General features: G+C 36.6%; 3 protein-coding genes across 7 annotated transcripts; 1 reads left to right on the forward strand and 2 right to left on the reverse strand.

The window, feature by feature from the left end:
- Positions 1 to 2,811: 2,811 nt before the first annotated feature.
- On the reverse strand, positions 2,812 to 55,659 carry STN1 (STN1 subunit of CST complex). Of its 3 annotated transcripts, none has more exons than XM_051981347.1 (10): positions 55,559 to 55,659; positions 54,666 to 54,863; positions 51,563 to 51,658; positions 41,906 to 41,974; positions 27,356 to 27,517; positions 25,948 to 26,071; positions 24,456 to 24,627; positions 18,388 to 18,510; positions 15,115 to 15,187; positions 2,812 to 3,288 (listed from the first exon to the last, which is right to left on the reverse strand). In XM_051981347.1, the coding sequence occupies exons 2-10, from the start codon at positions 54,796 to 54,798 to the stop codon at positions 3,131 to 3,133; spliced, it is 1,110 nt and encodes a 369-aa protein (XP_051837307.1). In that variant the 5' UTR covers positions 54,799 to 54,863; positions 55,559 to 55,659; the 3' UTR covers positions 2,812 to 3,130. The 3 variants fall into 3 exon arrangements, with proteins under 3 accessions (XP_051837307.1, XP_051837308.1, XP_051837309.1); XM_051981348.1 differs by having other exon boundaries at positions 55,492 to 55,629; XM_051981349.1 differs by lacking the exons at positions 18,388 to 18,510; positions 55,559 to 55,659 and having other exon boundaries at positions 54,666 to 55,453.
- Positions 55,660 to 104,146: 48,487 nt separating this feature from the next.
- SLK (STE20 like kinase) lies at positions 104,147 to 177,460 on the forward strand. Of its 2 annotated transcripts, XM_051981353.1 has the most exons (19): positions 104,147 to 104,387; positions 131,877 to 132,041; positions 135,203 to 135,251; positions 136,240 to 136,389; positions 142,425 to 142,497; positions 142,652 to 142,846; positions 145,229 to 145,310; positions 147,391 to 147,519; positions 148,287 to 149,654; positions 151,076 to 151,206; positions 151,414 to 151,537; positions 153,295 to 153,474; positions 155,614 to 155,706; positions 165,183 to 165,312; positions 165,940 to 166,064; positions 169,987 to 170,175; positions 171,121 to 171,246; positions 172,612 to 172,725; positions 173,627 to 177,460. In XM_051981353.1, the coding sequence occupies exons 1-19, from the start codon at positions 104,238 to 104,240 to the stop codon at positions 173,771 to 173,773; spliced, it is 3,720 nt and encodes a 1,239-aa protein (XP_051837313.1). In that variant the 5' UTR covers positions 104,147 to 104,237; the 3' UTR covers positions 173,774 to 177,460. The 2 variants fall into 2 exon arrangements, with proteins under 2 accessions (XP_051837313.1, XP_051837314.1); XM_051981354.1 differs by lacking the exon at positions 155,614 to 155,706.
- A 2,669-nt stretch (positions 177,461 to 180,129) lies between these two features.
- COL17A1 (collagen type XVII alpha 1 chain) lies at positions 180,130 to 240,574 on the reverse strand. 2 transcript variants are annotated; one of them, XM_051981352.1, is made up of 57 exons: positions 240,334 to 240,574; positions 231,530 to 231,592; positions 229,554 to 229,598; positions 227,936 to 228,040; positions 226,807 to 226,938; positions 226,008 to 226,055; positions 224,863 to 224,898; positions 223,279 to 223,326; positions 222,516 to 222,659; positions 221,181 to 221,339; positions 220,121 to 220,192; positions 218,555 to 218,632; positions 217,673 to 217,741; positions 215,620 to 215,778; positions 214,349 to 214,438; positions 212,683 to 212,727; positions 210,874 to 211,068; positions 209,443 to 209,646; positions 208,804 to 208,833; positions 208,284 to 208,310; positions 207,538 to 207,564; positions 207,346 to 207,408; positions 206,394 to 206,498; positions 205,190 to 205,252; positions 204,185 to 204,220; positions 203,129 to 203,182; positions 202,609 to 202,644; positions 201,881 to 201,916; positions 200,765 to 200,827; positions 199,035 to 199,070; positions 198,651 to 198,722; positions 197,398 to 197,424; positions 196,022 to 196,057; positions 194,546 to 194,581; positions 194,155 to 194,235; positions 193,112 to 193,147; positions 192,769 to 192,846; positions 192,050 to 192,103; positions 191,750 to 191,791; positions 191,477 to 191,530; positions 191,093 to 191,152; positions 190,743 to 190,769; positions 190,490 to 190,522; positions 190,322 to 190,405; positions 189,928 to 189,978; positions 189,074 to 189,187; positions 187,476 to 187,613; positions 186,878 to 186,943; positions 186,177 to 186,317; positions 185,425 to 185,514; positions 185,221 to 185,331; positions 184,386 to 184,532; positions 183,695 to 184,063; positions 182,976 to 183,113; positions 182,365 to 182,418; positions 182,019 to 182,099; positions 180,130 to 181,209 (listed from the first exon to the last, which is right to left on the reverse strand). In XM_051981352.1, the coding sequence occupies exons 2-57, from the start codon at positions 231,579 to 231,581 to the stop codon at positions 181,154 to 181,156; spliced, it is 4,533 nt and encodes a 1,510-aa protein (XP_051837312.1). In that variant the 5' UTR covers positions 231,582 to 231,592; positions 240,334 to 240,574; the 3' UTR covers positions 180,130 to 181,153. The 2 variants fall into 2 exon arrangements, with proteins under 2 accessions (XP_051837312.1, XP_051837310.1); XM_051981350.1 differs by having other exon boundaries at positions 215,620 to 215,781; positions 240,334 to 240,573.
- Positions 240,575 to 264,722: the final 24,148 nt, after the last annotated feature.

Here is a 264,722-nt window from a genome sequence, read left to right on the forward strand (position 1 = left end):
TACCCTATGGATATAATCCAAGAGCTTCAAGCAAACTATTGAACAAATGGCATGTACTTTCTTTTGGTCTTACCTATATAATCTATTTCATGCAACCTGAAACATGTGCTTATAGATTGCTAAGGCATGACATGATGCTTGTTGAATGTTTCTCCTTGCTTACTGTGATACTTTTATAAAGAATTTAACAATTTCAATGCTTTCTAAATGTTACAGGAATAGAAAACACATTGGAGTCTTGGATTTTAAACAAGAAAGTGCTATTGTAGCTCAAGTGCTGAATTTTAAAGTGATTTAAATCCTGCTTTATTTATTAGCTGGGACTCTGAAGAAGTCACTTAACCTTTGTCAATTTTGGTTTCCTAATCTATTAAAAAAAAGGGACGAACAATAGCATCTACCTCATTTGATTGTTGAAAGTTTCAAACATGTAAAGCACTGTATAAACCTTCTGGTACTTACTATTAAAAAGCTGAAAGCCAGTGGTCATAAGGGAATTTTCCCTATAGTGCCTCATCTCAGGGCTTTCCTATTAAGGGCAAATGGACATTTGTTTCTCAATCCTTTTATGACATAACCTTTTTGTTAACATAGTTCCCTCCCAAAAAATGTCAGAATTGAGAGGAAATACTTAAGAACATATAATTCCCCTTTTGACCATTTTATTTGGAAACTATTCCAAACACTTAAGAACCAATTCTACAAGTCCCTTTCTAACTTCAGAATTACTTCTACAATTTGAATTAGAACTATAACAAGAATAAGATGACAGAAGCTCTGTCACTGGGCATAGAAATTTGAGATGCTGGCTACCTGCAGTTCTTCAGTATGTAAAAACCCAAGCTCAAAAATAGTTAAGATTGGGATACTGCTAAGTCTTTCTACTCCACCAACACTGTTAAATGGCCTGAGGTATACTTCCTCACTACCAGCAGTCATTTTTCGGTCTCAGATTAATGCTATTATCCCTCATCATTTAAGGCAAGTTGCTGCATCATTCAGATTTTCCTCCCTTTTCACATTTATTCTGAGTAATGCAAGATTCTACCTGTTTTGAGCATGTTATAGTTTCTGGTGTCTTGAAAACTATATTCCATTTTCCAACTTGTTTTATGCCAAATGCCCCAGGTGCAAAAATTGCTAGCAATGGCTCTGTTTGGATAACTGTTTAATTATGCATTGGGCAGAGACAAGATAATGTTGATAGTAGAAAGCTCTGATACTAACTTTCACCATTTACACATTTAAGTGCATCTAAAAGGCTGTTGTTTTTTTTTTTTTTTTGGTTTGTTTGTTTGTTTCCCTCTTCTGCTCTAATTCTGAAAATGAAAATCATTCAGCTTTAATTTGGAGAAGATGCATAATTCTAGACAAATGTAATTTCTAGCAGAGACACATGAGTTTATTAGATCAAAACTGAAAGGCTACAAGACATGAGACAAATGCAATGGTGCCTTTTTTGAAGTAATTGAAAATAACACCAATTCTTTCTCCTATTTTTCCCCCAGACTGATACATGGATCTCTTGACTCCTTGTTAGGACAAGTTGGTACATACTTTAGAGTTTTTTTATTCCCCACCATGACAATGCATGACTTCACCTGAGAACAGATTGAGAACTTTGATGTCTTGAAAACTGACAAGTCTTAAAATATATTAACTTTGGCTTTGATAATTGATAATTGAGTAGCCAAGACACTGTGTTGCAATGACTCTTACCTAAAGTTCACTTTTCTTCCAGAACAGATTCTCGAGCACATATTTCAAGTGTCATCCATCCATGTCTTTTCCTTCTGAGTGATCAGGTACAGAGTGGCCCAGTTGAAGGTAAGCAAAATTGTGAAGGACTATGAATCCCTGCCACTAGGAGGACTAAGAGAAAAAGGCTGTTTATAGCCTGGAGAAAACTCAACTCAGGGGTATATGATAAGAGTCAGCAAGTATGTGAAGCACTCTTTGAGGAGGAGTAGCTTTTTTTCTACTTGGACCCACAAGGCAGAAGTATGAGCAATTAGTAGAAATCACAGAAGCGAATTTAAGCTTAGTAACAGAAAAAAAACACAAAGCTAAATAATTAGAGATATCCAAAGCTAGAATGGGCTGTCTCAGGAAGAAAAGGGTAGGAGATCCTTGGAGACTGGAGATCTTGAGTCAGTAGCTGGAGGACTAGTCTAGGACAGTAGGTTAGACAAGCAATTTTTTTATAGCTAAGAGTCAGTCAGTCATCAGACAAGCCAGATATTTAAGCTAAATGCTGGGGATACAAACAAAAGTAAGAGATGATTCCTTCTCTCAAGAAGCTTACAGTTTAATGGGGAGGGGGCGGGAGAGGTAACAACCAATGTATAAAGAACTATGTACAAATAATATACACAGAATAAAGTGATAATCAGCAAAGAGAAGAACCAGAGAAATAAAACTAGGATATTCTTGCAAAAGACTTTTTTTTTTTCAGGAAGCAGAAGCAAAATGGGGACAGCCAATAAAAATGTAAGATGTTGGAAAGGAAGCGTCTTGTGTGAGAAACAGCCCATTCTTGCAAACTTGGAATATTTTGTGTATATGCTAAAGCCAATAGCTGCACAGTTTCCTGAATGAACTGATTATACTATATAGTAAGACATTAGCTGGGAATGTCCTTAAAGAAAGCAAAGGGACATTAGTTCAGGGTGGCCACTTAGCAATTCACCAATTTTATTTTAATACTCTGGTTGGTGATGATTGAAACACAGTGAATCATATAGACATTTATAAGGTCAGGATAGATTGTTGAAGAGTTTGTGTATTCACAACAACCAAGATCAAACAGTATTCTTTAAAAAAATATATTTTTAATTTTTATGTTACATTTTAAATTCCAAGCTATCTCCCTTCTCCCCACTACAAACTAGAAGTCACTAAATGACACAGATCAAACTGTATTTTCAACAGTAATTGCTTTCATATTCCAGTGCAAAGTGACGTTCTACCAAAGTTGGAGCCATTTAAATATTTTAAAATGTGATAAAAGAATTCCATCTCCTATGTCCCTGAGATGACTTGTTTCAAAAGCAGATTTCTTGATGGGTACAACTCTTGCCCTGTCTTCTGGTCTAAGAGGCTATCTTGCCTCAGAATTAATTCCTTCCTCTCAGAACACTGTGTAGTATCTTTCCATTGTGCTGACTATTTCACTCTTGTCTTCCAGGAGATCCAAAACCTTCTGCAGCATCGCCTCACTCATGTTGGGGTCGTGATGCAGGCGAGCGCAGGACAAGATGTGAAGGAAATGGCAACCCTTCTCAGAATCTGTTGGAAGGAAAGAGACAGTCTGTTAAGCTGCGACATGTCTGTGAATCCTTACCTAAGAAAAGCTCTTCCCAACTGATGCTGAGTGAGGCAAGCAGAACCAAGATGATTAACTCTGATGGCCGTGGCTCTTTTCAACAATGAGGAGATTCAAGCAATTCCAATAGACTTGGGATAGAAAGGGCCATCCACTTTTACAAAGAGAATCATGGAGAATGAATGTGGATCAAAGCATAGTATTTTCACCTTTGTTGTTGTTTGCTTTTTTCCCTTCTCTTTTTTCCCCTTTTGATCAAATCAAATTTCTTGTGCAGCATGATGAATATGGAAATAAGGTTTAGAAGAATTGCACATATTCAATCTATATTGGATTACTTTCTTGGGGAGGAGGGAGGGAGAAAGGGAGAAAAATTTGGAACACAAGGTTTTGCAAAGATGAAACTATCTTTGTGTGTATTTGGAAAAATAAAATGCTATTTAAAAAAAAAAAGACTTCCGTCTCATACTGAATTGAAGTAAACTGTGCTTGTGGCAGTGTGGTCTAATGGAGTGATGTAGTCAGCAAGATTTGGGTTCAAATCCCACCTTTGATAAGTACTAGTTCTGTGATCACAGCTTCATTTCATCTGTAAAATGGGGCTGATGCCTGTACTGCTTATTTCACAGAGTTATTGCGAGGATTGAATCTGATAATGTGCTTTGTAAGCATTAAAGTACTACATAAATATCATTAATAATGATAAGTGGGTAGCACATCTCTGCAGACTGTACAAATCGAGCATCTGCCATATACCTAGTAAGATATGACCTGGTAGCGGGTATCATCTAGTTAATGTTCATGATTCAGTGCTCTGTGTTATGCCTGGCATGTAATAAGCATTTATTACTTGATTATTAACTGACTATTCTTCATGTATCAGATAACAGCAAAACCCCCATACCATAAGCATATGTCAAAAAATCTTCAAAAAAATCATCCAATAAAATGTGTTAGAACCAGACCAAATTGCTGTCCACAATTCCTGGACATAATGATTCATAATACTTAAGAATGACTTTTTAAATAGATGTCACTAGACCAAATATTCATCATCTCTGGGATGACTTGAGACATTAAATGATGTTTACAAATCATAAAGACTTGGCAGAGGAGATTAAAATAAACATGGAACTCCCTTACTACTTCCTCATACTCTCCCCCAGAGAAAGGAGAGAAAGAAAGAAATATATATATAATATATATATATATATATAAATATATATATAAAGAGAGAGAGAGAGAGAGAGAAATAGAGAATTATTTCATGTGTAGCTATGTGGGGAAAGAAAATAGACACACAAACAACCCTGCCCCCAGAAAAATAAAGTTTTAAAAATGTTTCAACCTGCCAAAAAAAAAAAAATCAAATGGGAATAAGATAAAATGTGTATCACCTATTTAAGGGAAATGTAACCAGGATGCTTCTAGTAAGGCTAAGTATATATGTACATTCTAGTATTTTTATTCCATTAAAAAGACCATTATTTTATCCACTTGTGCAAGAATCTTTAGAACATGAATTATCAGAGAAAAGTAGTAGCAGGATAATGACTTGTTCTAGGACCATTGTTACTGAGCTCCATTGAAAAAGATGAGAAGAATTAAGCCATCCTCATCATTACCTGAACTTTTCACCCAAAGAACCTGTTCCTAGGAACTTACTGGAAAATTATCAAACATAGAAATGATTCAACAATTAAATCTTCCAGTACTCAGACTAAAACTTAATGATGTTCTTTCTTCCTGCAATCTTTCTAGTAGAATCCTAGGATTTTTCGAGCTGGAAGGGACCTTAAATATGACCTAGTTCCTTGACTTTATAGATGGGGAAAGGGAGGTTTAAAAAGAGGGACCTGTCTGAACTCTTGCCATGTGGTGAAACAAAGCCAAGACTGGAACCTAAGTCTTGACACCCATTCCAATGTCCCATAAGTGAAGCTAAGTGGGATAGAGCACCAGTCAGGAAGATTCATGCCTGTAAGTTCAGATCCAGCCTCAGACTCTGACTAGCTGGGCAAAGTCACTTTACCCTGTTTGCCTCAGTTTCCTCATCTGTAAAATGAGCCGGAGAAGGAAATGGCAGACGGCTCCAGTATCTTTCTTTGCCAAGAAAATCTCAAGCGGGATCATAAAGAGTCAGACATGCAAAGGATATGAACAGACAATTTTCAGAGGATGAGATTGAAACTATTACCACTCATATGAAAGTGTTCCAAATCATTATTGATCAGAGAAATGCAAATTAAGACAACTCTGAGATACCACTACACACCTGTCAGATTGGCTAAGATGACAGGAAAAAATAATGATGAATGTTGGAGGGGATGCGGGAAAACCGGGACACTAATGCATTGTTGGTGGAGTTGTGAACGAATCCAACCATTCTGGAGAGCAATCTGGAATTATGCCCAAAAAATTATCAAATTGTGCATACCCTTTGATCCAGCAGTGTTTCTATTGGGCTTATATCCCAAAGAAATACTAAAGAAGGGAAGGGACCTGTATGTGCCAAAATGTTTGTAGCAGCCCTGTTTGTAGTGGCTAGAAACTGGAAAATGAATGGATGCCCATCAATTGGAGAATGGCTGGGTAAATTGTGGTATATGAATGTTATGGAATATTATTGTTCTGTAAGAAAGGACCAGCAGGATGAATACAGAGAGGACTGGCGAGACTTACATGAACTGATGCTAAGTGAAATGAGCAGAACCAGGAGATCATTATACACTTCGACAACGATATTGTATGAGGACATATTTTGATGGAAGTGGATTTCTTTGACAAAGAGACCTGAGTTTCAATTGATAAATGACGGACAAAAGCAGCTACACCCAAAGAAAGAACACTGGGAAACGAATGTAAACTATCTGCATTTTTGTTTTTCTTCCCGGGTTATTTATACCTTCTGAATCCAATTCTCCCTAAGCAACAAGAGAACTGTTCGGTTCTGCAAACATATATTGTATCTAGGATATACTGCAACATATCCAACATATAAAGGACTGCTTGCCATCTAGGGGAGGGGGTGGAGGGAGGGAGGGGAAAAAAAATCGGAACAGAAACGAGTGTCAATATAAAGTAATTATTAAATAAAAATTAAAAAAAAAAAAAGAGTCAGACATGACTGAATAACAATAATTACTAATATATCTCCTATTTTCTTGAAAGTATGTTGTCTTTACATAACTAAAAGCCAACTGTGTCAGATTAACTGCAATAACCAATCATGGTCCTGGAGAACATTATGGTCAAACCCTTCACTTCTCTAAGTAAACTATTGGGAAATTAACTGGAAAGTGAGAGGGCTTCAACTGTCTGAGGTCCCCACTTTATTAGCTGGTCTTAAGCATTTGAAAGTGGGAAAGACGTTAAAGCTCGTGCCATTTCTTAGTTTTTCATGTGAGGAACAGGCATTAGAGAAGTGAAATTTCTTGTCAAATAGGACATGCATAGCAAGTCAAGTTAGGATTTAAATGCGTCCTCTGACTCCAAACCCAATGTTCTTTGTATGATAATGTTCCCAATGTAACCAAGACAGAGAGTCAGGAGTTATGGGAATCAAGAGTTACAGTCACTTCTCTCCTTCTGGACGTTTGTCCTCTCAATTTGGCCAGATGATCCGAGCTTTTTTTCCATGCCCTCAACGTCCAGCCGCACCTGCCCCCCTTTTACATTACACTTATCGCTACTACAATTTTGTCTTATGTGAGGCAGCCGGGGGCACTGTGGCTAAAGTGCCTGATGTTGAACCTGGTTGGAATCCCACCTAAGAGATATTAGCCGTGTGGCCCTGAGCAAATCCTTTTACTTGTCTCAGCTTGTTCTTTTATTTCTAAAATGAGGATAACAGCACCATCAACCTGGAAGGGTTCCTGAGAAATCACAGCATTAGCTCAGGTCCTGCATTCTGGGCTGCCCACTGGCTCCTGTCAGCTCCCCTGCGCCATGGCAGAGGTGGTCAGCGGGCCATTTATGGCTCCCACCAGGCCCTCTGGGAAATGGAAGGTTAGATCACCACATCAGGCCTCATTCCCGCGGTTACTCTGTATGGCTTTGCTCGGGCCGACACGAAGCGATACTTGCTAAATGCTTCCATCTAGTGGTTACTGTGTTCACCATTCCCACTTTTTTTTGGAGGTCCCACTAACAATGGAAACTATCTGGGCTGCTTCTGTTGAGACTGGATCATCCATTCGTCCCAACAAATCCTTATCGAGGGCCTGCCTTGTACCCGGCCTTTGCTGGGCGTTGTAGGCAGAGCGATACAGGCAGGGTTTCGTGTCTGGTTGGAAGGCGTGGCGTGCAGACAAAAGGCCTCCCCCAGGCCAGGTGGTCCAGGAGGGCTTGGGTAAGGCTCTCCGAGGCCCGGCAGGCTGCGGGAGGGAGCCCCAGGGCAAGGCTCCAGACCAGGCCTTTTGGAGCTGCAGCGAGCTCACTGAGTAGGGCAGCGAATGGGGCTCATTGGATGAAGTTCTCTCAGTTTGAGACTAGGCCTAAGTCACTCGGTCCTTGCTCCCAGAGCCAGAGGATCAGGCTTAGCATCCTGGGATGCAGGAAGTCACATGACCCACAGGAAGCAGACACTATCCGATGAGAAGGCTCGGGTCTTTTCCTAACCAGGGGTTCTACTTCCTGCTGTCCCCGAGCACAAGGTGGGTGTGCTGGACTTCTCCCTGCAGGGACTAAATAAATGCTTTCTCTTTGTATCTGAAGATGTCTGGCCGGTTAATTTGGGGAAGGGGGTCTGGCCCCCGCCCCACACAGGTGGTGAGAGAGAGCGGTCTGAATTGTTGGTAGGTCAGAGCCACATTGTTGAGGGCTGTTATTGTGCTGACTGTGGAATTCCCGTGTCCTCCTCCCCGTGCTACAGGGCACTGAAAAATGCCAAATTCTACTGGCAGATTCCCCAACTCCTTAAAAAGGGATCCCGGCGTAGAAAAGACTAAGCAGCGACTGCTTCAATCAGAGAGCCACGAATGAGCAAAGTACCACTGGCGCAAACGGAAGTGACCATCTTTCCGTCCAAAGCTTCCATCTCTCCCCCCAACATAGACACTGACAGCAGGGATGAAATGGTAATATCTGCCTCAGCGCGGTGCTTGCGAGAATCGCGATGAGGACCTGGAGAAGAGAACTTCTGAGAAAAATAAGGAACTCACATTCCCTCTAATGAGTATCCGAGAGTCAAGTTAATAGTTTCAATAAAATAACTTGAGAGGGGACTCTGAATGAGGGGAAGTCTAGCTCTTGATATTCAATCGGAATTATATAAGTGGATCTGCAAAATGGGTTCAGAAATATGAAACCGAACAAGGATTACAGGATATGAAGAGAGAACAGAACCTTCCTGGTGCCTCATAAAGTGCCTCCTTACCCCGTAGAGGGCCACAGGCAGTGGGGGAACTCTGGGTGAGGTTTAAGACCCTTCAGGCCAGAGGGAACCTGCTGACAAGGTCTGGTCGGGCTCCCCACCTCCCCCGAGGGCTCTCGGCCTTCCTGAGAAGTCAGGGGGCGGTGACAACCTGTGCTGGGATTGAGGCAGAGAGATACCAGGTGGCAAACTGCGCGCAATAGCAGTGGTTCATGTGCTCCCTCACTCATGCCCAGTGTTGCTTTGGTTATATAAGGGTATGAGGGTATATAAGGGTGAAAGTCCTTGGAATAAACGGACTCATTTTTCCACCATCCTCAGGAGTCCCTCCTCATCACTTCTCCACTAGGACAGTACATTTTAATCACCCTGGTGTGGGGGCTCTAGAAAGCAGGACACATTACCCAGATGATCCTCTATAATGGGTCCCTATGGTTGCCAAAATATTTCTTCAGATGATCCAGCCATTGCATTCTGCAGCTACATTTGAGCTATGGGACCCAGAATCGTTCTGAAATCATTCTTATCATCATCATCAATAGCAGATTATAGTTATACAAATGCTCTGAGGTTTGCAAAAGCACTTTCCTTGTAGTTACCCTGAGGGACATATGGCAGGTACTGTCAAATTATTTCCTTTAAAAGTTGATCACGTCATACCATTAAAATCTTTAGACACTTCTCAATTAGTCTTTGGAAAGCCAGTGGCAAGACATTTTAGTGAAAGGGAAAGGTGTGCCCTTCCTACTTCCAAGGGACTGATCAACAGCCAATCTCTGTTCCCTGTGTGGGAACCTAATGGTCACACTGAACCTCCCTGGAGGTTTGCCTTTGCATGGCTTCTAGGGGAGGACACCTGGCTAAGAAGGCATGATTTTTGGTGTATTTTCCATGGCACATTTAGGTTTTAGGTTTTAAAGCATAGAAAATAATAGTAATTCTAGTAGTTTATACTTTTCCAGGTACTTTCTCATAGAGTAGCTTATCTGGATTTATCTATACATCCTACCAATAGAAGATCTAAAAAAGCTGATTCTGTTTAATGAATCAAAACCAAGTTCATATACATCCTGCGATATAGTGCACTGGCTCCAATGATCTAGGAGGTTATTTTCAATGATTTGCTCCTGTTCACAATGTTCCAATGCACAGGTCTGACCATGTCTCCTCCCAGTTCAAAAACTTCCAGGATTCTCTGCTGTCTATAAGATAAAATGCAAATTTCTTCTGGTGACATTTAGGGTCCTCTACAATCTACCTCCAACCTATCTTTCACATTTCACATTATTCTCTCTGATGTATTTAAGGTTCTCATTATAGTGGAATACTACCCATTGTCTGATATCATTCTGCTATTTCCTACCATGATACATTCTTTTTCCCCTGCTTCTTTCCAACTTACTCCTTATTATCTTCCTCTGCTGAAATCCTTTTCTCCTCTTCAAAGTTCAACTCAGTATCTCCTCCATCATGAAACCTTCACAGATCTTTCCAGCTGCAGTTGTTTATGCCCTTCTCAATTTTCCCTAAAGCACTTTTGTCTGGATCTCTCTCTCTAGTTTTTCATACTTTATGCTTTGCTTTGTATTGTTTTTATTGTGTAGGAGGGATATTCCCAGAACAGACTCTAAGTTTTTAAGAACAGGTCATTTTTCATTTTTGATTCTCACATCAGGAAGAATGCCTCACACATAGCAGATATTTCATGAATGTTAACTTGATTTGTTTCAAGATTACCGATTGGGGATATAATAGCTGAATAAATTATGGAATTTATACACACCCACACCCACACCCACACACACATATATATATAAAATAGAATATTATTATGCCATAACAAATGACAAAAGCTTTCAGAGAAAGCTAGGGGGACTTTAATGAACTCATGCAAACTGAAGTAAGATGAACCAGGAGAACAATATATACAATAATAAATTTATACATCATAAAGAAAAACAACTCTGCAAGTTTTGAGAACTCTGAGCAATACAAAGAACATCTGTCATTCTTGAGAGTTGCTTATGAAGCATGTTACCCTCTTCTTTTCAGAAAGGTGTTAGGCTCAAAGTGAAGTATAGGACAACATTTTTGGAAACATAGCCATTGCAGAAATTTGCATGTTTGTTTATTGTTAGAAGGGTCCCCTCCCCCTTTTTTGATTGGGGTGTGTTAGGGTGGGAAGGAAGAAAAAATAGATTTTTGTTAACTGAAAAAAACTAAATTAAAATTTAAAAAGATTAGTGGTAAGATCTATTTAATCATCATTTTTCTATTTCAGCACTTGATGAATCAAGCTTACATATTTATTAGCTACGTGACCTTGTTCAAATTAACCTTATTCACCTTAGTTTACTTATCTGTTAAAAAAGAATAATATCTGTATTAACAATCTCATATAGATGAGGCTCAAATAAAACATATGTAAGTTTGCAAATTTTAAAATATTATATAAAGTTGGTTTTTCTTACTATAAGAAATTTATTTACCAAATATTATGAACTATCACCTCTGAAAACAGAAAAGAGAATCTTAGAACAACTCTAGCAGGGATTCTTTAAAAGTTCAATATAAAACATTGTTAATCAATTCATTCAAGCATTTAGTACTCACTAAGCACAAGCCACAATGCAAGCTATTATTGATTAACAAGGTATGATCCTGATCTTTAAAGAGCAGTTAAATAAGAGAGATAAGAAATGTACATAGAAAAGTATAATTCAAAGTGTGTCTGACTTCCTTCAAGACTTTGTTCAAATATCTACTAAAGGAGCCTTGTCTGGTCCTTCCCTAGCTGTATAAAGTTATCTCCCATCTCCTAAGCACATATCTTTATTGTACCAATTCATGCATGTGCCCTCCTTGAGGACAGGGACTGTTTCTGTGCCTTTTCTTTGTATCCAGCTAATCACTGGGCCTGGTGCACAATAAGCACTTAATAAATGCTATTGATTCAACAAATAAAAATGTCATTAGTACTCTAAGAGTTCAAGAAAGGGAGAAGTTATTAGGGAGTTTACTAGGGAGATGATGAGTAAACTGGTGAGAAAACTCAAAATTGTTTTAAGTTCTATTGAAGAAACTGGAGAGAAGAGTTTAAAGTGAACAAATCTCTACCTTATTATACTCTTCTTCCCTTCAACAGATGCTACAATCCAGTGAGACCAGGTGCCTCAAACATGATTCTCCCAACTCTTTCCACTGTCACAGACCAACTCCCGCACCTGGAATGCTCTTCCTTTTCCACCATCTCTGCCTCCCCACTTCTCAGTTCCACTCCCATCTCTGCCACTCACTGAAGCAGCCTTTTCTGGTCCTTTTAATGCTAGTGCCTCCCTTCTGAGACAACCTCCAATTCAGCCTCTACACCTTGTTTGTATATAGTTTCTTCCTTCTTTGGAGAGATGGGCACTCTTAATATGTTACTTATGAAACTGTAGTCCGGTACAAATATTTTGAAGAACTGGCTAGCAACATTAGAGTTCCCAAACTGATTATAACCAGTTATCCTAATGCTAGATTATATCCTGAAGTCAGTCTGGAATGCCTAGTGAAGAAATTCTCTCTCTACAATTTAGGTCTCAATCTGTTTTTCAATTTATAGTCTTCGAGAGTTGTCTAGAGCACTGGGAGATTAAATGATTGGCCCAGAGTCATACAATACAGCCACCAGGTCAGCGACAGAACTTTAACCCAAGTTTTCTGGACATGGAAGCTGACCTTCTACATTCATTACTCAGAAGTGCCTCACATTTCTAGTAATGATATAAAAATAACTCGTATGACTCTAGTGTTCTAAGCAAGCTGTTGCCAAGAGACTCATTGAAGACCATTGTTTCAAATCCTTCTCTGTTAACCAGAGAAAATAAAACACAATGGAATAACTATTTCTTGAGCATCTAAGGAGGCAGCATCAGCTTCTAATATAGTCTCTAAGAAGGTTTGGGCTTTTTTTAATTTGTTGGGAGTGGAGAATAGCTGGTTACTGTTTAATAGCTGGAATCAGCTCATCACCCTACTGGATTCAGCTTCTGAAAAATTTATTAGTTTCAGTCAATTCAACTATGGCTTAATAACGAGACTCATATTTATCATGTGATTGGCAGAGCCTGTTCAGCAGACACAAACCTGCAGGAGCTGCCCTGCTGAGTGAGAGATGGCCAAGGACTGCTATCCCTTCAGGTGACAAAAGGCCATTTGTTTTTTGTAAGAAATGAGATACACATTTTTTTCCATTTGCTTCTCTATCTAGGCTCTTAGCTAACTTCAATCAATTCAGGTCTTCATGCAGATCCAGCTAAGTGGCTAATGGGCATGCATCAGTTCCTGAAGAATGTAGACCCTGATACCTCTTTTTCTCCAATGAAATATGTGTCGCACTCATGCTCTGGCATCACGATTAAATCATCCCATTCAAAATTCCAAAGGTGAGCCCAAAGAAAGGCAACGTTTTCTTTATCTTAAACAAGCTTGGTGCCTATGGCTCTGAAATCATAGGAGAATAAGATGTGAGCCAGGGAATAAAAACAAGACAAGAGGATGCCCTGCACTAACAGGTCCCTCTGTGCTCCTTTTAAAGTACAACAATCCTGCCTGCCTGCACTGTGAGCTCACCAGTTCTTCAAAGCTAAACAGGGTTGGGCACTGTAAAGACCAGTTTAAACCTCCATGCTCCTCTCCCCTGAGTCAGACATGGGTGGATGTAAGCTTCTGGAGCTGAAACTTTCAGATGACAGAAAGTCATGAGGGACATGAGCTTTGGTCACTGGGGAACCTCATACCAAGCCACTCTTTTGAGACAAGTCATTTCTTCCCCACCAACATTTTCAGTAGAATTTGCACATAGTAGGTATTTGGTGATAAGGGAAGAATTATTCCTTTCTAAAATAAAGGTATGAATGTCTCCTGAGTTCCTCTCCACAGTTCTGATTTAAGGGAAAAAGAGATTATATGGGAAATACTGACCCCACCCCCACCCGATAAACTGTACCCCCAAAACTGAAATGTACACTGAGAATTACTATTTTTTTTTGTCTATTTCATGGGTTGCCACGGCCTAAAAAATATGCCATCACCTAGTGGCCAACCAGCCTCTGTTCTTCCCTAGGTTGGTCCTTGGATAAGAGTGTGTCAAAAGCTTTCCTGTTTGTAAAACCTGCTAGGTCTTATGTACCCACTTGTGTAGAGCAGCCAAGGTCAGCTACACACAAGGACACATTTAAATTGTTTGGGAAACCACCATTTAATGTGGCGAATTCTAGATAAGGATTTTAGAATAAGTGACTAACATGTTTAACATATATTAGACTATTTGCTGTCTAATGAAGGGGAATGGGAGGAAGGGAGGGAGAAAAATCTGGAGCACAAGGTTCTGTAAGGGTGAATGGTTAAAATTATTATTGCATGTATTTTGGAAAAAAACGAAACTGAAACTTCCGTAATTGTGAGAATATGGGTGTTGCCTACTCTACAGTTTGATATTTTAACCACTAGAGGCTGACCTAACCCTTTTAAGGTAAATGACTTTCCAAACCAACTTTTCCAATCTTTGATGGTAAGCAATGTGGTATAGCAGAAGGAGTACTGGATTTAGAGATAAGAGGACCAAGTTGCCATATATTACCCGTGCAACCTAGAGTAAAGTGCTTGGCCACTTTCAACCCCAGTTTTCTTATGAATGCAAAAGGGGCCAGGAGATTAGACTTAGATGACCTCTTAAGGATTCAGTTTCTAAGATGCTTGTTCCTTGCTAAAAGTCATATTTAGTACGTCAATGAATGCCAGTGCACAGTATAATTTCACTAACTTCAAAATTTATATATAGGAAAATAGCCTTGGTTCCAAAGGCAAAAGAATCAAGAAGTTATGATAGAACTAGGAAATCTTTGGCGTTCGCAGGATCACAGATTATGAACTAAAAGAGATCTTTGCGGACATCTAAATCTAATCTCTACCCCTCCTTCCTTCCCCTCATTTTATATTCTGATGAGGAAACTGAAGCCCTGAGAGGTTAAATAATCTGCTCAAGGTTTTACAGGAAATTTAATTGACAGGAAATAAAGGTCAGAATCTGAAAACTGGTTTTAAAGGATCACAAATCTAAGAGCTTGAAGGACCCTTGGAGGTCACTCACTCTAATTTCTCTTCCTGAGCCTCCCCAATCATTTGCCAGTAAAAATATAAGTCTAGTAAGGTCATAGACTTCATCTAGCCTTTCTAATAACTTAGAAATTAAAAAGTTAAGGTTCAGAGAACTCAAGGGAATTTCTCATCATCATATAGCCTGGTAGGAATGGAGCAGGAACTAAAGCTTCTGCTTCCTTGCTACACCACATTGTCATCTATATTTTTATATATACATTGGTAGCAAATGTTCTCTTCTTAAATCATCAAAGGATCTATTTGTACAACTTACGCCTTGGTTTCTGGCAATCATTTTGAATGATACCGAGGATTTTTTTGTGCAGTTCCTTATCTTGACTTGTCACCTAAAAAGGAAATAAAGAGAAAGAAAAAGCTTTTTAATATGTAAGCTGTGATATCTAAACCTCTAAATCAATATTTTGAATAGATTCCAAAGGAATTCCATTATCCATCCATTGCTGATAACATGCTTTGAATGCTCAATATTACCAAATCATTTCTATCCTTATGACTTAACTTGGACAATAGGGCTCACTATGTTATGAGATGATTCATTTGAGCTATTAAAGGAAACAAAAATAATTCTGTATCTATATGACAACTTTCTTCTGAATTGGCTTCATATTATCTGTTTGAATGTAGACATAATTTAAAGAGGAAATCAGTCAAGGTCATATGATTAGTGATAGAGCTGGGATTAGAACTGACTTGCCTAACAGCTTGAGAGAAGGAATTTCAATTCATCTTTCACTCAACTATCAAATTAATGTTCTTAAAGTAGAAATTTTTCCTCCCCTTACCCTTATTCAATAAACTCCTAACTTCTAGGGGAAAAAAAGTGCATAATTCTCTGGTGTTCAAAGTCCTTCCCAACCTGATCCCCTCTAACCTTTCCTAACTTTCTTATACCTTACTCCCCTGACCACATACTATGCAATCCAGTGACACTGACCAACTTGTCTCTTGAAAAAGATGCTCCATTAATTGTCTCTGATGTCTGGAATCCTCTTTCTCCTCATCTGTGACTTTTGGCTTCTTTTAAGCTCTAGCTAAAATCCCACCTTCTTCCCAATCCCTATTACTATTAGTGCCTTCCCTTTGTGATTATCTTCAATTTATTGTGTGTATATATATATCATTTGTATATAATTGCTGGTAGTTGTCTTCCCATTAAACTGTCAGCTCCTCAAGGGCAGGAACTACCTGACTTTTGCTTATTGACTCCCAGGCTAAGGCTATTTCTGTCAGATTATATGATATTTTGCTTTTGGTAGGAAGAATAAAGATAGCTAACAAAATATGGGAGACAAAAGAGTCACCATAGGAAAAACAACCAAGTAAGCACACAAATCAGGCCTGCCATAGAATTTTAGAATTAGAAGGAACTTCAGTAGTCTTTTACATCAAATTACAGAAGGGGATTTTCTTTCTTTCTTTCTTTTTTGCTGAGGACAGGTAGAGTTAGGTGACTTGCCTAGGGTCACACAGCTAGGCAGTGTTAAGTGTCTGAGGCCAGACTCAGGTCCTCCTGACTTCAGGGCTGGTGCTCTACCCACTGCACCACCTAGAAGAAAGAAAATCACAAACTACAAAGGGTGGAGTCTCATGCATCGGGAGCGGTCCCGGCAGGAAGAGTCGGCCATGGCCATGGTGTCATGTATCCCATCAATGCAGATCCTAGTGATTCACAGGAAGAAGTGGCACCGACCAGCCACACCCTGACTCCATCCCCAATTACCCACTTGACTCTCTCAGGAGTAGCTGCTCCCTACAGACTGGGAGGGATACAGAGTTCAAAGGATAACAACAAAATAAGTATGACCACAGGAGCCACTGTCTACTGAAGACTTCACAAGGAGCAACTGCTGATTATATGCTTTTAAAAAAAGGGCAGGTTTCTTAATCACCATAAGGGAGAAGTCTGAACCAACTACCAGTGTTTACCCCCAAACCAGGAAAAGATCCTCTCATCTGGGAGGTTTTCGTATGTTCTGTTACATAACAGATGAGGTATAGTGGACAGATTACCAGATTTTGGAGACTGCTCTAAATCTGTGATTCTATGTACGCAATGCTGAATAAAGATACTATAAATGAATTTTTCTCTCTCCCTCTCTCTTTTTTTTTTTTTAAAGTTCTCTAAATTCAGGAAATTACTGAAAGAAATTAGCACCTGGCAAATTTTCTGTAAAAAAAGAATGATCCTTGGAAATTATTCCCCAGTAGAGGTCCTTGTCTACTACTTTACTGAGAAAATCTAGTTCATGTATCATGAGCTACCACTTTTCCTTGATTCTATAACATAAAACTGCTTCACTTCATCTCCTATTCTCTGCTTTGTTCCAAAAGGGTTTTACACTTGGCAAAACCCAAAGCTCTACATATACCTTTGATCCCATTTTCTGTCTCTTCTAGGAGACTGTTCCTTTAATCATTCCTTGTGTCTTTCATCTTCAATTTCTTATGTACTGGGTGTTTCTCTGCTGCCTACAAATATGCCCAGGCAATTCACATCCTTAAAGAAAATTTTAATTGACCCTTGAAATTGGAGATAAAACCCCTTCTCTTCTCTTTCACTGCCAAACTTTTGGGGAAAACAAAACAAAACAAAACAACTACCCACATTCACTGCCAGCACAATCTCACCTCCCACTTCTCTCTTTTGTAATCTAGCTTCCACTCCCCACTCAACAAATACTGCTTTCTCCAATAGTATCGGTGTTCCCTTAATTGCTAAATCCAACAACTAAATCCAATTTTTAAAGTCTGTAGTTTTACACATGGTCAACTATCTCTCTTCCCCCTAGAAACTACTATTTCTCTTAGTATTCCTTATGATGCTCTCTTCTGGTTCTTTTCCTACATGTCTGACTGCTCTCTCAGGCTCCTTTCAACATTAATATCACATCTGCTAATTCTGGGTGTTCCCCAAAGCAATGTCCTGGACCCTCTTTTCTTAGCAAGCTTATTAATTTCCCTGGCTTCAATGATCTCTTTATAGTTGATTCCCAAATCTATGTAAAATAGTTTTAATCTCTTTCTTAAAGTCAAATTCTGCATTCTCAACTAAATGCTAGACATTCCACATAAATGTCCCATAGGTTTCTCATTATTATCTTCCCCCATATCCCAACCTGTCCATTTCTCCAAACTTTCCTTTTGTTTTTTTTTTTAAGTCCTTCCAGTTCTTCAGTTCACAATTCTAATTTAAACCCATGAGTCTCTCTTCTTCCTTATTTGCCATATCTACAATCAATCTATAAGCATTTATTAATCAGTGGCCAATTTTTGTCACATCCACTATATCTCTTGAATCTATTTCTTTCTCTTCTTCTAGTCTCTTTATCAATCCATCTTCCAAGCAGTTGCTAAAATAATCCTCCTAAAGCACAGGTCTGACCATATCACTTCCCTACTAAAAAAAAATCTCCAATGGTTCCCTCCATGAGAATTATGGCCCAATCTACAAGCTGAGATCCAGCCAATGGCCGGTAGGGTTGGGTCCTGAAGTATTAGAACAAGGATAGGGTTGCAGCTCTCTTACATAGTATAGGTCAGTAAAGTCACCCGCTTTTTGGAAGACCATTCCCTTTTTCCGTAGTAGTTGTATAGCTTCCTTAAATATGTTGTGAATTGCTTTGGAAGTTGGACGACTTTCTAAATTCACCTGTGGAAAGAAAATAATCAGAAAAAAAAAGAAATGAAACTTTGGGGGGAAAAAAATACCTTCACTACGTTGTGCCTAGAAGCAACTTTCCCAAACCAACTGGTTTCTGAATTAGCCTGACAGGATTGTTCTAGACTGAGTCAAAAAATGGGAGGTCTAAGAGAGAACTTGAACTGGGCAGGTGAACAGGAGTGAATTTGAGGAAGACATTCTTCCAGAGGTGTAGGACCAGTAACTACTCTGAAACTGAGCCTGAGGGTTTTTGTTTTGAAACCATTGGGCAAAAAGTCCCAAGGCAATCCCAGTGCCTCTTAATTTCTTTTGAGAATGACAAGGCTTTATATTAGTCTCAGCTCTAATATTTACAAGTTCCATTTCCTTGTTCTCAAAGAATCACAGCTGGAGAGCTGGAAGGGATCTTAGAAGTCATCTGGTTTGAGTCCATCTCATTTTTCAGGGCAAACTGAGGCCAAATATATGGACATACCCTGCAATAAGCCCAAAGACCAAAGTGACAAAGCCAGATGTTGACCCAGATCCTCTGACTCCAGAGTTCTTTCTAGTTTATCAAGGTCCCAGAATCACAAATTCTGAGCTGAAAGGGACTCCAGAATCCATTTACTACAATTCCCTCATTTTGAAGATGAAGAAACTGAGCCCAGAGGTTATTAAAGTGTTTTGCTCAAGGTAATAATGTATAGAATCAAACTGGGTCCCTTGATTACCAATCTAGTGTTCTTTGACCTCTTCTTTCCTCACTTCCCCCAAATCTGTTTTCACATCTGTAAAATAAAGATAACACGCATGTACTACTATCTTATAGGGTTGTAGTGAGGAAAGTACTTTGTGAAACTTAAAGAACTGTATCTGAAATTCTTTGATTCCTGCACAGGCCTCTGGTAGCTTAGAGACACGAGTTGTAGCCATTCCTCACAAGGGGCAGTTATATAAAATCTTTCTCCCAAGGATCTCGAAGATACGGACATACTCTGCAATAAGCCTGTCAATGCGGCAACGCTAGGATTACTTTCTACTTAGGAATGGCAGGGCTCAGAGCCTTAAGGAGCCTATTAAAAGCTACTTGGGGTGTTAGGGTAAAGAAAGTGGTCAGGGACAGGTCTGAACTACAGAGGAAGTCAATGAAGACTATAGAAGAAAAACAGGAGAGTTAGAAAGAAGTGTTCTGTATTCCCTACTTCTTTGATATCCTGAATCTCAACACCTCTCTGGTTCAGGTGAGTGGCAGTGTGGCAGAACAGAAAGGAAAACAGACCCTGAGCAGCAGAGATCGGGTTAGAATTCCACCGCAGGCAGCAGAACAGTCCTGTGACCAGGGACAAATGCTTCACTTTTCAGAGCTGACTCTTAGGTCTGTCCTGTGGTACCTACCTCCCAGGTTGTAGTGAGGCTCGAGGAAGATGGTGTCTGTAAAGTGCTTTCTAAATCTTAAATCATTATATAAATGTCAAGTATGATATTTCTTCTTCCTCAAAAGATAGTAGAATGGCTTAGTCTAAAATCAGGAAGACCTGGGTTCAAGTCAGGTTTCTGATTCACCTGGGATAAGTCATTTAGCCTCCTGGTGCCAGGAAGGGCTAATATGCAGCCCCGGAGGTGGTTTCTTCCTTGGGAGTTCCCCACATCAAAGAAATCACAGGTTCAGATTTTGTAAAAACCTCCATTCTCTAAGAAAAGGCTTTATCTCCAGAAGCAGCCAAAGACACCATTTTGTATTCCTAAAATAGCCTGGGTGTTTCCTCATGCTGCTCAGCTAAGAGAGAGCTCTGGGCCCCTCCCATATTCCAATTAAAAGGGCTATTTCCTTCTTGTCATTCAGATAATGACATCCAGTTTGTTTCAACAACAGGAAAAGCTGCTGGCCAAGGAATTCTCTCTTCAGACACCAACCAATTTTCAATATGAAAGAAATGAAGCAAAAAAGCAAAAAAAAGGACAAACTACTAAAGAAGTGCCATCATGAGTCAAGTTCCATTTCATGCCAAAGCCCCAGCTGTAAAAGAAGAGAATTAAAGAGAATTTTGTCTGTGCAGGCCTCCTAAGCAGCAGAGACAGAGAGCTGCAAAAGGAGGGGCCTGGAAGAGGGGCAGGAAGGAAGATTTCTGAAAGGTCATCCCGTGCCCGGTGCCACAGAGAGGGCCTCACAGCAAAAGGGGCCCCACCCAGACAGGAATTTCTGTAACTGATACATAGGAGAGGCGTCCCAAAGGAGACCCTTACGTTCAGGCTGACAGCATTTAACTACGAGAACGAATTGGTTCACTGGCACACTCGGTCTTCAGACTATTAGGAAATTAAAAATTTGCCAAGCAACTGCTAGAGTGGCGTCCATTTTTAGGACAGGCAAGAGGCTTGGGGAAGGAGTGCCCCCTCAATATCCCACCCTCAGTGGGGGTTTGCAGCAACAGCTTTCTTCATCTTCACCCTCTTACCCATAATGATCATAATGGATCTAAAGAATCGGGCCTTTTGTAGTGATCATCAAAATTCTGTGCAATCTTAATTCACAAACACTTGATAAAAGTGTGGTCAAACAATTAAGATACTTTTACTGAGGTTGAAATTTTCTGCTCAGAATTGGTAATATAATGACACTTTTAAAGATCATTGCTGGGTATCACCTAGTAAACTAAATGAATATATACCAGGCAATGGAGTTGCTGGTATAGTACTGGAGTCAGGAAATCCTAGGTTCAAATCCTGCCTGTGACATTTATTAACTAAGTAACCCTGGGTGTCAAATGAACCTTTCTCAGGCTTGGTTTTCTCATCTGCAAAATAGGATAATAATTAAATGTGATGCTATATAATAAAGGTTTTGTGCCATGTGAATGTCAATTGTTGTTATTATTACTATAACAGACAATACACAAGCACGGTGCCTACTTTTAGACACACAATAGAAAGATATTTTTTAAAAAGTTCGAATCGTGCATACAAGTGAGCCCTACCAGAAAAACTTTTTGGAAACATTAACTGTGTGAAACTTCATCTCCAACCTAGCCTCAGATGACCTAAAAGCATATTTGTCTATTCTGATTATAAACAGCCCAGGATCCAAAGCCAGAGCAGCCTTCTCATGAGTACAACAGCTGTATTTCAGTCTTACAAGAAGATAAAGGCCAACAGATGAGGTATGGAATTCAGGAAACAATGCTACAAGAAAAAGCAGCCGTAATAAGAGGGTGGGCAGCCCTTTCCTCGTATCCATAATCCAGTCCAGGATCCCCAAACATTTACACATTCTCATTGTCAAATAAACTTAATATCCACCCACCTGGCAAAGAATTTTTGTAATCAATTAAAATGTGGATAGTTATTAATCAGATTCAGTTGATTATATCTGTGCTCAGTGTTAAACTTAAAAAAAAATTTTTTTTGATGAAAATGAGAAACAACCATTCTGTTGCTATATTCTGTAAGCTCTGTAAGCTATATTGTCCACAATGAGGCCATTAAGAATGAGGCTCTCCTGCTTTTGCTTCTAAACTCCAGGCTGTCATTAAGCCTTTGTGGAAAGCTCCCATTTGTGCCACAAGAAAAAAGAACAGAAGATCTAGGGTTACATCAGATTTCACCACCGATCAGTGGCTTTATTTTTCAGGGACTCACTAAGCAGAATTTAATCACACCGATCTCCCTAACTGGAGTAATATGAGGGGAAGATTCATGAATGATTGAAAAACTGTTTTCAAAAGACAAGAAGATCCACTTCAAATGCTGAATTTCCATTAGAACACACTGCATATAGACATGGTAGATGGTACAGTACTTTAAAGACATCAACTCAGAGCTCCTTAGATCCTTTTGGAGAAAAGTTACTTGGACTTTAAAATATAAAAATTAAGCCTGATTGTAGCTCTTAGAAAAAAAGTTCATTTCATATACAGCATATGATTTTCATACTTCCCTTCGGGGTATAAAAACTTCCAAAATGCACCATTATCTACTCTAGTCACCAGAAAGTCAAATCGGAGACAATCTCCTTGCAATGATTTAATTAGGAAAAGTTTAGTGTTCTGAGGCTTCCAGAATATCAGAAAAGTAAGAAGGTACCTGGGAGCTGGTACCTCTCAATTCCTCTCCCAAACCCCACAGAAATACTGAAAACAAACAAAATCTCTACAAAAAACAAGATAAATGAAATTCATCTTATAGACAGAAAGGGAATCAAAGAAATACTGTAATAATTTAAAAATTCACAGTAGATATTTGAAGGCAGGAGATGAATATTTATGGTCTAATTATTCTTCACAGGAAATACGTTTATCAAGTATATATTATGTGTAAGGTACATGAGAGCTTGGGGAAATAAAGACAAAATGAAAAACAGGCCCTATTGTCAAGGGCTGATATATTACTAGAAAGGCTCCAGTTTGTAAAGGAGATCACCTCCCACCCCATCTCCAAACACCCCTCCCACAAGCACAGATGATAACAAGATGGGGGAGAGAACACTAACCACTGGGGGGAATCAAGAAAGGATTCCCTGAGGAAGTAGTATCCCAGATCAAGCTTGACCAGGGGTATAGACTGGGGATGTACGTTAGTGGCAAGGAGGAGGATGTACAACCCAGGTATTCAAGACAACTTATACCCAGTCATAGATGCAGAGGAAATAGCAAGCGTTTAGTCTGGCTGCAATGCAGACTACAAGGAGGGAAGAAGCCCTGGGAGGGGAGGCTGGAGAAAGTGCTAGACAGGAGGTACAAACTTTTCAAGGGGAAAGTGGAAAACTTTCCATCAGGGCAACTTAACTTCAAACCCAAGTAGTTTTCTAGCAAAGATTTCTCTGAGCCTGTCTCCCCATTTATGAAATGAGGACAATCTACATTCCCTGTCTCATAAGATTACTGCAGATGGCTCATGGTAGACAAGATGCAATATATCATGCAAAACTATATAGGAAAAGAAATATTAGGATAATCTCCAAAATATACAACCAGAAAAATAGCACTGAGGATACAAAAACAAACAAAAAGAAAAAGAATTCCTGTTCTCAAGGAACTTATGTTCTAATGGGGAAAGATGGCATAGAAAAAAAGAGCTGAAAAGGGGAAGGGATTTGAAAGTGAGGGGTGGGGGGCTTGATTTTGAAATTTAGAAAGTGAGGATAAGGAACAGGGTCAGGAAGAATGAAGACATATTAGTGCTGGAACTGGCCTGAATCGTCTCATTGTTGGAAAGACCACATTCATTAGAATTGATTGTCGTATAATATTGATGTTACCATGTACAATGATCCCCTGGGATTGAACCCATTTCAATGGGCATCTACTTTAATAGCAGGTAAATCTTTCAGGCCAATTCCAACAGATTTGTGACAGAGAGCCATCTGTACCCAGAGAGAGAGACCCTGTGGGGACTGAATATAGATCACAACAGAGTATCTTCACCTTTTTTATTGTTGTTTGCTTGTTTTTTGTTTTCTTTCTCATTTTTTTTCCTTTTTTGATCTGATTTATCTTGTGCAGTACGATAAAGTGGAAATAGGTAGAGGAATTGCACATATTTAACATATGTAGGATTACATGCCATCTAAGGAATGGGGTGGGGGAAGGGAAGGAGAAAATATTGGAAAACAAGGTTTTGCAAGGGTGAATGTTGAAAACTATCTTTGCATATATTTTGAAATAAAAAAGCTATTATTAAAGAAAAATAGTAGGCAAATCCTTAGCTTTTTTTCCCCCTACCCACACAGAATAAGCCCAATGAGAGTAAGGTAAAAACTGGTTCATTGTTATCGCAGATTTCTCTATGGCCAGGTACACTGCTGAGATGGAAAGAAGGCCCCACAAAATCATACAGTTTTCCCTCCCTGCAGTTTAATGATGGAGCCACCCAATCCTGTCAGGAACCCTGTCACTTACACATTTCATCTCTAGTTTGTGGGCATAGCTGATAACATTCTTTAGAAATATCCTCACCTGTTCAGAGCAGGACCTGTCAACAACAGGCTGATTGGCTGTAGCCATCAAAGACTCCACAGCTTCTAGCTCTTGTTGGTAAAAGGTATGCACCTTGTTTTCAACAAGGAATTCTTGGATTTTTTCACTCAGCAAACTTGTTTGACTAAAAAGGTCCAGATTACCTGGATTGCTACATGGGAGAGAATGAGTTTTAGAAAATTTCAGGAAAACATCAAGAGTACCCTGGATATCTTTTTTAAGAGTTTTCATATGTGCATTCCATATTACATATACATGTATATGTACATATGCCCATATGTATATATGGGTTTCTCAAAAACAATAAAAGTACAGTATTTTAAAATAATATACAATACTATAAAGAGAAAAATTAGAAATAAAGGGATTTATCAAGACCTGAGTATTTGGGGCAAGTTTTTGAAACAACCTTAAAACTACCTTGACAAAAGCATTTCCCTTCTTGAAAGCTCAAAATTGGCTCTAAAACTTACAATTTAGTTATTCATGTAAAAAGGTTTAGATGTCTTGTATTCACATAAGGGAGCTGTGTGGACACAACAGATAAAGAGCTGGCCTCAAGAGCCTGGAAAATCTGAGATTAACCTAAAATCACCTCTATCATCCTGGCCAAGGGACCCTGGACAATTAATTTAACCTCTCAGTATTGGAGGTGACTTTCCAAGATTTGACACTGTAGAAAAAGTGCTAACCTACACAGGGGTCATGAACAGTCAGGTGTGACTAAAACACTCCCGCGCCCCCCCAATTCAGGCCAGCTCCCATGATCTTGTGATGGAGAGAGCCATCTGCACCCAGAGAGAGGGCTGTGGGGACTGAGTGTGGATCACAACATAGCATTTGTTGTGATTGTTTGCACTTTTTTTTTCTCATTTTTTCCCTTTTTGATCTGATTTTTCTTGTGCCGCATGATAATTGTAGAAATATGTATAGAAGGACTATACAATGTTTAACATATATTGGATTACTTGTCATCTATAGAAGGGGGTGGGAAGAAGGGAAGGAGGAAAAACCAATTTTGGAACACAAGGTTTTGCAAGGATGAATGTTGCAAATTATGCATATGTTTTGAAAATAAAAATTCTTATAAAAAGAATAAGCTTGTTGCCCAATTTTTCTAAGTACTAGCAAATATAGTTTTAAAAATTTTATTTTTATAATTGATATCTTTTGTTTCTATAACACCCTTTTAAAATTGTTGCATATATCCTTTGAACCTTGCCTAACAAGTTAAAGGGCCATTCCTTTTAGCAATTTTTTTAAAAGATAAAGAAAAAAAATAGATCAGAAAAATAAATACATTCATCAAGTCTGACAGCTTTTGTGTTATTCCACATCCCATGGTCCCCCACCTTTTCAAAGAGGTGAGGAAAATACATTTTCTCAACTATTCTCCAGTATCAAGGGGATAATTACACAGTTGAATTAACATTGCTATGCACATTGTAAGCAGTGACTAATAACTACTTACTTCACTGACTTTTCTTTTGCTACTTTAACATTTGAGAAGGGTTGGTCATAAACTTTTCTGTAGATATCTGGAAGCTCCAACATTCTTGCAATTTGAACATTCCACACTGGATCATCTACTTTATCTATCAGGAAATGGAAAAATGCCATAGCAATTATACTGAAGTCTGTTCTCCCCCGTGGCAAAGGTACTACATGGAGCAATGATAAATGAGGCCCTTAGTGGCTCTCCTAGTATATCACACTAGGGGATTACTAATGCTGAGATACATTCAATGGTTCCCAAGTGGTCTCCATGAGGGAATACAACTCTTCTATTATCTAACTGACTACCAGAGGAATGCTTTGGAATGGAGAAAATTGTAACAGAATATGATTGTCAATAGGGTTTTCTCTTTCTTCTCCTTTCCTTCCTTCTTTCCTCCCTTCTTGTCTCCCTATCCCATCTAGACTGGAATTAAATGGGGCTATTCACAAGCCTGATCCCACCTTGTTCTCTTTCCATCCTGGGCTAATTTGCCCCTCTTTATACGATCTGGTCATATCTCTCTCCTGGGAGCTCATCCTGTTCATGCAGGACTTAGTGAAGATACCTGATTGCATGGTCGCCACTGCAGCTTAGAACTTCTGACTTCAAGACACCTGGTCTCAGCCTCCCACTAGGAGGAATTACAGGCATGTCCCACCATGTCCTTCAAAAAGTGATTTTCACCTTTGGGGTTTCCAAAGGAACAACTACTGGAACAATGCAAAAGGTGTCTTACATATAACCTTAAGCTATCATGCTAATGATTAACCAATTTCTTTCTAAATGAATAGAATTAACAGTACACAGCAAGACTTGATCTTAATACACTCCACAAATGAATAAATATAAATTATATTATAAATTTATACTTCATAATTTATAGTATAAGTAGACACTATAAATTAATACACTCTATAAATGTAGAGTGACTATCTAAGTGCTATTCTAATCCAAATCTCAAAAGCATTTTCACAGTTATATATTAGATATGACCAAAATCAGACATTATGACTTGAGGACTGGTCTTAGAATCAGGAAGCTTCAGGCCCTGCCTCTGACTCATATTAGTTGTGTGACTCTTTTAATCTCTTATATGCAATGGTATTTAAAAGTTACAAATATACACTGGTGGAGGGAATTTCCACAATGAGAATTCTCTATGTGTATGAAACCATGGGCTGAGATTCCAATTATTACCAAAACCCAAGAGTAATGCAAACTCATGAGTCTATTATCATCCTTAAAAATCAAATGAAGAAATAGTATTCTTCTGTAGGAATTTTGAGTAATTTAAATTGAAATCAATTTAAGTTGCAAGTATTTATTTCTGAAAGAAGATTTTTTTAAAATTTCAATTTTAACCAAAGTAGCCATTACTTACAATACAGGGAGGCATGGATCTCTCGTTGCTCTCTGTAAACACGAACATATCCTCTCATTCGAACAACATCCCCAATTTCTAATTTAGTTTTCTTATCTATGCTTTCTTGTAGTTTCCTAAACAGTGAGGTTAAATTCTGCCCACCAGCCATACTGGAGCAAACTAAAAAAAGGGAGACAAAAAAAATAAACTTCAATAGAAAAAAAAAAAAACCAAAACAAACCCAAAATAAAACACCAAAAGCCTGAACAAAAACCTTATAAAATTGATTACTACTATTTTCTGCTTACTTTTTTTGAGGGAGGGGGGAGAGAGAATAACTATTATCAATATTCTATTTCTAATTTGTTATTTTAATGCAGGAAATCCACTAAACTTTTCATAGTTTCAGTTTGTCAATGATGGAAAAAAAAAAAAAAAAACACCTTGCTATAGTGGTTTAAAAAAAAAGTCTCAATCAGTCAACATTTAATAAGTCAACATTTGAGAGTAGATAGTATATAATAAGACTGTATGTAAGTGAGGATAGAAAAGTATAAATGAAATAATTTTCCCTCTTAAGGGATTTCTATTGTTTTGGAGAGAGCACAAACTACATATAAATACAAAATTTCAAGGGGAAGAGAAAGAGAGACAGAGACAGAGAGAGAGAAGAGAGGGAGACAGAGAGAAAAGAGAGGGAGACAGAGACAAAGATAAAAACAGAGAGATAAAGAGATAGAGAGAGACAAAAGAGAGACAGAGAGCACAAATGAATTTTATTTCACATGTAGGGATTATATCTTTTCTCACTATCCACATGATCACTAGATGCCACCCAGAGATTTCTGCAAATCCTAAAGCAGATTCTCACAATTAGCATCAAGTTGGATATTGGTTTAAATATTGTTTTAGCATGCCTTTGGAAACAGGGGTTCTTAACCTTTCCTGTATAGTTATCTGTCATTGTGACTTTTCCTATCATAGTTACAAAATATTGTTAGTCAGCATAAGGAATTACTGTAAATGGGAATTGGGGGGAGTTTTATGCAAGCCACAGATATCACAAAAAACGTTTAGAGAACCAGAAATGCTTATCCCCAATTTTATAATAAGGTATTGTAAATGCCCTCTAAAAGAAAAAGAGAAAAATTGAGACTTCTCTGGTATAAAAGGAGGGCCAAAAACTTTTATGCAGATTTTTGAAATCACAGTGCCCCATAAACCTGCAATGTGGAAGGGATGGCTTAATTGGCATAATTATTTGCATACAGGATAAAATGAGAGATAATATCACAAGGAAGGCATTAAGATTAAGGAGAGAAAGGCTTCTTGCAGAAGATGGAACTTTGGCTAAGAATTGAAGGAAGCCAGGGAAGTTAAAGAGGTAGAAATGAGGAGAGAGAGAATTCCAGGAATAGGAGACAATTAAGGAAAATGCTCAGAACAGAGATTTAGTATTGTGTTGGGAGGAACAGCTAGAGAGCTGTATCAGTGAATCACAGAATATGTGGAAGGAAGGAAGGTGTAAGAGGACTAGAAATGCAGGAAAGGGTCAGGTTATGAAGTTTAATTAGAGAATTTTATATTTCATTCTGGAGAGGAAAGAGAGTATTAGAGTTTATTAATGGTGTGTGGGAATTGGGGGTAGTGGAGCAATAGAGAAGGGAATGGTCAGACCTGTTTTTTAAGAAAATCAATTTTGAGGATGATAGGGAGAGGCTGAGGGGCAGGAAGACCAGACAGCATTTTACTGAAATAACCCAGGCCTGGACATATATGAGAAATGTTAGAAAAATTGAAACAAGTGGACTTAACAACCAACTGACTATGGGAAGTGAAAGAGTGAGAAGTAAAAAGGCCCAGCCAAGTGTGATACTAAGAAGTAAGGATGAACTGCTACAGCTAGATGATGGCTCAAGGAGAAAAGGTTTAGTACAGAAGGTACTAACATAATGATCCCAACTAGATTGAATGGCCTGGTCTTTGGGGGAACTCTACCCAGACAGAAGGCAAGCAACAGTGAATCCAGAAGGTACCACTTTCCCTCTAACTGTGACGGCCTCAGGAAACAAGAACTTAACAGAGGCTGAAGATAGAAATGGCCAGCCTGGACCACAAACTCAGAACTGGGTCAGTCTACATGAAAATGCATAACTGACAACAGGTATAACTGTAAAAGTAACAGCATTACTCAGTCAGTTCCACAGCTACTTTAAATTTGATGAGAAAGAAGGTTACCCATATAGCCAGAGGATATTTATGGAACACATACGCACTTTGTATATAACTGCTACACATGATATTATGGTTCTATATGACCAACATATATGGGTTACAGAACACTTTTTTTTTTTTGCTATATTATACAAATTTTGCTACATTTTCTGTTAATATGTATGCATCTATTGTGTTCCTGTATGCAATTTAAATATTAGGTCACTGTATCAATAGATAAAGAATTTATTAAGCACTCACCAAATGTCAGGGACTGTGAAAGAGTCTGGAGATAAAATACAAAGAAAGAAATAATCCTTGTTCTCAAAAAGTTTATGTTCTAAGAGAAAGATAAAAGAGACAGGAACAGGAAAGGGAGAAAAAGAATTTGGAACTCAAAACTTGAAAAAAAAAATCCACTAAATAAATGTGTAAAAATTATTTTGATAGATATTGGGGGTGAAGGGGATTATATATGGAGAACATAAAGAAATATGTTTATACTTATTTTGAATATTAATATAAAATTCTTCATAATAAATAAATACAAAGCATTATGCTATTCTTTATATGAGACAGCATATGACATGTTTTCATGAGATTTATATATTTAGTTTAAAGTAATTTTATTTTATTTTATTGTTCTATATGATAAATAGTTTCCTTATATCTATCATGCTTGCTGCACAGAATTCTAATGCTGTTCACATGTACTATGTATTTATATTCTTGTCTGGGACTATGTTAGTTCAGGCATTCATGATTTTTCACCCAGATTATCGCAATGGCCTCTGAATTGGTCTTCCTGCCTCACGTCTCTCCCTACTCCAAGGCTGTCCCACAGAGCTGCCAAAGTGATTTTGCTAAGGTTCAGATCTGACCATATTACCCACCTAGTTAATAAGCTACAGCAGCTCTCTATTACATTTAGATCAAAACAACTCCTTGTTAAAGGAGAGTAAAATAATGGCATAATCAACCAATTAGTCAATAAGCATTTATTAAAGCCTGGTGCTTAGAATATGCCAGGTGCTGTGCTAGTGATAAAAAGACAAAAGTGAAATATTTTTGGCCATCAAAGAGCTTACACTCAATCTAGTTGATGGATAAGGGATGACAATAACATATATCTATAGCCATATACAGCATACAAAATACAAAAAAAAAAAAAAAGGCACTAGAAGTTGGGGAGATCAGGAAATATTTCACATCAAAAATAATGTTTGCACTGATGCTTAAAGGAAGAAAGGAATTCCAAGAAACTGAAGAGAGAAGGAAGAGTATTCCAATATCTGTCAGACAATGTTTAATAAAAGAGGACACAATAATGAGAGACAGAGTGTTGTATATAAAAACAGAAAGAAAGACATTTTTTTCTAGAAGATGCTGCACAGGAAAGGGAGCAATTTCCAGTAAGTCTAGAGAAAGATAACTTCATCAGGCAGTGAAAGGCTTTAAATTCCTAACAGAAGACTTTATAGGTTAGACAATAGGAAGTTAGTGGAGTCGCTTGAGATCAATCTGGAAGAAGTATGGAGCAAAGAATGAAAAGAGAAGACATTTGAGACAGGGACAGCAAGTAGAGAGCCAAAAATCATGGCAAGAGCTGATAAGGATCTGAACTAAGGTAATGGTACATAACAGCAGTGAGAAGGAACTAAGGGAGTGAGAGAAAGAGAAATGGCTCTTTCTAGATCCCAGCTTCTTAAATTGTGGGTTGCAATCCCATATGGGGTCTCATAACTGAATGTGAGGTCATGAAATTATGATTTATTATTAATAAACAATAAATTATTGATAAATTTATTATCAATAAATTAAATATAAATTAATAAATAATAAATAAATGAATCATTGATAAATTAATAAATAAATAATGCGGAAGATTAATAAATTAATAAATAAATTGATCTATATACCTATATGCCAAGGATCACACAAAAATTTGTTGGAAGAAAAAGGGTTGTAAGTGGAAAAAGTTTAAGAAGCCTTAGTATAGACCAAGAGCTTTTCTCCAGCACTCAGCGACTGACTAAGGACTTGTAAATGAAGAGGTGTTTCCTTATGGCTGTGACTAGCTCACTCCAGTACTAGGACTTCCAAATGAAGGTGCTGTAAGGCTGGGTAGGGAAAGAGAAGCCATATAGAATCAAATATGGGATTGCAGCCAACATTCCCATGCTTGTTTTTAATTTTTTTCTGAAAATCTCAGTACATCCCAGGGTTCCCTACCATCTCCCACAAGTATCTCCTTTTACTGTGTTGCACAGACAAAAGGTTAATTACATGGCAAGAAAACTGGAGGAAGGAAAATTCGCTCACATTTTGCTTAAGATGCAAGGGTAATTAACGAAGAGGTATTGAACTCAAATTGAAACCTATAGGTTGGGGGAAAGATTTTGGAGTATTTTATGTTCTTTTTTTTTTTTTTTTTCATTCTTTCCTTTACTTTTCTATTTTAAGTATTTTGTCTCTTTGTTGTAATACTAGCACGCTGTCTATACTGGCTGGTGAAATTCAAAAGAAATCAGGTATTCAGGAATAACAGAATTGAGTAGTCAAAACTAGTTGCAGTCACCTGTAACTTGTGAAATCTTACATGTATAACACGGGTGTTATATGTGAAAAAGAAGAGAGCCCAATGCTGTAAATATTAAACTTATATTGTTTAAAATATATCCAAATTTTCCTCCTCTTGCTTACATCCACAGATATGTTTTTAATGTTGTCATTGTTCATTTCCAACCAATGGCACAGTAGCTTAACTCATGGTAGTGTGTGTGTGTGTATATGTGTTACACATACATATGTATGTATTTGCTGATGACAACAAAAAGGAAACTAAGAAGATACCCATCAGTTGAGGAATAGCTGAATTAATTTTGGCATATGAAAATTACTGTGCAATAAGAAATGGCAAAATAAGCAGTTTCAGAGAAACCTGTATGAATATATACCTGTATACTAATATATGTATATATGAATGAATGCAGAAGGAACTGTGCAGAATCCCGAACAATTCATGACACTATTAATAAAACCATTAAAAATTTTTTGAAAGATTTAAGGATTATGATCAATGCAATGATCAACCATAATTTCAGACAATTAACAATAAAATATGCTACCCATCCTCTAATAGAGACTATAGATTAAGAGAGCAGAATGAAAAATTGATTTTTTGGGATGTGGCCAACATGGGAATTTGTTTTGCTGGACCATAAGTATTTATTATATCTGCCTCCCCACTACTACCATGGGGATGAATGTTGGGGTAGGAAAATCAAGATTTGATCATTTAAAAATTAATTTAATTATAAAAATAAGCACTTGGTACCTAATATGATATAATGAAAAAGAGTCATGAGTTTGGAATCAAAAGTTGTAGGCCTGTAGCTCTGCTCCTTTAGGGCCCTTGTGTAAAACCCTGACAGGCCTGGCCAAGGCAAAAAGGGGAATGAATAGTGGGTAGGAAACACTGTCTAAATGTCTAAGGACAGTGACTGTTCCACTGCTTCAGGTTGGGCAGTGAAGGGAGTCAGAGAAGGAAGCAGGAAATTAATGCATCTTGGATCAAAATGGATCCCAATTTGGTGGGGAGAATGCACGCAGTGAGCATCTGTGAGAAGCACAGTGCAGCTGCAGCCACTGATGTTTGGTCTTGGCTCTCTTCCCCCTTGTGTCACCATTATGCTCCATGAGGCTGTCCCTGGTGTCTGCTGGTCCAGGATCAGGGCTCACATCCTCCTGGACAGTCCCCAGAAAACCAATGAGAGAAATACGACTTAAATGATGAAGCTGGGGTGCCTTGTGAATTATCCTAGCTAAGTTATTGAAGATTTCTCATTCCATGAGAGGGCTGTTTAGCGAGCTTTGGGGACAAGTAACAACAATTGTTGTTGGGTTTCCCTGTCATTATGAGTGGTCTGGAGGAGGGGTGGAGAGGGCAGGAAATTGCAGCCATTACCAGCTCAGCTCAACTCAGCTCAGCTCAGCTCAGCTCAGCTCAGCAGGGACACAATGTTGCAGCTTACACTATATGTCCCTCCCATACCAGCTGCATCAAATGAACTTCTGATTATATCCCTGTACATTTCCTGGTGACAGCATAAGACATCTGTATTCCTTAGGCAATGACCACTAGTCTTCAACTGTTTTTTCAAAGGATGAAAATTATTTTGTTATAGAAAATTGGGAAGGATTGTACTGACCTATTACTATCCTTGAGAAAGGAGGGAAGACCTCTGTTTGGGGACTACCAAAATCTTGAGGCAGAGTTCTGGACAATGTTTGAATATGGGACACTGCAGTTTCCATACTGATATAAGGCAAGCAGTTGCACTTTTGTTTACATAAATTCCACTAACTTAACTTATAACCACTTGAGTATTAGCAAAAGTGGTACAAACAGAAATTTTTAAAGAGGAGTTAATTGGGTCAGAGCAAAAGCAGAACTGTAAAAATAGATAAGCACTAAGATTTCTCCTCCAGCATGAGTGGCAGGGGACCACAGCAAAATTGCATATGCTGTCAGATGTGGTCACTTTTGGGGGTGTTTTGGGTCAATTGTTTTTCTCTGTTACATGGGAAGATTAGACTTTGGCAGGTGATTGAGAGTAATGTATTTCCAGAAATGGTTGTGATATAAAAACAAAAGGCATCAACAAAAGTGTTTTTAATATAGGAATTCCTTTTTTTTTTTTTTTTTTAAAGGCAGAGCATCCTTCTGCAGATAATCTGAAATGTGTGATGAGATTGTTTCTAGTTCCCTATTCAACATCAAGATTAAAATATAAAATTCTGGGGCAGCTAGTTGGTCAGTAGATAGAGCACCAGCCCTGAGGTCAGGAGAGCCTGAGTTCAAATCTGACCTCAAACACTTAACACTTCCTGGCTGTGGGACCCTGGGCAAGTCACTTAACTCCAATTGCCTCAGCAGAAAAAAAAAAAAAAAGAAATATAAAATTCTGTTTGACTTTTAAAGCCGATCATAATCTGACTCCTTCCTACTTTTCCAATTTCCTTATATCTTACTCTTTTCCAAATACTCTGTGGTCCAGTTGCATTGGTCTCCAAACTATTACTTACACATGACAAGTCATCTTTCAAATCCAAGCATTTTCACTGACTGTTGGCCACCTCCCTCCTCACTTCCCTTCCCTGGCTTCCTTCAAATCTCAGTAAAGGTGCTACCTCCTACAAGAGATCCTTTTTCTAAGTCTTCCTTAATCTTCCCTCTGGGACTCTCTCAGTCCTTTCTGTCTCTCTCACACTCTGTGTCTCTCTCTGTCACCACCCCCATGTATATGGTTATATAGATAGATGCATCTATCTCTCTATACATATATATCTCTCTCTATACATATTTAGGTATGAGAAGAGACATACATATTATACATATGTCTATATTTTATAGAAAGGTTTCTACCTAGGTTTTTTGTATCTTTTCTTCTTCATTACACCATGAGCTCCTACCTCAGCAAAAGCAAAAAGAAGAGAAACAAACAGAAAAGCCGTCCCAACTGCAATTGCAAAAATGCTAGCAGTCTCTCCTTCCCCTTCCCTTTCCACTCCCCTGCCTCCACCCACCAAAATCATCATTTCCTATACAACACATCAGGACTTGCACAAAGAGTGGGCGGGGGCCATTCTTTCTCCAAGCTTATATATTAATAGAGTATGGTCCAATTACTATTTAGCCTCATGTGCTTGGGACCTCAGTGCATCAACTCAAGCCTCAGCCCATTACAAGAGCAGGGGCTAGTTTTATCTTTCTTTGGATTCTCAGCATGTGGCCAATGGCACAGTGCACAGAACTGCTGCCAAACTCTTGATGGCCATTATGGAATTTTCTGGCAAAGACAGTGGAGTAGTTTACCAACGGAGGTTAAGTGACTTTCTCAGGGTCATACAGTTAATAAATGTCTGAAGTGAATTTGAACTCAGGTCTTCAGTAAGTACTTAGTGTTTCTTAACTTGATTGGACAAACAGAAACACCAGAATAGGAGCTGAATTTAGGCTTAAGATAAAATGAGAATACAGACTGACAGGCAAGAAAGCCTATAAAGTTAAAGGCTGGATGATGCAGTGTTTGGCATTCAAATATTTTTAATTAAATGTTAAAAAAAAAAATCTCTCTTTCTCTCCCCCTGCTTGTCAAGATGATATTTCTCAGATTCCTTTCCTCATAGCAACCTAAAATAGCTCACATTACACTGTCCTTTAAAAAGCAAGGTTGCACACCCTTGTTTGCTTGGTGGCCTGTAGAAACTTGAACTTCTTGTACGTTTAGATATTTTAGTTATTGTAGGTAAGGCAGCAGCAAGGCAAAGTGGAAAAAGAACTGGCCTCAAAGCAGGGAAAACTTGCATTCCTTACAGAACATTGAATGTTACCACATTTGATCATCAGAAATAGGGCTTTTTTGCCTACATCCCAGGAAAAGCAAACTCCAAGAAGTGGAGTCAAAATAAACAACATTGGAAAGAATATTCACATTAAGACTGATTTCAGGAAAATATGGCATGAAGGAGAGATAAAAGTAATTTTTTCTGCAAATTGTTATTCAAGTTGTCTCAACATATTTAATAAACTAAAAATTCCTTAAACAGTAGTATGATGTCTTATCTGTCACTTACAAAAGTCATAAGTTTTAATTGATTTTATTCAAATCATGACTTATCTGACTTTTAACTCAATACAAAATGGTTTCAATAAATATCCCTTTGGAAAAGGTTTTCTAATTTAATGAGACATAGGCTGTCTAATTTCTTAGATGCTGCTCAGAAAATTCCCAGTCCAGGGACTCTGGATATCTGGGTACCCATGGAGTTATTCCTAGGGATGTATAAATCTATAAATGGATAAGTAGGTTTCTACAGACTAAATACTATATTATATATTTATGGATTAGTATTGTTCAAAACTAAGTAGATACTGACTCATAAAATATAAGTCCATTCAAAAATATTACTGAATTCTTATTAGTTTTTTTCCCTGCCCTCCTCTCCCTTCATACCTTCCTACATTCCTACCCTCCTTTCTTTCCGACATGAGATAACAACTGGAGTGTTTTGCTCAAGAAACAATTGAAACAACTCTAATTAAACATACTTAAACAAGCTGTTGAAATAAAAAAATAAGAAATAGATAAATGAATGGCAACTGACATAGACTAATACTATTTCCTAAAGAAATATCATAGTTGTGACTCAATCAATATACTAAGACCAAATAAGTCTAAAAACTACCTTTGCTAGGAAACATTTATCTTCCTGCTAATCAGAGACATAGTGAAGTTAAGGAAAATACCAATTAAGAATATAAACTCATATGCAAAATTTTATGAAAGAAGATGGTGGTAGAAGAGAAGCTCTGCTTCCTAAAACCCCCAAAAGAAGTAAAGCTGAGGAAAAAGCAACTTTACACAAAGTATGGTGAGAGACCTAAACAAACCAGAGATTGGAGGCATTTACTACATAGTGGGAGGAAAAAATCATAAGATCTGAGTTCAAATGTCAGCTCTACCATTATTACCTTTGCGATTTTGGAAAAATTCTTTAATCTTTCTGGTTTTAGTTTCCTCATCTACAAAATGAAAGGGTTGGATCAGATGATCTCACAGGTTCCTTCTATTTCTAAATCTATGGTTATATGAAACTTTATACACTTAATTGTGTGAAATAATTTTCCCTGACTTTCTTTTCCCTTCCCTTTCAAGGGTATTTCTGTTCTCTTCTTTTTCCATTCTTCTTTCAAGATCATTAAGATTTAATTAACTTCCAGAACTTTTGTCTAGCTAGACTCTCTCTCTGACCCCTAATGATGACAGAGTTTGGAGGGGGAAAACAATTTGCTTACTTTTTCATCTCTACAAATTTTTTATCAGAATAATCTACATATTCATCAAGGGTATCCTAGATGAATGAATATGAAGGAAAAAGGGCAGAATTTCATAACTGAAATTCTAAAACAAACCTCATCCTTACAATCACCCAATTGAAAAATACAGAGAATAAAAGACTCTACTGTACTTACTGTTTGTTGACTATAAAAAAAGCATTTTCTTTGGCATATCAAAACGCTTACTTAAAGACTCTCCTTCAACAAAGTGTCTACTATAAATATACCAAGACTAAAGATTTCCTGAAGAAGAAAAAAATGTAACTAGTGATAACTCTGAGAATCTGATTATTATTATTATCGATTGAGGCATGGAATTGGATTGTCTATTCAGCAAGGGTATTTGGCACTATTGTTTTAGAGAACAGTCAGCATATAACCCAAAAGGAAACGACTGATTCCTTCCATATGATGAAATTATACAAATATTTATGGTCTGTAGTCTGGAGGTCATGTAAAGATAAAACTGGAAAATGGAAATGCTCTAGTAATATTCAAATATCAGAGTGAAGAGAACACATTAGGACAATTAACATCCAGTCCCTAATATGTTATATGATGAGGAACATGTGGCATCAAAAGAAACAAAGATGGGAAATGCTTTTAAGAGTCTTCCTTCCTTCCTTCTTTCCTCCTTTCCACATAGGGTATCATATCTACAGATGCTCTTAACAGCATGTTTTTCCTTATCCTTTGCACCTGTGAACTCCCCCGCCCAAGATATCTTGGGGTTTACTGACTTGATTTCTTTCTTAAAGACCATGCCTTCTGGAGAGACTAACACGAACTGATGCTGAGTGAAATGAGCAGGGCCAGGAGATCATTATATACTTCAACAACAATACTATATGATGATCAATTCTGATGGACGTGGCCATCTTCAGCAATGAGATGAACCAAATCAGTTCCAAAGGAGCAGTAATGAACTGAACCAGCTACGCCCAGCGGAAAAACTCTGGGAGATGACTAAGAACCAATACATTGAATTCCCAATCCCTATATTTTTGCCTGCCTGCATTTTTATTTCCTTCACAGGCTAATTGTACAATATTTCAGAATCCAATTCTTTTTATACAGCAAAATAACGGTTTGGTCATGTATACTTATTTTGTATTTAATTTATACTTTAATATATTTAACATCTACTGGTCATCCTGCCATCTAGGGGAGAGAGTGGGAGGAAGGAGGGGAAAAATTGGAACAAAAGGTTTGGCAATTGTCAATGCTGTAAAATTACCCATGTATATAACTTGTAAATAAAAAGCTATTAAAATTAAAAAAAAAAAAAAAAAAAAAAGATCATGCCTTAGCAGCCCTTTTCGTAGTGGCTAGAAACTGGAAACTGAATGGATACCCATCATCTGGAGAATGGCTAAACAAATTATGGTATATGAATGTTATAGAATTTTATTGTTCTGTTTTTAGAAATGACAAACAGGATGATTTCAGAGAGGCCTGGGGAGATTTACATGAACTGATGCTAAGTGAAATGAACAGAACCAGATCATTGTACACAGCAACAACAAGATTATACAGTCCTCCCTCACTTAAATCCAATTCATTTGCATGTTGTGACCTCGCTTCCCTGATATCATGGAACTCTTCAAGAATGAAGGACAAACAACATATCTTCAAATAGTTGAAAGTCAGATAGTCACACAAAGAATACTGGAGAGGTATATGGAGGCTGCTCCATAGTGAGCAAACTGAAACACATATCATCATCATATAATTTTTTTAATGAAGTGATTTCAATAGTCAATAAACATTCATTAAGCCCCTAATATGGTACCAGGAACTGTTCTAAATACTAAGAGATATAAATAGGAAAAAAGAAGGTCTTTGCCTTTAAGGGGCATACATTCTAATAGGGAAAGATAGCATATTAAAAGTGAAAAGCTGGGGGGGAAGTGAAAAAATTTGGAATAGTCTCATATCAGCCCAGCCAGGAGAGAAATGAAAAGATGACTAAGCTGAGATCCCTCCTTAGGTGGAAATTTTAAAGCTCATGGCTTCACCCTCCAACCCCCCAAAGAAAGGTAAAAGGTAGAGATGAGGTTGTATACCAAGGCTATTGAACTCTTACATGGTGATGAGATTTTCCCAATAATAAACTTTCTAGGGCATATGAAAAAGCCATAGAAATCCCAGAGTAATATAGCAAGGTGAGAAATTTAAAAAATGATGTAAATAATATCATCAGTGAGCTACAGCACTAGAAAAGGAAAGGCAGTCAGTTTGTCAAAGAATAAAAACGAGGATTAATTGATAATAATCTGTGTAATCCATAGGGATACAAAAAATATCAAGAAGACTAAGATCCACCCATACCTGCTGGCTATTGTCCTGTGTGGCTCCTATCTTTCATGACAGAACTGCTAGGGAATGTTATTTATTATCAATGATTCCACTTCCCTTTCTTTCACATTCCTCTTGTTTTCTGCAGTCTGTCTTCTGACTTTATTTTATCACTCATATGGAATACTCCTTGTTCCTCATGATCACTTCCTGGTTCTCCATCTACCACTATTACTTGGTAACCGCTCTTCCTCTAGGAGTTATTTGATCTACTTTTATGAACCAATCAAATTTCTGATGACAGACCTCTAACTAGTCTGTCATTCTTAAACAAGATCAATGCCTGGTTCAAAGCTTTCTCTCCTCCCCAAATCCTAGGGAACCTTCAAATACATATTGACATTTCTCAACTTCCTTCTTTACCTTACCTCAACACACACTGTGGTGGTCACCTCCTGGATCCTGCCATCACACCCACAAATGTTCCATATCCATGTTCATGAACTCTGAAATTCTTTTATCCGATCATAATCTGTTGTCACCTCAATCTTTCTGCCTTGCATTTCCCAACACTTTCTTCATTCTCCCTGGGGCCTTCAGTCCCTCAACCACTCAGCTGTTCATAAGTCATCACCCTTGCATTGATTACACTTCCCTCCCTTCTCCATCTGGATTCTTTGGTGAACCAGTTCAATGAGATACTTCCCTTTTCTCTCTCACATCTCTTGCCCCCTTATCCTACTGCTGTTCTTATCCTGTCTCATTCTTGGATTACTTCCACTATATATTACTTTCAGTTTTACTCATGTTTCTGAACAAAGCTAGAGAAAATAATGGAACCAAACTGACAGAGTCCACTATCAATTTATGTTACGTAATCTCAGCTGGGTCTTCACTGCATCAAAGCAAACTTTACATCTCTCAGTCATTTCACTATCCTACCACAATAAAGCTTTCCATTCCTCTTTCAATTGTTCAAGGCTCCTCCAACCCCCACTCTTTTAGATGGGAAACATGCCCAATATTTCACTGAAAAAAACCAGACATTTGCAGAGAGCCCCTCCTTTTCTTTTGCTCCTCATTTCACTAAGCTGCTTTTAACTGCTATCTCCTCCTTCCCTTAGGGCTCATATGAAGAAATGGCCCTTTTTTGTCAAGGCAAATCCTTCCCCATGCATGAGTGATCCCATTCCAACCCGTCTCCCCCGGCAGAGACTAATAGTTCTCTACTATCTACAAACATGACCATATTGCCTCCACTCTCAAAAATCCTCATCTGACTCCTCCATACCTGCTAGCTAATGTCCTATTTGTCTCCTCCTTTTCAAAGCTAAATTCTATGGGCATATGTATCTATACTAATGCCTCAATTTCCTTTCCTCTGACTCTCAATGCTCTGCATTCAACTATAACTGCTCTCTTTAAAGTTACCATTGATCTCCTAATTGCCAAACATCAATCTTTTCTTTTTCTTCAAAAAAATTTTGTTTGTTTGTCTTAAGAGATGGCTCTCTGGGATAGGAGAAATCTAGGCAATGTAAAAACAAAATATAAAAATCAAAATCTATTTTTTGAAAAAAGCTATTTTCTAAGCAATGTTTTTAAATGTTCCCCAAAAGCTAATAGTCTACCCACTCATAGATGACAGAATGCTTGGTACATGACGTGAAGCACATAACAGATCAGAGATGCTGGTGTCATGGCATCTCATGACTTTGTAGAATTTAGGAATGTTACCATGTAGATAAGTGCTATTTCAGAGTGATATTCCTCTGGCCAAACCACATGATCTTATGCTGAACTAGAATAGTTCTGTCCCATTCAGTAATTGCCCTGAATAACAAAGACCCAGAACTGCTGAACTTTCACAGCATACTGCTGGTATTTCCATTAGTGTTGATGGAAATAAGCCCTAAATGGATGGAAAGAAGAATCATGAGAATGTCAGTGAACAAACCTGATCAGTTACCTTACACTACATTATCAGCTTTCAGAGCAGCAGCAGAAGCTTTAAGTGTGTCACTGACAGCCGACAAAACCCAATGGAGCCATCTGAAAATATAGGCTTAACTACCATTTTGATTCGTTTATATAACTACAATATATTGGTTAAATCAAAGGTGAATAAATGTGGCAAATTAATGTTGTCTTACCTGTAGATGACTTGGTACCTTGTGAGCTTTTCCAGCAGATGCAGTTTATAACTCCTGTACTGTCATCCACTGCAGGAGAAACAAATACAGCACATCAGAGATGGTAACTTTCCTTGCATGGAAAGCATGCTATTATTAAAAACACTTTTGTGCTTTTGTCAGTGACAGTGAAAAGAATAAATTATTTATATTATTTATATTACTTTTTCCCTCAAGAGATAAATACCTTAATCTAATATAAAACACTTATTCAAATTCCCGAATCTCCAGATAATTCTCACCAGAATCCTAATACAAATCATTTATCTGCATATCAAAGTTTGTACCCATTGTAAACATTTCTCTTTGAATTCCGCTAATTTTTTACATTATAGAAATCAGCTGCACAAATTGTACCTTTCCTGTACCCCACTAACCTTAAGACACTCAATATTCTTATCTCCCCCAAATAGGGTCCTTAGAAAGTAAATGTCAATTTTAGTCTCAAATCTTCATAGACAAATGAATTAGTTAAAACAAAATATTGTCATAATTATTTATATCCTACATTGAAAAGACCACCATGTGAAGTCTAGAGTTTTGTGCTATCTTATTATTATCACAGAAAGCGGCCTTGAAAAAAAAAAAATTGAAGGTTCTGTATTTCTTCCTGAGATATTTTCCATTAATTTAATTAATACAGAGAATATAAGAAATACTTTGAGCTCTTCAGATGAAAAACTACAAAAGGTAAACATAATACATAATAAGCACATTATTTCACAGTTTTATTCCTAAATGCTCATACAAAATGTGCATATGGACACACAAAGTTCCATTTTACAAATAATAATACTGATCATAAAATATTGTTTTCTTTTAGAACCCTGTGGGTTCAACAAACAGAAGAATTGAAGTGACAGGAATAGGCAAGGCCTTTTTGAAAAAGATAGAGGTCATATGGAGCTCTTGACATATTAGAAGGGGATAATTGAAGAAAAGTGTACTTTGAGGCATTAGCCCAGGGCCTTCTCCAGGGCAGAAAATAAAGGAGGCTCAAGCATCATTTTGACCACTCCCCTAAGCTACACAACCTTCAACATACTGCTTGAACAAGGGTCTGCTGGTCTGGTTGCCTAAGTTTTAGAAAATTTTTTCTTTTTTGATAATGACATATGTTGGAGGGGTGTGGAAAAATTGGGACTCTAATGCATTATTGGGGAGTTGTAAATTAATCCAACCATTCTGGAGAATAATTTTTGAACTATGTCCAAACTGTCATACCCTTTGATCCAGAAGTGTCTCTAATGGGTTTGTATCCCAAAGACATCCTAAAAAAGGGAAAAAGACCCACATGTGCAAAAATGTTTGTAGTGGCCCTTTTTGTAGTACCAAGGAATTAGAAACTGAATGGGTACCCATCAAATGGAGAATGGCCAAATAAATTGTACTATATAAGCGTAATGGAATTATTGTTCTATAAAAAATGATAAGCAGGCTGATTTCAGAAAAACCTGGAAAGATTTATATGAACTAATACTGAGTGGAGTGAGCAGAACCAGAACATTGTACATAATAACAGTAAAATTATGAGATGATCAAGTATTTTAGATATAACTCTTCTCAGTAATACAATGATCCAAGACAATCCCAATATATTTGGGATGGAAAATGCCATTCACATCCAAAGAGAGAATTATGAAAACTGGATGCAAATCCAAGTGTACTATTTTATTTTATTTTTTGCATTGTTATTGGTTCTTTATTTTTTTAATAGTATTTTATTTTTCCAAATACATGAAAAGATAGTTTTCAACATTCATTTTTGTAAGACTTTGTGTTCCAAATTATTTTCTCTTCACACATAACATTCAACATAGAATTTAAATTTAAACATATTTCCATATTTATTATGTTGTACAAGAAAAATCAGACCAAAAGGGAAAAAATCATGAGAAAGAAAAAAGCAAACAAACAAAAAAAGGTGAAAATACTATGCAAAATCCTGTGTTCCTAATTTTTCTCCTTCTTTCCTCCCTTCCCTCTCCCCAAAACGGAAAGTAATCCCATATAGGTTAAACATATGCAATTCTTTTAAACTTATTTCTATATGTGTCAGTAATGTTCAAGAAAAAGCATAAAAGAACAAAAAAGGAAGCAAACAACAACAATGAAAAAGCTGAAAATAGTATGTGTTGATTTACATCAAGACTCCATAATTCCTTTTCTGGATGTCAGTGGTATTTTCTATCCTAAATCCGTTGGATCTGTTTGGGATCACTACATTGCTCAAAAGAGCCAAGTCCATCAGAGCTGATCATCACATAATCTTCTTGTTACTGTGTACAATATTCTCTTAGTTCTGTTCACTTACTCAGTGTCAGTTCATGTAAATCTTGCCAGAATCTTCTGAAATCAGCCTCAAACATATTATTTTCACCTTTTATTTTGATTTCCTTTTCTTTCTCATGTTTTTTTTTTCCTTTTGTTCTGATTTTTCTTTTACAACATGACTAATATGGAAATATGTTTTAAATAACTGTACATGCATAACATATATTGCTTGCTATCTTAGGGAAGGAAAAGATAACAGAGGGAAAAATTGGAATTCAAAATCTTATAAAAATGAATGTGAAAACTATTGTTATATGTAATTTAAAAAATAAAATAAAAAGATTAATTTTAAAAATAAATTTAAGAATCATCAAAGAACAAAATATTTCAAATTACAAAGAATAACAAAAGAGAAGATCTACCTATGATTTTATCAGTGTAGAGGACTTCAGTATAAAAGAAAGAAGGAAGATAATAAGCATTTATTAAAGGCTTATTTTGTGCTAGGCATTGTACTAAATACTTGACAAATATTATCTCATTTAATCCTAGAAGGTAGATGTTATTATTCCCATTTTACAATGGAAAAAACTAAGGCAGACAAAGGTTAAACTACTTGCCCAGGATAACACAGCTAGTAATTATCTGAGATCAGTGTTGAATTCTGGTCAATTTAGCTCAAGGTCTAATGCCACCAAGCTGACTTTTCCCCCAGAACAAAAAAAAAAGAAAAAGTTCTGTTCTTTAGGAATTTATGAGAGAAACAACATGCAAACAACCACATACAAACAAGATTTTTAAAAAGACATTGCAGATAATCATCGGAGGGAAGGCATAAGCATTCTGGAGCTGAGGAAAGGCTTCTTTGTGGGTGTGATTTCAACAGGGACTTGAAAGTAGTCAGGGAGGCTGAAGACAGAAATAATCATAGAAAAAGAATTCTAGGCATGATGGACAGCAGTGAAAATGCAAAGTCAGGAGACGGGAGTTTTTTGATTGAGGAACAACAAGGAGGCCAATATTACTGGAATGCAGAGAACAAAGGAAGGTGGGAAGGGAGGGTAAGGGGGATAAAGTATGAGATGAGGAGGGGGCAGGTTATAGAGGTTTGAATGTCAGGTTAGCGAGCATAATCTGGATGAAGATGTAGCAAAGGAAATGGAAATGTTCAGACAGGAAGGAGAACAAAGAAAGTAGTGTCAAGAAAACCTAGTGAGAAAGGAATATTAGGGAGAAGAGGGTGTTTGGGAGTATCAAAGGCTACAGAGAGAAGAACCAAGAGAAAGTCATGACAAGTAGCAATGTGAAGATCACTGGTATCTTTGGAAGAGCAGTTTTAATTGAAGGCTGAGGCAAGAAGTCAGGCAGCAGAGAAGGTAAGAGGTAAGGAAGTAGAGACAACATATTAGAGATGTTTTAATGACACTCCTTATGTTTTTTAACTGCCCCACCCTCCCCTAATAGATGTCCCACTTGAAACAAATAAATCAATTCAAGCAAAACAAAATAACTCATTGACCATATCTGAAAATGTATGTATCATTACATATGTAATGATGTGTGACCTCTTTGTCTTTAGAACTTTCTTGCAAAGCCAACTGTAAGTGTTGGCTATAATATACTAGGCCAATTATTTTATTTCAGGATGGAATAAAAATCAGAATGTGTTCAAATTAATTTTTAAAAAACAACTAAGTTTTCTCTATTCTTTCCCTTTTATTCATAATTTTTACATTTTACATCTGCAGGATACTTGAGTTATTTTGTTCTTGTGACACAGGAAACAGCAGACTTGGCATGGAGTTCTGCTTGGCAGGCATCAATTTAAATAAAGCCAATCTAGATAGGGTAGGAAAAATGTTTTAAAATACTTTTACAAGGTAACTAAAAAGAACAAAGATAATGACTGACAAACCAAGTTGAAGGAGCTGGGTGAGAACTGGAATCTGAAAACAGGAAAATCTATTTGTTGCTTAAGAGATTGTTTTGGCCCCAATAATGATTGAAAATTGAAACCATTGATCCATTCAACATTATTAAATATCTGGACAAACTTTTGTTGGTACCTTGTGTCTACCTTGTGATTTATCAGTATGGGGGACTCTTGATGTGGAAACTCCTTCATCAAAGCAGAGAAGCAACTCATTTGTAACTTACAGCCCCAGAGAACTGTCTGGAGCCCTGGGAGATTATGGTCCTTGACAATTACACAGCCAGTATACATTAAAGGCAGGACTTAAACCCAGGTCTTCCTAATTACAAGGCCAGCCCTCTAGTCACTCAACCACATTTCTGGCCACTTCATAACTAATTTCTGTGTCTTTCGCAATTACTATCCTTTCCTTATTTCCTCCTCTTAATTTCTCTGGTTTCCTTCAAGACTCAGTTTAAACCCCCTTTTGCAAGAAATCTTTCCTCATCTCTCCAACTCCTAGTGCCTTCCCCTTGGAGATTACCTTACACCTACCCTTTATAAACCTTGTAAATATCTGGTTATTTACATGTTACTTCTCCCTTTAGAAGAGGAAGAAAGAAGTGTGGTTTTTGCCCTTTTTTGTATCGCCAGAGCTTAACAAAGTGCCTGCCACGTAGTAAGTGCTTAGTCAATATTTGTCAACTAACTTCTGTACCCAGAAAATACCGACTCCTAGACAATCTGAAATTCTCTCAAGTTTTCAACTGAGGATAAGGAAATTCTTTGAAGCAGGAGGACATTGGTCTCCCAGGTTTCCGGGCCCCAGTGGAAGATACTGAATGGGACTAGTTTGGATAAAGTTTTCTCAGTTTGAGGCTAGATCCCATAATCCCTATTCCCAGGGCGGGAAGACCAGGTTTTGAAACCTGGGTTGCAGGGAGTCACATGGTCTCTAAAGGTTATCCCTCAGGATAATATAGGAAATAATGAGACCTGTGGGAAGCAGTTAACATTGGTGACCATTGGTCAAGGATGGTTAATTCCTTTTAGTCTATCCAGTGAAAAGGCTCGGGTCTTTTCCTATTTAGCCCAGTGTTCTACTTCTGGCTGGCCAGATTCAGGAGCACATGGTGGGACTTGGGATGGCTCCTGGGGGTGTGTCTGGGCCTCTCCCTGCAGGGATTAAATAAATGCTTTCTCTTTGTACCTGAAGATGTCTCTGATTAGTTAATTTGGGAAAGGGGAGCTTGCACCCATCCCACATAATACTATTTTAGGCTGTTTGGGCTATGATAGTGAAGTCTACTAAGGACCATGATGGAGGCCATAAGCAAGTGCTTTTAGATTCTCCATTCAGATTCTTCCTAAAGCCATTTAAGGCAGCTCCTGCTGAATGGATTGGAGGGGGGGTAGATTACCATAGTGCTATGTAAGGCACAACTCTCCAGCTGATGCAATACCAGTTCCTTTCCAGTGCAGCCCTGGTCACCCTTTGTTTTTAGCTGTGAGACAAGTCAAACAGTATGAACAGGAAACAGCCCAAGTATAGCTCCCAGTGAGTCAGGCTGACCAAAACTGAGGAAAGAACAGGGAGGGGCAGCCTGGCAGGTATTCATTCTAGAAGCTAAAATAAGGTCTCTGGACGCAGAAACAGAAAGAGCTTTGACTCAGTCAGTAGGAAAGAGTAGGCTTCGAAGTTATTTTCATTCTGAATTATTCCACTATTCCAACACAGTCTCAAAGCTTTCTTTCTCTTAAGGGCGCCTTCTCTGGGAAAGTTTATTCAAGCATAGTCAAACACCCCAAATCTTTCTTAGATCTTGGTTTATTTTAAGGGAGAGACAGCATCTTTGTTTAAGTCTATGTAACGATTCTTTTAAAAATCAATGTTGGTTTTCTAGAATGTTGAATCTACAGAGAGTGCTACTGGTATAACAGAAAGAACACTGGATTTGAAGCCAAAAGTCCCTGGCATCAAATTCTGGCTCCATCAGTGACTCATTATACAGCCTTAAACAAGTCCCTTAACGTCTCTAAGCCTCAGTTTCATCATCTGAAAAACAGATAAACTACCTCTACCCCTAACCTCACAGGACAATTAAGAGGATGGAGGGAGAATGTCTGCAGCTTTCTCTAAATGACAGCTTTTAGGAGCAATAGCAAAGTCATGATTAACTAGCAAGGCTAAAGATAGAGCTGGTACCTAATGTCCTCAATCAACTGGTCTTAAAAAGAAAGCTAAGAAACACATGCTACTGACCTTTCCTATAGACTGACAATAAAGAGGAGGGGGGAAATCAGATGACTTTATAGAAAGAAACTGCTTCATCACAAACTATTAGAAAATGCTCACTACGGAAATACTTGAGGTCCTCTCCTGTTTCTTCTAGGAGCTCCTGGAGGGAAAGGAAATAGCTTGTTTCCCATTTTCACTACAGAACATCTAACTCAGGGCTCAGAACAAAGTAGGTCTTTAATAATAAACACTTGTTTAGATGATCAAACTGGGAAAAATGAGAAGAGTCCAGCAAGCACCCTTTGTGCTGGAATAAAAGCATATAACACTAAAATTAAAAAAAATAATTAAAAAAAACTTTAGACAAGAAAATCCTCAATAGGGAATATCTAAGCAGACAATCTATATCAGAGAACAATTAGACAATGAGAAAATACAAAAAACTTGAGAAAAATTTTCAAACCCTATAAGTATAAATCAATCGATAGCTAGCAAGCTAATATATGTCAACAATACATGTGGTAATTTTTCATCTTTTTTTTAATACTGCCAGTGAAAGACACTAAAAACTCTTATGACCTGACTCCTTCTACCTGTTCCCAGATAGAGCAAAATTTGAAAAGAATATCTCCCACACACATACACCCTAGAAAATTAAAAGGTAAAAATGAGTTCACTTGTCTAAACTTTAGGTACTATTAAATTAGCACTATAACAATCAGTCTCCCAAAAATACTTTGATGACCTAGAAAAAATAACAACAAAGTTCATATGGAAAAACAAAAGGTCAAGAATTTCAAGGGAATTAATGAAAAAAAAAATCAAATGAAGGTGGCCTAGCTGTACCAGATCTAAAATTATATTATAAAGCAGCAGTTACTAAAACCATCTGATATTGGCTAAGAAATAGACTAGTTGATCAATGGAAGAGGTCAGGTTAAAAAGACAAAACAGCCAATAACTTTAATAATATAGTGTTTGACAAACCCAAAGATCCCAGGTTTTGGGATAAGAACGCATTATTTGACAAAAATTGCTGGGAAAATTGGAAATTAGTATAGCAGAAACTAGGCATTGACCCACACTTAACACCATATACCAAGATAAAGTCAAAATGGGTTCATGACCTAGGCATAAAGAAGGAGATTATAAATAAATTGGAAGAGCATAGGATAGTTTACCTCTCAGACCTGTGGAAGAGGGAGGAATTTATGACCAAAGAAGAACTAGAGATCACTATTGATCACAAAATAGAAAATTTCGATTATATCAAATTGAAAAATTTTTGTACAAACAAAACAAATGCAGACAAGATTAGAAGAGAAACAATAAACTGGGAGAACATTTTTACAGTCAAAGGTTCTGATAAAGGCCTCATTTCCAAAATATATAGAGAATTGACTCTAATTTATAAGAAATCAAACCATTCTCCAATTGCTAAATGGTCATGAACATGAACAGACAATTCTCAGATGAAGAAACTGAAACTATTTATAGACATATGAAAATATGCTCCAAATCATTATTAATCAGAGAAATGCAAATTAAGACAACTCTGAGATACCATTACACACCTGTCAGATTGGCTAGAATGACAGGGAAAGATAATACGGAATGTTGGAGGGGATGTGGGAAAACAGGGACACTGATATATTGTTGGTGGAATTGTGAACACATCCAACCATTCTGGAAAGCAGTTTAGAACTATGCTCAAAAAGTTATCAAACCATGCATACCCTTTGATCCAGCAGTGCTACTACTGGGCTTATACCCCAAAGAAATACTAAAGAAGGGAAAGGGACCTGTATGTGCCAAAATGTTTGTAGCAGCCCTGTTTGTAGTGGCTAGAAGCTGGAAAATGAATGGATGCCCATCAATTGGAGAATGGCTGGGTAAATTGTGGTATATGAACATTATGTAATATTATTGTTCTGTAAGGAATGACCAACAGGATGAATACAGAGAGGACTGGCGAGACTTACATGAACTGATGCTAAGTGAAATGTGCAGAACCAGGAGATCATTATATACCTCAACAATGATACTGTTTGAGGATGTATGCTGATGGAAGTGGATCTCTTCGATAAAGAGAGCTAATTCAGTTTCAATTGATCAAGAATGGACAGAAGCAGCTACACCCAAAGAAAGAACACTGGGAAATGAATATAAACTGCTTGCATTTTTGTTTTTCTTCCTGGGTTATTTATACCTTCTGAATCCAATTCTCCCTGTGCAACAAGAAAACTGTTCGGTTCTGCACACATATATTGTATCCAGGATATACTGTAACCTATTTAACATGTAAAGGACTGCTTGCCATCTGGAGGAGGGGATGGAGGGAGGGAGGGGAAAAATCGGAACAGAAGTGAGTGCAAGGGATAATGCTGTAAAAAATTACCCTGGCATGGGTTCTGTCAATAAAAATAAATGGGTTCTTATTTAAAAAAAAAAAAAAAAAAGGTACTATTAAATTGAAAATCAAATTTTCTATAAAAAATTCTCCTGATTTCTTCAAATGTCAATTCCAATAAAATCACTACTCTAAGTTCCAGCCAATACCATGTTTTGGTTTGATGTCTCACAGTATGATGTACCACCACAATAAAACAACTGTAGGACAACTTGTTTATATAACACATTGTAACTTACAAAGTACTTTTGAAATCACTGATCTTATCTGGATAACTTTCATTGATTTCTTTAAATGTGCTAAAACTTAAAATAAATTGAAACCAGGGATTTTGTATGCAAAAATACATTGCCTCTCCTGCCTTGCCTTCTTAGAAAGAACATACTAAATATAAATTAACCTTCTCATGATTCCCCTGGGTCTTCATTTTTCATTAATGCTATAATACAACATCTTCAGTGGTGAGGGAAATGTGCAGCACTATCTATCCTGACACCAAACAGCTCCTGTTTTCTACCTTCTTTTCAAAGTCTTTCCATGTACTTTCTCAAATGTCATCCCTCATTGTTAATATCCATGTCTAGTCTAATTTGAAGTCTTACTTTCCCTACAGTTCACAGATAAAGGCTCCCAAAAGGTCTCTCTTATAGAGCATAGAATGCAAACTCTAAACGAGTTTACTTTCCATTCCCCAATATTCTTTGAGACAATGTGCAGAGTAATGTCTGGTCAAGTTGGGGTACAACCGTAACAAGAAAACCAAGAAAACATAACAGATCTTACCTGCATAGCTGTAAAATGACTCTCTCTCTCTCACTCCAACCACTGTCCCTAAAACATCCACTTGTCTTATTGGGTGCCCATTGTAAAAAAATAAACCTGTAAAAGTAACCAGAAAGTAGGGTCTACATCTTTCATATCTCATGTAGGCAATAAATTATAATGTTACTCTATTGTTAATAGCATTTTTCCCCTTTCTATTAAATTGTTAAATATTCAAGTCCCAGACTCAAATGGATCACAGAGTCATAGATTCAGAATTGAAAGAGAACTCAAGAAATCATCCAATCTTATAATCTCATTTTAGAGAAGAGGACTTGAGGCCCAGAGACATTAAATGATTTGTTAAATGATTTGTCACACAGCAATAATCCCGCAGAATTGGGATTTGAACCCAGGTCTTCTGAGTTCACATGCAGTATTCTTCCCAGTTCTTCCCACTTCTGCCACTTGGAATGCCAGATATCAAGAAAAAAATAAAGGAATTCAGAAAAGGATTTTTTTCACTAATACGAGAGCTAGAGATTAATTTAAAGTAGTTGTAGCTAATGCCTAGAAGAGAAATATGTATATCACTCTATTGATTTTGATCAACTCATAGAAATCAAAATGTTTAACTTTAATGTATGAGTCCTAAAAATATCAATATATGGGGGCAAGTAGATGGCGAAGTAGATAGAGCACTGGTCCTGAAATCAGGAGGACCTAAGTTCAAATCCAGGCCTTATACACTTAATACTAACTACCTATGTGACCCTGGGCAAGTTACTTTATCTCAACTGCCTCACCAAAAAAAATACACACAGACACACACACATACATACTGTGTAATATATTATACAGACTTAAAGCCTTGGGGAAAATACAAAAAAAAATTGTCTGATAACAAATAGGAACCAAGGGAAGAGCTGGGTCATTCTGTATCTGCCAGTGTTTTGAAAATTAGTCATTGTTTCTTGGAATCCTTCCCCTCTTACAAAAAATAATATGAATTGTGTCATCCGGGCCAGTCTTCTGAGGCCAAAAGAGTACTGCTTCACTCCAGGGCTCTTGAGTAGTTTTCACGTTCCCTGGGACTCAATAGGGATCCTGAATTAAAAATTTCCTGGTACATAGCTTTGATTATCTTTTTAAAAGAAATGTTTCTAGTTAGTTAAATACCTAAAACTACCTTTTACTGTAGATTAGAATGTACTGTTGATCTTAGGCAATTTTTAGTCTTTTAACCCACTGGAAAAAGTTAAGTTTTAGCAACAGATTTATAATATTCCCATTTCTCCCCGCCCCCATTCTCCATTCCCCTTAGCCTCATTCAGCTACAATGGATCTTTCCATATGGGTGGCATTTGGAATGAATTAGTTTCTTCCTAAGGAGATGAGCTATGAAAAATAGTAGACTGTTCTGGAAAACAGATGCCTGTGGGAAAAGCTGGCTGTCTTCCAACTGGAAAAAAGCAAAACCATTTCCAACAATGAGTAAGAAAGGTGTAGTAAAAGTTAAAGAGTAAAAGGCTATCTAAATTTTTCCCGGATGTACTCAACAGTAAAAATGTATTTATCAGATTCCCATGTGCCAAACATAGTGTTAAGGTGACTACTAAGTGTGACAATAACAGCAAACATCATATAGATGTGTTTACTATGTGCCAGGCACTGTTCTTAGTGCTTCACAATTAATCTCATTTGATCCTCACAACCACCCTGGAAAGTAGGTGTTATTATAGTCCTATTTTCATTCAAATGATGAAATTTAGGCAAACAGAGATTGACTTGCCTAATCACACAGCTATTAGATGGCTGAGATTGGAGTTGAACTCAGATGGCCTTGCTTCAACACATTCATTATTCTCAAGTTGATAAAATTGGTCTGGTGGATAGAGACAGGCATTAGAGCCAGAAAGACCTGAATTCAAAACTATCATTACACATGTGACCATGGATGGACAAACCACTTAGACTTTTCTGAACCTCAGTTCTATCATCTATAAAATGAGAATTTTAATCCCTGTAGTACCTACTTGATGAAGTTATCATGAAGCTTAGATAGTTTATGTGAAGTGCTTAGTAGATATTAAAGCACTATTATAAATGTCATTTATAATATTATTATTATCTCATTAAAATGGCAAAATTCTACCCTATGGATTACACTTGCCTAGGAAAACTTGTGAGCTATAGTCTTCCAGCTCGAGTCCGATACAGCATAATAAATAAGTTGGGAAATAAATATTTTTGGTGAATCTCTAATTTGGCAAAAATTTTCCCCTCGAAAGGAAATAGTCATCACACCAATATACACTAATAATTCTGTCCTTAAACACCTATTTATTTGTTGTAAGGCAGACAAGAAGCAGTAAGGAGATAGTCAACTAGTTGGCTGTTGTCCTTCATACTCGAAGACCAAAATGACATCACTACATTAGAATCAAGTAACAGTATCTGCAACTGACTGTGTTTGATCAGACCAACAGGAGTTTAGAATGCTACCACAGATTGGACACTAATAGTCCTATGAACATTTGGGATTGATTTTCTAATTTTGTGCATCTCGTGTTTCTTTTGGGGTATGGTATGGGGATAAGCACAGACTCAAAGGCACAAGAGGTGGATCCCAGTATTAGTTCTACCAAAGACTAATAAAGAAGATTGGGACAACCTACTATCACTCCTTTGGGCCCATTACTTCAGCAATAAAATCTAAACAATACCTAATCAGAGGCTTATTGTATTGTGGAAATGCAAGCTATTACCCCATCTTTGATAACTTATTGAGAAATCCTTGGGTTTTGCAAACTGCAAAAGAAACTGACAAATACAAATGAAGCCAAGTGGACATTCAGACAACTAAAAATCTGATTGGATTACAAAGTAGACACACAAAATTCCTTCTTTACAAAAACAATCGCCTCAAGTTGTTATTTGGGGAGGCTCCTAGATAAAACAAAAATAGATTTAATTTGCTCCAGAGTTGAGTAAAAAGTGCTACAATCATCTTTACAGGCACCAAGGAACGCCTGAAACTTCTTTGCCAAGTACCCAAGGAAGCATTTGTGATCTCAGCGAGGTCAAGGGCTAGTTGTGCCAATTGCACTCAAAAACCACATACCTGGAGCTTGCTGGGACTCTTTGATGTCCAGTATATCTTTTATATACAATCTTGCAAATGCTAAAAACACAGGATCCAAACCCCACAAAAGGGAAGGGGTCTCCTCTCCACATTCTCTGGGCTCCTGTTGCATTTGGAAATTGGACGATCAATTCCAATTAACCCTGAATGGTCCAGGATCGATGAAAATAATGTAATCTGGATGCAGAAAACAAAAATAAGAATCTGTGGGATGAAGCTCGAGTTGGAAATTTAATTAGCTTAAAGGATCATAGATAATAAGTTAAACAGATCTTAGAGATTCAGTCCAACCCTCCATTTACAGATAAGAAAACTGAGATGCAAAGACTGTAAGTGATTTCACCGAATCACAGACCTCTGTGGCCACCTCATTTTATATCAAGATCTCACTACCCTTAAGTGGCTGAGCCATTTTTTGAACCCACATCCCCAGAAGCCGAGCTTGAATTGTCACGGCAATCAAGTCATTTCTGAAAACCTGACTATCCCATCCGGCTTTGCAACCGCGAGGCTTGCATGGGAGATTAAGTTGGGGTACCTCCAAGCACAGCCCGGCTCGTCGGCCCCGCCTCCGCCCCCATCGCCTGCTCCCTAGCCACGAGGGCCTGAGCAGCCCGGAGCCCACTTGGGAGCGCTTAAGCCGAGGCCACGCCTCACAGACAAGAGCCAGTTTGGTTTAGGCCACAGGACCTGGGTACCGGGAGTGGACGCCGGCCACATGCACGTGACCTCGAGCCCCACCTTCCCGCCACCCAAGCAGCTGGGTAGGGCGCTACCTCCCGCAAACTTCCATATTTCTCACTACCTCAAAGAAAAAGGGAAATGAAAAAAAAGTGTCACCGCCCTCTTCTCCCGCCTCCCCGCGCACGCACACTTCTCCGTGACGCGTCACTCGGGGGCGGGGAGGCTCGGTTGCTTCCAGGCTTGTTCCGGGAGTAGCGCTCAAGCGGACCCTCCCAGGGCCAGCCCAGGCCCGTTCTTCCCGTTCGCCCTTCCCCCTCCTCCCTCCTTTCTTCCTCCTCCTCCCTCTCCGCAGGCATTGGCTGCGGTGGGGGGGGCTCCGCGCGGGCCAGGCTCGACACCGCCCCTAAGCTCAAAGCCTGGCCCCCGGGGGGCTCTAGCTTGCAGCCTCCTCCGGCGGCCTCCGAGAATACCGCGGCTTGCGCGCGCCTGGGTTCCGCCCTGTCCCGTTTCTCCGCCCTTCTCCTTTCCCCTTTCGCCGCCTGCAGTCTCTGCTTGAAACTCTGGCCTCAGTGCCTGGCCGAACTCCTCGACTGCGAGGAAACAAAACCTCGATCCTGGGGTTCTGGGCCTCTGCCTGAGCGCGCCCCCGCCTCAGGCCTATTCTGTTTTTCTAGGCCCTTCTCCGGGAGTGATTGTGCCGCGAACATGCTAGTTTCCTTTTTCCCATCCCCCTCCTTTGGTAAAAGAGGAAATATTTCTTTACCTAAGAGCTCTGAAAAAATGCTATTTTGTTTGTTTTGTGTAACGGTCTTGAGCATGTTTACTTCCTTAATCGTGGGAGGTCCCAAGCCAAGCGGATTGAGTGCCGACCTTGGACTCTGGAAGACCTCGCCTCGTCCTGCTCGCTACCTGCGAGTGACACAGGGCAAGCCCCTAAGGCTATTTTCTAAGTACTGACCTGTACTGCTGAGAGAGGAGGCTCCCTCGACCAAAGAAATCAAAGGTTCAGCCCCCGTAAGCCTTTGCTTTGCATCCCTTCCCACCAGTTGCTAAAAAAGACAATAATTAACTCCAGGACGGTTTTATATTGTGTCTTCAACAACTGGAGACAGTTCTGTTTAAGTATTTTAAGGAGCGGTAAGGGTCTGTCAGAAGTATCAAATTGAAAACCATTTAGAATAAACGTGCAGTGGAAACGAGACTGGAATGGGAAACGAGTGCAAAGAGAATAATGGCAATTACATCCCATATCATTGCATAAATTCAGACCGACTTCTTCGGAGATTTCAACATTCCCTAACTTTATTTCCTGCAAGGGTCCTTGAAATAAAGTTATAGTTTTGAGGCTTTTCCTTAGAACGCTCCAGAAAATGAATATTTCTAAGTGACAAGAGCCAGATGGAAGAGCCAAGAGACGGGTTGAACTACATTTTCCTAACCACGTGAATCTAAAACAGGGTGGGGCAGAAACAGAAAATCACTAGCTGCGCATACTTAAAGGCTTTGGATAATTAATGAATTACTCCCACAGGAATAGCACTGGAGATAAGACGTTACCTAGGGAGTTTACTGGCAATTCCCCCAGAACTTTAATGACCACTCCTTGTCTGCATAAAGGAAGCAATTTTCACCTGACTACAATTTTTTTTCTGATGATACATGAAGGGCATGTAGGAAAAGGTTCTAAAATGAACTGGTCTGAGGGATGAAGAACATTATGTTGAGGGAGGTGCAAAATTTAATCCAGATCTTGACCTCTTTTTCATGGGATTGGAAATGAATATAGGATGTTTGAAATTTGGTGGGGTGTCATTCTGATTTCAGCACACTGTAAATGTAAGCTGAAGCAAAATGTTAAACACAAAGAATTTCCTCTACATTCCCTGAGAACAGGGAGCTAAACTTAATTTTCTCCTAAAGTTCAGTAAATTGCTTAATAAATGTTTATTGACTTGTATTAAATTGGATTTGATATCAAGGATTTTTTATTAAAATGGTTGATAAAGAGAATTTATAGATCCATCCTCTTTGGAATAAATTTTCGTTTCCTTCCTCACACTTTGTATGGCACTATAATATTCCTATGTATTCATGCCTGTTCTAGTTTGTTTTACCTAAATAACACAATCTCTAGACTATAATCTTCAACCCGTCCTCCCCCAGAAAATATGGCTTATTGATCTATGTATATCCCTCAACCCAGAACTTGACCATTTGACAAGTATTTATGCTTAGCTGATCCCTTAAAAGTACTTTAAGCTTTGGAATTTTACAATTCTGCAGAGTAGGATTTGCAAAATTCATAAGCATGTATCACATGATAAGACCTAAACTCTTTAATGGCTGCTCAAAATTAAGGGAATATCTTGCTTTGTATTACAGATGGAAAATGGGAAATATGAGCAAGGAAAGATCATGAGATAGTGAGTTGATCAACCCAGCCTCAATGACTGTTTATGTTATGAAGTTGTGGAAAATAAAGCTGGAGAAGTAACTTGAGGCCAATTAGTAAGTCTCAAATATTAAGCTAAAAAGAGTAGACTTGTAAAGGAGTGGAGGGCTACTAATGGTTATTGAGCAAGAAAACAAATAATTTAACAAATATCTAGTGAGCACTTATGTTTATGGCACTATGCTAGACCCTTTTTGATTTAAATATTAATGTCATGATCTTTAACCCTTGAAAAGTTTACAGTCTAGAGAATAAAATTGGAGGCAAGAAAATGTGTTTGGGAAATTTCTATGGTGATTCAAGCATAAATCAATTTGATAGGTAGAATCAAGAAAGAATTGACATGGGGGTGACAAGGTAATAGATTGGGAAGAAATATGTTTGATTTCAACTCCAGTTGAAACCTCCAGTTTAAGTTCATCACTTCTAATTTCATCATTTGTTGTCCAGTGATATCCAACTCTTCATGAACCAGTGGGCCATATTCTCTAGGTGGTTTTCTTGGCAAAGATACTGGAGTAGTTTTCCATTTTCTTAAGGCAAATTGAGATTAAGTGCCTTGTCTAAGGTCATGCAGCTAATAAAATGTCTAAAGCTGGATTTGAATTAAAGTCTTTCTGACTCTCAGGTTTAGAGCTCTAGTCACTAAGCTACCTAGTTATTATCCCCTTCCATTCTCATCACCATGTCATTAATTCAAGCTTTGATTGATCCCACTTCCCTGAGCCTCCACTTCCTTTAGGATGTTTAGAGAGTGGAATACCAAGCTCCTTTATTGAGGACAGAAACTGGACTTTAATTATCTCCATTTTGCATCTATATCCTTCCCTCCTCTTCTCCCCCTTTTGCCTCCTGTTTCATGTTATAACATTTATCTTCTTATTATGACTGTAGGCTTCTTGAGATAGGGACTATCTTTTTATTATTATTTATTCACCATATCTTCAGTGCTTGGCACATAGTAAGCACTTAAGAAATGTTTGTTCAATTTATTGTTTATTGGATTATTTAATATATTCTGAAAATGCCAGAAATACTAGTAAGACAAGAGAAAAAAACTAATGGCATAATGAAAAAAAGAGTCAAAAATTATGTGATGGTAACATGATGATTTTGAGAAAATCTAAGGGTATCCACATCTAAACTGAGAAAATATCTTCTGCAAATTTGTAGGCTAGAAAATAAATCCACAGAAATTAATAGAATTTTTATAACAAAAATCAGGATTTGAAAAAGTATCATTCAAAGTAACTACAAAATACATAAAATATTTGAGAGTTCATCTACCAAAACATATTCGATGTTTTAAAGCAGCAGTCCTCAAACTACACCCACCGGCGTAGTTGCAGCAGCTGAGGACATTTATCCCCCTCACCCAGGGCTATAAAGTTTATTTAAAGGTCCACAAAACAAAGTTTTTGTTTTTTTACTATCGTCCGACCCTCCAAAAGTCTGAGGGACAGTGAACTGGCCCCTATTTAAAAAGTTTGAAGATCCCTGCCTTAAAGTATCATGTTTCATGACTTGAATATTAAAGAGTATTATAGTATAAAACAAATTAGAAGAGAAGCAGATCATATATCTTTCCTAGTTATGAGAAAGGGCTAAATCCTTAACCAAACAAGTGCTAGAAGTTAATCACTGTGGTGATCTTTTTCTTCTTTAAAATATATAAGATGATGGTTCTGTCTGGGTGAGTGTAAAGATTCCAACAAATCACAAAAGATAAGTTTGATTATATAAAATTAGAACCCTTTTGTATAAAATTAAACCATCTAAAAAAGAAACAAACAGTCAACTGGGAAAAAGTTATCAAATATCTCTGATAAGGGTTTGATAAACAGATAAACCAAAAGATAAACAGAAAACTAATAGAGATATAAAACTGAGAGATATTTCCCAATAGATGAATAGTCAAAGGATGCAGACAGCTCTTAAAAGAATTGCAAATTATTAACCACCATATGAAAGAATGCTTCAAATCATTAATAATAAAAAACTATGATAGAAATTTGAATTGGTCTAATTCGTGACTAAAATGTCTATATCCTTGCCCCAGAGATTAACCAGGCATATATCTAAATGAGGTTATTGACCTTTTCTTTCTCTATTTTATTCAAGTAAGCCTCCAAAGATATAAAATTTCCCCTTATTACCGCTTTGGCTGCATCCCACAAATTTTGGTATGATGTCTCATCATTGTCTTTATCTTGAGTGAAATTATTAATTGTGTCTATAATTTTCTGTTTCACCGAATCATTCTTTAAGATGAAATTATTTAGTTTCCAATTATTTTTTGGTCTATTTACCCCTAACTTTTTGTTGAATGTAGTTTTTATTGCATCATGATCTGAAAAGAAAGCATTTACTATTTCTGCCTTCTTGCATTTCATTTTGAGGTCTTTGTCCTAATATATGGTCAATTTTTGTATAGGTTCCATGAACTGCTGAGAAGAAAATATACTCCTTTGTGTCACCATTCAGTTTTCTCCAAAGATCTATCATACCTAATTTTTCTAATATTCTATTTACCTCTAAAAGAGGTTATTGACAACCAGAAAGGCTTTATATATATCTACAGTAGCACTTTTTGTGGCGGGCAAAGAAGTAAAAACCAAGTTGATGCCCATTGACTAGGTAGGGGCTAAACAAATTGTGGTAGAAAAATGTGATACAATATCACTAATATATAAGAAAGAATGAACACAAATACAGAGAAGCATGGAAAGACTTATAGGAACTGGTGCAAAGCAAAATAAAAAGAGCCAAGAAAACAATGTAACTAAAGACTACAACAATGAAAATGGAAACGATAGTAACATGATTACAAAGACAAAGCTTGACCCCCAAAAAAGCTAGAAGATACTCATCTCCTACCTTGTCAGAAGTGGGTGTTCATAGGGTGTTCATTGTAATAGATGTTTGATTTTTTTCCAAAGTGTTTATTGGTTTTGCTGATTTTTTTCTCTTCTTACTCTTAAAAAAATAATTTGTTATAAATGATGGCTCTGTGGGAAAAGATAGAGAAAGGATTCTGAAGCAAATATCAAAAGATATCAATTTTTAAAAAAGAACTTTTGTTTTTAAAGAAAAATAATAAGAACTTAAGACTGAAACTTGGTGCTTAAGGGATGAAAGGAAGACGAGAATTTAGTAAAGAAAGAAAGCATTCAGATGCATCAGAAGGTAGTGTGGTCTAGTGGAAAGATCTGAGTTCAAATCATAGTTTTGCCACTTACTACCTTTAGTGACCAAAACCAAGTAAGTCACTTGACCTCTCTAGATCTGTTTCTTCTTTTTTATTTTTTTAAAGATGGGATTAGATTTATAGATTACATTTAAAATAACTTTTTATTTTCTTTTCTATTGAGGCAATTGGGGTTAAGTAACTTGCTGAGGATCACATAGCTAGGAAGTGTTAAGTGTCTGAGATGAGATCTGAACTCAGGCCCTCCTGACTTCAGGGCTGGTGTTCTGTCCACTTCCCCACCTACCTGCCCCTAAGTACCTTCTAATACTAAATTTATGATCCTAAATATAGGTAAAAGAACTAGAAAAATGTAGTGCCCCTGGAATTTTGTGGGTTGTCAGGGTGACAAAGTTTTTCTTTTATTATTCAATCATTCATTCAACAAATATTTGTTAAGTACTTATGTGTAATATTTTGTGTTTGATTCCAGGGAAATCATAGAAATATAAAGAAAAATAAAGAAGTTATTTTTTTGCTTCCTTATTTAGAATTTAGGAGACATTTCTTATATGCAGGCAGTAAAGGTACTAGATTAATCTTAGTTAGGGATAAGGAATTTTAGGATCAGTATAGAAGGAAACAAGGAATCGACCATAAAATGTAAAATAAGGCTGAAGCAGAGGCTCTATGGTACAATGGGGGGGAAAATGAAATTTGGAGCTAGAACACCTAGGTTTTGTTGGGATTTTTTAAAATAGTATTTTATTTCTCCAAACATATGCTGAGAGTTTTTGACATTCACCTTTGCAAAACCATGTGTTTCCAATATTTCTTCCTCTTTCCTCCCTCCTCACTCCCCCAGACAGCAAGCAATCCAGTATAGGTTAAACACATGCAATTCTTCTAAACTTATGTCCATATTCGTTATGTTGTGCAAGAAAAATCAGATCAAAAGGAAAAAAAAACACAAGAAAGAAAGAAAAAAACAAGTAAACAACACCAAAAAAGCTGAAAATACTATGTGTCAATCTACTTTTAGTGTTCTTAGTCCTTTCTCTGGATGTGGATTTTTGCACATGTGCAAAAATGTTTGCAGCAGTTCTTTTAGTAATGGTGAAGAATCGGAAAATGAGTGATTGCCCATCAGTGAGGAATGGCTGAATAAGTTATAGTATATGAATGTAATGGAATATTACTTTTCTATAAGAAATGATCATCAGTATGATTTCAGAAAGATCTGAAGAAACTTACATGAACTGATACTGAGTGAAGTGAATAGAACCAAGAGAACATTGTACACAGCAACAACAAAATTATGCTACTATCAATTCTAATGAATTTGACTCTTTTCAACAATCAGGTGCTTTAGGATAGTTCCAATAGACTTGCAATGAAGAGAATCATCTGCATACAGAAAGAGGACTGTGGGGACTGAATATGGATCATGAAGCAGTATTTCCACCTTTTTTTGGATGTTGTTTTCTTGATTTATTTTTTTCTCATTTTTTACCCTTTTTATCTGATTTATCAGAAACATATAAATTCCCCCCCCCCCAGATTACTATTTCCCTTTTAATAGTGGTTGCATTGGTTTTGTTTGTGTAAAAACTCTTTTTAATTTGATGTAATAAAAATTATCCATTTTCATTTCATAAAATCTGCTTGTTCTTCTTTGGCCATAAATTCTTCCTTTCTACACAGATCTGAGAGATAGACTATACCTTATTCTCTTAACTTGCTTATAGTGTCACCCTTTATGTCTAAATCATGAACACATTTCGACCTTATCTTGGTATAGGGTGTTAGATGTTGGTCACTGTCTAGTTTCTGCCATACTATTTTCCAGTTTTTCCCAGCAATTTTGTCAAATAGTGAGTTCTTATCTCAGAAGCTGCAATCTTTGGATTCATCAAACAATAAATTACTATAATCATTGAATGTTGTATCTCGTGAATCTAAAATAGAATCCACTATTTTATTTCTTAGCCAGTACCAAAAGGTTTTGATAACTGCTGCTTTATAATATAGTTAGGTCTAGTACAGCTAGACCACCTTTCTTTGCTTTTTTTTTCCCCCATTAATTCCCTTGAAATTCTTGACCTTTTGTAGAACACCTAATTTTGAATCCTGGTTCTATCTCTATTCGCCTTGGGAATGACCATGAATAAGTCATTTAATTTCAAAGCATTAATTTTCTCATGTGTAAACTGGGGGCAATAAATAATAGTTTTACTACTTATCTGACAAGGTTGTTAATAAAATACTAATTTCTCCCCTGTCATTGTGTCTGCCATAGACATTGAAAGAAGTGCCAATGAATTTGCTCATTAATCAAAAAATAAATATATATGAATTAAAGATAGTTTGAACCAAGATACAATAATTTGCAGCCCTTCTTGAATTGAGAGAGGAAGAACTCAAAAGGATTATAGTCAAGGCGGAGTCAGACAATGGGAAAGGACAATACTTTATTTGAATAATTCCCCCTAGATCAATAAATTGTTTAGGTAACAGGAGATCCAGAGATTTGTTATAGAAGATCCTCTTATAAAGATAAAGAGGGCAGAATAGAAATCTATTGCAGCTTATTCAGGAGATAAGGTAAAAAAAAAAAAAAGTAGCCATTTCCTAGCAAGGAAAGTGGATGGTGTGTGATGAGGTTTGAATTTTACTTTTTAAAGCCAGAATTGCTGAGAATTGAACACTCTGGTATTTCTGGTATATAATAATATATATTGTTTATGTAGGCAACATAGCTAATTTTTTGTTTAGTCATTTCAATCTTGTCTGATTCTTTATGACCCCAATTTGGGATTCCTTAGCAAAAATACTAGAGTAATATGCATTTCCTTCTCCAGCTTATTTTACAGAGTAAGAAACTGAGGGGAACAGGGTTATGTGACTTGCCCAGGGCCCACAGCTAGTAAGTGTCTGAGGTCACATTTGAACTCAGGTCTTCCTGACTCCAGATCTAGCACTCTATCCACTGTATCACCTAGCTGCCCAATATACCTACTATTTCATCCAAAATTCTACATTGAATAGCATGTTTACTGTGTCCATCATACTATCTATTTTGCAATGCGGAAAAGTAGGAGGAGGAAAAGAAAGGTCTTATAGGGATGAATGAAAGCAACCCTATTTTGATTCTGCCTCAAAAGATTTAACAAATACCCATTCAATAAAGATCAGAAAAGTGCCAATTTGGCAAGGATAGCAGATAAAGGAAATTGATTATATCAGTTATTAGTAAGCCCTCAACAGAAGTGTCATCATTCTACCAACAATAATGTGCTGGCTAGAAACTAAACTAGACATGCCTTTATTTTTGCCTGTTTTTGTTTATAGAGCTCACAAAAATGTTTTAGGAACAATTTTGATATGTTCAAAGATCAGATTCCAAAGAATATGAATACATGTTCAAATCAAGGTAAAGGGGAACAATAAAAATTTGGGGAAGAGAGGAGAATGCAATTTTAAAGAATTTGAATTTGCAGAATTCCCTATGAAAGTATTACCATTTGAGAGTGAAACAAAAGATCAGTTTGATACAAGGTCATACAAGGGATGTTGACTACTTAGGGAGAGTTTCTACTATAAAGGCATTTTTGTATCATAGAGCATCAATTTAAAATTGGAAGGGACCTTAAGAAAGCATCTAATTTAATTCCCTCATTTTTAAAATAAGGAAACAGGCAGAACTTGATGAAATGACTATTGTTTTCAGATAACCTGTATTTTTCTCTATTCTTCAGAACTACAAAAAAACTTTCTGTAACTAAAATGCTCATACTAAGCATCATCAAGATGCTTTAGCATCTTCAAACCTATTGTAAATAGAAACCAAAAGTCCTAATCATGTTTATATGTTTATCCTATTTTTTAAAATTTTCTTTGTTAGATTCTATTAGATATCTTCCTTTATTTTCTCCACTCCCACTATACTCCATAGTGGGTATTATATGCTGTAAAGTAAACATAAACTTATTTTAGAAAATTATTCCCTAGATATGAAATTTATAGAAATATAAGAAATATCAGAAAGGCAGGCAGAATTGTGTGTAATGCAATTTTAAAAACAAAATTTTAAAAAAGATGATATTGTATGTTTTGTTGTGCTTAATGATATGTATAAGTGTTTATTTGGCATTGAATGTTACAGAACTACTGGATGACTCTCTGGAAGAGTTCCATGTACACAGTTGGGAAAGACTGCTTCATCAGAAATTGCTGGCCCTGAAAAAGTTCCTCTTCATGTTGATGATGCATCTTAATAACCTTGGTGCTAGCATCAGATTGCACATACATTTATTATTTAAGAATATTCATAGGACCAGGATCAGGGTCAGGAAAACTTAGGTTCAAATCCTGCCTCTGACATATACTAGCTGTGTAATTCTGGGCAAGACTCTTGATCCCTGAATACTTTAACTCTTCTGAAGAACACTTGCAGATTTACAATAGTAGAGGGAGTTTCCTTCAGAAAAGTTCCCTATCTTTTTAAACCACAGGTTTATATCTGTCCCTGCCCTTGAAACATATAGGTTAATTGTTAAGATTATATGTTTTTAAAGATTATATTGAAGTCAAAGAAAATGAAGAGCAAAAACTCTTCTAAAAGATTAAGAGGGGGGCGTCAGTTCAGAGAGAAGCCCTCTCTAGGAGGCAAGAAAGATTCATTCCATTTTCCACCTGGCTGGCTGGAGGCTGAAGGACAAACCTTTGGATTTGGAGACATTTGGAGAGCTCTTGGAACCAAGCAGAGAGATAGGCCTCTAAGTTAACCGGGTGGAAAATGGAATGAATCTCTCTTGCCTCCTGCACTTGGGGCTCCGCTAGCTTTCTGGAGACCCTTTCAGACCAGCTTGGTCTCAGTGGGGGAAGGGTAGGAGCCCAGCCACCACAGTGGTGTGAGTTGAAGTGAATCTGGTTGCACCTCCGAGAGAGGGCTGCTCCTGAACTGACTTGATGCTCCCCTTTCGGGTCTTTTCAGTTTAACTCCCTTGACTGGTTCACTGAAGTTCTATTTATGCTCGTTCTCCAAGAGTGGGATTGTGGGATATGAGAGAGTGGGATTATGGGTTTTCTCCCAGAGTGCTCTCTGGCCCTAAGAGCTTCAAGGGAGGTGTTGTAATGCAGGAGAAACTGAGGCAGGAGAGAGATTAGAGAGTCTTTAATATTTTATTAATGGGAGAGTAAGATTGACTGGACAGGACTCTCATCTCAAATTATCCAGTCAGACAGAGATAAGTATATTGGTCCCAGGGCTGGAGGAGATTGTCATCCCAAAGAATCCAGCATCCAGCATCCAGCATTCAGCCGCCAGCCTCCAGCAATGAATGGAGGAACCCCAACTTCTTAAATACCTTTTCTCTAAACAAAGGAAAGGGTAAGAAGCTGTCAGGACGGGGGAGGCCATAAATCCTAAAAAAAAAAAAAACCCAGAGACAGGATGTCTGAATACACAGAGATATCTTGGAATATTTTAGAGGGATATTGTAAATTCTTGAGGACAGAAAAGAGTCAGGAGGTCTACTCTCTTGTTTATCTTACTTGGGCTAACAATTTATAACCTTAGAGTAATTAGTCCTCAGTAATGGACCAGAGGGAGATTTACAGCTTAGGGGAGTAATTAGGGAGACTGAGATAAGGGAAACTTGTACAAGGAAACTGAGTCAGGACAGTTAAAGAGAACTGTGGCATAACAGTGTGAATTCACAAAGTTACATAGTTAACATAGCATTATTGTCTATCAGTTCTACTTAGTATCTTGTTTCTTCTGGCCCATAACATCTCCTTGTAGGATCAGATCAATTATAACGAACCATGATAAAATAGATAATTATTGTCTCTATCAACTCTAATGACTTAACAATTTGTAAAGATTCCAACAATTTAACATTCAGTCCTGGGCACCATTGTTCAGGAAGGACATTGATAAAATAGAAAATGTTCAAAGTCAGGCAACCGATGGTGAAGGTCCTTGAGTGTATTTCCTACAAGGATCTACTGAAGGAAGTAGGGATATTTAGCTAGGAGAAGAGAAGGATACAAGAGTTCTCTTCAAATCTTTGAAGGGCTGACATGTAGAAGAGGAAGTAGACATATTAGCCCCAGAAGTCAGACAAGAGCAATGAGACAGAGCTGCATCTGGGTCTTTCTCTTCATCATCTCTGCATCTTAAAATGCCATTAATTTTTAAAGTATGTGTATTCCAGGAAGCATTCCTACCTACCACAAGTTGATGCCTATTGTTATTTGTTTACATCAGCATCACACAGTGGAGTATTGAATTGTGTGTGCATTGCCTCATATTGCTTGGTTCTGTCTTCTCAGGTATGTTAGGTGAATTCCCTTACTCTGCGCTCTTGGATCTCCATTTATGGACCCCTATCAGTGATGTCAGTGAGATCCCAACTCATCTGTGATTCCTTATCCCAATTAATTTTTATCCATGTCTTTTAAAATTCTCCATACAGATTCCACCCCAACATTCTGAGGGCTTTTCTTATTTTTTTTTTATAATGTGCTAAATAATAAGAATGACAACTCACATTTACATAGTGGACTTCATTTATAATAAACCTGAGAGAAAGATCATGTAAAATATGACTCTTCCCATTTTACAAAAGAAGAAACCAAGGCTCTGAGTAGTTAAGTGACTTGCTTATGATCATATATAAAGTAATTGAGACATGATTCAAAACCAGAACTCCTGACTCTGATTCTATGTCTAACACACTATCTCCCATACTTTCATGTGTTAGAATTTACTTCCTCTTTACCTCATGGAATCTCTTCCCTCAAGAATCATTTCAAGCAGCATTACTCTTGAATGAATGAAATGAATAAATGAATGAATGGAAGCATGATCCCCCAATTACTAGTGTTCTTCCTCCCAAAATTATCATGCATTAAAAAAAATTCTCTCTATATTTATATGTAGATAATTATGTCTTTGTAACCTAAGAGTTTATCATAGTGCCTGGGATGTAATAAATGCTTAATAAATACTTGATGGTTAGTTGAACATTTCTTCTGTATTCCCCATGGTGGTAGGTCACAGTAGGCATTTAATAAATGAGTAGTTGATTGTTTTAAAAGCTATAGGAGAGATAAGGCATTCTGATATAGATACATTGTATATTCATAATTGTCACCTGTAATTAATATAGTACCCATTCCTCCTTCAAGGTTCTGGAATTAGTTCTATTTCTGTAAATACAGTAATATCACTAGTGATCTTCTCTGCAATATTGCCTAGTTTTTCTGATGTGTCATTTTACTTGCAAATGAATTATTTGGGTATTTTTTGCAGTTTTCTTGTCAAGAGACCTTACAGAAGCATGTAGATTGAATACAAATTCTAATATGACCACTAAAATTCTATTACTTTTTAAAATTAAACTCACTCTGTATTTTAGATCATAATTCTTTTTTTAAACACATATAAAATATTAATTGACTTACAGTATTATTGAAATTTTTTTAATATTAGCTTTTTTATTTTCAAAATATAGCAAAGATAGTTTTCAACATTCACTCTTGCAAAATCTTGTGTTCTAAATTTTTTCCCTCCCATCCCTGATCCCTTCCCTAGACAGCAAGCAATCTAATATATACTAAACATGTACAATTCTTCTATATATATTTCCACAATTATCATACTGCACAAGAAAAATCAGATCAAAAAGGAAAAAAATGAGAAAGATAACAAAAAGCAAGCAAACAATAACAAAGGTGAAAATAGTATGTTGTGTAAATCATAATTCTTAGAGAAGAATTGTGTCCACTTCTCTGTACACTATTCTTCCTCTGATAAAATAAGGTTTTATGACTTAACAGTTACTGAGTTCCCAATTTTGTAACTGCTTCTCTGTATTACCAAATCAGGTCTATACAATCAAACCAAATTGGAGGGGTTAGGCAATTAATTAAATCAGTGAGTGGTTCCCATCCAGTAGATCAGAATCTACTGATATCTCTAGAAGAATTGTTTAGTTTATTTCCATTCAGATTGTCTCAGGAATTTCCCTCCCATTCCTAGTCTCTCTTGTTCATGGAGGTGGGGAAAAGGTGGAGAGGAAATGGAAGAACACATTGCCAACTGATTCTCTGACAATTTTACTTTAGAATATTTACCCTTCCCTCAGAGATGTCAAAAGAAAATGAAAAGTTGATCTTTCTCACAAAAAAAGTTGTAAGGTATCTTACCTATTATTCATTTAATTCATTATTGTCAGAATCAATGAGAAATGTTACTCATATTGTCACTGCTACTAGAAAATAGTGTTAATATGTAGTCACTATTGATTGGTATAGAGCAAAAGAAAAACTGGGTCAAGAAGACATTGGCCTAACGAGAAAATGATGTAATAATGACTGCTGAATATTAAAGTAGAGAAAAGGAAAGAGGAAATATAAGTATTCAAAGATGGGATCATCTAGTTGGTTTGTTGATACTCTGTGATACTGAATTCTGATTCTATATGACTATAGTAAAATATATATATATATATATATATATATATATATATATATATATATATATATATATATATATATATATATATATAAGCAGCTGAGGCAATTGGGGTCAAATGACTTGCCCAGGGTCACACATCTAGGAAGTGTTGTGTCCAAGGCCATATTTGAACTCAGGTCCTTCTGACTTCAAGGCTGATGTTCTATCTACTATACCAACTTGCTGCTTCTTGTAGTGATATTTTTAAAAGTTTAATAAGGGCACAACCAGAATTCTAATACTCCAACAGATCTGTGATCTCATGCATGTATGATTGGTTGGTTGATGAGGGAATTTCCCTTCAATGATGTAGATGCCTTAAACTGGGATGGATTTGTCTTTAAAGACTGAAAAAATTTAGAAGGTGTTCCAGGGAGGGCATCCAAGATGATTAAGGTAAATGAAGATGTATTTAATAGATAAGTAAATACGACTTAAACAGTGAATGTATAAACAAGGAATATAGAATACAAATGGGAAGCATAAAATGGGGAAATAGAACCAAGAATATAGTTCTGAATAATCTAGTCATAACCACTATGTGGGACAACAATCCTTACCCAAATTAAACTAAGAGACTCTCAAGGTAAAAAGCAAAAAGGATTTATGATGAAATTGTGAGAAAGGGCAATCTCCAACAGACAAGGTATCATCAATATAGAAGTTCAAAGTGTAAGCTGCAAAACACAGAATTATACAGACCCTAATTTGGAAGGTCCCCTTCCCCACACTTGCCTAGCCTTTCTTGCCATTGGCTGGGACTCTAGACTTACATTCTAATCTACCCAGAGACAAAGAAAAATGCTAATGGAAAGGTCAGAGGGTGACAGGAGGGAAATGTATGTCTATCTAAGATAATGAAACACCTGTGGTTTTAGGCTATAATACAACTTGTTTTTGCAAAATCCCAAGTTATAATTAAGGTTAAAGTTGAGGCCATATTTTTATGAGACATCTTCAATCAATGAAATGAGTTCAATTCCTCCTCTTATTTATTAACCTTTGAAGACCTCTCACACCTTTCTTGTTACATTTCCTCAATCATCTTGTTCTCAGTCTCCAATCCTTCTGAGCCTGGTCTGCTGACAAATCCAGTGCTTTAATTATTTTTACCTCAGCCCGGAGTCTAATTTAGCATATACATTGGGAATCTGTCCCCCCAATTTCCATCTGAGGCCATCACCTATCACCCTAACCATTTATGTCTTTAGTCATCGGAGTAGATTACCTTTCACAAATAAAGATACCTATCACAAAAGTCAACAATAACAGAAATGCTAAAAGAAACAAACAGACATATGCATCTAGCAACAGATAGATGACTAAGCCAATATTCATTTACTAACTGAGTTAGTATATAACGACCACATATTTTCAGATTGAAAACTACACGTTCTTACATACTTGAGTTGTGCTTATGTCTTCTACTGACTACTTGCTTTCATTATAAAAATTTGCTATAAGAGGAAAAACCAGGGACATGATTATAGTAGCATCAAAACTGGTCTTTCAGGCTTAGTCTGAGAGCATATATATTACAGAATAAAGCATCCTTAGGTCGGTTTGACATTTGGTATTTGTCACAGTTTTCTACCCTATAGTCGGATCCAGGAATAATCAGCTTGGCTCTTATTCAAAGAAACACCACTGGGAAACTGAGTCAGAAGGGTCCTACCTTAAGCAGAGGCCAAAGTGATCCTCCCAACTCTTGTTCAGATATTAAACTCCACCTATAACAATTCAGGATCACATTCTTCTGAGTAGCTTGTGGCATCTTCCTTTCAGATGGTGGATTACTAGCTTGATAATCCATCATACTAATCAGACAAATTTCCAACTCAAATAAAATTCCAAATAATATAGGTATAGTCTCAAGAGATTTTCTCTCAAATAGCAAGTCTTGTTAATCAAAGCTCCAGGTGAATTTAACTCTCAAGGATCACATATCCTAAAAAAGTATTGACTATGATCTTACATTGGTAAGAATAGGAGACACATTCTAGAAATTAACAGCTTATCTTCATATTTAAGTAGATGGTTTCAAAACCAAAGATGGTTCCACATTACACAAATCATTTTACTTTAAGATGCTTAATAATTAATCTATAGCAAAAGATGTTCAGATATTAATCATGTTCAAAGGAACAAAGACATAGGCCACTCTTGTCAGAATCCCCCTAAACTATGTAAAGAGCTTTAAAATGATGCAATACAACCAATTAAAACTCATATATAATATGGAATATACTGTCCTAATTTTGTACTAAAGAACATATCAGAATTAACATTGATAATTTCTTTATCCTAAAAAATATTCATTCAACTTCCTTCAATCAAGGAATTGCTATAAACTTTTCTGGAAATATAAATAACAGGCACAAGGCCAATATTGTTAAAATTTCTCTAAGCACAATTAATCTCCCCTCCCACCAAAACATTCCTAATTGCCCTGATGCAATTTTTTTTAATGGTTATAAATTGTCCTTAACAATCCATTTTTGATCTTCCTCCACAGGTCTTTTAATCCTGGTATAATGAGTCTATCCCTCTCAGCCTCTGGACAACAGTCTCAGTCACATCTGGTAAGATCCTTCCCACTCTCTTCCTTCAAGGACTTAGTAAGCACCCAGTCTCCTGGAACTGCAATCCTTGCTTCCTAAAGGCTAAAAGTGATGAGGACACTGCCAGTCTATAATTCCTTAAAAACTTATCCTTTGTTTCAAAAGAGGTATTGAACATGTATTGAATTACTTGCCATCTAGGAGAAGGGGTGGAGAGAAGGGGGGAGCAGGGATTAGAACATGAGGTTTTATAAGGGTCAATTTTTTTTGTTTTTGTTATTTATTATTTTTACTTTTACTATTATAGCTTTTTATTTACAAAACATATGCATGGGTAATTTTTTCAACATTGATTCTTGCAAAACCTTCTCTCCAAATTTCCTCCTCCTTCCCCCCAGCCCTTCCCTTAGATGGCAGGTAGTCAAATTGACATATTAAATATGTTAAAGTCTATGTTAAATCCAATATATGTATAAATATTTATACAGTTATATTGCTGCACAAGAAAAATTGAATTCAAAAGGAAAAAAAATGAGAAAGAAAACAAAATGCAAGCAAACAACAGCAAAAAGAATGAAAATGCTATGTTGTGATCCTCACTCAGTTCCCACAGTCCTCTCTCTAGGTGTAGATGACTCTCTTCATCACTGAACAACTGGAATTGGTTTGAATCACAAGACCATTGGAACTAATCTGAATCATCTCATTGTTGGAAAGAGTTATATCCATCAGAATTGATCACCATATAATCTTGTTCTTGCCATATAAGATGATCTCCTGGTTCTGCGCATTTCACTTAGCATCAGTTCATGTAAGTCTTTACAATCCTCTTTAAAATCATCCTGCTGATCATTTCTTATAGAACAATAATATTCCATTATATTCATATACCCCAATTTATTCAGCCATTCTCCAATTGATGGGCATCCATTCAGTTTGCAGTTTCTAGCCACTACAAAAAGGGCTACCACAAATAGTTTTGCACATGTGGGTCCCTTTCCCTTTTTTAAGATCTCTTTGGGATATAAGCCCAGTAGTAACACTGCTGGGATCAAAGGGTATGCACAGTTTGATAACTTTTTGAGCACAGTTCCAAATTGCTCTCCAGAATGGTTGGATTCATTCACAATTCCACCAACAATCTATCAGTGTCCCAGTTTTCCCACATCCCCTCCAACATTCGTCGTTATCTTTTCCTGTCATTCTAGCCAATCTGACAGGTGTGTAGTGGTATCTCAGAGTTGTTGTAATTTGCATTTCTCTGATTAATAGTTATTTGGAGTACCTTTTCATATGACTAGAAATAGTTTAAATTTCTTCAACTGAAAATTGTCTGTTCGTATCCTTTGACCATTTATCAAGTGGAGAATGACTTGATTTCATATAAATTAGAATCAATTCTCTATATATTTTGGAAATGAGACCTTTATCAGAACCTTTGAATGTAAAAATGTTTTCCCAGTTTGCTTCCCTTCTAATCTTATCTGCATTAGTTTTGTTTGTACAAAAACTGTTTAACTTCACATAATCAAAATTATCTATTTTGTGATCAATAATGGTCTCTAGTTCTTCTTTTGTCACAAATTTCTTCCTTCTCCACAGGTCTGAGAGGTAAATTATCCTATGTTCTTCTAATTTATTTATCTCATTCTTTATGTCTAGATCATGAACCCATTTTGATCTTATATTGGCATATGGTGTTAAGTGTAGGTCAATTCCTAGTTTCTGCCATACTAGTTTCCAATTTTCCCAGTAGTTTTTGTCAAATAGTGAATTCTTATCCCCAAAGCTGGGGTCTTAGGGTGTGTCAAACACTAGATTGTTATAGTTATTGATTATTTTGTCCTGTGATCCTAACCTATTCCACTGATTGACTACTCTATTTCTTAGCCAATACGAAATGGTTTTGAAGACCACTGCTTTGTAATATAGTTTTATATCTGGTACAGCTAGATCACTTTCATTTGATTTTTTTCATTACTTCCCTTGAAATTATTGATCTTTTATTCTTCCAGATGAATTTTGTTATTTTTTTTCTGGATCAGTAAAATGGTTTCTGTAAGGGTCAATGTTAAAAAATTATCCATGCATGTTTTAAAAATAAAAAGCTTCTATTAAAAAAAAAATTGCGACCTGTTCTCTGCCTCCATAAAAGCTATCTAAGTTAGAGTTTCTTTTGCTTTTTTGCTCATTTTTTAAAAGTTGAGGTCTGCTCTTATGGCAAAGGGGAGATTTCCCCAAACTTCCTCTACAGGTAACAGTGGCTTTACACCGCTTTGTGCCAATACTGCTAACTTTCTTCTGGTGCTGGGTGAGCATGGCCAAGTCCCAATTTATTCTGGCCTTTTGTATTTGTGTTAGATGTTTCACAGCTAATCTGCTGATAAACTGGCTTCCAAATCAGAAGAGTAACCAACACTGCTGTATTTTGACTAAGAACTTTTGGATGCCACACTACCCTGGGTCCATGAGCTGCACCTGCACTTAGTTGCCTGTCTCTCCTGTGCTGGATTGAAATGCTTTTTATGAAGTTCTTCCAAAATATCTTCTGCTGTAAATTTGTTACAGTCCAAATATTTGTGGGTTCTGTCACTCCAAAATCAGTTCAGAAGTTTTAGCTGGTGTTGATCTGAGGGACACCAAGAAGAGCTCAAATAAAGACCTGTCCACTCTCCACCATCTTGGCTCTTGGACAATTCTAATTCTTTAACAAAGAAATAGGCAAACATTTGGTCCAAGGCAATCTAGTCTTTAGTAATCCATTTCTTTTTTTTTATTTTTATTTTTTTATTATAGTTTTTTATTTACAAGATATATATCTTGCATGGGTAATTTTTCAGCATTGACAATTGCAAAACCTTTTGTTCCAATTTCCCCCCTCCTTCTTCCCACTGCCTCCTCTAGATGGCAGGTAGATCAATACATGTGAAATATGTTAAAGTATATGTTAAATACAATATGTGTATACATGTCCATACAGTTATTTTGCTGCACAAGAAGAATCAGACTTAGAAATAGTATACAATTAACCTGTAAAGGAAATCAAAAATGCAGGCAGACAAAAATAGAGGAATTGGGAACTCTATGTAGTGGTTCACACTCATTTCCCAGAGTTCTTTCACTGGGTGTAGCTGGCTCAATTCATTATTGCTTTATTAGAACTGATTTGGTTCATCTCATTGTTGAAGAGGGCCACATCCATCAGAATTGATCATCATATAATATTGTTGTTGAAGTACATAATGATATTCCTGGTTCTGCTCATTTCACTCAGCATCAGTTCATGTAAATCTCTCCAGGACTTTCTGAAATCATCCTGCTGGTCATTTCTTATAGAACAATAACATTCCATAACATTCATATAGTAATCCATTTCTTATGAACTTAATTCAGTATTTCCATTATCCCTGATAAGGGCAAATGTCTAGGTAAATGGAGTTGCCACTCAATTTGCAATCCCTTCCCATTATTTTTTAAAAAACTTTAAAAGTGAACTATGTTCCATTATCAGAATCAATGTTCTCTATCAATTCATATTTAGGTACAATTTGTTCCAATATTATTCCACTAACCCCTCTTAAAGCAACAGAGCTCAGGGGAAAGCTTCCCCATCCTATCAATTGGTCCACTATAATCAGTAAATATCTCAGTTTTCCCACTGGTATTATTCAAATAAAATTTAATTTGAATATTCTGGAGCCAGGTTCCCTCCCTCCAGAGTGACACCTCCTCAATACCTTCTTATTTAGCTTTAGACATATTACATACCTTTTAGGTACATTTTGTTTTGTAATTACACATATTGTTCTATGTCAAATTTTCTTGCTTTGTTGATATGGGGCCTGGGTTATGCTGGCACGATCTGCATCAGGATTGCAAACTGGACTCCCACTCTGGTTTCACAGACCTTTTCTGCTGACCTTACAAGTTGTCTTCAGTTAGAAAATATTTTACTCAGTTTCTTTGATGTTCTGATGCTCTAAAATTTGTTTAGAGTTATCATTTTTTTTTTTTACTTTTTTTGGAAATTGATAAAACTTTTTAATTTTCAAAACACATGCATAGATCCACACCCAGTCCCCACAGTCTCTCTCCCTCACAAGATCATTGGAAGTAGCCTGAATAACCTTGATGCTTAAAAGTGCCATGTCCATCAGAATTGATCATTGTATAATCTTGTTGTTGCTGTGTACAATGTTCTCTTAGTTCTACTCACTTCACTTAGCATCAGTTCATGTAAGTCAGAGTCATCATTTAAAAGAATTTGGAGTGGTTGGGAGAGAGGTTGCCTTTAAAAGCTCTTCCATCTTGGCTCCATCTCCCCACATTTTCATAAAAAAGACATTGCACATTGCTTAAGCTCCCAAATGGATTCCCAATACAATACAGCTAAAATTTCTCTTGTCATGACCTTATTTAATATTCTCCTTCCATCAGGTAATTGTCAATATCCTTCAGGGATTTTTATTGCTCCAATCAATATCTTCCAACCCTTTTCTCCTTCCTTTTCTGAACCAGGAAAGGGTTAAGTCACTGTAAAAGTAGGCTGTTTGCTGCCAGAGTTTTTAAAGCTGCAGCAAACTGCTTTTCTATTTCCCTAAAGTTCCTCAAACTCCCAGATCCTCCATTCACAATTTCCTTTCTATTTTTCTTTTTTATTCTGATTCGGTGTTTTTCCTGCTTTCTTATACTTGGTTTTAACATCTTCATTATGCTGAATAAATTTTCTTTCCTTCTCTATCCCCTTCACTCATCCTTGCAACAAGTAGTGGGGGCAGTAGGACTTGAGGAAAGAAACTTTTCCCCCACAATCTTCAATCTTATCAATTGCTTTCCCAACCAACCTTTCTTGCTTTTATTTTATTTTCTGTAAGCCTCAGGTTCAGGTCCTCATAAGGCTTTTAGTCATGAAAATTAGCCCTATTTAAAAATACAATAGACTAACAAGTTAGCTGACATAGCGACAATGCCAAGAAACTTAAATCAAAATCTCCAGAATTTGCTAAAATGTTTTAGCAATTCTATAACTTTAACTATTTCTGCAGATCCAAACTGGCCAGTTCTAGATTCACAGAAATATGTCAGTTTTGTCTTTTTGATGTGGCAGTTAAAAACTGCCTATTTCAGAACTCTTTTTCTGTCTCTAGCTAAAAGCTATTTGCATAAATCCAATTATCTACAGATAGATGTTCAGATCTTTTCTTTTGTAATTCAGCTGTGAGAAATATAGAAGACAAAACACAGGCTCATACACACACACACACACACACACACACACACACACACACACAAATTAATTTTAAATTCTTACTTCATGCCAGTTCTTGAGCCTGTTTCCTAAAAGGCTATCTTCTGAACACTAGATAGGTTTTTGAGTCAGCTACCTTAGATTGTTTCTTTCCCATGCTTCACAGGATCTTGTACCCTCTAGTGAAGTACTCACTCACCCGAGTTTACCAAAGGGAAATGGAGACATTTTAAAGAACTTTGTTCACCTAGAATCTCCCAATCCCAGTCACCCAGGCAGCCCACCAGTTCTTGTCAGAGGGAAAACACTCTTATATACTCTAGCCACTTAAAAGTCTCCCTCTTGCTTGTTGTGCTTGGTTGTGCACATAATTTAGGTGACTGATTCCAAACTTTTGTCTGCTGATTAATCTCTGAGCTGAAATTAATTCTCTATCTTTATTAGCCATGGTCCTGGAGCTCTGTTTTTACTTTCTCCAAGTATCTTTCTGTGAAAATTTACTCCATTGGAGCTTCCATTCTGTATGAGAAAGAATCCTCACAAACAAGAAATATCCCAGAACGAGCTCCCAAAGCTGTGTGGGACAATAGGCTCTTTCCCAAATTAAAATCAGAGACTCTCAAGTTAAAAATGCTAAAAGCATTTATTATGATCTTGTGAGAAAGGGCAACTTCTGACAGACAAGGTGTCATGTATAGGAGTTCAAAGTGTAAGCCGCAAAACAGAGAATTATATAGACCCTAACTTGGAAGGTTCCTCCCTTCCCCCACCTTCCTAACCCTTCTTTCCATTGGCTTTGAGTCCAGACTTACATTCTAATCTACCCAGAGACAAAGAATACTGCTAATGGAAAGGTAGTGGTGGTGGTAGGGGGAGACAGGAGGGATCTGTCTAAGATAATGAAACACCTGTGACTTTGGGTTATAGCACAACTGGTTTTTGCAAAGTCCCAAGTTATAATTAGGGTATAAGTTGAGGACACGTTCTTATGAGAGGTCTCCACTTAGTCTATCCCATTCACTACCTAAGAATTGTGCAATTTCAACGCAAAGCGTACAAGAAGAACATTTTAAATGCAAATGACATTTTCCAATGAACTCTGGAGAAGCACATGAATGCCCTTCATGGGAACTTTAATTTTTTTTTTTTTTTTGCTGAGGCAATTGGGGTTAAGTGACTTGCCCATGGTCACACAGATAGGAAGTCTTAGATGTCTGAGGTCAGATTTGAACTCAGGTCCTCTTGACATCAGGACTGGTGCTCTATCCATTGTACAACCTAGCTGCCCTTGTGGGGACATTTTCAATTTAGGTTATGATATATAATATATAGCATATATTATGATATATAATATAATATAATAGATTTAATTTAGATAGAAAATAAACAAATTATAAGAAGTCATATTTATTTTTAAATTTGAAGTAGAGGAAGAGCTTGGAGTATGTTGGGTATGTCTTCTGTGGAAGACCTAGGATTGGGAGGACATTGGTAAGAATCACACAGGATAGGATAACAGGTATTGATCTTCAGGGATGGAGAGAATACCCAAGAAACATTGTATTCTATACTTGTGCATGACAAATGAATTGAAAAAGATATTAGATCTTTTCAAACATTTAATTTTATGAATCGGTGTTAGCTTTGATAGCTTTAGCCTTGAGTTCACAAAAAAGCATAACATTTCAATACCATATTTTTAGACTATCCAGTTTTCCTTTTCATAGAATTTTATTTCTCTTTTTCTTTCTGCTTTTGGCAAAGAGGAGCAGAGAATTTTCTTTTTTAAAAAGGCTTTATCAAGAAAGATCAGCTTTTTTTCTAAAGCACCTCCCAAGCAAGTCTGTACAAGTTGAATGTGAATAGGGTGGAGTGCTTACTAGAGTTTTGCTTGGGGACATTTCCTGAACTCATTGCCTAGGTAGATAATAATGACTTAGTCTTTATATTGAAGATTAAATTAAAATCCTGTCTTAGCCAGGACATGTTTTCAAGTTCCTTGTGAATTAAATCCATGTGAAATATTGAGCCTGCCAATCCCTTCTATATTATACCTGCCTATTTTTTGTCTTCTCTGCTGGCTTATCCTCCTTTTCCCATTTCTCATATCTTAAAAACGGATTTCCCCCAAAACTTTGTCTTCTACTTTTTTTTCCCTCTCTTTTTGCTCCATCCCATAGACATTTCTTCCACTTCTCATGGTTTCAGTTATCATTTCACTTTTGCTAGTCCTGTAGACCACTTCCAAATTGATATATAAAGCCTTCAAGGTCACAACTAATGGGTATACAGAGTGAGAAACACAGTCTTGAGTCAGAAGACCTGGGTTCAAATTTCATCTCTGGCATTTTCTACTTATGTAATCTCGGGCAAGTTCTTTAACCTCTATTTGCCTTAGATTCCTCATTTGTAAAACGAACAGGAAAAACTAAATGATTTCTTAAGGTCTCATCAAGTTCTAGATCCATCATTCTATGATATCCATCTCTGCTGAATATTTCTATCTAAATGTACCATGGGTGTCAAAGTTAATATGCCCTAAACTGAACTCATTTTATAACAAATCTACTCCTTTTTTAAACTTTATTATTTCTGTTAATAGTACCACTAATTGGTAAGGGCACAGCCAATTCAACTTGGCATATTCAGTTCTAATTCCACAATAGTTCTTCCCCTCTTCTCTAGATTGACACTAGCACCATTTTGATTGAGAATCTCTAGACCTCTCACCCAGACCTCTAGAAGAGAAGCTCCTACCTCATCTCTCTGGCTCCCGCTTTTCCAATTCTGAATCAGTCTTTCATACAGCTACCAATAAAATCAATGGAAGCCCTTACAAAACAGATAAAAATTAGAAATCTTATCAGAAATATACTATACAATGAATATGATTCAACAATATAATCTGAAGCTGCTGTAATAGAAATATACAGTCTAGAATCAAAATCTCATTGTATTATGTTGGGTTTTACATTTGGACATGACTCAGTCAAACATTTATTAGGCACCTACTATGTGTCAGAAAGGATAATGACAAGTTAAATTACAGGATCATAGTTAAAGAGCTGGAAGGTATCTTATAAATCGTCTAGTCCAAGCTCCTTATTTGATAGATATAGAAAACAGGACAAGAGTAGTTAAATAATTTACCTAAGGTCACATAGTGGCAGAGTTAGACTTCCAACTCAGGTTTTTTGTTTTTTTTTTTACTTCAAAGTTAGTATTCCAAGTGTTAGCCTTTCTTCTGTATCACTATTTCCAACTTCTAAGAGAGGGTGACCTTAATGGTGAGGGGACTCAAATCTATGGTATATTAGGATAAAAGTCAGGATAGAGGGTTAGGTAACTTGGAGACAATTTAGGAGAACACATGAATACTACCTTCAAATATTTTAAGGGCTTTCACATAGAAATGGAATTATATTTATCTTAAGTCCAGAGGAAAGAACTAAGCTAATGGGGTAGAAGTTATAAAGATTTTGGTTTAATATAAGGAAAAACTTCCTTAGAAATGTCTAAACGAGATTCCTTGTCACAAAAGACTTTTCAAGCCATGGCTGCACATTATATTTGCATGGTTGTGGTAGAAAGGATTTATACCCAATATGGATTAGGATAGATGGCCCTCAGGCCCTTTCTAAATCTGAAGGTATATGATTCTATGACCATGTCACTTCTGCTCAAGATAATTGAGCTACCAACTACAGCTACAGCTGCCAGCCACCTATTGCTTATATGATAAAATATGTACTCCTCAGCTTGGCATTTAAGGACCCCCAACATCTGACTCAATTGTACCTTTGCAGATTTATTTCACATTGGTTGGTTGTTGTCCTTCATTCTCGAAGAGGACTCACTATGTTAGAGTGACAGTGTGACTCCGACTGTGACCAATATGAGCTCAGAATGCTCTGCCACAGGTCGAACTCAAATAGTCCCTATGAACATTTGGGTGGATTCTCTTTGATGAAGGTATTCCATATTTGGCAGTCATGTGCCCATGTCTCCCATGTCATATAATCAATTCTAAAGTTTTTAAGAGAGACCTTCAGTGTGTCTTTATCTTGCTTTTTCTAACTATCTTGTGAGCTCACACATCGAGTTTTATATTAAACATGATACAGTCAAACCAACCAACATTTATTAGACACCTACTACGTGCCAGAAAGGGTAATGACAAGCTAAATGATAGGATCATAGTTAAAGAGCTGGAAGGTAGCTTGAAAGTCATCTCTGATGAGGGCGTACCATGCTGGGTAATCCTGTGCCAGTATCTCCCATGCCATACAATCAATTCTAAAGTTTTTAAGAGAGACCTTAGGAATGTCCTTATCTCGCTTTTTCTGACCACCTTGTGAGAGCTTGCCCTGTGTGAGTTCTCCATAAAATAGTCTTTTTGGCAAGGGTAAATTTAGCAATTAAATAACGTGGCCAGCCCAACAGAGTTGTGATGTCTGCAATAGAGTTGGAATGCTTGACAATTTATTTTGACAAAGGACCTCAGGGGTCTGATATCTTATCCTGCCAGGTCATCTTCAGAATCTTCTCAGATAGTGCAATGGATAGAAAATCAGCCCTGGAGTTAGGAGAACCTGAGTTCAGACCTGGCCTGAGACACTTAACATTTACTAGCTGTGTGACTCTGGGCAAGATGTTTAACCCCAATTGCCTTGACAAGAAAACAATAGATATTTCAATGAGCCTGCTCTTCTGTTTCACATTACATCCTTTCATATAATATGTTCTAGTCAAATCAAATAACTAACCTTTTCCCTAATTTGTCTTACCCTCTCACTCACTACTAAAGTCCTTGACACTGTCAAATGCTTGAACATCAGAAACAGATACTTTACCAATAAAAATAACATTAGAGGTGTATTATTGTGGAAAATGGGACCTTTTCCTCTGACTCAAAGCTAAAATCTCAGTGTTTTCTTCCTAAATAGGATATGAGCTCTTTGAAAGCAGGAATTATATCACTTTTTTGTTTGTAACTTCATTGCTTAGCAGTAATGTTTTTGTACATAAGTCTTTTAAATGCTTCTTTACTTCATTTCTTCATGTATTAGTAGAAATAATATTCCATTCCAGGAATGCCCAGCTTCCTCATCTCTGCCCATTTAAATTCTTTGCTTTCTTTAAAGCTCAGCTCAAGTACTGACACCTTCCTGTATACCTCGATTTGAAAATGATAGTGTTCTCTTCAAAACTTTCCAAGAGATCTTCTACTAATTTTTACCTCATATAGTACTTATTTTGTAGCTTGATTATAGGCTCTAAAAGGCAGGGATTATGTCCTTTTTCAATTTTGTTTCTCTATAGCCTAGTATAGTTCTTTTCACATAATACTATATTTAATGTTTGTTCAAATGAATTTAATAAAAATATTGATAACTATAACAATAGATCAAAATCACTAATTTGAATATTGTACCTGAATTCTATTTACTTCTGGAGAAAGAGCGAAGAATGACTGACTTAATGAATATTGGATAAAGAAGAAGTCTGAAGATTTGAGCTCTGCAACCTGCTAGCACCTTAGACAAATCAAAATCACTGAAACTGACTTTACTCTAAAATTGTGTTAATGATTGCCCTGGTTATCATATGGAGTTATCATAAGGGTCAAATCAATCAGCATCTATCAAGTACTTATTGTGTGCTAAGCACTGAGGGTATAAAGAAAGGCAAAAAACCCAACCTTTACTGTGAAGGACCTCACCATTTAATTGGGGAGACTATGTACAAACATATAATCAGGATACATTAAAAGATAATTTCAGGAAATGCAACAATCAAGGAATTTTATAGTTAGACTTCTTATAGAAGGTGGGATTTGAGTTGAGATTTAAAGGAAGCCAGGAAGCAAAGGTAAAGGGTGGAAGTAGGAGATGGGGTGGGAAGGAGGAATAAATTTCAGGCCTGGTGTCAACATGTGAAAATATACAGTTTGGAACTGGGGTGTTATTTGTAAGCAAAGAACACACAAGGAGGTCACAATCACTGCATTATAGAGTATAGGGAAGGGAGTAAAATATAAGAAGACTGGAAAAGCAGGAAGAGGCAAGGGCTTTAAAAGTCAAACAGAGGGTTTTATATTTGATCCTGGAGATAACTGGATGTTTATTGAATAGGGAAGTGACATGTGCTTTAAGAAGATCATTTTGACAACTGAATGAAAGATCGAATGAAATGGGGAAATGGGGACTTGGGGCAGGCAGACCATCTAGCAGGCTATTGCAACATCCTAGGTGATGAGGGTCTGACACTGCCACCAGCATCAGGGGGAAAGGAGGCAGGTAGGAGAAATGTCATCAAAAGAGCCAAGATGTCTGAGAAGTAAAAGCTACTTTCTAGTATAAAGTATTATATATCAGCATTCTAAAAATTAATAACAATAAAATTGGTTATTTTTTAAAAGAAACATATTTTCTTTCAAATATAATTAACCCAACAAACCTAATCACTAATCGCCCATAGTTCTCTGATAAGAAGTAGAAATTATTAAGGAGTATAGCTTCTTTTCTGAAATTAAACAGCTGGTAGAGGACTAACATGGGGAAAATGGCAGTACATTCATGTTTTTTCCCCATAAGTTGAAACATCAAAGCTTCTTTTAAATTAAAAAAAAATAAGACTTTGTAGATTTTTTTCTTTTTCTTTGATAAAAATTCTGTCTATAAGATGGCATTTTTATTTTGTTTTTATATTGCTGGCTAGAATTAAGAACTGTGCCTCGTGTTTCAATAAATTATTAAAAGCCTTTTTAAAAAACATTTTCATAGCATAGACTTATGATTCATGGTGAATTATAATGAATCATCCCTTCACAAGGTAAAATTTTAAAAAAGAATTGGATTATTTTATTTTCTTTACATGGATGCTTAAGAACAAATAAGTAGTATATTTTAAAAATATTTTTATATGTATGTGAGTAATTTGACATTTTTACATCTGTTTTTATCTCATACATACGTTTGTTATTTTCAACCTTATCTCATGTTAAAACATTCTTTTATATATTTCCCTCCCCCATTTTTGTTGTATTAGATATAAAGGCCAGAAATTAAATATACAAATTTAAGATTCATGGAATTAATGCATTGTGGTATATAATGCAGGGCATATGATACATTATACACTAAGGCAATAAGTGCCTGTACCTATTTTCTTTTTAAGGAATCTAATTAAAAGTTTGGTCTTGATGTGAATTTTTCCCAATTCTTTGTTTCTGTTGAAGAATGGATATACTCCAACTTTGCAATTACTCTGCTGTGCTTTTAGAAAATGTTTTCATAACATTGAAAAATATTCAGATGTTATTTTTCTCTACCAGCAAAGTTGCCAAAATCAGGCTTTGGAATCAATCATAAAAGATTAAGTTTCAGTAGCAAGTACTGCAATGAAGGACATATATTATTAATTTTTTACAAATTGCATCTATCCAACAGACTCAAGGAACAAATGTGGCCAACACCCAAATTATTGTACATTGCAAAGTCATTGTTACTTTTGACTTAGCCCTTTTCTAAAATAATAAAATTGTTCTCATTAATTAGAATATACAAGGAGTTAAAAGGAAATAAGTATTAATAGAATGTTGGGTTAAATGAGTATAAAATTAACATTATGTTAAGTTGCCAAACATACTGTCTATGCAACCTTTAAATGTCTTTTAATGGAAAGTCATTTACTTTGCAATTAACAAAAAAATTTGGAGATATTTTTGACTTTTTTTATTTGGTCCCCAAAACTTAACTTTACATAACCTATTATCACTTCTCTCTCTTTTTTACCTGAAGAGAATAGAATAAAAGTTTTTTGGGTAGTGATCATACAATCACTGTTTTCTAGAAAGCTAATAACTTAGAATGTGATACAAGCAGTATTCTTCTTCAGGATTCTTTTAAATATTTCCTATTTTTATAGATCTCATTTGCCTGGGAATCATTTGTCAAAGGTTCATTTGTTCCACTCACTTAACAAATATTTATTAAGTGACTACGCTCAGCAAAGTACTATGCAAGCACTGGGAGGGATACAGAGAAACACTAGACAGTTCCTTTATAGAATAGTAGGAGAGGTAGGCATAAAACTACAAGTAATGATAATGTAAATGTTATATGAAGGATAGACTAACAATACTATCTCACATAAATAGCATTTTAAGGATTTCAAAGTACTTACATATTTTATCTTATATATTAATAACTACTATAGTTCTGAATAGGAAGAAGTAAGTTCTTGCTAGATGAGCAATAGCTTTATGGAGGATCTGAGAAATGAGCTACCACTTGAAAAAAGAATAATATTTCAATGGAGAGGAAGCAAAGAAAGATTTATAAACAAGGGAAATATCATGAGCAAAGACACGTTTCATTAATAATGAAACAATATAATTATTAAATATTTGTACCCCATAAGAAACAATAATATGATGGATTCAGAAAAGCATAGAAGGCATATGAATTGATACAGAAAAAAGTGAACAAAAACAGGAAATTAATATGCATAGTGACTATATCAAAAGAAAAAAAAATGAAACTTATAATCATTCCAGGGAGAAGTTGAGGAAATAGACCTTTCAAAACTAAAGAAGTCATAATTGTTCCTAGACACATCCACAATGAGATATTCATTTATCCAAGATTAGGAAAGAAGAAAACCAAAAGAGGCAGAGCTATGTAATCTGGCCATATGGAGACCAAATGAAAGCCAGGGTAGTCTTCTGGATCTTAGGACCAGTTTCAGAGAAAAAGAATTCCACAAGCTGAGTAAGCTTGCTTTTGTATGCCCTTTGAGTTATCAGTTCCTCTGACTTAGCAGCCAATTAGAGAACTGTCATCAAAATGAGTAAATTTCTGCATATGGCTAGAAGTAGCCCCCTTCTCTAATTTTCTATATGATGATCTGGAGCCAGCTAGGGTATAGCTGTGCTATCTCTAAGGACTGACTCCCACAGGCCTTTCTGTAAAGAAATAGATAGCAAGGACATGGAGTCAAGAAAGCAGCATCTGTGTTTAGGAAATGCATAGTACAGTGTTCTCCAAGCTCTCCATGGAGTTCCTTGGAGGAAATATAGCATCACTATTAGGGAATTGTGGATTGATTTCCATAGGGAATGTGATCAACTATTTGAAAGGTTGAAAGATGAATATTCTCTGGCTTCTGAAATTCCTGATTTGGGCTTGTTGCTAACACAGCCATGCTTACTCTTCACCTATTCGATCTAATATTCCCCACTCCATTGCTTTCCACAGCTGTGCAAGCTCCCAACTTTCTACCTCTCTGAGGGTGGACATAGGTCTTTCAAGACAGGTATAACCTGGTTTGCATATGTTTTGTAAATAAAAAGGTATAATAAAAAAAATTTGCATGGAAAATTTTTCAACATTGACCCTTGCAAAACCTTCTGCTCCAAATTTTTCCCCCACCCCAACTCTCTCCCCTAGATAGAAAGCAATCCAATATATGTTAAACATGTTAAAAATATATGTTAAATTCAATATATGTATTCATATTTCTACATTTATTTAGTTGCACAAGAAAAATCAGATCAAAAAGGAAAAAAAAAAGAAAACAAAATGCAAGCAAAGAACAACAAAAAGAGTATAAATGCCATGTTGTTGTCCAGAGTCAGTTCCCACAGTCCTCTCTCTGGGTGTAGGTGGCTCTTTTCATCACAACATCACAAGATCATCACAAGAACTGGCCTCAATCATCTCATTGTTGAAAAGAGTCATATTCATCAGAAGTGATCATCATATATTCTTCTTGTTGCAGTGTACAACAATGGTTCTTCTCATTTCACTCAGCATCAGTATATATGTCTCTCCAGGCTTCTCTGAAATCATCCTGCTGATCCTTTTTTATAGAACAATAATATTCCATAATATTCATATACCATAACTTATTCAGCCATTCTCCAATTGATAAGCATCCACTCAGTTTCCAGTTTCTTGCCATTAACAAAAAGAACTGCTACAAACATTTTTGCACATGTGGATCCCTTTCCCTCCTTTATGCTCTCTTTGGGATATAAGCCCAGAAACCCTGCTGGATCAAAGAGTATGCACAGTTTGATAGTCCTTTGGGCATAGTTCAAATTGTTTTCCAGGATGGTTGGATCAGTTCGTAACTCCACCAACAAAGTATCAGTGTCCCAGTTTTCCCACATCCCCTCCAACATTTGTCATTATCTTTTCCTGTCATCTTAGCCAATCTGAGAGGTATGTAGTAGTACCTAAGAATTGTCTTAATTTGCATTTCTCTGATCAATAGTGATTTAGAGCACCTTTTCATATGGCTAGAAATGGTTTCAATTTCTTCATCTGAAAATTGTTCATATCCTTTGACCATTTATCAATTGGAAAATGACTTGAATTCTTATAAATTTAAATCAATTCTCTATATATTTTAGAAATCAAGGGTTTATCAGAACCCTTGAAGATAAAAATGTTTTCCCAGTTTAGTGCTTCCCTTCTAATCTTGTCTGCATTGATTTTGTTTGTACAAAAACTTTTTAACTTAACATAATCAAAATGATCTATTTTATGTTCAATAATGAACTCCAGCTCTTCTTTGGCGACAAATTCCTTCCTTCTCCACAGATTTGAAAGGTAAACTATCTTTTGTTCTTCTAATTTGCTTATAATATCACTCTTTATATCTAAATCATGAACCCATTTTGACCTTGCCTTGGTATACACACCATTTTTAAAATTCATTAAAGATTTTAATGAAATTGGCAATACTAAGATGAAGTTTATATGTCTATTTAACAATCACTATGAGGGTGAAATGTTCTTGAAAGTAAAGTAAAACACGGATATTTAAAGTTTTAGGGAAATCATAAAAGTTAATTTAGATGCAAGGTTTACTAACCTTGTGATTACATGTGATTTTATGTGATTACATAAAAATTTGGACCTGGGAAATGGTTAATCATCTTAAAAAACAATTCTGAGAAAAATTTTGCAAGTAAACATCAACACATAAATTGAGAAATATGTACTTAGAACTTAAGCTATTTAATTCTATTTTTACTTGAGGTAATATAACTTAGAGTTCGAAGTGCTAGAACTCAAGACAAAACTCTTATTACTGTAGACAAATCATTGTCTTCACTTGTGAGGATTTTAAATAACTATCACTTTCCACCTAGAACATATAATGACTATGTGACCTCGCACAACTCTCTAAAATTATAAGTTGTAGAGCAGTTGCCTATATGAATAGCTAGAGTTTCCTCCCAGGAAGTCCCCTTCCCTAAAAAATCATAGATCTGGCCCTCCAAATTATTTTGACTGTTTCTTAGAGATGCACAGATCCAAAATTTTTTTCTCTTTAAAAAAGTCTTTGAGCCATTTAATTTTTCTGTATCGAAGAGGAGGAAAGATCTACTCAAATGTGCATATACAAGGCAATCATACATGAACACATTCAATGAAACTGTGAGTTTTTTCCATGGAATTGTGACAAAAGTCAGAATATCACATTTAAACAATAATTTTTAAATCAGTAAAACTTTTCAGCTAGTATTTTCTTTTCTTAAAATTATAGCTTTTTATTTATAAGACATATGCATGGGTAATTTTTCAGCATTGACTCTTGCAAAATCATCAATTCCAACTTTCCCTTCCTTCCCCCTCCCCCCAGATGGCAGGTAGACCAATACATCTTAAATATGTTAAAATATATGTTAAATACAATATATGTATACATATTTATACAGTTATGTTTTAGTCAGTATTTTCAAAAGTATCTGATACATCCAAGAATCAGTATTGACACTTGACCTTTGTCTCATATGTCTCAGGATATTTTTCACATTCAAAGAGCCTACCAACATCATTTAATTGCTAGTTTTACTGGGAGGACAAGTGCTCACTGAACCAAATAATAGAAATTATAAAAGATGCACTGTCTTCCTTATTAGATATATCATGCACCATTTTCTTATATCAGAATAGATCTGTTTCCATCACCCTTTATTAGTGGGAGGTTGTACTCTGTGTGTGTGTGTGTGTGTGTGTGTGTGTGTGTGTGTGTGTATAATCCTCAGATTAATAAAATACATGCTGTAGAAATTAAGGGGTATTACCAATTTTTTCTTCCTATAGTACAACATTATGCCCATAGTTTGGCTACACTGAAGCCCTCCATTCTTAAATTAAAATGATTTTTATTGAAATTGAAGAAACACATTAGAGCAATTTCATATTAACAATTGAACTGGCTTGTCTTGCCAGTTCTAATAAAAGGGGTAAGTAATTTGAAAATAACTCAGTTGGCCTGGTTTATAAGAGTGTACCACATCACAAATTAGTTTATCTGGAGAATCTGGATGCCTTCAAAACACAATAGGACATAATGTCCCTTTGGAAAAATAAATCGAATGCCTTAAGGCAGAGAGAAAGTCCAAGCCCTCTGAAAGAAAAATAGTGCTTGAAAATTCATTTATTTTGAAATGTTAGTTCTGATGTTGGCTAACAGTAATACTTGGCTGTGAAATAGTCTTTCTCTATTATTAAATTCCTTATCTTTGCTATTTGCAAAGTAGAGAAGAATTTAAAGGCACAGTTGTAAAACCAAATGAGAACTATCCCCTAAACTAGAGGGAGAAAGTTCAGTTTTAATTTAGGAACAAATTAGGATTAGGGGATGTCATTTGTAGCATCTATTTCAATAACAACCAGAAGTCAATCAATAAACATGTATTAAGTACTTATGATGTATAAAGTACAATGCTAAGCCATTAGAGATTAAAAAAAAAACTGTAAAATTCCCTCAAGAATTCAGTCTAATGGGGGAGATAAGAAAATATGTACAAACAAGTTACATACAAGATAAATGATAGAAGATACTAGAATTAAGAGGGTTTGAGAAAGGCTTCCTGTAGAAGAAAGAATTTTAATTGAGTCTTAAGGAAAGCAAGGGAAGCCAGTAGGCAGAGTTGAGGAGGGAGAACATTTCCAGAAATGTGAGACAGCCAGAGAAAGTGCCCAGAGATGGAATATCTTGTTAGGAGACCAGAATCACTGAATCAGACTACATATGTGGTGCGGATTAAGGTATAAGAAGGCTGAAAAGCTAGGTTATGAAGAGCTTTGAATTTCAAACAGAGGGAAGAGATAGGGAACCGCTGGAATTTATTGAAATGGGAGGGTGACATAGTTGTTCCTGTGCTTTAGGAAAACCACATTGGTGGCTGTATGGAAGATGAATTGGAATGGGGAGATAATTGAAGCAAGCAGACTCATCAGTAGGCTACTGCAATAGACCAGGTGTGAAGTGATGAGGGTCAGAAAAGAGTATAGGGCAGAGATGTTAAAAAGGTGGAACTGACCTTGACAACAGATCAGATATGGAGTCGGGGTGAGAGGTAATGAGTTGAGGATGACTCGTACATTGCAAACCTAAGAAAATGGAAGATAGTGTTGCCTTCCACAGTAACAAGGAAGGTAGGAGAGTGGGGAGAATTTAGAAGGAAAGATAATGAATTCTATTTTGGACATATCTACTGAACATCCAACATGAGATGTTTGAAAGGCAACTGAAAATGGAAAATTGGAGATCCCCAGAGAGATTGGGACAAGACAGGTAGACTTGAGAATCATCAGCACAGAGATAGTTATTGAGTGGCATCCCAAAAACCTACAGAGAAGAGTATCAACTGTGGAGAGGGTGATGAATAGTGTCAAAACCTGCAGAGAGGTCAAGAAGAATAAGAATCAAGAAAAGGCCATTGGATCTGGCATCTAAGAAATGCCACTTTGATGAAAATAGTTTTGGTGGAATAATAAAGTTAGAAGCCAGATTGTAAGGGGTTAAGAACACATATTCTAGAAAACCTAAATTTTAAAGCTGATCATAGGTGTAAATATTACCAAAGGCACCTTAGCAGGTACACAAAATGAAAAAGTTTTCTCACCTTGAAATTTACAAAGTTAATAATAAAAAAGGCAAGATTATGTTAAGGAAAATATGGAGGGAGATTCTGTGACAGAAGGTGGATTAAGAAGGAAGAGGGAGCCTAAGGAAAGACAAAAGACTAGGGAAGAAAAAAAGTTTTTCTTTAAGATGCTTGCAGTAAGTAGCTGCCTTAAGTCAACTGAATGGGGTTCTTAAACTAGAATTGGGCAGAAATGCCAGCTGACGAGCAGTAGAATGACACTGGAATTTCTAGTCTAAGATGACAAATGAAGATTAATTTGAGGAAAGAGGTCTAAACTCACCTACCTTGACTTCTCAATTGATATTTGTTCCTTTCTAAGAGATTCCTATTTATTCTAAGGGAGTCCCATTCATGATCTTGTTACAGATTGACATTTTTATTGGTATCATGTTTGCTGCCTTAAAAACTCTAGAAGCAAGCCATGTTAGATATTACCATAGTTATCTGGGGGACGACGTGTTATTTTTTTCATTTATTTCTAGGATTGGTAGGGAGGTGATGCAGTGGATAAACTGCTGGTCCTGAAGTTAGGAAAACTCATCTTTGTAAATTCAAATCTGACCTTAGACACTTACAGACCTTGGACAAGTCACTTAATCTTGTTTGTCTCAGTTCCACATCTGTAAAATGATCTAGAGAAGGAAATGATAAACCATTCCACTATTTTTGCCAAGAAAACCTCAAATATAGTCACAAATAGTTGGACCCAACTGAACAACAATAACCAAAAATATTGAATGTTGTCCATCTTTCCTCAATTGAGAGGTGGGCTACATCAACTAACATTACTGATAGTTTCTCATGACTGGAGATTAAATGGCCTCTTAAGAGATGTTGTATGCTTGCAAATGTTTTTATTCTATTGCCTTTTTTCCTTTAAGGATCCTTTTGGCTGTATGGCTATGCCTATGTGTCCCTTCTCAGAAAGGAAAAAAAAAAAACCCAAATCACAACTTTGTTAAATGTATAAAGCAAAATATAAAGTGTTAAAATCATTATGTTGATAGTGTTTTTTTTTGTTTAAGATAAGTTCATGGACCCTAGGTTAATTTGTAGAGAGATTTTATGTTTCATGTAAGAACGTGGGCTACTATGGTAGATGGGACAGAGCACTGCACTTGAAGTTAGGAAGATATGGGGAAATCTGTCCCCAGACAACTAACTATGTGATCCTAGATAAATCATTTAGTCTCCCTTAACTTCATTTTATTTGTAAAATGAGGATAAGAATTGCATCTCACATGATGATTATAAAGATCAAATATACAATGTATTTATAACATGCTTTGTAAATAATAAAGCACTATGTTAATACCAACTATTATTACTCTAAGATTATGTAATTCTAAGGATTTAATATATTTTAAAATATCAATTATTAGAAAAGGCAATTGAAATGAATTTTTGAAATAAAACTTTAGTATTACTCAAAAGAAAGTGCATATAGATTTCCTTAAAAGCATTAATGGTTAAAGTAACATTGTATTTAATTAAACTAAAAATACTGTGAGCCCTTCAAATATTTTTATACCAGTTCACATTTTCACTGATCCTTTTTTTGCTTAGCAATATCACCCTTAATGCCCTTCCAGTAGTATTCCTACTAAGACAATACAAGGAGATGTTATAATCCATTTGGAATTATTTCCCAAAACAAATTCTAGTGAAAAATCTAACAGTAAAAACATATGTAAATGTGAATTAGAACTTATTATTTTAGGCTCTCCATAATAAAAGACTGCTTTGCTAAGAGTGATTATATTAATCAAGGTATTAGAGACTATGAAAAGGTTTATTTATGGGGTCTTAAGTGTATTAAACTTCCTAGTATAAAAAACAATTTGTTTTTTTTTTAAAATTCAAATTTGAATTGTTTATCTTTTGATGAAAATATTATAAAAGAAGATAACATCTAGATTGGGTTGAGTGGAGAGGAAGAAAACATCATCTGGACCATGTGTGTGAGTGATAGGAGGAAAAAACATAGAAGAATGGGGGACAGAGTTCCTAGAAAAGACCCAAGATAGAAGAGAACTACTAAGATAAACAAAAGAGAATAGTCAAGATGGCAGATATAAAGTTCATTGGGATGGAAGACAGAGCTAATTTATCTGGATTAGCCCGTGAATAGGCTAATGAGAAGCAATATAAAAATCAGAATTCCTAATTTAAAACAAAAAGGGAATGCCAAATTATTTAGTGTTAGAAATAGTTGTGGTGAAAGCATGAGTTTTACTAGAAGTCCAAGTAATATTCATGGAGCCAAGATAAGAAAGGACCTAATTTCTTTAAAAAGCAATCATTGAGATAGCATTCTTTTTTTTTTTTTTTAACTTTTAGGAAAAAATATTTAATAAGCAAATATATAAAGGAAATTTGTAACAAAAACATTTCCCCCTAGAAGATTTTACCCTTGCACATGAGAGCTCTCTGGGGAGATTAGATTAAAAATTAGAAAGCTCTGGTTTTTTAAACTCACAAGTGATTACGAGAAATTTTCTTCTTCCTTTATGGGAGTCCTCTTCAAATTTCTCTTTTGGTTCTCTGCTGAAATCTAAGGGTCTATGGCCTCGCTGAATCCTGAAGTTGCTCTTTCTCAGTATGTCTAGTTTGTCTTCAATGTTTCTCTCAGCTTCTAATCCTTTTTTTTTTTTTTTTTTTTTTTAATAATTATAACTTTTTATTGACAGAACCCATGCCTGGGTAATTTTTTACAACATTATCCCTTGTACTCATTTCTGTTCTGACTTTTTCCCTCCCTCCCTCCACCCCCTCCCCCAGATGGCAAGCAGTCCTATACATGTTAAATAGATTACAGTATATCCTAGATACCATATATGTGGGCAGAACTGAACAGTTCTCTTGTTGCACAGGGAGAATTGAATTCAGAAGTAGAAATAACCCGGGAAGAAAAATAAAAATGCAAACAGTTTACATTCATTTCCTATTGTTCTTTCTTTGAGTGTAGTTGCTTCTGTCCATCATTGATCAATTGAAACTGAGTTAGATCTTCTTTTTGTTGAAGAAATCCACTTCCATCAGAATACATCCTCATACAGTATCATTGCTGAAGTGTATAATGATCTCCTGGTTCTGCTCATTTCACTTAGCATCAGTTCATGTAAGTCTCTCCAAGCCTCTCTCTGTATTCATCCTGCTGGTCATTTCTTACAGAACAATAATATTCCATAACATTCATATACCACAATTTACCCAACCATTCTCCAATTGATGGGCATCTATTCAATTTCCAGTTTCTAGCCACTACAAACAGGGCTGCCACAAATATTTTGGCACAAACAGGTTCCTTTCCCTTCTTTAGTATCTCTTTGGGGTATAAGCCCAGTAGTAGCACTGCTCGATCAAAGGGTATATACAGTTTGATAACTTTTTGGGCATACTTCCAGATGATAGCATTCATTTTATCAACTATGAAAATTAACTACATTAGAGTCTTACTTCCAAAAGAAGTATAGTCCCAGAATCGACAGTTTATTTCTTTAAAAAAGGGGCTTGTTCTCATTTTACACTAGTTGGATATTGACTAGAATCCTATTCAATCAGTTTTCACCAAAACTATTCTTTCTTACAAATATCACCCTTAATTACATTTTAGTAGTATTCCTACTAAGATAATATAAGTAGATGTTATAGCTAATTCATTTGGAATTATTTCCCATAATAAATACTCATGGAAATCTTAACAAAAACATGTGTTGAGTTCAGTTAGGACTTTAAAATTTTTTTAAAAAAGTATTAAAAAAATGATTTCCTATAATGTGCACATCAGTACATATACACACACACATGCAGTAGTTATTGTTCCTTGTCAATTTTAAGGAACTACTGCTGGGCCCACAAGAGCTAGGGTAATACACACTTGTACTCTGTACTCTGGACCCTGTCATGTGGCAGCCACCCATGTGGGTGGCTTAAACAGATTCAGTCCTAGTAAGATGCAGACTCCTGATGAGACAGGATTCCCTTTTCTCACATTCATTAACTTATTAAAGTATCACTTTAGTGATTTTTTTTTTAACATATGGCTCATATCTAGGGCTTCTTAGTAAGAGGATAATAAAAAAAAGTATTCAATATACATTATGAGTCAAATATAGGACAAGTAATTTATTCTTACACATAAAAGAAATATTAAATACAAGACAAGTGCACATTAACAGAATAAGATTCAGTGCCTTTTAACTAATATAATCTTCTGGGCCACTGATCTTAAATTTCATCAAAACACAGAGCAGTTTTCAGGGACAGTTAATTAGGCATTTTGTCTTGGCTCAGAACTGTCCAAACAACTCTTGTTGGTAAAATGGCCAGGCCTGGCCCAGTTCTCTTGTGAGTGGCCACAGTGCTTCACTCCAGAGAACTTTTTCCAGTCACCGATTCAGAAAAAGTTAGCATAAAATGGAAAAGACTGGCAGGAATCCAGGAGCAAACTTACCTACCACATGAGAGCAGCTGAAGTAACCCATCTTCCCATCCCTCCCTTCATGGGAGACACAGAGCAAACATTACCTTTTTTGCCACATGGAAGACTCAAAAGCAAAAGACTAAACTAGAAGCTATCTATTCTTTTAACTGACATGTTCCCATCCCCGCTGTTGTTGTAATGGGTCAGGGGATAAAAAAGGAAACATTCAAGGCTTACCATATTATTCTAAAATATAAAATCCTTTTGGTTAAGTTCCATATATGTTTAGAAACTTTTATCATTGATTTAAAGATAAAAGTGATCTTCAAATTATTCTATGTTCAATTCTCTCATTTTATATTGGCCAGTTCAACTTTGCTATGTACAGATGAGGAAACTTGAGACCCAAAGATAATGACTGATGTACTCAAGAGCATATAGGTAGTACATGATAAAATCAGGATTCTAACCTAGGTACTCCCAAATCTAATACTCTTTAGTCTTACTACTTCTATTCTATTCGCTGCCATAGTATAAAAGGTTCCAGAAATCCCATTCCTCCTTAGTATGGAAGAATGTTGGAAACATACTTGGATGATTTAGAGGGAATGGTTTTGAGGGAAGCTCTCACTATTGCACAGGATCAGGGATTTGCTAAGTTGTCTGCTTCTATATGGTTGTATGAAACCATAAATGTTTATTCTCAGCATGCTTCAAAATAGGGTACTCTTAATATAACACAGGGCTCTTTTTTTGGCCTAATATGATTATAGATTTAGAGTTGAAAATGACCTGAGGGTTCATCTAATCCAACTTTTTAATTTAATAAGTGAGGAAACTGAGGTTAGGAGATATGAAATGTCAATATCTCACAGAAGATAGACTTAACATTTGCTTTCAGGTCCTCTAGATTACAAATCCAGACTTATTCTACTGTGCCACTGCCTTATCAAAGTAATGTGAAATACTTTGTGAATTTCTGTTATCATTCTAATTCTCTTTTTAAAAAATAAATTTTAGTATGGTGGTTTCTTGGTAGAGAAAATATCAAATAGTAAGTGAAATGTTTGTGAATGTTGTCACACTTAAGAAATGTAAATATCAGTAAGAATAACAACTATTATCTCGAGAAAAATTACTGGATATTTAGATCAAACTCTATAATTATAAAATTTTCAAAGTTTGGAAAATGAAAAGATGATGAGAAATTCAATAAATGAAGTGTAGATGATAATAAAAATGGTTGCCATTTACACAGAGCCATTTAGGACTTGATACATATCACTTTTATGTAATCTTAATGTATAAACATATAAAATATTATCTTAATTGATATGAGCCTATAATAATATTTACAATTTCCCACTATATTTGTATAGTAATAGGAATCTTTTGAAAGATTGAAATCTGAAAATTTGGGATTTATCAAGTTCTAAGCAGTTGTAAAATGATTGTGTATCAACCCATAATAAGCAACAAATACAGATTTATAATTTATGTGTGAGGAATGAGTCAGATTGAGGAAATTTTTTATTCAAAATCAGAAGAAAGATTAGATACTATATGATTATTGTAATAATGTTATTTTCTTCCTATCACATCAATGGAAACTTTAGGAACTTGAATATGAATCTTTTGCAGCAGAAATCAAAAATATGCCTTTGGAATACAATAACATATATGTCAATTTGTAAATGTTTGTAGATCTTTTTCATTTTTACATACTAAATCTCACTCCACCCAATATGTAAGCTCCTCAAAGGAAGAGGCTAGGAATACATAGTATATATAGAGGAATCAGTGAATATTTGATAAACCACTTTCCTTTAAAAACTCCTAGATGTAATTGTATACTCTTAAGTCATTCTCATTATAAAAATACACATGACTGCTTTTTAGATCTGGCTGTCTTAGATTATTAGGAACAAAAAGAACAAAGTTTAATAGTTGGAAGAGACTTCAGAAATCATCTAATCCAGACTTCTCATTTTATGAGGAAATTAAGCCAAGAGAAAGGAAGAACACTTCCGTGTTCTTTCCACTACACTACCATCTCTGAGGTATTTCTATAAAATATAGAAGAGATGTAATAGATAAAACAGATAACTTAACAAATCCTTGATTTTATGCAAGAGTGGCCAGTTCTGTGAATAAAAGCTTTGTATCTCTGCTTCCCTAAAAAAAAAATTTCAATCACATTCCCCTTAAATCATGCAAGTATGTTTCCAATATTCTTCCATACTAAGGAGGAATGGGAATTCTGGAACCCTTTATGCTATGGGACTGAATAGCAGTAGTAAGGCTAAAGTGTACTAGATTTGGAAGAACCTGGTTATAATCTGGCTTCGTTTGACCGTGAGTATATCACTCATTATCTTTGGGCTTCAGTTTCTTCATCCACATGTAGCAAAGTTGAATTTGGCAATATAAAACAGGAGATTTGGACTAGATTACTTTGAAGATCACTTTTATCTTTAAATCAATGATTAAAAATTCTATGATCATGATCATTTGTAAAAGATATCTAAATCTATTAATCTATGAAAATATATCCAAGTGAGTGAATATGTCTGGTAATCTGGTACAACTTTACTGCTTTACAGTCATTTAACTAAGTTTCTGAACAAACTAAGTTCGGTATTGAATGTTTTGGTACTTAACATTAAAAATTGTGTGTGCGTGTGTGTGTGTGTGTGTGTGTGTGTGTGTGTGTATTTTTAACAGGAATCGATGTCAGTTGTAAGGAAAGATATACAGAAGTGGAGTTTTTTATTTTTATTTCTTGAAGATTCTGAAAGTTTCTCACTACATTACCACACACATAATCAATTTAGCAGTGGTGGTTTTATGGAGGAGTAGCAATTCAGTGTGACAAAGTGAAGTGAATTAGAAGGCAAGATATTTTTAAGCTTTTCTGAATATAGAGTTAGATCAGATAGATGATTTGATTATGTTTTTTAGAGGAAAGATTTTTTTTTTTTAAACCAGGATTTGATTTTTTAAAATCAGCATTTTGGAGTTTTCTGGATTACCAGTCAAACATTAGAATTTTGAGAAGAAATGATTCTAAGCTATTTCCCCAGAATTCTTAAAAACTGTAATTATATTATGAAATCTTTCTAAGTTAGAGCATGTATATGTATTTGTATGTGTGTATATAATCTGTTTAAAGAAGCCTTAGGATCTGACTACAGCATATGGTAATAGCTCAGTAAAAAAAGTAACTCAGCAGCAGATGACAACATCACTCTGCAGATGAGCTGTAATAACTTTTTAGGTGAAGCAGAATAGCAGTGCAACACAGAGTTGCTAGGAGACTAAGTGACTGAATCCGGCAAGAGCACAACTCAAGAAACACAAACTCTCTCTTCTACTAACAGGATGACAATCTGTGAGAGATCGATCTTTTGCATAAAGAGGATTGGGATTTTTCTTTGTAATTTTCCTTTCTATTTTATTTAATTAAATGCCTTTTATTTTAAATTAACATATTATATATTTTTCATTATATTTTCATTATATATTTTTCATTATAAATCCTTCAGAATTGTCTTTGATCACTGTATTGCTGAGAACATCTAAATCATTCACAGTGGGTCTTTGTACAATATTGCTGTACATCTACATCTACATCTACAGTGTAGAACATGATTTTGTTCACTTCATTTAGTATCAATTCATATAATTCCTAGGTTTCTTGAAATCATCCTGCTCATCACAATCATATGCCACAACTTGTTCAACCCTTTCCCAGTTTATGGGAAAGTTTTCAATTCTTTGCCACTAAAAAAAGAGCTGCTATATTTTTGTACTTGTAGGTCCTTTTCATTTTCCTTTGATCTCTTTGGGATGCAGACTTAGTAATAGTGTTTTTTCTGGGTCAAAGCAATTCATGCACAGGTTTATATAGTCCTTTGGGCACAGTTCCAAATTGCTTTCCAAAATGATTGAATCAGTTCACAACTCCACCAAGAGTACTTTAGTTAAGGAACTCTTCTGTTTTCTGTTTCTTTCCCTGATGAGAGGTCAATGAACAACATTCCTGAGAATTTGCTGTGAGTCTTGGTGGTCCCTTGTTAAGTTTGAGAGTTCTTCAGTTTCTAGGTCAGAGGCCCATCCTGCAGGCTACACATGGTTTCTTAGAGAAGAAATATTACCACAAGGTGGAAGATATAGATAGCTAAAGGAGTAGTGGATCAAGCTATTCCTTGGCTGGTCAGATGATCTGGACCTTGTGAGTTGCTTAAGATTGTAGATCTGAGGTGAAAAGGAACAATCTCTTTTGTCCCACAGTAGATTATGTTTTAAGTATTAATGCACTTTTGTGTTTTAATCATTTTGTATCAAGTACTTTTTGTGAGAGAGATGCTAAATAGCTGGCATCTATTTGTTCGTTAACCTCAGAAAAGGTATTTGTACCTTTTCTAAAATGGATCCTGTTTTTTAGGAGAGACCTTAGACATGAATCATGCTCAAGTTTTGTGGTTCTCCCATGTTCTGGAGAGTGGGGCATAACAAATCGGGGATTATGAGAAGAGTCTGACCTTTTTCGGCATAAGGCTCTCAGAGGACTGATTTGTTTTGAGCCCAGAACCAGAGTTCTACATGGAAGAGAGCACACTCAAGTCATAGATGATGCAAAAACTGGAGAGGTAAGTTAGTATGGGTAGAAAAGAGTCAACTTTTGGAAGGCTGTAAAGATCACTATTCTCAAATATCTTAGGGGTTGTTATATGGAAAATTAACCAGACTTGTTTTGCTTGTTCTTTAAAGACGGCATTAAGATTAATGGATAGAAACTCCAGAGAAATAAATTTCAGCTAAATATAACAAAGTTGTCCAACAGTGATATGGTCTACAACTGACATAGGTACATTTCTTCTTCCCCACCCTAAAATGGAAGTCCCAGCAAGAGAGTTCCATGCCACATGTTCTGGAGAGAGGGAAAAGAGAGTAAGAAGCAGCACATTCTTCAGTGGTAAGAAATAGACATTATTCAACTCATTTTCTGGAATGGAGTTCCTACAGGCCCAAACCTATACATTTTCCAATCTGTACATCCTAATCCATTTTTGCTATATTTATTTTTATATTACCTACATTTCCTCTTCCAAAGAACTATCCCTTATAACAAATGAGAAAAAAAAGTTCAGCAAAATTAACACCTTATCAAGTCTAATATCATATATAGTTTCATATCCATAGTCCTTTAGTCTTTCAATGAGTATTTACAATTCAACTCTTTCAATAGCTGACTTGCATATACTTAATGTTTCTGAATGAACTTTTTGGAGGTATTATCTCTCTGTAGAAAGACACTAACAATATGATTTTCTAGATTTCAGAAGAGTTAAGAGGCTTTTCTTCATAGTCTTCAATTCTTTTGCATCTACTTGGTATATTACTGGGCTACTAACCAGGGCTTAAGTGAAGGATAGCTCTACTAAAGGGTTAAGTTAATTTTTTCTCTCTTCTTTGAATCCCTAAAGAATTTCATTTTTATTTTTCTTGTGGAACATTATGCATTCTTCTTTCAAGATGGGCAATTTTACTAATGCAAATCATCACTTCTTTTTCTTAACAGATGATAATTTATTTTCTAAGACCCCCAAAAATCACTTTTTTGATCACCTTTTAATGATCAACCTCTCCAGACTTAGGCTCATCTTAGACAAGTTACCCTTTTCAGTTTGTAATAACTGCTAGTACTTGCTCCGCTCCCACAGCCACTAAGAACCCAGGGTCACCTCTCCACAAGCTAATGAAGTAGTAAAACAGAACTTTATCGTGGCATTACATTCAGCCTTGACTATAGCTCTCCATACATTTCATCAACCCTCCTGCAGTTCTAAAATTCTTAAGAGCAAGGAATCAAGTTTTATTCATCCATTAAAAAGGTCTTTAGTACCTAGAACAATGCCATGCTGCCTTTAGAAAGCTTCTAAATAAGTCATTTGATAAATATATTTATTGATTTGAAGTTTAGAGACAGTAAAGCTAGACTGTCTTGGTATAGTGAAAAGAGTTGAATTTCAGAATAAGATCACTATTATTTTAGTACTAGCTCTGCTGCCTATTACTTGGGTAACCTTAGGCAAACCATTCTTTGGTCTTTTTTTCTTATCTTTAAAATAATCTTTACTAAGTTCCCTTCCAGTTGGAAATCTATGCTTCTAAAGTGCAGTAGAATGGGGTGGAGTAGAAAGAGGATCCCACTTAGCTAGAAGGCTGGGAAGGGGCGGTTGGTAGGGTAACAATGTGACCTTTATGCAAATAGTACTATAATCTATCTCTAACAGAATTTAGTTCCTAAGGAGGAGCGAGTTCAAGTTATCTGCGGATTAAAATTTAAAAACCTTACTTCTGAGCTTCTAGTTCTTATTAGCCCTCACCTTTACTACTCTATACAGGTTCAGAATGACTTTCTTTCTTCCTCTTTCCACCTCACCATCTTTCCAGTGTGTCAGTTTTGTAACGTTGGCATGATACTGGATTCCTCCATTCAATAGTAAATCAGTTGCCAAGTCTTGCCAGTTCTTCCTTCATAACGTTTCTCCATCCAGACTCCTAACTTTTACAGCTACCAATTTGGTTCAGAACCTCATCTCTCTTCTACATTATTGCAGTAGCTTTAGTTTTTCACCATTCCAGTCCATCCTCCACAGTGTTGTCATAAGTAGTTTTCCTTAAAAGCAGATCTATTTAACTTCAGTAGCTTTATTGTGCCACTGGGGGGGAGGGGGAATGAATTTTTTTAAAGCTCTACGGAGCCCCACTTTCTCTCCCTAGCATCATTCCACCTCTCCAGCTCAGTACTCTGTGATCTAGCCAAATTGGCTTTCTGTTCCTCTTTCAGAAGACTTCAACACACTATTTCCCCTTCTCAATGACTTTGCACTGGCCATCTCCAGAAGAGTGTAATGCACCCTCTCCTTATATCTGGTTCATAGGATCCCTCTCATTCTTCAAGGCATAACTCAAGCCATTGCCTTCTCCTTGAAATCCTTCCGATTTCGTCAACTATTGATTCCCTTTCTCTTAAGTTTCCTTGTATTTAATTTGTTATTTATTCTCTTTATATATTTATATCTTCACATGTACTCCTCTTTCCCATTAGATTACACGTCATTGCCAGTAGGAATCGTTTATTCTTTATACTTGTGTCCTTAGGGCCTACCACAGTCTCTGGCACATAATAAGACATTTAAAACGTTAACAAATTTAAAATGTGAGGAAATAAGGGTTGTGATGAAACTTGGGGAAATGTTTTAAAAAAACAACACATTTTTCTTAGCGTTGTACTACAGCAGGGACTTTCATCAGGAGACCAGGGAAGTCATTTGAAGTCTGGTGCTCTTTCTTGGGGCTTCAGGATGTGACACAAGAAACGAGTGTCTAGATGAGCAGAAATACTCTCGCATGGGTCGCCATACTTTGGAGGTTCAGTGACAAATGCTCAGACTCCGGAATGAGGCAACTTGGTCTGACTCAAGGATTTTTGAAAGGGTGGGGTGAAAACCAGCTAAGGCGCCATAATATTTGTAGTGGATGCCTTCCGCGTTCAATATGTCATTACCCAAATCATCCCAAATCATCGTGATTGGGTGATAGGCGATCCCCCCGCCGCCGGGCTCCGCCAACCCCCGGAGTCAGACTAAGGAGAGTGATCAGAAGGCGCGTTCACCGCAAAGTCCCCACAGCAACCGTTCCCAACGGCTTCCCCCCAACGGCTGCGTGAGCTAGCACGGCCGGAGCGCGCGTGCGCGGGACCCGCCGGGGCCGCCGCTGTGTGCGAGGGCGCGGGCGCGCGCCCCAGGCCGAGGCTCTGGAAGCTGAGGAGGTGCCGAGGTAGTTGCAGCGGGAGCGCCGCCTGGGAGACAAGAGGAGGGCGGCGGGGGACAGCTGGAGTCCCGCGCCTCCAGAGCGGCGCCTCGGGGGCCTAGAGAGAAAGCGCCTGGGCCGGCAGCGAGGGAGGCCGGCGGTTCGCCCCCGCATCGCCTGAGAAGCCACCATCCGCTGGCCACCCGCTCCCGGGACTTGGTGTGACGCGGGCCTGCAGTCTGCTAGTCGCGGCGCCGGGACAGCTCGCACTTCGATCCCCCGCTCCCCAGCGGACTCCGAGTTCCTCGGGGTACCGGGGAGGGAACGCGGGGGCCCAGGTCCGGGGGCGAGGCGCCCTCCCCCGCTTCCTTCCCTCGGGACGGCCGCGGGCGGCCCGCCCGCCTGGAAGGCGCGTTGGCCGGGACTCGCCGGGCACGGAGCGCCGCCTCCCCCAACCTCCCCCCGGTGGGGGCCGGGACCTCGGGAGCGGGTCGCTCCTCCCCGGGGGGTGCGGACAGCCCAACCCTGCCGGGCTGCGCTGCGTGGAGGAGTGGGGCGTCCGGAGGGACCCCGATCCTGCCTGCCTGCCATTGAAACCTAAAGGGAGAAACCAAAAGGAAGAGAAACTTTGGTTTTTTTATTGTGGTTTTTATTCTGTAACTGGAGGGAGCTTCGGCGGGCAGGAAAAATGTCCTTTTTTAATTTCCGCAAAATCTTCAAATTGGGCAGCGACAAGAAGAAGAAGCAGTACGAGCATGTGAAGAGAGACCTGAACCCCGAGGATTTTTGGGAAATTATAGGTGAATTGGGGGACGGAGCCTTTGGGAAAGTGTTCAAGGTAAGAGCCGAAATTGGGAAGCTGCTCCTCGCGGCCGGGGCCCCTTGCCCAAACTCCGTGCAAGGGTTACCCCATTGGGGCTGTCTGCCCCCTGCCCTGGCTCCCATTTCTTCTTCCAGGAATGTCAAACTTCAGCTGAAGGGCCACCGAGTTAAAAGCTGGCTAGGACAGCTGGCTTAAATGTGGAGAAAAATGGGGCCTGAATTCACCTTTATAAATAAAAGAGCTTGCTAAATTCCGGCAAGGAAACGCAAGCTTCACTGTTACATATTTAGAAGTTTAAATGTCTACTACGATGTGTTTTAGTTAGATAAAAAGTAGCTTCTAGGTTTTCTGGCCTGTCGCTTAATTGACCCTGAAGTATTTTTAATGAGAAAGTCGTATTTGCAGGGCAGTTACAGTACACAGCACTTTGTCTATTAGTTATCCTGGTTGCCTGGATTAAAATAGATCGATTTTTATTGTGGATGACTTAGTTTTATTTATATCTAGCACACAGCTCCTCTTTCCTTTTTCTTTTGGATGAGAATAGTGATTGTTTTTTATTCAAGGTCTTCATTGGAAAAAGACTCTACAGAATTAAAGTGTCGGAAGGAGAAATTTTCTGGAAGAAATGTGTATGCAAAGCTAGCAGTAAATTGTGGCTTAAAATGTTTTGGTTAAGTTAAATTTTAAAAAGAGGTTTGAGCTTTCAACTCTAAGACAATTAGTGTCAACAATTTTTTTGGTAGAATTTTTTTTTAAGACGCGTATTAAAAAGTATGTTCTTGGATCTTGGAATCTTAATCCTGAAATCCAAGATTGTCATGATATTGGATTTAAAGGAAGTTTGAAGCCCATGGTATAGGTGTGATGTCATGGGTAGGGGTAAATGGTATTTCACTTCTTCAAAGCTTGCCTCTTTGCCTGGGAAGGATGTGTCATAAGCTGCATATAAAAGTTAGGGAAGGGATATACTGCTTGTTGTCCAAGAGGAGGAAAGGGATGGCTTGGAAGGTGGGTAAATTGGGAAAGAACACTAAGGAGATCTGTAGTGGAAAAAACAACTGGCCTGGAAGTTAGCTTTGCACTACTACCTGTGTGACCTTGGGTTAAGTACTTCATCTCTTCAGTGTCTTCATCTATAAAATGAAGTGGTTGCAATAAATGATTTCCAAGGACTTTCAGACTTAATAATATGATTTTCATAATTTATCTAGGGCTCTGTAAGTCAGGCAAAACTAAGGCTTGATTCCCTTTTGTCATTTTGAATTCTTTAGGTAAAAGGAAGGTGGTGGGATGACTTGGACAGCTTTTGGTTTTATACAATAGGCACCTTAAGTTGTATTTAAATAATATTTTTGTATGTATTTAGCACACTGGGAGAAAAGGGCATTAAAAGTAATATAATTCCTTTATATAGACATTTTCATTTTTTAATAAGAATAAAGAATTTTTGGTGATACTGTCAATTAGGATGTTTGTTTTCTTAAACATCCTTCACAAGTTCATTGGTTCTTAATCGAATGGAACTTGAATATCAAATCCAATCCCCTTCACTTTATAGATGAGATGAGACAGGAAGTGGGATAAGCAGATAGTGAACTATTTCACCAGTTTCTTCTGCCATAGAAATACTGTTGAAGAAAGGGAAACAGATGTTGAGAACAAATTCCTGCCGCACTATCTTAATTGTTTACTGAGTTTTTATGTAACTTAATTGCTGAGTTTTATGATAAAGACTAAATGTACCTTCATTCTGGCAGGTCATTAATTGAAAGCCTTAGAAAAGAGTAAGAATAAAAATCTGTTGTTGAAGATTATAAATTATATCCAGGAAGTGCAAGATAACTTCCATAGATTCGATAACCTTTTCATTGGCAACCTGATTTTTGAAGACACGAGTATTTTGGAATATTTTTGTTTGTTGTACCACTTCTTGTATAAGAAGATATTGCTTCTAGGTAATTTTAACTTGAACTAGCCAAAACTTTGGGTTCTGTTCTGTTTTGTTTAATTCCCAAAGGTTCATTTACATTAATTTTGTGTTGACAAAATTCTTTATAAAAAATTTAATAGAGAGGCCAGCCATTAAAATTGTATTTAGTTTTTCCAGCTTAAAAATTGCATAGTTTTATTGGAAAATTAGAATTTATGGCTGCTGTTACACTCTTAGGCACAAAGATAAAATCATAAATAGAATAACATGTCTTGGTTTATGCGTTCAAAAAACTACCCAAAATAGTCTTAATGCTTTTACTTCTATGCCAGACATCTCCGTTCCTCATCTCCCCCCCCCCCCCCCCCACTTCTCCTTTTTCTCCTCCCCCCTCAATCATTATTTCTATCTTTTCTCTACCTCCCTCTCATCCCATGTCTGGAAAATTCAATTCTCCCTACTTTAGATTTCCTTTTCTTTTATCTTGATTAGAAAAAGATTTCAAACTTTGTGTTGGAACTATTTTTTGAAAAAATTATTTCAAACAATAAAGTAAAAGCTTAACTATGGACTGATGAAAAAATGCATTTTTTTCATGGATTTCTAAATTACTTTTATATTATGATTTGTGATTTTTAAAAACAACTTCATTTTGGAATACGTTCACATTTTAATATAAAAAGCTTTTTTAAAAATAAATTTTCCTTCCACATTGTTTTGGGAGGGATTCCCATCCTTCAGCTTTTTTAAAGCTTTTTTCATTTTATGAAATTTAGAAAAATAGGAAACAAAGTTTTATATACCTCATGGTGATATTACAGAATATCATTTTCATATATTATGGACTTATTGATGATAGTCTTAGTCTTGAGAAACTACTTTTTTTGTTATGGCTATAAATACTTTTTTCACAAGAATGTAGATGACTTAATTATGACACTTCTGATTCATTTGACAACCAAGAAGAGAGGCCTTCTTTTATGGAGTAGGCAAACACTATTAATGTAAAACGTAGTCATCAAAATCCAATAAAATTAAAATTATATCCCATTTTATTGGGAGTCTATTCCCTTGAGAACAGTCAAAACCAGAGTTATAGTATTTAAATTTTCAAGTAAGTTTAAAAATGTACATATTAAGGAAACTTTTAAATTCTTAAAATTCTAATTTTTACCCAGATAAGGGAATGTTGAGAGATTCTTTTGTGTTGCTATTTGCAGCTTAATATTTTTTTTTAAGATTAGTCAATATTTATTGGTTTTTTAAGGATGCAAGAAAACAAATTTGGTTTTATTTTTACATATGCTAGAAATATTTTTAGTATTTAGTACAGTTGGATAATGTGGTCCTTGAATTTCACTATAACATTTTTTTCCCCATATTTTTAAATTTATGGATACATTTTGTTTTTGACACAACAGATACTTCACAAAAAATACCCAAGCAAACCCCTCTAGAAAGGACTTTTCTTTTTCCCCTTCCACCAAAAATAAAACCACATACACCTAGCAAGATAATTAGTGATTAGCAGAAAGAAGAAATGTTTTATTTAACTTAGATATTTTGGTGCTATAACTAATTCATAATTGTATTTGACCATAGTTTTGTTTCTATGTTGATTTTTATTTACATTGTTGCATTAAATGTATATGTTCTTTTTTCTTTGTTTTCTTCATCTAACATCATTTCATACAGGTACTTTCTTGTTTTTTTAATTGTCCAGATTTAACAATTCTTAGCTTAGCCAATCCCAAGTTGGACATATTTTGTTTTCAGATTTTCTTTTCTTTTTTTTTTTTTAATTATAGCTTTTTATTTACAAGTTATATGCATGGGTAATTTTATAGCATTCAGATTTTATTTTCACAGATAGTGCTTTTTTGAACATTTTTATCCATAGAAGTTTTTTCTGATGTCAGTAACTTCCTTGGGGTTTAGGCTAAGTAGTGTAATCTCTTATTCAGAATATTTAAACAATTTAGTGACTTTTTTATGTAATCTCCAATCATTTTCCAGAATGGCTAAATGAATAAACAATTTTGCTCGCAGTGAATTGGCGGATTTGTGTATAAACACAATCTCTCTAAAAATGAATTTTTCTTTTTTCTGACAACTTTGCAAGCATTGTAGGTTTATAGTAGTTTCAGGGTTAATCAGCATTTCTCAATTTACTAGTTATTATGGACATCTTCAAGTAGTTAAAAGGTAGCTTGTATTTTTTTTTTTTTTTTGAAAACTGTTCGTTTAGTTTGAATACTTGCCTCTTGGGCAATTATTTTTATCAATTCTTATCAATTCCATATAGATTTTGTATTACATACTCTTTAGTGATATTTGAAGGAAAATTTTCCTCCATCAATATCTCTGATTTTAGTTGCATTGATTTTAATTGGTGCTTTTGCACATTTCTTCCTTTGTACTTTATGTAAGGTTTTACATATTCTAAAATCAACATTATTATCATCTGTTCCTTTTATGGTTACTGATTTTGCCCCATCTGTAATTGTGAGAGGAAAAAAAAAGATTTTCTAGTCTTTGTAAAATTTTTGTTGTATGTTTTTACATTTAGATGATATCTATATACAAAAAGCTTTTTCATCAAAATACTATCCAGTTTTCTCAGTGGTTATAAAACAAGGACTCATTCCTCAAAACTATTGTTTCTTGTGGTTATGGAATACTAGAGTGCTTTCGCACATTTGTTTCTAAGTCTTACATCTCTTAAGTTTATTACTGTAGTCATCCAGATTCACATTCATAATAATCCTTAACACTCCTGGCTCCTTTGGTACCCATATCTAGTTAGTTTCTGATTCTTCCTCCTCTACATCTTGTGTGTATCTATCCCTTTCTTCCCAGTCATCCAGTCATTAAGCTAGTTCAGGCTTTTATCTCTTGCTAGAACTATAGAAACTAGTCTCTTGATTGAACTCATGGTTTCCAATTAATTTCTCCCTCCTCTCTAGTCAGCTTTCTACATAGTTGCCAAAATAATGTTCCTCAGGTACAAGTCTGACTTGTTTTATAACTCTTCACCCCTTTTCCTCTACTTCCTCTCCCCCTTCCCCCATGAAGAAACTTCAGTGAATCTTGAGAATAAAATAAAGGTTTCACAATTTGCTATTCCCAATCTGATTTTAGGCTACCTTTCTACATTTCTCATACATTTCTTTCCTTTGTATGTTATGTAATCCAACCTTTGGCCTACTTGTTCTTCATACACAACTTTCCATCTCTAGGATCTGTACTTTTTATAGGCATGTCCCCTATGGATTCCTTTGTCACCTCTGCCTCAGAAAATTCCTAGCTTCCTTCAGTGTTTAGTTCAAGTGGCTTCTCCTAAGGTAAGACTTTCCTGTGTCTTAGTTGTTAGTAGTTGCTGATTTCCTTCTCAGATGATCCTGTGGCTCCATGTTTCTGGCTAAGTCAGTTTAATTTCTCAGGACCTATAGCTATTTGCTAAGACTAAATTTCATATCAGTGGCTGATCTTATTGGTAGGTGGAGTTCTTTTTCTGACAGTTACCTACATAAAGAAATCTAAGGATCCGAAGTACTGTAGAAAAAGGTTAAATAATAGGGGAGATGGTAGAGATCTTTACTCTTAATCTTATTGGGAAAGCTTCTAATGTTTCTCTATTATAAGTAATACTAGTTTTGGAGTTATTAAAGTATTATTGATTTTTTTTTTAATAGCACATGATCTTTCCTTCCTTTGACTGTGTCATCTTTACAAAGAAAAGCAATTACTCAAAACCAGCCAAGGAAACACCAAGTAACAATGTATGCAAGATTCTGTTCCTGTAGTTCTCTACTGGGACAGGGGTATCTCTTCTCTGGGATCAAGGTTATTCATTACAATTAATCTTAGTTCAGCTACCTTTTTAGTATTTTTATTTACATTATTATATTATTATGCATATTTTTCTTCTAGTTCTGCTTACTTCACTGTACATAAAAGTCATACGTATATGTATGAATAAATATTATAAGCACTGTACTAAGGTTCTGGGGTAATAGTAAAACAAGCAAACTAAACCATTCTAGTCCTCGAAGAGTATACATTGAAATAGAAGAGAAGGACACATAAAAGAAACCTGAAAGAGGGGAAGAGGTTGATAATGGGGCATCTGTATGGTTTGGAAAATCAATGGGAGCGATGTGGTTCTGGGCAAGGTAAGGTAAGAGCTTGCTATTAGAATCCAGCATTCTAGAGAAGATTCCAGAGATTCAGCAAGTTTCATAAGTTTTTCTTAATTCCTTTTTTTCTTTTTAGTGGTGCTATTATTCCATTTTTATATCACAGTTTGTTTAGCCATCCTTCAATTAATAGACAGTTAACTTTTATAGTTTTTTGCTACTACAAAAATTGTTGCTATGAATATTTTTTTACATGTGGGACATTCCCTTTCATCTTTGACCTTCTTAAATATAAACTCAATATTGAGGCTCCTGTGTCTGAGATGTTTAGTGACCTATCTTTTTGTAATTCCAAATTGTTTTTCATAATGTAACCAGATGCACTGTATATATTAGTGTATTACTTCTGTAGCCTTGCCAAAATTAACCATTTATGTTATCTTTGCTAAATGACTATTTGTGAGGTAAAAACTCGGTATTGTTTTAAATTGCATTTCACTTTTGATTTTAGATAGGCATTTTTGATTACAAAAAGTCCTTTTCAGTAGCCCCCTTCTCTTTTTCTTCTCCCTCTCTTCCCCCAGTTTCATTGGAAACTTCACTGTAATGTGCAGAATGAAATTAACTTTTTCAACAATGTGAAAGATTATAGGAATTGCTTTTAATACAATTGAAAAAACCCTCCAATCCTAGGCAACTTAAATATAATTTTTCTTGGGTATAATATTTGTATTTCAGGTAGCTAGTTGGTGAAGAAGATAATGTGCTAGGCCTGATATAAAGAAGATCTGAGTTCAAATATTGATTGCCTCAGAAACTTACTAGCCACATAACAAGTCATTTAACTTTTGTCTGCCTCAATTTCTTCATTTGTAAAATGGGGATAATAAAAACTTTTAATTATCTCCCAGGGTTGTGAAAAGAACCAATTAGATAATATTTGTAAAATACTTTGTAAATCTTAAAGTGCTATATAAATGGTAGCTATTATTATTGTCCAATAAGTTTCCCTCTTATGTGTTAAGAGAAGAAAAAAAAATTAATGAACAAAACATGCATAATATCATTATTAGGTTTTTCTTTTGTAATTATTTTTATTTCTATTTTCCAAAGAGTTTTAAATACTATTTATATTGATTTAAAAATTGATGCTATTAGAGAATCATAATAACTAGCAATCATTTAATAGCATCTAACTCCTTTCCTAAATAGTCTATGGGAAGCTGTGCATCTTGCCCAAGATTAAGTAACTAGTTAGTAACAGATTTAAACCTAGAAACTCAATTCTCATACTACATAATTCTGTGCATTTTATCATTATTTAAGTTTAAGATTCATTAGTTTTGAGTGTATCTTTGTAATTCATTACTTCATGCCTTTGGAAAGCTGGGAAAGGACTTCCCTTTTCTCCTGATCTGCCCCTCTCCCCATTTATATAAGGAAACATATTAAAACAAGTTTTAATAACATTTTTACTACCCAGTAACAAAAGAAACACAGTTCAACAGGACCACAAAACATAACTGACTATCATAGATATGGGAGTGTTGGGCTTGTCTATGGCTTTCCTTTCCATGAATACTGCCCTACCTCCCTCACTCTATGTCTTATTTGTATGCTTGATTTGGCTAACCACTTGTACTGATTTAATCTTCATTCTGCTATCTGCTACTGAGATGTCAGAGTCCAAATTCCAGTATCAATGATAAGACTAAAGCACCAAAAAGTGATGGCAAATTATTTTGTATTGATTAAGTGTTCTTTCAGTTTCATCTTAAAATACTCTTGATATATAGGGGCCTTAAAATTTTTTTTTGCATTCTTATTTTTCCTTTCACTTTTTTGGGAGACATTCTGTTTATAATCTTTCTCCACCTTTCTCCATTGTTATTTTGTAAATAAGCTTGTAGTCTAAACCAGGGCTGCTTAAACTTTTTCCAGATCTCTTTTTGCCTGAGAAATTTTTTTTTGCAAACCTGGGTATTTGGGTATATAAAATAGGTGTACAAATCATACATAATGCACATTGTGAGCCACAGTTTAAAAAGCTGGGGTCTAAACCATTGTTGCCCTCTGTGTTATATTTCTTGGCAAGAAAATCAAATGTCTAGCTGAAAGGCAATTTCTGGATTCTTTTGGCCTCCTTGTTGTGGCAGCTGTTTTATGTCTGTTAAACTTTTCCAGGAAATTTTGTTCTAAATCATTATCTTTTGTATATTTGACTTTAAAAAAAAGTTTTCCATTGGAATCCTAGTCTGTGAACTTTTAAAATATTCTTATATTTCAAGATAATTTGTTTTACTTGTAATATATAGAATTATATATTATAAAAATATATAATTATGTACTATATATTATATAATAATAATAATAACATAATCCTACATATTTTATGCATTTAGAAACTTGTTCTAAGTAAGTGGTCTATAGGTTTTACTAGACTATCAAAGGGTTCATGACACAAAAATGATTTACTTCTGGGATGTAGATAAGCTAGAGAATACTCAGAAGAGTGCAATCAGAGGCTGTGACTTTACTTAATAGCATACTGAGTTAGACTGGTCCTTAGATACAATCTTCCTGGAACAACACTTTGATCAAATACAGGTCAAAAAATTTATAGTATATGATAACATTATATGCTGTCGATATTGATAAACTATTTCAAAAATTGAAGTAAGAGCTAGTCTTTTAAAAATACTTTAGAAAATTATTCATTGGTTTCCAGTAGTCAATTATTAGATAGACCTCTTTTGACTGAAATTTAATGAAGAATAGATGAAGTTGAAGTATAAATGTGAATTTGCATATTAGTATTCTAAACAAGACATCTTAAGATATTTAATTCCTTTCAGGGAATTGTGATTGAATATAATTTTGGAATTTTACTCAGAGTATTTCTCTTAAGTGAAGGGTATGATTGCATATCTAGATTTCTAATGACTTAAAACAGTTTTTTTTTTTTTTAATGAGTTTTATCTCTTTTGGTGTGCATTTATGACTTAAGCCCTTAATGTTATGACAATAGAAATAGTTATAATCTTATGTAATTATGAATTGGGCTTCTAAATAAAACTTAAAATATATATACATTTTCTGTGCATAAGTTGTAGAGTGTATTGTAGAAGCAATAGATTGTTATCTTAAAACTATTAGTGATTATTATTTAAGATGATATGAATTAAGTTAAAGTGAAATCTGATTATTTAGGATAATTAGATTTTTTTGGACAGTAACTCCCTTTAAAGAGATGACCTTTAAAATGTTGACTTTTCCCCCCACCCCCCAAGGTGGGGTTTATGATCTTCATTAATTAATGTTAAGGAAATGCTTTTATCTACAGCCATTGGTCCAGAAGAGATAGCATGGTCACAGTGAAGTACCCAATCCATTTCTTTTTTTTTTTTTAATTATAACTTTTTATTGACAGAACATTTGCATGGATAATTTTTTGCAACATTATCCCTTGCACGCACTTCTGTTCTGGTTGTTCCCTTCCCTCCTTCCACCTCCTCCCCTAGATGGAAGGCAGTCTTATACATGTTAAATATGTTATAGTATAATCTAGATACAATATATGTGTGCAGAACCTAATAGTTCTCTTGTTGCACAGGAAGAATTGGATTCAGAAGGTAAAACAATAACCTGGGAAGAAAAACAAAAATACAAACTCATTTCCTGTGATGACTGCGTTAGCATCCTGGATACCTTAGAATCAGCCAGAGTCAGGATAAGCAAAAGTCCTTAGTCTTTATTCTTGGTCTTTATAGGTAGGATTGAATTGGATGGAAGCAGAATCTTGGAGATCTTCCTTCTCCCTGGTCTACTGCCAAAGTGACTCTGGCTAGTCTTACTCCACCCCCTAGTCCCTCCTACAATCCTCTGTATATACCAATTATCGAGCCAGTACAGAATAGTGGGAAGGGCCATTTTCCAAGCTTATGCCCATAGAGTATTGTCCAATCGGTAATTAGCCTTAAGTGCTCGGCTGTCCTGACTTCAGTGCATTGACTTAAGAGTTTCAAGCCCATTACATCTCCCGCTTTCTTTTGTTTTAGAACGTGAGTGGTCATGCCATCCCTGACTTCTCGGGGAGGTGAGAACCCCAAAAAGGAGGTGATCACACCCTCCCTGACTTCTCAGTGAAGGAGGTGAAAACACCAAAAAGGAGGTGATCACACCCTCCCTGACTTCTCAGTGAAGGAGGTGAAAGCACTAAAAAGGAGATGATCACACCCTTCCTGACATCTCAGTGAAGGAGGTGAAAACACCAAAAAGGAGGTGATCACATACTGACTTCTCAGGAAGGAGGTGAAAGCACTAAAAAGGAGATGATCACACCCTTCCTGACATCTCAGGAAGGGAGATGAAAAGCACCAAAGGGAAGGGGGGATTGCTAGCAGGTTTCTGGGCTGAAGGGTCTTATTAGAAACAGGTATGCACAAACCCATCAGCATGGGAGGTATTATGCAAGCACACAGCAATAATGCACAGGCTATTAGTGATGATTCTCCCTACAGTCACTGCAGGCCCAATGTGGTGTAACAAACGTGAATTGTAAATGCAAGTAGTGGTATAAAAAACAATATAAATCAACATGGTGTTGTAAAAGATTTCCAGAAGTCCTAGGAGGAGGGTATGTAAACAACAGTCAAACCTACGCCTTCTTCAGCAGCCAAGAGATAGTCTAAAACCAATCTATTGTCCGTTGCTTCACATGTCAGGGAATCCAATGATTCCAGCAGATTTTGAAGTCCTGCAACAGTCTTATCATCTCTCAGAAAATCCAATGATTCCTAAGGGTTTTGAAGTCCTACAACAATCTTATCATGTCTCAGAGAATCGAATGATTCCTGAGAGTTTTCAAATCCAACAGCAATCTTATCGTGTCTCAGAGAAGCCAATGATTCCTGAGGCTTTTGAGGTCCTACAACAATCTTATCATGTCTCAGAGAATCAAGTGATTCCTGAGGGTTTTCAAGTCCAACAATTTTTGATGTCCATGAGTCAAACGCCATAACTGTCAGGCTCTTTCAGTGGTGGGCACAGTCAGCAATGGAACCACCCAATGTTTCTTGAGTCTTCTTCGTTTCAAGGGTCTGTTCCCTCTCTCTCCGATGGACAAGGCAAATACGGCTAGTTGGCATCATCTGATTCCTTCTACATCTGTGGTGATATAAGCAAACCCTCTTCTCCAAGCAGTTAACCTGTCTGGTCCCCTCCATTCACCACTTTCTGGCTCTCTCCACATCACCTGACAATTATCTAAAGATAGTGGAGCTGTTCACACTGAACACTGCCCTTCCGGTGGGTTATAAAACCTGCCTGCCGGAGCCAGTGCATCTTTGTCAAAAATCAAGAAGTTAGTAGTATAAAGAGCTAGATTTAGAAGTTCTCTAAGGTTACCTGTGGCTCCCCCCTTTCTTTTGTTTTTGGAGGAGCTTCTTAATGTCTCTGTTTCTCTTTTCTACTATTGCATGTCCTTGGGGATTAAAAGGTATGCCAGTGGTGTGTAAAATCTTATACTGTGCACAAAAGTTTAGAAGTATATGCAGGACCATTGTCTGTTTTTATTGCTTGTGACACACCCACAATTAAATGCTTGTATAAGGAATTCAGTGACCACTCGGGCTCTTTTGCTGCTGGTATTGCAAAAGTGAATCCTGAAAACATCTACCACAACATGGATAAAAGACAGACGACCGAAAGAGTTATAATGGGTCACATCCATTTGCCAAATTTCATTGTGTCTCAAACCATGAAGATTCTTCCTTGGAGGCAGTGTAGGAGTGTGAAAAGGAATGCAAGCTGTAAAGGCTTTTACTATGCTCCTAACTTCCTCTCTTGTTATTCCAAATTGTAAACTTAAAGCTCAAGCAGCCTGATGATATTTAAAATGAGATTCTTGGACTTCTTGAAATAAAGGAGTATTGGCCAACATAGTTAGAAGGCTATCTGCCTTTGAATTACCATCAAAAATAGGACCTGGAAATCCACTATGAGAGTAGACATGCAAGATATAAATCTTACCTGGATGCTTTCTCACTTGCTCTTAAAGTTCCTTCAAGAGCTGATATATATTAGAGGCTACAAATTTTATTTGGGCTGTGGCAATTCTTTGTACCACCCCTACTAAATAGGCTGAATCAGATATTATATTTATAGCTCCTGGATAATAAGTGAGTGCTAGAATGATTGTATACAATTCATTCTGTGAGTGGACTGAAAAGGAATTCTGAGTACTCCCTTTATAGTTGTCATGAGAGTATATAGCACAAATTATGTTTGGATGCATCTGTAAAGGTAGTTGGTCCTTTAAGAAGAACTTTAGAAACCTTCTCTTCAAGAATCCATCGCCAATTATGTAATAATCTGGTTATCTTTAATGGAGACGCGTGTGTAAAATTTGGAGCTATGGCTAATAAAATTTGCCACTCTGGGATGGTTTCACAGCACACATTAATTTGTGCATTGTATTAAAAGTGTATATCTTGTCAGTTCTTATCCCAGATAATTGTACTCCTCGCTTTATGGCCTTTAATAAAATTCTAGCCACGAGCACTGGGTAAGGAGTAAGGCTTTGTTCTGATTGTGCTTGGAGGTTCACCCACTCTGTCACACTGTCTCCTTGATGAAGGACTGCTGTGGGTGCCTCTTGTGTAGCAAAAACTGATATTTCCAAGGATTTTTGAGTTACTCTTTCAACCACATTGCATAAAGCCAGTTCAACTTCTCTCAAAGCCTCTTGAGCTTCTTTTGTAAGTTGGTGTGGTGAGTTCAAAGCACTGTCTCCCCTTAACATGTTGTATAATGGTTGTAATTGATAGGTAGTCAAGCCTAACACTGGACGCATCCATTGGATATCTCCTATCAATTTCTGAAATTCGTTTAAGGTGTTTAGCTTCTCTGTTCTTAAGGAAAGTTTTTGTACTGTAAGCACCTTAGGGTATACTTCATATCCTAAATATTGAAAAGGAGCATGTCTTTGAATTTTTTCTGGAGCTATATGCAATTTGTAGTTCTTTAGTGTTTCCATGGTCTTTTGATGACATTCTTCTAACATTCGTTCCTCAGGTGCACATCCCAATATATCATCCATGTAATGTAATAGCATAACTTTTGGAAATGCTTTTCTTATTGGAGTAAGAGCAGCAGCAACATACATTTGGCACATAGTAGGGCTGTTTTTCATTCCTTGTGACAAAACTGTCCCTTCATATCTTTTATAAGGCTCAGCTAAGTTAATGCTGGGCACTGAAAAGGCAAATCTTTTCATCTCCTTGTTATCTAGAGGGACAGAATAGAAACAATTCTTAATATTTATGACCCAAAGAGGCCATTCTCTAGGCAATTGAGTAGGAGATGGAAGTTCAGGCTGAAGAGTTCCCATAGTTTCCATCTGTTCATTTACCTTTCTTAAATCAGTCAACATCCTCCGTTTTCCAGATTTCTTTCTTACAACAAACACTGGGGAATTCCAGGGATATAGAGAAGGTTGTAAGTGTCCTTGGTCAAGTTGCTCCTGTATTATATCTAATAAGGCCTGAATTTTATTGCTAGCTAAGGGCCACTGTTCTATCCACATTGGTGTATCAGTTTTCCATTGGATAGGAACAGGTGAAAGTGTTGGCAGGCCTTCAACAGCAGCCCTGGCTAAAAAAACGAAGTATTCCTTTTTAATCCTAATTGTTGTAAAATGTTTCTTCCCCACAGATTGATAGAGATTTTTTCAACTATAAAAGAGTAAAAAACTCCTGTTTCACCTTCAAATATCCATCTCAAAGGGTTAGCACTACTTCCCCACAGATTGATAGAGATTTTTTCAACTATAAAAGAGTAAAAACTCCTGTTTCACCTTCAAATATCCATCTCAAAGGGTTAGCACTAATTTCAACTGCTATTGATCCTCCTACACCAGACATGTAGGTGTCTGCCTTAATCTTTGGCCAGGGACTGAGCCAGTTGGCACCTCTGATGACTGTATGATCTACACCAGTGTCTACTAATCCTTTTAATGGTATGCCATTTATATATCTAGCATAGGACAGACAGCTGTCACAGCTGGATTTTGTTGCTTGGAGTCAGAATCTGGGCGACTATCACCAGATTGTTTATTAGGAGTCTGTATCAGTAAACCTGATACTTCTACTTCTCCTGGTTAATAAGTCACACTGTGTCTATCTATATTAGTGACTGGGATATTATCTATACATTCCCCATTTTCCCACATCAGTGCATGGATGGACACTGTTTTGTAAGTACACTCAGGTGGTGAGATGGTCAAGTCTACTGTGCCTGGAGGCAAGGGAGCCATAGGCTAGAGAGGAACAGATTTCACCTCTTCAGGGAGTATCTTAGTTGTCCCAACTGCATACAAATCTATTCTCCCCAGTTGTAATCCCTTTCTCCCATCATATGACTTCCTGGCTGATTGGTCATGTCTGGGTACTGAACTTCTAGGCACTCTCTGGGTGCACTATTGGCTGCTGTCATGCCCCAAGTGTTTTTTGCCTGGCATCCTAGAGCTGGGCCCCTCATCCCGTTTCCCTGAATCAGTCTACATTCTGATGCCCAAGAGAACCTTTTGTTGCATTTTGGACATGGGGTATTGGGTCTTGTTCTCCCACCCTGTTTTCTCATTCTGTCTCTATGCCAACATTGAGCTTTCAGATGCCCTACTTTGCCACATTGAAAACATTGACGAGTTTCTCTGGAAGTCTCTTGCTAAAAGGGACCCTGTCTTCCCATGTTGGGATCTTGGAAGTCTGCATCATAACCTGGCTACAAAAGCTATTTGTGCCCACTGTGGCACAGTATCTTATGATCTCCTCTAAAGGAGCATCCTTGCGTAGTCCTAGTATAATTCTTCTACAAACCTCATTAGCATTTTCTTTAGGAAGTTGCCTTATCATAATGTTTGTTACTGCATTTTCACTATTAGTTCGTATGACAGCTATCTGCAAACATCCCACAAAATCAGCAAAGGGTTCATTTGGTCCTTGTGTTATTTTTGTGAATGCTTCACCCTTATCATTTTTGTTGGGGAGAGAAGTCCATGCTTTGATAGCATCAGCAGCAATTTGCCCATAATCTGCTAAAGGGTAATTAATCTATACTGAAATTTTGGCGTAAGAACCTACGAGGATTAACTCCACTGGAACTATTTTGTTGGGCTTGTATTTTATAGAGCTCACTATATTCAGAAAGCCACAACAAGTTTTGTCCAGGTTCTGAGCATGTCCTTGCCATAGATTTCCAGTCCCTAGGGGTTAAGATTTCATAAGCCAAATTCTGTAATAACATCTTAATAATATAAGCTGATGTAGCTCCATAAAGAGTGCAAGCCTTTTTCAGGTCTTTGAGGATTTCTAGATCAAAAGGAGCATATCTTCTACTTTTTTGACCTGAAGAGTTAAAACTGTTGAATCACAGGATACATACCTATTTTCAGATCACCTAAATCCTGCCCTTCTTCTGTGGCTTTAAGTACTGCCTTTTGCAGTCTTGTCATAGGAGGGGGTGATTGCTGGGAGGGAGGTGCTGGTGGTGTCAGTGCCCCTCCCACTACTCCTCCCCCCTCCATCTGGGAAGGTGAAGTTGATGGGGGCATGTCAAGAACCAGTTCTGGTTTAGGAGGGGTTGAATCACCACGCCCTTCATCCTCACTTGCCCTCTGGTGATAATTGCTTTTAATACGTTCTTTGTCTTCCTCATTTTCTTCACACTTCCTCATCTGGCTGTTCTTAAGAGTTTTTCTTTTTTTTATAACTGGCAGGATTCTTTAAGGCCAATTGTATTATGTTGTATAGATAGAATGTTTCCTTGGAAATTGAACGAGGACCTTTATCATTGTAGTATTCACATAGCTGATCTCCTACTAGTTTCCAATTATCTGGCCCTATTTCTTCTTCCTTTAAGAACCAAGAGGATGTGTGTTATAATATACCCAAGAGTTTAGCGATCTGCAGCCAAGTTAGAGAATTAAGCTTTGTCCCTTAATCAACTTAGGCATGCTTTCTATAGCTCCCCCTTGGGGCATGGGTGGGCATGGGGCTGGGGGATAATTAGGGTCCTTGGTCCACACGTTGGGCACCAAGTGTGATGACTGCATTAGGACTCTCGATATCTTAGAATCAGCCAGAGTCAGGATAAGCAAAAGTCCTTAGTCTTTAGAGGTAGGATTGAATTGGATGGAAGCAGAATCTCTGAGACCTTTCTTCTCCCTCATCTACTGCCAAAGTGACCCTAGTTAGTCTTACCCCACCCCCTAGTCTCTCCTACAATTCTCTGTATACACCAATCATCGAGCCAGCACATGATAGTGGGAAGGGCCATTTTCCAAGCATATACCCATGGAGTATTGTCCAATTGGTAGTTAGCCTTAAGTACTTGGCTGTCCTGACCTCAGTGCATTGACTCAAGCCCATTTCAATTTCTCAGTGTTGTTCCTTCTCTGGATATAGTTGATTCTGCCCATTTCAATTCCATTACAATTTCCCAGTGTTCCTTCTCTGGATATAGCTGATTCTGTACATCATTGATCAATTGGAACTGAGTTAGATCTTCTCTTTGTCGAAGATATCCACTTCCATCAGAATACATCCTCATGCAGTATTGTTGTTGAAGTGTGTAATGATCTTCTGGTTCTGCTCATTTCACTCAGCATCAGTTCATGTAAGTCTCTAAGCCTCTCTGTATTCATCCTGCTGGTCATTTCTTATAGAACAATAATATTCCACAATATTCATATGCCACAATTTACCCAACCATTCTCCAATTCCCAATCCATTTCTTAAGAATTAATATTAGAGCATTTATATTCTCTGATTCCTCTTTGATATAGGTTGTTACACTGTAAAACATGCATTATGTGGATTTAATTTATGTTCTGAGCATCTCCTGTCTTTTTATATTATGATCTTTGCCTTGTTAATAGTAACTAAAACAGTTTGTTCCAATTCTTCAAAGATTTTTCCTGCATAAAACTTGTTTCGTTTTTTAGTTTTGATTTTTAAACTTGTTTTTTAGTTTTAAAAAACTTAGCACTATTTCAAACTAATGCAGACTAACATATTTTCTCCTTTATCTTTCTTATTTCCTAACTTTTTGTGGTATTTAATCTTAATTCTCTTAATATCTTATAGGGTGGTTTTGTTTTAAATAAGCATTCCTATTAGAATTTTCTTTGCTTGTCTTCTATTCTACTCCCTGGACTACTACATCTAAGACTACTTCCAAGCCTACATAAAATATGTATCTACAACTTTATATTTTGTTCATATGTGTATGTGCACGTGTGAGCGTGCACACACACACACACACACACGCACACACACTTCTTTTTATCAATATATTATTCTCTATTGACATCCCTCACTATTGCCTTCTCTATTCCAGTCTTTGATGAAGAGATATCTCTTCTCCTTGCTTTGACTTTCTCTTCTTTTATCTTCAGCAGATTGTCTCTATTGTTACTTTTATGCCTCTCATCTTCACTTTATCCCCATATATCATTTCCTTCCCTGCAACACTCAGGCTCCCCTCTTCCTCTCTTATAACCCCCCCTCCCCAAATTCTTTTAGACCCTATCATCTTTGCACGATATCCTATTTCATTTCTTCTCTTTTCAGGCAAATTGTTTGAAGCAGCTGTGTCTTCTCATTACCTCTATTTTTTATTCTTTCCTTTTGGACAATTTGCAATTTGGTTTCTTCATTATGCAGTTGTAACTGCTTGTCACAGTTTTTGATGATCTCTTAATTGCTACATCTAATGATCTTTTTCTTCAACTTATTCTAACATCGTTCTGTAGCATTTGATATTGTTTGACCATATTTTCCTACATATTTTTTCTTGAATATTATCTCTTCTTTGGCCTTATTGGTGTCACTCTCTTTTGATAATTTTTCTGCCTTTCTAATCACTTTTCTACTGGGTATTAATCACGCCTTGCTCCCTAAATATATAGTCATATCCCTATGTTCTATTGTAGTCCCTCCTCACATTTCTTTTTATACTCTCATACCTGATGATCTCATCATCTCCCATGGTTTTTATTGTCATTTTTATTCAGATGACTCCTATATTTCTAACCTCTTTGTTTCCTGAGCTCCAATTTTACATCTCCAACTACCAATTAGGCATTTTGAATTAAATGTCCCATAGACATCTCAAACTCAATAGAATCTCCATGTATGATATAACAAATTTTTCTTCCAAATCCACTCTTTTAAATTTCTCTATTTTTGTCAAGAAAACCACCATTATTCTAGTTACTCAGGATTGTAACCCCAACTTCATCCTCCATTTCTTGCTTCCATCTCATATATCATTTAATTTTTAAATTCTGTTTACCATTTCTTGTGTTTGCTCTCTTTTCTCACTTAGCTACATCTTTGGTTCAAAAGGCTTATCATCTTTTTCTTGAAACATTACACTAGCCTTATAATTGTCTCTTTGCCTCATTTCTCTCTCCAATGTATTCCATCTTCTATAGAGCTATGAAAGTGATTTTCTAGAGTGCAAGTCTGTCACTTATTTACTCATTAGATTTGAGTGGTTTTTCATTTCATTTCTAGCATCAGATAGAAATTTCTACTTGGCATAATTGTTCTATACAATCTGTTCCCATCCTGTACGTTCTGTGGTGTGCAAAATTGACTTTCTTTCTGTTCTTTACACATTAATACTCCCTAACTCTATGCCTTTGTATTATTAAATATCTCTAGTTCCTAGACTATACTCCTTACTTCTTTCAGAGTCTTAGTATCTCTCATTTCCTTCAAGATGTGGCTCAAAATTCTACATGACGCCTTTTCCAGTTCTGTCAAGCTGTTAACACTTCCCATTCTTTCCCCAAATTACTTATATCTGAGAGTGTGTAGAATATATAATATAATATTTATATATTATAAGTGTCTATTAACTCCTCTATTAGAATGTAAATTCTTGTAATGTAAGAGGACTTATTTTGTTTCTGTATCACCAGTTTTTGGCCTAGTATCTGGAATATGATAGATGCTTAATAAATATTTCCTGATTGATATATTTTTTGAACTATTTTACATTGAGTATCATATTTATGCTTGATATTGTACTATGGAAAATACAGATTTTAGTTTTAGTGAATTTTTATTCAGTTTCAATAGTTTTTAGGTGTTTTTATAGCACCATTGTATTAGGCGTTTGGAGAAATACAACTTTCAGATAGTTTGTTGTCTATCTGCTCTCATGGGACTTGCAGTCAAATTAGGACATAATACCCATGCATAGATAACTATAATAATATACACTATTATAAGGTGTGTGCATTATAAATGTGCAGTGTGCTATATGCGGACTAAAAGGGAAAGAGGGAGTTTACTTCTACTAGTAGAAGTTCATTTGAATGGGCATTATGGGAAATCAGGGATAGCATCTTAAAGGATGCAACATTTGCTTTAGGCTTTAAAAGTTGAATAGTAATTCATCACATGAAGAAGGGAGGGGACATCTCAGGCTTAAGAAATAAGGTGAAAAGGTGCTGAAAGTGTTGGCTAGAATAGAACCACTTTATAGAAGGCCTTATATTCATGTTAAAAGAGTTTGAACTCTATTTATTGGCAGTAGTGAGCACTTTAAAATTTTTGAACAAAGGAGTGCTAAAATAAAAAAAAGAATTATAAAAAAGAATATCACTTTGTTAAAAGTATGAAAAAATTTGTTAAGAAGATATTGTAGTTGTCTAGGCAGGTACTAATGTGGACCTGAATTACAGTACTGGTATGAATTAAAAATACAGAAGCAACAGGACTTTGCAACTGATTAGATATGAAAAGTAGATAATAATACTAATGTTTCAAAAATGGAAAACTGAGCAATTGGTAGTGCCCCTGAAGTTGCTGAAGTCAAAGGACAGTCAATTTTATGTTTAAAAAAAATTTCAGTTTTGGACAAGTTAAGTGTTATGCAGGTGAAAATGGAGGTCTAGTCCATCTGCAAGAGATCAGGGTTAGAAATAGAAATTATTGGAGGAGGTAATTGAAGCTATGGGAATGAATACTGAGGGTGTACTATACAGAGAAGCGTTTCAATGATAGAACTTTGAAAATATTCACTTTGTCAGGAAGAGTATGAAGATCCACTAAAAGACAGAAGAGGGGTGATCAGAAATATAGGGAGAAGAATTAGATGATTATCTGCAAAGTCATTGTGGAGAATGTAGTTCCCAGATGCTACAGAAATGTCAAGGAAGATAAGGACTTCAAAATGCTGTTGTATTTGGTTATTTTAAGGTCATATTTTAGGGATCTATATATGGAATATTATGTTCATCATTTTTCTGTTTACAGAAATTTTGGTAAAAATAAAATCATTCATGACTATCAGATAAATTATCCCTTATCTTGACAACTGTAACTCTTAGCCTCTTTAGGAATGGTGAATTTGGTCAGAACTGTGAATTCAAGTTCTAACACTTATTAGTACTTCAAGTCAAGTCACTTCACTTGTCTAAGCCATTTTTTTCTATCTCTAAAATGAGGATAATGATAATACATATACGACTGGTAGAACTTTTTGCAAGAAAAAAACTTGAAAGTTGCCATATAAAATGAGTTGTTAATATTTATTATCAAGTATTTGTTGTGTACTTAATATGGACTAGGAACTGTTCTAAACACGGGGGATGCAAAGAAAAAGAACAGTCTTTTTCACTTTAATTTGTTGTTTTCTTAAGTCATTTTAGCTGCCTAACTCTTTGTGACCCTATTTCGGGTTTTCCTGGCATGGGTACTACAGTGGTTTGCGATTTTCTTCTCCAGCTCATTTTACAGATGAAGAAACTGAGGGAAACAGGGTTAAGTGACTTGCTAGGATCATACAGCTATTAAGTGTCTCAAGGTAGATTTTAATTCTGGAAGATGAATCTTCCTGAATTAAGGCCTGGCATTCTAGCTACTGTATCACCTAGCTGCCCCTTTTAATAGAGGAGACAATGACTAGATACATACAAGACATAAACAGGTTAGGTAAAAAGTGCTGGAAGTAATCTTACTGAGTTCAAATCTGGTTTTAGATATTAACTAGTACTAGTTACTGATCTTGAGCAGATCACTTAACTTTGTTTGCCTCAGTTGATAGTAAATCATTCGTTTGAATGGTTTTTGCCAAGAAATCCCAAATGAGGTCACAAAGCTTGGACTTGACTGAAATGATTCAACAACAACAATGATAAAGATTTACACAGAGTAGATGGAAAGTAATATCAGATGAGAAAACACTAGCAGCTAAAAGGACCAGGAAAAATCTATAGAAAGTGGGATTTTGAGCTTAGGAAATTAAGAGGCAGAGATAAGGATGAGGAGAACTTTTTTTTATTATAGTTTTTTATTTACAAGTTATATGCATATTTAATTTTATAGCATTGACAATTGCCAAACCTTTTGTTCCAATTTTTCCCCTCTTTCCCCCCCCCCCCCACCCCCCCCCCCCCCGTCCTCTTCCCCCGATGGCAGGTTGACCAATACATGTTAAGTATGTTAAAGCATATATGTCCTAACAGTTATTTTGCTGTACAAAAAGAATTGGACTCTGAAATAGTGTACTATTAGCCTGTAAAAGAAATAAAAAAATGCAAGTGGACAAAAATAGAGGGATTGGGAATTTTATGTAATGGTTCATAGTCATCTCCCAGAGTTCTTTCGTTGGGTGTAGCTGGTTCAGTTCATTACTGCTCTATTGGAACTGATTTGGTTCATCTCATTGCTAGAGATGGCCACGTCCATCAGAATTGATCATTATATAGTATTGTTGTTGAAGTATATAATGATCTTCTGGTCGTGTTCATTTCACTCAGCTTCAGTTCATGTAAGTCTCTCCAGGCCTTTCTGAAATCATTGTGTTGGTCATTTCTTACAGAACAATAATATTCCATAACGTTCATATACCACAATTTACTCAACCATTTTCCAATTGATGGGCATCTACCCAGTTTCCAGTTTTTGGTCACTACAAACAGGGCTGCCACAAACATTTTGGCACATACAGGTCCCTTTCCCTTCTTTAGTATCTCTTTGGGGTATAAGCCCAGTAGAAACACTGCTGGATCAAAGGGTATGCACAGTTTGATAACTTTTTGATCATAGTTCCAAATGGCTCTCCAGAATGGCTGAATGTGTTCACAATTCCACCAACAAGGTATCAGTGTCCCTGTTTTCCTACATCCCCTCCAACATTCCGCATTATCTTTCCTTGTCATTCTAGCCAATCTGAGAGGTGTGTAGTGGTATCTCAGAGTTGTCTTAATTTGCATTTCTCTGATTAATAATGACTTGGAGCAGATGAGGAGAACTTTTGAGGAGTAGTGTATACAAAGGCATAGAGGCAGTGTGTGCAAATGCTGCAATGTATTTTGAGGAACAGCAATTTATGATATTGTGAACCATAGAATACCTGAAGGAATAAATTTTAAGAAGATTGGAAACAAAGGAGTAACCATGTCATGAAGGTCTTTAAATTTGATCCTAGAAGTAATAGAATTTTTTTTTGGGGGGGTGGAGAGAGAGGGAGGACAGGAGGGAGGGAGGGAGGAATGGAGGCAGGGAGGAACAGAGGAAGGAGGGCAGAGGAAATGAGTTCTATTTTAGAACTTGTAAAATCTTGTTTTTTTTAAGCTAAGGTCTTCAACAAGTCTCACTTTGAATGAAAGTCTCATTCAGTGAGTTAAGGTCTCCCACTGCATTCAGGACCATCCCCAATTGTCCTGATCTATATCTGGCCACTGAACCCTCCAGTGGAAGGGAAACTGAGTCAGGTGACCTTGTCCAGACCTCCCTCACTTAAATCCAAGTCACTTGCATGTTGTGTCATGATCTTCTTTGAGAAAGAAGGACAGGGGCAGCTAGGTGGCACAGTGGATAGAACTCCAGCCCTGAAGTCAGGAGGACCTGAATTCAAATGTGCTCTTAGACAGTTATTGCTTCCTAGCTGTGTGACCCCTGTGCAAGTTACTTAACCCCATTGCCTTACCCCTCCCCCCCAAAAAAAAGAGTGTGTGTGTGAAGGACAAACAACAATAAGAACTTGTGATGTCTGACTAAAAGATGCATTTAGAATATCACTGTGGACATAATTTCTTTTATTGTTTTGGAGTTTATTTTGTCTATATCATAACATAATAGGATATGTTTGTGAATTTTTTCCTCTTTTAACTTATATTCTATCCTCATTTGAATATTTTTTTTTCACTTTAACTACTTGGAACTTGCTGTTTTAATTAGAGCTGTTTTATTATTAATATGGAGCTCGCGTAGTTGATTTCTATCTTAATTTATCAATAATTATTCTTGAAGTAAATAACTAGAATTAGACTTCTGACAACTAAATATTTATATCTGTAGACTTGAGAAAATTGGATTGAGGATCCTACATTATGCTTATATACTATATTATTGTTAGGCTAACATTTTGGTAAAGTTATAAATAGTTATACTACATAATTTTACTGATCTAGAGGTATTCTTTCAAGTGAAACTTTTCATACCAAATTTTATGATGAATATGAAAAGATAAAGCAGTACGTCATTGGATTAAATTGAGGGGGATACTTTTCAAACCTTAAAATTCTATTTATATAAATGTGAAGAATTGTTATGGTGTTGTCAGGCTTTTAAAGCATATGGCAGTGTTTAAGAAAATGCCATCTTCAAGAAAAGATGTTTCAATCATTAGATATCTGGTACTGTTACTTCAGTTGACACATTTAAAATTGAATTATTTTAAGATTTTGAATTAATACCACTTTCAGGGCATAATGCTAAATTTTATATGTTATTTGCATATTCCAGGAAGGTTTCCCCTTCCTAAAAGTAATTTCTCTTAGGTTAATTAGTATAGCTTATCATTTAAGTTTATTTTGGGGATAGGAATAAACTAATAGTTTTTTTCTCAAGCTAATTGTAAATCAATTATATCTTTCATATTTAATTTATTAGTACTACAGTAAGGTTAGTACAAATGAAATACAGTAGTAGTACAGGAAGGTTTAGCTTTCACTCTACTTGAGAAACATGAAACTAATACAGACTATTCAGAAAAAGACCCCTCCATTTCCCCACCTCTTTTGTGTGATGTTACTTGTTTAAAATTAAGTTATGCTGTTGATTTTTGAGGATGAAGCATTATAAATTGTTTAAAGTTCTAACATGGTCATCTTAAAAGCCTTTTACTTTTAAAAATATCCAATAAGTGTAAAAGATATGGGGTAGCATTGTTAATAATTATGTCCTATGATGAATATACTTTTGGATAATTTTTATTGAAAATTTGGTTTCTAAAATTTTAGGGGACAGATCTTGTTGAGTGATTACATTATTTTCAGATGCTGTTAGATTTAAGATGTATTAAATAAGTAAATAAGTAAATTCTAAGATTATATTTATTATATCACTAAGATTATATTTATTGTATCACTCATACAAAATTATATCTTAAGGGACTTAATGCGTATTTTAGGATTCCTAATTAATTTCCAGAGAGTAGTTTAATTTACCAGCATTATCTGTTGATTAGCTAGGAAAACATCCCAACAATTAGAAGTATCTTAAAGAAGATATGGCAGGTGCCTTTTAAGTTCTTTTAAGTAGAATCTGGATGACTACTTCTCAGGCATATTATTATTTTTAAATTTTAATTTGACTTTCTGGGTTACAATTGAAGTTCTATACTGTCCCTCTCCCTCCCTCCCATGCACTAGAGAGGGCCATCATGTAACAAAGATATATATGTAAAATCATACTTTGCAAATAATTGCAGATTTTTGATTTTTAATCAGTTCTTTCTCTGGAGGTGGATAGCATTCTCCTTCATAGATGCTTTGTAGTTGATTTGAATATTTATAATATTCAGAATAGTTATTCTTTGAACAATATTGCTGTCACCATATCTAAAGTTCTCTTGGTTCTGCTCATTTTACTCTTTATTATTTCAAATCTTAGCATGTTTTTCTAAAACATGTTCATTATTTCTTAAAGCACAGCAAGTAGTATTCCATTGCAATCACATCCCACAACATATTCTTTTCCTTTTTCCCTGGTCACCTTTGAAAACATATCTATTAGTGGTATTGCTGTGTCAAAAGGTATGGAATAATTCCAGATTGTTCTCCAAAATGGTTGCATAAATTCATAGTTCTATCAACTGTGTATGTGTGTCCCAGTTTTTTCCATATATCCATATAGCCAGTCTCATACTTGTGAGATGATATCGCAAAGTTGTTTTAATTTTGACTTCTCTAATCAACAATGATTTAGAGCATTTTTTATATCATTATATATAGCTTTGATTTTTTTCTTCTGAAAATTGCCTGTTCCTATCCTTTGCTGTTTTGTTTTTCAATTATTTCAGTTGTGTCCTACTCTTTGTGACCTCATTTGGGGTTTTCTTGGAAAGATACTGAAGTCATTTGTCATTATCTTCTCCAGACCATTTTACAGATGAGGAACTGAGACAGGGTAAAGTGATTTTCCCAGGGTCACACAGCTGTTAGCTCAGTTTGGCACTCTATCCACGGTACCATCTAGCTGCCCATATTATTACATTTTTTGACCATTTATCAATTGGAAAATGACTCATTCTTATAAGTTTTCTGTATATTTGAGATATGAGACTTATTTGAGAAGCTAGCTATAAAAATCTCCCTCTAATTTTCTTCTTTCCTCCTAATCTTGGCTATGTTGGTATAACCTGTTTTTAATTTAATATGAAAAAATTTATCCATTTATCAGGCATATTATAGTGGTAATTTCAGTTATAGACTGAAGCCTCTAGATTGTTTCTGAAGACTTTCAAATTCTATAATTCTCTGATCCTTTTGTAATAAATTGTAAAACATTTTATTTCTGGATTATTAAGTTAATATTCAGATACATTTTTTTCTGAAATGATGAGCACATATGTGTTAAATGTTTTTGTATTTTGTTTTTCTTTTAAGATAATTTTAAAATACAAGAAGAAAATCTAACATATTTAACATTGTTTTAAAAATGTTTTGAGTTCCATATTTTCTTCTCTCTAGCTCCTTCATACCCATTGAGAAAGCAAGCAGTATTATATCAGCTGTTCATGTAGAATCATGCAAAACATATTTCTACATTAGCTATTTTTTTAAAAAAAATCTTTTTAATACACAGTGCTTTATGAATCACTTTGGGAGAGAAAAAGGGGAAAAACTATGAGAGAAAAAAAAGGAAAAAGGAATGGACATAGCATGTGTTAATTTACATTCAATCTCCATAGTTCTATTTCTGAGTAAAGATGGCATTTTCTGTCCAAAATTGGGATTGCTTTGGATTACTGAACCACTGAGAAGAACCAAGTCTTTCATAGTTGATCATTGCACATTCTTGCTGTTATTGTGTACAATGTATTCCTGGTCCTGCTTGTTTCCCTCAGCACATGTAAATCTTTCCAGGCTTTTCTAAAATCAGCTTGTTCATCATTTTTTATAGAACAGTAATATTCCATTATCTTCATATACCATAACTTATTCAGCCATTCCCCGACTAATGGGAATCTATTCATTTTCCAATTTTTTGCTACTGCAAAAAGAACTGTTCCAAACATTTTTTGCACATATGGTCATTTTCCCTTTATGATTTCTTTGGGGTACAGACCCTGTAGTGGCACTGCTGGGTCAAAATGTATTTTATTTGATAGCCCTTTGGGCATAGTTCCAGATTGTTTTCCAGAATGGTTTGATCATTTTACACTCCACCATCAATGCATTAGTGTCCCAGTTTTCCCACATACCCTCCAACATTTATCATTATTTTTTCCTTCTATATTAGCTATTGTTGCAAAAAAAGCAAAAATAAAGAAAATGAAAAAGTTATACTTCAATTTGAACTCATTTCATCTTAAAAATACATTTTTATTGCTATATTTTTCTTTACCTTTATTCTTCTTCCCCTTCCCAGAGAGACTTCTTTAAGATAAACATTATTTTCAATAACTATAGTGATCAAACAAATTATGTTTTGAATACAGAACTACCAGTACTGTATTCTGAGCTTTACTTTATATCAAGGCTGCTCATAACTAGCTTGATTATGTAAAATATACAAAACATAGAGGCTATGTTAATAGGTTTTTATATATATATATATGTATGTATGTGTGTGTATATATACCCCCCCCCCCACCACACACACCACACACACACACACACACACACACACACACGTACGTCTAATTTTCCAATTGAAGTTGGGAGAAATAGAGTAGGAAGTTATTATATTTTTTATTTTTATTTGTTATTTAGAATAAGAACAGAAGAACAAATTGATAGAATTCAAATCACTGAATTTGTTCATTTTCATTTTAATCTTTGAGTTATCTTTAAAATAATTACAAATGTTAACTATAGTAATGATTTTGTTGTACTTTCATTTTTAGGCCCAGAATAAAGAGACAAATGTGTTAGCTGCTGCAAAAGTGATCGACACTAAATCTGAAGAAGAACTTGAAGATTATATGGTTGAGATTGATATTTTAGCATCATGTGATCATCCAAATATAGTCAAGCTGCTAGATGCCTTCTATTATGAAAATAATCTTTGGGTAAGCATTTTACTATCTATTGACATTTTCCTATTTGAGTAAATATAAGAAGACTTGGAAAGTTTAAAAATATAGTTTATAACTCTTAACCCTTCATTTTAGCTGTAATTGATATGACTTAAAGAAGAATTAGTATCATTTTAGGGTGACTACTAAAATGATTATCTAAAATTTATATATTTTCAGGGCTAAGTTTTTTTTGGGGGGATAGGAGGAGGCAATTGGGGTTAAATGATTTGCTCAGGATCACACACCTCGGAAGTGTTAAGTGTCTGAGACCAGATTTGAACTCAGTGCCTCTTGACTTCAGGGCTGGTGCTCTATCCACTGCGCCCCCAAGTTTGCACATTAAAAAAAAACATAGACCTTCTAGTGAACTTCCCCACTAGTAAAAAGAGGTAGGCTCTGAACATCTTTCTGATGCTAAGGCTACTTGACAAAACTGTGCCTCACAGTTTGTAAATTGCCTGAGTTTCATAATGAGGATTATTTGAGGTTTGGAATTTTACTTAAATCTCATTCACTTATTTTAAATGTAGTCATGGGGGAAGCTTAAAACTTCTTGTTTTTGCTCTCCACTTCAGGTCTTAATCTGACACAAGCCTTTTGTTCTTTTTAAATTAGTTTTTTAAACTACTTAAAATTCACAATAGTTAATAAAATAAGGAATTTTGTTCAGAATTTAGAATTTTCATGACTTAAAAAAAGGTAAATCACTAATTATCAAATGTACAATAACAGTTTAAAACTTGGATATTTGCTTTGAACTTTCTTGAAAATTGGTAATAATTTCTTGTTTTAAATTTACTTCAAATTACATAAAATTTACTAGGAATGTTGAAACAGTTACAGTATTTTAACCAGATTGAATTTAGTATTTGGTAAAATGTTTGTATTTATGTAGGTAATGGTGAAAAAAAGTTTTTTTATGTAGGGTTTTTTTTTTTTTATGTTTTTATATATGTAGAAAAGAATTGTAAAAAATTTTTATGTAGGTAAATTTGTAAATGATGTTAGCCTTGAAATAAACTGCATAAAGTTACTTTTGGCATAATAACAACATATTGTTAATGAAAAGAGTATTGGCCTAGACTGTCAGGAAAGCTGGAGTTTTGACCTAGCTTTATTCACTCTACTAAACAGTAACTTCATTGTGGGTGCTTGACCCAGTCATTTCACTCTCTTTCCTCAAATGTAAGAGAAAGTGAATTAGAGGAGGTGATCTTGTAAATTTCCCCTTTATCTCTATTACTCAGCTATTGAAAGTAGCAGATTAATTCCTGCCTTGGGACTAAGCTTTAGTTTAGTTAAGAATGCTATTTTAAATGCATTGTTGGTTTAAATGCAAGTTTCTCTTAGAGAAAAGAGCAAACTAATATGGAAAAAACAACAAATGTAGTCTAGTGGAAACAGCATTAGAATTAGGCATTACTAGTTTAAATGTACTAGTATGCCACCTTCTATCATTTATTAATAATGTGATCTTTGGTACATGATTTAATATCTCTTACATAGTAACATAGTAAAATTGTGTTTTTGCCTCCCGTTTTGTTCACTTCATAACTTTGTGAATAACATTGTCTTTCATGAACATTATTTATAGAGAATGGTTAATTTTAAGATTTCACATTCATTTGCATAAAACTTGTACAATACTAAAAATTTTTAAGCAATAAGCATCTATCTTTTAGGGATTCCACAAATCAAATAAGAATATGTAGTGAGAATGTGTGTGTGTGTGTGTGAGAGAGAGAGAGAGATTTTGAGAGGTAGCATAATGTACAAGGGATAGGTCAAATCTAACCTCAGACACTTATTATATATGACCTTAGGCAAGTCATTTAATCACTGCCTGTCTCATTTGTCCCATTTGTAAAATGGGGATAATAATAGCTCCTAGTTTCCAGGGCTGTTGTCAGGACCCAGTGATATAATTGTAAGATGCTAGCACAGTGGCCCCAACTCCCCAAAAGATGATGATGATGATGATGATGATGCTGCTGCTAACGATACTGACAATATGTCAGAAAGAACTGTATTTCAATGTTCTGCCTCTGACAAATGGTGCTTTTTGACCATTGATTATTATTACCTCTCCCAGTGATTCAAGAAACTAAAAGTTGCTGATAGGAATTTGTGGAGAGTTTCCACACAAGGAAGTCCCTATGCCTGTGAAATCATAAGATTATAGAATTAGAGCTCTAATACATCTCAGAAGTCATTTAGTCCAATACCCTCTTTTTATATATAGAAGCTATCTACTTAATTCAAGATCAGTAGGCTGGGGATTAAATTAAAAGTGGGAATTTGGAACTAGGTTCACGGTTTATAGTTTACAGTCTTTCATGTTGTCTACTGGACCATGCTATCTCAATCCCATTTCCAAAATTCTTACTCAGATACTCATATCTTCATTTAGAACAGTTATAAAAAGGATAGAGATAAGGACAGAACTTATGATTTCTTTGGTATAGAGAAAAAAACTTCACTTGTTTATACAGGTTAATATTTCCTGTGTAACTTAACAGCCTTAAGGAATTGTCTAGAGCACTGAGAGGTTAACTAATTTGCCTAACTGATTGTACAACTAGTATGGCCTCAAAGGTAGGACTTAAAGTATTCCTGGCTTTGGGGCCAGCTGTCTATCCATTGCACTATGCTAGCTCAATAAAATAATTTTAGCCGCTGTAATATATGGAATCATTTACCTTTCTGATCGTTGATAAATGTCATGATTTTAGGTTATAGTTTCTGGGGATTATACATATTGAAACATAAATATCACCATTTGCAACTTAATATTAAAAGAACAATAAATATTTTATCAACCAAGTATGAAAATCCAATTAAAATGTTAGAATTCTATTTTCTCATAACATAATAGTACTTGAAAACATTAAAAAATTTATGTTATTATACTTAAACAGAATATTCCTAAATCTAAACAGTATATTCCTGTGGTATTTTCAGTATAGATTTTCTTGAAAACTTCTGAAATCATATTAAGGAAAAAAAATTGATTTGGCCTTTTTGATGCTCATGGTAACAATTACTAAGTTGGTGATGTGAAAGTCTTGTATTTTGTTATTAACTTTTAAAAATTGATTTGTATTTTTTTATCCAATGAAATTTCAGATGTGTGTTCTTTTACTTACATGCAGATCCTCATTGAATTTTGTGCAGGTGGTGCAGTAGATGCTGTGATGCTTGGTAAGTATCAGTTTGTTCTTTATATTTGTCATTTTTAATTGTTCTCAATAAATACAAAAGATGTATAAAATGTACTGCATGTTATTTATTTCCTACCATGGTAGTAAGTCACTAAGCATTCATTAAGCGTCTTAGACCTAAGACAGTCCCTGTCCTTGAGGAGCTCATAAGCTAATGGTGAGGATAAGATGCAAAAAATTATGGACAAATTGATATACAGGATAAATAAGAAGTAATCAATGGAGGGAAGGCAGTAGAATTGAGAGAGATTGTGTAAAGCTTCCTATAGAGGTGAGGGATTTATCTGGGACTTGAAGAAAGCCAGGAGGCAGAGATGTGATGGGAGGATGTTGCTTCAGGAGATAGGAAGTACCTTGTTTGAGCAACTGGAAGTAGGATTGGTGAGACTATCAAAAGGTCTTAGTAGGTCATGAGGTACAAGAAGAGTAGAAAGATGAAGGGAGTACATGTGGTCATGAGTGGCTTTGAATGCTAAGCATATTTTTATGGATGATGCTGTGTTGGAGAGCTACCAGAGTTTATTGGATATGGGATATGACATGGTTGGATCTGTGATTTAGGAAAGTTACTTTGGAAGATGGATTGAAGTAGCAAGAGATTTTTATTGGGCAAACCACTTAGAAGGCTATTACATTAGTTCAGGCATGAGGAGTAAAGGATCTATACTAGGGTGGTAGCAGTTCAGAGGAGAGAAGAGGGCATAGGTGAAGTTAAACAAGTCTTGGCAACTATGTGATATACTTAATACTTGAAATAATATAGGAAATCAGTAACTTGCCTTGATTTTATTTTCATTTTATTCAGAGAATTTGGATATTAAAAAATGGAGAGACTTCTAAATATTTATGTTTACATATGATGTATATGTATATTTAAAAAACTCATCAAAATGATTAAGGTATGGTTTGGAAGTAAATCGTTAAGTACTGAAAAATGTAAAAATTTTTTTTGTACTTTTCTCTTACAGAGCTTGAGAGACCATTAACAGAATCCCAGATACAAGTAGTTTGCAAGCAGACTTTAGAGGCATTGAACTATTTGCATGAAAATAAAATTATCCATAGAGATTTAAAAGCAGGCAACATTCTTTTTACATTGGAAGGAGACATTAAACTGGGTAAGTAATTCATATAAATATCAAATTATATTTATCATATTTTGTGCTATGAGGGCTCTTTTCCCCAAATTCCTCTATTAAAATGTGTGAGTTTTAACTTTAATATTCAAATACAGCAACCCACTCTATTTTTCTGGAACTTCATTTTTTCAGGTGTGAAATAAGAGACTAGATTAGATGAGTTATTAAGTGTCTTTTAGGTTGAAGGAAAAAACCCCTCCAGTTTTCTGTTTCTGTGAGATCACATAAAATCATTATGTATCTATCTGTTAACTATCCTTTAGATTTTTGATCTTAGAGTTTTCCAGAGGAATTTCATTATTTTTTTCTAGTTTTATAAAGTCGAAGTTTGATAATTTAATTGATATGGCACTGAATAAGTAAATTAATTTTGTTAGTATTATAATTTTTAGGTTGACTGGTCCTTATGAACAGTTAATATTTCTCCAGTTATTTAGATTTGTCTTTGTAAACAGTGTTTTTCAATTATAATTGTATAGTTGTAATTATATTGATAGGTACACTGTTTTCCTAATTTATAATTTTAGAAAACTTCTTGTGATTAATGAATTTTAATGACTTGCTCAAAGTCACTTGGCAGATATTTGTTAGAGGTGTGCCGTATATAAACCCTGGACTTAATGATACTGAAGATTGCTTTCTCTTCACTGTGCCATTCTTTCTTTCATCTTACCTTTATTTTAACTGCCTCTTGAATTTTATACTACCACTGGTTCTCAGTTCTCTCGGCCTTAGTAGGTTAACTACCTTGCCTAACTGGTTGTACAACTAGTAAGCCTCAAAGATAGGACTTAAAATAAAATGATGGGATAGAACTGGATAATTTTTAAGTTTGAAATCTCTATTCTTCTAATCTTAGCTATTCTAATTAATGTTCCAATTTAATTTTAAAATTTTAACATGACATTGCTACAATTTTGGATAGTTAATTATTGATTACCAAGAAATGAATTCCCTTCAATATGGAATTCAAAAAACCATATTAGTTAAAAATTCTATTTTACATATTACATAAAGATACATAGAGAGATTTATATATGCTAATATATAACTATATTTTAATATTATATAATTTTTAAAATTAAGCTTTAAAATTCATTCATAAAAAAGTATCCAGGGGAGTTACAGATTTTAAATATAAGATAGTTCCTGACTTTAGGAAGCTTCCAATTTAGTATAAGTGTGATGACATGTGTATATGATTGCAACAGAGAAAATGTTAAGGGTAAAATCATAGTAAAATTTATATAGAAAAACAAATGAAGAAAAATATCCACATATCTTAGTGAAATTCCAATGTATATAGTTGACTTAAATATGAGAAAAAGAATTCTGTGAAAATGGTAAGAAAGAGAGGAGAAAATGGAATAATATATTTATCTAGTTGGGGAAGGGACATAACTATTTAACAAATGTAAGAAAGGCACATGATAGGTTTTTAAATTTTTTTTTGGCTGAGGTAATTGGGGTTAAGTGACTTGCCCAGGTAACACAGCTAGAAATGTTGTGTCTGAGGTCAGATTTGAACTCAGATCCTTCTGACTTCAGGGCTGATGTTCTATCCACTATGCCACCTAGCTGCCCTGTATGATAGATTGTTTGAAAATAAATACTGTTCAACAAAAAACAATATAATTAGATAGAAAATAGATACATTGGGGACATATATGGCAAATCTGACATCTAAAAATTTCGCAACTAAAATGTTTAAGGGGCTGTTAAACATTTATAAAGGGAATTAGTTCCCACTTGATAGATAAAAAAAGATCAAGTTTTCAAAGTTTCGAAATTTTTAAAAGAGGATGCACAAATTTCTGTTAACACTTGAATGTTTTTTGTTCAATCTCACTGGTAATCAGAGATACAGATTAACACAATTTCGAAGTATTTTTAGCTCATAGTTACCAAATTGGGGGAAAAAAAGGAAACTCAAAGAAATATGCATTCCTTTGTTGCTAGTGGAGTTGTAAACTGGTAGGATGTTATTGGGAAACAATCTGACAGTATGCAGTAAAAGCTGCAAAACTAATTAAATCCCTTGATTTAGTTAAATCTCTCCAATTTTGGAAACATGTTCTAGAGTGTTTTCAAGAACAAAACAAAAGTCACTTGAGATTTTCAAAGCAGCATTGGTTGCAATGGCAAAAAAAAAAAAAACAAAGCCATAAATAACAAAGAAATAAGTAAATGAATTTTGAATTATTAATATAATAGAATTATTCTGTGATTAATTTAACTTGGTAAGAATGGGTATAAATAAATCTGGTAAACCAGAAGAACAGAGTGTTTAACATCTGTGACCATATAAGAGGCAAAATTAATGAAACTGAATGGATAAGTAAAATACTGCTATAGAGGGAATAGATTATATATTATACATATTAACAGCAATTTTAGCAATATGTACAAGCTTAATTACATTGCTATTTAATGTTAGAATTACAATTTTTGTTTCTTGGAGCAGGAGGCAGTTTGGACAGTTATGTAGGAAACTTCTTTGTGGGGAGGTGTTATCTTATTTTGTTATTTTTTTAACAATAACTTTTTATTTTTCAAAATATATGCAAAAATAATTTTCAGCATTCATCCTTGCAAAATCTTGTATTCCAGACTTTTCTCCCTCTCTCCCTCCATTCCCCTCCCCTAGACAACAAGTAGGTCAATACAGGTTAAACATGTGCTGTTTTTCTAAATATATTTCCACATTTATCATGCTGCATAAGAAAAATCCAATCAAAAAGGGAAAAAAATATGAAAAAGAAAAAAACAAGCAAGTAAACAGCAACAACAAAAAAGGTGAAAAAATACTATCTTGTGATCCACATTTAGTCCCTATAGTCTTTTTTATGGATGCAGATGGCTTTTTCCATCACAAGTTTATTGGAATTGGCCTGAATCACCTCATTGTTAAAAAGAGCCACATCTATCAGAGTTGTTCTTTCAGAGTTGATTACCACATAATCTTCTTGTTGCTGTGTACAATGTTCTCTTGGTTCTACGTCACTTAGCATCAGTTCATACAAATCCAGGCCTCTCTGAAATCATCCTGCTTTTTGTTTCTTATAGAAAAATAATATTCTATTACATTCATAGACCATAACTTATTCAGCCATCCTCTAGCTTATGGGCACTCATTTTCCAGTTCCTTGACAATAAAAAATGGGATGCCACAATTTTTTTTACATGTGGTTCCTTTCCCCTTTTTTGTGATCTCTTTGGGATACATACCCAGTAGAAACATTGCTGGATCAAAGGATATGCACAGTTTGATAATCCTTTGGGTATTAGTCTCCCAGTGGAAATTTCTTGTATTAACTTCCTTTAAGGATGCAGTGAACAACTGACCTTTAATTTGTAATCTTAGTTCCTGGGGACACTGAAAAGTGAGATCCTATCCATAGTCATGGATCTGAATGTGAGTGTGTCAAAGGCAGGACTTGAACCCAATTCTTTGTGACTCCATGGCTTATCCAATATCTGATAACCCATACTATCTTTCAGATTTGGATAAACATATTAATAAAAATATGTGGTAAAACATTAAAATATAAAAGTTGATCATAAACTGTAAAGCTTATGACCTTTTTTTTTTTTTTTTCAGTTTTCCTCAAAGCTTTGCAGGAAAAGCTTTGTTATGTTTTGTAACAGTTTTTACTGTTTTTATTTAAGCTATAATTCACATCTTTTAGGACATGAGAATTTGTTACATATTTAATCATGAGAAACATGTAGCAAAGTGGCTAATTAAGTCACTAAGAATGTGTGTGTATGCATTTTTGGTTTTTGTGTTTTGTTTTTAATTCTTACTGGCCAAATGCATTATTTTTATGTTAATAAATTGTAATAAACAATAAAAATACAATTGGAGCCCCTGCTGGTGAAAATAAGAACAGATTTGTCAAGAGATTTTTTATTTTTTGACTGAGGCAATTGAGGTTAAGTGACTTGCCCAGGGTCACACAGCTAAGTGGTAAATGGCTGAGAGCAGATTTGAACTCAGGTCCTCCTGACTTCAGGGCTGGTGCTCTGTGCACTGCGACACCTAGCTGCCCCATGTCAAGAGACTTTTAAAGAATATTTTCAATAGAATTAATTTATTTACACAAGCATTTATTAAATGCTTCCATATATGCTGATAGTATTGAGGATACAAAACCAAACAGTTTCTTTCCTCAAGCAGCTTACATTCTACTGAGAATATTCTAGACGTGGAGGGTATCAAAATCAGATGTAGGAGATGAATTGACATGTACTAGGAACAGCCATGTCTAAAACATAAAAGAGTGTGTAGGTCAGTCATATGAAATTTTATCTAAAAAGTTAAGATGTAGCCAGAGATTAAAGGAATTATAAATTCTTTAAAAATGAGAATTGTCATTAAATTTTTTTTTTGTCATCAGTAACTGCCATTTTGTCTTGTACTGAGTAGGTGCTTATTTTTTTGAATTTTATATTCCAAGGAATATGTAATATAGAAATATAATTAGATGATAAAACTTAAATCAGAAATCACAAAGATAAAAGGCAGTTCGCTTAAATATTTTGTGTTCTGGTTCCTTCATTTATGAAATACAAATAGTTCCTGCTTTTGCTTATAATTTCAGTGAGCTGAAATTGTTCTTTGAGCTGCTTGAAGAAAATTGTGATACAATGTGATTATGATATGCAGGCAAGTGTTTATCCAAATGGTTTTAAAGGACTGGCAGAGGACTTTAGGAAAATATTTTCATATAAAACGATGCTATTTGCTGCATTTATTATTTCTTTTATTAAGTACCAAATTATATTTTGTACTCTGTAGTAACTAAATTAATGATATTTTAACTTGTTAATTATTTAACCTTCCAATTATGAGAGTTATCTATAGCATACTGAAAGTTAAGTTTTTACTCCTAAATATATAATATGAAATAATATAAGTTTTTTTAATGCTAGATCTGGCAGTTGTCTAATCTCAAAAGTTTATATAATGTAGCTTGATGAGTTTTAAATGTTAAGTTTATTAGTCATTCAAATTTAAAGCAGAGGCTTTTTGGCTCTTTTTTTTTTTTTCTTTCTATTCCATTTTGTTTTAACTTTATGCTTCAATTATTTATTTTTTAAAATGATAGCTTTTTATTTTCAAAATATATGCAAAGATAGTTTTCAACACTCATCCTTGCAAAACCTTGTGTTCCAAATTTTTTTCTCCCTTTTCCTCCCCCCTCACTACCCTCTCCACTAGACAGAAAGTAATCCAATATATCCAACATATTTTCAATCCAATCCAATATCTAGCATGTACAATTCTTTTATACATATTTCTACATTTATCTTGCTGCACAAGAAAAGTCAGATCAAAAAGGAAAAAAACGAGAAAGAAAATAAAATTCAAGCAAACAATAACAGAATAAGTGAAAATGCTATGTTGTAATCCGAACTCAGTTCCGACAGTCCTCTCTCTGGTGTAGATGGCTCTCATCACCACAAAGATCATTGGAACTGATTTGAATCATCTCTTTGTTGAGAAGAACCATGTCCATCAGAATTGATCATTGTATAATCTTTCTACTTAATTTTAATAAAGAATTTAGCCATACATATGTTAATTAATGTGAAAAGATACTTCAATGTAATTTTGTTTTTTCAAGCTACAAAAAGAAAATTCTATTTTGAAGCATCTTAACATCAACAGTTGTTTTTTTTTGAGATGTGATGTGTCATATTTTTAAACTTTATATTGCGTTAACTACAATTCTGAAAAGAAAATTTCTTTAATCAAGATATAGAAAAAAGTATTGGAGAAATATGTTTTGATAGGATATTTTCTTTATAACTTTGTTTTAGATAGGAAGAGAAGGGTACTAGAGATTGTTGAAAAATTATTTCTGCATCATTTATATTTAGGATCTGTTTTAAAGCTATCCACAGGTCTTAAAAAATGCATTTTCTTTTTGATTTGTGGAATATAATGAATTATACTGCCATATCTTAAAATCAGTTAGTAACATTTTTGTATGGATATTTATTTCAAGCGGATTTTGGTGTATCGGCTAAAAATACAAGGACTATACAAAGAAGAGATTCTTTTATTGGAACACCATATTGGTATGTATTCAGTTTTGTGAACTTATAATATAGTGTAATAAATAACTAGTTACTGATAATATTGGTCACATAGAACAACCTCTACTTGCTATGTGATTTGTAGTCACTGTTTTTGAGTTGTACTATTAAAGTTAAATTTTATCTATCCTGATAGGATGGCTCCGGAAGTGGTTATGTGTGAAACATCTAAAGATAGACCCTATGATTATAAAGCTGATGTTTGGTCCTTGGGCATCACTTTGATAGAAATGGCTCAAATAGAACCTCCTCATCATGAGCTAAATCCAATGCGAGTACTGTTGAAAATTGCAAAGTCTGAACCACCTACACTGGCACAACCATCAAAATGGTAAAGTGTTTAAAATGTAACTTCAAAAAATATTAACTTTAACGTTCAGTTCTTCCACAGTTTAAAAGGATATTCAGAGCAAAGTTCATTGGTCAGAGCTTTTGTAAATTTGAAAGTAGTAGTCATCTCATCTGTGTTTCTAACTCTTTAGTTATAAAGTTAGTTGTATAGAATTGCATATTTATTTTAAAATCTGGGAGGATTGAGTTCTGTTTAAAATTTTAAATTTTTGTGCTATGTGACAGTAAAATGCACATGTACTTAACAGTATTGTTGATGGATTGTGTTGAGTCAGAGAAAAATTTTGAAATAATGAGCTTTTGGTTTTGTGTATTTAGGTTCCATTTTTTCTTTATATTAATCCCTTCACCTCACAGAATCATTCCTTTTAACAATGAAAAACAATTAAGCAAAACAAAATATCTTAGTAACTACATCTGATGGCATACAAACATTCCATGAAATTGGTAGTAGAAAATTCCACAAAATGTAGTCCAGCTTGTCCTCATCTTGATACTTTGTTCCCATTATCTGTGGGTCAGTCATACTGGCATACTTGCTGTTTCTTATACATTACGTTCCATCTTCCATTTCCATTGGGTTTTTCCACATGGAAAAATATTTTCTCTATTTTCACCTTTTGAAATGCTTTGTTTCCTTTTAAAACTTAACTCACTTGCCTCTTTCTTTGTGATCCTTTTAGCTACTAGTGCCTTCCCCTGCAAAATCTGTGTGTATGTGTGTATATAACATGAATATGTATGTATAGATTTATGTGTATATTTGTGTATATACATATAGATAATGTCTTTCTGTACACGTGTCTATATATTTATGCCTTTAAAGATATAATTTGCCACGTACATGCATACCTAAAAGCACAAACATATACATCCTCTTTGAGGGTAAGGGGCTACTTTCACTTTTTTCTTTGTATCTCCTACTATACTATCTGACACATAGTAAATACTTAAATACTTGGTTAACAAATTCAATTGGTTTAATAGTATTCTTGTCTTTCCCCAGCTCTTCCAACATTGACTGTTTCCATCTTCTATCAACTCTGTGAATTTGGGTGTGAAATGAAATCTCAGAGTTGATTAATTTTTGTTTCTCTTATTACTAGTGATTTGAAAATTTTTTCTTATTGCTGTTGTTCATTTGTATTTTTTTTTTCAAAACTGTTTGTCTGTTGAGAAATTGTCCTTAAGCTAACATAGGAAATAAGGTGTTAGACCTAGAACTGAAATGCCATTTAGTTCACATTCCTCATTTTACAGATTAGGAAGCTGAGGGCCGTGGAAGTTAGAGGACGCTCAACCTCACACAGTAGTAACACTAGGCATAGATTAGGAGCTAGATCCTCTCATTTAAGAATTGATGTTGTTTTTAGTCTGCTCTTCATATTTATGATAGTTTCTTATATGTTAGATATCAAACTTTATGAGACAGTATTTTGTAGTAAATGGAAGACTGATACCTTTTGGCTGTGTGCTCATAAACAAATCTTTTTTTCTTTGAGTATCCCATGCAACTTACCAAGAATATTAAGTTATAAGTGAATAGCACATCTGCATCAGTGGAAAGGAGTTTCTATACTGGGACTTCCTATACCTATACTAATAAAATCAATGATCTTAAGCTTCCTTTCCTTTTTTACTTATGTGAATTTGGCACAAATATTTTCCCTGCTTGATAGTTTCTCTTATTTGCATTTGTTTATGTAAACTTCTTTAATGTCAGAATCATCTATTTTTGTCTTTTATGAGCTCTTCTATCACTTGTTTAGTTATAAATTCTCCTCCTAACCATATGTGTGAAAATTATCATATTTCTTTGTGATGACCTTTTATGTTTAAGTGACTAAACCATTTGGAACCTAAGTCTATTTTCTGTCAAAATGCTTTTCATTTTTTTTCCTATTAGTTCTTATCAAATGGAGGTTCCCTTTTCTCAGGAGTTAATCCAATATTGATCTACTTTTTTTTTTAAATTTAAATCTTACTTGTCTATTGCATTCCACTACCTATTTTATCCTTTTGTTTTTTAATGGGTACCGAAATTTTTAGTGGCTATTTATTTGTAATATAATTTGAAATCTGATAACGCTAGATGCTCTTCATCTTTTTATTTTTTCATTCTCTTTCATGAAATTCTTGTATATATATATATATATTTTATTTTTCATAGTTCTTAAGTGAACCTTTGTTAGAAGGCTAAGTATGTAAATAGATTTATATAATATGTTATAAAAATCAACCCTGTTGGATAGAATTGCATATTTTTTTATACAGAAGTTTCACTGTAGTTTGATTCAGGGTTTGGTAGGTTACTAAGGAGTAAAATAAGATATCAAGTCATCTGTTTAAATTCCTTTTCAAGGTCTTCAAACTTTAAGGACTTCCTAAAGAAATGTTTGGAAAAAAATGTAGATGCAAGGTGGAATACTTCCCAGCTTCTCCAGGTAGGATAAAAAGTTTGGCATGGAATAGCAAATTTCATTTTCCCTTTTCTATAGGGAGAATATAATTTCAGATTCTTTGAATATACATTGGATGAATTGAGGAAATTTAAGTACCCATTGTAATATTTCACATTTTCTTTTGTCTTTTATAGGTTCTTTATAGGTATGGTCTGTGTTATGATCTTTTTTCACAATTCGTTTTTATTGAGCATATAATTGTACAGAGGAGAATTATAATGTTCATTTTAAGGCATCGGTTCTGGGTTGCTTTGACTTGGCTCTAATCTTGCTTAGTCTTTCTTCATTTTAGATTCTTCATTTATAAAATTAAAATATTGGTACTACTTGACTCATAGTGTTGTGAGAATCAAATGAAATAACAGTTGTAAAGCACTTAGGCAAAGTGCCTGACATATAAAAGGTGCTTAACAACCTTTTCCCCTTGTGAGCAAAAACACTTGGTAGACCTTAAAATGCCACACAATTCTGAGCTGTTGTTATTACAAAAATTAGGATTTTTTCATATTGAAAGAAGTTTGAACTTCATATATGGGTAGATAATGACTGTTTGACTTCTTATTAACTATTGTGTTTACTGTAATGGTAGATGTAAGTTGAAAATGTTGTTGTGTGATTGCATGCATCTAATTTGATGATTTTCTTAAGGAATTTTAAACAAGTGTTTTATCTTTAAAAGTACATCAGTGTTGTTTCCCCCTCTCCCCCGTCTTGGGTTGATTTCATCAGTATAGGATGCTTCCTAATGAGGAAACTCCCTCTATCAATGCAATTCAGTATTGTCTTATTGCTAAAGGGTTTCCTAGGGCATAGAGATGTTAAGGGACCTTACCTAGTGTTAGACATCCAACATATATGTGTCATTCAGAACTTAAACAGAGATTATTCTGACTCTATATTTGCTCTTCCGCCATGATGCCATGCTGCCTTACTCATCAGTGCTAATAATAAATAGGAATAGGGAATCGACCTGTGATTTCATTATTAAAGGGTATCCCTTTGGTGAAGAAATTTCCCTTACCAATACAGGTGTACACCTTCTCTACTATTTATTGTCTTAAGAGAATTGTGTAGGGCACTGAAAGGTTAAGTTACTTTTACTAGGATTATGTGGCCTGGAGCAGTGGAGATTGTTGAGCCTGGTTCTTCTTGGCTCTGTGAAAGGCATCCTGACCTCTTATTTATTTCTTACCTGGTAGATGAAATAATGAAACCATACAAAGAAATTCAAACAATAAACTTTCTAAATTGTATGTGAGAAATTTTTCTTTATTGATATCTTTAAATTTTAGATGATATTTTATATAGATTGGGGTATACTTTGTTTCCCAAGGAAGAATAGTGATTGATATTTTAAGAGTTTGTGATAAATATAGTAATTTAAAAATTATAATTATTAAGATTTTAGGGTTCTTTAAGGATATTGAAAGTTAGAGTATCTTTTTAGAATATTCTTGTATATTACAATGAAAATTATTAGTTATAAAAGTTAACTTTTACAACAGCCAGAATAGTGCTTTTGCATTTTATAGATACTAAATTTATGTAATTAATAAGAATATAATACACAGACTATTTATCGGAAAAAGCTGATGTTTTCTATCATACTAAATTTTTATATTAAGTGCAACTTTATAATTTTTCTTCTTGTAACATTTTATTTGAAAAATAGATGGAAAAAATTGCCAGCATTTTTAGATTTTTTTTTAAGAGAATCCTATCAAATAAGTAGATGATTTATACATGTAAGTTTAACTTTAAAACTCTTAGTAATGCTATCAACATACTTTTGATGGTATTGTGTATGTATAATCCAGCCAAATTGTTTAACTACACTAATAGTATCATAGAATCTTTAATTATACTTTTGGAGTTAGAAGGAATCTTAGAGATTATTTAGGCTGAACTTCTCATTTTGTAATAAGACTGAAATGCAACTTGACTTAGATATCCTGGCTAGTTCATGATAGAACCAGGATTAATGATATCCTGAGTTGATATTTACTTTATATGCAAGTGCTTTACTTGTGACTGGTGTTATTTTTTTTTAAATGACTAATAGCATCCTTTTGTTACTGTGACTTCAAACAAACCCATCCGAGAACTGATTGCAGAGGCAAAGGCTGAAGTAACAGAAGAAGTTGAAGATGGCAAAGATGATGATGATGATGAAGAAACAGAGAATTCTCTGGTCAGTCTAATAATATAAAATTTCATTTAGGTATAATTTTGATTGAAGAGTTTTTCATCATATTAAATATCAACTATACTTTTTATTACAAAATAACATTTTAAAGTTAATTTTAAGCCAATTTTGTATGGATGAAAAATCTTGTTTGAAATTTGTTTTATCAAGAAATAACTAGAACATTTAAGTACTTGTTGCAGCAGTAGATAGTATATAGCAATGCCTTTTACCTATAAAATTACTAAAGTTAGCATTTTTCTAGTAACTTGATAGTTAGAGGCATGTGTTAAGGACATCTAACTGGCAATTGTTTTAAAAAATGACTTAAAATATACTTGATCAGAATTTCCAATTTCCTCTTTGCTTTTATTTGTTATTAAGTAGCTCAAACTATTCCTTATTGATTGAAGTAAATTAGAAATGAGTAAACTTTGGTATATAATGGAAGTATTTTTAGAGCAGGTGTTGCTGAATGTTTATATATATATGTGTGTATATATATGCGCTATTAGTTGATCAATGCCAGAGCAGAGAATGAGCAGAAGAATATTACTTTGAAGTATTGTTGTTTCCCAATCCAGACCTAGGCGAAGTGATAGAAAATATTAATGATTGCATAAATTTTATGATGGAGACTTTTCCTTTGGATATTAAGTCACAAGTTTTTTATGCTCTCAAAACTTTATTTTGGATATATATATATGTATTTTATATATGTAATATCTAGGAAAAGAATATTAAGCATTTTTTACTTGTTTAATATCTTTTAGCCTATTCCTGCTAATAAGCGTGCCTCATCTGATCTCAGTATTGCCAGTTCAGAAGAAGATAAACTTTCACAGAATGCTTGTGTTCTGGAGTCTGTATCAGAAAAAACTGAGCATAGCACTGTTGGAGACAAAGCTGAAAGCAATGTTATTAATGAGAAAACTGTTGCTGACAAGCCTGAAAAAATTGTTGAGAGAAATATTGACTACATTGCTGATGATCATCTTGAAAATATTGTTGAGCTCCAGAATGGGACAGGATTAATTAAGGCAAATAAGGCAGAAGAGAAAGAACTCAAGGTAGAAGAGATATTGGAAGTAGAAGATCGTGTGAGTGAAAGAAATGCATTGATAGAAAGAAAAGACGATGATCAACTTACAACCTCACAAATAGGTGCTGATCTGAAACCTGGGGAAGAAAAGGATCAGAAAAAGCAGCAGTTATCTAAAAATGAGATTAAAACAAATGAAAAAGACTCTGCTGATCACATAGCAGAATTGGTTTCTGAAGAGACTGGAGAAAAAGAAGAAAATATAAGAGAGGCAGACATTCAGGGAAGGGAAAGTGAAGTTAGGCTTAAAACCGAAATACAGGATAAAATAGAGGAAACTGAAATCATTAAAGGTGAGGTGGGTGACACAGGCACAGTAGAAACAGGTGAAGTAGAAGATCTGGATGGGAACTCAGCTGGAAACAATGCCAAGGAAGCTCAGATTAATGACAAAAATGAAGTGACTGAATTAAGTGAAAAACTAAAACAAATTAAACCTGATCCTGAGGTTAGTGGTATTAAGGAAACTCAGGAACAAAGAATAGTTGAAACAAATATTACAGATCATATGTCTGTAGAAGGTATATGTGCTATGAACAGAAGTGAGGAACACTTAATTAGTACTTCAGGGGACATATTGCTTATTGGTGAGAAACCAGTAACAAGTGAAATTGAAGAAATTAAGGAAACAAGTAGCACTGAAGAAATATTGGTCCAAAACACAATTCATACTGGTGAAAAATCAGTAGGAAGTAAAACTCAGGATTCTCATCAGCCTCTGCTAGACATCGAACAAACAGAATTTCCAAGTGAAATACCAGTTAAAATTGAACCTCAAGTTACCATAGCTTCACAACACAGTGAAACTCAACCTATTATACCCAGTATTAATATTAACTCTCAAGAGACAGAAGAGAAAGTGGAAACAGGTACATCATCCCAAGCTGAAACCTCAGTACATTTAGAGCCTGAGAATCAAAAGGAAAATGACACTGATTCAGGCACTGGCTCCACAGCTGATAATAGCAGCATTGATTTGAATTTGTCCATCTCTAGTTTCCTAAGCAAAAACAAAGACACTGGATCAATATCTTTACAAGTAAGTACATTCAATTATTTATTTAGTTAATGTTGGTTTCTCATGACTATGATAGCAATAGAACTAATAGTTTTAAATTATTTTATTGTTATCCTTTGTTTTCACATCATCTTCTTTTCTAACAAGATCTCTTTGCCATTTCTAATAATAAAGAATAAAAAAGAAGAGAGTAAAAGCACTTAAAACTAAATGGTACATTATTGAGTCTTGACAGTATATGCAGTGTTTTGTACTCATAGTTTCCCTACTCCACAAAGAAAAGAGAAATTTGCATTTTCTTATTAGAATAGATGTCTTTGTTATTTATTAGTTTCAGTCATGTTTGATTCTTTGTGACTCTATTTGGGGTGTTCTCAGTAAAGATTCTGGAGTGATTTGTCATTTCCTTCTCCAGCTTATTTTACATATGGGGAAAATGAGGCAAACAGGGTTAAGTATTTTGCCCAGGGTCACACAGCTCCATAAGTTCCTGAGATTGGATTTAAACTTGGATCTTCCTGACTCTGGGCCTATTGCTCCATCTACTGCACCACCTAGACGTCTTAGGAAATAGAAATGAATTAGCATTATAATTTTATATTATAAGCTTTAAAATAAAAAGAAATTGAAAAAGTTGAGGGATATTTTGGCTAAGTCTTTTAAGTTTAGTGGCCAAAATTGAGCTGACAATCTTTTTTAAAAATACTCTTTCTCAGCTCTTGGCTCCAGGACTCACATATAACAGGGACTTTTGTGCTCATATTCCACTATTCTGTGTTCTTTCTTCCCTCTGACACCACCTTTGGCCCAAGTTTTTACCTTTTCCTCCTCTAACTTTAGTATTGATCATAGATCTTTTCTTTAGCCTTTGGCATTTTCTCTTATTCTAGGTCCTGGCATCCAGGACCCTTAGGGCTGCAGGTAGATGAGGAGAAAGGGGTCAGAGAACCTGCTTTCTCTCTATATTATATACATGCATACATATATACATACAGAATTTCCTTCTTAGTTTTTTCAAGTTTCTAATGAAAGGTGGAAAGTCAGGGATATGGGAACAAATGGCATTAGACTAGGACTAATATGTTGGGAACACAGGAATTCTCAACCTTAGGGTGTATATTAAATTATCTTAATTATTTTTTATGGTTGTGGTAGATTCTTTAGATATAACATTCAGGTAATGAAACTGATTCCACTAGCCAAATAAACAAATTAATGTCATGTTTTTATGCTCATACTGCATATAGTTAATCTTTGTAATCTGTTACTCTTGAAACAACTTAAGGATTTGAGGTTTATTATTTTAAACTAACAGTTTAGAAATATTGCAGGAAATGTTGCTCCCTGCCCACTTAGTAATACTACTCAATTCTTACGAAATAATGATTATTTTTATTAAATTGTGACTAAAATATTAAACAATAATGAATTCTGTCATTCAGGAAACAAGAAGACATAAGAAAACATTGAAGAAAACAAGAAAATTTGTTGTTGATGGTGTAGAAGTGAGTGTGACAACTTCAAAAATAGTTACAGATAGTGATTCAAAAACTGAGGAATTGAGGTTTCTTCGGTGAGTAGGGAATGTTGATGTTAATGCACACTTTTAACTGAAACAAATTTTGAATCTCTATTCTGTACAATTGAGATCAATTTGAGAAAGCTGTAAATAAATGATGTTTAACTTATTAGGTTCTTACCATAACCTTATATAAAAATTAGTTTTATCTTTTATTTTATGTCATTACCATTTCTCCAATTATCACTATGTTTTGACCAGACGTCAGGAGCTTCGAGAATTAAGATTTCTGCAGAAAGAGGAACAAAGAGCTCAACAGCAACTCAACAACAAATTGCATCAACAGCGGGAACAAATTTTCAGACGTTTTGAACAAGAAATGATGGTGAGCCTTTATACCAGCTTTTAGAAAAGATAAGTCAGTGATTCTAAAAAAAATAAAAAATAAAAATGCCCTATTGATAGAACAATTTTTTTCTTAATTCTCCTATAAGTTTCTGTGATTCCATATAACTTATGCTACATTTGTAGTGTATTCCTTCTCCCCCTTTTTCCATTTTCTTCTCAATCATTGTGAATAGTTTAAACATTCCATCTTACTTGTCTTGCTTTGTCTCTGGTAGCCTGATTTTGATTTCTATTCAGGATTGTTTGGCATGGGACTAAGTCACTGTCAAACTTTATAATATGCCTCTAAAGGATTTTTCAGGATTACAGTGCTTTTTACTGTTAATTTAGAGAAAACTCCACTGAGAAATAAAATATTTAATTTCCATTATGCTTATTTGTGTTTTCTCTGTGGTTGCAAAAATTAAGTGTTTTATGATAAAATTCAGTTTTTAAGTGCAGAATGACTGTATTAATTTGGCAGTGGAAAAGGGCATTTTTATTTGCACCATTATAGATTTTTAAATGTTCTAATCATAGTTTTTAAGATCTAGTTCTTTGCTATAACTATGTAATAGCAATTCTGTTTTTCTAATTATTATTATGTTTAGATTAGACTTTAAACCCTTGTATAGATTTTTGTTGTGTCACAATGTCAGGGTAAAGTGCAGATATTTTCTTTTTGCTCTCTCACCTAATATTTCTATAACCTTTTTTGAAATATGTTGAGGTCAAAAAGGGTTTTTAGAGAAAGAAGGAAGCATCAAAGATTTTACATTTGTAAAACCCAGAGCAGAGAGAAAGAGGGAGAGAAAAGAGGGAGAGAGAGGGAAGTGGGAGGGAGACAGAGAGAGAGGGAGAGAAAGGGAGAAAGGGGGGGGAGGGAGAGAGAGAAGGAAGAAAGGGGGGGGAGGGAGGGGAAGAGAGAGAGAGAGAGAGAGAGAGAGAGAGAGAGAGAGAGAGAGAGAGAGAGAGAGAGGTGTGTTTTTATTCCCTGGGGTTTTTAAAAAATATTTGTTGAAAACTCCTGACAAAAAATTAGTGCTATGCTATTTATATCACTTAGTAGTTTATTTTCATAATTTTACAAATGAACTTTTCTCTTTTCCAAATTCACTCCTTTCTAATCTTCATTTCCCTGAGAAGAAATTTTGCTATAATACCTCTTCTAATTACTTCTTTAATAACTTAATTACTAGTACATTGTTTGGAGAAACCCAAAATTACTTAAGTGATTTGCAGGAATATTTATTTTAAGAGTTGTAACTCCATAATTTTCAATTCAAAGAACAAAATGCAAGATATTTCAGGGCACTTGATTTGGAATAGAGGCCTATGTTTATTTTGAGAATTTGAGTTCAGAAGTAAATTGAAAAGATATAGTGATTATATTATTTTAGAATTGACTTACGAGTTAAATATCCTTTGTCTAGCAGAATTTCTATTAACTTTGAGAATTTTCTTTAATGCTTACCATTGGCTTTTTTTGTGTGTGTTATTTTAGTTTATATTAATCATGATCTCCTTAGAGACGAATTTCATAATAAATTACAAAGTTAAGCAAAGCATGCATTTTAGAACTTGGACTTGGAAAAATGAACTGTTTAACGTGATAAAGGATTAGCCAAGGTTACTGCTTCAGCCTTTGATTACCATGTACTCTAAGTGATATGTTCAAATGAGCAAAGATGTAATTTTTAAAAAAGAAGTGGTTTAAAAGTGTTATAATTATCCTTGGGATTGATTGTTTTGCAGAGTAAAAAGCGACAGTATGACCAAGAGATTGAAAATCTAGAAAAACAACAGAAACAAACAATAGAACGCCTAGAACAAGAACATACAAATCGCTTACGAGATGAGGCCAAACGAATCAAAGGAGAACAAGAGAAGGAACTGTCCAAATTTCAGAATATGTTGAAAAACCGAAAAAAAGAGGTAAAAGTACAAGCTTTTCACATAATGAATCATGCATAGATTAGTGCAATATTTGAAAACTTTTATAGAAATTAAATGTTTTTAAAGTGAAAATGTGAAATATAAGACTATGATGACAGTTTTCACAGATTTAGTAATGAATATGAATATTCCATATTTTTTCCCCTTGATTAAACTTGATTCTTTTTTCTTGAAAGGAAACCTAGAGATGCTAATATTCTCAGATACTCTCAAATGATTTCATTTTTCATTGAGGTGTTCATTTTGTACTTTAATGTCAGAGTATTCACCTTTACGTAATATGTGAAGTCTGGTATATTGATAATGATTAATTCCATAGATTTGGATGAAAAAGCTGTAATTGACTTAAATTGAAGATTTGTACTAAAACATACAATTGATTTATTCTTTTCCATAAAAAAATGAAGAACATTTTAATCCACTAAATCTTCTTCCTTTTTTTGGCAGGATAGATAGGTGGTAATGGTGGTGGTGGTAGTGAAGCAATTGGGATTGTTTGTTTGTTTTGTTGTTGTTTTTGCAAGACAATTGGGGTTAAGTGACTTGTTTAAGGTAATACAGCTAGTACGAATTAAATGTCTGAGGTCAGATTTGAATGTGGGTCTTCCTAACTTCAAGGCCAGTGCTCTATCCACTGTGCCATCTAGCTATCCCGAAACCACAGAATCTTAAAGATTTGATTTATAACTGAACAAATCCAGAAAGCTTAGAACTGAAGCATTTTTCATTTACTGTTATAGGAGATAATATTTTGTTGATTTTGTGTTTGGGACAGTTGCCCATATTGTTATATATTAAAGAAATTGTTGATGTTCTAAATGATATGTATGTATATGTATAGCCACATACATTTTTTGTAGTACATGATAACCGTTTTTTCCAAAATTCATCTATTTAAGCTATTTTAATTAAGATACTTTAAAATTTATAATTTTTTTTCCATTCATGCTTGATTATTTTATTTAAGCCTGTATACCAAAAATATCAATATATTATTTTTAATGTTGTGGGATTGATGAGTTAATGAAAATATTTTGGTAAACATTCTTCATTTTTAAACTATTATATAATATGTATTTTTTTCTTTTTCTTTTTGCTAAACTTCTTGCATTTGGGGAGTTTCTTCTTTTTATTGGTGATTGGGTCTTGGGGAAAATGGTGGGAAATTTAAAATATATATCTTTGTTAAATCAAAAGCAATTTCTTTAACAGAACATCAGTAGCATGTGGTGATTTGGAGTCTGTTTTCTGTGGGTGCTTTTATATGTGATCATTTAGTTTTCAAAGTGATATTGAAGATTCATGGTCAGAAGGCGTGCACATCTCGGACTCTGAAATGATTACATGAAGGGGCTAAAAAGATACGGAATCAGTTAATGATTATTAACCTTCTGGTATACTGAATCACATTTCCTAACAATCTGTCAGTTTCTTAAGTGGTGCTAACATTTAATAGTTTTTCATTTACCTATTTTGTTATGTTTGGCTTGTGTATAACATCAAAATAATTTTTCTAAAATGGAATACTAGTTACTTTTGCACAAAATCATCTGCTGTGCTGATTTTTAAAGCACTTGATATAAAAATGATTTATTGATGATATCAAATCTTAAGATTTAAGATTTGATATCTTTTTTGGATATACTAAATGGGTTTATGTTAGAAATTATTCCTTTGTAATTCTCAAGCCAGACATGACATTTAGTATTTTTATAAATGGCAACTTATCTTTCTTAAGATTTTTCAAATTATTTTAATAACCTTTCTCCTTTTATGACTATTTCAAGAGAATCAGTTTTAAGTTATCACTTTTAGCATGTCTTCATTGCTCAAGGTGATAATTTTATCAGCTGATTGTCTTTGAAACATGTTTAAGAAAGAACAATGTATATAAGAATAGCTGAGCACCTAGTTAACTTTTATTTGATATGAAGTTCCTTTTTGCACTCAGATGAAGCATGTTCTATCTTTCCTTTTTCGCCAGACTAACATCTTTGCTAATGCATGCTGAAAGGGAGCTTTGTAACTACTTTGATAATTTTAGCTTATGTGCTCACATAATTGCTTGCTGTGGAGAAAGTATTATTTCCCCACCTCCTGCATGCTTATACACTGTAGGTTATAAATGAAGTGGAGAAAGCACCCAAAGAGCTGAGAAAAGAGCTCATGAAACGCAGGAAAGAGGAGCTTGCACAAACCCAGCATGCTCAGGTAACAGCAGCAGCTTAATGCTACTAAAAACAGAAAGCAGTGTTATTCTCACAGCTAATAAACTTGTTTGTGAAGGGATATATTTTAACTGCAACTAATATTCTTTATTGATTTGTCCCGAGGACATTTTGTTGTATAAAAGTTTATGCTAATGTTTAGAATTAAGTTAATGTGAAATTATGTTGAATGTTTGGAATATCATTAAGAAAAGTAAATTCTAGAAAACAGCTGCCAAATAACTATACATATGTGATCTGCACAATAAATATCACAGAAGCTTGATTTTATACAGTAATTCCTGTTTTTCAAAGAATATTTATATATCTGTGCAATAGAGATAAGTCAAACTTAAGTCTTTGAAATTATGTCTAGAAAACTGTCATTGTTTCTATAGAGTTTTTTCAAAATCCAAGCAGTATTAGAAAATATATTAAGTATCTATATTCAGTTTAACCAAGTAAGTAGCTCTACTATTCCTCTGTTATGTTGAATATGAAATGTAAGCTATCTAGTAGTCTGGAAGAGAAACACTATTTTCTCTGCCATAGATGATGAAATCCAGGCCTCTTGCTCTAGATTTTATATAGTAATAAGGATAGATGATTTAGATAGGTCATTTCTTTAATTTTGATTGCCTTCTGTTTAAAAGTAAGAGTACAGAAATTAGTCACAGAATCACAATCCTGGAGCTAGAAGAGACGTTATCAGTCATCATTACTTGCCTAATGGATGAATTCTCCTTCTGTGCTCCTCTGATACATGATTAAGAATAGTCATTTTTCAGTTATCAGAAATATTGAATGAAAGGAGAAGTATAGAGAATAGAAAACAGTGGATAATCTAATTACCATTTAGATTTGCCTTTGGAATATAATCTGAATCATACAACCAGCCACAAAGAGATATTTCTTTCTATCTCAGCATTAAATAGTGGTCATAAAAGTATGAAAATCATTGAGTTGGAAAGGACTTGAGAGATTAAGACATTCAATACCTTCGTTTTACAGGTGAAGAAACTGAGATCTAGTGAGGTCACATTTTTTCTCAAGGCCATATGAAACCATTTGTATTGCTGATATATTTTCAGGCCATTTTCTTCTTTAATGTTCTCACCTAGGAGGTGCGTTGTATTCTGATTCACAGGGTGTTGCTCAGGTTATGATTCAGTCTTTTCAATTGTCATCTTGTACACTCTTCAACGCCAAAATGCAGGATGTAAGTCCCAAAAGCCTAAAGAATGGCTACCTCTGGTTTTTTCCCCTTTTTTCTTTGACTCACATGTGCTTGTCACTAATTTCACTATAGGTTTCCTTAATGAAAACTAAGAAAAATTATGTTTAATAATACTTTATATTAGTAATTGATTTTTCAGAATGCTTTTATGTACATTTGATCTTTCATAATCATTTTATTTTGGGAAAATATTATTCCCATTTTAGAGTTGAGTAAACTGAGGCATAGTCAGTCAATAAATATTAAGCATTTCCCTTGTGCCATGCACTGTTCTAAATGTCACGATATAAAGACAACTTAAAATCATATCAATCATCAGTTGCTGAAGTGGAACTTGCGCATAGGTTCCCCAGTTTCTAATTCATTGTGCTTGACACTACCCCATTCTGCCTCAGGTTTAACTTAATCATTAATGATTTTTGTCTCATGAGTAAGAAAAAATGTTACTGTTAAAGTTATAAATTATGCACATGTGAGCAGTTGGGTGCTGTGGCTATTTTTTCCTTGTGTGAAGTGACATTTTGTATTCTGTATTTTAAAGTATGGGTGTGGTCAGAAAAGCCAGTGTAAAATCCAAAAATGTTAAAATAGCACGTTTATGCCATTTTCCTCTTTTTCCTGTTTATCCAGTCATACAGTAATCCAAATTATAACATCCATATGATATATAAATTAGCAATGCAATTTCATCTAAGCTTGTTTCTTTCTCATAGCCTCCAGAAAAAAGTTACCAACTAATTTCATCCCGCAGTATTTGTTTTTGATATTTGATTTTTATAGCAGTAGTGAAAAGAATGCAATTTGGTTTTTCAGAAAACAAGGCTTATCTTTTAATTATTTTTTAGTTATAGGACTCTTAGAGTTTTTTTTTTATAACAGAATAATGAAAATATGAATGTTTTTTCCTCTCATTACTTTTCTGATCATGTCCATATATTTTAGTTTGTGCTTCAGTAAAGCCACAAAATGTCTGTAAGAAATAGGTAAAATATCTATTATACAGAGCTAATATTTATTTTTTGCTAATATTTATTAACAAGTTGTGTTTTTAATCTCTAAGGCTTTTCTTTCAGTGTAAACAAATAATTTTGTAAGGTTGGGACAAGTCGTTTCTGAGAATACTTTGTTTTTAAATTAAGGTTTATTTTGCTTTTTTACTACTTTGCTTTTCTTCAGTCGTATTATATTTTAAATCACTAACTCTTAAGATGTTATCTTTCTTTTGATTGTTTTTTTCTTAATTAAATCCATCTACCTTTAAAAAATGACTGTGGAATAACTTAGATTCTGTGGTTATTCTTGCCTTGACTGTCCTTTTGTTATTTAAGAAAGTTACTTTTCTTTTACTGTCAGGGAGTTAGTAAATGACATAATTCTACTTGAAAATACTGATTCCTTCCCTCCTCTCTTCCCCCATCTTTTTTTGTTTTAAAGTTATTTTCTTTACATTTGAGAACCAACTCTGCGAACTTCTTTAAATGAATCCCTCTACCTTACTATAGTTTTGTCTTCCTTGTTTCTCTGAAGAACTTCTATATTGGATGAATTATACCTTCAGGGCTTTACCTAGATAAACAAGTTCATAAGTAGACAAAATTTACTACATTTCATTTTATTGTACTGTTATATACTTCATAGTTGAATTGCATCCCTAATGTGGGATTCAAATGTACATTATGAACATTGATTTATTTCTGACAAATTTATTAGTAAGGGATTAAATCCTCATTTTTATTGATAAAACTTGAATAACAGATAAGTCAGGTGAGTGATTATAGATAATTCAGTCTCTTCTATGAGGAATTTAGCTTAGGATTCTTAACTTATAGTAAACTTTGAAATTGTTTTTGTTAAGTTACATGTATAAAATCTTTTAAAACATACCCTGATTTTGTTGTCAAAGAGAGAAAAGCTATAATATTTACTGTAGCATTAGTATAATTATTTGACTTTATAAATGAATGTTTCAAAGAAATTTTTAAAAAATAACTTTTTATTTTTCAAAATACATGCAAAGATAATTTTCAACATCCATTCTCGTAAAACCCTGTATTCCAAATTTTTCTCTCCCCAAAACATTGAGCAGTCTAATGTAGGTTAAACGTGTGCAGTTTAAAAAAAATTTCCACATTTATTATTCTGCACAGGAAAAATCAAAAGGGGGAAGGAGGTGAATAAAAAAAACAACCATGCAAAGAACAACAAATGTGAAAATACTATGTTGTGATTCACATTCAGTCCCCATAGTCCTCTTTCTGGATGCTGATGGCTTTCTCCATTACAAGACCATTGGAATTGGCCTGAGTGACCTCATTGTTGAAAAGAGCCATGTCCATCAGAATTGATCAATGCATAATCCTGTTGTTACTGTGTACAATGTTCTTCTCATTCTGTTCATTTCTCTTAGTATCAGTTCATGTAAGTCTTTCCAGGCTTTTTTGAAATCAACCTGCTCATCATTTATTATAGAACAATAATATTGCATAACATTCACATACCATGACTTTCTGTAGTTATTCTCCAACTGATGGGCTCTACTCAATTTCTAGTTTCTTGTCACTACAAAGAGGGCTGCCACAAACATTTTGGTACATGTAGATCCTTTTCCCTTTTTTATGATCTCCTTGGGATATAAGCTCAGTAGAGATACTGCTGCATCAAAGGGTTTGCTCTCCAGAATGGTTGGATCTTTTGACAATTCCACCAGTATCCCAGTTTTCTGACATCTCTTCCAACATTTATCATTATCTTTTCCTGTCATTTTCACATATTATGATCCATGTGTTTCCCATCATATTCTCGGACAGTATAATTTTTAGCTTAAATTTGGAACTTTACTTTTTATCTCTGTTGATTTTGGCTCTTGATTCTAGTATTTATGCCATTCATTATACTGGTTAGTACTTTTCCTAGTTTTATGTCATTGGTAATTGTGATATATTTATTTGCTTTCTATATGTTTATTCAAAACATTAAATTTTGAAAAAAGGTCCCAAAATAATCCATTTGACATGGCACTAGAGAACTCTCTCCAAGCTGACATTTTATTAATAAATAATGTCTACATGGAAACCTAACGTGAATAGATGAATAGAGAGACAACTTATTTTCTTGACTATGTAACTGAACACATGGGTTTTCCCATAATTTAAAAAATCTAAAATGTTTTATCTAGTCAGCAAACATTTATTAAGCACCTACTATGTGCCAAGCACTGAGCTAAGAACTGTTTTTCATTTTCAAAAAGTATTAGGAAGGTGATGCTATGACTTTCAAGTGAATTAGATTTAAGTGAAGAAGAGCTATACAAAGTCACCAGCCTCTCTCTCCACTGGAGCTGTCTGAACTCAGTGGCAAGGTATAAGTTATACCGATCTAAATCTATGATGAGATGACTCTGCAGTTGGAGACCTTTAAGCTAAGGTCTTTCTCAGTTTCACTGAGGCAAATATAATACAAATATGAAAAAAGGAAAATAGCCCTTGCCCTTGAGGAGCTTACAGCCTAAAGGGGGAAGGAAAGACATAAAAGGAAGATGAAAAATGGGGATAAAATAGAGGGAAGGTACCCAATGTAAGGGCATAGTGAAGTCAGAGAACTCCCAAATAGTGCACCTAAGTGAGAAATGAGATATATGAGCTGAGATTTCTCTTTAAATTTTGAGTTTTAGGTTGTAGAGTTCATGGCCCTATTCTCCAGTCAGAAAGGCCAAAAGATAGTGATGAGGTTAAGTACCAAAACTGATGGAATCTTGAAGAATTACTTTAGTTAATTTGTATATTTCACAAAATTATTCTGTTTTCTGGTGGTAAAAGACTGATGTTAGTCACATAAAAATTATAAGTTATGGAATTGATCTAGAAGCCTTTTCTTTTTTACTGATAAGATTATAAATATGGTATTTTATGTTTATGCCAAATTATACAATTTAGGTCACCTAGATAAAAATTTATTTGCTACTTTTAGCTATTTAAAGAATTATAGATAATCTTAACACATTTTTAAAAAGTTTAAAAAAATTTGAAAAAATAGATATTTTAAAATTATTTATCTTAAAGCACAGGGACTTCTTTATTCTTTTTTTTTTTTTTTCCAATTTCAAATTCTTTACCTTCTCCTATCCCTTCTCCTCAGTCACTGAGTAAGTAAGAAAAACAAAACTCATTATAAATAATGAATAGTCATGAAAAACAATTTCTACATTAGCCATATTCCTCATTACCCTCCTCCAAAAAAAAAAAAGTAGGGAAGAAAAATAAAAATAATGCTTACTTTTACACTCTGAGTCTATCAATTTTTTGTTCGGAAGTGTTTAGCATATTTCATGATGAGTCCTTTGGAATTGTCTTAGGTCATTGTGTTGATTAGAGTTAGTTTTTTCAGTAGATTATTTTTTCATCGTTGCTGTAACTATGTAGATTGTTTTCTTAGTATGCTCACTTCACTTTGCATCAGTTCATACAAGTCTTCCCAGGTTTACTTGAAATCATACCTTCATCATTTATTGTGTCAGAATATTATTCCATCATTTCCACCTGTCATAACTTCCTCATTCTTCAATTGGGGGGCACCCATTAAGTTTTCAGTTCTTTTCCAATACAAAAAGTTACCATAAATATTTTAAACATATGGATCTTGTTTCTCTCTCTCTCTTTTTATTTCTTTGAACTTTAGACCTAATTGTGGGACTGCTACACTGAATATCTATAATTTGATAGTTTTTTGGTAATAGTTCCAAATTATTTTCCAAAATGATTAGACTAGTTCATAGCTCCATTGATGATGTATTATACCTGTTTTCCCACATTTTCTCCAGCATGTGTTATTTTCTATTTTTGTCACCTTAGCTGATCTGAAGGTTGTGAGTTATTATCTCAGACTGTTGATATTTTTCTTCCTCTAAAAACTGCCTATTCAAATCCTTTTGATAGTTTTATAATTTGGGAAATGATTCTTTTTTTTTTTTTTAATAATAATAACTTTTTATTTTTCAAAATACATGCTAAGATAGTTTTCAGCATTCACCTTTGCAAAACCTTGTATTCCAGATTTTTTTTTTTTCCCTTCTCCTCCTCCCCTTCCCTTCCTGGACAGCAAGTAATCCAGTATTTGTTAAATTATACATGTCCAATTCTTCTAAACATTTTTCATATTTACCATTGTTGCACAAGAAAAAGGTCAAAAGGGAAAAAACCCAAATAACAACAACAAAAAAGTGAAAATACTATGTTGTTACTCATATCTTTTCCCTGGATGTCTTCTCCCTGGATGTGGATAGCTCTTTCCATCACAAATATATTGAAGTTGCCATGAATTACCTCATGAAAGAACCAAGTCCATCACAGTTGATCTTTATGTGATTTTGTTGTTGCTGTGTATATTGTTCTCTTGGTTCTACTCACTTCCCTCAGCATCAGTTCATGCAAGTCTTTCCAGGCTTTTCTGAAATCAGACTGCTCATCATTTCTTATATAATAATAATAATATTCCATTACATTTATATACTATAACTTATTCAGCCATTCCCCAACTGATGGGTATCCACTCAGTTTCAGTTCCTTATGGCTCTTATTCTTTTTTTTTTTTAAACTTTTTATTGACAGAACCCATGCCAGGGTAATTTTTTACAGCATTATCCCTTGCACTCACTTCTGTTCCGATTTTTCCCTTCCCTTCCTCTATCCCTTCCTCCAGATGGCAATATTAAATAGGTTACAGTATATCCTAGATAACAATATATGTGTGCAGAACCAAACAGTTCTCTTGTTGCACAGGGAGAATTGGATTCAGAAGGTATAAATAAACTGGAAAGAAAAACAAAAATGCAAGCAGTTTATATTCATTTCCCTGTGTTCTTTCTTTGAGTGTAGCTGCTTCTGTCCATTCTTGATCAATTGAAACTGAATTAGCTCTCTTTATCAAAGAGATCCACTTCCATCAGAATACATCCTCAAACAGTATTGTTGAGGTATATAATGATCTCCTGGTTCTGCTCATTTCACTTAGCATCAGTTCATGTAAGTCTCACCAGTCCTCTCTGTATTCATCCTGCTGGTCGTTCCTTACAGAACAGTAATATTCCATAACGTTCATATACCACAATTACCCACCCATTCTCCAATTGATGGGCATCCATTCATTTTCCAGCTTCTAGCCACTACAAACCAGGCTGCCACAAACATTTTGGCACATACAGGTCCCTTTCCCTTCTTTAGTATCTCTTTGGGGTATAATCCCCGTAGAAATACTGCTGGATCAAAGGGTATGTACAGTTTGATAACTTTTTGAGCATAGTTCCAAATTGCTCTCCAGAATGGCTGGATGTGTTCACAATTCCACCAACAGTGTATCAGTGTCCCTGTTTTCCCACATCCCCTCCAACATTCCACATTGTCTTTCCCTGTCATTCTAGCCAATCTGACAGGTGTGTAGTGGTATCTCAGAGTTGTCTTGATTTGCATTTCTCTGATTAATAATCATTTGGAGAATATTTTCATATGTCTATAAATAGTTTTAATTTCTTCGTCTGAGAATTGTCTGTTCATACCCTTTGACCATTTATCAATTGGAGAATGGCTTGATTTCTTATAAATTAGAGTCAGTACTCTATATATTTTGGAAATGAGATATGGCTCTTATTCTTAAAAAATTAACTCAGATCTCATAAATTAGAAATGAAACCTTTATCAGAAAACTTACAGCAAAGATTCTCTTCCTATCCCACCCAGTTTGCTGCTTTTCTTTTAATCTTAATTTCATTGCTTATATTGTGGAAATTTTAAAAATTTTATGCAGTCAAAATGATCTATTTTACCTACTTGTACTTGTTTCTTGTCTGTCTGTGTACTGTGTACTCTTCTCCTGTCTGTAGATCTGACAAGTAATTTTTTTTCCTGCTCCATTAATTTGCTTACAATATCATCTTTTATGTTTAAATCATACACTATTTTTAGCTTATTTTGGTATACCACATGAAATGTTGGTCTATGTCTGGTTTTTACCAGTTTGCTTTTCAGTGTTCCCCAACAGTTTTTGAGCTCTTGCCCTAAAATTTGGGTTTATCAATCATAAGGTATTTTTACAAAGTATGCTTAACAGAATAGCATTAAACCAATTATAGGGAATTAATTTCTGCCACAGAATCCCCATAGTAAGGTAGATTTCCCCAGTGAGTTTTGTTAACCAAGACAACCGCATCCCCTAATCCCCACACCTTCAACTATGGGTGGTTTGAAATTTGGCTGAAATTCTGTGAATCTAGAGTCTAGATCCAAAATCCATGTCAGATTTGGATTACCCTTGATCCAAATTTGATTTAGGGGTTCATATCTTTTCATGTGAACAGGAAGATTTTGTGTGTGTGTGTGTGTGTGTGTGTGGGGTGTGTGTGTGGAAGGATTCAGTCTTAAATCTTGGGGTCTAGATCAGAAGTGATCTGGTCTCTTAAGGAAGAGATGAAGTCAATTGATCATTGAATGTTTAATGTAACTATGGGGATTTGCCCTCCTTTTTTGAACACCTTCTTGCATAATCATTTAATAATCAATCTAACAGATACCCAAATCTACATGATATTATACTTTAGCATAACTTTCTTGAGACTAAATCATTTGAAATCCACCTAAAAGCCAAAGCCTATGGTGATGTTGTAAAGTTACAATGTTTTTCATTTGTTGATTGAGGGCAAGTAACCCTTAATCTTTTTCTTTCTTCATAATTCTTCAGGAATGATGTGGGTGGGCCTCAAATCATCATTCTTGGCACATGTCTAAAAGGTATCTTTATCCAAGACTAATATAATTATTTTCTTGCTAACCATTGCTTTTTCCAGGGAAAAATGTTTAAAATTTGGCTTTAAAAAATTAGATGTATAAACCATCTTTCTAAGAGACATTGCCTATTTTTTCTTATTTTCTGTAGTGTACTTTGTATCACTTCTAGAAGCAAAATTTTAGTGTAATAGTAGTCTGTGTAATTGTTATTGTGATTATTGTAATTATTGTGTGTAAATTTCTGGTGTGTGCATCGTCCTTAGTTTTGAGTTTAGAATGATATATATAATAACCATTTTACTTTTCTTTCTGATTATCCAAAAATTGGATAATTACACATTTAAAAAATCTTGAGTATTTTGGTGATGTGTATGATAATGATCTGGGCCTCTTGTTTAAACATTAATATATACAGATGTACTAATATACTCACAAAGTAGTTGTTAATAGATTTTTGCCTGTATCTGTTAGGAACAAGAATTTGTTCAGAAACAACAACAGGAATTAGATGGATCACTGAAAAAGATCATTCAACAGCAGAAGGCAGAATTAGCTAATATTGAGCGAGAATGTCTAAATAATAAACAGCAGCTCATGAGAGGTATGTAGAAATACGCAGCTTATATATGTGAAAGTAATAGCAATAACAATATTAAAAATAATTTATGGGGTAAATATATCAATATTGTTCTTTTTAGGGCAAAGAAAGGATAAAAAGAAAAAAGAAGAAAGGAAGACCCTCCCCACTTTTATTTTTAGAAATATTGTTAGATTTGGAATTTTTTATGCAAATTGAAAACCAAAATGAGAAATTAGCTTCTTTAAAGTTAGCTAGGTACAACCAGAAACTTTCATTAGTGGTGTTAGGTTCCTTCAATATCTTATACCTTTGGATATATTTCATGATTACATAATGGGATGGAAATAGAAATACTTATTTCCTCTGAACATTTAACTGTTATACTTCTTTCTCATTAATTTACCTAGGTGGAATTTTGGAGGGCATTAGCTAACTGTTCATAGAAAATTAGAACAGGATGGAAAGAAGTAATAAATTGCTACTATCTATACAATTTTGGTAATTTTTCATTTGTATTTTAAAATTGATAAGTGCACATAAACTATTAGAAATAGAATACATATTTTAGATTAATATTAAAATGAAGAAAACTAGAATGTATTAGGGGAAAAAATCAAAAGCACATTTCTGAAAATTATTTTTTTCTAGCACGTGAAGCTGCTATTTGGGAACTTGAGGAACGACATTTACAAGAAAAACATCAACTGCTTAAACAACAACTCAAAGATCAGTATTTCATGCAAAGGCATCAACTACTTAAGCGCCATGAAAAGGTTAGTGAAAAGACTGATATTCTTTGTTTCTTTTTGCATTATGGTATTTTTAGGGCTTTTGAATGTTTAAAAGGAGGGAAGAGAACAAACATCATTAAGTACCTTTTATGTGCCAGGCACAGTGCTAAGTGCTTCACAGATATTATCTTATTTGATCTTTAACAATAAATCTGAGAGGTTAGGTAGATACTGTTATTATAACCCATTTTACAATTGAAGGAGTAAAGAAGGGAATTATTGTGAGGAGATTGTCCACTTTTTTTCTTTTACTTTTTTACATTTATGTTGATATTTTTTGATTTTGCATCATCTTAATTTCCAATTATGGCCTTTTCTACTTGTCTATTGAATCAACCTTTGTAAAAAAAGAGTGAGGAAAAGCAAATCAGCAAACCTAAATAAAAGATCAACTGAATCTGACCACTGTTCTATGCTCTTGATCTCCCATTTCTTCAAAGAAGGGAGGAAAATGCATTTTAAGAAATTTCTTTTTTGGAACTAAGCTTTTTCATTATAATTATACAACATCTAGGTTAGTTTTTTCTTTCCATTTTGATTGTTATTGTCATTTTTCATTCTTCTTCACATTATAACATGATATAATTTCTTCATGTTAGTCATGTGTATCAGTTTAGGTTTTCTAACAGCCACATTTTAGGTTATCTTTTTGTTCTTATTGTCTATTATCCTAACACATTTCTTTGTAGAATTGTAGAGTAGTTAACTATATTGTGATCAGGGTTGTAAAACTATATATCTTAAAATCATAAAAATGGCAGTTAACTGAAATATGTGGTTGGCTTTTTTAAATAAAATCTTCATTTTGCTTCATTATAGTGACTTATTAGACTCTGTTCAGAGTATGAAAATGAGGACTTGTGCTTACGTCCTACTAGAAAGAGAATTTGAAGAATTAGTTTATTTTTATTATTATTACTAATTTTAAACAGGAAAAAGGCTAAATAAATATCCATTTATAATTACTTTCACTTAAAGCATTATAACTATGTTGTAGTAACTCAGGTTGTTTTGTGCCTAATTTTTGATGGTCACTGTATGGCAGAAGTAGGGAAGTAAAGATTTTACTTTTAAAGACCATTTTTTGATGGGACAGAAAATTACATTTTTAAGTGGCTGAGTTGAAAGAAAAGCAAAAACAGGTTGGAAGAAAAATTTGTTTTGTTTTCATTTCACTCCAAAAGATCAAGATTTTATGGAAGAAAAATCTTATTTTTCATGTTTCTTAAGTATCTATTACCTGGAAGATTTTTAGTTAGGCAGATTTTCTGTTATTAGATTAAAATGTAGCTTTTATATTTGTGTTTAAGTAGGGATTTTATGTGCATAAATTCTAAGGCAGATTGAAATTGAGTCAAATTTACTTTTTAAAAACAATTAATGAAACCAGCTTTTAGAAAAATTGTTAAACCATTATTTTTACAGCACTGGTGGGTTAAGAAATAAATAAGGTTTTTTCCCCTTAAGAAGTACAATTTAGAAACCTAATTTAAATTAGACAGATACATATTACATGATGATATGCAGTTTTAGCCCTTTAGAATATAGAAGACATAGAAACAATACCATTCATGGACAGTTCCCTATTTCCCTAATCAGATATTATCTCAAATATCTTAAATCTCTTCTGTCATCTTTTTTTCCTTTGCTCTTTTCTTCAACTAAGAAGTAGCTCTTTTCTTTAACTAAGAAGTAGCTCTTTTCTTTGCCAAGATCAATTCCTCTTTTGGATTTGACTTTACTCCACATTCATCCCCTTCAGTCTTTCTATTAGCTTCTTGTCTGCTACTTGGCTACTTACAAATATATCCAATGCTTCCCCATCCTTAAAAAGCCTTCATTTGAAGCCATCAAATTGTCTTCTTTGATCTCTTCTTCCTTTTACGGCCAAACTCTTTTTTTATCCTTATTGTCTCTTCTCACTCATTTCTTACCCTTTGCAATCTGGTTTTCTAATTGAAAGTATTTTTTTGAAGGTTACCCATGATCTCTTAGTTACTAATTCTTTTCTCCTTGCTCATCCTTGGCTTTTTCCAGCAATGTTTGAAGCATTGACTAGTTTTTTCTCCATGGGTTCTATGACACTGCTCTTTCATAGAACTTGCCATACTTTTCTGAAGCTTCCTTTTCAGTCTTTGCTGGATTATTACCCATAATAAATTTTGCTGTCTATGCAGAGGACTCCAGATTTGTACATCCAGCTCTAGTCTCTCTTCTGAGCTCCATTCCTGCATTACGTATTGAACATTTTAAATTGGTTATCTGAAAGGAAACTCAAATTGATGTCCAAGGCAGTAATTATATTTGTTGCCAAATATTGCCCTTGTCTTTTTACTTCTGAAGTTTGTGGCCTCTTCTCTCATTATCTCCATCTAGTCAGTTGTCAAGTCCTTATGATTTTACTTGCACAGCATCTCATATTTCCTTCTTTCTCATCTCTCACTTTGTTTTCATCCCTTAACAGGAGCCTTCTCATTAGTCTCTGGTTTCTTTGCTTTTTTATCCCTTTTTGGCATAACTGCTAGAGCAATAGTCAAGGCACAGCACAAATGCTGTCTTCTCTTTGAGACTTGCCCAGTTCTTCTGCCCCCTTAATTGCTAATGTCCCTTCTTCTGAAATTATTTCGAATTTACTTTGTAATTACTTAGCTTCTTTTCTCCTCCCCCTCCCCCCCCGCCTCTTCCCTGCTGAGGCAACTGGGGTTAAGTGACTTCCAGGGTCACGCAGCTAGGAAGTATTAAGTGTCTGAGGCCAGATTTGAACTCAAGTCCTCCTGACTTAAGGGCTGGTGCTCTATTCACTACCCCAACTAGCTGCCCCTCTACCTTTTTTCCTCTCCCTAGGTACTTGAAGGCAGAGATAGTTCTGTCTTCATTTTTATTCTCACTCCTTGCGCACTAGGCACTGTGAGATTATAAATTTTGTATAGAGTGCTGTAGAGTAAGTATCTCGGAGGGAAGATGGGAAGGATAAGCATTTATATAATGTCTCCTACATGCCAGGCATTGTGTTAAGTACTTTACAAATATTATCTCATTTAATTTTCACAATAACCCTGTGAAGTAGGTGCTCTTATTAATGCCATTTTATAAATGAGAAAACAGACAAACAGAGGTTAAAGTAACTTGACCAAGGTCATACAATTAATAAGTAAGTGTCTGAGATCATATATGAACTCAAGCCTTTCTGAGTTCTATCTGCTGTACTGTGTAGCTGCCTTGAGGGAAGGGAATCTCTTCTCCTGAGAGTGAAAGAGGCTTCATGGACAAATTGGTACTAATCCAGAATCTTGACAAGTGGTTAGGATTTTGATAATATAGTTTTCTGGTGAGGAGGACTTTCTACATGACTGAAGAGACAGGAAACTGAGGATGTAGAGACAACATGACTCACCAGGTATAAAGTATAGAGGAATAGTGAAAGATGAAGCAAAAAAGATCTGATCTAAGAACCATTGTGGAATATCTTGAATTCCAGGCAAACACATTTTGAATTTTATCCTAACAGAAAACTATTGAAGATTATGAATAGGAGAGTGACATATGTTTCTGTAGGAAAATTAATCTGTTGGTAAATTGCAATATGGATTGGAAATGGAGAGAAAGCTTAGATATCTTTTGTTTGGTATAATTCACTAAAACTATTAATGCTTATGAGAATGAGGAAAATTAAATGGGCACAAAGGCAGATCTGATTATGTAGTTTTAAGACCTATTCAGTGGAAATATAAGGAATATTTAATTTCATTTTTAATTTATTAGTAGGATTATAGGTATATTATTTTTAGTTATACATTATGTTTAAGGATGTAATTTCTAAAAGATGCTATGTGAATACTAAGTACCTAAAGTTACTATATTATGTTATTTTTATATCAGTAGATTTTATTTAAAACTCTTGTAGGAAACTGAACAAATGCAAAGATATAATCAACGGCTTATTGAAGAATTAAAAAACAGACAGACTCAAGAAAGAGCAAGACTACCTAAGATCCAGCGTAGTGAAGCCAAGACTCGGATGGCCATGTTTAAGAAGAGTTTGAGAATCAATTCAACAGGCACTCCAGACCAGGACCGTGACAAAATTAAACAGGCAAGGAGTTAAATTTTTTGCTTCAAATAGGCTTTTTAAAAAATTAAACTAGTTTTGAAAGGCAAATCATAGTATTATTGATACACATTTAACACCTTTAGCCTAATGAGATACACAAACAAAATAGGGATATATATAATGCTATAATCAATTTTTTGGGACTGGTTCTATTTTGAGGAGGGTGCCCTTATCTTCCTGCCCCATCCCAGCTCTTGAACTAGATTGAGCTTATCTGTAATCCCAGGAACTATATAAACCTTGGGAATAATGATAAAGCTGTACTAAATTGCTCAAATTTAAATAATGACTGGCTGTGATTCTACTGAAGAAATACTGACTTTCTCATCTGTATACCCACTTAGGTCCTATAATAGCAGACTGTGGGATATAGAAACAGAAGATTTTTCAAAACCTTGATATATAGAAAAAAGATGTGGGGAGTTATTTTCAGTCTGAATCCTACTTTGCAGCTGAGAAAGCAAAATTTTTATTATTGTTCTTTGAGCATGAAGCTGTGAGAAAGAAACCATTTAGCTATTTAGTGAAGACTCACATGTCTTCTCAATTGTTGTTTTGCATTTGAAACTTTACAAGCTGTTAAATTAAATTTAGTCTTGTATCTCCCCGATATTCTGATCACAGGGCTAACTAAAGAGGAAGCTCTCTTCTTTTCAGGCCTCATGTGGGAAGAAAGGGAGTTTTTAGATATGAGTTGCCTTTCTTTCCTGCTTTATTTAGATGAAGAAGCTCATTTCTAAAACTGACATATTGACAAAATAGATTATTGTAAGTTGAAAAATAAATTATTGTAATAATTTTGTCTAGTTTTAGTTTATTTTAACTTAAAATTTTCAGTTTAATCTATTAAAATCCTTAAATAGACATTCATTAAATTTAGATGCTTCTCATCTCCTGTTTTGCATCCCGGCTTGTTTTATCTTTTAGTTTGCTGCTCAAGAAGAAAAGAGACAAAAAAATGAAAGGATGGCTCAGCATCAAAAGCATGAAAATCAGATGCGGGACCTTCAGTTGCAGTGTGAAGCTAATGTCCGAGAACTACATCAACTACAGGTTAGCCATATGGTCCCCAAAATAAAGAGTTCATGATATTTAATCATTCGTTTATATAGACTCATTTGTAAAGCACTTCATTTCAGCATCACATTGCCCAACTGCAAAATAATAATTAAAGAATTCTTAAAATTTAAAAATAAGCCTTTTATTTGATTTCTTTTTCATTAACATTATATTTTTATATGTTGTATTGCAGAAAACGCAAAACATGTATTCATAATTGAACCAACCAGAAGCATTGTTATACTTTTAAATACAAATTTTTCTGAATGTTATTTTGATAGGAATTAATTAATTTTTATATTTTTGAAAAGGCTGATTAGAAATGTTTTTAGGGATATAGTGTGAAATTTTAAAGGGGCATTTTAGAAAAGATTCTCTTTAATTCCGACCTTAAGTATGCTGCTGTCCTACTATATCACTTGATATTTATAGTTCTTAGTATAGAGTAATAGAGTAACATATAGTAATATGTTATGCCTGTTATAGGCATCCAGTAAATATTTGTTGAGTTGAAATGGTTTGCAATGATTAGTAATTTTGGCATCTGGTCTCAGTGGTAAAGTATATACAAAATTGCCTTCTAAATTCTTAGGTTTATAAGTTTTCTAAAGAAAAAAGAGCAAAAAACTAGAATTTACTCAGTATCATCTTTTTATATATGTAGTAAATAACTGATCTGGTTTTTAAGCCAGAAAAACTTAATTTTGGTCAGGTTTCATTTTCTGAATCTGGATGAACATTTTAAAAGAAATTTTTACAAATCTATTTGTGTGTGATGTCAGATCTTAAATAAGAAATCAGATTTTGAAGATGCAAAATATTAAGAACAACTACTGTTGAATTGAGTGACTAGAGTATGACTGAATAAAATTCTGACATATTAATAATACAATATTATTGCATTATAAAAATGATAATTTTTTTCAAATTATTTTATGCCTTCATTTATGTGAAGTAATTGAAAGTGTGATTAGTTGATTACATTTGTATTTTTTCAAAAGAGGGAAAAAGGGAGGAAAGCCAAAAGTAAAAGAACTTCATATAGATCAGGAAAGAGATAATGAACAAAGCATTTTTCCCACTTGTTTGTTAATTTATTTGGTTCTACTTTTCCAAGTGATAAGGGTTAAATTTATTTGTTACTTTATATGTTTATCTGCTTATATTTTTAGTGATTACTAAGTTTATAAGTTTTTAAAGAAATTATCTTGTTCCTGGAAAAATGTACTGAGATGAATTAGTGTTACTTATACCTCTCTCTCTCTCTCTCTCTTTCTCTCTCTCTCTCTCTCTCCTGTGTGTGTGTCGTACACATACACATACACACACACATACACTTTTTTTTTCCTGTATTATCAGAATGAAAAATGTCATCTATTGGTTGAACATGAGACTCAGAAACTAAAGGAATTAGATGAGGAGCATGGTCAAGAACTGAAGGAATGGAGAGAAAAATTGAGACCCAGGAAAAAGGTAACTTTAAAAAAAGAGAGAGATTAAAAGGCACTATTTCAAATCTATACAACTTAGTACAAGAAAAGTTGAAGTCAGATTAGCAGCATTTTGATAATCATTACAGAAAATGAGAATCTCAAATGGCTCATAAAATTTTCTGTTTTCTTTATTCTTCCAAAAACTTAACACATTGCTGTTTTTAAAAAACAACTCAATTTAGCTAGCATTTTTGGTAGGTGTTTATCTTGTCTTCATTCAAATGTACTTTCATAAGAATTTAAAAATTTTTTAATAGAGTAGAATTTTGCATATATATATATATATATATATATATTCCCTTAGTCAAAAGATGACTCCAAAGACATTGAATCTTTCATTATTTATTTAGAACAGACTTGAATTAAATGTCTTTATAATTTTGCAATTGGAAAGTGATTTTCTGTTGTGATCAGATTTATTGCTTCTTTGGGACTATGATGTTACATAAAATTAGATGGATTGAATTTGGACTTGTGGGGGAAATTTTTTGATATGAAAAGATGTATTTCAGCTAGTTCCATCCTCTTCAGAGCCTAGTCAGGAGTAAGGAAGCTGGTCAAAGTTGGCTTGCCAATGTGAATTAATAGTTTCATATTATTCTGGACTCCTAAGTAAGAGCAAGAAAGCAATAATACTTTATATTCTCTGGAGATTCCAGAGTGACAAATGTTTCTTTTATACTCTGCCTGAGGCAGTCGCAGACTTGCAGCAGAAAACACAAGGACTTAGAGGGATGGGACTAGAATATTCTGAGGTTGAGAATATTTTCATTATTATTAAAAGCAAATCCTATTTAAAATCATTTTATATAGCAACTTTTCTTTTCTTCTGTCTACTCCTCTGCTTATTTTCTCATATTCCTCCTTTCTACTCCTACCAGACACTGGAGGAAGAATTTGCAAGGAAGCTTCAAGAACAAGAAGTATTCTTTAAAATGACTGGGGAGTCTGAATGCCTTAACCCTTCAACTCAGAGTCGCATCTCCAAATTCTATCCAATTCCTAGCCTGCACTCCACTGGATCATAACTTCAGAAAGTGTGATTGGGATTGGTCTTTGTTTTTTTTTTTTTTTTAATTTGCTTCTCTTCATCATTTGCCACACTAAAATCTACAACTTACATCCAAGAATTTATGAAGACAATCATCTATACCACTGTTTAAGTGGGCTTTTTTTGTTTGCTTTATTCAGAGTATAATGGCAGAGGTGGAGAAGGTAACTAGGGCAGACACTGATTGCTCTGTGGTGCAGTGTGGTGTCTTAGTTATTTCTTAAGATGTTTTTTTATGTTAGACTAAAAAACATCTTTATCATTTAGACATTAAATTACTCATAAAAGTATTAGAGAAATAATGTTTGAAGTTGCAGAAAAGCTGTTAATACAAAACATTGTTCATTAATATCTTTTTTAACTGAACTTAGTTCTCCAAGATGACTAAATTCCACAGTTGAAACTCTACTATCTAGAGTTTGGGATTTCTTGTGGTGAATCAGTTTTCATAAAAAAGGACATATAAACAACTCAGTATGTTTGTTTAATGAAAGAATTTATTATGTTTTTAATTGTTAAATTCAGTAACAAACCCTTTCAAAAGACAAACATTTTTCAGCAATTGGTCTGAAATAACCATATTACAGGTATTCCATCTAATAAATGAAGGTGCTTTCATTGATATAGTGCCTGAAATATGTAAATTTGTTCACTTCTAAAATAGGATTTTCTTTTCTGGTTGGGGGAGGAGAGAGAAAATAACCTTAGCATTAATGTTACTGTTTCAAAAATCTTGCTGCTACTACTATTTGTCAGAAATTCTCACTCAAAAATATTTTGCACTAAAATATATAAAGGTGAAAAAAACCTACTAAAAGTTCATTATTCTTACAAATGTGGAAGTTCTGCAAACTAAAATGAGTATATAATTTTAGTAGTCACAGCTTAATTTAATAGGGACAGCCCATTTTCTTTAATATACTTGGGCTAATTAAAATGGCTTCTCCCTCAACGTACCAAAGTCTTCATTTAAAACTCAGATCCTGAATTATATTTTCAAGCAAAGGGATCAAAATTAATCTAAAAAGAAATATTTGAAGACTTTCAGAATACTCAAAAAGATTTAAGTTAAATATTTAGACCATTGTTTTTAGAAATTTTTTTGTGTGTTTTGAAATTTGGTTGCTTATATGTTAAAATTTATTTTGTTTTAAGTTGATAGATGTATTTTAAATTATTTACTTTGATTTGCAGTGGATGAAGTCAAACTTTTATCATGTAATTTGTGATAAGTATAGCTATTAAAGAACTTTTCAGAGTCAGTTGTTTTATTGAGGGTTAGAATTTTAAGTATGAATCATATCATGACAGTATTCTAAACTGTACTATGGTATGTGAAAGACAGGTATGTATATGGTATTTGTTTTCTGTCATTTGAAACCCACTATCTTGATACTCAATATTAAAAAAGACAACAACCCTTTTTCTATCTTGCTGGCTTGTATTACATAGGAGGCTGGTGAAACTCCTAAGAGTGTAATTCCCTTTAAACACTGTTAAGGAAAAAAAAAATGTAAATAACAATTTCATTCTCTTGTAGTTGATTGAAAACCTTTGGATGCTGAAGCTTACTCTGTCAGTTGTTTAAATGATTGAAAAATGCATGATAAATTTTAATTTTGTAATTAATGTTTTTGATAAGTATAACTACTTTATAGTTAGCCTTAATTTCTGGCCAAGTTTTTTTTTTTTTTAAGTACATATATACATATATATAAGTATATAAATATATCATGTACTGGTTGTAAATTCACACATCATCTTCACTCAAATGTGTTATGTATGGAAAACTCTTTTAAATAGCTTATTCTCAAATGCTGAGATGAAAAATGTTTTGGAAGGGCTTTTTAAGCTACATCTTTATAAAAATAATTAATATTCAGTAAGAAAACGGAAATGGTTTATATTGTTAACATAAAAATATTACAGTATCATGACGCCCAATGTATTCACTGATTTATTTGAATTGGGGATGGTAAGAGGTAGAGGAAGAAAACAGATGTTCATATACTTTTCCTTGGAAATATTAGTTCACTGGACTTTTGTTTTAGTTTTAGTACAGGGCATTGGGAATCTCTTTAATTGATAGTTCATGTGTGCTAAGTATGTTGGGAACTTTTCCTCCAAATATTTGATAATCTATTCCCTTGAAGTTCTGTGTTCATATTGCTGAAAAAGGAGATGGTTGGTTGACATCTTAGGTAAGTTTGGTTGTTAGAAAGCACAATTCTGATTATAACACTCTTATTTTGCATTTTCCTTTCTACTAAATTCAGTGTTCCAGAGTAAACTCTGCCTTAAAGAATGACCATTTTCCACAAGTTAGAGAAAGAATGGAGAATTACATATTGGAATCTAATGTTAATTTCAAAGTGAAAACTGATAAAGGTCCTTTTAAAAATCTTTTGCTATATAAAATTATAATTGAACACTTGTCTTCTCACCCATTGTTAGGCTTTAGCCATGAAGGTTCAGTTTTTCATTCAAATAAAAGATAGGGTTTTTTGTTTGCCTTTTTTTTTTTTTTTTTTTGGGGGGGGGGGGTGAGGCACTTGGGGTTAAGTGATTTGCCCAGGGTAACCAAGTGTTAACTGTCTGAGGCCAAAGATGGGGATATTTTTTCCTGTGAGGAAAGGAATTCTCTGAAGCCTCAGTGTATCGTTTCTTGGCTTGTTTCCTATGATGCTCTGGTAAAACAGACAATGAAACTCATTAAAGAGAGTCTTAATGTGTATATCTGAAACATCCTTCAGGTTTTTCCTGTGTCACAGAAACACACTCCTAATGTTCTTAGGTATAACTCAGAAAGCTAGTTGTGCCAGATGTTTCCTAGCCTTTTAGATCCATACCTAGGATGCAAATTGCTAAATTAAGTTATGCTCATGTGAATTTGTGAATAAGCTTTTTCTGACCCTTTTCTGTGGTGTCTGGGGAGTCCACAGGTTGGGTAAACAGAAAATTCAGCTCGCTTCCATTCAGCTGATATGATGATCTCCCTGAAACCTATTGACAGGTTAAGCTGAATTTTAACTAAACACAAACCAGAACCACAGCTACCTCTAAGAAGTAGTGTTTTCCTCAAGCACAAAAACGCTCAGGCATATTAGGCCCATTTCATTGTAGGGTCTCCAATTTTATAAGTATCAGCAAGTTTTAAACTGCCTTTTATAATCTCCCAAACCCACTTTAGCTAATAGCTCTCTCCCAGACCATACAGTGCTTAGTAGAGAAGGTTCTTCTGAAAGAGTCAAATACAAATTATTGGTAGATAAGGATATGCTTAAAGGAAAATCTAGAACTGAGAAGGGAAGATGGTTCTAGTTCTAAGAGTAGAAGTCAGCTCCTTTCAGGAAAAAGAAACTTTACAGGCTTATGAAAATTATTTCTGATCAAGGCCCAACAACCTAACCACGTGTCTTGTTGCCATGGTTGCAGTGGTTTTGCTCTAGCTTTAAAGTTCTGCTCTTGAGCTTGAGGCAGAATACCTTGTCAGTTTCAATGTTGGCTGCAACTGTAGTGATGCTGTTCTGACTTGCAATGTCATGGCTCCTCAAGTTTTTCAGAAAGAACTCTTGTTTCAGTTTGTGCCTCTTGTCTACTGGAGAGCAAATGTCTTTGCAGTTGTGGGATTGACACACTAAAATAAAGTCATTTCTTAAAACTATTTTGGGGAAGTAGTGTTTTGTTAAATAGATTGTCCTATTTAAGACTGGCTGCTTTGTTCTTTTTTTCCAACTATTGATGATCTTATGGCCCAGTGAGTTTTTTCCTCCTCTTCAAGTTTTTTTTCTTCTGCCCATTGGCTTTCCTGTGCATCATGTCTCTGCCTTTTTCTGGCTAACACTAAACCTTTCCTGTGCCTGTGAAGTTTGTGTGTTGATAAGCATGTGCATTCACACTTACACATACACAAAGGTAAGTTGGGATATCACAGATTCTCGGATTATTAGAACTAGAACCAAGGGATCTTAGATAGTCTAGTCTCTAACTTGAGGCCTTTAGGGATGAATCAGTAGTCAATAAACATTGTTTCAAAGTGAAATGTGACTTGAACCAGGTCTCAGCAGTAATTAAGTGCAAAATTGGCTCTTGAACCTGAGAGTTGCTGCCTCCCATTCCTTTCTACTTTTCTGATGTGTTATGTAATCCAAAGTACATTTTAAAGCATGTAATCCAAAGGTTCTATTTTTCTTAAGGGATACTTTAAAAGAAGAGAAAAAAGTCATATATAACTGTATGGAGTTTTTATGTTTTTAAAGTATTTATTCTTTTTTTCAGAGATCTTTTGTCTTTTAACAACATTTTGTTATCTTGTTTTTTGTATCATTTTCATTTCTCTCCCCTTCTCCATCTTAGAGAGTCATAGCAAAGGATAAGAAAGAAAAAAGCTGTTCAATAAAACTAATCTGTATATCAACCCAATTCAACAGCAGTATTCCATACCTATAGTCTCCTATCTCTGCAAAAAAGGGGGACTTACCATGTATTTTAGAGGATTAAGCCCACTTTTACCAAAGTAATCATATGTACAAACATGATTGTAGGGAAAAATCCATCAGTTTGAATAATTAACACTGTCGTTAGTTTTGAAGATAAAAGAACTTCAGAATATTTTATTTATACAGAAAAAGACATGGGGTGAAAGGACATAACAGCCACCTTCATGTATTTGAAGGATTATTATGTGAGAGGGCTGATTTCTGCTTAGTTCTAAAGGGCAGAAATGTGAATAAAAGTTTAAAATTTCTAAAGGACGAATAGCGGCTTGAGTAAAGATAAATTTCATTAACAAAGCTATTCAGAAGCATAATGGATGGTCCCCAAGAATGGAAAAAGTGCTTGAAGTGTTTAAGCAAAGTTTATATGACTACATATTGGGAAAATCCTTTTCAAGTTTGGACTATGAAGCTATCAAGTTTACCTCTAACTCTGAGAATAGATGACAGTTTTCAGCTATTAATGGAGGTATGACTATTCTAGAATTTAGGAACTTTACCCAGAGTTGAATACTAGTGACTTCTTGATAAAAATAAAGCTGCAGCTTAATGAACATCATCTGGTTTTCATTCTAATGCTCAGTATAGCACTCAGAGAAGTTCATGATTGAGATATGAATTCTGGTTCTTTTAAATTATTTGTGGGATGTGGGTTCCAAGTGATTATAGATAAAAGTCTAAAGATCACAAATTAAGTGTTATGCTATGGATGGTGCAAATAAGTTATTTCTAAATAACCTGGGGCTTTTCATCTATAAAATGAAGGGATTGAATTGGATAATTTCCAAATTTCCAACTCTAGGATTCTTTCATACTCATTTACTGAATACCAACTATAAGCAAGGGATTTTGCAGGTATGAAATAATGTCTTAAGCAAGCTGTGAATTGAATTTTTGGTGCTTAGCAGAATACTTTGGGAATATTCTGTTATAACAAATTTAGTAGTTAGGGAAAATGTTAGTATAATAAAACGTAAAAACTGTCAGGTCATGTTAGGTAAAGGAAATTGACTCAGTTTGTTGATAAAGATCACAAAATTTTGTAGTATTTGGAAAGGCTGAAATGTATCTTATCTGGAAATAAAGCTTGCTTTCACAAAAAAGCCCAGGTTGTTAAAAATGTTTATATGTTCTCAAAAGTCTTCTGGTATAAAAACTAATTTGCAGTAGTGTCCAATTTGTATCTTAGTCAAAATTAGCAGCATATAAGGTAGATTAGCTGTACTGAATTTTCTTATGGCACATAACTGCAAAGACTGGTGTCTACTGGATCTTAATGATGATGCTCTTCCAGGAGATTCTTGAATTAGTCTCTGAGAAACCAGGCAGTCTATATACTATATAAACCATCTAGCTCAGCAGGAAAAGATGACTTCCTATGTTTAACCTGGTGATATGCAAAGGAAGACCCAGTAGTAAACAGCTGGCAGGTTTGATGCTCTTTTAAGTGAGACCAAATATAAAAGAATATATAGTATTGAATCTTAGTATCCATTTTGATTTTTAATTTTAGTGAAACTTTGATGGATATGAATTTTTCTTGAACTAAACCTGCCTTAAATCCTTCTTCGCCATTTGTCCTCAAGTAAATTAACATAGTAATTACAGATTCTAATTGCTCTCTTATCATGTTACATGCTAATTCTCAAGTTGTTGCTTCCTGACAACTTTCAGATTCGTTCTGATATGTTCAAATTGGAGAAGGGTTCCAAGGGATTATAGTTGTAATGATATGGAAGGTTCAGTTAAAGTTATTCCTAAATATGTTTGGGTCTTAGTCAACACATACAGTGTCTATGTTTCACTTTTCTTGTTCACCAATAAGATTTAGCAAATATATTGTATAATTAATACATTTTAATTGGAAATTAACAATTGAAACAACTTCAACTTGACCACATACAGATGTTTTAAAAGTTAAAAAAAATTTTTAAAGGTGCTTAAATTCATCTGATCCTGACAGTTCTCCCTGCTTCCCACACATCCCCCCATAGTTAGAAGTAGGTAGGCATTTTGGAACTGAAGAAATTTGTTCAATGTCTAGTATCTTTGGTCCCCAGTTCTGCCATGAGCTCTTTGGTCACCTCTTTTTGTATCTAGTGTATTAAAAACTTAACGAGCTCATGGAAATGAAGATAAGATGTTTGGTGTCAGATGATAGTCAAATATATGTTACTTTTTCTTGTTCAAGTAAAAACACAATGTATTCAAAAGAAATAATAAAAATTGGAAACCCTGCTTAACTGTGTATCTCCTCCTAGAGGAGAATTGAATTCTGTGGCTTTCTAGTCTTCCCAGTAACTTAAGTGGATCCGTTTTCCTTAGCTCTCTTCTCTTTGACTAGGGAGAGCAAATAGAAACACAGGCAGGGGACAGCCCAAAACACTTTAGACATGTTAACTGGGACAAAGCTGTGAAGCCACCCACCACCAAGAACTACTTCAAGAAAGAAGACTCGCTGTCTCTTCAACTCAAAACCAGTTAAAAGTTAAGGCAAAGCAAAGGTAAAAAATCCCTGGAATCATGACTGAAAGGCACAGGATAATTTGAGTCCATTATTTCCCTTGATTGGCACTTGGGAAGTGTTTGTTGTAAACTCCCAAGTGGCTATGAAATATGAGCTCGGGACTAAGGACTAGCTATGTCCCCAAAATGTTACTTTAGGTTTATCCAGCCTCAGGAATTACCCACAGAGCCAAAGTCAGCAGCAGTGAGGCCATGTCAAATTATGAGACTTATATTTCTTGACCCAGACTATTTGGTTGTTTGACTAAGATGTCCTAAAAGGAAGCTAGTAGACTTTTAGCCCACCCTTGTCCAGGAACGAGCTCAGCATGCTTTAATATTGAGTGAATCTGTCTTTATGGTTTGACAGCAATGCTTCTCCTCTTCCTCCTGCCAACATAGACTTGTTCTCCTGGAAATTGGGAAGAGAAAAACACATGCGAAGATTGGCTTAGGAATATTACATTTGTCATCAGGGTAGAATCCACAAAGATGTCAAAACTTTTTTGGACTGAGATTTGTGATTTCCTTGTTTTAGGGAGGTCTAATTAAGGTGAGGAACTGTAGAGGGGGTATCAGAAAGTAATGAAGATCTTAGTTGCCTGAGGGCTTTGAAATATTAACTCTCCCAGGATTTTAACTGCCAATAAGTGTCATGGAAGACTCAAACCCAGGTCTTCCTAACTGATACTAGTAGCAGTTGTGTTGCCAATACTACTAATCTGTCAGAATCTTTCCTGCATTGGATCAGCCTCCTTGATTTTCTAACTTGAAATTTCAGATTTTCTTATAGAACTTCGGCTCTCCTTTGCCCAGCATCCTCCTGTGCATCATATTTGAGTATGTGGTTGTGCACAGACATCCCCTTTATTAAGATGTAAGTAAACCCTTTTGTCATGGTACCTAAAACAGTACCGTACCATTCATATAGAAGGTGCTTAATGTTCAGTGAATTGTATACTTCTTTTGCAGAGACTTCCTTGCCACAGAACTTTTTTGAAATTTGCTGTTGAAATTTCAAATCCATTCTTAATTCAACTTTTAATAAAGTTCTCTTTAATCAGGTGCATTTGTTAAAATTGGGCCAAATGTACCAAAATTAGAAAAATTCTGGCAGTAGATTTTGTTCAGGGTCATTTTCACAAGTCATTTTGAAAGGATAACAAATTTTGAACTTTGGATGAACTGCATCCAAAAGTTCCATTCACCCTTAGAATTTACCTTTATCTCCCTTGTCTCCTTTTTGTCCTCTGGGGCCTGGAGGTCCGGGTCTACCAGGATTACCAGCTGGTCCTCTTTCACCTGGAAGATGAAATGAATCCTAGTATCCTGTGCTGGAGTGGCCAAGGGTAAATCCATAAGAGGAATTTCATGGAGTTAACGGAAGTTGTTTTCATGTAGTAACATGAGCAGTTAATGCAAAAAAAGTCGTTACTTCTTTGTACCTTTTTGTCTTAGAATGGTGGAAAGGAAGGATCAGATTTCCAGGAAAGCCACTGGAAGTATATTGGTTGGCCATTTTTTTTAAACAGGGTGAGTAGTGGCCACTCCCACTACTGATACTTACCTTTGGGTCCTGGAAACCCTGTGTCTCCCTTTGGTCCTGGAATTGTTCCATAGACTACAAAAAGGAAACAGGAAAGAGGCTCAGTTGGGGTTCTACTTCTGCTACCCCTCCTCAGAGATAACTACAGGAAGGTTTCCCTCAGTATGAGCAAGGGGGTATTGGAGAATGTTAGTAAAGGCATGAAATGCAAGTTTTGTAATGGATTTTAGCTCGAATAGGAGTTAGATGGGGTGATGAGGATTTAAAACACCCCTGCCTCAAAAACCCTTGCGTTTGCTTAGCCCCTGAAGCCCTGGTTGGAGAAATGGAAAAGAAACACACAAATTGCACAGGCACTGATTGTCATGATTATAGTGAGGTAAAGAGCAAAGCAAAACAAGTCATCTCAAGTCAGTGGTCTTGTTAGTGCTTTCATTCTGCAGAGGAGACTGGGCATGAGAGCAAGGAGGAAGCACTGGTGCGAGGGGGGAAAGTTTGCACGTTTCTGATTTCAGAACCTGACGAGTAACCAGCAGTCTTGAGCAGGATGGCTATGTTGTATAGGGAAAGGTGGGGGGAAGGGGTCTGCACCCAGAGAAGTCCTGGGGCTCTATTGCTAGGAGGGCGCTTACTTCGGAAGAAGTCCATGAGGTCCTCAGTCACATTGCTGTAGGTTGCAAATACTTTGCTGATGCCGGGAGGGCCCTGGGGCCCAGGCTGGCCTGGAGGTCCTTGTACAGTGTAAGCCATATCTTGTAGCAAACCCTGACCTGCAAAACAAACACTTGGGCCAATGAAAGAACATCTGAGCTCCCTCAGGAGAAACTCACATTTTGTAGGGGGAGAATGGGCTGAAGACTGGAATAAACTCATCTCAGATGCCAACATTTGGACTTCTCCCAAAGCACGAGACTGACTGACTAGCTCTGAAAGACCCTAGGCCTGAAGAAGCTAAACCTGGTAACCTAAACTGACAGAGCTTTCTGGTTTCTGCACTCCAAGGCTCCGAGGCCTTTTGTATCCAGGAACGCAGAGAATGGCACAATTTGGGGCTAGGACAGATGCGGAGATCATCCCCCCCACGTCCTGCTTTTACAGACGGGGCGCCTGAGGCCCAAGAGCAGATAGCTACTACAAGAAGCGGCAGAGTTGGACTCCCAAGTCCCCCGGGGTACTCTGCGCGAGCTAGGGATTGCCAGGAAAGGGACCCCCAGTTGCAGGGACCCTGCACCGCCTTTGTGGCCCGGGAACTGACAGGAGCGGCCATCTGTGGCTCACACCTCCCAAAGTCTGAGGCCCGGGGAAGCCCCGGGACACAGTCCGGCGGTTCTGGGCACGGGCTCTCACTCACGCTGCAGACTCTCTGACACGCGCACGGCCAGTTCGTTGTAATCCAGATCCCCAGCGAAGCCCGCACCGAAGGCTCGGCCGTCAGGGCCGTACGCGCCGCCTCCGCCAGCGCCCACGTCTGTGCCATAGGGGCCGCCGTCGCCCAAGGCCGCTCCGTAGGCCGCTCCGCCACCTAAGGAGGCTCCTCCGTTGGATCCTCCTAGCCCCAGGGAGGAGCTGTAGGAGGTACTGCGGCTGGCGGAAGAGCCGTAGGAGCTGCTGCCGCCCCGGCCGTAGTAGCCGCCGGCCTCCCCTAGCCGACTGTCTCCTGGAGGGCCCTGAGGCCCGGGGGGGCCCGGAGGTCCCACGATGAAGCTCCGGACATCCGGACCTAGCAAACGGAACGCTGTGGTAGTAGCAGCCTCGCGCTCAGGGAGGGAGCGTCAAAGCTGCCCCAGGCCTCGGATCTCGGGGCTTGGCAACGGCAGTCTTGGCGGGATCCCTCCGCAGGGGATCGGGCGGGTGGTTCTCTTTTTTATGTGAATCTGACGGGAGGGGGAGGGGGGGGAGGGGATGAGTTGGGATTGGCTCAGATTTATCCTGAGGAGACAATTTCCAGGGCAAATGATGGGAGCTCGGCCGTGAGGGGCCACCGACTTCTAGATGGTGAGAACGGGGCTGGCTGCAGTGGGAGAGGGCAGGGAAGCACCTACTCGTGAGGTAGCTGATGAGCTCGCTCCGGAAACTATCGCTGTTCTCGGTCGCATAGGTTGCCAGGGCTGCTGAAACCCCAGGAGGTCCGCGCGGGCCTGGAGGACCGGGGGGGCCAGGAGGGCCCGAGACTGAGGAGAGGCCTGCGCCTGTCGGAGTACGGGAGAGACCAAACACCCGGATGAGGGGGGAGGGCCTTGCTCCCAGCGGGGGCGGGCTCCCATGTCCCAGGGAGAAAGGACAAAGCCCGGGAAACCCGCGGGCGGGAAACCCGCGGGCGGGAACGGGGTCGTCCTGTCTCAGGGACAGAAATCTCCGGGGCGCCTCTCCTCCAGGTATTAGCTGAAATAGCCAGAATCACCGCCCCTTCCCAGGCCTCCCTTCCCCTCCTCCGCGCTCCTTCCCAGGTCCCTCACGGTGGGTTCCTGTCCAAGCCCTTGGCCGCTCGGAGGCTCTGGAAAAATCTCCCCTTGCTGTGTGTGGGGGGTCTGGCTAGGCCCCCCTAAATGCACAGTGTAAGTAAGTGGGTCTGTTTCTTCATACTCTGATAAAGTGGAGGGAGGTCCCGTTAGAGGCCAGTGTGATGCCTTGAAAAGCATCCTGGGCTCCGGTGGAAAGACCTGGAAGAATCCCTTCGCCACTTATGGGCAAAGCATCCAACCTTCCTAAATCCAATTTCTCTTCCGAAAAGTCAAGAGGATGAAACTCGCGCTGCCTAACTCGTAAGAGGGTTGTAAGGATCAAATTACAATATGTGAAGTGCACGATGACTTTGAGACCCTCTGTCCCTACGTTCTTCCTTTGTCCTTCCCCCAATCCTCACACGGAAGCCCTTACTCTGCAGGTAAGATGAAAGCTCTTCCATACTGAGACTGGACCAGGAGCTGCCAGAAGGTCCTGGGGGTCCTGGGGGTCCAGGGGGTCCGACAATGCCGCTGAATTCAGATCCTGGAATGAAGGGGAAGAATAGGGCAGAATGATCGAGGGGGTGCCATCCTCCCGCCCATGGCAGGATGGTTTTTATTCCAAGTTTAATCTTACCTCGGAGCAGAGACAACAGCTCCTGGTAGGAAGTTCCTGGAAGACCCGGGGGCCCCGGGGGACCTGGGAGTCCAATGCTAATCCCAGTACCTAGGAAAAGGAAACCAGAGACTTACTTTGATCAGACAAGGAGAAGAAAGCAGGAGAGGCAGGAATGGGAACTGTTAAGGGAAATCAGGAAAGAGTCATTTCAACACATTCTAGAGTGTTTTTGAGTTTGCAAAAAGACTTCTTAAAACCCTATGAGGTAGATCCTACACATATTGTTCTCATTTTATTCTTGAGGAAACTGAGGCTTTTAGACTTACAGGGTTAAGAGGAATTCCCACGGTTAATAACTATTAGAGTCAATATTCAGTCTCAAGACATTCTGGCTCCATTAGTAGTGCTATTGGAAACACACTGTCTCACAGATAAAAAAGTACAGCAGAGATTCTTAAATTGTTCTTGTGTCATGGACCTCTTTCGTAGTCTGGCAAAGCTGATGGATCCCCTCCCCAAATGATGTCTTTTAAATGAATCTGTGATCCTAAATTGTTTCTTGAACCTTATCCCCAACCCTGCTCCAGACTTTGGGGATGATGGTCTAATTGTTATGTGACCAAGGTCCTGTTCTTTTGTGAATGTTGTTTACATCTTCCATTTAGTCTGGAGCAGATGAATGGGCTCAGGCTATTTCTGGAGATGCTTGGAGTAGAAATCACCCCCATTTCTTTAGCCATGCTCTGGCTCCCTGAGGACAGAATACTCACTTCTCATGTAGCTTAGGATGCGGTTGGTCAGCTCTTCGTAGTCCAGAGACTGTAGGAACCCGTCTCCACCAGCTCCTGATGGTCCAGAAGGTCCACGAGAACCCATCAGATATTGCTGGAGATATTGGCGCACTTCTTCTCCTAAAAAACCCCAGATGAAGACATATCAAAATGGAGTCTTGGTTTGTGACATGAGATGAGATGGACCAGTCCAGCAACCATAACCTCCCAGAGGTACTATAGAGAATGGGTCTGCTTCTTTGCCAGATGCACAGACTGAGACCAGGAGTGGTCCAGAATGTTTTCAATTGCCAGACTCCATTTCCAGGGGCACTGTCCCTGAGACAACATTTGTCCAGATACTTGGAGAGAAGCTTTGTCCTATTTGTGGGGCATCATGGGGACTGATCATTACCTTTCTAAAAACAGGTTTTCTAATTTGGCAGAGAAAGGCCACAGGTTGGTGACATCTCCAAGACTTGCATACCACACATTGCTAGTCAATTGCTGCCATAGAAAGGCTCCTCAAGCCCTTTCTGAGGATATCTTTTTTGGAATGGATAATGAGCAAGGGTGGGGGACAATAGTACAAAGGGACCACAATGATCAGCCATTCATTCAGTAAACAGTAAGTGCTTCCTATGTGCCAGGTACTGCACTATGTACTGGACAGTCATGCCCATTCTGGTCTAGGCACTTACTTTGCAACACAAGCAGGATGTCTTCAGAGGAAATAGAGGAAAAGGAGCCTGAATTGTACCCAGAATCTGTGAGGGAGATATTGCAAATTTTTTTTAATAGAGTGAAATTTTATTTTTCAAACTGTAGCATATACCAATTCCTTAAAAAACTATAGTCAATTGGATAGACCTGCTTTAAAGAACAGATAAGAATCCCTGGTGTTTAGCATATCATAAATAACTGCTGTTGAAGTACTAAAAAGCTATGATTTCTTAGGTTAGCTAAGTATGATTCTTGCAATTTTACTTTATGGCTTTTTTTTTTTTTTTTTTTTTTTTAGCAAATCCTATTAAGAAATTTATAATTTAAAGGTATAGCTTAGAATCTACAAAATTGCACATTCTGAATTAATGGAGTTTTTCCGTATTAAAAAAACAACACTATCAGATTATTAGAGGGGAGAGTAGGCAGGAAATCATAGATGAGACTCTACAAAGAGCATCAATCTTTCTGCCAAGCAAGTCAGTCTCTGTGAGATCAGAAGAAGAAGGTACATGGATATGGAGTGAAGAAGTTTATGTAAATGTGTAGGTAGAATGTAGGGAACCAGAGACTTACTCCGTATGTAGTTCATGACTCGACTTGCCAGCTCGGTGTAGTCAAAAGTTTCCCCACTAATGGTGGTGACAGGTCCTGGAGGCCCTGGAGGACCAGGGGGACCCTGAATTCCTGACAGGTGACTTCTGATGCTGTCACCTAAACATCAAAAAACAGAAGAGAATCCATCTCAGTAAGGGAACGTGACTTTCAAGTATTATGGAGCTCTCTTTTCCAAAAGGGACCTTAAAAGCCTTGAGGAGATGAATTCTCTTCCTTTTAGTCCTGCTGTTCTCACTGAAATGAGAGCCATCATGGGGTTTGTTCTTTTCCTGTTATAGATGGAGAAACTGAGGCACAGGAGGAGCCAGGCAAAGATGTGCCCCTGGTGGGGGGGTGGTATGGAAAAATAAAAACTGATTTAAATCTTTTAGCTATTCAACAAGCATGCTTAATCTCTGTGGGTCAAGGGGAGTTCCTAGTCTGCTCCCTTTCTATGGGGAGAAGATGTTTTAGAGAAACAGGGTTTGAGGAAGGGTTATCAAGTAAGAGATGTGGCAATAGAAAGTCTCAGATGTGTTCTTACCATGTTGTCTAGTGTGTGTGCAGCTATTTCAGTCATGTCCCACTCTTTAAGACTCCAGTTAGGCTTTTCTTGGCAAAGATACTGAAGCAGTTTATAATTTCCTCAGCTTGTTTTACAGATGAGGAAACTGAGGCAAACTGGGGTGTGACTTTCCCAGGGTCACAGGGCTTTCAAGTGTGAGGGGTAGATTTGAGTTCATGAAGCTGAATGTCACCGTGACACTAGCTGGTACATGTTTGGCACTTAGTGGGCACTTAAGTGATTTATTGACTGTAAAATCAACATTAAATCAACAAATGTTACCTGGTGACAAGGCCCTGTGCAGGTGCCATAATGTGTGTGCACCTGACCTTGTGTGAGGACGTGTGTGTGGTATGGGGGGACAGGACTGAACTCGGGGTTAGAGCCCTAGTGCAGCTGCTTTCTAGCTGTGTGACTTTGGGCAGATCCCTGTAGCCCCAGATATTATCTCCTCATATGAAAACTGGAAGAAGAGTCATATTACATACTTCCTAGGGCAAAGATCACATCTTGTAAAAGGCCTCCGGGTGTGCACGTGCCAGCTGTTATTTTAGAGCATGTGCATGTATGTATATGTGCAATGACACACATGTATATTATATGTATAAATGTCCTAAATCGGCCTGCCCAATGCCTCTGGCTTCTTTAGGGCTTACCGAGGGGACATGAGTGCAAGCAGACTCTATGAGTGAGAAAGGGCCAGTGATAGGCTATATGTGTCTGCTGTTTGAGGATTGGTCTAATTAAGTTCTAAGGGGTCTGCATCAGAGGGATGGCCACAATGGCAGTTCATGGAACCATCTACTTTCAGCTCTGAAATGACAGTGGAGAAGGGACCCCTACCACGGGCCAAAGAGCTGAAGGAGACACCTGTGTGTGCGAGTTGCTACTTCTCTTGTCTCCCAGCTACTTGCTCACTCTTAGAGCTGTCCAGATCATTGAGATTCTCTGTAAAACTAGACTGGTCCCTGGCAGGTGGCCTGTTGCCTCAGTGGGCTGGACCAGTACTTACTTTGTATGTAATCAGAGATGTACTGCTGAATCTCCCTTCTGGAACTGCTGATGGAACCAGGGGGGCCAGGGGGACCAGGGGGGCCTGGGAGTCCTCTAGAACTTGATGATCCTCCTATAGGAGATAGAAATGGACAGTCTCTATCTTGGGCACAGGAAGATGGGTTTCTGTCTTCCCTTTCCTAAGGGAGAAATGGATCAAGATCCACAAAGCAGCCTGGAGGGGTCTAGTCCTGTGTTAGCAGTAGCCTTTGTGCAAGAGGGTCACCGAGATAAGCAGTTCTCCCCTCTTCAAATCCAGTACCCGAGGGAACAGTTCTGGAGTCTCTCCCACTCCTCCAGGCTTCCCTTACCTATTCTAGCTCAAGCTGGTCTCTCTCCTTTGAACATCTAAAGCCCTCACTCTCTTTATCACTAATTTAGCACTCAGTATGACGTATGCTTAGTTATCTTTTTACATTCGTTGATCTTGTCTCCTAGCCAGATTGCAAAATTCCTGAGGATAGATTCCTTTGTCTTCCCTAGAATTCTGCTCTTTCTCTCTCTGTCTCTCTGTCTCTCTCTCCCTCTGTCTCTCTCAGTCTCTCTCTCTCTCTCTCTCTCTCTCTCTCTCTCTCTCTCTCTCTCTCTCTCTCTCTCTCTGTATGTCTCTCTCTCTGTCTCTGTCTCTGTTTCTGTCTCTGTCTCTGTCACACACACACACACACACACACACACACACACACACACACAATTTGCTCAGCGAATGCTTGAAGAATTAATTTCCTCAAAGAAAGGAAATGGGAAGGACTTCTCTAAAACCTTTAATGGGAGTCCCTTCTGGAGAGAAGGATCGTTTCTAGGCAACATCCTTACCTCGAGAGGGGCTTCCGGGGATTCCAGGAGCACCTGGGACACCAGGGTCGCCTAGAAACAAAAAAGGAGAGAGCAGTATCAGGTGAAAAAACCGTCTCCTACAGGAGTTCTCTAAGGAGCCAGCAGCCAGCTCTCAACCTCTACCTCTTGTCCCCTCTATTCCCAGGGTTCCCCCTTGACACATTGTAGCCTCAGTTGTTCTCAGTAGTGATTTTTCTCTCTAAAGGGAGTGAGTTAACCTCCAAGGACCAGGTTCTCCTCCTCTTCCTTTTCTTTCACTCAAAGCTGGCTGCACAGCAGACTCATGGAATGCTTAGAAATCTGAAATTAGGGCCCCTTGGTTGCCTGAAGTCTTCAGGTTTCATATTCTGATAACCATCTTCCCGACACTTACCTTTGTCACCCTTAGGCCCTGGAACTCCCTGAATACCAGGTGGGCCAGGTGGACCTTGTAGAGCGACTCCCAGAGTGTCTGAACCTGGAAGTCAAGAATATAATTGTCACAGGTAGTCAGCTGGGTTTGGGGGAGAGGCAAATAGAAGGAAATGGGCCCAGCACTGACCTGAGACAGAGAGTCCTGGAAGGCCGGGGTCCCCTGAGAGTCAAAAGGAGATTAGGATGGTTAGATCTTTTCACACAATCTCCCTGTTGTTTGATACACACTCCTAAGTATGCATCCTCTTTTGATGAAGTAATTTCCAAGAGGTTTGAGCATCTCTACAATCTCCCTCCCCTTTTCACTATTCCCTGTTCCCAATCCTGTCATGATACAAGTAAGATAATAAATCCTTCTCATCTCCATCTTCTCCATTTACCTTGGTATCCTCGTGGTCCAGGAGAACCTATTGGAAAGAAAGCAGAGAGGTTGTGAGATTGATATATAACACCAACCAGAGGGATTTAGGAAGGGCCATTATGGTGAGCCTAGTGTTGAAAGGGATGGGGATCTTGTGGGGAAATATGCTGAAAAACTGAGAAGGTGCTCTTTAACTGCTTTCCAGACAGAAGATGGGAAGAAGTGAAAGAAACTTTGCAGTTCAGCAGGTTCCCCTGAACTCCCTTCCCTCATTGCCAAGGTATCACTGAAAATGATACCCTAACACCAGGTGGGAAGGATAGGTGAATTCACAAGAAGACCTTTTGAATACAAGGACAATGCACTCACCTTGCTCTCCCTTGGGGCCAGGGGGCCCAGGTGGGCCAGGGGGACCAGAGAAGAAGGTTTCTGTGGAAGAGATGAATAGGCTATAGGGGGAACAGATGAGGAGTCTTCCCTGCCATGGAAGCTGTCACAGCATGTATTCCCAGCCCACAGCTACCCTGATACCTCCTTTCAGCTCCATATTAGTTTCTATTTGTTGACATGTGTCTCTATCTCTGCCCTACTCCCTGTCCCCAAGACCTGGTGATCCCTAAGGGTGGGGATGGTATTTTAATTTTTTCTCTTCCAAAGGGCTTTGCAAAAGTTTGTTTCTTTACCACCCTTAGAGTCTCAAAGGTCATGGTACCTCTTATGAGACATTGTGTTTCCAGTGAGAGATGGCCTTACCTGAGTTTGTAAGGAAACTTCCAGGAGGTCCAGGTGGTCCTGGCAGGCCTTCCCCTGACAAGAAAAATCCCCAACCTAGTCAAGACTGAAAGTCTACCCACAAATTCACTCCCATGGGGGCAACTTGCTTGTTTTCTACCTAGTGACATTTAAAGAAAAATTCTGATAGGATTGGGTAGGCTACAGAGGTAGTCTGGGTATGTGGAATAGCCATGATTTCTTGGGGTCTGGATCCTGTTTCACCCTTCCCTACCCAGAGGTAGGAGTGCTTACCTGCTGGACCTCGGGGTCCTGGAGGGCCTGTGATGGAAGCTCCTGTAGGAAGAAACATACAACGCCAAGGTTTGAAATATGAAAGGGAAAGACTTGTAGGTTCTAAGCTTGGCCTTCAAATTCACGTGACAAATTCATTCACTTCTTTGGTACTTAGTTTTCTTATCTACAAAATTTGAGGATCTGACTATGTGATCTTCTGAATCTGTCTTAGCTTTGACTCTAGTAGTCTTCATATTCGTGGATTTTGGAAGCAGTGTTTCCCATCTTTCTACTTTCCAAGTCTCTCGGGATAATTACCTGGTGGTCCTGGAGGTCCTGGGGGTCCTGGGGGTCCTTGCAATTGAGCAGTGTCTACATAAAGAAGAAATCAGACATGGCTATTGTCTCCCACAGACTCGTTCCATCACCATCTCTCTTTTATTCCACCCAGAAATGCATTCAGGACCATGGAGTAAGTAACTAAAATTAGGCAATTCTGCCAAGTCCTGCCAAGTTCCTGGATCTCTTTTCACCTAAAAGATTTCAGGCATAAGACCGTGGAAGAGAATCCTGCTCATCAGCTAATTAGTTTTAGGCGTCAGCAGGGAAAAATTACAGACCAAGGTGGCCCTCTCTGCCTCTGAGGGACTTGCCTATGTGATTCACTTTCTTTGATCTACATAACAAAGCACTGGAGAACACCGATGTCTATTTTTAAATCAGTTGCTCTTTAACACCTGAAAGGCTGTCTGTCCTCCCCTAGAGTCACAGCCTCTGGCAGCAGTAAAAATACTCAGATTTCCTTTTGGAGAAACTAGACATCTTTATCTAGTCCCGGGGCCATTTACTGCGGGGACTTCCTGGTTCAGCTGCCGCTGGGTCCCTTTTTGATCTCCACACCCTCCAAATAGTGCCTCGCACCTAGGGAAGGTCACAGTTAAAACACTCCTGGGCCCTGACTCCATCTGACTCCAGGATTCTCCTCTTCCTATTTCAGGCTGACTTTTACACGAATCAAACAGAATAAAACTACTCACGAGGAGCCGAAACAACCCCCGAAGAAGAACTGCTTTCAATCACTGATTCCCCTGGGATGCCTCTCTCCCCTCGGGGACCTGTTAGAAAAAAAGGATTGGGGTTTTCTTCATCGTTTTATTGCTTTCTTTCTTTTGTCTCAGGGTAGAGTCGAGTCTCAAGTTTGGACTGCTGACATTCCCTGGGGAGAATGAAATCTGGCAGAGGAAAGGGGTTACAGGCTCTTTGGGGCCATGTTTTGTTTCCAGTCTATTCCTCGGCAAAGGGGCGCTTGAGGCCTCCTGAGCTTTGGGGGACTTTCTGGGAGCCCATAATCAATCCTTAGTATTCCCAGGCACGGCATACCTTGCTGTCCTGGGAGACCAGCCGGGCCAATAGGTCCTGCAGAATGGGAAAAAAAAAAAAACACAAAAACAGGCTAAATTATATTCCTTGATTCATAGTTTGCAGAACCAAAAGACTAGATGCTGATTTTCTCAATGTATCCAAGAGTAACATGACCTAAAGAGTATGTGATAAATATTGGGAATTTACCACAATATAGTAGGGACTATAACTGATTAGTATACCCCTGATTATAGTAGGGATTATAGTAGTTGGTTAGGATACCGCTGGTTAATTACTTTCCCCTCAATCTCACTGATGAAATCATAAAAGAGATGGACATCAGCACTAATAATTTATCAATGTATTAAACAAAATGATGTATTTATTCCCTTTAACCCTTTTTCAAAGCACAATGGTTTTGGTGATGGAATTGAAAGGCACTTTGCAACAAATTTGGCCATTCTCCTGGTAGTTTTTACGAAGTTAGTTTGACAGCTTTAGAGTCATTTGGGGCAGAAAGCCACTTCAAGGAGTGTGAGGTGGCAGTCTAGAAGAGAGTCCTACAAGAAAAATGAGCTTTTGAGAAGATACCACGCTACCTTTTTCCTTGAGTCTCCACCAGAAAGCAGTGAAGTTTGGCAGAATGGAAGATTTCTTTTTCTTCCTTCCCTATTGACTACCGTGTTTTGTAACAGGGCTGGTCACTGAGTAAAAGACACCATATTATACTCAACCCAAAATCTTTCTCAAAAGAGAGAATCTGTTGGCAGCAGAGTAAACAGCTGACCATCAAGTAGAGAGAGAATTAGTTCTGGCCATCAGAGGAGAGGACAGTTCCTCTCCATGATTAACTAAGAGAATTATCCAGGATAAAAACTGTATCCAAGGGTAAGGAGTATGAAAACAAACACAAAAGTGTCCTATAGTGCCAGAGGTGCAAGTTGCCTTGGTTACAGGTATTCTCTATCAATTTGATTTGCTGCCAAGGAAATCATCATGACACCCAAAGGTGAGTGAGGTCTGTAGATAATTTCTAACAAAACCAAAAAGCATTTACTAACCTGGAAGGCCAGGTGGACCTGGGGGTCCCATGGATCCTGGTGGTCCTGGAGGCCCTGGAACAGTGACTGTTGATGTTCCCTCTGTAAAAAAAAAAATGAGTCAATGATTAAACAACACTCAACTTGCAGGATGCTCTAAGCCCCAAACTACAAGATATCATGACTCTTGTATTTTAACGTAATGCTCCTCTGCAGCTTGAGAGCAGGTCGAAAAACAAATCTCCCTCTTTCCCTGGTCCCTGATCCAAAGAACCCATAGTTTCATCTCATCTGACCAAACTGCTTTAGAACCAAACATTTCTTGAAATGTATTAACATAGAGAGATGTAGACAAACGCACATTGCAGATGAGATAAAAAACAAATCAAAATATCCCCCAAGCTCTCCTTACCTGAAGTAACAATCCTGCCTGGAGTGCCCGTATCACCTATGGGAGGGAAATGGATATGGGAGGAAGAAGAAGAAAGATTGAGAGTGTTGGATTTCTGAATGAATTAATGGATCAGTGAATTATTTTCTGTGTCCTATTATACCAGAGGAGCTGATCTTCCACCTATGCCCTGAACCTTCTGGCTAAAGGCATTATAATGAGGAAGGAGAGGGAGAGGGAGAGCAAGCAAGGGTATACTACACTATATTAAATACTAATCTCCCAGCTGATGACTCTGAAGGCCTCAATCATTAATCTTCTCAGGCCTGAAGTGGCTTCTGGAAGGAAGAGTACTGGGGATTTAGAGCAACAGCTTCGTCTCCTAGGGGAAACTAGTGTGGGGTTGGTTTTATTCAGATCTCAGGCCAGTAAACTGTTTTCTTTCCAGATCTGGAATGAGGGGAAGAGGCAGGTATCGGGGTAAGGGGAGAAGTACTTTCTTGGGGTTCTTGCTTTCCAAAATAAAAGGTTACACAGAGAAAGCAAGTTTAGAAAGGAGTAGAGAATGGGGAATCTGCTCACTTGGTATTTCTTTGGGGGATTCCAAATACTGGTTTCTGGAATCAGAGGATCCAGCCTTTAATTCTGACAAGCTTAGGAAGGGCCTCCTGGAGGAGGAAACTCCTGAACTGATCTTTGCTGATCTAAGCAGCAGAGATAAGGAGAGAGGCTATTCCAAGGGTGAAGGGCACCAGCATAAAGGTATAGCCTGGAGAGGGAATGTAGTATTGGAAGAACAGTTTATGAGCCAGTGAGGTTGGAAAGCTGAATACAGGAAGGAGAAGACTGTATCCGAGATCTGGAAGTTGTTCATAAATAGGGAAGGGTTTTAAACGCCAAATAGGAATCTGGATTTAGCCTAGAAGCCATTAAGGAACCGCTTCCCTGGAGACGTGACACGATCAGACTGTTAGGAATATCCTCCTGCGGCTTTATCTTATTTCTTTGCATGTCAGAATGTAAGGAAAGGAATTTGAGGGAAGGGTCTGGGCTTTGGGTTTTATTATTTTTCAGGTGGGACTTGCAGCTTCGCACAATTCCTGACACTTGGGAGGCACTTAACAAAGGCTGTTTGCTCGGCCGTCTGAGTTGGAGACGTGAAGAAGCTTGAGACAAAGGATGCTGCTTAGGGAGAGGGGCCCTTTTCGCTTTGGGTCATGTGGCCGTGGGTTTCTTGTTGAATTGTGCAATAGGAATCTTGGTCCTGTGTATTCGGGTAGATCATCTCTACATCTATGGCGATTACAGAGCCAGGAAAGGATGGATGGGCTGCGGAGAAATTTACTCAAAGGTTCTTATTGATCAGGTGAAACCGTCTCCCATGAAAACACTAGGTGTCAGTGTTGCTTCAGGTCCTGATGCAAGTGCAAAGATCCTGCAAAACCTTTCCAAGCCCAAGAGGCAGAGAATGAATATTTTATTTAGAGGCTCACTTACCTTTAACTCCTGGTCGGCCTGGGGTCCCAGGAAGTCCTGATGAGATTAAAAAATAAATAAATCAGGAGGATTAATGCTAAATAAATAAATCACGGCATTAATGACTGTTGCACTGAAGTTCAATGATCAAATCATCCAGTGGAGGTCCAGGACCCCCAGCCCAACCTCCATCTTTGCAAAAATCTCTTTCTTCCTCCACGGGCTAAGAAGGAAACAATCCAGACTCAAAGAAGCCCAGCCTAGGAGTAGGAGGAGATGCCCTGTGATAATTCCTCTGGACACAGAACTGGGATGGGGAAGAATACAAAACATCTCCGAGCCTGTAACATTCTCTTTAATCTACTCTCACATCATCCAATGAAGTCCCTTTCTTCAAAACTTTCTCAAATGGAGTATTCCCACTTAGCTCTAACACAGACTGGGCTTTTAGAGCACAATTGCAGACACAAATATCTGTGAACTACTGGCCAGGACAAGGCTAGGGAATGACTTGTGAATTCACTGGGAAAGGGCACTCCAGGATGAGGAAAATCCCTTCACCCCAGCAGGTGACACTTCTGCAATTTGTGATCTTAGAACAGGGGATCTTAACCTGGGTTTGGTGAACTCCGTTTTTAAAAAATATTCCTATTTAACGATCCCAATACAGTTGGTTCCTTTGTAAACCAATGCATTTTATTTTATTCATTTAAAAGCATTATTCTGAGAAGAGATCTATTGCCTTCACCAGGCTACTGGAGGGATCGGTGGCAGAAAAAAATATTGAAAACATCTTAAATTGAGAAGTCACCGGTAATTTACCCAGTATCACATTGGCAGTTTATGTCTGAGGTGGGACTTAATCCCGAGTCTTGTTGACTTCAACAATGCCCCTCAAGAAGATATAGCCTTTGTTAAATCTTTCTTAGACCTCCAGCCTGATTTATTCTGACCCATTACCTACTGTTTTTTAATAATTGGGCATAGCCTATTTTTTCATTTGTAAGACTATATTCCAAGTGAGTAAAGAGTCCATTAGCACCATAGAATACTCTTGATTTTTGAAACAGATGCAGCAAAGGTAACAGAGGTGCAGTTAACACCAAATAGCGGATAATCCAAGGGTTTTCTCTTTGTCTGCATTAATGATATGCTTTTGAACATATTTTAATTACTAATTACTTATTGCCTAAGATCATGAACAGGAGTTGGAGGTTGTCACACTGATAGATATGAGAGATGGAAGGCCCAGATAGGCTGGATGAAACAGGTGATATACCTGAGAAGGTAGGGAGGCTTACTGTAGACTTTCAAAAGATCTTCCAAAGGGGATAACTGACAATTGAAACAAGAAGTCTGAGCTGGGGGCAGATTAATAAGGAGATGTAGTATCTCACCTGGAGGTCCTTGGGGTCCTGTGAGGCCTAAAGAGAAGGAAAGATAAATAAGAGAACTCTCAGGCATCTAGGAACTTCCTTAGGAAAGAGCAGTTCTGAGCTGCAGGCTTAGCATCCATGCAGAGCAGAAACCTTATCACCGTGAACCAAAGGAAGTATATTCTCCTTTCGTAATTTTCATGTGGCAAATTGAATTTGATTGAATCAAATGAGTTTTTTTTTTTCAAAAGAAAGCTTAGTAGCTGTCACTCAGCATCATAATATTGTGGGGTAGACACAGGACTGTGATGTCATTGGTATAAGGAATTGTTGGGTATGGAAATTAATGAAGGTCTGCATCTGTTCTTCAGGGACCTTAGTCTAGAACATTAAGATTTCAGTGACTTGCATTTGGACACATGGTGACATGAGAGCTGATGCTTTTCTGGCTTCAAGGCCATTTCTTTATCCATTATGTCTATTGCCTCTCCATATTCAAACTGATTCAAAAATTAATAAGAATTTGCATTTCCAGGGTCCTTTAAAGTTTGCAAAATAAAAATATATAAATATATTTATAAATATACATTTCCAATATAAAATATAAAAATAAAAAAATATTGTCATTGATTTACAGATGAGGAAACTGAGACCCAGGCAAGTAACATTCCTAAGATCAGAGCCCTGGAATTCAAACTCAGGTCGTGTGGGTCCAAGAATAATATTCTTCCATTATACTGTGCTATGGTAGAGTACAGAAGCTTTAGATGCAGGAGACATGCCATGATTTCCTCATCTATAAAATTACGATTTTGTTAATTAATTAAATTATTTGTAGTGTTTGCTGCAAAGGTTAATGTGGAGATTAAGCTCAAGGTGTGACTTGTGCCTAAAATCTTCTCAGATTCCTTCCAGTTACTATTCTTTTCCTTAATTTATCTTGCATCATTCTTAGAATAGAGATTCCTTGAGGGCAGGAACTGTCATTTTTCATCTTGATCCCCCAGGTTCTAGCACAGTGCTGTACATAGTGTGGGCTTAATAAATGTTTGTAGAATTGAATTGAAATGTATTAGCTTTGTAAAATAATGAAACATCTCATAAATTCTCAGTTATTGCTTTTGTGTTACACATATATGTTTCCCCAAATATCATGAACCATGGAGGTCCAGATTCAACACTCTCCTTAGGCATTCTTCTAAGTCAGGGTACGAAAAAGGGGAATTGATCCCAAACATAGTACCAGAAGCAGCCACTTAAATCTGCTCTATTACCTGGTTTTCCTCCTTCTCCTGCTGGTCCTGGTGGGCCACGGATTCCAGGCATCCCTGTAATACCTTGTTCACCTAGAGAGATCAGATGGTCAGTTTATAAATGTTTTTCCTTAAAAAAAAAAAAAAGGCAGGGTGACCATTCTGTTCCTACCAAGTGACAATCAGCTCTGAGCTCATGACATTGCATAGGATTGCATTGGATTAGATTTTCAAGATGGTGAATGGAAGACAAGAAACAATTTTGGACACCAAGTATAATGCTCCCCTAGACATATTTCACCCAGGCACTGTTTGTTAGTAATGGATTTGTGTATTTTAGCCTGGCGTATCTAAAGGTAAATGTGAGGTTTTGGGGGAGGAAAGTAGTGAAAGAAAGTAACCCACCTCTTGGGCCTTGGTGTCCATCTGGACCAGCTGGACCTGTTCAAATCAACCAAAGTCTATGTTAATTCCAGAGATATCTCACTTGACTCCTTCCTTTAACTATCCCTAAAGGGACCAGGAAGAATACTTGGCAGCAGTGTTTCAGGAAAAAATAGCAATGCAGCCGCACATCTAGTCCAAGTGTCCCTGTAGACCTTTTATAGACAATCAAATGGATACAGAAAGATTCTCTTCACTCCTCTCCCATCTTCTTGGAGGAAAATTGTCCCCCAATACTCTGACTTTATACCATCCCATGTAAAACAGCTATCAGTGGCTCTCCATTGTCAGCTCCAAAAAAAAAGCACACATTTCTTAGACTGTCCATTGAAGTCCTTCTGAATTTAGCTTCAACTTATCTTTCCACCTTGGTTTCTTACTTGGTTTCATTTTACATTTTGGTAAAAATGGACTGGTCACTATTTCTAAAACACAGGTTGACCTTTCTCACTTCTGTAAAATACCTCATGGTATTCTTTCTCTTTGTCTTTTTTTTTTTTTTTTTTTTTTTTTTTGCCTCTCCCTCCCTCTCTTTGTCCATCAAAATTCTATCTTTCCTCCAAGCACTGGCTCATAAGCTACTTCCCCATGAAGCTTTCCGTGGTCCTTCCTCATCCATTTCCCCCCACAGTCTTGCTCTGTGGTCCATTTTCCCAGCCTGTTCTCAGTATTCCATGCATTCTGGAACCTGGTCTAATGCACAGTCAATCCTTTGATACTTTAAGGATCTTGTGGATTTTCCTAAATCACGAGGCTTCTTCAACTTGCTCCATGATCTTTAAGAGCTTCTGGGGTCAACAATTTCACTCCCTTGCAATCGTTAAGAAGAATCATGGCACATACAAAGTGATTAATTAATACACATTGACTTGAGTCCAATGTGAACTATTTTCTGAACTCTTATGGGACTCTCCCTCTTAAGATGTTTATCACAGCTTTGTGTGAATTCTATTTATTTGTGTGTCTGATCTCTGCTGTTACACTGTGAACTCCTTAAAGGCAGGAGCCACATCTTGTTGGCCTTCACAGCTTCCTCAATAAAACTGAGTACACTGCTGGTATGCCCTCAGTAGTTGTTTTTTGTATGAATGAATATTCTATATCTTTTTCCTCCTTGGTCTTTTTATCATTCATCCCCCTCAAAGTACCAGCAGGGTCTGCAATTGAATGTTACTTATGTCCCAAGTTCTTGGCTCCCTTCCTGCTCCCTTGGCCAATCAGGAGAGATCGGAAATGTAATGGAAAAGATTAAAGCTGGGGAAGCTGGTGATGGTAACTCAGGGACCCTTTCTCATAAAGAATTCCAAGGTTGCTCTATCTTTTCCTTTTTCTTCCAGAATCAGAGAGTTCAGAGATCAGATCTCAGTGGATGTAAGGGGCAATCGCTGCACAGAAGACTCCTGACCTTATCCCCTCGGGCCCAGTGATGTGCTATGAGAAGCCCCCCAGGAGCATCACCAGTATCCTGAGTTCTGGTTCATGAGAAAACAGACTCTTGAGACAGTTAAAAATAAACCATCTTTAACTTGGAACCAGGACATTCAGAAAGGGAGATCAGAGATTAAAGAGCTGAAGTTCATTAAAGAATCATAAGCAGGAAACTCTGTATTCATGCACACACATATGCAGGTGTGCACAGTTGTGCAGACATAGACATTGGGGAGAAATACTGCATCTCTCTTAACACTCACCCACTGCTCCTTTAGCCCCAGGTTCACCGGTTGCACCAGGAAGACCTCTTAAGCCAGGTTCTCCTACAGTGAAAATTCACAACGTAGAGGAGAGAATTTGGTCAGATATTTCTGGGGCTGCTCAGCTGGAGGATCATGCACTTTGCTGTCCCTAAGGGAGACTGAGGATGTCAAATAGAGCCTGCTTGGTCCTCCTGAGAATTGGGCTTCATCCTGATCCTCTAGTGCCCATTAGTGAGCTTTAGCTCCTCAGAAGTCAAGAAAGGCCATTGATAGACAAGGCAGACACTATTCCTCTTCGTTTTTAATCAAAGACACTGCAAGATAAAAGTCACTGAGAGGCAATGACTGGCAGAGCTGAGTCTCCACAGCTGACACTCACAGCACTGCAGGTCAGGTACCAAGCATTTATTATGTGAATACAACAAAGGCAAATGCACGGCCTCTGCCCTGAAGAGCTCACACCTTCCATGGAGGGAGCAACATCAAATGTATAGAGATGTATTCAGAGTGAATGGGGTGTGCTCTCGGAGGAATGCCCCTGGAGCGGGTGGTTGTGGAGCTGGGGGGTGGGAGCTTGTGGGGGGGAACCCCTGGACTGACTCTTAGATAGGTGAGGTCATCAGCAAGGAGCCACGGAGACAGGGAAATTCCACCCCCAAGGATTGTCTCCCTGCTCTCTGCCTCCCTCTTTGACTTATCTATCCCTTGAATGGTATTGTGATAGCAGAAACCTCACATACTCGGTCAACACGATCTGATCCTCGGGGAACTACTGTCTCGGTTTGCTTGCTAAGGACTTTGGGTGTGACAGCAAAATTAGAAATTTCCTGCTGTTCACTTGTTTCTGTCATGTCCTAGTCTTTTGTGACTCTGTTTGGTATTCTCTTGGCAAAGATACTGGAGTGGTTTGCCATTTCCTTCTCCAGTTCATGTGGCAAACAGGATTAACCGACTTGTCTGGGGTCATATATCTTAATATGAGTCTGAGATCAGATTTTAATTCAGGACTTCCTGACTCCAGGGCTGTACTACCTAACAGCCCAATAGAACCCGTCTAGTCTAGTAGGGGTTTAAGGTTTATGGAAGCGAGCTCATTTGCCAGACGGCACTGACCTGTGAGACCTCGAGATCCTTTCTCGCCCGGATCCCCTAAAATGAACATAAAGAAGAGTTAGTCTTTTGTAGAAGGAAATTCCATCAGATAGTAAACCTCATTTAATGTTCAGGGCAGGGACAACTTCTAGCACTTTCAGAGCCACATTCTGGGACTTTGGGGCAGACAGTAAGAAACTAATTCAGTGACAGCTGTAGCTTTGGTCTCTTGCTGATCTATGAGCTTCTCAGAGAGAAATTGTCCTCTAAACTGGTCACTCACTGAACACTAATGCTAGCTGCAGATGGTCCCTTAACCCATCCCTCAAAACTGACAACTAGCTCCGAGGAAACATTGATCCTTATCCCTGGTCTCGTAACCTCAGCCATTCGTTTACCTTTAACTGGACTCTAAATTGATAAGGAGACTGACCCTTTATCATGACTACAAACTAACTACTAACCCTAGCCTCAAACCCCGTGCCCCCCCCCCCAACCTGGGCCACAGCCAGCCCCTGACTACAGATGGTTTCTAATCCTGACCCTCTGTCTCCATATGGGCGCCATGATCATAAAGGGATCAGGTGAGCATTTGCTAGTCACATTTTATTCTCTCCCTAATCCCCCAGACTTCAAAAACTTCTCCAAGCTGGACTCCAGGTTGGGTAACAATTCATTATACCAGTGTTGGGAGGATGGCGTATTTCCTACAATATACAAGGAGCCACATGGATCATAGAGCAACCTACCTTTGGGTCCTGGGGGTCCCATTGGTCCTCTCTCACCTACAGAAGGAAAAAACACTTTAGCACTGATAGGACTGCTGAGAAGGTGGATTGGCGCCTCTACCTCCACCTGAACCTCACCTCTTAATTCCCTGTAGGACCCACTCATATCCTACCTGACTGGCTGATAATCTCCACCAACCCATACTCATAGGATCAAAAAAATTTAAAGCTCTCAGGGACTGGGGAGCCGTCTTGTTTAACCCCTTGTATGATGAAACTAAGTCCCAAAGAGGACATGTTTAGTTATTATTATTATTATTATTATTATATTATAGTTATAATATATTATAATACACATTATATTATATATTATTATTATATTATAGTTATAGTTATATAAAGCGGCAAAATCAGAATTTGAACCCATGTTTTCTGAATGTAATAGTGTATTTCCTATTAGATATAAGAGTGCTTAATTCTAGGCTTAATGAATAGCTTCACTAGTCTGACCTCTCCCTTCCATAATCCCTTACCAACTTACCTTTGGCACCAGGGAGACCAGCTTCTCCTCTGAAGCCTTGGATACCAGAAGGACCTGTAGAGCCAGAGAAAACCGGACAGTTACACGACGGAAATCAGTTGGCTGAGTGGAGTAAGTGGGAGAAAGGACGGAGGATGACCCTGTGGTTGGGAGCATGGGTGACTGGGAGGATGATGGTGCTCTCCATAGTAGTAGTAACTGGGAACTTTGGAAGAAGGGAACAATGTTTTAGACACCTCCAATTTGAAATGCCTAAAAAACTTCATTTGAGATGGTCCAGAAGGCAGCTGGTGATATGGGTTACTGAGTCAGGAAGGTTAGGGTTGTATCTTTAAATCTGAGAATCATCCATATAGGGATGATAATTGAACCTATGGGAGCTGATAATATCACAAAGTGAGTTAGTATGGAGGGAGTTGGGAAGAGAACCCAGGACAGACCCTTGAGAGATTCTCATGGTTAATGGTCTGGATCTAGATAAAGAATTAGGCCCTGAAGTCAGAAGTATCTGAGTTCAAATCTGGCCTCAGACACTTAACATTTCCTAGCCGTGCGACCCTGGGTAAGTTGCTTGACCCCAATTGCCTCAGCAAAAAAAAAAGAAAAAAAGTATTAAAAAGCATTGTATAGATTTCCCTAAATGTTACAGAACATTTTAAGCTAAATTAAGGAGCTTAAAAATTAGCATTAAGTCTTTTGGGACACTGTATAAAGGAACATTTATTTGTTCAGCTGAATAGATGAATAGTTTTCATAGTTGAAGATTTATGGAAGCAAATCATATATGAAATATTCTAGACTTTCAGTGAAAAAAGGACAACTCAGAATGGAAAGAGGGATTTAAACAGTTAGGACTCACAAAAATAGCCCAAGGCAAAAAAACGAAAACAAAAAAAAAGGGTAAATGTGATCTAAAAGCCAAGTCAATGCTATCAATGCCTTGTTTTATGTGTGTTTTAAGTATTTTTTCTTCTCTTCATTAATTCAGTTTCTTTTGCCTAAGGCTTGCTTTTTGTTGTTTAGAAACAAAAAGAAGTCAAAGAGAGGAGCACTCACCTGAGGGACCCTGAGGTCCTGGGGCACCCATGGAACCTGGGAAAAAGAGGGAGATGGTTGTTAACAAGAAACTGGACCCTCATTTGGGCCTCAGTTGCCACAAGAAACCCACGGGGGCTTTGGAGGAAGGCTTCCACTGCTTGATGGTTTGGTTTTGTGTGTGTGTGTGTGTGTGTGTGTGTGTGTGTGTGTGTGTGTACATTCACACACTTCTGTGTCCCACAAAGGCCAAATTCTTCAAACTTCCAAAGACAACAGGATATGAAGGTGAATTCCTTTTCTGCTCTAGAGAAGGAGCCTGTTTGAGCAAGTTGCTCTGGGATAGCACAAACTGAATGAACAAATGGTTGAATGAATGGAGATTATCTCTTATCTCATATACTGGAGACAGAACAATTCAGGTTCAGGAGACAGGAGGAAGAAAAAGAGAGGTAACATAGAGCTGTACCCCTTCTCTATCACTTTATCTGCAAATGGAGCCTAAGCCCTTTTGATTTACCTGGACAACCAATTAAAGCTAGTATGTGTCCCATAGTCAGCATGGGCTTGTTTTACCCTCACTCATTTCCTGGATGCTTTGCCGTGACATCCACAGGATCAGAGAGCCTCATGTAGATTGATAAGGAAAGATCTCGGTTGTGTCATTTTGGGCTAGGGGCTTCCCTTCTCTGGCCCTCAGTTTTTTCCTTTAGAAAACAAGGTAATTGAACTAAATAATCTCTAAGGTTCCTTCTAGACCGCTACTTCTATTGTAGTCTAGACAAAGACAAGGAAAATATCTGACAAAACCTTTATAATCATTAGATCCAAAAGACAACTATTGCTACTTCTTATCCCATTCTGGTAGAATTCTAAGTGGCTAATTCTTTCCTGCCCACAGGTCTCAGCATTACTGCTCTGGTCCCTACAGATTGATCATAATGCCACAGGAGCCCTGCTGCATTATTCCCTGAACACTGCTGTCTCACTAGATAATTCAGACAAAATCAGAGATCCTATGCTTACCTTTGGGACCAACAGATCCAGGGACACCAGGGGGGCCGTGAGGACCTGGATTACCAGGAACACCTGAGGAATAAATTAACCAGGTGAATGCCTTGATGATTTTTTTTTAACCTTGATTTTTCCCTTAATTTAATTCTATCATTTAGAAAAAACATTTCTACTTCTCAGAATCCCTCAGGAAGGTAGATTCAGTTATTCGAAGTTTTTGAAGGGCAATATATTATAAGGACCAAATAACATAACATGTAAAATTCTTTGCCAACCTTAAAGCAATTACTTGTTAGATATTATTAGTTGGAAGCTGAGCCTGTATACTCAAAGCTCCTTTTTTTTTTTTTTTTTTTTTTTGCTATATCTCTTTCCCCTACCCAGAAGAAAAGGAAGAACCCTCAAAATCAAAGTTTTCAAACTACCTCCTTCCCTTCAAACTATGAAACATTTGTGATTGAAGTCTGGAGTCCTTAAAGGAAGGAGCAGCAGATTGATCATTCCCCAAGGCAGGATATGGTCCTGAAACACTTCCCTCTGTCCCCATAACCCCATCATAGGAGAAACACTACCGAATTCTCCTCACAGCCCTAGACCTCTGAGGCACAGCAGCCAGGAAGTTTTTAAGTATTTGTTTTTGTTTTTTTTTCCTATTTTCAATCCTTCCATCATTCAGTATTTATTAAGTGTCTACTACATTCCAGGTACTGTGCATATAGATGGTCTCTGCTTTCAAGAAATTCCTAGTCAAGCAAGGTTGGAGATATTGTCAGATGACTAACTCCAATTCGTGGAGATTTCTACAGAATTTCTATTTTCCCCCAAATGGAAAAGCCTCATAGTTCATGGGTAGGTTTGCTTTTAATAAAGAAATACTGAAATACTCCAGCGCTAGTTTTATGTTCCTGGAAGCCCAATGAGCTGCTTTTGCATCCCCCAGACACATTCCAAGAATTGTATCTGCTTTCTGACTCCCGGGTCACGCTCTTGCCCAGCTTTTCCACATACTACCTTAGCCCTTTTCTCCTTCACAAAAATCTTGTTACCTCTTTCCCCTTTATTCCCCTCCCAGAGACCTCTCTTTATGGGGCTGGAGCAGAAGAGAATGTTTTGGAATTGGATCTGAGTCTGATTGGAGGGGTAGGGAAGGGTGAATCCCACTCTAGCTGCACCACTGCATCCTCAACCTTCGCGGGGTAGAAAGGCCTTCTCTTACCTCTGTCTCCTTTCTCTCCAGACCCAGGGGGTCCTGGTTCACCACGAGGCCCTGATGGACCTTCTTGTCCTCTCTGACCTTTGATTCCCTCCAGGCCAGGTTCCCCTACAAACAACAAGAATGCTCAGTCATAAAACTACTAACAAGGATGCTGTTCTTGAAGTCACTAATTATAGACTTTGGCCTTTGGTTGGAAGACCTCCAAGGAAGGGGACACCCCCACTTCTTGATGTAGTTTATTCCGTTTTTGCATCGCTCGGCTTGTTACGAAGTTTTGTTCTGTTTTTCATTTTTGTTTCCCTGACACTCGGCCTAATTTGGGTCTTTGCAACTTCTCTTCGTGCTTCTGATTCTGCCCTCTGGAGCCAAGCAGAACAAATCAGATCCCTCTTCCACATCACATTTGTTCAGATCCGGGCAAGAGCTATTATGTTCCTCTTGAGTCTACTCTTCTCTAGGCTTCACACCCCCGATTTCTTCAGTTGAACCTCATTTGACACAACTCCCTTTACCATTCTCACTGTTCTCCTATGGGAGTTCTCAAGTTGATCAGTTTACTTCTTAATGTAAGAAGCATTGTAAATGAGGGCTGATGAGGGCGTTTCTCCTTATTCCTGGAAACTAAACCTTTTCCATTTGGGCTAAGTCCAAGATTGCATTAGTTTTCACACTGTGAACTCAAATTGAGACCTAGGTCCAACTCTGTCTCCAAAACTTAGCTAGCTGTGTGACCCTAGCAAGTTAATTAATCTCTCTGAGGCTTGGTTTCTTCATCTATAAAATGGGGATAATATTTGTACTTACCTCACAAATTTTTTGTGAGGCTCAAATGAGGTAATGTATCTAAAATGCTTTGTAAAACTTTAAAACATTCTATATATCAAATTGTTTTTATCATTAGGACAAAAGCTTTTATAGGGTACAATGGGAAGAAAAGAAAATCAGTTCTTACCCACACTGCCTTTCTGTCCCTTTGGTCCTTCTGGGCCTGGATGGCCCATAATCCCTGGGACACCTGTGGATACACAAGAATGATTATCTCCCTATTTGTTCCACTAGTGGATAGAAGCTGGGATTGAGCAGGGCAAAATCCCAGACATAACATTACTGAGGTTTGGCAGGAAGGGGACCATTGTTTACACACCTGGAACTCCAATAAGCCCTCGGTCTCCTATAAAAGCAGAGAGAAAAAAAAGAAAGTATTAGCTGAGGATTAAGGCTCAGATTTCCTTACAAGGGAAACAGAAAGTGTTCTGAGCCTCATTGAAACACTTTTCCCTCTACATTTCTAACTAGAATTTCTTAATGAGATCTTAGGTGCAGCCCTCCAGAGGCCATAATTTCAAGGGGAACCAGCATCCATAATGAAGGCCCTGGAAAGCAGAAAATTTCCACCTCATTGTCCTCAATCTGGGGATGACTCAGGATCCTGAAAAAGGACTAAAGTCAAGGACTGCTTAGAGATAGCAGACTGCAGTTTTTCATTTCTTCCTTCTTCCCAATTTCTCCCCTGCTCCAAGTTTCAAGGCCAATAGTTGCCAACAATGGCTTAATCTAATAGGTGCCTGAAAGTGGTCTGGGAACTTGGAGATCCCTGAGATCCTTTCTGAGAGATTCAAGAGGTTAAAACTATTTTTATAAAATACTACAATATTTGAATTTCTTATATGGTAAATTTCAATCAATATAACTCATGTACACAAAAAACTTTTTGTGGGAAGGAATTTCAATAATAACACCAAAACCTGAAGATTTAAATCAATATATCCTGTCTTTCAGAAGATCTTAGGTAATTTTGAATGACAATAAATGAGGGTAGCACTATATAAATTTCCTAAGACTTATAAAGCCATCAATTCCTATGAAAGCAGATGAAATTCTCTCACTCACCTTTTGGACCTTGTATTCCCATATCACCTAAAAGACAGAAAATCAGCATTCTGAGATTAGGTCACATTAGAGTGACAAAAAGATAGTCACTCTCTTTTTAGTATGCTAATATCAAATCTCTTAGGTATAAAAATCTGATTTTAAAATGAAGAGATTTTAATTCTAGTCCCAACTGAACCATTGATCAATGGGTAACTTGGATTACAACCTGGGTCTTTATTAGTTGTAAAACAAAGGGCCTAGATTATCCAGTCCTTCCAGCCCTAATAGTTTAGATTATATAACATAGTTTCCCTTAATGTAGATGTATTTAAACTGTCCTGCTCTCCAAACTGAGATCTGAAATGAGAAAAGAAATGGAAAAAAAGAGTAAAGAAGAGGAAAGGGGGTTAAGAAAGGAGGAGAAACTGGGGAAAATTAAAAAAAAATCTTTCCCAGGCCATTCAAATAATCAAGAATCAATCCCAGGTAACATTTTCCCAGAAACAAGAGTCAAGAGGAAATAATTTGTTTGTAAAACCTTTTGGTCCAGGGTTTCCTCGAAGATTTCCTAAAATAGAAAATAAAGCTTGAGTTAATATCCCATCTTTTTCTATTTTATTAGCCCTAGAATAAAAAGGAACATTGGAATATAATGGAAAGACCACAAGCTTAGATCTGGGATTTAGTTGGAGGCTATCACTAATGAGATATATAATCTTGAACAAATCCCCTTGCTTGTCTTATTTTCCTTCTCTATAAATATTTCCTACCAATGTGTAGTTTAAATGAGATAATGTGGGTATAGATATAATCATTTATAGTCATAAATTACCACCCAATAGAATGTAAGATCCTTGAGGACAGGGATTTTTTCATTTTTATTTTGATATCCCTAATATCCAGAAGAGTACCTCAAACATAGTAGATGGCATAAAAATATTATTGATTGATTAAATAGAATCATAACTAGCACAGGGCAAATGGGGCTTTGCCCAAGGATGCTACAGTGGGGATAATGATTGTACTTCCTTCAAGGTTTCCAGAGAATAGCATGAGGAACCAATGGTTCTTCATTGCCAACCCTAAGGTCTGAGACCCCAGTTCTTAGGGAGGTTCCTATTTGGCTCTGAGGGTCTTGACTCCCACCCGTGTTAGGTTTCCCACCAGATCTTCTCACCTTTTTCCTGTTCCAGCAGCAGCCTGCTTTTCACAAAAGCCCAGAGAGCCTCCTGGTTGTGGCTGTCCAGCTCCCCGGTCCCCCCGCCAACGTGAGAGACAGCGTAGCTTCGGTCTTTGCTGATCCGGTCTTCGTGTTTAAACATGCTCGTGTTGATCTTCTCCAGGTCATCCACACGAGCTCTCAGCTTCCTCACCTCCTCCGCTGCACAGGAGATGGACAGGAAGTGAGAATCACAGCAAGCTTACTTCTTGTGAACATAAATTTAGCTCAAGCCTGTTTGAAGTGTCCCATAGCAACGCAAGTCAGCTATTATTATTAAACAAGTGATCTCGGGACAAACTTTTACCGCTAAGAATTCTATTCTGAGCAAGGCCCAAACGTGGTCCTGAGGTCCTGGAGACTTCGGCCACAGTGGCAGGGGCGCTGGACAGTGAATCTCCAGGCTTGGGGTGGCTCCTGCATGTTAGCTGAGACGGATTATACCAGACCAGGAGGAAACGAATCATGGAAGGGGGACTGAGATGGAAATCCGGGACTGGATTTAGAGAACGAGTATTACCCTGTGGCTCAGTCTCCTTCACTGATAAATGGATGTAATACTGGTCCTGTCACATTCAAAGGGTTCAGTGAGATCATGGAAATGGAAGCATTTTTTTTTGAAGGACTGAAAATGCTTGATTTTACTTACTACTGTTATTATTGCTGCTGCTCTATTATTACTCTTGTTCATTTGTTTTAAGCTCATGTCTGGCTTATCCTGACCCCATCTGGGGAACTTTTTGGAAAAGACACGGGAGTGGTTTACCATTTCCTTCTGCAGTTCATTTTACAGATGAAGGAACTAAGGCAGAATTAAGTGATGTGCCCAGGGTCAGGCAGCTAGTGAGTATTGGAGGTTGGAGTTGGACTCACAGAGATGAGTTTTCCCGACTTCTGCTCTAGCACTAATTCACCACATCACTTTGTGCAGCCCCTAAAGTCCTTCCAGAGGCAGCTGGGAGACTCAGTGAATAGCATTGGGCTGGAGGCAGGAAGACCTGAATTCAGACGTGGCCTTAGATACTCATCGGCTGTGTGACTCTGGGCAAGCTGCTTAACCGCTGTGTGCCTTTATCCACTGGAGAAATAACCGGCACACCATTCTGATATCTTTGCCAATAAAACCCCCCACACAGTCTGGTCACAAAGAGTCAGACATCTTGTACAACAAGGTCCTTCCCAGTCCTAAGATTTCACGTCTTTGGGGTTTTAGTTTGATGTCTTTTGTGTATAAATACACAGATATATGTATGTATACACACATGTGTATATGCGTATACATGCACACAAACATATATATACACACATACACATACATATAACTTTTCCCAGGGTGGGGTCTTCTTGCTCCTAACAGATTCTGGAACATTTTGCTGTTGTCTCTCTTACCCAAAGCAATGAGTCCGAAAAGCAATCCAAGAAGTAACAGCCAGGCCAGGAGCAGGCCCAGTAGCCACTTCCACCAGCTACAGCAGGAGCCACAGGGACACCAGGCAGGGGCAGCCCCAAATCCTACTCCCCCGCCGCCGCCGCCTCCTCCTCCTCCTCCTGTACCACCGAAACCACGGTCGTCCCCTTGGATTTCTAGGGAAGAGAAGGATGTAGGCCTGGTGAATCCAGGTTGCTAACATTTTTTTTTAATTTTTTAATAACTTTTTATTGATAGAACCCATGCCAGGGTAATTTTTTACAGCATTATCCCTTGCATTCACTTCTGTTCCGATTTTTCCCCTCCCTCCCTCCACCCCCTCCCCCAGATGGCAAGAGTCCTTTATATGTTGAATGGGTTACAGTATATCCTAGATATAATATATGTGTGCAGAACCGAACAGTTTTCTTGTTGCACAGGGAGAATTGGATTCAGAAGGTATAAATACAGGTTGCTAACATTCTATTTTTAAACCTCTAAATTCCAGCTTCTTAAACTACTGGAGGTCATAAAATTATAATTTATTATCAGCAAATGTTTTGTTTTTATACCTTTTTTATATAATCAAATGCCTGGGGTCATGTAAAAATTTCTCAGGCAAAAAAGGATTGTGACTGGAGAATTAAGAAGTCCTGCTTTAAGTGACTGATTGTCCATTTTTCAAAAGAAAATGCAACAAGGTGGATGGAAGGAAGGAAGGACAGAGAGATATTCAGAGAATTTCTGAACTGTTTTAAGATGTATTGGTGTGATATTTTTCAGAGAGAAAACTTGTAATAGTAGGAATATAAGATTGGGAATATAGGGTGTAGAGTATACACCCTGTGTAGGGTCAGAATGCTTCTTTCTCAATCTAGGAAGAAATACAACTCTGAGTCTTTAGCGACTCAAGCCCCTTGGCCCCAGCCAGGTCCCAGCCAGAAGGACTGGTTACAGGAGCTTGTGCTAGAGGCTACCAGGAGTCAGGAGGACTATGGCACAAATCTTACTTAGACTTATAGCAGCTGTGTGTGATCCTGGGCAAGTCAGTTTACCTCTGTCTGCCTTAGTTTTCTACAAATAGAAAAGGAGTGCTAAAAATTGTACCTGGTGAGAATCATGTGATTATAAAGAGCTTAGCCTGGCACAGAGTAGGTGCTAAATTAGGGCTTATTCTCTCCCTCTCTACACTAAATGACTGAGACAGGAATAATACCCAGGTCTTCCATATTTAACTATTAATCACACATGGCCTCTGAATAAATTCATTTCAACAAACATTTCTTACACGCCTATATGGAAAATAGAAACGTGTTAGACACCGGGGAGGAGGAAAACAAAATCAAAAAGAAAGTGCCTGCTCTCTCAGAGCTTACATTCTACACACTTTAGATATTGCTATTTCAAAATCCATACCAGAAAGTTCTTTAAGGCCCACAGGGTACCTGAAAGTTAGATCCATGAGTTACGATATGATTTTTTTTCTTAGAAGGGACTGAGTTTCATATGGGAGGGCTGTCAGGGAGTGCCTCTGACGAGACACAGATTAGACCAAACTTTCTCTGCTACTCCAACCTGGTCAATACCTGTCTTCACCTCTCAGCATCACCTCCCCCAGGCTTAACTCTGCGATCTGGAGAGGAGTCTCCATTTAAATCTATGTCTTTGTTCAAGTAACTACTTAAAAATCCCTTGTCATTTTCAGAATGTTCAAAGTCTCTTAGCTGTCAAATGTTCCTCCCCATTATCATGGACCATGAGGGATGGACATGAAAGATGATCTCCCTTACCTGCGTACGTGGCTTTGTCCTTGGTGGATGCGACCTTCAGGCCTCCTAAAATGAAAAAAAAAAAAAAAAACACCAAGAGTCTGTTGTTTAATTTTCTCCCAAAACTGAAAAAAAGCTCATGGGGCACAAATATAAACAGATGTATATACAGTTGGTCCATTGGTCTTGGAAATTGGACCTTGGAATTTACAAAAATCTGAATGAGATGGGTTAGTTCATCTACCTTTATATAAGGGCTTTGCTAAATCAATGAATAAATTGATATAAAATGTAAAATGTACAATGTAAAAAAGAGGAATGTTTAGGCTTCATCCATATATAAAAGTTCACACATTTCTTTAATACTATTTTAAACAACAGTACTTGAACTCATAAGATGAAAATTGCAAATGATGTTAATATATTGGCTAAAATAATTGTTCTAAGACTTATAGTTCAAATCTTCTTCCTTGGTCCCATCAGCAGTGCTGTTATAGCTATTGAAAGAAGCTACACTATGCTTTTCTTGAAATGTTTTTAACTTAGACTTTTCAGTACCATATGGCCAATTCCTATAATTGAGGCAACTTGGGGACATTTTATTGTATGGAGATTTTTTTCCCCTCCTTTCTTGGTTTGGGGTTTCTTCAATGTGGGAGAAATCTTGAGGTGAAAACTTCTTGCACAATTCAAGTTGGAAACTCTTCTGGAACTTAGTCTTTTTTTTAAAGTATATATTAAATATAACAGGGGTATACATGTCCACACAGTTATTTTGCTGCACAAGAAGAATCGGATTTTGAAATAGTGTACAATTAGCCTGTGAAGGAAATAAAAAATGCGGGCAGACAAAAATAGAGGGATTGGGTGGAACTTAGTCTTATAGAGCTACACACATGTCCTGAGAGGTTACTAGTATGAGTCAGACCAGGACTTGAAGTCAGGCCCCAATTTATGCTAAGGCTGACCTCTGTCCACTATTTCATATTTTCTCTCTACATAGAGTATGTACATTGAACAACTTACACATGCAGAAACTTAATATCCAAATAGACACAAAATGGAAAGCATTTTGATACTGTGAAATTTACCAGTGGAAAATGTGTTTTGGTATCAGGTTTGAAAATTAGTGATGACCCTGCCCTTTTTTCAGAGATGGGGGCTATGAGTATGGAACATGGCATATATTGTTACTCAATTTGAAATGTTCATTGGCTTTGTCAAATTGTTTTTTCCTTTCTCTTTCTTTTGTATTTTGTTATAATGGATGATTACCTGGGTGAGGAGGGAAGAGGAAAAGATTTGGAAATAAAAATGGTATAAAATTAAATGATCTCAGTAAGAAATTAAAAAGAAAAACAACAAACAAAGAAAATGATCAGACTATTCCAGACCGGATAAGAGGGAGAAAATGTGCTTCTTATTATACAACAGCAAAAGTGGGTTGGTGGCAAAGAGGTAGAATGCCATCTGAACCAAATAATGATGGCCAGCAAACATATCTATTCTTTAAAAAAATTTTTTTAAAGCTTTTTATTTTCAAAACATGTACATGGATAATTTTTCAATATTGACCCTTTCATATTGTGTTTCAGATTTTTCCCTCCTTCCTCTCACCCCCTCCTCCAGAGGCAATCAATCCAATATATGTTATACATGTTAAAACATAAAACATGTCTATTCTTACCGTTAGCTTCAGACTTGACACAGGAGTCAGACGCATAGGAGGATGAGATTGCTTGCTTGTCTTTCTTCAAAGTGTCTTCTGAGAATGAAGCTGAAGAAAGATAACAGTGAACATTAAATACAGGAATATCTGGAGTACCTGTGATTTTTGACAGTTCAGGAAACTTAGTTCATTATGAAGATAGCAGTCAGGCTCTGATTTATGTAAATCCTTGAGCCTTGTTGGAAGCACTGGCCAGGGTCTCAGGAATAGAAGAGACAGAGTTAATATTCAAACTCAGAACTTAGTATTTCTAAGCCTAATAGTTCTATATTTGCTCTACATTTTATCAGTAAAAAGACTTTACACTGAATAGAATCTGTTTCTAATTTATAGTCTTAAAAAAGTGCCTGAGGCTAGGAAAACTTTGCAGGGTTACACAGTTAATAGGGCCAGAGGCAGGATTTAAGTCTTTGTAACTCCCAGTTTGGTACTATTTCTGCTAGATCACACTCTCACACATTTATGTGTGTATAATTATACATATATGATACATATATATATACACTCAGATAACATGTATATGTATGTGTGTGTATAAATAGATGTTGCTATTTTTCAAATGTATATTGATGCTATTTGATGAACAAAATATAAATTTATTTGAAAATGTTACTGAATTCATAGTATCTTTGCATTATATTTTTTGTTAATCAACAGATGCCAATATTATTATATGACAGGTACATGAAAAAGAAATGCTCTTATTTGAAAAGGATGGAAATAATAATAGCTCATATCTGAGTTATTCAAACACTTTAAGTTTGAAAAACATGTTATATACATGGGTTTATTTGATCTCCACAATAACCCTGTGCTGTGTTGCTATTATTATTCTCATTTTAAAGATGAAGAAAATGAGGTTCAGAGAGGTTAAAGAATTTCCCCCAGAGTCACACAGTCAGCATGTGTGTGGGAAGGAACTGAATCCAGGTCACCCGGCTCCATGACATCCATTATGTCACACAGCTTCTTTGGAGAGCCACAGTCACTCTTTTGACAGCTGGCCATGCTGGGAACAATAGTTCAAATTTTAATCTTTCTTTTATCCAGTTTTGCATTTAAATTAGACCTCATGACTCCTTCCAAGCTGACACTTTTCTGTTGAATGGGATCAAGGCAGCTTTATTATTAGAGTGTCCCACAACAGTCTGTACCTTTGGGATCCCCATGTTCCTGATGACTTGTCCCATTTCTTCCCTAAATGACATCCTCAAGTGGTCTGCACTTACTTGTACTGAGCCCGGTGGTGGAAGCAGTGAAGACCTTCCCGCTGTCCTTGGTCATGATAAGCAACTCCATCTCTTTCTTGGCTGGGGCATTGTCTTTCTCCAGCAGCAAGAACTTGCAGTCCTTGCGTAGCAGATCGTCGCTGTAGGAACCGGTGGTACCTACTGGAAAAGGGGTAGATGTGGGTGAAGATGAAGGGAAGGAAGAAGAGAGATTGATGAATCAACAACCACGATGCGCCAGGCTTTACACAGGGGACAACATATATATGTGCTCATATCAGAGACACACAAAGTGGATGCAAGATAACTTTTAAAAGGAAGGCACGAACAGCTGAGGACCCAATGAGAAAAGTGGGCTCTTGAAGCCTTGAAGGAACCAGGGTTTTAAGAGGAGTAAGTGAGGAGTAATAGTCTTCTGGTCAACTAATAGACAGAAATGGAGATAAGAGATGGAGTTTCTTGTGTGAAGAAAAGGAAGAGTGCCAGTATGGCTGGAATATAGAGTAAGTGTGAGGGAATGATGGGCAGGAAGTCCAGGATGACAGGAAGGGGTCAGATGGTGAAGAAAGTTAAATACAAAAGAAAGGAGTTTATATTTCTCTTAGAGGTATGGGGGAGGTAGAGAAAGAGAAACTAAAAAAGAGAAAAATAGAATGGGAAAAGAGATGAATGTTAGAAAATAGGAAAGGAGGAAGGTGGAAGTGAAGGGCAAGAATGATAGAGGGGGAAAAGATATCAGCTTATGAGTACCTGGGAATAATAACATTGATATGAACAACATTAACAACAACAATAATAATAATAACAGAAAGTTATATCATGCAAAGCACTTTATTTATAGCTGATCAATAATAAGTCACTTAGAAAACCAAAGGCACTTTTAGGGAACCCAGGGACAGCCTGGACATCAATTAGCTCAGTCAGCTACACCAGGGAGCTGCCTACCTCCCAAGATTTAGGGCCTCTACCTACTGGACAAATGATGAAAGATTCCCCCATTCAGGCGGACCTGGTTCAGGACTATATGGAAATAGCCCCTTGTAGGCAGGTACTGAGGCAGGTAAAGGTTGCCACATAGATGGTGAGGTTGAACACCTCCTGATCCATGTCTGCTCCACCCCCGCCTTAGACTCCTGAGATAGACACCTGAGTCTTGAGAAGGCCTCTGCCATGTTAGAGCCCAGCCCCCCAAAGCAGGGAGGCCAGGGTTAGGCAGGCAGGATCTGTGAGTGCCTGAAGGCTGACAAGTGAGTTTAGGGGAGCCAGGGTGACCCTTTAGAATGGGCCTTAGCCCTGTTTTTTCTAAAGCACGACTTCCACTTAGCAGAGAGAAGATCAATTTCCTCATATATATATACTTAGTATGTCAATATTTTTTTCTTTTTAAAAATTATATCTTTTTATTTACAAAACATATGCATGGGTAATTTTTCAGCTTTGACAGTTGCAAAGCCTTCTGTTCCAAATTTTTCCTTCTTGCCCCCACCCCCTCCCCCAGATGGCTGGTAGTCCAACGTATGTCAATATGTTTTCAGGGTGCTATGCAACGATAGCCTTCAGAACATACCAATTTATTGGTTGACAATATAAAAAAATACTCTAAAGTTTGTAAGTTGGGCATCCCAATGAGGTAAGTACATTTTTGTTTTTCCTTTTTTTGTCCAAATTTACGATCTTGTCAGTGTAGGAGTTCCCTAGTAAGGAAATTTTTCCTGCCAATGCAGATTGCTTATTGGTCTGCAGTTTATTTTCTTAGAGCTATATGGGGTCACTGAGAGGTTAAATGACCTGCCCAGGTTTGTACTGCAGGCATTTCATTCTCATTTTATGGATGAGGTAACTAAGACTGAGAAAAACTGAGAGATTCGCTTGTGTAATTCAGAAATTGTGTTTGAATCCAAATCTTTCTGATTCCAATATTAGCACTATATGCACAATAACCTGTTTTCTACTCAACTTAAATGTAATTAGGTTAGGGACTGAGAGAGTTATTTCCTTCTACTCGAGTAGAATCATTTTCTCCCAGGACAAATCTGGCTTTTGGCACACTCACCTGCAGAAGTGCTCACACCTGTGCTTACAACAGCAGGGGACTGGGTTGTGTTTTTCTTTACACCGTACACTATAAAAGATGAACCAGAATAAAGGAGATCAGTGTGCATGCAGGTGGCTATTCAAGTCCACCTGTACCTGAGTAAAACCCAGCAGAGAGACTGGCATAAAACAATCTCGCTGGAGGAAAAAGTATATGAAGAAATCAATTTCTCAAACACGTGTAGTTGTTATGGGATTGGGCTAAAGCCTGTGTATTCAGGCTCTTCCTCCATGAAGCCTTCTCTGACTACTCCCCTCCCCTCTGATAAACGTACCACTTCTCTGAACTCATATAGCAAGAGATCTCTTATAATCCACAGTATAACATTAATCATGTGCCCTCTTGTATTCTTATTTTTATTTGCTTCATACCTCTGAGTCTTGGTAAACTCTCTGAGCGCAGGATTTATTTCCCTGCTTTTCTGTATCTCCCAGAGTGTCCAGTAAAGGGCTGGGTATGTAATTAGTGTTCCACAAATAAAGACTTTTTGATTTTGGCCAGTGATTAAGTAAGGCTCCTGGGGTGAAGAGAACTCTGGTCTGACTTGTTTACCTGGGAATTTACAGGGCAAATTCAAGCTGGGCTGTTAGGCACCCGAGGGCCGCCAGTTCTGCTTTGCACAGAACCCTTTTCCGAGCTCCTTGCACATATCCTTGCATATGCTCAGGGAGCACCCTCAGAAGTGTTTACTCCATTGCTTTCAGGTTCAGTGTTTATTGAGTTGGAGAAATTTCAGTGGCATATGGGCCTGTCGGCGAAGGTACTGAAGCTGGGACACCTGTGCACGTTCTGTAGGGGCTGGATCTCCTCCAACTGAGCCCCATTGGAAGGACAACTAACCTGTAGAAGTGGTGGTGGTGGTGGTTCCGTGGGCCAGAGCGGAGGAGCTGGGAGCCAAGTTGTTCTGGACACCAAACACTGCGAAAGGAATTTAGAAGGGCAAGTCAAGGAGAGGTGCAGTGAGGGGGGATCTTTGTTTCATCCTGCCTCCTGGGAGGATGGGTGGAGAATCAGAGAAGGATGTGATAAAAATTAGCAGATGGCTGACAGGTAGGAGGAGAACAAACCAGTTTGGAAGGAAAGGGATTTGTGTGATTTTATTGTCCCTTTATTGAACTCAAGAGTAAAAGTCACTTAATGTGGAAATATGTTTAACATGATTGTGCATGTATAGCCTATGTCAGATTGTTTACTGCCTTGGGGAAAGAGGAAGGGAGGAAGGGAGGGAGAAAAATTTGGAACTTGGAATCTTACAAAAATGAATGGAGAAAACTCTCTTTACGTGTAATTGGAAAAAATAGCACAAAAAAGAGTTAAAGCCATCTAGTCTAATCTCATTTTGCAAATGAGGAAACTAAGACCCAAGCTTGAATGAATAATACATGACAGGATGCTCCTCTGACTCCAGGACCATCTCTCTTCCCTCTAACACTGTACTACCTGCCAGTGGAAGGTAATGCAGAGGTAGCCTTGAATATTTTTTCCCCAAGTGAGGATCTTCAGAAACTGATTCTTTCACAACAATGAACTCTGATAGAAAACAAGCTTTGACTAGCTAGAATTGGAGACCTGGTTTCTCTTTAAACCCCTCCTCACCTTCTTGGGAGCAGCTCCCCCTGTGTCTTCATATTTCCTTTATATCTTCCTCCCAGACTTAGGTTAGGGTCAATGGATGAGGGACAGACTGAAAGGGAGCCTGCTTCTGCTTGGGGATCATAAGAACACAGACTTGGAGCTGGCAGAGACTTTAGAGGCCATCTGATCCAATGCCCTCCTTTTTCTAGTGAGCACCGAGAAGTTAATTAACAGGGTAGAAATGTGTGTGTGTGTGTGTGTGTGTGTGTGTGTGTTGTGTGTGTGTGTGAGAGTGAGAGAGAGAAACAAAGAGAGAGACAGAGACAGAGAGAGACAGAGGGAGAGACAGAGACAGAGAGAGAGACAGAGAGACAGAGACAGAGGGAGAGACAGAGAGACAGAGACAGAGGGAGAGACAGAGAGACAGAGACAGAGAGAGACAGAGAGACAGAGGGAGAGACAGAGAGACAGAGATAGAGAGACAGAGACAGAGGGAGAGACAGAGAGACAGAGACAGAAAGAGACAGAGAGAGAGACAGAGAGACAGAGACAGAAAGAGACAGAGAGAGAGACAGAGACAGAGAGAGACAGAGAGACAGAGACAGAGAGAGAGACAGAGACAGAGAGAGAGAGACAGGGACAGAGAGAGACAGAAAGAGACAGAGACAGACAGAGAGAGAGAGAGAAAGAGAGAGAGAGGGAGAGTGCGCCTGGGTCAAGAAGAAACGGGCTACTTTCTGGGAACCACTGATAGATCCCTGACAAGGAGGTTTCACTTATGTTGAGCATTTTGCTTCTAAAAGTCATAGTAAGAAAAGAATGAGCACTGACCTGAGGAGCAGGTGCTGAGCCCAGGGTGGAGAGTAGGTGAGCAGGAAGCCATATTGTTGGGAACACCAAACACTGAAAGAAGAGGCAATGATTAAGATTATTAGTTGATCAGTGTGGGTCAGGTGTCAAGTCTTAGAGGAGCCAAGGGGAAAATTCACTTGCCTCATCTATAAAATGGGATCAATGATAGCAGAGGTTGGATGATCTTTATCAACAATATTTGCAGGGAGGAAGGTTGTGTTTTGTTTAGCTGAAGCAATTGGGGTTAAGTGACTTGCCCAGGGTCACACAGCTAGGAAGTGTTAGTGACTGAGACCAGATTTGAACTCGGGTCCTCCTGACTTCAGGGCTGGTGCTCTATCCACTGCGCCCCCTAGCTGCCCCCCCGGGAGGAAATTCTGTTGCTTCAGGTAGGGGATTGAGGGATTGGATGAGTTGACTTCTAAGGCCTTTTCCAATTCTCCCCAGATGGACTACAATTCCATTAATCTGTAAGCCTCTCATCATAAAAGAACAGGAGTAAATAATACTTGGGATTTTTTTCCTCAAAAAACAAAAACAAAAACACAGTAAGAACCAGATGCTATGCTTAAAAATCTGAGTTAAAGTTTTGTCTGGTATCTTGCTTTGGGACATAGCTACAGACCTGGAAAAGACAGCCCATCCAGTTCCCTGTGAGGCAGGTAAAGTATTAGCATGCCCATTTCACAGACAAGGCAACGAGGCTAGGGGATTTGTTTGACTCAGATCAGAAAGTTCGGAAGTATATGAGGTGTCAACCAGTCTCTTTGTTTAGTTTTCATTCAGATGTATCTCTCCTCCAAGATCTTTTCCTGTGCTTAGTAGCAATGTAATGGGTCCTCAATGAGGACTTCTTAAATTGAAATTCACCCATGTGCAGGAACTAAATTTCTTTGGAAATATCAAACAGGCCTATTATCAGATTGAGGGACTTGGGAAAATTTTGCTGAAATGTGGCAAATGGCTCAGGAGTCAATAAGTCTTCAAAATAAAAGAAACCTTAGAAGATGGTAGATGAGAATATGTATTATTACTGTACCTGATCCTGTTGAATAAGCATTTGTATTGAGAAGGGAAGAACTCTGGGCTGTCATGTTGTTGTGATAAGCTCCCATGGATGAACCCGCAGGCAAGGTGGAGGACCACATGTAGGAGGGGAGGTTAGCATCCACGATAGTCGTGTCATAAGTGCCTGATACTGAAGCACACAGCAAAAACACAGTGAAACACACGTCAGTATTAAAAGAAGCAAAATTTACCTCCTAAAACTCTTCCATAGATGTTTTTCATTTTCTAGTACCTAACAGAGTGTTTTGAGAATTTTTTGTTGTTTTTTTTTTTGTTTGTTTGTTTGTTTTTGTTTAGAGCAAGGGTTCCTAATCGTTTTTGTGCCATGGACCTACTTTGAGAATAATGTTTTTAAACACATAAAATATATAGGTTTGCAAAGGAAACAATTATATTGAAATATAGTTAGCAAAATATATTTTTATAAAATGAAATCATTGATTCCTGATCAAAAATCATTGATTTAGACCCAAGATTTCATTATTGTGAGGAATTTTTGTTTTGAGTGCTCCTTCATCTGTAACTTTTAGCATTAAAGATCAGTCTGAGGCAAAGGTTAAATAACTTGGCCATTGTCACAAAGTCAAGATGTGTCTGTGGAAGAACTTGAATCTTTTCCTGACCCTTTTCCCTATTTTACCTCATTGCCTCTCCAAAAATAAGCATTTAACAAATGTTTGCTAATCTGAGATTGCTTAAATAAATCTTTAGTTTAAATAAGTCTCTTTCCTTCTCTTCTCTTCCCTTGCTTTGCCTTCCTCTCCCTTTCTTTGCTTTTCTCTCTTCCTCCTCTCCTACCCTTACCCTCATTTGAAGTATTGCTGTCTATGATTTGCCTGATAAATTACTTTTAGAGAATCATAGACAAGAGTAATCTTTCAAAATAAGTGGGACTTAATTAATAGCAGCTTCCCCTGTAAGTCCTGACATGTATTTAATGTGCTTCCTACTAGTTCCCCTTGGCAGTCTGACTTCTTTCTTAAAAACTAGAGCTGTTCCCACATGCCCAGTACATCATGGTGTCAAAAGAAAAGCAAACCTAATTTTGTCCATGGTAGTCTGTGATGAGGGAGTCTGGTGGATAAGTCTTTCAAGAGATGAAATCTTTAGGTATTAGTAGATTGGCCAGAAATCTAGGGGGTTTGTTTGACTAAACATGTTTACCAAGAACACAGCCTGAATTTTTTGAAAATCGCAGAAAAAAGAAGGTGCACGGTGCTCATCAAGGCCCAGAGAGTTTTCCAGGGGTTAGATAAACCTGCTTCTTTTCTGAAAGCCCTTCCACCTCCACTTCTCTGGTACTTACCTGACTGAGAGCTCTCGGTCACCATCTTGGTTTCCACAGTGGCTTTCTTGGGGATGGGAAGTGTGTTGGAGGAGTTCCGAGTGGGACTTGCACTGGCTGATCGGCTTCCCTTGAGCAAACGTTTCACATCATCCAATTCTGTCCCTGGCGGAGAATCCAGAAATTAGTCCTTAAATTCTTCTTTAACCTCAATTGCCATAGGGAATATTTATTATATGTCAATTGTTTGAGAGGAAGGCACTTGGGGATTCCCAGGAATGTTTTTGGAATGTCCTCTGAGCTCTGTTTTGAGCACTTATTTGGTGGATTAGGGCCAGATTTGTGGGTTCACTGATGTATGTAGCATCCAGTAAGTAAACTTCCTTTATTAATGTACTCTCAGTATTGTAATATCTCCTGAGCTTATTTGATGATGATCAAGAAACTGTCCAAGAAGTACAGGCCCAAGTATCCTAGGTTTTCTCTCATTTTCTCATTCTCTCTTTCTCATTCTTTCTTTCTCTTTCTCTTTATTCTCTCTCATCCCATTTTTCCTCTCTCTCTCATTCTCTTTACTCTTTCATTCTTTTGTTCCCCATCTCTTCTCTTTTATTCTTTTTTTCTTTCCTCTCTCACTCTATCTTTTTCTCTGTCTCTCTTCTCTCACTCTCTTATCTCTTGTTCTCTTTCATGTTCTCTCATTCTCATCCTCTCTATTTCTTCTTTTCTCTTTCTCTATTCTTTACTGTCTTGTTCTCTCTCAGTAAGAAGATAAACAACTCACATCTGGTAGATGGGGAAGCACTTTGCAGGCGAACACGAATTTCACTCTCTGCAAAACAGAAGAAAAGGAGAAGACCATGAAGAAAAGGAATATGATGAATCTGGTCCTGCAAGGAAAATGATGCTCTAGGAAGTACAATTTCCCACCTAGCATGAACATAAAGGGCTATTAAAGGCAAATAATTTACAAAGTTCTTGACATTCACAGATATCCAGGATGTTCAGAAGATGCCCATAAGTCACGTGGCTACTCTCAACCAAAATTTTCAATGGGCAAACCAACTCTGGGACAAGGGATCAATAAGGACCCTATTTGAAAAAGATTGAAGACAAGATTTTTAGGATTTGGAGAAGATCATACTCTTCTGCCTCCTGAGCATCCTATGTGTTAGAGAATCCCCAAAACAGGGTTGTTCATGTAACTGTCTTTGCCTAGAAACAGCATGGAAACAAAGCTATATAATTTCTTGTAGTATTTCCAACTTGTTATCAATAGGCTCATTACATTTGGGAAATTTAGATATCTAGAGCATCTATCTAAACTTTTGGACTCTACAAACCTCACTTGTTTGGATTATTAATGATAACTGAAACTCTACAACAAATTTCTCTCAGGTCTTTGGAGAACATCTGGAGAGTCAATGGTGTACTCTAGCTTTGTTAAATGATAAGTATGTTTATATCACGTGCTTTGAACTTTGCAAGGTGCTTTATACAATCTGAAATTCACAATAATTCTGTGATAATAATAGATATTATCTCCATTTTACAGATGAGGAAACTGAGTTACAAGGTAAAATGATTTGCATGAGATCATACAACTGATAAGTCTCAAAACCAGGATTCCCCAGCACTCTGTTTACTATACTATGCTGCTCCTTATCTAAATCCTGAAAAGGATCATATTACTATCATTATTTTTGTGCTGCTTGTCAAGAGCAGTTTTCTCTAGCTGATTTAAAGGCTATGTTCCCTTGGAGGTGGAGAGATTGATAAATTACCATAAAGAGTTCTTATCTGACTAATTGGGGAAAAAAGGGAGTATTTTTCATCATCTGAAGCATGAAAATACGATTAAAGCAGATATCTGGGAATAAGAATAATCACAGTTCACATTTACATATCTTACTGTTAAAAAAGGGAATTCTATGTAGAAGAATAAATCTAGTTTGGAGTGCAATGCAGCAACTAGGATTCTAAGTTTTTTGAAGGGAGATCCTATAGTTAGTTTTTTCTTATATCTTTTAGCACCCACAGAAGGCATTGCAAATATTGCTAAACCAATGTTTCTTGAAGCGAATTGAATCTTAAGATTATCCAAGGCAGAACAAACCTTTTACATCTGAATTTTTGCTATTTGTCCAAAGCCCGTTTCACAATATTTGCTGAATTATTATTAAACCCCAACATATCATGAAAGAAAACACACAAAAGAAAAAAAAGATAACCAGAAGACTGTAAATTTCTTAAAGGGAGGGATTGTGCCTTACTTTTCTTTTGCATACTCAAAATTTCCTTGAAAAAGACTAGGCACAAATTAGGAGCTTATTTAATCGTGAAATTGAATCCAACAATTTTAGCTCACCTCGAGTCTGGCTCCGTCCTCTGGTGGAAGAAGATCCTGTGAAGAAAAGGGAAGCAATCTCAGACATGCCTAATAGATTCCATGGCAAAAACTTAACATTGAGTACTAAGAACAGCACAGGATGCTGGGAGCCTCATGTGATGCAATGTATACAATGGGTAATAATAATTGTCATTTGTAGAGACTTTATGGATCACAAAACACTTCACATACATTTGGTATAGACATAGTCATTTAATCCTCACAAATTTGTTTATCACTTAATGTCTCTGGGAGATACTTAAGTCTCAGGTTAAGTGACTGGCAAAATAATCATACCTCTAGCTAAGAGTCAGAGTCAGGATTTTAAACCCCATTCATCTTATCTTCAAGCTCTATATTTTATCCACTATATGATACTTTCTTATGGTACTTATTAAATGCTTTCCATATGCAAAAGTGATGGGGAAAGTTAGCATTTACCTAGTTAATTTAGTTTATCTAGAAGAGAGACAAATGTTAATTATGGTGTTAGAAAGTTCATTAGGGAACTTGAGTTGTACAGATTAACAGACTACAAGGATTGAATGAATGCAACAAAAATAATTGCCAAATTTTCCTTTTGTTTTTCTATTATTTGGTTTTTTTCCTATTGAAGCTAAGAAATATGAAACTTCCAGCATTTTAAGCCCATTATCAATTAGTATATGAAGATAAAAATGCAACAAAGAATAGAAAGGTATTTAAAATTGTGCTGACTTCTGGAAACAATCTATTTCTTATTTAAATGAGAAAAATGTGGCAAACTTTGGAGCAAAGTCACTTAAAAGAAAAGGAGGAACAAATAATAGGATATATATTGTTTGGGGTTTGGATGTTATATCCTACTATATCTCATTACTAGGGCTATCCTATTTGTCCTGTTTTGGAAAAAACAATCTTGCACATGTCTGATTTCATGATGGCAAGTCAATGTAACTTTCAATTCATGAAGATGCTTCAGTGAACATGGCATTTAGAATAGATTACTGTATCTTTAAGGCACATCGATGATAGAGTAGGGTCAAGATACTTCAAGAACAGCCATCTAACAAATGATATTTCCTTTTATGGCAACTTCCCATGACCATGGCCTCCCATTTCCACTAGAAATAAGGAAAACATACCAAGTTCCTTCCGAGGGTATTCTGGAGAAGAATTCCCACTGGAGCTCCCTGAGGAAGAATCAAACAGTTAGCATTAATGTGGATAAACGGGCTTCTGAGAAACCTTCTCAACGTGGGATGGCACATTTTGAGAAGAAAATGAGGAACCCTTTTCACCATTAGCTCCCAAAGGAAAGACAAATGATAGATAGACATAGAATAAATGGTTACTCTCTTCCATTGGATTTAGTGGGAGCGCTTTACTTTAATTGCTAGTCTAAAACTGGCCCTGCCATTGATGAGAGCTTCAGGAAAAGAGGTCTTCATTTTTGCGATGTATTTCCAAGGAAGGAGTCATTCTTACTGTCCCCTTCCCCATTCCCTTTCATGAAAGTTCCTTTTTTCTTACTCCTCTTACAATCACATCAGCATGCAACCCAAGTGCTTCATCAGGGATAAATGTACCCCTGGTTGTAGGTAAGCTTACAACTTTGATAAATTGAAACAGAACTTTGAACCATACTCTGTCCTACAGTACAGACCTAGGGAACTATTATATTTCACTTGTAGTTCAGACTTCCCATATACCTCACCCCTATATCAGTCTCTGGCTAGCACCAAGTCTATTTTTAGTATTCTCTACCTAAGGAATCAACATTGCTAATAAACCATGTAGTAGGATATAACCAATTGGATGTGAGTTCATAAAATATTTGAGAGAAGAGAGTAAAAGAGATGAGGGAGAGACATAGACGATCAATATTCCATAGTGGCAAGGGCAAAAAGGACAGACCAACTCTAAAGTCTATAGTACTGATACCTTCATATGTTGCATGGCGGGTGACGTGACTTTTCCTTTCAAAGGTTGAGCCTGGTGAATTCGGGAGTGTAGAGGCAGGAGACTGAGCCCTCCTGTAGCTGGATGTAGAAGCATTCCCTCTTAAACTTCCAGCTATGAATATAAAAAAGATTGAATTTTATAGTATTTCTGCAGAAATGAATTTAGCAGTTAACATATTCCAATGAGACTCAATAATCTTAGGCTGTGTATAACAGGTAATTGTAATAAAAATACAAAAAGGAGCCAGTGAATGTCTTTGATTATTTCTTACAGGAGCAATATTTCTAGATTTAGCAGTGAAATGACATTTTTATCCTTATAAAATTGGTGCTACTGCATACTCACTAAGGACTCATGAAAAGGAGGGAGAGCCGGTGGATGTATGATTATCAAATTTCCAGAGACAGCAATAACTCAAAGCAGGAGTGGGAAAATCAAGATTTGGAAAACAATCAATGGAATTTAATCTTAGGTCACTGTTCAGTTGGATCTCAATACATGTAGATATAAATGTCATATTGATTATTAAATAGGGCTACCTTCTTCCCACTAAAGGAAGAAGCATTTGGGCCAGGTTATCTCCAGGGGACAGAATTTCTTAACGGTATTTTTGTGGCTTACTTTTTTTTGCCAGAAAAAGATTGTTTTCTTAGGAATGAAAGCTTTCTATGGCAAGCTTGACCAGTCGAGTCTTACACAAATGCTGTACTCTGATAGCCTATCATGAATCCAGCATTGAAAGTTCTTCTACGGGTTGTGACTGTAGTTATTGCACACGATAACACTGAAAATTATTTTTTAAAAAGCTTTGTGCACACTTGAACGGAGATGGCTTAAAGTTGGATGAGAAATAAGGGAGGTGAGTTAGGTGGGCAGACAAACACATTCTCCATTAAGCCCGAAGGATTAATTATTCATATTTACATTGAGATTGTGATATGAATGATTACAAATACTGATTATTTTTAAGCCATATTCACATGTGTTATCTTAATATTTCCCTTCCTTGAGAAGTTGGGTAAAAGTAGAAGCTGCTATCAATCTCCCTTTCTCCAGCTTCTCCTCTCTTGTATTTTTGTCTGCTCATTTAGTCCATTACTATACTTACTAGAATTTATATAGCCACTGCTGCCATGTGTTAAACTCTGCTTTTCCAGCCTACTCCCTCCAGTGAGAGATGACGTTTTAGCATATCCATTGCTGGTTCCTCCTTCTGGCAGAAGCAAGAATCAGATTAGAAATGTTAGAGTAAGGAAATGAGGGTCTCTAGGAGAATCTTGACTCTCACTCAGCAGTCCCTTTACTTTGATTTCCCTCATTTATGCTTTTGTCTTGTACCTCTACTTCAGGGATTTTTAAGTTTTTTTATGTCATGGACCCTTTCTGGTGAAGAATAGGTTATCCCAGAATAATGTTTTAAAATTGCAAAAGATAAAATACATAGAATTATAAGAGAAATCAATTATATTAAAATATAGTTGTCTAAATATTATATAAAACAAACAAATGCACAGCTGTTGGTGGAGCTGTGAACTAATTCAACAATTTTGCAGAGCAATTTGGAATTATGGCCAAAGGGCTATTAAACTTTGACTTAGCAATATCACCACTTTGAATACCAAGAGAGTAAAAAAAACAAGGACTTATATGTACAAAAAAATATTTATAGCACTTTTTTCCCAGTGGCAAGGAAATGGAAATTAAAGGGATACCCATCAATTGAGTAATGACTGAATAAATTCTTGTATACAATTATGATGGAATACTTTTGTGCTATGGGAAATGATGAGTTCTCAGAAAAACCTGGAAAGACTTCAATGAGCTGACCCAAAGGGAAATGTACTATATACAAAAAATAGCAATATTGTAAGATAACCAGTGATGAACAGCATAACTATTTTCAGCATTATAGTGATCCAAGACAACTCTGAGGGGTTTATAATGAAAAATGTTATCCACACCCCAAGAAAGAACTGATGATGTCTGAATGAAGTATACTTTTTTCCTAAACTTTATTTATTTTTTTTTGAGGGTTTTTGTTTTTTGTTTGTTTATTTTTGTTCTGGGTTTTCTTCTACACCTTGACTGTTATGGAACTGTTTTATATAACAACATATGTATAACCTATATTGAATTGCTTGCATTCTCAATAAAGGGGGAGGGGCTAGGGAAAAGAATCTGAAACTTAAAGTCTTAAAAATGCATGTTAAAAATTGTCTTTTTATGTAACAGGAGAAAATAAAATACTATATTATATATATATATATTAAATTTTATATATTTTTAAAGTGCCTCAGGTTAAAAAGTGTTGCTTTAGTATTTAACACAGTACAATATATTAGGTGCTTAATAAATAGTTTTTTATAAAAAATAAATGAATTATCACTTATTCATTATAAGTGTATAATTACATAATGAAATTGTATGATCTTGTAACTTTAGAACTTAAAGATAGCTTAGCAATCAATCTCATTTTATAGAGAAATAGGCCAAGAGAGGGCAGTGATGGCTGCTATTCTCTACTTATTTCATGTATCAATGCAAAATTTTCCTAACTAGACTGTAAACCCTGTGTGTAGAACACTGTGAAAGTTCAAATAAATCAGTAATATTATCGTCCTGCCTTTGGTTTAAGACTTACCTAACCTATTGGGGTTAGCTGTGTTTAATTTTCAGTGTGCTTTATTTCAGGTGAATAGTACACAGATAGGAAAATAGTTACTTACTTGGTGGCAAAGATGTAAGTCTTGTGGTTACTGTTTCAGTGATAACTAGGGAAAGAAAAAAAGAGATAAAATGCTATATCCCTGGGCAGATTGGGAGTGCCTTAGTCTGACTATAGCACAATTTCACAGAACTGTTTGTTAAATGTCACAGAAGAATTCTGGCACTCGGGGCAGATGTGTGTGTATGTGTGTGTGTGTGTGTGTGGAGGGGTGTCTGTCCCAGGTAGGTACATTCAGTCCTTCAGGAAGTCCATTTCTAGATTCTGTTCTCTCCAGTAGTCTAACCCCTTAGGATGAGGAGAAAGGGACAACCTGGAAGAAGATAGTTCATGAGTAAGCGACATAATATTGATGAGGACTTTGGGGCTGGGTGTGGGAGGCGGCACCCCTGAATTGTGCAGGACTGATGGACTGGAGTTCTACAAGGTGGAAGTAGCCTACATGCGGGGAATAGGTTCCAGTTGCCCTCCAGGAAAAGAACTGTTTGTAGCAGTTGGGTTTAGGGAGAGGACATAATCTGTAGCTGAATCTGTGTCTTAACATGGGATGCTACATCAAGATCTGCTGTTTGGGGTACCTGTGTTTTGTTCTCCTTGGACATTCTATCAACGTGACTCATAGTAACTAGCAAAATGGATCATCCCTGAGTGAGGCGCTTAAAGCCCCTTATTCAAAATGGAATTCTGGGCTGTGCAGCTGGGGCTTTGGGAAGGTCCTTACACTGCTTCCTATGACTCATTCTGTCTCCAGCTTGCTCAATACTGCCTCAGCTGGGGCAGGGCTGGCACAAAGCCTGCTGTTCCTCTTGCTTCCTGGAGACTTGGGGGCATGAACAGACATGGCATGTTTTAGCTACAGACAAGAGTGTCTTTAGGGCACATAAGTCACTGTGTGCCTGCCTCCAAGATCTATCCGGGGAAATCAGGTCAAATGAATAAACAGCACAACCTTGAAGGGGGAAAGGAGTCTTCAAGGGGGAGTGAAGAGGAGTCATGGGAAGTGGATCTTTGTCATCCAAGTCTCAAACCCGCCTCCTGTGGTGATGATTGGGGAAGGCATATGTGGGGGGGGGTCTATGAGCTGGTTGTGGGGGTGGTGTATGTATGTGGGGAGTCTATGAGCTGGTTGCAAAATCAAATCTTTATAAAAACTGCCATACTCTTCTCCATACTCTTCTTCCTCCTTTCTCTCCTCCAACTGCTGCTGCTATTACTACTAAATAGGTAGCATTGAGACATCACTTTAGGGTTTGCTAGACTCTGTACCAAATCTCATGTGATTCTCCCAGCAGCTCTGTGACATAGATACTATTATTTTTAGGTGATGAAACAGAAGTTGATATAGACTATGAGCCTCTATTTGCAGAGCCATAATGCCTCAGTTGTTCTATCAGGAACGTGAAATGATATGAGTAATAAAATCTGTTTTTAAAGCTGACTGAGACAGTTTTCACAAGTAATGACGAGATTTGACTAGATTTGACAAAGAGTTTGAGTGCTTTTCAGAAGCATCTTATTGTAGAGCTCCTGGAATTCCTTGATATACATTCTACTTCAACTTAAGGAATTGGATAGTGATGAATCTGCAGTGAGGAAAACCTGAATTCAAATCTTGTCTCAGACACTTAATTATTTGGGCAACCTGCATAAGTCATTTAATTTCTTTCAATTTCAATTTTCTTGTCTATAAAATGAGAATGTTAATAGCAACTATTTCACAGCATTGTTGTGAAGATCAATGGGATAACATGCACAAAACACTGTAAAATTTAAGCTATTTTCATTATGTTTTGATCTAGAGATATGAAGAGCATCGAAAAAAAGCTAATTTTCTATCTGAATTAGTAAAGGAGATGAGATGAAAACAACCCAGAACATTTCATTTGTTAGAATTCATGACACTTCTCTGGTATGATCAGTGTTTTCTCTGTGGGGCTTTGGCCATTAGAACATATGCTCAGATTCAGTTGGTCTTGCCTCTTTCTGTAACTTCAGAGCCTTCTCTCCGGCCTTTCTTGGTTCCATCCATATCATAGCCACCTGAGAGAAAAACAAAAAATTATTGTTATTCCCCTACTCAAGAACTGTAGAAGCTCCCTATTATTTCTTGGATAAATCTCAAACTCTTTACATAGGTGGTGAAAACGCTCCACCATTCAGTCCCCACCTACTTCATTGGGTTGGTTTCACATTATTCACTTTCTCATACGCTATGTTTCAGCCAAATTGGTCTACTTTTTTCTTGAATTCAGAATTCCTTTTCCCAGCTCTGTAACTTTGTACAGTTACCCTCCCCCATGCCTGGCACAACTCCTTCCCTACTTCCTCTTAAAACCCCCATCATCTTTCAAGGTTTGGCTTATATACCATCCATCAGGGAAACTTTTCCACACTTTTCCAAATTGCTAGGGACCTTTCCTTCCTCAAATATAATCACATAGGTATTTACCTGCTTACACATTGCATATTTGTATCCTTCCTCCCTCCTCTTAGCCCACTCTATTGCAAGGTCCTTCATAGGAGGGATTGATTTTTAGATTGTCTTTGTGCCTGACACATAATAGGCATTTTAGAAATGTTTGGTGCCGGGATACTACTGGATCCCTCGAATAGAAGAGAATGCCATAGCTTTTATAATGCCATTAACATAATTTTTACTTTTCATTTTCTTTACCTATTGTTACAAAATTCAGTTCATACTGCACTTTCTGACCCCAAGCCATGGGGAAGACAGAAATCACATTTTAGGAAAGGCCTTTATTGATGCTATTTTCCCCATCTAGAATGCTGCTCTCCAGCTCCCTCTACCCATTTACACTTGTCAAAATTTTACCTTTTCTTCCAGTAAGAAGATGCTACTTCATCTATGTAGCCTTTTTTGACCTCCAGCCCTCACTGCCCCATAGTGCCTGTGAACATTCACAAGCACTCTGTTTATGCTCTTGTGGCACTAATAAGTATCAACTTTGTTTTGTAGGGAGTCTTAATTCCCCTCCTAAAGTACAAGTTCTTTGAAGACAAAGACTCTCTTATTTCTGTCTTCCTCATAATTTGGAGTCAGAAAGTGCAGTATGAACTGAATTTTTTTATAATAGGTAAATAAAATGAAATGGAAAAATTATGTTAAATTATACTATGATTTATGTTATAAACAAGATCAAGAAAAAGATAAGATCATATATATCAAAGATGGAAAGATGGTATTTTGCCATCAGTTTTCTGTATTCAGGTTGAGAAAAATACAATAAAAATAGTTAATGAGGAATTGCAACCTAAAATAAGTAAGGAGGTGTTTAATGAGCACCTGGATGCCTTCACCTAACTCAAATCACCAGGTCTGAAAGAATGCTGTCTAATAATACTGTAAGAACTTATAGATATAATTCTTGAATTTTTATTGATTATTTTTGAGGAATCACAGTGAATGAAAGAGGTATTGGTACTGGGGAAATGTTGCCTCACTTTCGAAAAAAAACCATTTCAAATTACAGGGCGAGCAAGTTTGATGTTGACTTCTGGGAAAATTCTAGAATAGATTATTAAAAGGATAGTTTCTCAACATTTAATAAAGAGATGGTCTCAAAAAAATTCACATGAATTAATTAAGAATAAATCATGTCTAAATAAACTCATTAATTGTTTAGATAAGGTTACTAAAAGGAGAGGTTTTAGAAATGTCCTGAAAGTAATAAATCCCAGTTTTAGAAAGGCTTCTAAGGAAGTCTCACATGATTTTCTTGTGGATAATATGGAGAGACATAATCTGAAAGTGGGTTTAAGACTATTGGTTGATAGAGTATTAATTAATGAGGGAGTTCTCCATTGGAATATCACAGGCATCTAGCTTTCTTCCTCTTATCTATTGGATGAAAGCATAGCTGGCATTCTAATCTATTTTGGGGAGGGTAGGAAGCCTAGATGATAATGAAATGAATAACACAATGGGAATCCAGAAAGAGCTCATTACCTTGAAATATAGGCTGAAGCCAGCAAAATGAAATTTAATTAGAATAAATGTTCAATCCAATATTTAGAGTAAATATAAACTGAAGAAGGATAAGATTGAGAAGGCATGGTCAAATGGCAATTCATATGATAATTTTTTAAAAAGCCAATCTTGGATGCTTTAGGGGAATATGAGCTCAGTATGTCAACAGGGACTTGCTGAAAAGAGTGAGCATCAATAGCGTCTGCAATAAAGAAGATAAGTGATAGTTCTCTTGAATTTGTGTTCATTGGAACCCAGCTGGAATGATGGGGTTCAGTTCAGGGTGCCATGTTTTAAAAGACTCATTGGCAGGGGCAGCTAGATGGTGTAGTGGATAGAGCACCAGCCCTGAAGTCAGGAGGACCCGAGTTCAAATCTGGCCTCAGACACTTAACACTTCCTAGCTGTGTGACCCTGGGCAAGTCACTTAATCCCAATTGTCTCAGCAAAAAAAGAAAAAAAAAAAAGAAAACTCATTGACAAGGAAGAGAATAGAGTGGAAGGAAATATATAAGGTAAAAGAACTCAGTCGTATCACATGAGACTGGTTGAAAGAATTGAAATTGAGTGGTACAGAGCCTAGAGTGCTGGACCTGAAGTCAGAAAGGCTTATATTCAAATATGACCGCAGACACTTATTAGTTGTGTGACTCTGGATAAGTCATTTAATCTCTATTTGCCTCTATTTATTCATCTGTAAAATGGAGAGGATAATAGCACCTACCTCTAAGGGCTGTTGTGAGGGTAAAGTGAGAATAATATGCAAGGCAAACCAGAATGGGCTATGTAACTGCTAGTTATTGTTATATTTATGGGAAGCTAGATGGAAATCATCTTCTTGAGTTCAATTCTGGCCTTAGACATAATTTTGGGCAGACTTGCTTCCCTCAGTTTCCTCCTCTACAAAATGAGCTGGAGGAGGAAATGGTCAAGTACTCCAATATCTTTGCCAGAAAATCCCCCCCCAAATAAGGTCCCAAAGAGTTGGACACAACTGAAATGACTGAACAACAACATTATGTTTAACCCAGATGTTTTGTGGAAGAGAGATAACATTTGTTACTGAAAGTAATCAAGCGGATGCTGAGTCACCTAACATGCTAGGGATGTTCAGGACAGGATTTCTCAATACTTTAATAGGATTTGGACAGCCCTCTGAGGTTTCTTTTAATCCCAAGCTCTCATGATTCTGTACTATTCCTCCTTTACTCAGTTCAGTGAATATTTTAGCTTTTGTATCATGGAATATATTCCATTGCTGAAGCCCTTTCCTTAGAAGAATCTTTGGTTCATTCTCCTGCCCTTCCTCACCTAAAAGCAGGCCCATGGAAAATAGCCATCAGAAGAATTCCATTCAACCTGCACAAAAGCAGACGTTCTAAATGACTTCACCAACTCTCCTCATTGTGTTTTCTGAGACAATCTAGCTGCAGGCGGGGAATGAGGCACCACAGAACAAAATCTTGGCTGAGTCTGAAATGCCACAGAAAGTATGTGTCCCAGAGCCAAGAGGAGGAGCTCAATAAACAGAATAATTGATTCTAGTCTAATTAAAAAGCCATCCTTGACTTGTGACTTGGACTGATTTCCAGAAATATCATGTGTAATTTATACCAGGCAATAGATGGAACTTAACACCTTTCTAGAATCCTTCACATGGGCACTAATTGAGGACCCTTCTTCAATAAACTGATGTTTAGTTATGGACTAATAGCAGTTTTCCAGAGGTAGACATTTCATTGCCCTTAAAGGCTGTTGGGGGTAAACAATTGGTTATTTGTGGACACCTTTAATTTCTGTGAATGATGTCACAAAATGGAGCGTTTGGGGTCGAGAGGAAAGAGTTTTGGGTAGAGAGGAAAGAGTTTGGGGCCTATTCAGATAGACATGGGTACAAATTCCAGGTGTGTCCCTGGGGAAAGCACTTAACTTCAATGTATCGCAGGAAACTCCCTGGAGTCAAAAGACTTAAAGTTAGAAGGACATGAAGAGCCCTTTTAGGGTGATCTCATTTTACAGATGAGAAAACTGAGTTATAAAGCAGTTATGTGATTTGTTTGAGATCCTAAGGTTGTTATCAGAGGAGGCACTTATTTATTAAATCCCAAATGATATTTTTTGGAGGAAGGTGAGTGTGTGTGTGTGTGTGACCCTAAGGCTAACCTCCTAAACTTCACACCCAATGTCTCTCTTCACTCACTATTTGCCACAGTATTGGAATGTCTGAAATGTGTCAAGGGCGAGATTGAGGAATACATATGTCTTTTAAGAAGCTGAACCATTTAATTTCTGACCAATGTCCATAATATTGGGTATAGGGACAGCTGAACAGAAGATCTGCAGTTGGAACTACCCCATCACTCCCTTCCCCACGGCCAAATCCAGGGATATGTGGTCACTGAATCCATAGCCTCGGTCCTATTTCCACAGCTTTTCTTAGGTCTAACTTTGGAATCTTGCAGATTTTGGGGAGATTCTGGATTCAAGACTTGAATAGATGTCATGTGCATACCTTCTTTTCTTCCTACTTCCCCTCCCCATCTCATGGGAGATGCCATTGTTCACATCTTTATAAGGTATTGTATCAGAATGAATTTTTTTAAACTGACATCTTGGCAGATCTTAGAAATCAAATTATGAAATACATTAGGATGAAAGAATGATCCTATTCACCAAATCCAAGGATTCATATTCTAATTCTATCAGGATCCTCTAATTCAGAATGACTTTGGATTAAAAAAAAAGTCCTAAATCTGAAATCCCAGCCCTTTCCTATACTAGGAAAGTCTGGTTAAGAAAGATCTATCTATCTATCTATCTATCTGTCTGTCTATCTATATGAGTTCTGCCTTGCTGTATGACAAGTCACTTAATTCTGGACAAGTCACTTAATTCTGCTTTCTCATCCATAAAATGATCTGGAGAAGGAAATGGCAAACACTTCAGGCAGAAAACTCCATATGGGTCATGCAAAGTCAAACAGGACTGAAATTACTGAACAACCATGAAGAGATGGACAGCTGGAAAGTGTTGAGCAATCTTAATGTTAGGACCTGAGAAGTAGTGTGGAGTGGCGGATATGGATCACAATCTTAGAATCAAGAGAAAGTGGAAATCAATCAATCAAATCAATCTAATTTGCTGACCATCTGACCACAAGCAATAATTCTGAGGTTCATTTTCCTGAACTGTATGATGAATCTGAGTACCTAACCGATAGAGATATCTTAACAACCAAATGAAATAGTATATCTAAAGAACTTTGCAAACTTTAAAGGGCGATGTAATTTTATTTCTATGATTTCTAATGATCAGTTTGTGATACCTAGAAGAAGAGGAGAATCTATGTTTTTCACTTTAATCTTTATTTTTGGGAGCAAATATTTCTTTTTTTCTTTCTTTCTTTTTTTTTGTTAAAGGCTTACAAAGCATGTATATCTTTTGCACAACATCCATTCCTCCAAGATCAGTAAATTGCTGGATTTTAAAACCAAAGAACAATATATACAGATGTTTGCAGGTAGATGTTTTAACAACAAATTCTCTGAAAAAACAATAACAAAACAAATGAACATATGACTATTAAGTTTAATCTGTATTATTTATGATTCTCCTTCACTTTCTTCTGTCTAGAAATCAACAAAATAATAGATCAAATCCAGATTTGTAGCATTTGTTTATTTCTAAGTGTAAATGCTCATATTGAAAATTTAACAATCAGCTCTTGTGAGTAGGAACAGACTCTAGCACACCCCTGAATATATCTCTGTCTATATGTCAACATATGCCTATACATATATATGTATATATATGCTTTCTATTATCTCATTTGATACTTATAATATTGTGAAATAGATGCTTCTACCATCCCTATTACACAGATGAAGAATTTGAGATTCAGAGAAACCAAGTGATTTGCTCAGTCATATCAAAGGTGGAATTTGAACTCAGGTCTTCCTGTCTCTAACCACTTGGCCATACCCAAAGAACTCTCTACTCACTGACTATGTGGTCTGATTTCCCCATATTGTTTGAAAGGGATTTCAGAGACACATCAGCATAAAAAGCTGTAACATCTGGATTAGAATGGACTACTTCAGTAAGAAATGGGTTCCTTTTAGTTGTTATTGTTATTTAGTCATTTTTCAGTTGTTTCTGACTCTTTGTGAACTCACTTGGGGTTTTCTTGGTAAAAATGCTGCTATGGTTTGTCATTTCCTTTTCCAACTCATTTTACAGATGAGGGAACTGAAGCAGAAGGGGTTAAGTGATTTGCCCAGGGTCATATAGCTAGTAGTGTCTGAGGCTGGATTTGAACTCAGGTCTTAGCTGCTCCTCCATTCAGAGGTCATCAAGCCGAGATTAGATGGCAGCTTGTTAGACATGTTATTGAGAGAATTTTTTTTTTCGGGTATAGGTTGGATTAGGTGGCTGCTGAAGTTCTAATATCCAACTCTGAGATTATATGATTTAAAATGAAATTCAAATTGAGTGTCAGTCTGATGGTACAGAACAAATTAATTGGGTTGGTTGAAGAGGAATAATACTAATGGCAAAGGCCATTTTACATGCCTAAACTCTTGGATCTTTGGTAGGAAATGATGTCTGACTACACTCAATTTGGGGGATGAAAATTGCTATATGTTTTTTTTTCTTTTAGATTTTTAAGACTATGGTACCACAGAATATAGGAACTGGGGAGAAAGGAGGGAGAAACCTTTAAAGGCAAACTAATGCCAGGCCAGAGGTAAGAACTCACTGAATTAGGGCAGCATTTTCCAGAAGAATTCAGCCAATGAAAACTTTGTGGTGGAAATACTCTGACAGCCACTAGAAACTTACTTCTGTGGGACACCTGGGGGTATGAAATATCCTTAAAGATAAAGAGAGGATTTGTTTGTTGTTATGTTGTTTTGTCTGACTCTCCGTGGCCCCATTTGGGGTTTTCTTGGCAAAGGTACTGGAGTGGTCTGCCATTTCTTTCTCTAGTTCATTTTACAGATGAGAAATTGAAGCAAACGAGGTTAAGTGACTTCCCAGAGTCACACAGCTAATAGATGTATAAAGTTGAATTTGAACTCAGGTCTTCTGACTCCGGGGCTGATGATTTTTAGCACAAAATAGAGGAGATTTAAACCCATTTTTATATCCCCTGAATAGAACATAAGATCCTTGAGAGCAGGACTGATTCATTTTTTTTCCCCCTTTTTATTCTTAGCACTTAGAATATCTTGCTCAACAAATATTTGTTGATTTGCATTAATTAGATGCACCTGCTTGTTTGATATCATAGCAAATGAACTTGAATCCAAATTTATCATTAGACATAAGATGTAGCTCTAAAAATTATCACTGATTGGTTCTTATTTCAATGTAATTGTATTCTTTCAAGGATTTAAACTTTAGCTTAAAGCAGACTCACTCATTTTCGGTGAGATCTTGCCATTTTCTCCAGTAACCTCTGCTGTGGCTGATATCTTGAGGCATATACTCTAGGAAGTACATATCCATATTGATGGAATTCTGAGTCTGACTTGTACTCTGTTTCTAAAGGAGAAATGATTTTGCCTTTCAAAGGAACTCTTTTCTAAAAAATTTCTGATGTTTCCTGAACCCCTGAAAACAGTTAATCCAATTGTTTCTTAAGCTCTTGCTTAAGAGAAACAGAAAGTGCCCTAATTCAAGATGAATTTAGTGATTTGGCAATTAATTAATTTCATCCAGGAGAGGCAAGACAGTACGGTGAGAATAACATTGAATTTGGAGGCAGAAGACTTGAGTTTATAGCCTGCTACTTATTATGACTTTGCAGAAATCACTTTTTCCCCTCCACTGTAAAAGAATAGGGAGAATAATATCAGCCCTACTTGCTTTTAGTATTGTCAGTTTAAGGGATGAGCTCCTGGCTGAGGGATTTAATTTAATTCACATAGAGGAGCTCAGTTACAGAAGTCATGATGGCACTCACCAATTGGTGGGTTGGAGTCTGTTCTGGACAATAGGGTGTCTTGATTATTCTAAGAAGCTTCTTTTATGCTAGAGTCTCCCTCCTCCACCTCAATGGGTACCATTTAGCATTTCATATATTCCCTGTGCCTCCTGAGACAGTCCAGGAATATTTGTTAAGAGACAGATAGTTAGGGATGCAAAGATTATAGATTTAGAGATGGAAGGAATTTTAAAAGACACCTGATCCAACTAGATAATAGCATTTTACAGACGATGAAACTGAGGTGGGGAAATATTAAATTACTTGCTGAAGAACACATAGGTTGTGATCTGACATTAGATTAGTACTCTATCAATTAAACTATGCTAAAAGGGAAAATATTACACTATGGAAGCCATATCAAAAAAAATCTGGCTCCCAGAGCCCATTCTGATCTCTGCTTAGGCATGAAGGGCTCATTCACCAGATTTCCTGATCCTTGCTATGTACTTCAGCCAGATTAGACGCAGGTTTGGAGCTGAAAGGGAGCTCAGAAGTTATCTCATTCACTCCCTTCATTTTTAAAATTAGGAAATTAAGGCTAATAAAGGTTAAGTGGCAGAGGTCAGACTCATTTTTAGGCTGTTTAACTCCAAAACAATGGTCTGTGCAATAGACCACAGTGCCTTCTAATTAAAACAAAACAAAATCCAATTTGTATCTGGGAGAGCTATTTCCTCTATCAACATTAGTAGAATATGTAGATAATAACAATAGAATACACGTAATATAAGATTAGGCTTATAAAACATTTTATATACATCGGGAGAATTTCAAATCAAATTATCCAAACAAAGGACTTACCTGGATTGCTTTCCTGAAGGAATGGAGAACTGCTTTAGATGGCCCCCCTCTCTTTTCCCCTGATGTTTTCTTCTTCTTCTAAAAATGTGCAGCGAACACTTTTTATCCCGCCCCAGCAAAGGTGTGTTATGGCTGAGTGATCTTTCAAATATGCTGGCTTCTTTCTCCCTCCTCCCTCTTTTTTCTTTCAGTAACTCTGCTCCCAAACAAGTCCAGACAAAGGTGTGGCTTGGTTTATAACTTCACTCCACCCTTCCAATTATCTGACACTTGCTGGATACAACTGGCAAAAAAATCTGCCTCCAGGAATCAAACTTTATGGAGCGCTGCTTAGGTAGATTAATCTTTTATGGGCTCACCTAAGAGAAGGAACAAACGTTCAGGATAAGGGAATTCGCTGGGAGTTGTCCTTTCTCTCCTGTAGTTACCTTATATATACCACAGTTTGGGGCTCTACATCCTGTGTCTAGCTTTGCCCCAAGTTCCAGCCTGAGGTACCAGGGTGGGCTCAGATTGGCCGGGGTCGGGAATAAAAGACCTCAGACAAATTGAAGTTTGAGATGTTGTATCCAAGTCTTCCCTCTTCTTTCTATACCTATTCCATCCTCCACTTTTAATCTTGCTTTCCTCCCTTGGCTCAGGTTCTCTTTTGCTGCCCCAGATCCTTCGGTCAAGAAGGAAAGCATCTTGCCAAATTCATTAACACTTAGGGGTAGAGGTTTAATATAATCATCAAATCTCCCAGGAAGACTTTGGCTGTTGGATTTTTTTTCTTCTAGTAGAATGAAGAGAACATTGCTGAGACCAAAAGAATATTAACTCTACTGGTGGGATTGCAAACATTTTGGCACCTGGATGGCTGGAAGATTTGGGGATAAGGCAGATTTTCTTGGTGGTCTGAAGATCATGATGTCAGCTGCCCTAGCAACATGAAAATAAGCTTGCATGTTATTGACAGCCCCTTCAATACTGGAAGTTTCTAATGCATGAGGATGGATCTGGCTGGTTCCAGGTTCCAAAAAAATGTAGATCAGACGTTTTTAGCCTGGGATCTACAGACACCTTTAGGTTCATGAATTTGAGTAGGAAAAAAATTTACATCTTTATTTTCATGGACCTCTAAATGAAATTTAGCATTTCCTTCAATGATTTCAAAACATGATTTTGAGAGGGAATCCATAGACTTCATCAAACTGCAAAAGGATCCATGATACAGAAAAGGTTGAAATCTTCTTATTTAGATAGAAATAGATTTTATAGAAACCCTTCCTCTCCAGTAGCTCAGAATTATTTGAAGAGGGTGAAAGCTAAACCCCAAAGTAGCTATGAATGATCCTCTGGGCCGTTATATATTTGCAGTTTAGATTTAAAATGCTGAGGTGTCCTTCAGGAATTCTGGGATGCTGGGAGGGATAGACAGATTTCAATAGCATGCACTTATGGAAGGTCTGCTCTGTGCTATAATGAGCACCAAGTAGCAGCTCTGATCCATTTTGGCACAGGAAAAAGCCGCTAGACACTTCCCAAGCCTTGGTTATTTTATCTCTAAAATGAAAATAATGATACTTGCATATGGCTATTGTGAAAACCAAATAAGAAAATGTATGAGAAGTGCAGTTCCAAACTTTACAATGCTATGTAAGTGTAAGCTTTTATTATTGTTATCATTATTAATTTCCTTGTTCTTAGACAATTGACCTACAGCTTTCAGAAAAACACACTACAAACCTAGACACAGAATTCAGTCTCATTAAATCACAGAATCTTGGAGCTGGAAGGAACCCTCTGAGACAAGGGAATCCAAATGGTTTCTCAACAAGAATCCTTTCTGCAACCCTCCCCACAAGCGGGCATCTAGCCTTTGTTGAAAGGCTTCAAGGGAGCTCCCTGCCCTCCGAGGCAAGCCCAACAGTGCTCATCATTAGGAAGGTTTTCCTACATGCCCCAAATCCGCCTCTTCACAACCAGCACTTCTAGTTCCTCTGGGACAGAGAGAACAGGACCGACCCATCTTCCACAGGACAGCTTATTGCTTCCCCTCTTTCCCCCCCAGATATTTGTCTCTACAGAATAAACAGCATAAGTTCATTGTAGAATTTTAGAGTAGGAAGGAACCTCAGCATGCATAGCTTCCAACCAGACGCCAAAGGAGATAGTCACTAAAACTCAGCAAATAAGTGTTGAAGACCTTCAGTAAAGGAAGGGAACCGACTGCTTCCTGATTCTCCACATACCTTTTATGGACAGCTGTAATGATTGAAATGTTTTGCCTCGAATTGAGCTTAAATCGGTTTCTTTGCTGCTTTCAGTGTTCTTCTCTTTTGATAGCTGTTTAAATACTTTTTGACAGCTTATGTTCCTCTGGAATATTTCATTTCATTTAGCATCCTCTGTTCCTTCAAATCATTCTCATGTGGCAACTTTCTGTGTCCCTAGGGAGGTATTATGAGCCTTGTTCCTCTTTCCTTTGGTAGATGTCAAGGTGGGAACAATTGGCTTCTGTGTTCCCTCCTTACCAGGTCATTGGGGTCAAATAAAATAATTAGGTAAAGCGCTCTGCAAACTTCAGAGTACTATAGAAATGTCAGTGGTCACTATGATCTTTAGGGCAACAGAGAGGAGAAACATTGGTGTTATAATATGGGGAACCCATGGGCACCTCCCAGGTTTTAGAGCCAGAATCTGAGCTTATTATCTACCTGCACTCAGGGTATCTTCCTCCTTTTCTTCCTCCTTTTCTCACCAGAACTTTGAGCAATGCCCATGGGATGCTGGGCTTTGATAGGCAAGCTTTTGCCTTATCTTGTCTAGCACCAGGCCTCCACTTCAATTCCCAACCATTTTAAAACTGTTTTGCCAGAGCAGGTACCCTGAGCCTTCTCTAACTCCCCTTTATATGTTGTCTTACTGAATTAGAATATAAAATCCTTGACTGGCCTCTTGTATTTGTTTCCCCAGCACGTCACACAGTGGCTGGCATATATGTTTGATAAATGCTTTATTTTGTTGTGGAATACTACTACTATATTATAAGAAGTGATGAACAAGTTGATTTGATTTGATTTTTTGATTTTTTTGGTTTTATTTTGGTTTTTGAGCAGGGTGGTTTTAGAAAAAAACAGAAAGACTTGCGTGAAATAATGAAGAATTAAATGAGCAGAACTAAGAAAAGAACACAATATAGCAAAAACAATATTTTTCAAAGAATAATTGTGGACTGTTATTCTGAATACTATAAGTATTCAAATCAATTACGAAGGATCTTTAAAGGAAGACGCTATTCACCTTCAGAGAAAACTGATAAACAGGATGAAGAGTATGTTTTACACACACATTCGCTCTCTCAAAACACGCCTGTATTTCCATATATATCTATGATAAATGGTGGCCTTGCTAGTGCAGAGGAGGGAGTAAGGGAGATAGCTTGGATTTTAAAATATAACAAAAAATAAATAAAATAAAATTTAAAAAACGACACTCTTTATCATTCAGTATTCAACATGAGCTTTGATGGATTTGTGATTTTAGCAGATTTGTAATTTCAGCAGTGAGCATACTTCCCTCCATTTACCATCTTCTACTAGAGATTCTTGTCTGTGTTTTCTCATAAATTGCCACTGGAGGACATATCCAACATGCTGAAGGCCTTTCTGTGACTTTTATTATCACAGTGTTGCCAAGTGCCAGTTGGACTGTCCCTTTTTTGTCAGTCTATAAAGTACTTTGTAAACTTTAAAGCCCTCTAGTAAAAAGTAAATGATTATGTCTTGGGTACAAACTTCAATCTGTTTAATTCACTATGGGACTTTCCATTGTCACCTGAGATGTAATTTTAATTCTTCTGAGATTATGGTGAGCCATGATTTAATATAGACGTACACCTTCCAGGAAAGAATATTAGTGTGAAACAGATGGTACTTAATAATAGCTAATATCATGTTTATAATAAAGTTAAGTGCTTTACATTGATTGTCTCTTGATTCTCACAACAACCCTGGAAGGTAGCTGCTATCATTTCCATTTTTCAGATGAGGAGGCAAATGGGCTAAGTGACTTATCCAAAGTATTGAGAAGTTAGAAAGTATTGAACTCAGGTCCTCCTGATTCCAGGCCCAAGGCTCTCTCTACGACGATTTCCCCACCTGGAAGCACAGCCCAGTTTCCCATATATAATCCAGAACGCCTCCTTTCCTGACTAATTACAACTCCACTGATTATTATTGATCTGTTGTATTCAAGATACATCTACTCATGAGCTAAGCATTTTTGTCTCCCAGGAAGCCCCTGACCAACCTGTACTGGGGGTAAGTTTCAATTTTTGAGCCTGAGAAAAAGCTACCTTTTGGGGAAAGGAGATTTGGAGATTATAGATTTAGAACTGAAAGAGACCTCTGGGCATCTAGTCCAACTTCAGGGACAGGATTTGAACCTACTTCCTCTGACTCCTGAGCCAGCATTCTTTCCATCCTATCGTAGTTCCTCCAAGAGAACGGACTACATTGTGGCTGGAGTAAGTAAGATTCCATGCCATAAGAAGCCAAAAGAGTTCTTGAGCTAATCATACAAGAAGCTGGGCAGGAGGCAGGAAAGGAGATCCAGAAGCTGCTCAATATTGAACAAATTCTCCCCAAAGGGGAATAGTGGCCATTAGTGACACCACAATTTACCTTATACGGTCTCTTTATTTACCTAAGTGTTCTTTGGTCAGAGCATCCTAGTCAGGCTCCAGTCTCCTGGCCCTATAGTCCCAGAGGCTCATCTCCAGTACTTGAGGCTGTTCAGTTTTGCACCAGATCATTGTCTGTCTGCATTGATGACTCTAGATCTATACACTAATGTGCTAAATCAGCAGACTGCCTATCTAGCTGCTGCAAACAGTCCAAACATGACACTTGGATTTTCTGGTATTATCAGGTATTTTGAGGGATTGTAAATTGTCTACAGGAGGATTTGGGAATATTCTGACTGCATCAGGGGAGAACCCTTCCACTTGAATCTGAGTAGGAAGTCTTTCCTGATATAGTTACTACCTTCAGTAAGCCTATTTCTCTATTTTATTTCTCCTTTGACTCTCATAACCTGAGGGCTGTGAAATAGAATTATCTCTGAGGCTGCACTAATCAAGGATTTGAATATGAGAGTATGTATGAGTGACTTTTTGTTAAAGGAAAGCCCTGAAGGCTGTGTTCTGTTCTATCAGATGAAATGCTTTTCTTAAATGAACTTACAGTAAACACAGCAGGACCTATCCCTGTCATTCACATGGCACTAAAGATGTGATCTAAGGTAGAAAAAACACTTGCTAAAACTTGAGTTCTCATATATTCATCAGGGAAACTCTCAATATGTGTATTTTTCCGACATTTTCAGTCATGTCTGAATGAATGTTTGTGATTCAGTTTATACTCGGCAAAGATTTGGAGGTGATTTATCATTTCCTTCTCCAGCTCATTTGACAGATGAGGAAACTGAGGCACATAGGGTTAAGTGATTTGCTCACAGTCACACAGTAATTAAGTTATTGATCTGGGGCCAGATTTGAATTCAGGAAGATGAGTTTCCTGACTCCAGGCCCAGCTATCTACTCTATTATCTGCTCTATTTACTCTATCTAATCTATCTACTGTGTTATCTTACTACCCACAATGCAACTTATATCCTTGTCATAAAGATTTTATGAGAAAGCAGGTGCATGGGCTTATAGTGATTGATTTTTTTCTCAAAAACCTCTCTTGAATAATATTTTCTATGACATTTTCTCCTCTCTGAACTATCTTAAAAAGAAATGTTTTCAAATTTTTGTTACTTCCTCTCTATTTGATCAGTACTGAATATAGTAATAGTGAGATAAGTTTATTTTTGAAGAGTATATATTAATAATAACAAAATATCCAATTGTTTCTCAGTCCCTTTCTGAATTCTTTATTCTGTGAGGTCTTTCAGATTTTGTTGCTCAATTATTTTTTCAACAAAATTTATATTCACTATATATTTTTTATATTTGCTTTGTCTTGTTATCACTTCATATGTCTTCCTTTTTCTTTGTATTCTTTATATTTGCCATTTCTTATTGTGTAAAGGTATTCCATTATACTCATATTTTCATATTATTGGACATATGGGTTATGTACAGTTAGGTTTTTGCAATTAAAAACATTGTTGTACAAATAAGCTTTTTAAAAACACATTTAGGTAGCATCCTTAGAATACCACTTCAAAGACTATGAGTGGATTTGGTCACATGATTTATTTATTTTTTCCTGAGCTCAATATACATATTTCTTTAGATTTACATCCAGTTCAATTCAAGCAAATTCGATATATATTCAACTACTATTTTTAATTAGTACAGAGAGGTTGGACTAAGTCACTCTAACACACTTTCTAGCTCTCTCAGATTCTACTATGGTAAATGAAGTCCACTTGTGTTCACTTTGCTACATAAAGAAAGCTACTGTATTATAAATTGTAGGGTACTGTATAGCTGAATAAAGGTTTCTTATGACCAAGGAAATAAGAAAAAGTCTCATAGGTAAATTAAGACTTTGCCAGTTACAAATTATAGAAAACACATATGAAAAATCCAGTATTCTATATCTATCTATATATCAGAGGAGAGAAAGATCTCTCTCTCCCTGTAAAATGAGGTTAATTATGCCCTTAATATCTACCTTGCAGGAAACTGCTTTATAAACCTTAAAAAAGTACAGGTGTGATTTCTCATTATTAATAAATTTTAAGGTCCACACAAGGGGTGTTGTTAGTATGTTAAATTTATGTTTATAAGAAGCTTGGAAAGAAAGATCTCAGAAAAACAACTACAAGAGCAACAAAGCACCACCAAGATGGATTTGGGAAATGGCAATGACTAAGATACCGGAAAGGTGGTTCTTCCTTTTTGAATGAGGAGCTGTGCTGATGAGTCACATTCACCAGTTTTTGACTGATGGCCGGAAGGAAGATTTCTTTAAAAGGCAACCCGGGGTGAAATATCCACCCAATGGTGTGTCGGAATCAGCTTGGGGACGACTTTAGGGAAGGGCTGTCTGTGGGAATCTGTGAGCCATCTTCAGAGTCTTTGCCTCCAAGGTATTGCTCACGTGGAGCTCGGCTTGGTACCATGAGACTAAAAGTTTTCCTTTTTATGGGGCAAAGTGAACACAGGTGGACTTCGCTTGACATGATAGGAGAATGAGAACAGAGCGTTAGAGGTGGAAAGAATGATAGAGATCATCCGGTCCAATCCCCTTTCGTTCTAGTTTGGAAGCAGAGGCTTAGAGAGGGGAAACGCCTTGCCCAAGATTACACAGTCGGTTTAAGTGGCAAAGTGGAGATTTAAACCACAGCTTGTGACTTCAGATCCAAAGCCCTTTTCACCTCAGAAGGAATCATAGCTTTAGAGCAGGGAGAAACAACACAAGAGATCATCTTCTTTTACAGATGAGGAAACATAGGGGTGTGAAATGACTGGGCACACAGAGATTAACTAACAAGTAAAGCTAAAATGGGAAAACAGGTCATTTGACTAAACCCCCTATGCTTTCCAATGCACGGATGCAGAGTTGCAAAATAAATTGAACTGGATTCCCCCCAAAAAACTTGTGATCCAAAATTTGGTTATTAAAGCATATTTTTAATGTTGAGGAAGATAGTTTTTTAAAAATCTTATGGAGAATTTTTTTGTAAAGTGAAGAATTATCATCAATTCAACTATTTTTCACTAAACCTATCTCCTCCCCCTCTCCGCCCAGGGTTAACTAGACTTACTATACTTACTAAAGTATACATCAAATAGATTTCTATCCTTCCCACAAGGCATCATTATCACTGTTGGTACTTATGGAAAAGTAGTTTTGGCCAGAGCCATTCCAGCTCTGGGATTAAACTTTAGCCTCACTTTCCCCAATAGTCAATAGGAGCTAACTCATCTTCCTTGTTTCAAATGTGGTCTCTGACTCTTACTTGCTGTGTGATCCGGGGCAAGTCACTTAATACTGTTTGCCTCAGTTTCCTCATCTGTAAAATGAACTGGAGAAGGAAATGGCAAATCACTCTGGCATCTTTCACAAAAAACAAAAACAAAAACAAATGGGTCATGAAGAGTTGGACATAACTGAAATGACTGAACAAGAAAGATGCAAGGAAATAGGTTGAAAAAAAATTCGCCTGACTTTTTTTCCCATGTAATGAGAGAAGCCTATAATCCAAGAGAGTCATTCCAATATTTTGAGTGGTTGGTAAATATAGTAGGACTTTAAAAATGAATAGGCTTAATTATATGAACTATCAAAGATAACAACATCCATACTTGAATATGTTAAAAGATATGAGATATTATTGGTAATGGGTATACTTTTCATTAAAGTAGATCACTACTTTTCTATGTGATAACTGCTTATTATTATTATTATCGAATAGAAAAGTAGTGATCTACTTTAATGAAAAGTATACCCATTAAGCATCTACTTTGCAAAAGGCTTTTGTGAATTATAAAAAAATGTAATGATGAACCTTACTAAATGTACTAGTTTGATACTCCAATGACAGGCACACAATCCCTCAACAAACCTATATGTCAAGTCATCAAGTCAACAAGACAACATGTAAACAATTATAGTTAACATTTATATAGTACTTACGTATCTGGCACCATGTAAGTGCTTTACAATTCTCACAACAACCCTGGGCTATTATGGCCACATTTTACAAATAAAGAAACTGAGGCAAACAGGGTTAAGTGACTTACTCAGGGTCACACAGTAAGTATCCAAGGCTGGATTTAACTTAGTTCTTTCTGATTTTAGGGCAGGCGCTCTAACCATTGTACCACCCAAAACAATGAGATAGATATCAAATATTTAGAGCAGATGGAAGGACTGAGAAATTCCTCCTGCAGAAGGCGGAATTTGACCTGAATGTTGAAGGAAATCAAAGAAACTAAGAGGTGAGGTGAGAGGAAAGCACTTTGGATGTGGAGGAGAGTGCAAGAGGTGGGAGATGGAGTGTTGTGCAGGAGGAACTATTAGCAGGTTAGTGTTGCTGGAAGCACACAGTACTTAGAGTCCTGGATCTGCAGTCAGGAATTTTCTAAGGACAAACCACCAGGACTTGACAAGGGTTGTTATCTGGTTGTCTAACCTCAGAAAATCCAGGACTGCTCTTGTCAGTCAAAATCCAACTTTAATAGCAAACTGGAAGAAAGACAAATAGAAAGCATCAATTCCTCACTGCTGTTTCCTGCCACAGATCTGAAACCAAAAGACACCATTGCTCCCTCACCTTTGCGCTGGTGTCCTCTTATAATAATAATAGCTGGCATTGTCCTAGAACCTTAGAGTTTGCCAAGGATTTTATATACTCACAGCCTCACAGCAACCTCATGAGGTAAGCATTTTAGGATTATTAAATGTATCTTGCAGATGAAGAGATTATGAATTTACATTCACATCACTTTTAAGTATCAGAAATAAAAGGTACATTTAGCATATGGTAAGACTAGAAATCTAAGTTGGACCCAATTTATGAAAATTCTTTAATATTAAGTTAAGGACTTTAGCTTTGATTCTATATATAATAGATTATTTCATAGCTATGTATTTCATAGCTTATTAATAAATAAGATGATATCTCTAAATTTCTTAGTATGCTGCCTGGAACATAGGTGCTTAAAATATGATTATTACCTTCTCCTTTCCCAATAGGAGCCGTTATAGGTTCTTAAGCTGGATATGCATCAAGATTATTCTGGCAATGGCATGTAGGGTGAATCAGGTATGAGAGAGACCGGAGGTGGGAAAAGCAGATACCAGGCAACTGTAGAAATTCAGATTTGGTTGATAAGAGCCTGTGCTAAGCAAAAGGTGGGAGAAATAGAAAGCAGAGGCGATACAGAACAGATATCGTTCAGGAAATTGATAATATCTTGTCACCGATTTGATATAGGGAACAAAAGAAAGGAAGAAATCAGGGGCAATTCTAAGGTCCATATCATACTATATCTTGAGGCCTGAACTATTCCATGCCCAGCAATTTTTTTGAAAGCCCAAATGTTGGGAAAAATCATTCTTACTAGATGACTAGATGACACAGTGAATAGAATGCTGAGGCTGGAGTAGGGGAATACCAGAGATAAAATTCAAGCTCAGATACTTCCTTGCTGTGTGACCCTGGGTAAATCACTGTTTGCCTCAGTTCCCTCTTCTGCAAAATTAGCTGAAGAGGAAAATGGTAAACCACTCTGGTACCTTTGCCAAGGAAACCCCAAAAAAGGTTAAGAAAAATCAGACATGATTGACAATTACTAATCAACTTAAGATGACACAAAAAGATTGTTTTCGGTATGTTTCCTAATATTATTTTGTTCTTTCCCCTTTTTATTCTGAGGGAATAGGGAAATTTTCTGTTCTTGGTACTGTTAATATCATAAATGGGATGTTCTTTATAATAATCCATATTTCTTTGTTAATAAGCCTATCTTGTCCCTAGCTACCTGTCCAACTTTATTATATTATTCATTATTCTCCTGCATTCTACACATTAGTCACACTGGTCTTCTTGGTTCTTCCCATATAACACTCCATCTCCCGTCCCGCTTTTACATCGACTGTCCTCCATGCCCAGAGAGCATTCTCCTTCTCATGACCTCTTGAAATCCTTTGTTCCCTTCAAAACATTAAGACACGTTCTACATGAAGTTTTTGCCAATCTCCTCAAGTAGGCTAGTGTCTTCTCACTCAAAAATATGTCTTGTGTTCATTGATGTACACGTTTTCTCTTCCAGTAGAATGCAACCTTCTTAGAAATGCCTTCATTTTTATTTTTATGTGTCCAGTATCTATTGCCTAGGAGGAGCTTAATACGTGTTTGTTGAGTGACTTATCTTGAAAAGTAATTAATAAGGATTCGTGACAATACAATACAGCTAGGACCTGTTGCTTATTAATTTGACATCTATGGTTTAACATTGCCTGAAAACAACAAAGAATAAAAGAAAGGGATAGGAAGTGGTATCCTGTATCACTCATAATTGCCAAACATATATGTCCACCAGGTTACCAAATTACTAAATACACACACACACACACACACACACACACACACACACACAAGTCTTCTAGATTCTAAGGGATTTTCCTAAAGACCATCTGGAGGGGAAAGTAATTTACCTTCCTAAATTTGGGAATGTTTGCCCCTAGCCCTGGAAGTATTCAGTCTCTCTAAAAAGTGGGTGGATCAACTTGTTTGCTTATGGGAAAAATATGGGTGTCATCCAGGAGAGGAAAAACTCAATCTTTCCCACAGAAAGTGATGGAATCAAAGTTAGAAAGGATCCAGTTATGCTCTGGGACCACCACCTGCTTTTGATCTTTCTCTTTGTGTGCTTAAAGGCAATTGGTATATAGAGAACTTAATTTAAGGCAATACAGTTTAAGAACAAACACACAAACAAATATTGGAAATTAATCCTAGGAAACACAGGCCATACTGTGGTTTGGGTCTTTGAAAAGAGCAATGTGTCTTTGGGCTAAGAGGTGGCTTTTAGGTCAGAAAGCTGAAAAGTCTGGTCCTCTTAGAAATAATTTTCTTTGGGCTATGTAGACCATGATTCAGGATAGCCTTGGTTTTCATTTAACATGTTTGTACAAAGACTACATTCATTTCATTTTTTTAGGAAGATCACACCCAACTTTTGTGTGGAGAGTACGTCTTTCATGGGCATATCTAATACTCAACCCAACCTTCTAAATCAGATCCCAGTGGTTGACTAATTCATTGACTCAGTTTTCCCTTGAACCCAGCACCTACTCTAGAGACGGTGAAGTATTCATTGATGACCAAGACTCAGAAATATGGTAACTATATACAAGTCAATACTTTCAGCATAATTTAATGGATTCATTTATACAAGTGACAATATATTTATAATTAAATGAATGATCTTTGAGAAATTCTCTAGCCCAAACTTATTTATAATTTCATTTTCAACCAGGCAATGAGTCTCTCAGAAATTAGCCTATTCCATCACCAACAGAAAAATTAGTCCATCACCAAGCTTGTATTCAAAGCATTTGCAGTTTAGTAGGACCTTTTAGAGTTTGTGTTCTGTGAGTATGGTCTTTGAGAGCTTAGGGTCACTTCCATGCCCCACTGAAAGGCAATAGCAAAATTCTAGTGGGCTCAATATTCCCAGGAATGGCAGGAAAGTTTGAGGAGCATTTGATATCCAAAGAATTTTTCTTGGGTTTAAATTCTTGGATTTAAAACTATTCTAATCTTAGTAATGTAGGATAATAAAAATGTAAAATTCCTGCTTTTGTTGTGCTTTGAAGTTCAAAGTTTTATTTCATTCAACAATTCTGAAATATAGATAATGTAAGCATTATTATTCCCATTTTACCTCAGGCATCAAAAGCTGTAATGAGTGGTCCATCAGGAATCAAACCAAATCTTTTGACTTCAGATCCAGAGCTCTCAATGAATACTAAGCTACTCATGTGATAAAGAAAATGCAAGAACAAAAGGGTAGGATAATGTTGTAATAGAGTACATTTTCTTTAGTCTTATATGTTAGATAGTGTCTCAACAACACTAATAAACAGATAATATCAAGAACAAAGATGAATTTCTAAAAGTTAGAAGAAAAGAGAATAATTTCTGATGACTCAAAGATCATGAGATTCAATCAGAAGATGTGAGTTTTAATCCCATCTCTGTTATTACCTGTGTGACATTAGCCAGGTCACTTGACCTGTTTCAGTTTTAGTTTCCACATCTGTAAAATGAGAATAATAATAGTAACCCATCTCATAGAGTTATTATGAGTATCAAATGAGATAAGTATAAAGCACTATGCAAATCTTAAAGTTTTAAATGTTAAGTATTAGTAACTTATTTGGACACCAAATTCTTATTTGTAAAACAGGATTGAATAAGTTGGCCTCCAAAGTCCTTCTGATTGTAAATCTATGATCCTATAATTTATTTTTTTGAACAATATCCTGAAATTTAGTAATTAAAATCTGGCAGAAACCTTCTCCATTTTCCAAAAACTGACAGAAGTTTCAATTACAAATCGGAGATTTTACAATCATTCTGAAAACACTGAGACTGTGAAAATTAAAGTTCAAAGTGGTATTAATGAATCTGAATAATATTGCGATCTTGTGTAATTTTCATACATAACTCTAGAAGAAAATAGACAAATGAATGAAAATCATAAAGAATAACATGGTTTAGTGGAAAGATAGCTAGATTTATTGTCAGAGGGACTAAGTTCAGATCTCAGCTTTGTCATAGCTACCTATGAGTCACTAAAATTTTGGGCTTAAGTTTCCTCATCTGTAATATGGGAAGGTTGGAATAACCAACCTTGAAGGTTCCTTTCATTAGCCCTATTCAGAAATAAAATTTTTAAGAGTTAGAAATCATCATTAAAAAAAACCCAGAAAATTTTAATTACACAAAATTTAAAAAAGCTTTTATTTGAATAAAATCAATGAAGATAAAGTTAGAAGAGAGATGGTAGAGGAGAAAAATATTTGCATTAAATGTCATTGATAAAAGCATGCTGTGGATGAGTAAAGTATTGATTAAGAGCTTAGTGTTTGTAAGGCACTATGGTAATCACTGGGGATTCCCCAGTTCTTGGGCTTGCCTACCAGATGATTACAGTTGATCAGTGGTTGACTTTGAGGACTGTGAATCCATTCTCCTCCTTTGATAACAGCTGTATATGTAGGGTTTACATCAGAAGCGAAGGTAATAGTCTGAGAGTAACTGCTATTTCCAGGACTTGAACATTAAGGCTCTGGGCTGTCTCAGTTGGGATTTGCAGAAAGGTGGTGGTCTATATTGGTTTCGCTTTAACTGGTGTGACAGAGCCCTCCACTTGTTCCCCCAGAGTGATATTTAAGTAGAGAAGAGAAACACAGATATAATATCTAGAGCCATTCCTCAACAGACAAATGGTCAAAGGATACGGACAAATAATTTTCATTTTTTTTTTTTTTTTGCAATCTAAAATGATCACAAAAACTCCTCTAATTACCAGTAGCAGGAGAAATGCAAATAGAAACAACTTTAAGGTATTACCTCACACCATACTAAGTGACAAAAATTTACAAAAGAGGAAAATAATTGATTTTTTATTGGAGATGCTATGATATAACAATCAATTTAGTAATGAATCTGTAAGTTCTTAATGTGTACTAAGCACTGCGCTAGCTTCTGGGGATGTGCTAGGAAAAGGAAGAGGTCAGAGGCCAGACTTTGCCCAGTGCTCTCTGCCAGATGGGGGAACTTTGCTGAAACATCCTTCTTTAAGCCTGAGACACAACATTAAAAATAAAATCAGAGCTTTTTCTTCCAAAATATGTATTCAGAATTTTGTTCTTTTGCTTTCTTCTTCTTTGCCTTGAGCAAATGAATGGACAAGACCTTGCTTGTATTTCTGGTACTGTCATATGTGTGTGTGTGTGTGTGTGTGTGTGTGTGTGTGTGTGTGTTTTCCTGCCTTGCAAGTCCCAGCAACCCTAAACAAATGGGAACTTCACTCATCTTCAGGGCTCTGTATATAAAATGAACCATGGGTACTCAATATGCTAAATGTTTTCTTTGGGGAGGGAAGGAATGTGTTCCGTTGCTAGCCCACTTCTAGTTTGAACCTCCAAGCTCTTTGTGAGCTGATATGTCAGAATTGTAACCCTAAGTCATTTTTTTTTCAGGCAAAGACAAGGTGTAGGCACTCCTTAATTTTATTTGTGGGAGGTGTAATCTAGCCTGCAGGGAAAGAAGGCACTGAATGTATTTGATTGCTGTGATGGTTTGGGTACAACTGCGGCTGGATCTGCTTACTTTGGTGTTCAGGATGTGTGGGGGAAGAGAAGAAATCTATGATGAAAAGAATATTTTGCAGAGAAATAATTTTTTGAATACTGATTAAAAAAAAAAATCTTAGTTACTGCTTCCCCTTGAGGCATCTGTTCCTACTTGTTGAGTATGAGTGTCTCCTCCCAGCTCTATTCCACCCCACTTTGAGACACTCCTCAGGAAGAGATTATACCATAGGAACAGAGAAAGCCTGCCATTAGTGAATGGGAAAGAATCTGTGAATATGCTCTCCCACTTAGTACAAAGGATAGGATATCACCTTCTTTTCTGTGGATCTTTAGACTGCCTAGACCATTGAGATACACTTTTGGACTGATCACCTTTCTTGCTATACAATTTTCATGTTATTTAAAATTACATAATCTATTATATATTTAATAATCAACACAATATAACTTATTAAACTTGCCTTGCAATTTTTCCTCCTCCTCCTCCTTTTTCTCCTCCTCTTACTTCCCCCCCCTCCTGTTCCTCCTCCTCCTCCTTTTCTCTTTTCCTCTTCCTCCTATTTTCCTCCTCCTTCTCCAAAATCCATTTGGGGGTTTTCTTGGCAAAGATACTCAAGTGGTTTACTATTTCCTTCTCCAGATCAATTTTACAAATGATGTAAATAGAGTGAAGTGCTTGCCCAAACTTTGAAGAGACTTGCCCAATAGCAAGCGTCTGAAACCAGATTTGAATTTAGGAAGAGAAGTCTTCCTGACTCTAGTGCTGGTACTCTATCCATTGAGCCATCCAGCTGCCTGGAAAGAAAATTAAGCATTGTCTAATCCAACCCCTTCATTTTACAGATGAGGAAACTAATATCTAGAGAAGTTAAGTCACTTCCCCATTGTTGGTCAAGTAATAAATGGGTTTGAAACTGGTGGCTTTGTTTCTAAATAACCTTAATAATATATAATTTCTTCAGGTTTAGAATTATAATCTGTTCCTTTAGGCTTTGAAAACAAATTTAGCTATGATTGTATAGTATTCCCAGGCCAGCTCAAATTGAGAAACAAGAGAGATTGTAAACAGAAAGAGTTTAATAATTTAAATTTAAAGTGAATTAAAAATCCCTAGATCAGGACAGGTTCTTAATAATTTTAAAAAATGTAATTTGACTTCTTTGTCAGTCTGGTGAAGCTTCACTTCTCAAAACAATACTTTTAAGTGCCAAAAACCGCAAAGAAAACAAAACAACCCTCTCTGCCCAAACCCAAAGGATTACAAAAGAAACCAATTTTATTAAGATATAGTTATCAAAAATATTTTTAAAAAGCAGACCTGACCTCAGGTTAAGAGCCCCTGCCATAGACTACTGAAGATAAGCCCAACAAGGATGGCAGTGGAGAAGTTTAGCACTATGTGGATTCTTCACTGGTATAGAGAGGTATATTCCCCTCATCACTCATTTCTGGTCCCCTACTTCTCTTATAGACAATAGAACATAAGGAGTCAATTCCTACCACACTACAATTTATCTGTGAGTGGAGATTTACTCCACACAACTAGTCTTGATTTGTGGCAAAGAATGGATTCAAGAAGGGTGGTCTTTCACTTCATGAAGGGGCCTCCAACACTTCTGAATCATCCCTAATCTGGTACCAATACTTAGACATCTATATATTACCTACCATTAATTCTACAATTTTATAACTATCTGCATTGCTATCAATAGTAATAACAATACCTAGCATTTATATAGTGATTTAAGGTTCACAAAGCATGTTATAAATATTTCATTCTCATAACAACCCCCAGAGGTGGATGCTATTGTTATCCCCTTTTCAAGGATGAGGACACTGAGTTAAAGAGAGTGATTTGCCCAGGGTTATACAACTAGTAAGTGTCTAGAGGTCACATTTGAATGTGGGTCTTCTTGACTCCAGATCCAATGTTCTATTCATTGCACCATGGTTAGGATTTCTCTAAAATGTTGCTAGATCTTGTCTACTCTGGAAAGATTATTAATTATATCTTCAAATCAAACTTTTTTTCTACTACCTTCTTAGTGCAGAGCCTTTTGATCTTTTAGGGATTTAAGCAAGATTCGTCAGAAAAGTTAGTGGGAAGGGGGGGATCTTGCTGTCAGCCCTCCCAAAACCTATCTCTACAACTCATTTTTCCTCATTTGGGGGTCATCTTTGAGAAATCTCAGAATACAACTTATGTCAAGATTTTCACACATATAGGTAAAAGGTGACAAGATCAAGAAAATAATGTAGATGTTAAGTAAATACAGGACATCTTTGGAATAAGAAAATGTGCTATTTTTCTTACTTTAGGAAAAGCATCCATCTATACACAGAAAAACAAATACATATAAATTCTGTCCAAGTCCAAAGCCAGGAATGCTAGGTCATAAATTACACAGATATAAAGAAATTGAGGTTTAAGGTCATTCAACTAGTAAATACCTGGAACTCAGGTCCTTTCACTCTTAACAATTTCCCCACTGGAATTGAGGAAGCAAGGAGGGTACAAAGAATTATAAATAGAAAACAGAAGAGAACTGGGTGAGAATGAGGCAACTATTGGGGGCTGGTTGGTCAGTGCCAGTCACCTTCAGGGCTGATTGTTGTTAACAACCATGGTGGGGCTGCCCAGCCAAGGGGCACATTTGGGGAATTCACTGGACAGTGGTAGGAAGGTAACCCAGACTGGTTCTCTATGAGAGTGATTGGGAATTAGTATAACTCAGAATCTGGAATTCCCCAGCTCACTCAGCCAGCTCATAGCTCATGATTTTGGGTATATGCTAAATCCCAACACCAATCAGCCTGGACACATTTTGGCATTTGAAGGCAGTGACAATAAGCTCTGGTAATCAATCAATGAAGCATTTTTCACAGATGTGAGATCTGAGCTGCAAGTGGTCTCTGGATGGAAAATAGTTTCCTTATTCATACTTGTAAAATAAATAAATACAGTTGTTTTGTAATTATTGGTGATATTGTAGCATAGTTATATATTCAGTGAAAGTCACTTTGAAAAACAAAATTAAACCATTAAATAAATATTTGCTTGTATCTTTGGGTCTTTACTAGAAGAGTTCCTTTAAAACTGAGACAAATATGTAAATGAACACCACTGAAGTATCTAAAAATAGTGTTGGATTTTTTTTTTTTACTTTAAACAAAATTTTAAAATATGATTATATTACTGAGTTTTATTATCTATGAAGAAAGAACTTATTAAGTAAAACAAAATAAAGCAAATCTATCCTATCCAATTATTTAAATTAGTGAAACAAAGCTTCTTAAAAATATGATTATACTACTAATTTATATTATCTATGAAGAAAGAGCTTATTAAGTAAAACAAAAGAAAGCAAAACCAGTCCCTGTCCAATTATTTGAATGAGTGAAAGAAACAAAGCTTCACAAAGTAATCACATTGCTGATTTTTATCTACGAAGAAGGAACTAATTAATTGAATAAAATAAAGCAAAATGCAGCTCCTTTCCAATTATTTGAATGAATGAAACCTGAAATGTTTGAGGTTGTGCAACAGTTGTTAAGAGATTTCAGCCAGCCTCTCTGTTTAGCAATAGAGATCTTCTTGGACCTTTGTATTACTTTTGCTATTTTCTATCATTCACCTCTGACTTTTTATCACTGCCCCATTTCAAGGTTGAGCTCATTTGAGAATGGATTCCTTTTTAATCACATTTCACATTTATCACACCATGAAAGTATTTTTTTTCCTTATTCTAACACAAAATAGTCAGCCATCTCTATTCTTCCTCTTATTTTTTCTTGCAGAGAAAAGTAGGCTAATTCCCTAGCCCCAAGCCCATAGTTATATAGTAAGAAAAAATCACTTTAAGAAGTAAAATGTAACTATTAAGTATTTGCTTTAGATCTTTAATGGAAGCAATGGATTTCCTTCTTCAGAAAAGAAATAGGTAAGAATAACCTCCCCTCCTTGTGTTAATGTAAGTCATGTTAGCTACTTCAGAGAAAAATGCATTGAAGGGAATAAAAATAAAACAACACTAAACAAAACAAAAAGCACCAGTCTGCATGATTCTAAACTCCACAATTCCTGCCTCCTAATCTTCTCTCTTTGTCTCTTCAACCATAAACCTGTTCTTTCTTCTCAGGATGATCTCTGGTCCCCATCCCCATCCCCACCTCTCTGGTCTTGTAGCCTAGCATTTAAAGCTCTCCACAACTGGCTTCCACTTACCTTAAAACAAAACCTCTCATTCCAAGCTCCCCATAATCTGATCTCTTCTTCCCAGTCTTTTTGTATCTTACCACCAAGTAAGATCTGGTGACTTTGACCCTCTTGCTGTTTTTCACACGAGGAACTTCACTTCCTGACTCCTTGCACTTTCCCTGGAAGTCCCCCAGGCTCCCCCGGGCCTCTCTCCCTCTTGGCTTTCCAGACTTCCTTTAAGTCCCCACCTTCTGCAAGAAGCCTTTCCCAGTCATCCTTATATCAGTGCCTTCCCTCTGCTGTTAATCTCCAATTTACCCTAAATATTGCTCGCTGGCATGGGGTTATTATCATGTTGTCTTCCCTTTCAGATTGTGGGCTCCTTGAGGGTGTGTTGTGCCTTTCCTTTCCTTGCATCTCCAGGGCTTTGCATAGCACCTGGTACAATAGTAGGTATTTACAGAAGGCTTGTTTCCTGAAGAAGGAGAAAGAAGAGAAAGAAAAGGAAAAAAGGAAGGAAAAAGAGAATTTGGAATCTGTAGTTCTTTCCCTTTCCAAGTTTGGAATATAGATATGTCAAAATCTCGTGAGATGTCTAGAACTAAGAGGCAAGAGTAGGCAACTTTTATACCCCACTTCAAGCTTAATGTTGACTTAGATGGTGACTCAAAATCTAATTCTTCAAAGTATGGTTTTTCTTCAGGAACCTTGATCAGCAAAGTCCTGAAGATGGAATGGTATGTGCAACCCTCCTGAGATATGTGAACAGGCCTATTTTCAAAGAATGACAAATCCCAATATTGGAAAAGGCAAGTGGCTGTGTGGATGCCTAGTATTTCTTGTTCAGAGACCTACATTTTTCCTTGAGCTCCTGGTTTAGGGTCCTTTTTCACTTAGTTTAAGATTTTGGCTCTGGAGCAAAAGGAAATGGTCATCACTTCTCTCTGAAGATAAAATGATTAAAAAAAAAATCTTTGCATGGGTAAGTGTTATAGTGGAGGGCTAGATCTAGAATTGGGAAGACCTGAATTAAAATCTGTCCTAAGACACTTAATAGTTGTATGATTCTGGGTGGTCTCAGTTTCCTCAACTGTAAAATCAGGGATAATAATAAGACCCACCTTTTAGAGTTGTTTCGAGGATCAAATGAAACAATATTGGTAAAGTGATTAGCACAGCCTGACACAAGGTTGGTGTTTAAGAAATGTTGGGTTTCCTTTCTTCTCTCCCTCTTTCCTTCCTACTCCCATCCTTCCTTCCTTCCTTCCTTCCTTCCTTTCTTCTTTCCTTCCTTCCTTCCTTCCTTCCTTCCTTCCTTCCTTCCTTCCTTCCTTCCTTCCTTCCTTCCTTCCTTCCTTCCTTCCTTCCTTCCTTCCTTCCTTCCTTCCTTCCTTCCTTCCTTCCTTCTTCTTTCCTTCCTTTCTTCTTTCTTTTCCTCCTTTCCTTTCCTCTTTCTTCCTTCCTTTGCTCCTTCCTTCCTTCCATGAGATCACAATAACTGGCATTGATTCAAAAGAGAAAAGTATTTGGAAACCATTTTCCTTATAATTACCACCCAAGGAAAGTTCCCCAGAAAACGCTAATCTTTTATAGTTAACTGGACCTTTATAAAGCTAGAAAAATACCCACAGAATATTTATATGTTTGGTCATTATTTCCCACTATTCTTCCTCATGAACTCTATTTCAGCTAAACTTGATTATTCATTGTTTCTTAATATTGTCTTGCCTTCATTGGTACCTTCATTCATGTTCTCAGTGCTTGACATTGACTCCCTTATTCCTTGCCATTACTGTCCTGCCTTCAAGGTCTGGTACAGATATTCTTAATGAAGCCTTCCATTATCCTACCTTCCACCTCTACTTCCAATGAGAAATGGTTTATTTCTCCTGAAATCTTTCATGGTACTTTATAGCTCTTTTATTTGTTCACCATATTCTGCTATGTATTAGAGTTATTAGTTGCTATATTTTAAGGTCTTTTCAACAAAGCATTTATTAATTATTTAGCATGTGCAAAGAAGTGTGCCAGATACTAAAGACACAAAAATAAAAACTAATAAATAGTCCCTGCCCTCCGGGAGCTTATGCTCTATATTCTTTGAGGGAAACCATTGCTCTTTATTTCATATTTAGATCCCCAATGCTTACCATACTATCATGTACATAATAGAGGCTTATTAAATTCATAATCTTTATGTTACAAGTACTCATATAACATTAAATATTTGGATATACTTTGGGGGACTTCTCAGCTATTTGGTTCATTGTAGCTACCTAGAAAATCTGAGAATTTCACTATATCAATTAAAAATGGCTAGCATTTATAAACTACTTTAAGATATATATATATATATATATATATATATATATATATATATATATATATATATATATATATATATATATAGTCTCTTTTGGTCTTTACAACAACCTAAGTAGATAGGTATTATTATTGCCTACATTTTAAAGATGAGGAAACTGAGAATGAGAGAAGTAAAGAGATTTGATTAGAGTTACATAGCTGATGAGATTTATTCATTGTACCATTTAGCTGCCCAAAGAATCAACAAGTACTTAGTGAGCTCTTACTATGGACTATGTGATACAACTTAGTGGGTTATTCTTCGCCAGTTCACAATTCACAGGGCTAAAAATAAAATAATTTCTTGATCAAAAAAAGCAAATAGTCACCCACTAATGAACTGTCCCTTCATAAATATCTACCAAGCTTCAGCCACTTGAAATCATGAAGGGCACCTGAAAGACCAATTGCCTTTTGAAATACCTCAGAGTGTGAGGCTTCCTGTGGCTCTTCATCATTCACTGGAGGGAATGTCTATTATCCCTTCTCCAACAGTTTTCAGCTAATTGAGTTGATGATTATTTCTTCTTACTGTTCTCCACTTCAATACCCTCAAATTATTATAACTGGTATCTTCTGTGGCTCCAAATAGTTGGTGATGACAGCCTATTTCCCAAAGGAAAAGCTTCTCTGCAGTGGTCTCTCTCAGCAGGGCAGAGAAAGGTTACAGAGCTTACTAGTCTTGACAGCCTTCTGGCTCACATGCCAATCAGTCATCTGACTCTAGTCTGAAACTCTTCACTGCAGTATATATGGTTTTTGATTATCTTTGGATCCATATTGAAAAAGTCCAGCTTTTGGTAATATAGCCTCATTCCTCTCATGTGTAAATGAATTTTGTCATGGATACCAGGTTGGACCAAGATAAACGCAAAGTTAGATATTCTCTTCTCAGTTTCTGGATGATAGGTTTCCTGCCAATGTTAGGGCCTCCCATGAGTATATATATATGTAAGTTTGATAGTTTTTTTCCCAATTATCTTCCAAATTTTGCAAGTCCATCTGCATCCATCTAGGTTGAAGTTATTCCTAAGGCTGCTTCCTGATGAAAATGAGAAACAAGATTAAGCTTCTGCCATAAATATTCTTTGAATTAATAAACTAATTATACTTAGCTTTAATATATTCTTTGTAGAAATATTCTGTGGGTCAAAGTTTTTTTCTAGCTATATAAAAGCTCAGTTAATTATGAAAGATCAAGGTTTTCTAGGGAATTTTTCTTTCTGGTAGTTGTAGGAGGATAGTATCCAAATTCTTTTTTTCTTTTGGATTAATAATATTATGATCTTATGTAAGTTCAGTCGTATGAAACAATGTAGGAAGAAATTACAAAATAGGATCTTATGTCAGATTCAAAGTCAGAAGTTCAAATCAACAAATTTAGACAAAACAATTTAAGAATGTAAAAGCAATTAATACCTTGTTAAGAAAGTAAAAGCAAGATAAACATTACTTCTTGAATCAAAGGCCTTATTGATGACTATAGGATCATTGATTGGGGGCTAAATGGTACCTTAGAGGATATCTAGTCCAATTCTCTCATCTTATAGAGGAAGAAATTGAGGTTGAGAAAAGCAAAACTACTTTTTCAAGGTCACATTGGTAACAGGTGGCAGAGTTAGGTGCTGTGATTCCAAATTTAGCATCTTTTCTTTTGCATCAGAAATTTTTCTGTTTGCTCTAACAAGGAAGATGAAATCTACAAAACTTCCCTGACATTTTTCAGGAATCTCCAGTCCTCAGATTCACACATAATGCTATGGAATCTTTTGACTGAATGCAATGGTTTTGTTGTTGTTATTGTTGTTTTTCTTGTTGTTCTTGTTTTTGGGGGAGCAGGGAATGGCAAAATTCTTTTGCCTGGGTATAGTATTTTTGGAAATCTATATGTAACCCTTTAATGAGTATGGAAATGGTATTTGGATAAACCTCACGAAGGTGGAACCAAGCTGAACCATGAGTCAAAAGCTCATCAAGAAAGGATGCTCAGGGCTCCTGGACAGGAGTGGTCATTCCTGCCATCATCATGGAACAGTCACATTAGTCAACTCAAATTCTAGCAATGCTAGAATCACTGAGTAGGAATAAGCAATAGACAAGTTGCTCCAAGATTCATCTGAAAGGAAGGTGAGTCAGAGCTTAATCATCCATATTTCCCAAAGGTTGGACATTCAATTTATTGTGGTGATTACTAATACTCTTTTCTTGTCCATAGCAGAGCTATAACAGGACATGGTAAAAGCAGGGTATATTTCCTTAACTTCTATTTCCTTCTAATACCAATTCATCCATTTAGTCACATCACTGGTATCCTCAGAAATACAATAGTCTATACATCTCTATCTCTATCTTTCATTCATGGTTTACTCCATTCTGAAGAAACCCAATGTGAGATGGGTATCAAAAGAAATGTGGTTTCCCAGAAGATACCTGCTTTCCATAAAGAAGTATTTTCTTAATTTGCATGGAGTTTAAGTGTTTCAGAGGAACTCCTTCAGATTAGTGTGGTATGAGGGAAAGAGGCCTTAGAGGAGAGTAAGAGAGTCTATTTCTAGCTCTGCTCCTAATGTGCTGTATAGCTTTAGTTTCCTCTGCTATCAAATGAGGAGTTTCATTTAGAGCATTTTTAAAGTCCTTTCCAGTTTTAAAATTATGAACTTCCTATAAAACCACATATATTTTGATCTAGCAACAGCACTACTAGGTTTATATTCCCAAAGAGATAAAAAACAAAAAGGAAAAGGATCTATATCTATATCTATCTATACACACAAATACACACACAGACATACACACACACACACACACACACACACACACAAATATTTAAAGCAGCTCTTTTCCAGGGGCAAAGACTTGGAAATCGAGGGGATGTCCATCAATTGGGGAATGGTTGAAAAAGTTATGGTATATGATTGTGTTGGAATGCTATTGTGCTCTAAGAAATGATGAGCTAGAAAAAACCTATGAAGTCTTATATGAACTAATGC

Source organism: Antechinus flavipes, chromosome 2, assembly GCF_016432865.1.
Source record: "Antechinus flavipes isolate AdamAnt ecotype Samford, QLD, Australia chromosome 2, AdamAnt_v2, whole genome shotgun sequence".
Taxonomy (NCBI): Eukaryota; Metazoa; Chordata; class Mammalia; order Dasyuromorphia; family Dasyuridae; genus Antechinus; species Antechinus flavipes.

Coding starts and splice junctions, on each gene's coding strand:
- STN1 (XM_051981347.1), bottom strand. CDS start 54,798: ATGCAACAGGAGCCCAGAGAATGTGGAGAGGAGACCCCTTCCCTTTTG. Junction 18,511..24,455: donor ACAGGTCCTGCTCTGAACAG/GTGAGGATATTT, acceptor TTCTTTCCACAG/GTGAATTTAGAAAGTCGTCC. Junction 3,289..15,114: donor TGATTGCCAGAAACCAAGGC/GTAAGTTGTACA, acceptor TCCTTCCAACAG/ATTCTGAGAAGGGTTGCCAT.
- SLK (XM_051981353.1), top strand. CDS start 104,238: ATGTCCTTTTTTAATTTCCGCAAAATCTTCAAATTGGGCAGCGACAAG. Junction 145,311..147,390: donor ATACTTCCCAGCTTCTCCAG/GTAGGATAAAAA, acceptor AATGACTAATAG/CATCCTTTTGTTACTGTGAC. Junction 166,065..169,986: donor TACTTAAGCGCCATGAAAAG/GTTAGTGAAAAG, acceptor AAACTCTTGTAG/GAAACTGAACAAATGCAAAG.
- COL17A1 (XM_051981350.1), bottom strand. CDS start 231,581: ATGGATGGAACCAAGAAAGGCCGGAGAGAAGGCTCTGAAGTTACAGAA. Junction 223,327..224,862: donor AGGACGGAGCCAGACTCGAG/GTGAGCTAAAAT, acceptor TCTGTTTTGCAG/AGAGTGAAATTCGTGTTCGC. Junction 202,645..203,128: donor TGGTCTCCCTGGTGCCAAAG/GTAAGTTGGTAA, acceptor TTCCTTCTGTAG/GTGAGAGAGGACCAATGGGA.